Below are 288,358 nucleotides of genomic sequence, written 5' to 3' on the forward strand. Positions count from 1 at the left end.
TGTCTAAAGATTGAGATTGTCCTCACCTATTGGCCATATCTTAGTGTTTTTCAATTATATTTAATGTATCTTACCAATAAAGGATATTCAGATGAAAAATGACTTGACCCCACACAACACACTGTGTGCCCTCAGGCCCCTACTCCCCCACTACCACATATCTACAGTGTGGTGTTGAACGCTGAGTTGTAGTCAATTAATAACATTCCTTTTGTCCAGGTGGGAAAGGGCAGTGTGGAGTGCAACAGAGATTGCATCATCTGTGGATCTGTTGGTGCAGTATGCAAATTGGAGTGGGTCTAGGGTTTCTGGGATAATGGTGTTGATGTGAGCCATGATCAGCCTTTCAAAGCATTTTAGGGATACAGACGTGAGTGCTACGGGTTGGTAGTCATTTAGGCAGGTTACCTTAGTGTTCTTGGGCACAGGGACTATGGGGGTCTGCTTGAAACATATTGGTATTACAGACTCAGACAGGGAGAGGTTGAAAATGTCATTGAAGACACTTGCCAGTTGGTCAGCGCATGCTCGGAGTACACGTCCTGGTAATCAGTCTGGCACAGCGGCCATGTGAATGTTGACCTGTTTTACTAACATCGGCTGCGGAGAGGGTGATCACACACGGAGAGCGTGATCATCCAGAACAGCTGATGCTCTCATGCATGTTTCAGTGTTACTTGCCTCGAAGCAAGAAGTTATTTAGCTCGTCTGGTAGGCTTGTGTCACTGAGCAGCTCTCGGCTGTGCTTCCCTTTGTAGTCTGTAATAGTTTGCAAGCCCTACCACATCCGATGAGCGTCAGAGCCGGTGTAGTACAATTCGATCTTAGTTCTGTTTTGACGCTTTGCCTGTTTGAATGTTCGTCGGAGGGCATAGCGGGATTTCTTATAAGCTTCCAGGTTAAGAGTCCCGCTCCTTGAAAGCGGCAGCTCTACCCTTTAGCTCAGCGCGAAGTTGCCTGTAATCAATGGCTTCTGGTTGGGGTATGTACGTACAGTCACTGTGGGGATGACGTCCTCGATGCACCTACTGATAAATTCAGTGACTGATGTGGTGTACTCCTCAGTGCCATTGGAAGAATACCGGAACATATTGCAGTCTGTGCTAGCAAAACAGTCCTGGAGCAAAGTGTATCAACTACCACTTCATTTGATCAGCTTGTAGTTAATAATAAACATGTAGTTAATTGTATAATGTTCACTTTTTAAGGTGTAAATAGAAGGAGTATTTATTTGTTAGAGTTACATGGACTGGGGTTTGGGGCAGGACAAGTCTTCTTACACCCAGATGAAGATAGAGCTCATCAGATCCACCAGGAGCAGGGAGACAAAGGACAGTTGTCACATGAATTGACGCTGGAGAGACAGGTACGGGGAGTAAAACATTTAATAAAGACGGACATAGAATGAGACAGGAACAGTGTCAGCAAACTAATATTGAAGACAAAAACAATACAATGCAGCAGCGGGGAACAGAGCTGGGAAACTGACAAATATAGCGGAGGAAAGGAACAGGTGATAAGTGAGTCCAGGTGAGTCCAATAATGCTGATGCGCATGACGAGGGAAGGCAGGTGTGCGTGATGGATGGCAGGAGTGCGTGATGCAGGGCAACCTAGCGCCCTCAAGCGCCAGGAAGAGGGAAGAGCGGGAGCAGACTTGACAGTACCTCCCCCTCTTGGGCCGCCACCTGGCGTCCCACCTGGGCGAACCAGACGAGACATGGGCGCTGGGCAAACCGGTTGGGGCGTGGAAGTCCAACAAACCGGCAGGAGCGTGAGAGCCTGGTGAACCAGCTGAGGCATGGAAGCCCGAGGATCCGACTGAGGCAAGACGCCTGTCGATCCCGCTGCAGAGAGGGAGCCCGAAGATCCGGTGGAGTGTGGCGTGGGATGGAAAGCTGCCGAGCCAACCGAGGCAAGGAAACCTCTCGAGCCAGCCAGGGCGTGAAAGCTCGACGGGCTGGCTTAGGCACCCCCGGTTCCATCGGCTGCGGAATCCACCCCGACGTTACCAACAAAACAAAAAACAAACAAAAAAACTCCTGGACCGGCTGGGCGAACAAGAACTGACAATCCAGCTGAGGCCCGATGTAGGATGGGTGCCATCCGTGCCAACCGGGGCAAGGAAACTTCTTGAGCCAGCTAGGGCGTGGGCTGCTGCATTCTGTCACATGAATTGACACTGGAGAGACGAGGCAGGTACGGGGAGTAAAACATTTAATAAAGACGGACATAGAACGAGACAGGAACAGCGTCAGCAAACTAATATTAAAGACAAAAACAATACAATGCAGCAGCGGGGAACAGAGCTGGGGAAATGACAAATATAGGGGAGGAAATGAACAGGTGATAAGTGAGTCCAGGTAAGTCCAATAACGCTGATGCGCATGACGAGGGAAGGCAGGTGTGCATGATGGATGGCAGGAGTGCATGATGCAGGGCAAGGTAGGGTGCCACCAACCGCCTGTGTTCAGTACACCAACACATATGAAAGCTACTATTTTCAAAACATTACTGTCAGTAAAATGAGTGAGATCAAAGTGTGTGTGTGTAAGTGTGTACACTGTACCTTTAGTAGAGGAGTTGCGCTCCATGTGTCACGACTTCTGCCGAAGTCAGTCCCTCTCCTTGTTCGGGCGGCATTCGGCGGTCGACGTCACCGGTCTTCTAGCCATCACCGATCCACCTTTCATTTTCCATTTGTTTTGTCTTGTTTTCCCACACACCTGGTATTCATTCCCTCATTACATGTTGTGTATTTAACCCTCTGTCCCCCCATGTCTGTGTGTGTAATTGTTTATTGTTGAGGTTGGCACGCTTCTGGCTGGTTTGCGCTGGGTTTATTTTATTACCCGTGCTTTGTGGCAGCCTGTACTTTGTACTTGTGTTTTTGTACTTTGTGCTGCCTCACTGCGTTGGGCATTTGTTTTGTGACGCAGTTGCGTTCTGTGCAAATGATTGCCTTAGTAAAGTGCTTTGTCCACTCATCTCTGCTCTCCTGCGCCTGACTTCGATGCACCAGCTACACTCACCTCTTGACACAATGTTGGTGTGTGAGTCCATGTAGCTCTGTCCCAGCCACTGGTCATAGGTTTTCCTCTCGGCCACTCTGATCATATTGACAATGGAGTCTTTGAAGATTAGGTCAGAGCCCAGGGGCCTCATTTATAAAAATAAATCTTAGATTTATACTTGACCTTAGTTGTAAGATCATTTCCGACGGTGTGCTTGCGTTCGACTCATAATAGATACTGAGCATAAAAAACCTTGCTTACGCAGGTTAGAAGAAGCCCATTTATAACTTAAGCACCTGTGATATATAAATCTCAAATTAACTTAATCAGCGATTTCCCCTTTTAGAATGTTAGCACAAATTAAAGTTTAGTCAGGAATAGCCATGGACCAAATGAGAAAAGATAACTTTTTGGAAGACGAGATCACGGCGATGGTAGAGGAGATTGAAGACAAGCAACACGTATTATTCGGTGGACTAAATAGTGGGTTGACAAACAAAGCCAAACAGGTAGCTTGGGAGTGTGTCGCCAATGCAGTGAACGAGGTGGGGCAGCAAGACATAACTGTGGCTGATGTGAAATAGAAATGGTCTGACCTTAAACTGCAAGGGAAAAAAACAATAGTCATACATAACCTCAGCATTAAGGCAACGGGAGGGGGGCCTGGCAAGCCGGAGCTCTCCCTAATTGACCAGCGCATCGGGGCAATCATTGGGGAAAGCGCATACACTGGCACATGCTCCGACAGCGACAGTAAAAGTTTAAAAAAAGGTGAGTTTTCTATTTTGCTTTATTTAAATTTTTCATATGGTTTAATCCCAACTTTTACATTGTTTAGCAGTAACATCGGAAATTATGAAGTCTGTGTGTGAAACCCCCACGACTGCATCACTGGATCACGGTAAGTAATTAAGAGAATGTTGTCAGTAACTTAATATACAAGACATGCACTGATTTAGTTTATTATTTTATTCACATAGAAACGGGGAAAGCTGCTTTGGGGTATTTATTTGAATCTATATGTTATGCTACATGTGTACAATCAGTCAACCAAACAATGGCCCAGTCAGTCTTACATGTGCTTTGTCCAGCAGGCCCTAGAGTGTGTACAGTGGCCATACTGGGTCACCTCCACCCTGGAGCCCACGGGCATAGGAGTTGGAAGTCTTTAGACTGCAGGTCAATTGCCCACGACTCACCTGAGTAACCTAGAGACAGTACCAGTCAAAAGTTACGATACACCTACTCATTTATTTTTTACTATTTTCTACATTGTACAATAATAGTGAAGACAACATTATGTATTAAACCACCTAGACATCTGAAAGGTACAGTCGTCCTTCTGAATGAGCTTCAGGGCAGGAATTAAACTGTTGGGGGATTTTAAAACAGCTACACAGTGCAATGGCTGTGATGGGAAAGAACTGAGGACGGATCAATAATATTGTAGTGACTCCACAATAATTTCCAACGGTCTAATGTCCATTGCACAATAATGACCTAAATGGCAAAGTGAAAAGATAACACAAATTAACGAAAAACATGCATCTTATGCAGCAAGGCACTAAATTAAAACTGCAAAAAAAACATGGCAAAGGAATACACCTTTTGGCCTAAATGCAAAGCCCCATGTTGGGGGAAATCCAACACAACACACACTGTGTAACTGCCTCATTTGTTTTTGCATGGAGGTGGCTGCATCATGTTATGGGTACGCTTGGCATCAAAAAATACTGGGGAGTTTTTTAGGATAAAAATAAATGGCATAGAGCTAAGCACAGATAAATCCTAGAGCAAGACCTGCTTCAGTCTGCTTTACACCGGACACTGGGAGAGGAATTCATCTTTCACAGGGACAATAACCTTCAGTTGAAGTCGGACGTTTACATACACCTTAGCCAAATACATTTAAACTCCGTTTTTCACAATTCCTGACATTTAATCCTAGTAAAAATCCCTGTCTTAGGTCAGTTAGGATCACCACTTTATTTTAAGAATGTGAAATGTCAGAATTATAGTAGAGAGAATGATTTATTTCAGCTTTTATTTCTTTCATCACATTCCCAGTGTCAGAAGCTTACATACACTCAATTAGTATTTGGTAGCATTACCTTTAAAATTGTTTAACTTGGGTCAAAAGTTGGGTGAATTTTGTCCCATTCCTCCTGACAGAGCTGGTGTAACTGAGTCAGGTTTGTAGGCCTCCTTGCTCGCACACGCTTTTTCAGTTCCGCCCACAAATTTTCTATAGGAGGTCAGGGCTTTGTGATGGCCACCTTGACTTTGTTGTCCTTAAGCCATTTTCCCACAACTTTGGAAGTATGCTTGGTATCATTGTCCATTTGGAAGACCCATTTGCGACCAAGCTTCAACTTGCTGACTGATGTCTTGAGATGTTGCTTCAATATATCCACATAATTTCCCTCCCTCATGATGCCATCTATTTGTGAAGTGCACCAGTCTCTCCTGCAGCAAAGCACCCCCACAACATGATGCTGCCACCCCCGTGCTTCACGGTTGGAATGGTGTTCTTCGGCTTGTAAGCCTTCCCTTTTTCCTCCAAACATAGCAATGGTCATTATGGCCAAACAGTTCTATTTTTGTTTCATCAGACCAGAGAACATTTCTCCAAAAAGTACGATCTTTGTCCCCATGTGCAGTTGCAAACCGTAGTCTGGCTTTTTTTATGGCAGTTTTGGAGCAGTGGCTTCTTCCTTGCTGAGCTGCCTTTCAGGCTATGTCGATATATGACTAGTTTAATTGTGGATATAGATACTTTTGTACCTGTTTCCTCCAGCATCTTCACAAGGTCCTTTGCTGTTGTTCTGGGATTGATTTGCACTTTTCACACTAAAGTACGTTCATCTCTAGGAGACAGAACGTGTCTCCTTCCTGAGCGGTATGACAGCTGCGTGGTCCCATGGTGTTTATACTTGCGTACTATTATTTGTACAGATGAACGTGGTACCTTCAGTGGTTTGGAAATTGCTCCCAAAGATGAACCAGACTTGTGGAGGTCTACAATTCATTTTCTGAGATCTTGGCTGATTTATTTTGATTTTCCCATGATGTCAAGCAAAGAGGCACTGAGTTTGAAGGTAGGCCTTGAAATATATCCACAGGTACACCTCCAATTGACTCAAATTGTGTCAATTAGCCTATCAGAAGCTTCTAAAGCCATGACATAATTTTCTGGAATTTTCCAGAAACTGTTTAAAGGCACAGTCAACTTAGTGTATGTAAGCTTCTGACACACTGGAACTGTGATACAGTGAACTAAGTGAAATAATCTGTCTGTAAACAATTGTTGGAAAATTACTTGTGTCATGCACAAAGTAGATGTCCTAACTGACTTGCCAAAACTATAGTCTGTTAACAAGACATTTGTGGAGTGGTTGAAAAAACAGTTTTAATGACTCCAACCTAAGTGTATGTAAACTTCCAACTTCAACTGTACAACACAAGGCCAATTCTACACTGGAGTTGCTTACCAAGGAGACAAGTTACAGCTTTGAAATACTATGGCAAGACTTGAAAATACAGTAGCTGTCTAGCCATGATTCCCAACATCTTGACAGAGCTTGAAGAGTTTTGAAAAGAATAATAGGAAAATATTGCACAATCCTTAGAGACGTACCCAAGAAGACTCACAGCTATAATTACTGCCAAAGGTGTTTGTAACATATATGGACTCAGGGAGCTGAATCATTTGGCAATGACTATATTTTATTTGTATTAATCTAAAAAATATATATACAAAATTATTTTCCACATTGAGTATTGTGTAAATTGTTGACAAAAACTGACAATTAAATACATTTTAATCCCACCTTGTAACACAATGAAATGTGAAGAAATCCAAGGGTTCTGAATACTTTTGCAAGGCACTGTATTTTGGGGACCATAGAGATCAGTTCAGAGCTGGTGTTCCAAAAGTGGGATCGGCGGTCTCTTCAGGTTCCAAGGAGAAACCCCAGATGTTCTGCACAGTGAGCTGAACAAAAAGTGAGCTGAACAAAAAGATGACACTTTATTTTTTATTATTTGCCTTGTTCAATAATCCTCTTGGTCTGAATGTCGGGACTGAACATGTTATACTCAAACATGTAGAGTCTACATCAGCACAACAGTAGACTACATCATGAAATAATCAGATGCCTCCTGTCCGGTGGTACTACATATCAACTACCTGACTTATTTCCACTTACAGATAAGTGCATCCACTTACAGATAAGTAAGTAGCCTTGCACAAGCTTTGATCTCTTACAGATACCTCTCCTTTATTGCCCCATCAAACTTCAGTTGTTCATAACAGGAAATAAATGTTGCTTACCCTACAGTTAGGACATGAACCCATTAGCATCCTGAGAGAGTCTGTGTGCCAAGTTCTCATTGATTACATTTTGTAGTCAATCACACTAGCAGATTGAGCCATTTCTTAAAACAACAGAGACACCAGGCATGTTCATGTCACATACTCACAAAACAAAGACAGATTAAACGTTATACATTTTCCCTAGGAGGAGATTATAAAACAGTGGATAAAATGCCTGCGATGAATGAATTCCAAGAATATAGTAAGCACATACTATAGCAAGTATTTTTATCTCCACAAAGGCCCCAAAGTAGACATGGAAAAAAGTGTTATCGCTTTTGTCACTTTTGGTTTATGCTAATGATTTTGTGGATCCTGGAACTCTCTGAATTACACTGAGAAGAGTGTTTCTGTCTGAGTAGAGTTAACTCAATAAAAAAACAGGACACCATTAGCTTAAGTGTATCAGTAGAGGCAGAGAGAGACATCACACTGCAATGTAGTCACACAACACTGCAATGTAGGAGAAAGGGTTTATTGGCAGTTCTCTTTATAACAAATGGAATGAATCAGGAAGGGGATTATTTACAGACTTGAATCCAAAAGTGAGATAGAAAGCTGTGGTGAGCTGATGATGAAGAAGTTGTATAGAAAACAATCATCTTTGTGGAAGCAGGTGCGGGAGGGAAGATTCCAGCACGGCGCCCTCCGGAGGACATGTAAAGGCATTGCGCTTTGGAGAGCGTGGTCAGCTCTTTTCCATTCAGATACAAACACACAACAGGACTGTCTACTGCTGTGTGTGTACACAATTCTGCTGTGTTTGTCTGGATGATCCCCGTGCAGAGCTTGAAGATATGACCTTGTCACAATCCTTGGTGAACAGGCTCCTTTTTTTGTCTTTCTTTTCATTTAATAAAGACTATTGCTTTTAAAAACCATGCACATCACATGAAAAAAGAGAACTCACAGGGAAGTGGAATGGACAGGGGGAAAGAACCAGCTGCCACAACATTGGTTAGTTTACACTGCTTCACCAACACACAGTTTACACCTCAGCCAGTCACTGGAGTTCAGAGTCAGGGTTTAGATGTGTCCGGTCGCCAAACTTAACCCATATTCCTATTTTATATTTGAGATTCTTCAAAGTAGCCACTCTTTGCCTTGATGACAGCTTTGCACATGCTTGGCATTCTCTCAACCAGCTTCACCTGGAAAGCTTTTCCAACAGTCTTGAAAGAGTTCCCACATATGCTGAGCACTTTTTGGCTGCTTTTCCTTCACTCTGCGGTCCAACTCATCCCAAACCATCTCAATTGGGTTGAGGTTGGGTGATTGTGGAGGCCAGGTCATCTGACGCAGCACTCCATCACTCTACTTCTTGGTCAAATAGCCCTTACACAGCCTGGGGGTGTGTTGGGCCGTTGTCCTTTTGAAAAACAAATTATCGTCCCACTAAGCTCAATCCAGATGGGATGGCATATTGCTGCAGAATGCTGTGGTAGCCATGCTGGTTAGGTGTGCCTTGAATTCTAAATAAATCATTGACAGTGTCACCAGCAAATCACCCCCACACCTCCTCCATGCTTCATGGTGGGAACCACACATGCAGAGATCATCTGTTCACCTACTCTGCGTCTCACAGACACAGCGGTTGGAACCAAAAATCTCATATTTGGACTCATCAGATCAAATGATAGATTTCCACCGGTCTAATGTCCATTGCTTATGTTTCTTGGCCCAAGCAAGTCTCTTCTTATTATTGGTTTCCTTTAGTAGTGGTTTCTTTGCAGCAATTTGAACATGAAGGCCTGATTCACACAATCTCATCTGAACAGTTGATGTTGAGATGTGTTGGTTACTCTGAAGCATTTATTTGGACTGTAATCTTTGGGCTGTAATCTGAGGCTGGTAACTCTAATGAATTTCTCATTGCAGCAGAGGTAACTCTGGGTCTTCCATTCCTGTGGCGGTCCTCATGAGAGCCAATTTCAGCATAGCGCGTGATGGTTTTTGTGACTGCGCTTGAAGAAAAGTTCTTGAAATTTTCCAGATTAACTGACCTTCATGCCTTAAAGTAATGGACTGTCGTTTCTCTTTGCTTATTTGAGCTGTTCTTGCCATAATATGGACTCAGTCTTTTACCAAATAAGGCTATCTTCTGTATACACCCCTACCTTGTCACAACACAACTGATTGACTCAAACGCATTGAGGAAAGAAACTCAACAAATTAACTTAACAAGGCACACCTGTTAATTGAAATGCATTCCAGGTAACTACCTCATGAAGCTGGTTGAGAGAATGTCAAGAGTGTGCAAAGCTGTCATCACGGCAAAGGGTGGCCACTATAGAATCTCAAATATATTTTGATTTGTTTAACACTTTAGGTTACAGCATGATTCCATGTGTTATTTCATTGTTTTGATGCCTTCACTATTATTCTACAATGTATAAAATAGTAAAATAAAGAAAAATAATGGATTGAGTAGGTGTCCAAACTTTGACTGATACTGTATATATTAATATTCATAAACTGTACCTTTGACAAAAAAAGAAAATAAATCCCCATATCTGCAAGAGTTTAAGTAAAGCTCAATATAGATATTTTATTATAACAAAATAGGCAGTAGACTGAAGGTTAAATATCAGTTAAAATCTCAGTGTACAATTCATTATTTTGCATCAGTGTTTTGCTTCTAAAATTAGTACATGGACACCTGGAGTCAGTTTAAAAACAGCCATTCATTCATTCACTCTATTTCTGGTCAGGAAGTAGACCCCCCCAAAAGCTTAGTGATATGAATAGATTAAAACCATCATGGATCGTAGTGAACGAAGGCGGCTAATGATAGAAAACGACTCACCTAGTTACCTCTGTGCAGTTCGAAAAGACTAAAACAGGTATGTATGGCTGCTTCAGATGAGCAGAGACGCAGTTGGTGTGCATGGATATACAACATGTGAAAATAATGGCTATGAGTAATGCAGTTCAGATACAAGTCTAAATGAGAAATAAAGAAGAAAAAAACGTGACAAGAAAATAATCAAAATTGTCCGAAACATGCTCTTTAAAGCTATAACGTGCTAAGTTTTGCCTCATGTCATTTCCTTTGACGAACCTAAACATGAAAAAAAAGGAACAAATATATAATTAATATTGCATCTAAATCATGTTCCTTAAACATTAAGGAATTGTACCAAAAAAATCTCCCCATAAGCAAGAAAAACATCCAGAGACAAGGTCCAGACACCAGTCAGAGACAGCCCAAGAAAACCCCAGAGAGTGTATGTTTGTGTGTGAGAGAAAGAGACAGCATTAAATAATTTTGTGTGTGTGAGGGAGAAAGATAGATCTTCAACTCCAACGCGTGATCAGCTCTCTAGCCAGTGTGACAGAGGGGAGCAGGGTGGTGTGTGTGAGAGAAAGATGGAGACGTGTGTGTATATATGTATGCATGCATGTATGCATGTATGTGTAGGAAGGGGGTGCTAAGCTCCGGGCAAGAGGGCCAGCGATCACAGCAGGCCAGGTTGGTAAAAATAAAAAGACGTAAAATCAGAGAAGACATGAAGACCACTTAAAGAAAATAAGGGTAATCTCTTCTGTCCTCCTTTCACAACTTCTCCTTGGCAGGCACCCAGATAAAGGGTCCCGACTGCTCCTCGATTATGATTTTCACCGCGTTGTAGATCTCCTCCAGAGAGTCCCCCTGGACTATAGCTGCAGCGACACAGAGGGGATATACATTAAACACATCACTACATTGCAGTGATAGACTAGCGTCCTGTCTAGGAAGTGTACTTGTAGATTAAGCTGCCACCATGCTACAGAAACAGGATATAGGCTCCTGATCCTATGAGCCATTCCGTCTCGCACAAGCCAAGGCTCGAGCAAGGCTACTTACTACATCTCAAAGATACTAAATGCATACACTGAGTACACAAAACATTAGGAACAACTTCCTAATATTGAGTTGCACCACCCCATTATGCCCTAAGAACAAATTCAATTTACGGGGCTTGGACTCTACACAGTGTTGAAAGCGTTCCACAGGAATGCTGTCCGATGTTAACTCCAATGCTTCCCACAGTTGTGTCAAGTTGGCTGGATGTCCTTTGGGTGACAGACCTTTGATACACACAGGAAACGGTGGAGTGTAAAAAAACCCAGCAGTGTTGCAGTTCTTGACACAAACCGGTGCCCCTGGCACCTACTACCATATCCCGTTCAAAGGCACATACATCTTTTGTCGTGTCCATTCACCATCTGAATGGCACAAATACACAATCCATGTGTCAATGCTTAAAAATCCTTCTTTAACCTGCCTCCTTCATTTACACTGATTGAAGTGTATTTAACAAGTGACATCAATAAGGGATCACAGCTTCATCGAATCAGTCTGTCATGGAAAGAGGTGATCTTAATGTTTTGTATACTCAGTATATATTATAGCAAGGACAGGCTTTCCCGTATTTTGCCCATTATTTAATTCAGGGATCTGCTACAGACACTTGTCATCATGCTAAGTGCAGAAATAGATGTAGTGTATGAAGCAGGTTGAGAATGGACTGGTGTGGGGGGCTGGACTCACCAGTGAAGTGCTCAGTGAACTCCTGCTCCAGTTTTATGGCTCTGTCAAACGTCTTCCTCCCCTGCTCCTCTGTTAGCCTCTTATTTATCTCTCTATAGGGAGGAGAGAGAGCGCGAGAAAGAATGACTAAGACGTTGCCCTATGTACAGCTAGTAGGTGACTGAATAAAAACACACTGAGTCTGAACTCTTAATTGCCATTGCTTTGGCCTCTTAATATGAAAATGACATGTTGAATCAAAACAACTTACAGGATATTCTCCACAGACTTGGGCCTGACGAAAATAGCGATGGGGTAGAGCATGGTCGACTGTAGTCGTTTGATGGCGTTGCCTGAAACATCCAGGATGCAATGCTTCCCCTGGACATAAAGAGCAATAGAGAAGAGAAGACAACACATCACAACAGCCATATGCTGACACATCCTCCTCTACTCACCTTCTCAGCGACCTCCCGTACAGACTGGATGCTGGTTCCATACAGGTGGTTGTTGTATTGGCCTGCCTCGATGAACTTGTGATCCTGGATGTCTTTCTCCATCTGCTCCCTGGACACCACAAAATGGTAGTCTCTGGCATCCACCTCGTAATCCCGTTTTAGTCTGGTCGTGTCTGGAAAACCAAACAGATCGTTTCATGGAAATGTAGTTATATTTGTTTGATACATTTAATTAATCGACAACTCTTTGCAAACTCGTTATCACACCTTTAGGTACAAGACAAGGGTCAACATAGGGTGACAGATAGCCTAGTGGTTAAGAACGTTGGGTCAGTAATCAAAAGGTTGCTGGTTCACAACTCTGAGCTGACTAGGTGAAAAATCTGTCGATATGCCCTTGAGAAAGGTATTTAACCTTAATTGCTCCTGTAACCTGCTCTGGATACGAGTGTCTGATAAATGACTAAAATGTAAATAAAAACATAAAATTGTGTATGTAACAAAAATGTTGGTTCTCACGTGGGACACAGGACCCAAATTTGTCAGGGAACTCAGAGATGAGGTCATCGTTGATACGGTCCTTCGTTGGCCCCAGGATGATGACGGGTCGTGTGTAGTTCACTGGACAGACAAGACGGATCTACTGTATCAATACTGCCCTTGTATAAGCAAAAGTATTCACCCCCCTTGCATTACAATCTGTAATTTAAATTGATTTTTATTTGGATTTCATGTAATGGACATATACAAAATAGTCCAAATTGGTATAGTGAAAAAAATAACTTCTTTCAAAAGTGCAAACATTTTTTTCTGAAAAGAGGTAGGTGCATATGCATTCACCCCTTTTGCTATGAATAAGATCTGGTGAAACCAGTTACCTTCAGAAGTCACATAATTAGTAAAATAAAGTCCACATCTGTGTGCATTCTAATTGTCACATGATCTCAGTACATAGTTGAAGTCGGAAGTTTACATACACCTTAGTCAAATATATTTAAACTCAGTTTCACAATTCCTGACATTTAATCCTAGTAAAAATTCCCTGTCTTAGGTCAGTTAGGATCACCACTTTATTTAAGAATGTGAAATGTCAGAATAATAGTAGAGAACATTTTATTTCAGATATTATTTCTTTCATCACATCCCCAGTGGTTCAGAAGTTTACATACACTCAATTAGTATTTGGTAGCATTGCCTTTAAATTGTTCAACTTTTGTCAAACGTTTCGGGTAGCCTTCCACAAGCTTCCCACAATAAGTTGGGTGAATTTTGGCCTATTCCTCCTGACAGAGCTGGTGTAACTGAGTCAGGTTTGTAGGCTTTCTTGCTCACACACGCTTTTTCAAATCTGCCCACTATAGGATTGAGGTCAGGGCTTTGTGATGGCCACTCCAATACCTTGACTTTGTTGTCCTTAAGCCATTTTGCCACAACTTTGGAAGTACGCTTGGAGTCATTGTTCATTTGGAAGACCCATTTGCGACCAAGCTTCAACTTGCTGACTGATGTCTTGAGATGTTGCTTCAATATATCCACATAATTTTCCTGCCTCATGATGCCATCTATTTTGTGAAGTGCACCAGTCCCTCCTGCAGCAAAGCACCCCCACAACATGATGCTGGCACCCCCGTGCTTCATGGTTGGGATGGTGTTTTGGCTTGCAAGCCTTCCCCTTTTTCCTCCAAACATAATGGTCATTATGGCCAAACAGTTCTATTTTTGTTTCATCAGACCAGAGGACATTTCTCCAAAAAGTACAATCTTTGTCCCCATGTGCAGTTGCAAACCTTAGTCTGGCTTTTTTTATGGCAGTTTTGGAGCAGTGGCTTCTTCCTTGCTGAGCTGCCTTTCAGGTTATGTCTATATACGACTCGTTTTATTGTGGATATAGATACTTTTGTACCCGTTTCCTCCAGCATCTTCACAAGGTCCTTTGCTGTTGTTCTGGGATTGATTTGCACTTTTCGCACTAAAGTACATTCATCTCTAGGAGACAGAATGTGTCTCCTTCCTGAGCGGTATGACGGCTGCGTGGTCCCATGGTGTTTATACTTGCGTACTATTGTTTGTACAGATGAACGTGGTACCTTCATGTGTTTGGAAATTGCTCCCAAGGATGAACCAGACTTGTGGAGGTCTACAATATATTTTCTGAGGTCTTGGCTGATTTATTTTGATTTTCCCATGATGTCAAGCAAAGAGGCACTGAGTTTGAAGGTAGGCCTTGAAATATATCCACAGGTACACCTCCAATTGACTCAAATGGTATCAATTAGCTGATCAGAAGCTTCTAAAGGCAAGACATAATTTTCTGGAATTTTCCAAGCTGTTTAAAGGCACAGTCAACTTAGTGTATGTAAACTTCTGACCCACTGGAATTGTGATACAGTGAACTAAGTGAAATAATCTGTAAACAATTGTTAGAAAAATTACTTGTGTCATGCACAAAGTAGATGTCCTAACCGACTTGCCAAAACTATAGTTTGTTAAAACCTCTCTGGCGCATGTGGGACGAACTCGTCCCACCTACGTAACAGCCACTGAAATCCAGCGGCGCGATTTTTGAATCGTTAGAAATACTATTACTTCAATTTCTCAAACATATGACTATTTTACAGCTATTTAAAGACAAGAATCTCGTTAATCTAACCCCACTGTCCGATTTCAAAAAGGCTTTACAACGAAAGCAAAACATTAGATTATGTCAGCAGAGTGCCCAGCCAGAAATAATCAGACACCCATTTTTCAAGCTAGCATATCATGTCACATAAACCCAAACCACAGCTAAATGCAGCACTAACCTTTTATGATCTTCATCAGATGACACACCTAGGACATTGTGTTATACAATACATGCCTGTTCAATCAAGTTCATATTTATATCAAAAAACAGCTTTTTACATTAGCATGTTACGTTCAGAAAAAGCATAACCCCCGCAAACTTCCGGGGAATTTACTAAATTTACAGTTTGCTAAATTACTCACGATAAACGTTCACAAAAAGCATAACAATTATTTTAAGAATTATAGATACATTACTCCTCTATGCACTCGATATGTCCGATTTTAAAATAGCTTTTTGGATGAAGCACATTTTGCAATAATCTAAGTACATAGCCCGGCATCACAGGGCTAGCTATTTAGACACACACCCAGGTCAGCCTCCACCAAAATCACATTTCCTATAAGAAAAATGTTCTTACCTTGCTTGTTCTTCGTCAGAATACACTGCCAGGACTTCTACTTCAATAACAAATGTTGGTTTGGTCCCAAATAATCCATCGTTATATCGAAACAGCGACGTTTTGTTCGTGAGTTCTAGACACTATCAGAATGCTACATCACGGTCTCGAGCATGGCGCATTGGCGTGACATAAAATGTCTAAATATTCCATTACCGTACTTCGAAGCATGTCAACCGCTGTTTAAAACCCATTTTTATGCCATTTATCTCGTAGAAAAGTGATAATATTCCGACCGGAATATGCATTGAGCCTAAACAGCCGAATAAAATTTCTCCTCAGGAGCGAATCGTGCACGCGCCTCATTCAAAGGTCCTCTGAGCCGCCACTTGCCAAAGCCGATAATGTGTTTCAGCCTGAGGCTGCCTCGTTAACCTTCAGTTATTTCCCGGGTTCTGAGAGCCTATCGGAGCCCTGGGAATTGTCACGTTACAGCTAAGATCCTTACTTTTCAATAAACAGATGCAAGACGCACGACTCCTTGTCAGACAGGGTACTTCCTGCTTGAAACCTTGTCAGGTTTTTGCCTGCCATAGGAGTTCTGTTATACTCACAGACACCATTCAAACAGTTTTAGAAAATTCAGAGTGTTTTCTATCCAAACCTGAACAATAATATGCATATTCTAGCTTCTGAGTTGGTGTAGGAGGCAGTTAAAAATGGGCACATTTTTTTTCCAAAATTCTCAATACTGCCCCCTATCCCAAACAGGTTTTAACAAGACATTTGTGGAGTGGTTGAAAACAAGTTTTAATGACTCCAACCTAAGTCTATGTAAACTTCAGACTTCAACTGTACACACACATACATTCTGAAAGGCCCCAGAGTCTGCAACACCACCAAGCAAGCGACACTGTGAAGACCCAGGAGCTCCCATAACAGGTCAGGGACAAAGTTGTGGAGAAGTACAGATCAGGGTTGGGTTATAAAAACAATATCCGAAACTTTGAACATCCCACGGAGCACCATTACATCCATTATTAAAATGTTTTAAATAATATGGCACCACAACAAACCTGCCAAGAGAGGGCCACCCACCAAAACTCACAGACCAGGCAAGGAGGGCATTAGTCAGAGGCAAAAAAGCAACCAAAGATAACCCTGAAGGAGCTGCAAAGCTCCACAGCGGAGATTGGAGTATCTGTCCATAGGACCACTTTAAGCCTTACACTCCACAGCTGGGCTTTACGGAAGAGTGGTCAGAAAAAAGCCATTGTTTAAAGAAAAAAAATAAGCAAACAAGTTTGGTGTTCACCAAACGGCATGTAGTAGAGTCCCCAAACATATGGAAGGTACTCTGGTCAGATGACAAAAATGTTGCTTTTTGGCTATCAAGTAAAATACTATGTCTGGCACAAACCCGAAAACACCATCCCCATGTTTTTCCATCAACAGGGACTGGGAAACTGGTCAGAATTGAAGGAATGATGGATGGCGCTAAATACAGGGAAATTCTTGAGGGAAACCTGTTTCAGTCCTCCGTCTTCCAGCAGGACAATGACCCTAAGCATACTGCTAAAGCAACACTTGAGTGGTTTAAGGGGAAACATTTAAATGTGTTGTGACTTAACGATTGCTGTACACCAGCGGAACCCATCCAACTTGAAGGAGCTGGAGCATTTTTGCCTTGAAGAATGGGCAAAAATCCCAGTGGCTATATGTGCCAAGTTCAGAGACATACCCCAAGAGACTTGCAGCTGTAATTGCTGCAAAAAGTGGCTCTACAAAATATTGGCATTGGGGGGGAGATGAATAGTTATGCACGCTCAAGTTCTGTTTTTTTGTCTTATTTCTTGTTCGTTTCACAAAAAATATATTTTGCATCTTCAATGTGGTAGGCATGTTGTGTAAATCAAAGGATACAACCCCCCCAAAAATCTATTTTAATTCCAGGTTGTAAGGCAACAAAATAGGACAAATGCCAAGGGGGTGAATACTTTCGCAAGCCACTGAAACTAATTCTAAGATAGTTACTGTAACTATGATAACAAACCAACTAAGATACCGTAACCAAGTGAGATAACTAACTCTAATGGGGCAGTGAGAGCTGAGCTATCCTGTGATACTGCTGCTGTCAGATGATGTGTGACAGAGATGATAATGTAAGCTGTGTCTTACCTTCCTGCTGTGTGACTGGCTCGTAGGACAGGACGTACTCCTCCTGGCCACCTGATAGGACGGACAGAACAGGCGGCCATGTTTAGACAGATAGTGGCGATGCAGTAGATACTGTGATTATGGTTAGGAGTCAGACCAGCTGTTGCCATGCTGTGTGTGTGTGTGTGTGTGTGTGTGGGGGGGGGGGGCAGTATTCTCCTTTTCCCTGTTATAAGTGTGCGTATCAAAATGGAGATAACATAATGTCCCCCTTCGCTCCATCAGTACAGAACATTAAAAGAGTAGCTAATGTGCATGCATGCCATGAAGCTTGTGAATACGTATGAGCTGATTTGCTTTTCTTAAAAAGTATTTCATTGCAGTAGAGAAAGCAGAACACGAGCTGTACAGTCACAACAGCAGACTCTGTTCCTCTTACACAAATACACTGGTAAAGCTCTACATTGTTTTCATATCAATCCAGTAACTGCCCTAATACAGTGGTTCTCAACCTTTTTTGGTTACTGTACCACCAAATACATTTACAGTAGCACTGTCCAGAGTACCCCTGAAGAACCCTGCATGGGCATTTTACCAGTAAGCCTATGGTCTCATGAGTCTTATTGAGAACCACTGTCCTAATACGACTGCTATTTCAACATGCATCCCTGAAGTAGCTTGGTGACTCTAACGTGGGTGAGCCTCGGAGTATGCTGCTCAGACCAAACAAACAGAATAGATCATAAAACAGAAGATGGAGACATGCAAAACAGATGAAAGAATACAGGCAGCCCGTCGACGGAGGTAGGGATTGAGGGAGGGAGGGAAGGAGAGGGACACCAGGACATACGGTAATTACTTTCACTATCACTGGCATTAGAGGTTACATGCTCTGAAAGTATAACAAAGGGAATGTCAGCATCACACAAACATGTAGATACAGATACCCACTCCCACTGATGTCTATTGAGTTAATGTAATACAAGGTCACAACATGAAGACACACAGGATCACCAGGAGAGGGCAGTGCTAGGAACGTTTTGGAAATGGAGGTGTGAATATTGTACTTTGTAAAAACTATACCCTCTCAAGTTAGGTTTTGTGAAGGGCAGCGTGAAAGTATATCTGTGAGACCTTCCTCTTTCATCCTAAAATTTGATCACAGCAGGTCATCCTATCAAATCACATCAAGGTTCATGCATGGCCATGTCAAGGTCATAGAGTTTTACACACCATGTGTGTTTTTCTTTCCAACACTGTGGCCATTTTGGACCAGGTCTCTTGTAAAAGATTATACCGGAAGAAATAAAGGTGAACTAAAAATACATGTTTTAAGTTAACGGTTGAAACCATACTAGCACAACATCCAGCACTCCTGAAGGATCTTAACACAGCCAAGGGGGTAGAATAGGGATATTTTCAACAGAAAAAGTCCAACAAAAAGGTGATTCTGACACCTCTGTAACAAACACACATTATTGTAGTTTTGTGATTTTATATTATTTTTCATTTCTATTCGTTTTAAGATTAAAACTTTGGATCATCATAGTTAAGTCTTCTAGACTACACAGGAGTCAGGACTGTCTATTATGTCCCCTGCAGTACATTATTCTACAGACTATGTGTCTCTAAAAATGGCCCATCTATGCTGAGTAAGGGGAAACAAATACCAATAGTATTGAGGACCCTGCTGTAACAATGCAAAAGCAGCATACATGATCTGCAGTACAATACCCACCGACGAGTCACCATTTATTTAGTGACATCACACTGACTCGGTGTGCTGGTCATAATGTAATGCTAACCACAGTGTAAATGCTGATCAGTGTACAGAGGCTGATGTCAAGATGATCTGTTAGAAATATGAGTGTTGGGTAGTGTTACATGGATGCAATGTATGTTTAGAGGCACTGTTTGGGCTTTGAACGGAATAGAAATAAAGCACACTGTTTTGTGTATATGTTTTTATGTAATCAAACTAAGCCGATTGTCAAAATAGAGGCTGGATAACAGAGAGAGATTTTGATGACAATGCATTGGATGTCATAGCTAAGCCTTAAAGTACAATATTATATGACTGTGGGAGCCATGGATGAGCTTCAAATGGTTGTGTGACAGTGAAATCCTTGTGACTTACTCAGTGCTTTGTCGTCAGGGACCTGTGAAGTAGTCGTCAGAGAGCAAAGCAACAGGAGACATAACCACAAGAGAGATATTCATTACTGGAACACAACACGCTGTTCAACCGTCATGCACAACCGCAGCGCTGCACTGAACCCAAATGGTCAAACTGACCAACTGATAAACCAATGAGCAAAGCTACTGGAGACGCAGGCTCAGTCCATAGACCTCCCGTAGGGGTGGTAGGGCCAAAGGACCAGAGGTGGCAGAACGGAGTGCTCGGGTTGAGATGTAGGCTTTGAGCAAAGCCTGACGGTAAGAAGGTGTAGTTCCCCTTGCTGCTCCGTGGGCAAGCACCAGGGTCTTGATACGAGCTTCGACTAGAAGCCAGTGGAGTGTGCAGAGGAGTGGGGTGACATGACACCCCTAAAGATTCTTATAAATAAAGTAGTCAAAAGTTTAGTATTTGGTCCCATATTTCTAGCACGCAATGACTGCATCAAGCTTGTGACTCTACAACCTTGTTGGATGAATTTGTAACCCGATTCAGGAAACTAGGCGTATGTCACAACTTCACAGGAGAGCCATTTGAACCCAATTTTTTTACATTTATTCAAAATTAGTTCTTTTGGGGGGCAGAAATGCCTTCTCGGACATGTGAACTGTCATGTGCCTTAAAACCTGTTGAGGATCTTATCCCGATCTTATCCCGGTATTGGGATTCATTGTCATGTGACCATGGCGGGGAATTCAAAACTGCAAGAATAATCATTTCAAATAATCAAATAATCAACTATTTTCCTCCATTTGAAAGATATATCTCCTAAATCTAACCACGCTGTCCGATTTTCAGAGGCTTTACGGAGAATGCATAAAGTTAGGTTATGTTAGGAGAGTACATTGACAATAGCAGTGTGTAATGTTTAGCCAATTCAAAGAAGGGCATCAACAGACAGAAAACTAGCTAGAATTATGCACTTACCTTTGACAATCTGCATCAGATGACACTCATAGGACATTATGTTATACAATACATGCATTTTTAGTTCCATCAAGTTCATATTTATATCCAAAAACAGCATTTACAGTCGCTGTGAAATTCAGAATTTTTTTCGGCTCGAATGCTCCCAGTGAATCCAGCATTACAAATCACGGAATTACTATTCGAAAACATTGGTAAATTATAATATTGTCATTCAAAGAATAATATATTATCATCTCGTAATTGCTACCGAATGGCCAGATCTCAAAATAACTTTACTGGGAAATCACATTTTGCAATAAACTGGGTACTATGCTAAGAACAATAAGCTAAGCTATAAGCTAAGCTATACAGTTAGCATCATCTAATATCGATAAATAACATTGTAAATATCCCCTTACCTTTGATTATCTCCATCAGAAGGCAGTGCCAGGGATCCCAGGTCCAGAACAAATGTGGTTTCTTTTGACAAAGTTCATAATTTATGTCCAAATAACACCAAATAGTTAGCGTTCAGTAGGCTCCCACAAAACGAGTTGGTAGGTGTAAAGTCACGCCGAAAAGCTAAAAAAAACCTAGTAAATAATCTATTTACGTTTGTTCAAACATGTCAAACGTTGTTTAGTATTAATCTTTTGGTCCATTTTTAACGTGAAACATCAGTAAACATCAGTAATATTTTCACACAACCTATCAAGTGTCTAGAATAAACGATTATGACAAAGACACTCTTCTCAGATTTATGCGCAGGCGCAAAAAATGAAGTGATGACGTGTCAACTTCCTTGCATTCTAATTTGCTCCCTGTTCATCACAGATGCTTCAAACAACTTTATAAAGATCGTTGACATCTAGTGGAAGCCGTAGGAGTTGCGAACTGAATCCTTTCTCACTATGGTATCTATAAAACAATGACACTAAATAGTACAGTCACAAAATTCACATTTTGTTTTATCTATTTTTCACAGGTTTTTGCCTGCAATATGAGTTTTGTTATACTTACAGACACCATTCAAACTGTTTTAGAAAATTCAGAGGGTTTTCTATCCAAACCTGAACAATAATATGCATATTCTAGCTTCTGAGTTGGTGTAGGAGGCAGTTAAAAATGGGCACATATTTTTTTCCAAAATTCTCAATACTGCCCCCTAGCCCAAACAGGATTTATCAAACATGTATGCCATCTGTAAATACAAATAAAATTGTTAAATTTACGAGCCTTGTTGGTTAAGCCACAGAAAAAGTGAGCAACCTTCCCGCTAGCCATGATTGGCTGAGATAATGAGTGGGCTGGACATGCCGAGAGATGAGTTTGGATTGGTCTGTTGGAGCTGGTCAGTATGTCTAGGTAATGCGGCTTTTTAAAAAAATGTAGCGCGTAGTAAATCTGCATAAACCTAATGTCAAGTTAAAGTGTACTGTTAGCTAGCTTTTGTGTATGCTCTCCAATTTCTGGAGGACCGAGTTTTGAAAAATCAGTGGAATTCAGGTATGATAGCTAAGGAGATGGAGAAAACACCAGTCTGGATTACATCGCCAAACTAAGGGCAACCATGCATGGCATCAGACAGGAGATGCGTCCAACCATGATGTATACTGGTAAGATAGTCTAGCTAGCTACTTTCAGTTATTACATGTTTCTAATTTTGACAGAAAGTGGGTTCATTTCAAGTGTACTGTTAGCTGGCTAATGTTAGCTGGCTGACGTTAGCTAGCTAACGTTATGTGTATGATCTATTTTTCGTATCTCAGACACATTTGCTTGACTAGTTATAACCATAGAACCTGATTGGTTAGCTACCTGCAGATTCATGCAGGGTAGTAACATCATGAGTTGTGATTATGGTCCATTGTTTAGCTAGCTACATGTCTTACAAAAGACTCCTCTATTTTGACAAAGTATTTTCATTTCAAGTTAAAGTGTACTGTTAGGTAAACATTAGCTGGCTGGCTCGCTAACTAACGTTACATCATGTATTGGGATTCATTGTTTACCTAACTAGCTACATTTCTTAACTTGTTATGGATAGGGGGCAGTATTATCACGGCCGGATAAAAAACGTACCCAATTTAATATGATTATTACTCCTGCCCAGAAACTAGAATATGCATATAATTATTAGCTTTGGATAGAAAACACTCCAAAGTTTCTAAAACTGTTTGAATGGTGTCTGTGAGTATAACAGAACTCATTTGGCAGGCCAAAACCTGAGAAGATTCCAAACAGGAAGCGCCCTCTCTGACTATTTCTTGGCCTTCTTGATCATCTCTATCCAAAACAGGGGATCTCTGCTGTAACGTGACATTTTCTAACGCTCCCATAGGCTCTCAGAAGGCACCAGAACGTTGAATGACGACTTTGCAGGCCATGGCATTTGGATAGTGGTCGATCTGAGAACAATGAGACTGGGGGCGCGTGCACGAGACGACTCCATGTTTTTATTTTTTCGTCTTTGAACGAAAACAGGGTTTCCCGGTTGGAATATTATCGCTTTTTTACGAGAAAAATTGCATAAAAATTGATTTTAAACAGCGTTTGACATGCTTCGAAGTACGGTAATGGAATATTTTGAATTTTTTTGTCACGAAACGCGCTGGGCAAGTCACCCTTCTTTACCCTTCGGATAGTGTCTTGAACGCACGAACAAAACGCCGCTATTTGGATATAACTATGGATTATTTGGAACCAAACCAACATTTGTTATTGAAGTAGAAGTCCTGGGAGTGCATTCTGACAAAGAACAGCAAAGGTAATCCAATTTTTGTTATAGTAAATCTGAGTTTGGTGAGTACCAAACTTGGAGGGTGTCAAAATAGCTAGCCATGATGGCCGGGCTATCTACTCAGAATATTGCAAAATGTGCTTTCACCGAAAAGCTATTTTAAAATCGGACACCGCGATTGCATAAAGGAGTTCTGTATCTATAATTCTTAAAATAATTATGTTTTTTGTGAACGTTTATCGTGAGTAATTTAGTAAATTCACCGGAAGTATTCGGTGGGAATGCTAGTTCTGAACGTCACATGCTAATGTAAAAAGCTGGTTTTTGATATAAATATGAACTTGAACAAAACATGCATGTATTGTATAACATAATGTCCTAGGAGTGTCATCTGATGAAGATCATCAAAGGTTAGTGCTGCATTTAGCTGTGGTTTTGTTTTTTGTGACATTATATGCTAGCTTGAAAAATGGGTGTCTGATTATTTCTGGCTGGGTACTCTGCTGACATAATCTAATGTTTTGCTTTCGCTGTAAAGCCTTTTTGAAATCGGACAGTGTGGTTAGATAAAGGAGAGTCTTGTCTTTAAAATGGTGTAAAATAGTCATAGGTTTGAAAAATGGAAGTTTTGGGATTTTTGAGGAATTTGTAATTCACGCCACGCCTATCATTGGATATTGGAGCAGGTGTTTCGCTAGCGGAACGTCTAGATGTAAGAGACTTATCTTAGTGTGCCAGAGCGCAGAATAATTTTTGAACACTCAACACCTGTTGAATATGGCCGGTGTCAGTAAACGTCGGCCACAAAGCCTAATTCAATTGTTGCCAGCTGCAGTTACAGTCACCAATGCTCTGGATAACATGAAAACTGCCTAAACAGCTCTGCTAGGGGGAGTAAAATGGTCAAAGTGGGGTGTTCTCTCATGTGTCTGGAAGTAGCTGGCCAATGTTAGCCAGTTTGCTTGGGTGCTTGACTGTCGTGAGGTAAGAGCTTTTGGAACAACCCTACTTATTGGTCAGAGCGTCCAGTGCGCTCTGAACGCGAAACGCTCTGAATTTACAAATGGACAATCTGACAGCGCAGTTGCAGTCACCAACGCTCTGGATAACATAACAGCCTAACCAGCTCTGCTAGGATGAGTAATGTTCAGTGAGCTGTTCTCTCTTAGATGTCTGGAAGTAGCTGGCAAGTTAGTACAGAACAGTCAGATCAACCCTTAAAGAGATGGGTGGGGCTAAGAGGGTGTGAACAATGCTGAATGGGTGTAAACAAAGGGCTCTCCAATAGTAGTACCAAAACATTTAAAGACGGTTCTCAAAAGTGAGTTTACAAGTTGATCAACTTTCAAAGCAGAATTACTTTCCCATTGTTTCCTCAAATGCAGTGTATGATATACCATTTTGTAGCACTGAGTCTTTACTTTCATCCAATATAAAAAAACAGAAATTCAAATGTTGCTACATAAGATCGAATTCCAGGTGGTTAGTCACATGCACTGTGAAATGCTTACTTACAAGCCCTTAACCAACAATGTAAGTCATTTTAGAGTCACTTTTATTGTAAATAAGAATATGTTTCTAAACACGTCTTCATCAATATGGATGCTACCATGCTTACGGATAATCCTGAATGAATTATGAGAAAGTTACAGAGGGTCAAAGATCATACCCCCAAGACATGCTAACCTCTTACCAATAACAGGGGAGGTTAGCATGTCTTGGGGGTATGATCTTTGACCTCCGTAACTTCCACAAATCATTCAGGATTACCTGTAATCATTTGTAGCATCCACATGGAAGCATTCACATGAATGTAGATCATTTTTAGGGGTATCAATAATTTTGACCCCCAACCTGAGAAAAAATATATATTACTTGTTAAACAAAATCTTTTAGTATGAAATAATAGAATTTCCCTTTTTTTGCATACAATATAGCTCAGTATTTGAATGATTTATTTGGGGTATTTTAGGTCATGCAATCATTATTGCTAATCTTTATAAATGGTGTAAATACATTTGCACCCCGCTGTATATAGCTGTAGCCTACCATCGCCATGGTGACTTTGCCACGTGAAAGGTAAACAGACAAACAGTGTATTCAGCACCAGTGTTCACTCCCCCAATTGTTTTTTACCCTCAGCAAATTTCAGGTCTGCTGAGTGCAAATTAAATTTTATGCAACTTCCAGCACGCATTTACTGTGAACACTAAGGCTGTTCCAGCTTTAAGTTTGTTAAAACTAAGTCTAAATAGGCTACTGTGGCTATTTGATTATAATGTAGGTCTACCATAAAAAAAAGAGAAAATGCATCATAACATTTTAACATGGAAATAGCTGTTTATCTTTCAGCCTACAGTAGCAGCCAATGTGTGGTGTTCAATGTAGGCCTACATTCCATAAGACTTTTGAAAAAAAAAACATGCCTGACATGTCCTTTAGACAAGGAAGTGACTGAAAATGTTTGTTTTTTTTAAAACCACTTTACAAAATAAACTGCATTTTTATTCCCATACCATTATTACAGAGAATCAGACAAATGATGCTACTCGCTGCCTACTTAGCTTATTCAAGCCTGTCTCAAAACACAACACTGCCCGTTTAAGACAACAACAAAAAAGCTCTTTACCTGACTCACTTTTCAAAGCTGTCTAGAAATGTAGACGTTTTGTGCTCTTGTAGGAAGCAATCCCTCCCCTATTGCTGACTACAAATGATCTATAACTGGGCTAATAACTCACTGACTAGCAAAGGATATTAACAATTTGCACTTGGCTGCATGCAGCTCTCCCTTAGATCTCAAAACAGAAGGGCTGAAATGTGTACTACGCATTTACCCAACCCCTCTGAATCATACACACATCTACTCACGACCGCTCATGCTGTAAACAGTCCAGTTCAAAGTAAAGGGCACAGATCCATATATAGCAATGGTCTATTTGCACATAGGCCTACTGCAACTCTGATTAGTTGTGCTGCACAGGTCTGTGTAGAGTACGGGCTGAGTCCTGTGTGTCAATGCAACAGAATCCTACTCCGATTCTGTTGCATAAACTCTTGCATAGTTTGGCATACTAAGTCTTGTTTCGGTATGTTGCATTTAAAGCGGCTAATATTGCGTTGATTCGATCACAATTGCCACAGTAAAGGGAAATGCTGACAGTGTTAAAAGGGAAAACTTTTGAAAGTTGAGTCTCTCTGTGGCTAATATTTGTTTGACAAAATTATGTTGCTAAACAAAGTTAATGTTGCTAAACAGGCTTCCTACAGTCAATTACACCTTTCATGCAATGGGCATTGCACATAATGTGTCCAAACTGGTCACAGAAGCTGGACAAAAATGTTGATGGTTTTTCAGCTGGTGATATTTTAAAACATTGGTGATGTACACTGAACAAAAATATAAATGCAACATGTAAAGTAGTTTCATTAACTGAAATAAAAGATCCCAGAAATGTTCCATACACACAAAAAGCATATTTCTCTCAAATTTGGAGAACAAATTTTGTTACATCCCTGTTAGGGATCATTTCTACTTTGCCAAGATAATCCATCCACCTGACAGGTGTGGCATATCAAGAAGCTGATTAAACGACATGATCATTACACAGGTGCACCTTGTGATGGGGACAATAAAAGGCCACTAAAATGTGCAGTTTTGTCACACAACACAATGCCACAAATGTCTCAAGTTGAGGGAGCATGCAATTGGCATGCTGACTGCAGGAATGTCAACCAGAGCTGTTGCCAGAGAATTGAATGTTCATTTATCTACCATAAGCCGCCTCCAACGTCATTTTAGAGAATTTGGCAGTACGTCCAACCGGCCTCACAACCGCAGACATCTATAACCATGCCAGCCCAGGACCTCCACATCCGGCTTCTTCACCTGCAGGATCGTCTGAGACCAGCCACCCGGAGAACTGGACAGTGGTCACGGTAGACATGCAGCCTCAGACTTACACAGACAGCCTCAGCCAGTCAGATATTAGTACATTCATTTTGGTTATATGGATAGAAAATAATAAATAACAACTTGAAATCTGTGTGGATCTGAAGTTTAGTACTCTGCCCTTAAAGCTTAAAAACATAAAAAATAAAGTCATAAGAATACTTGCATGCTCAGTTTTGAGAGGTCAGTGTTCTTTCTGATAATGATTGTGCACCGAACTGTGACTAGACTATGGTTTCTGAGCAGGTAACACATTAATTAGCTCTATATAGGGAAGGAATGGAGATATCATTATGCTGCTCTGAACAACACCTGGGATAATATTAGATGAGATTAAGTTTGTAATGATGTGATATTTAGTTTTAGGACCATATTTACTCAAGTGTTTATGGATTTTAACAAAGCTTAAACTATCTTAAAAACGTTTGCAAACCTAACTATCTTGAAGAGTATGTTATTGTTGTGATGGAGTGAGAGTGTGGGTGTGTGATGGCTGGTATATTCCTGCGCGTTGGCTACATCTGCTTGCCAGGATAGAGGATGGCCCTGAAGGGTAAGAGCTTAATTACACACACCTGAATATAATTAGCTTGGAGGTTGAGTGGTGGCTGTTTAAACTGGCTCAAAGAGGAGCTAGGTTTTTGGTTTGGTTTTACTGTTACCCAGCGCTGTGGCGCATTCTGTTTCTTTTCCTGGATAAAAGTCTGGGGTCGTTTCCTTGGAGAAAGGTCCATCTTGGTCTAAGCTTGTGTTACTTCACACTTTTGTCACTTGTGGGCCAGCCCGGCCCCCCGTCTGCTACATTGTAAGCAATATTTCCATAACAGCACTGATAATGTAACAGAGATCAACTCACCCCTTTGTCTTGAGACCTGGCATTGAATTTGACAGTCTTTAACCGCGCTCTGTCTTTTTTCTCTAACCTGCAGGAGAGAAGAGAGAGAGAGGGGCTGAGAAGAGAAGCGAGGGAGTGAAAGCTACACCCATGGGTCACTGATGAAACATTTAACATAATCGTGCCTTGAAACAAGCCAGGTATTTTTTTGCCGGGATATTGCGTGTGTGAAGACTCAAATCCCGGTTCCATCTCTATAGTAACTTCCACAGTACCCTGCTGAGATTGATGAGTAGAGAGGAAAGGGGTGATTCAGTAATGAGAAGAATAAAAGCAGTTGCCTTGAGGGAAACCTTTTTATTTCCCTCTAAGTGAGCCTTGGACGCAACATTACAACACAGCACCTGAAGATACTTTATCTACCAGTAATTAAGTCCCTGCTACATTTTCATTTCACTTAAATGAGACCCCGAAGGAAATATTTTCAGAATCCAAATCGTTCTTAAAAATGTTTAGAAAACAATGTGACTCTTTGCATTGCCTTTTCTTTGTATTTAATCCTACAAAGCAATTCTACAGAGCTCTATAAAGCTTTAGTTTAGAATGTAAATACTTTCCCTCCTATTTCTTAGTTTCCTTTATAATGAGGACATCACAGGAGAATGTGTCAATGCCTTGGAGAGCGGGAGTGAGAAGAGTAAAAGAACACAGAGCTCCAGATAAGAGAAGCTAACTGTCTTCTGCTCTGCATCAACAGCTAGTGTAGTACAGCTTTCCTTTAAGCTTTCACTTGGGTTAACAGCGGCCACAAGCTACTCTTCAAAGCATGGCCATTCAATGGCTGCTACAGGCTCTCTTTTCTTATTTCTTTTTTTACAGGCTATATTCATCTTAATTTCCTTCACAATAGCAAGCATCAGAAACAGTTTTACATTGCCATGCTCAAGATAAATAGGTTCACACTGCAACCATATCGTAGAAATCTGCAATCCTGTTGGCCTATCCACACAATGACTCATGCTTTGACATAGACTCCTACTCTCATGATATACAACTTTCTACAAAACACCCTGCAACTGCTGCCATGAAACAGAGTCAGGTGAGAAGTCAATTATCTGTCCATCACTCCTCTTCCAGGTGAGAGAGCGACGGAGGGAGGAAATAGAGGGGAAGCTTGACAGTGACACAGAGTAAGAGAGAAATACAGAGAAAGACTCAAGTCTAAAATGAAACAGCTGATTTAACATAGGAAGTGTAAGGCTAATGGGTGCGTTTGTTTCGACTGGATCTTTTTTTTAATTGAAAGACTAGTATGACACCTCAGTACAATCCTTGGCTAAACAAAAAAAAATAGTGGTTGTATGAAAACATACTCTCTGCCCCCATGTTGGCCTTACGGTGCATTGCCAGTCGCAGTGGCACCATGCTGTGTCCAGGGATAAGACCAGCACTGGGCTGTGCCGATACACACACACACACACACACACTGAGTACTCTGTGAGCAAGCACAGGACATGCAATAGGGTTTTAAAACTGAATTCACCAGACAGCTGAGTCTGGTGAGTAAGAGGGCTTATTTAAAGTAATGCCATGCTAACTGACAAGATGCCTACTAATTCAAGCTTTTTTTGGCCAATCTCCTAAAATAAGATTTAAGGTTGAGAAGTCTAGTGTTGATCAGGGACTGGCCTGTTGCCCATCCCTAGATCTGTGCCTGTAGTCAGCTTCTAACCTGAGCAACCCTGACCCCTCACCTCCTCCTGCTGGGGATGACTCCGACCTCATCTACCTCTTCTTCGTGGGTCATGTGCCTCGCCTGCCACCACTCGTCATCGGAGGCATTCACCACGTGAAGGATGTCTCCAAAGTGGAAGTTAAGCCCCTGGCTGGGCAGCTCAGAGTCCTTTGTCCTGTTATAGTCAAACAGAGCCCTGGAGGAGAACCAACATTACATCAAACAGCGCCCTGCAGACAAACAACTACAATAGATGAGGGTGGAACTGAGTCGTTTGTCTTGGCATAGTCAAATCGACCCTGCAGAGAGAGAAATCACAGTACTGTATATCCTTCAGTAAAAATGCATTTTTCACATTATTAGGGAGCTACAGTGGCTTGCGAAAGTATTCACCCCCTTTGGCATTTTTCCTATTTTTTTGCCTTACAACCTGGAATTAAAATAGATTTTTGGGGGGTTTGTATCATTTCATTTACACAACATGCCTACCACTTTGAAGATGCAAAATATTTTGTGTGAAATAAACAAGAAATAAGACCAAAAAAATCAGAACTTGAGCGTGCATAACTATTCATCCCACCCAATGCCAATACTCTGTAGAGCCACCTTTTGCAGCAATTACAACTGCAAGTCTCTTGGTATGTCTCTATAAGCTTGGCACATCTGGCCACTGGGATTTTTGCCCATTCTTCAAGGCAAAACTGCTCCAGCTCCTTCAAGTTGGATGGGTTCTGCTGGTGTACAGCAATCTAAGTCACACCACAGATTCTCAAATGGATTGAGGTCTGGGCTTTGACTAGGCCATTCAAAGACATTTAAATGTTTCCCCTTAAACCACTCAAGGGTTGCTTTAGCAGTATGCTTAGGGTCATTGTCCTGCTGGAAGGTGAACCTCCGTCCCCTCTCAAATCTCTGGAAGACTGAATCAGGTTTCCCTCAAGAACTTCCCTGTATTTAGCACCATCCAACATTCCTTCAATTCTGACCATTTTCCCACTCCCTGCTGATGAAAAACATCCCCACAGCATGATGCTGCCACCACCATGCTTCACTGTGTGGATGATGTTCTCTGGGTGATGAGAGGTGTTGGGTTTGCGCCAAACATAGCATTTTCCTTGATGGCCAAAAAGCTACATTTTAGTCTCATCTGACAAGAGTACCTTCTTCCATATGTTTGGGGAGTCTCCCACATGCCTTTTGGCGAACACCAAATGTCTTTGCTTATTTTTTTCTTTAAGCAATGTCTTTTTTCTGACCACTCTTCCGTAAAGCCCAGCTCTGTGGAGTGTACGGCTTAAAATAGTCCTATGGACAGATACTCCAATCTCTGCTGTGGAGCTTTGCAGCTCCTTCAGGGTTATCTTTGGTGGCTTTGTTGCCTCTGACTAATGCCCTCCTTGCCTGGTCCGTGAGTTTTGGCAGGCAGCCCTCTCTTGGCAGGTTTGTTGTGGTGCACTATTCTTTCAATTTTGTAATAATGGATGTAATGGTGCTCCTTGGAATGTTCAAAGTTTTGGATATTTTTTTATAACCCAACCCTGATCTGTACTTCTCCACAACTTTGTCCCTGTCCTGTTTGGCGAGCTCCTTGGTCTTCATAGTGTCACTTGCTTGGTGGTGCGCCTTGCTTAGTGGTGTTACATACTCTGGGGCCTTTCAGAACAGGTGTATATATGCTGAGGTCATGTGACAGATCATGTGACAATTAGATTGCACACAGGTGGACTTTATTTAACTAATTATGTGACTTCTGAAGGTAATTGGTTGCACCAGATATTATTTAGGGGCTTCATAGCAAAGGGGGTGAATACATATGCACCCACCACTTTTCAGTTTTACATTTTCTTGCACTTCTTTTTCCATTTCACTTCACCAATTTGGACTATTTTGTGTATGTCCATTACATGAAATCCAAATAAAAATTCATTTAAATTACAGGTTGTAATGCAACAAAATAGGAAAAACACCAAGGGGGTTAATACTTTTGCAAGGCACTGTATTAGTCAAGGAGGAGCCTTGTGTGAAAGACAAGGACTGCATGAAGCGTCATAAGAAACTGTCTGCATCAGGTGAGTGGAGGATTTTTTTTATATATACAACACACAGGGAAGGGAAGTCAAAGTGAGTGAGCATGATTTTACACCCGACACTGAGTGATGATTTTCAGATTTTTATTCGGGTCCCCATTAGCTGTTGAAGAAGTAGCAGCTATTCTTCCTGGGATCCAAACAAAACATAGAACATGACAAAATACAGAACACTAATGGACAGGAAACATCAACACAAATGTAAACTAAGAACACTACGACTAAAGAACAATACAACTATTTAAAATAAAGAAAAATAACAAATGAAAAATACTCATGTCGTGTGTGTGTGTCTTCACAGTCTGTGTTGCTCTTTGAAGTGGTGTTTTATCTGTTTTAAAACTGATGTATTGCTTACCTGAATTATCTGAGGTGGAAGAGAATTCCATGTAGTCATTGCTCTATACAGTTCTGTACGTCTCCCAGCCTCTTTTCTGGACTTGGGACTCTGAAAAGACCCCTGATTGTTTGTCTTGTGGGGTATGTATGGGCTTTTCAGCTGTGTGGTACCCCTTTCCTACAGTCAAATGACCAAATCGCCTTCTAGTGGCCTCATGGGTGGAATGTTATGTTTTCCATAATTGAATAATTAATAAACATTATGAAAAACTGCTGAAAATCCCGTGTTTCTATGTCAAATGGTTTTGTTAGATTTCAGTCTTCTGTGACGTGTGTGTGTGTATGTGTATATATATTTGAATGCAAACTCCATTGAATACATTTCAACTCTATATCTGACATGGTACAGGTGTCTTCTTTTTTTAAGCCCATTGCAGTGAGTGAGGTGTACACTTTTGTTTCAAAGTAGATTTGTTTAAGACTACCAAGAAAAACACACTGTGTGACCCTAATTTAGCCCACTGCAGTAAAAGGTTAACTGGTTGAACAGACAATTCGGTACTTTCAGAACATCAATACTTCTTACAAAGACCAGCAGTGATCCTGTCAATCTCTCCTCCATTCCGAACCAGTAGAGACTGACATGCATGTTATTGACATTGTCCCTCTGTGTACATTTGAGGCCCAGACATGCTGCTCTGTTCTGGGCCAGCTGCAGCTATTTTCTGTCTTTTTTCCACACCTGACCATACAACTGGGCAATAGTCAAGATGTGGCAAATACAGAGCTTGCAGGACCTGTTTGGTTGCATGTGATGTTAAAAAAGTGTCACAACCTGATCTGTTCCACTTGTCTTTGTGCTTGTCTCCACCCCCTCCAGGTGTCGCTCATCTTCCTCATTATCCCCAGTGCATTTATACCTGTGTACTCTCTTTTGCCAGTTTGTCTTGTCTTGTCAGGTCTTACCAGCATGTTTTCCCGTCTACCTGCTTTCTCAAGTTCTGTTTCCCCGGTTCTGACCATTCTGTACCTGCCTGACTCTGACCCGTTTACGAACCTCTGCCTGTCCTGACCCAGAGCCTGCCTGCTGTTCTGTACCTTATTGACTCTGCCCTGGATTATGGACCTCTGCCTGCCTTTGACCTGTCTTTTGCCTGCCCCCTGTTCGGGTCAATAAACATCTGTGACTTGAGCTGTCTGCATCTGGGTCTTATCCTGAGTTCTGATAGTACGAACTGGCCATGACTGACCCAGCAGACACAGACCAGCTCCACAATGCTGTCTCCCTGCAAGGAGCCACCATTGGAAGACACAAGGAGTTACTGCAATGTCTTATGGAGGGACTCCATACACTGGTAGAACGCCATGACCAGGCATTCTATACATTGCTAAAGCAATTCTGTGGATTCCCCACTGGGAAGAGGGTCACACCTGTAATCTCCCAGCCTACCCCAGTGTCCCGAGAACCCCGCTTACCTCCTCCGGAGCGCTACGCTGGAGATTCAGGAACCTGCCGGGCTTTTCTCTCCCAGTGCTCCCTCATTTTTGAGCTGCAGCCTTCTTCGTTCCCCTCGGGCCGCTCGAGGATAGCGTACATTATAACACTGATGTCTGGGAGGGCACTCGCCTGGGCCATGGTGGTGTGGGAGCAACAGTCCGCACTCTGCCTCAGTCTGGAGGGGTTCGTGGCGGAAGTTCGGAAGATGTTTGATTCTCTGTTGTCCGGGAGAGTGGCTGCTCGTAAGCTGCTCCAGCTACGTCAAGACTCCTGGTGTGTGGCAGACTATGCAGTGGATTTTCGCACGTTGGCGGCTGAGAGTGCCTGGAACCCGGAAGCATTATTCAACATGTTTCTTCACAGATTATCAGAGGTGATCAAAGATGAGCTCGCAGCCCGGGAGCTGCCCATGGACCTTGACTCCCTCATAGCCTTGACCATCCGGATCGATGGGTGGCTTCGAGAACGTAGAAGGGAGAGGGAATCGGTGCCCTGTCGACCTCATTCGCCCTCGATTCTCACCTCGCATCCAAAGAATCCCGGAGACCCCGGAAGTCTACATGTCCGAGTGAACCCGACATCACCAAAGTTCTCTCGGGAATCACTGAGGGCTGCCGACTCGCCTCCTTCAGAGTCCATGCACCTGGGCAGGACTAGATTGACTCCGGCTGAGCGCTAACGCCGACTCCACACCCAGAGCTGTCTATATTGTGGAGCTACGGGACATTTTGTAGCTACCTGCCCATTTAAAAACCCAGGCTCATCAAGAAGGGGTGAGTATTCTGGTGGGCCATATGGAGAACTTTTCCTCTCCCCTTACTCACACCCCTTTCCATGCCATCCTGATGTAGGGGAACCAGTCAATCTCTTCGGGTACTCATCGACTCTGAGGAGAGTATTTTAAACGGTACCCTGGCGTCCGAGCTGGGCATCCCCACTCAGCACTTCTCCATTCCCATGGACGTTAGAGCGCTGGATGGGCGCTCTATAGGTCGAGTCACTCACAATACCACTCTCATCAACCTATGAGTATCAGGGAACCACAGCAAGGCAATCCAATTTATGCTGATTACATCTCAAGTTCCCGTGGTATTGGGATTCTCTTGGCTCCAGCAACACAATCCCATCATAGACTGCTGGTGCCATTATGGGTTGGAGCCCGTTATGCCACGCCCATTGTCTGAAGTCAGCGCAGCCTGCCCCGGGACGTCTTCCTGGTGGCTCGGAAGTTGCCCCGGACCTCTCCGCCATTCTCGCGGAGTACCAGGATGTCCGGGAGGTTTCAGTAAGGCTTGGGCCACTTCACTTCCTCCGCACCAACCCTATGACTGCGGGATCGACCTTCTCCCAGGCACCACACCACCCCGGGGATGACTACGCTCTGTTGGGTCCTGAGACCAAGGCTATGGAGACCTACAATACCGTTCAAAAGTTTGGGGTCACTTAGAAATGTCCTTGTTTGAAAGAAAAGCACATTTTTTTTGTCCATTAACCTCTTACATCTAGGGGGCAGTAATTTCACGGCTGGATAAAAAACGTACCCGATTTAATCTGATTATTAGTCCTGCCCAGAAACTGGAATATGCATATAATTATTAGCTTTGGAGAGAAAACACTCCAAAGTTTCTGAAACTGTTTGAATGGTGTCTGTGAGTATAACAGAACTCCTATGGCAGGCAAAAACCTGAGATGCTTCTGTTCAGGAAGTACCCTGTCTGAACATTTCTTGCCCTTCTTGATTCTCTCTATCGTTTACAAAGGATCTCTGCTCTTACGTGACACTTCTCACGTCAACAATGGAGTCTCACAGCCCGGGAAAAACAGGAATGATGTAATTCAAAGCCCTGGCTGAAGCACACGAGAGCAAAAGCTGAGTGGTCAGTCAATGGACTAAGCCTTAGGCGCGTGACACGCCCCGCCCCCGGCTTTCGGTTTTTTCCTCAGTTTACAGACAGGCAGATTCCCGGTCGGAATATTATCGCTTCTCTACGAGATAAATTGCATAAATATTGGTTTTAAACAGCGGTTGACATGCTTCGAAGTACGGTAATGGAATATTTAGAAATTTTTTGTCATATTTTGCGTCATGCTCGTGGCCGAGATTTAGCGTTGGGATAGTGTCTAGAACGCACGAACAAAACGTCGCTGTTTGGATATAACGATGGATTATTTGGGACCAAACCTACATTTGTTATTGAAGTAGAAGTCCTGGCAGTGTATTCTGATGAAGAACAAGCAAGGTAAGAACATTTTTCTTATAGGAAATGTGATTTTGGTGAAGGCTAAACTTGCAGGGTGTCTAAATAGCTAGCCCTGTAACGCCGGGCTATGTACTTACATTATTGCAAAATGTGCTTCATCCGAAAAGCTATTTTAAAATCGGACATATCGAGTGCATAGAGGAGTTCTGTATCTATAATTCTTAAAATAATTGTTATGCTTTTTGTGAACGTTTATCGTGAGTAATTTAGTAAAATCACCGGAAGTGTTCGGTGGGAATGCTAGTTCTGAACGTCACATGCTAATGTAAAAAGCTGGTTTTTGATATAAATATGAACTTGATTGAACAGACATGCATGTATTGTATAACACAATGTCCTAGGTGTGTCATCTGATGAAGATCATCAAAGGTTAGTGCTGCATTTAGATATGGTTTGGGTTTATGTGACATGATATGCTAGCTTGAAAAATGGCTGTGTGATTATTCCTGGCTGGGTACTCTGCTGACATAATCTAATGTTTTGCTTTCGCTGTAAAGCCTTTTTGAAATCGGACAGTTTGGTTAGATAAAGGAGAGTCTTGTCTTTAAATAGCTGTAACATAGTCATATGTTTGAAAAGTGTAAGTTTTCGGATTTAGAGGAGTTTGAATTTCGCGCCCCGCCCATCATTGGATATTGGAGCAGACGTTCCGCTAGCGGAACGTGTAGATGTAAGAGGTTTTTAAAATAACATCAAATTGATCAGAAATACAGTGTAGACATTGTTAATGTTGTAAATGACTATTGTAGCTGGAAACGGCAGATTATTTTATGGAATATTTACATAGGCATACAGAGGCCCATTATCAGCAACCATCACTCCTGTGTTCCAATGGCACGTTGTGTTAGCTAATCCAAGTTTATAATTTTAAAAGGCTAATTGATCATTAGAAAACCCTTTTGCAATTATGTTAGCACAGCTGAAAACTGTTCTGATTTAAAGAAGCAATAAAACTGGCCTTCTCTAGACTACTTGAGTATCTGGAGCATCAGCATTTGTGGGTTTGATTACAGGCTCAAAATGTCCAGAAACAAAGTACTTTCTTCGGAAACTCGTCAGTCTATTCTTGTTCTGAGAAATGAAGGCTATTCCATGCGAGAAATTGCCAAGAAACTGAAGATCTCGTACAACGTTTTGTACTACTCCCTTCACAGAACAGTGCAAACTGGCTCTAACCAGAATAAAAAGAGGACTGGGAGGCCCCGGTGCACAACTGAGCAAGAGGACAAGTACATTAGAGTGTCTAGTTTGAGAAACAGACGCCTCACTAGTCCTCAACTGGCAGCTTCATTACATAGTACCTGCAAAACACCAGTCTCAATGTCAACAGTGAAGAGGCAACTCTGGGATGCTGGCCTTCTAGGCAGAGTTCCTCTGTCCAGTGTCCGTGTTCTTTTGCCCATCTTAATCCTTTCTTTTAATTGGCCAGTCTGAGATATGGCTTTTTCTTTGCAACTCTGCCTAGAAGTCCAGCATCCCGAAGTCGCCTCTTCACTGTTGACGTTGAGACTGGAGTTTTGTGCATACTATTTAATGAAGCTGCCAGTTGAAGACTTGTGAGGCGTCTGTTTCTCAAACTAGACAATCTGTTTCAGGGATGAATGTACGGAGAAATATGCCTTCATCCTTACCATCTTTTCCCAATGTCAAGCCAGTGTGTCTTATTTGCAATGAAAATGTCGCTGTTTGCGAGGGATTCAATCTCAGACGTCATTATAAATCTAACAATGGAACTTTCAAAGTGGCCTTCCCGCCCCAGACAGGCTCGACGCAGAAACATTGAAGAGTTAACTGCAAGCTACAAACACGGCTTTTTTTGGCTGACATATTCTGTCACTTAAACGGGTTAAATCTCCAGTTAAAAGAAAGAGTGAAAACAGTCGTGGACATGGTGGAAAAATTTGAGGCCATTACGAGGAAGCTTGAGTTGTTTGATTTGGACTTGCCATCTGGAAGGCTACTGCACTTCAGCAAACTGAAGTAATGAAAGGCAGAGGGACCAGGCCGCAGCATTGTCACAGAGGTGATGGAAGATTTCATCAAGTAGCTGAGAGAGAACTTCTCCACCAGATTTGAAGACTACACCATGCCCACGGATATCATTGCGTTTGTACGTGATCCTCTCACAGTCCGCCCAGGTGGAGAGTTCTCCTCCATTGCTAAGAAAATGATGCCCTCGCTGGATGAGACTGCAATTTAATCTGAGCTGATTGAATTCAAGACATCGAACCAAATCAAGGATGAGCTCAGGAGGGCTGAATCCTTGTGTGCGTTTTGGGTGTAATCCTCAGAGGACTACAGCACAATAAAGGAGCTTGCATTATATGTGCTAACAATGTTTGGATCGACTTACACCTGCAAGTCCTCATTTTCCTCCATGAACGCAGTAGACTCGACAGGAACCGGCTTTCAATCGAGGACAGCCTGCGCATCAATCACACCCATCTCACGCGACATCCACAAGATCGTGTCCGAGGGGAAATGAAACTTTTCCCATTGAGTAAGTCACTTAGTGGCCTATATGACTGTAATTAGTAAATACTAACATTATTGTGAGTGCTTATCCATGGATATTTAGGTCTCAAGCTGACAGTAGTTTCTGTTTGTCATTAAAGAAGCAGGCTATCCCGATACAGACATCCCCTTTTTTTCTTTAAATGATTGTTTTATGTAGGATGCTACATTTTTGGCCAGTTGCAACTGTAAGTAGGCCTAATAAAAAAAATCTGACTTCTATTAGGCCATATATTTTTGTTATTGTGAAATATGCTGTAAAGCCTCAGCCTACCTCAGCCAGTTAAGTTATTTTATATAGGCCTAGGATCAGAAGAAATAGACTCCAATTAAGCCCTCTTGTTGTTTTGTAAAGTCAAATTAAAATGAAGATTATTGTTAAATGAATTACTCGACTGGTGTAGGTTTTCTCCATCTGTTGCTGTGGAACACTTGCTTAACAAGTTAGCTATATTTTCAGTACCAGGCGCTGTTCCCCTGCTATTGATTGCACTGCAGTTGCAGCTTTACATTTCAGCACCACAAAATGGTCCGCTGCCTGCTTTATTAGTCTCCTGCATTCTCTCTCCTCATGAAGTTATTTAGGTAGGGTAACTTCCTCCTTGGGACATTGCATTTGTGAGTTTTTGCATCTCGGGTCCTTGATTTAAAAAATGTGTATTACAGTTTAATGAAACAAATATTCATAATTAATTTGAGGGGCTTGGGGGGGGGGTGGATAATATTGTTGGGGAACCCTGCACTACAACAAAAGCATGGGAAAACTAGGCTTGTCAGTGACATCTAGGCCTTCCAGAAGAATGGTGCCACACACTAAGCTATGGTCCCCACTTATTCTGAGTACCAGTCTCTTTAGCTAACATTCCACTCCTTGCCACTCCTTGCCATTGCCACAGAGACTGGACTTTCGGCAATCTCAACGTTCAATATGCACTGGATTTAGGGCGGAGTTGCTCATTGGTTGTTGGAAATAACTTAATATTTTCCACGACAACATGTGGAGCCTCAAATAGAATTCCAATTTAGCTAGGCAAGTTGTTGTATTTTGAGGCTAAGACGTTTTGAGGCTAAGATGTTTTATGGTTGGAATTGCAGTATGTATTTAGTTTGAGAATTTACACATGAGCTCGCAACTTTTGAAATACTGGTTTCATCTGGACAAACATAAAACACCTCTTCTACAGAGAAAAAAAGTGATAGTCCAATATTTGCATAGTTGTTGTGATAGCTGTGAGGGTGATCGAATCAGGATAAAATCCCCTGTTCTCCTCACTCATTAATGATATAATGTTCATATTTGAATAGGGCAGAAAGGTTTGTCTCTTTGGCATATGACATGGAGTACAAGGGATGGATTAGCTAAAGTGACTGGTACCCAGGCTAGGCCCCACCCATTGCAAGTCAAAATATGATTGGTCACTCCAAAAGTATGATAAATATGGATGGAATGAGTTCAGATACTGAGCACTGAGCAGGTGTGCATGGAATATGTGATCCATATCTGAATAGATGCAATAATAAACATATGCAGCACACTAAAGACAGCTCAGGAGAGATTTTCCAACTGCATAACCTTTACAGTGTGTGTGTGTGTGTGTGTGTGTGTGTGTGTGTGTGTGTGTGTTCTGACTAAGCAACCGTGGCTTTCCTGAGACAAATCAGCCCACAGAGATCCAGGATGTTGAGTGGGGCACGAACGTGAGTGTGTGTGTGTGTGCCTGCCTGCTTAAGAACTGGAGCTGAAGTAACAGCCATCCCCTAGCGTCCAGGCTGCATCATCCCCATGCCTTTCCTTCATCAATAAAACAGGGCTGTACTCCAGCACTGGGACAGATATGCAGTAGCTGTGAAATAGGAATACTAGGATACTAAAAGAGGAGAAACATTAGACAGTGTCTATTACAGGTCCACATACTCTAGGTACTGTAGGAAAAACAGAAGCGATCACACTTACTGTACTGTACAGTGCTTTCTATTGTAATAATCCTATAGTAACAACCATAATTAAATTATGGTATAATATTTGTATTTATTAAAGATACGCATGACAGGTAAAAACAAATTAAATAATCAAGCACTGAGAACAACGAGCAGCAGTAACCTGTAATGTGCCTGCCAATGTTACATGATTTTAATGTACTTAGGGCTAGACGTCAACTTCCGGTGAAATTGGAGGGCGCGCAATTCAAATAAATAATCATAAAAATTATGGATATAAAACATTTAGGTACATACAAGTGTCTTATATCGGTTAAAAACTTCAGTTCTTGTTCATCTAACTGCATTGTCTGATTGACAATAGGCTTTACAGCGAAAGCATGCCATGCGATTGTTTGAGGACAGCGCCCCACATCAACATATTTTTCCACCGGCACGGGCTTCATAAAATCACAAATAGAGATTTAAATATTCACTTTTTGAAAATCTCTCTGATTTGCAATCCAAAGGGTCCCAGCTAAAACATGTAGTGTCGTTTTGTTAGATAACCTCCTTATTTATATCCCAAAAAGTCAGTTTAGTTAGCGCCATCGATTTGTGTAATCCACTCGTTCAACATGCAGAGAAAGGAATCCAAAAAGCTAGCGCTAAACTTTGTTAAAACAAGTCAAAATACGTTTCTGTATAATCCTCAGGTACCCTAAAATGTAATTAAACTATAATATTTCATACGGAAAGAAGTATGTTCAACAGCAAAACGATATTAGCAGGTGCGCGTGCTCTTCGTGGCACACGCACAGACTGATTTCCAAGTCTGTATCCCAGCACTAAAACTCAAATTTCTTCCTCGTTTGGGAAGAAGCAAGCCTGAAACCTTGAACAAAGACAGTTGGCATCTCTAGTGGAAGCCATAGGAATTGCATCCTGAGAGCTAGATTTCAGAATGCCCCTATACTTTCCATTGTAAGAGCATGGGCTCTCAAAAAAAATGAATTCCGGTTGGTTATTCTTTGGATTTTCTCCTACCATACAGTGGGGGAAAAAAGTATTTGATCCCCTGCTGATTTTGTACGTTTGCCCACTTACAAACAAATGATCAGTCTAATTTTAATAGTAGGTTTATTTGAACAGTGAGAGACAGAATAACAACAACAAAAAATCCAGAAAAACGCTTGTCAAAAATGTTAAATTGATTTGCATTTTAATGAGGGAAATAAGTATTTGACCCCTCTGCAAAACATGACTTAGTACTTGGTGGCAAAACCCTTGTTGGCAATCACAGAGGTCAGATGTTTCTTGTAGTTGGCTACCAGGTTTGCACACATCTCAGGAGGGATTTTGTCCCACTCCTCTTTGCAGATCTTCTCCAAGTCATTATGGTTTCGAGGCTGACGTTTGGCAACTCGAACCTTCAGCTCCCTCCACTGATTTTCTATGGGATTAAGGTCTGGAGACTGGCTAGACCACTGCAGGACCTTAATGTGCTTCTTCTTGAGCCACTCCTTTGTTGCCTTGGCTGTGTGTTTTGGGTCATTGTCATGCTGGAATACCCATCCACGACCCATTTTCAATGCCCTGGCTGAGGGAAGGAGGTTCTCACCCAAGATTTGACGGTACATGGCCCCGTCCATCGTCCCTTTGATGCGGTGAAGTTGTCCTGTCCCCTTAGCACAAAAACACCCCCAAAGCATAATGTTTCCACCTCCATGTTTGACGGTGGAGATGGTGTTCTTGGGGTCATAGGCAGCATTCCTCCTCCTCCAAACACGGCGAGTTGAGTTGATGTCAAAGAGCTCCATTTTGGTCTCATCTGACCACAACACTTTCACCAGTTGTCCTCTGAGTCATTCATTGGCAAACTTCAGATGTGCATGTATATGTATTCTTGAGCAGGGGGACCTTGCGGGCGCTGCAGGATTTCAGTCCTTCACGGCATAATGTGTTACCAATTGTTTTCTTGGTGACTATGGTCCCAGCTGCCTTGAGATTATTGACAAGATCCTCCCGTGTAGTTCTGGCCATGGTGGAGAGTTTGGAATCTGATTGATTGATTGCTTCTGTGGACAGGTGTCTTTTTTACAGGTAACAAGCTGCGGTTAGGAGCACTCCCTTTAAGAGTGTGCTCCTAATCTCAGCTCGTTACCTGTATAAAAGACACCTGGGAGCCAGAAATCTTTCTGATTGAGAGGGGGTCAAATACTTATTTTCCTCATAAAAATGCAAATCAATTTATAACATTTTTGACATGCGTTTTTCTGGATATTTTTGTTGTTGTTCTGTCTCTCACTGTTCAAATAAACCTACCATTAAAATTATAGACTGATTCTTTCTTTGTCAGTGGGCAAACGTACAAAATCAGCAGGGGATCAAATACTTTTTTCCCCCACTGTATCTATTGTGTTATAGTCTCATACATTATTTTAAAATTTCTACAAACTTCAAAGTGTTTTCCATCCAATGATACCAATTATATGCATATCCTGGCTTCTGGGCCTGAGTAACAGGCAGTTTACTTTGGGCACGTCAGTCAGACAGGAAGTGGAGAAAAATAGACCCTAGCCTGAAGAAGTTGTCGTCTGATAATAAGAATTTTTCAAGTGTGTCACACCTTTTACTCTTCTTGAGCGGTGGCCCCTCTTCCATTTTTGTACTGAGCACAAAAACTTGCACTCTGTGTGAAATAAATGTCTTGAGACAGGTAAAGTTGAAGTCGGAAGTGTACAAGCTCAGTTGGTAGAGCATGGTGTTTGCAACGCCAGGGTTGTGGGTTCGATTCCCACGGGGGGCCAGCACAGGAAAAAAAGTATGAAATGTATGCATTCACTACTGTAAGTCGCTCTGGATAAGAGCGTCTGCTAAATGACTAAAATGTAATGTAAAAATGTACATACACCTTAGCCAAATACATTTAAACTCAGTTTTTCACAATTCCTGACATTTAATCCTAGTAAAAGTTCCCTGTCTTAGGTCAGTTAGGATCACCACTTTATTTTAAGAATGTGAAATGTCAGAATAATAGTAGAGAGTGATTTATTTCAGCTTTTATTTCTTTCATCACATTCCCGGTGGGTCAGAAGTTTACATATACTCAATTAGTATTTGGTAGCATTGCCTTTCAATTGTTTTACTTGGGTCAAACGTTTTGGGTAGCCTTCCACAAGCTTCCCACAATAAGTTGGGGGAATTTTGGCCCATTCCTCCTGACAGAGCTGGTGTAACTGAGTCAGGTTCGCACACACTTTTTCAGTTTTGCCCACAAATCTTCTATAGGATTGAGGTCAGGGCTTTGTGATGGCCACCCCAATGCCTTGACTTTGTTGTCCTTAAGCCATTTTGCCACAATTTTGGAATTATGCTTGGGGTCATTGTTCATTTGGAAGACCCATTTGTGACCAAGCTTTAACTTGCTGACTGATGTCTTGAGATGTTACTTCAATATATCCACATAATTTTCGTTCCTAATGATGCCATCTATTTTGTGAAGTGCACCAGTCCCTCCTGCAGCAAAGCACCCCCACAACATCACGCTGCCACCCCCGTGCTTCAAGGTTGGGATGATGTTCTTCAGCTTGCAAGCCTCCCCCTTTTTCCTCCAAACATAACGATGGTCATTATGGCCAAACAGTTCTATTTTTGGTTCATCAGACCAGAGGACATTTCTCCAAAAAGTATAATCTTTGTCCCCATGTGCAGTTGCAAACCGTAGTCTGGCTTTTTTATGGCGGTTTTGGAGCAGTGGCTTCTTCCTTGCTGAGCGGCCTTTCAGGTTATGTCAATATAGGACTCGTTTTACTGTGGATATAGATGCTTTTGTACCTGTTTCCTCCAGCATCTTGACAAGGTCCTTTGCTGTTGTTCTGGGATTGATTTGCATTTTTCAATCTAAAATACATTAATCTCTAGGAGACAGAACGCGTCTCCTTCCAGAGCAGTATGACGGCTGCGTGGTCCCATGGTGTTTATACTTGCGTACTATTGTTTGTACAGATGAACGTGGTACCTTCAGGCATTTGGAAATTGCTCCCAAGGATGAACCAGACTTGCGGAGGTCTACAATTTTTTTCTGAGGTCTTGGCTGATGTCTTTTGATTTTCCCATGATGTCAAGCAAAGAGGCACTGAGCTGGAAGGTATGCCTTGAAATACATCCACAGGTACACCTCCAATTGACTCAAATGATGTCAATTAGCCTATCAGAAGCTTCTAAAGCCATGACATAATTTTCTGGAATTTTCCAAGCTGTTTAAAGGCACAGTCAATTTAGTGTATATAAACTTCTGACCCACTGGAATTGTGATACAGTGAATTATACGTGTAATTATCTGTCTGTAAACAATTGTTGGAAAAATGACTTGTGTCATGCACAAAGTAGATGTCCTAACCGACTTGCCAAAACTATTGTTTGTTAACAAGACATTTGTGGAGTGGTTGAAAAACAAGTTTTAATTACTCCAACCTAACTGTATGTAAACTTCCGACTTCAACTGTACATACAGCAACACACACAGCCCCAGCTGCCAGATCAAAAATAGCCATAGTAAATGTCACTTCATATATTAAAAAAACATGCCATTCCAGGATTATTCAGCCTTTCTCAAATTGTGTTCTTACAATCAATATTTTGTAAATATTTTTTCTCCATCTGCTATGAGGTCCTCCACCTTGACCACCCACCCAGGCAGGCTTCCAGTGAGTGTTTCCAGCTAAGGCTCTTAAAGAGAAGACTAAATCTTACTGTAGTACAGCAGCCAGCCAGAGAGTGCCATTAAAACATCCTGGTTAAAAGCAGCTAATTCAAATGTGGGGTTCTCTGTTTTCTAGCCACTTCTCCTCTGCTGTAATGAGACGGAAGGCAGCACAAAGTAGAGAGGATGCTAAAAGCTCCAATACACCAGATCCACATGGCTGCCTAACGGCAAACTGACCAAAATTATCATTTTTGGCTAATCCTGGCCTTTGTAGAGCCCTGTGGGACCCACAGCCCCTTGAGTATCATTTAGGGCTGCCCCCTAGGGGATACTATAGTGTACCACAGCCCCTGAGCTATAGTTCTAGCTAAAAGGATCACTGATTGAGCTATTCTAATGTGGAGCGGGAGGTGTTGTTAATAAAACCCACAATAACTTAGAACTCAGGGTAGATGTTTGAGCAGTGGAATACTAGCCATTCTTTGCATGTCATCTGTTGTCCGTCTGTGCTATGACTTCCTGCATGCAGTTCTAGATGGCTGTAAAGGAAATAAGTCTGCCAAGCTTGTATTTCCATAATGCAGTATATATTCTGTTGCTGGAAGTATTTGTCAATGCAAAGCAAGGAGGGTTTTATGGACTGGTTCCAGTTTCAATCTCCAAAGGTCCACCAGCAGAGAGACTAATCCTGTTAGGGAAACTGGGAATCAAACCACTGGGACTACATCCTTCTCCACATATCCCTCTATATATCCTTCTCCAGCATACTGTGAGAGAGGCCTTTTATGGAGTGTATGTATACCAAAACCATCGCATTGAGTGAAACTGAAAAGACATGTCACAATCGTCTTTGTAAGCAGACCTTCAAATCAAGTGCTACCAGCTCTGAACCCAAACGGAAGCGCAACACTCACACACACTGGACACTCAACACACTGCCCTTCCAATGCCCTTCTCCAGCAAGCACAAGACATTTCCTATTTTCTAAAGGTTATAGTGGCCTAACACAGCTCTGATGTCATGGCCAGTCTTTTCATCTGTCCTCTCCACAGTTCTTCTCAGCCTGCTGCCTACTGCCCAGGGGCCTCACTAAGCCCCAATATGTCACACCCTGTCTGCTGATCTCCTGTTTGGTACTGCTCTGTACTGCTCTGTTTTCTAACAAACCTTGGCCAAACCAAGATTCTCGACAATACACCGTCAACATTCTGATTCATAGATGTGCATTCTCTTTGGCAAATAGGAATAATGATTACTGTATCTGGTGAATTCAACTGTATATAATCAAATACATTTCCAGAGTGTATGTTTGTACTGCAGGTATAATGACTGCTGTCAGATCAGAGTTTCTCTAGTCTGGAGTCAGATTGTTTTAACCAGTATATACTGTTGTCCCAGAACGCTTCATTGTCCCTGACCTCTAACCCCTAAACTCTCCTCCAGTAGAGCAGGTCATATGGGTCTGATTGACAGGAGCTCCTCAGGTTGGGAGAAAACTGTGAAGTCTTCACTACAGTACGGTCTGGGTCAATGAGTCAACCTCCAGCACTCTCAGGGCCAATAATAAGACTGCACATGTGCTCCAGAGAGGTCAAGAGTGCAGGAGGAGTGCATCGGTGTGCACTGGCTAGCACCCAGGGTGGGTGAAACTGTTCGAGTACTGTTGAACACACAAGAAAACTTAAGACTGCATCAGAGCCCACTGGCAAAGACAGGGTAGGGTACAAAATGTGGTATGCTGTGTACATATTGTTGAAGAAATTCAGTGTGGCTTCTTGCTGTTAACAATTTTGTTCGTTATGTACTGTATAACACCGAGAATGCACAATGTTACAACAGATTGGATCTGCTTACTCCACAATGATATTTTAACTCCTTGTCCAAAATTACTACTCATATAAAATCAGTGTTTGGAGACACATGGCTTTGCCTGAGTCTGTGTGATAAAGGTCTTGTGACAGCTGGTTTAATGTCTTATTGTGACATGAGGTTAAAGATCTGGGTGTCATTCTCTATCTCTGGTCCTTATACACCGTTGTTCTCCCTGTGGACCAGGGTAGGGCATGTAACAGTGACATTCTCCCTTCTCCTGGGCCTGCTGTGTACAGGAGGCAGGCTGGGCAGATGCAGATAAGGCCTGAATGGCCCAGTCAAACTAGCCCTGATACACCTAGTCTCTATTATCATGCTGTCTGCATAATAATGAAGGAAGGCCAGCCATATATGGGCTCCAGTCAACTTAAAGGACAATGGGTTCTCTGCCATTAATCAACAGTGCAGCAGATCCGATCTTTTCAGATGGTGGCGAAAAGGCCTGAGTGTGTGCGTGTGTATTGTTGTCTATGTGCCTGCGTCAACACAGACAGAGATGCAGAGAAGACTCAATCAATCTCAGGGTCAGTGCTCCTGTGCTCCATCCATATGGGTTGAATATTGACTATGTCATTTTGTGGACAATAAATGTTTCCTTTTTCTATTCTCCTCGGACTGAAATCCACAGTGGTGGTAAAGTGCATTGATAGCGTCATGCAGGTAAATGAGGTGGTCGAAGTACCCAGAGAGTATAGACAACAGCCTCCAGACAATTTCAGATATATATATATATATATATGATCTAAAGTTGCTCATCTCTGTAACTTCATCTTCACTGATCTGACGAGACAGATGGAAGCAGTATGGTGCATGCCTATCAGGGGTCTGCTTTTTCACCTGTCAAGTTCCTTCATATCAAATCAAATGCTATTTGTCACATGCTTCGTAAACAGGTGTAGACTAACAGTGAAATGCTTACTTTACAGGCCCTTCCCAACAATGCAGAGAGAAAAACTGAAAAATAATAGAAACAATTATAACAAGATAAATAAATACACAATGACTAACGATAACTTAGCTTTATACATGGGCAGAGGTGTGGTGCTGTAGTGCTGATCCACAGATGATGCAATCTCAATCGCACTCCACACTGCCCTTTTCCACCTGGACAAAAGGAATACCTATGTGAAAATGCTGTTCATTGACTACAGCTCAGCGTTCAACACCATAGTGCCCACGAAGATCCTGGAGTCCTGACGGGCCGCCCCTAGGTGGTAATGGTAGGCAACAACACGTCTACCAGCTGATCCTCAACACTGGGGCCCCTCAGGGGTGTGGACTTAGTCCCCTACTCTACTCCCTGTTCACCTACGACTGTGTGGCCAAACACGACTCTAACACCATTAAGTTTGCTGTCGACACAACAGTGGTAGGCCTAATCACCGACAACGATGAGACAGCCTATAGGGAGAAGGTCAGAGACCTGACAGTGTGGTGTCAGGACAACAACCTCTCCCTCAATGTGAGCAAGACAAAGGTGCTGATCGTGGACTATAGGAAAAGGCGGGCTGAACAAGCCCCCCATTAACATTGACGGGGCTATAGTGGAGCGGGTCGAGAGTTTCAAGTTCCTTGGTGTCCACATCACCAACATCACCAACTAAAACATTGCACTACACCATGAACACCATGATGGTACCAGTACCAAGTCGATGTGTACGGGTATGACGTAATTGAAGTAGACACAATATGTACATATAGGTAGGGGTAAAGTGACTAGGCAACAGGATAGATAACAAACATAAGCAGCAGCTTATGGGATGAGTCAAGAGTGCAAAAAGGGGCAATGCAAATAGTCCGGCAGCTATTTAGTTATTAGCCATTAAGCAGGCTTTTGGCTTGGGGGTAGAAGCTGTTCAGGGTCCTGTTGGTTCCAGGATTGGTTCATCTGTATTGCTTGCTGTGCAGTAGCAGAGAGAATAGTCCATGATTTGGGTGACGGGAGTCTTTGATAATCTTTTGGGCCTTCCTCTGACACTGCCTGGTATATAGGTCCTGGATGGCAGGGAGCTAGGCCCCAGTGATGTACTGAGCCATTCACACTACACTCTGTAGCGCCTTGCAGTCGGATGCTAAGCAGTTGCCATACCAAGAGGTGATGCAGCCAGTCAAGATGCTCTTAATGGTGCAGCTGTATAACTTTTTGAAGATCTGAGGGCCCATGCAAAATCTTTTCAGCCTCCCTGGGCAAGGTGGGACGCTTGCGTCCCACCCTAGTCAACAGCCAGTGGAATCGCGTGGCGTGAAATACAAATACCTCTAAAATGCTATAACTTCAATTTCTCAAACATATGACTATTTTACACCATTTCAAAGACAAGACTCTCGTTAATCTAACCCCATTGTCCGATTTCAAAAAGGCTTTACAGCGAAAGCAAAACATTAGATTATGTCAGGAGAGTACCCTGCCAAAAATAATCACACAGCCATTTTCAAAGCAAGCATATATGTCACAAAAACCAAAACCACAGCTAAATGCAGCACTAACCTTTTGATCTTCATTAGATGACACTCCTAGGACATTTATGTTAAACAATACATGCATGTTTTGTTCAATCAAGTTCATATTTATATCAAAAACCAGCTTTTTACATTAGCATGTGATGTTCAGAACTAGCATACCCACAGCAAACTTCCGGTGAATTTACTAAATTACTCATGATAAACGTTGACAAAATACATAAGTTATTTTAAGAATTATAGATACAGAACTCCTTTATGCAATCACGGTGTCAGATTTTAAAATAGCTTTTCGGCGAAAGCACATTTTGCAATATTCTGAGTACATAGCTCGGCCATCACGGCTAGCTATTTTGACACCCACCAAGTTTCGGGCTCACTAAACTCAGAATTACTATTAGAAAAATTGGATTACCTTTGCTGTTCTTTGTCAGAATGCACTCCCAGGACTTTACTTCAACAACAAATGTTGTTTTGGTTCCAAATAATCCATAGTTATATTCAAATAGCTCCGTTTTGTTCGTGCGTTCAGGTCACTATCCGAAGGGTGACGCGCGAGCGCATTTCGTGACAAAAAAAATCAAAATATTCCATTACCGTACTTAGAAGCATGTCAAACGCTGTTTAAAATAAATTTTTATGCGATTTTTCTCGTAAAATAGCGATAACTTTCCAACCGGGCAACGTTGTATTCATTCAAAGGCTGAAAGAAAAAAATGGAGTAGTCTCGTGAACACGCATCTCAGTCTCACTGTCCCCAGGGTGACCACTTACAAATTCTGCTGCTGTTCTTTGCCCAGAGACAGCAGACACCCCATTCCACTTTCTGGCGGCTTTAGAGAGCCAATGGGAGCCTTAGAAAATGTCACGTTACAGCACAGATGCTGTATTTTTGATAGAGATGCAACAGAAGGACAACAAATTATCAGACAGGGCACTTCCTGTATGGAATCTTCTCAGGTTTTGGCCTGCCATATGAGTTCTGTTACACTCACAGACACCATTCAAACAGTTTTAGAAACTTTAGAGTGTTTTCTATCCAAATCTACTAATTATATGCATATTCTCGTTTCTGGGCAAGAGTAGTAACCAGTTTAAATTGGGTATGTTTTTTATCCGGCCATGCAAATACTGCCCCCTAGCCCGAATAGGTTAATTCCTTAGTGATGCAGACAACAAGGAACTTGAACCTCTCGATCCACTCCACTACTGCCCCGTCAATGTGGATGGAGGCGTGCTCGGCCCTCCATTTGCTGTAGTCCACGATCAGGTCCTTTGTCTTGCTGACGTTGAGGGAGAGGTTGTTGTCTTGGCACGTTACTGACCTCCTCCTTATAGGCTGTCTCATCTATGTCGGTGATCACACCTACCACCGTCGTGTCGTCAGCAAACTTAATGATGGTTTTGGAGTTGTGCGCAGCAACGCAGTCATGGGTGAACAGGGAGTACAGGAGGGGACTAAGCACGCACCCCTTGTTAAGGGTCAGCATGGCGGATGTGTTGTTGCCAACGCTCACCACCTGGGGGTGGCTTGTCTGGAAGTCCATGATCCAGTTGCAGAGGGAGGTGTTTAATCCCAGGGTCCTGCTTAGTGATGAACTTGGAGGGCACTATGTCTTCTGTGGATCTGTTGGGGTGGTATGCAAATTGGAGTGGGTCCAGTGTGTTTGGGATGATGCTGTTGAGCCATGACCAGCCTTTCAAAGCATTTCATGACTACAGATGTGAGTGCTACAGGATGATAGTCATTTAAACAGGTTACCTTGGCGTTCTTGGGCACAAGGACTATGGCGGTCTGCTTGAAACACATGGGTATTACAGACTGGATCAGGGAGAGGTTAAAATGTCAGTGAAGACACTTGCTAGCTGGTCAGCGCATGCTCTGAGTACGTGTCTGGTAATTCCTCTGGCACTGTGGCCTTGTGAATGTTAACCTGTTTTAAGGTCTTACTCACATCGCCTACGGAGAATGAGATCACACAGTCATATGGAACAGCTAGTGCTCTCTTGCATGGTTCAGTGTTGCTTGCCTTGAAGCGAGCATAGAAGTAATTTAGCTTGTCTGGTAGGCTTAGGCAGTTCATGGCTGTTTCCCTTTGTAATCTGTGATAGTTTGCAAGCCTTGCCACATCCGATTACTGTCAGCGCCAGCGTAGTAGGATTCGATTTTAGTCATGTATTGATGCTTTGCCTGTTTGATGGCTGGCGGAGGTCGTAGAGGGATTTTAAAAGTGTCCAGAATAGTGTCCCGGTCCTTGAAAGCGGCAGCTCTAGCCTTTAGCTCAGTGCGGATATTGCCTGGTAATTAGGCTTGGGCAGTATCGTACCATCCTTCTCTCATCTGGGGATGTACGGGATTACCAGCATTGCACACAAGGGGGCGCTAAAATTTCAAGAAATCCCCCTTAGGCCTCTATAACCAGAATGCTAACAGAATTAGCACAATGTAATATTGAAATCCCATAGACACTTAGCTAAATGCTAATGAGTGAAAACAAACAAACAAACTAGTTATCCAAGCATAGCTAGTAGCTACCGAATGTCATTTTCAGTGATTGTGGACATTTCCCCACTGAAAGTGAACGAGAGAAATTGTGCAAATGAACAAACTTGTGTTGGACCACTTCTGTATTTAGTTTTTGCTTGTAAGCAGGAATCAGGAGGATAGAGTTATGGTCAGATTTTCCAAAGGGAGGGCGAGGGAGAGCCTTGCATGCGTTTCTGTGTGTGGAGTAAAGGTGATCTACAATTTTGTCGCCTCTAGTTGTGCTGGTAAAATTTTTGTAAAACGGATTTCAGTTTCACTGCATTACATTTACATTTACATTTAAGTCATTTAGCAGACGCTCTTATCCAGAGCATTAAAATCACCAGCCACGAAAGTGCTGGGGGTGTCATTTTACAAATGGCCCTATACAGCTTGTTGAGTGCAGTCCAAAAAAATGGATAACTCTCTTTGTAAATAGTATGATCCGCAACTTATCATGAGGTATTCTAACTTAGGCGAGCAAAAACTTGAGACTTCCTTTAACATTAGAGATCGCGCACCAGCTGTTTACAAAGAGACACACACTTCCCCCTCAGGCTGACAAAAAGCAAGCGAGATGTTCAGCCGTGAAACTCGTCCAGTTTGTTCACTAACAGAATGGAGGGTAGAGGCGGTTTATTTGCTCGCCAACATAGTCTCGTCAGGGTGCCGGCTCGTCTGCCTCTTTTGTGCCGCTGCTTCCTCTTTCGAATCCTGGGGATTAGGGCCTGGTCTGGAGTATGCAGAACGTCCAGAGCTGCGAACTCTTTGAAGTAGAACTTGCCATCCAAATTGAGGTTAGTGATCGAGGCTGTCTGATTTCCAGAAGCTGTTTTCACTCATAGGAAATTATGGCGGAGACATTTTGTACAAAAAAAGTTAAGATCAGCATAAAAAAAACACACAAAAAATAAGAATTGGTCAGGAGCCCGTAAAACCGCTGCTCTCCACTGCAGCGCCATCTTGTTGGATCAGTGCAGATGAAGAGAAGGACATTAACTGATGAAATCATAGACGTGGTCATAAGGGTGTATCAAGTAGTTGTACCTGACAAAGAAATTATAAAGGGGTTATAGAGTAGTAATTACCTGACGTAGAGCGTTCTTTTCTGGCTGGTCCGTAGAGAGCCAGAGCCTGAGCTGATTCTACTGTTCATCATCTGCTCCCGAAGATCATGGATTTTGGCTTCAAACTGACTGTATTCTGGAAAACAGGGAAAAAGAGGAAATTAACAACATGAACATTTGAAAACTGGCAATAGTCTGGAAAATAAGCGACAGAGATAAATCCTCTGAAGGAAAAGTAGAAAATCTGTTGTACAGAAAGAAGACTGATTCCACTCTGTTCTGCAGAGGAAAGTTACAATGAATGACGAAGGGTATTTGGACACCTGCTCATCAAACATCTCATTCCAAAATCATGGGCATGAATATGGAGTTGGTCCGTCCTTTGCTGCTATAACAGCCTCCACTCCTCTAGGAAGGCTTTCCACTAGATATTGGAACATTGCTGCGGGGACTTGCTTCCATTCAGCTACAAGAGCATTAGTGAGGTCGGGCACTGATGTTGGCCTGGCTCGCAGTTGGCGCTCCAATTCATCCCAAAGGTGTTCGATGGGGTTGAGGTCAGGGCTCTGTTCAGGCCAGTCAAGTTCTCCCACACAGATCTCAACAAACCATTTATGCATGGACTTTGTCATGCTGAAACATGGAAGGGCCTTCCCCAAACTGTTGCCACAAAGTTGGTAGCACAGAATCTTCTAGAATGTCATTGTATGGGGTAGCATTAAGATTTCCCTTCACTGGAACTAAGGAGCCTAGCCCGAACCATGAAAAATAGCCACAGACCATTAATCCTCCTCCACTTTGCAGTTCTCCTGGTATCCGCCAAAACCCAGATTCGACCGTCGGACTGCCAGATGGTGAAGAGTCATTCATCACTCCAGAAAACGCGTTTCCATTGCTCCAGACTCCAATGGCAGCGAGCTTTACACTACACACTCCAGTCGACGCTTGGCATTGCACATGGTTATCTTAGGCTTGTGTGCGGCTGTTCGGCCATGGAAACCCATTTCATGAAGCTCCTGACAAACAGTTCTTGTGCTGCCGTAGCTTCCAGAGGTAGTTTGGAACTCGGTAGTCCGCGGACAGACGATTTTTACGCGCTATGCGCTTCTACACTCGGTTCTGTGAGCTTATGTGGCCTATCACCTCACGGCTCAGCCGTTGTTGCTCCTAGACGTTTCCACTTATAACAGCACTTACAGTTGACCGAGCAGCTCTAGCAGGGCAGAAATGTAATGAACTGACTTGTTAGAAAGGTGGCATCCTATGACGGTGCCATGTTGAAAGTCACTGAGCTCTTCAGTAAGGCCATTTTACTGCCAATGTTTGTCTATGGAGATTGCATGGCTGTGTGCTCAATTTTATACACCTGTCAGCAATGGGTGTGGCTGAAATAGTCGAATCCACTACTTTGAAAGGGGTGTTCATATACTTATAGTGTATGACTGTTTTGGGTATACAGCAGATCTTATTATTTTCTCGTGATGAATGCATTAGGGCAGAGAGATGTAAACTACTGTACTCTGAGGTAAAGGGAGAGAGAGACAGTGGGATGAAGAGAGAAATTACATTTTTGTGAGTATAATGTTTACTGTTCATTTCTGATTTGTTTATTTCACTTTAGTTGATCTATTCCACTTGCTTTGCCACTGTAAATATGAGAGAATGCAGAAGAGAGCGAGAGAGCGTCCGTCCTTGTGTCAACATGCCTGCTGTGCAGAGTAGATATAAAAAGTTTTAGTGTAGTTGCTGTTCTGTGGCTGAGTCTGTGTTCCAGAGAGACTGGCTAAGAGAGCGAGAGAGAGAAAGGCCACGGGTTATGTCTCTCTGGCTGCAACGTCTGACCAAATCTTTCTCATCTTTTCTGAGAAGACTACCAGTAGCTTTTACTCTGGTTAAGACTGAAATCAGTTATCCCATGCAGACATGTCTAGGTGAGAGAGTTATAAACTGATTTAGGGCTTGGTAGAAGTTCTGTAATGCTCTGAGCAAAATCAAAACACATCTATAATAGATAATTAAGAGCATCATAAGCTCTGCTTCTAGCTCCGAAGCAATTTTGCAGTATTCTTTTTTGTGTGTGTTATTTCTTACGTTAATAGCCCAGATTTTATTTGGTGTTATTACATACAGCCGGAAATAACTTTTGGATATCAGAGCAGCGGTAACTCACCAGCATTACGACCAGGAATATGACATTCCTGAATTGGATCCTTTGTTTGTACCCCCCAGGGCAATTGAACTTATTCCAGAGGCTGCTCCAAAACAACGCCGGTGGAGAAGAGGTATTCGGAGTGGACTTCTAGTCCGACTCAGGAGGCGTGCACACATCCACCACTTCCGAGTAGATTACTCGCTAATGTTCAGTCTCTGGATAATAAAGTAGATGAGCTCTGGGTGAGGGTCTCCTTCCAGAGAGACATCAGGGATTGTAACATGCTCTGTTTCACGGAAACATGGATCTCTTGTGATATACTGTCCCCGTTCATACAGCCAGCTGGGTTCTCGGTACATTGCGCAGACAAGAATAAAGAACTCTCTGGGAAGAACAATGGCAGGGGTGTATGTTTCATGATTAACTACTCATGGTGTGATTGTGATAACATAGAGAAACCCAAGTCCTTTTGTTCACCCGACCAAGAATACCTCACAATCAAATGCCGAACATATTACCTCCAAAGAGAATTCCCTTGGTTATAGTCACAGCTGTGTCTATAACCAAGGCAGAGTTGCAAAGAAAAAGCCATATCTCAGACTGGCCAATTAAAAGAAAAGAAAAGATTAATATGGGCAAAAGAACAGACACTGGACAGAGGAACTCTGCCTAGAAGGCCGGCATCCCGGAGTCGTCTCTTCACTGTTGACGTTGAGACTCGTGTTTTGCGGGTATTATTTAATGAAGCTGCCAGTTGTGCACCGGGGTCTCCCACACCTCTTTATATTCTGGTTAGAGCCAGTTTGCGCTGTCTGTGAAGGGAGTAGTACACAGCATTGTACGAGATCTTCAGTTTCTTGGCAATTCCTCGCATGGCAGCATCAAGCCTTCATTTCTCAGAACAAGAATAGACTGACGAGTTTCAGGAGAAATTACTTGCTTCTGGCCATTTTGAGCCTGTAATTGAACCGACAAATGCTAATGCTCCAGATACCCAACTAGTATAAAGAAGGCCATTTTATTGCTTCTTGTAAGGGATGTCGTCGGAGAGAGACCAAGGTGCAGCGGAGTTAGTGTTCATCATTTAATATTTAATTGAACAACGTGAACACTATACAAAACAAGAAAAGAGAAAACCGACAGCCAACAGTCCTGTCAGGTGCAAACACTAACAGAAACAATTACCCACAAAACCCCAACGGAAAAACATGCACTTATGTGTGACTCCCAATCAACAACAACGAACTTCAGCTGTGCCTGATTGGGAGCCACACACGGCCCAAAACAAAGAAATACAAACACATAGAAACAGAACAGAACGCCCACCCAATGTAACACCCTGGCCTAACCAAAATAAAGAACAAAAAAACCCTCTCTATGGCCAGGGCGTTACAGAACCCCCCCCCCCCCAAGGTGCGGACTCCGGCCGCAAAATCTGACACCGAAGGGGAGGGTCTGGGTGGGCCTTACGGCGGTGGCTCAGGTGCGGGATGTGGCCTCTGCCCCACCCTTGGCGTCGCCCTCTTAGGTGGCGCACCTGGCCGCGCCGAAGGTCTGGTGGGCGACCCTGGCTTTGCCCGGCTTGCAGGCGACCCTGGTTGCGCCCGGCTGGCGGACGACCCTGGCTGCGCCCGGCTGGCGGGCGGCAATGGCTGCGCCCGGCTGGCGGGTGTCCCTTGCTGCGCCCGGCTGGCGGGTGTCCCTTGCTGCGCCCGGTTGGCGGGCGGCGATGGCTGCGCCCGGCTGGCGGGCGACCCTTGCTGCGCCCGACTGGCGGGCGGCGATGGCTGCGCCCGGCTGGCGGGTGGCGATGGCAGATCCGGACAGGCGGGCCACTCTGGCAGATCCGGACAGGCGGGCCACTCTGGCAGCTCCGGACAGGCGGGCCACTCTGGCAGCTCCGGACAGGCGGGCCACTCTGGCAGCTCCGAACAGGCGGGCCACTCTGGAGGCCTAGTCCTGGGAGGTGGCACCGGACGGACCAGGATGGGGAGACCCACTGGTGGCCTGGTCTGAGGAGGAGGCACAGGCTTAACCAGGATGGGGAGACCCCCTGGAGGCCTGGTCCGTGGAGCAGGCACAGGAAAGACCAGGATGGGGAGACCCACTGGTGGCCTGGTCCTAGGGGGAGGCACAGGACTGACCAGGATGGGGACACCCACTGGAGGCCTGGTCCGAGGAGGAGGCACAGGACGTGTAGGGCTGGGAAGACATGCAGGAGGCCTGTTTCTGGGCGTAGGCACAGGACGTGCAGGGCTGGGAAGACATGCAGGAGGCCTGGTTCTGGACGTAGGCACAGGACGTGTAGGGCTGGGAAGACATGCAGGAGGCCTGTTTCTGGGCGTAGGCACAGGACGTGCAGGGCTGGGAAGACATGCAGGAGGCCTGTTTCTGGGCGCAGACACAGTCTTCAACAGACGGCCAGCACGCACCTCAGGACGAGTATGGGGAACTGACTCAGGTGACATCAATTCACTGACACACTCCGTAGGGCGAATGCCGTGCCTTATGCACCAAATCAGCAGGTCTCTCATCTCTCTCTCCTCCAATCTCCCCATCAACTCCTTCACTGTCTCTGCTTTGCACCCTTCGCTCACCTCCAACGTCAACCCGACTGGCTCTGGTTCCGACCTCAGCACCGCCGACTGTCCCGTGTGCCCCCCCAAAAAAAATCTTGGGGCTGCCTCTCGTGCCTGTTGCGCTCTCTCTCCTCATACCATCGCCTCTCCGCTCTCGCCGCTTCGATCTCCCACTGCGGGAGGCGATACTCCCCAGCCTGAGTCCATGGTCCCTCTCCGTCCAGTATTTGTTCCCACGTCCATGAGTCCATCATGCTGCTCTCCTGGTGCTGCTCCTTCCTCCGCTGCTTGGTCCTTGTTTGGTGGGTAATTCTGTAAGGGCTGTCATCGGAGAGAGACCAAGGTGCAGCGGAGTTAGTGTTCATCATTTAATATTTAATTGAACAACGTGAACACTATACAAAAACAAGAAAAGAGAAAACCGACAGCCAACAGTCCTGTCAGGTGCAAACACTAACAGAAACAATTACCCACAAAACCCCAACGGAAAAACATGCACTTATGTGTGACTCCCAATCAACAACAATGAACTTCAGCTGTGCCTGATTGGGAGCCACACACGGCCCAAAACAAAGAAATACAGACACATAGAAACAGAACATAGAACGCCCACCCAATGTAACACCCTGGCCTAACCAAAATAAAGAACAAAAACCCCCTCTCTATGGCCAGGGCGTTACACTTCTTTAATGTGGACAACAGTTTTCAGCTGTGCTAACATAATTGCAAAAGTTTTTTCTAATGATCAATTAGCCTTTTAAAATGATAAACTTTCCTGAGCGGTATGACGGCTGAGTGATCCCATGGTGTTTATACTTGCGTACTATTGTTTGTATATATGAACGTGGTACCTTCAGGCATTTGGAAATTGCTCCCAAGGATGAACCAGACTTGCGGAGGTCTACAATTTTTTTCTGAGGTCTTGGCTGATTTCTTTTGATTTTCCCATGATGTCAAGCAAAGAGGCACTGAGCTGGAAGGTAAGCCTTGAAATAAATCCACAGGTACACCTCCAACTGACTCAAATTATGTCAATTAGCCTATCAGAAGCTTCTAAAGCCATGACATCATTTTCTGGAATTTTCCAAGCTGTTTAAAGGCACAGTTAACTTAGTGTATGTAAATTTCTGACCCACTGGAATTGTGATACACTGAATTTTAATTGAAATAATCTGTCTGTAAACAATTGTTGGAAAAATTACTTTCGCGTTATTGTGCCTTGTTTTACAGGTCTCGTCCCGTATATTATTTAGAGGTTTTACCTTGCTCTTTTGTTTGGGTGGAGAAAATAAAACAACCTATTATGTATTCCTGCGCCTGTCTCTAATCATTATACAATGTGACAGAATACTCGGCCCACTAAATGCAGACAGCAGGAAAGACTGAGCTGTCAAACATTGCAGAGACAGTCCAGCATCAAGAGGACTGTCTCTCCCGACTTGGCAGCGCCATGGACAGCGTGCTGGCAACCACCCTGCGTTTGAAGGGGAATGTGCAGTCCATCCAGTCTCCAGCACCGGTTCCGGCACCAGCCCCCCCACCACTACCTGCTTCCATCTCATCTGAACCAGTCCGCGGCATACCCATGTCCCTCCTGGAGTGCTTTGATGGCGCGCCAGCGAGATGCAAGGGATTTACATTTACATTTTAGTCATTTAGCAGACGCTCTTATCCAGAGCGACTTATAGTAGTGAATACATACATTTCATTTTCATTTCATGCATTTTCTTTTTTTTTTTTGTACTGGCCCCCCGTGGGAATCGAACCCACAACCCTGGCTTTGCATACACCATTCTGGCATTGCAAACGCCATGCTCTACCAACTGAGCCACAGGGAAGACCTGTGCAACCTGTACCTCACTCGCTATACCGAGGCAGTCTCCGGGAGGGCCGAGAGTGGGGTGCGCGCCTACTCCGACTACGCCAGGGAGCTAGGACTGCCTTGGAGTTCGCTCTGGAGTTCCGGACCATCGTGGCCTCTACCGGATGGAACAAGGCGGCTCTGGCCACCATGTTCTACAGTGGACTGCGGGAGGAGGCATAGCTGGAGTTAGCCTGCCGTGATGACAACCTGTCACTCGACCAGCTCATCAGCATGTCGATTCGTTTGGACAACCTCATGCGGTCCCGACGAAGACCTGCGCGGAATCCGGAGACCATGGCTACACCTGCTCCATGGCCAGAGCTGATGGAGGTGGGCTCTGCACGTTTGCCCGAGGCAGAGCGTAGGAAAAGGAGGAATCTGGGCCACTGCTCCTATTGTGGAGAAAGGGGTCATTTCTCCCCGACCTGCCCTCTATCCACTAATAGGCGAGGAGGTGACAAGCCAGGGAATTCCCCTGCTCCAACCCAGGTAGGATGCAAGATCTCCCCTCCTTTTCTGTCAACTCAACCAGTTTGTTTTCCCATTTAAATTTCCTGAATACCCTAGCCCCTCACTCCCATTAGCTCTGATTCCGGAGCTTCCGGGAATCTTTTAGATAATGCAGTGACTGGTGCACTACGGATTCCTTTGGTTCCCCTACAGTCACCCATTCCAGTTTGAGTCCTGGATAATCGTCCAATAGGGACAGAGCTCGTACATCACATCACATCACTGTTCCTGTTTCTCTGCTGACCCATGACACTCATTTAGAATAGATCACCTTTTTGATTATAAACACCCCCACGCACCCTGTTGTTTTAGGTCTCCCCTGGTTGAGTTGGCATAACCCTGTTATTTCCTGGTCAGAGGAGAGACTGCTGGGTTGTTGCAGGAGTGTCAGGGGTGGTGTCTTGTGGTGTCTGTCAACACCACTACGGTGTAAAGTCCGGACCACACCCTCAAGTGGAGTTACCGGAGAAATACCAGGATCTGCACCGGGTTTTCTCTAAGACCCAGGCTACATGCCTGCCTCCTCTGTGCCCTTGACCTGCGGTCTGACGCAGCCTTCCAAGAGGACACGTCTATCCCCTCTCCTATGTGGAGACCGAGGCCATGGAGACCACCGCAACCTGGAGATAAATCAGGGCAGCAACGAGGCTAAACCCGAGACAGGCCATGTGGGCTCTATTCTTCGCCTGACTCCAATTCACGCTTTCGTATAGGCCAGGCTCGAAGAACGTGAAGGCGGACGCCCTGTCTCACCTCTATGACGTCCTGTATCATCACGCCAGTGGTGTGGGAAGTGGAGCCTGACATCCTGCACAAGTGTCCAGAGAACCGCGCCTACATGCGGGCTGTAGGCCGTCTCAGTAGGTTCCGGGCTGTAGGCCGTCTCAGTAGGTTCCGGGCTGTAGGCCGTCTCAGTAGGTTCCGGGCTGTAGGCCGTCTCAGTAGGTTCCGGGCTGTAGGCCGTCTCAGTAGGTTCCGGGCTGTAGGCCGTCTCAGTAGGTTCCGGACGGGGAACTGTCGCCGGAAGCTCTGGACGGGGAACTGTCGCCGGAAGCTCTGGACGGGGAACTGTCGCCGGAAGCTCTGGACGGGGAACTGTCGCCAGAAGCTCTGGACTGGAAATGTGCACTGGAATCCTGATGCGTGGTACTGGCATGGGTGGCACCAGACTGGTAACCCCCACCTCAGGACGAGTGCAGGGAGCAAGAACAGGACACTCCGGACTGAGCATGCGCACTGGAGATCTGATGCGTGGAACTGGCCTAGGTGGCGCCAGACTGATAACACGCACCTCAGGGCGAGTGCGGGAAGGAGACACAGGACGTACTGGACTATGGAGGCGAACTGGAGACCAGGCTTGCTGAGCAGGCCTACTCCTTCCTGGCTGAATGACCATCTTCGCCCTACACCGGTGAGGAGCTTGCACCGACCGCACCGGGCTGTGAGTGCGTATGGGCGATATAGTGCGCATCACACCATAACCCATTGCTCGTTCATCCACACGCTCCTGAGCACGCCCGCTCCGGAGTGCTCTCAATGCCAGTACCTCTCTCCGGAATCTTGTGTCGAGCTCCGCGCTTGACTCCTTGACTGGCTCCGGTTCACTCCACGGCTCTCTCCGATAACCATGGGAAGTTAGATCAGGTCTCCCCCCTGACATCGCCAAACTCCCCGTATGCCCCCCCCAAAACATTTTTTGGGGGCTGCCTCTCAGCCTTGCCTCTCGGTGCATATAGCGCCTCGTAGTACTGTCGCTCCCTTTTTGCTGCTTCGATTTCCTCCCTCGGGCGACGACACTCCCCAGCCTGCCTCCAGGGTCCTTTCCCATCCAAAATCTCCTCCCAAGTCCATTCCTCCAGCTGCTCCTTACCACGCTGCTTGGTCCTTTTTTGGTGGGTGATTCTGTCACGGCTGTCAGAATGATCGGACCAACGCGCAGCATGGTTGTAGTTCCACATATTTTATTTACCGTGAAACTAAATGCAATAGACTAAATACTTGAATACACAAAAACAACAAACCGTGACGCAGAGAGAAAACACAGTACTCAAAAATTAATCACCCACAAAAACAGGTGGGACAAACATCAACTTAAATATGACCTCCAATTAGAGACAACGACAACCGGCTGCCTCTAATTGGAGATCATGCCAAACAAAACCAACATAGAAATACAAAACTAGAAACTGAACATAGAAATACAAAAACATAGACAAACGCCCCCGACCAACTCTACCAAAGAAAATAACAACTTACTATGGTCAGGACGTGACACATCTGTTTGGAATCCTATTTTGCATGATGCCTATCATTTTAGCTAGCTACCTAAGTTAGCAAACATACAAATTATTATATTTCCCCCCACAATATGGGTTTCAGTAGATAAACTAAAAGCTAGACAGCTAGGTGGCTTGCATGAAATATAACTCACCAAGCTACTGTATTTGCCTGCATCTTCGTGCTGGCATTTGCTGTAGATGAGCTTCTATTTAAATCCAACTCTGATTTGAATCCTCTTCGTTTTACAGTGCCTAAGGAAAGTATTCAGACCCCTTGACTTTTACCACATTTTGTTCCGTTACAACCTTATTCTAAAATTGATTAAATAAAAACAATTCCTCAGCAAGCTACTCACAATACCCCATAATGACGGGGCAAAAACTGTTTTTTTTACATTTTAGCAAATATTAAATATTAAAAACCTAAATACTTTATTTACATAAGTATTCAGACCCCTTTCTATGAGACTAGAAATTGAGCTCAGGTGTGTCCTGTTTCCATTGATCATCCTTGAGAAGTTTCTACAATTTGAATGGAGTTCACCTGTGGTAAATGCAATTGATTGAACATGATTTGGAAAGGCACACACCTGTCTATACAAGGTCCCACAGTTCACAGTGCATGTCAGAGCAAAACCCAAGCCATGAGGTCAAAGGAATTGTCTGTAGAGCTCCGAGATAGGATTTGGTCGAGGCACAGATCTGGGAAAGGGTACCAAAACATTTTTGCAGCACTGAAGGTCTCTAAGAACACAGTGGCCTCCGTTCTTAAATGGAAGAAGTTTGGAAACACCAAGACTCTTCCAAGAATTGGCCACCTAGCCAAACTGAGCAATCAGGGGAGAAGGGCCTTGGTCAGGGAGGTGACCAAGAATCTGATGGTCACTCTGACAGAGCTCCAGAGTTCCTCTGTGGAGATGGGAGAAACTTCCAGAAGGACAACCATCTCTGCAGCACTTCACCAATCGGGCCTTTATGGTAGAGTGGCAAGACGGAAGCCACTCCTCAGTAAAAAGGCACATGACAGCCCGCTTGGAGTTTGCCAAAAGGCACCTCAAGACTCTCAGACCATGAGAAACAAGATTCTCTGGTCTGATGAAACCAAGATTGAACCCTTTGACCTGAATGCCAAGTATCACGTCTGGAGGAAGCTTTGCACCATCACTACGGCGAAGCATGGTGGTGGTAGCATCATGCTGTGGGGATGTTTTTCAGCGGCCGGGACTGGAAGACTAGTCATGATTGAGACAAAGATGAACGGAGCAAAGTACAAAGAGATCCTTGATGAAAATCTACTCCAGAACCTCAGACTGGGGTGAAGGTTCACTTTCCAAAAGGACAACGACCCCAAGCACAAATATACATGTGTGCCAAGCTTGGAGCGCCATACACAAGAAGACTTGATGCTGTAATCGCCACCAAAGGTGCTTCAACAAAGTCCTGAGTAAAGGGTCTGAATACTTATGTAAATGTTATCCGTTTTTAAATTTTTAATACATTTTCAAAAATGTAAAAACAACGGTTTTCGCTTTGTCATTATGGGGTAATGTGTGTAGATTGATGAGGAAAATAAACAATTTAATACATTTTAGAATAAGGCTGTAAAGTAACAAAATGTGGAAAAAGTCAAGGGCTCTGAATACTTTCCTAAGGCACTGTATACCGACCTTGTGTTGATGAGAGGAATTATTTGAAGCCATTGTGGTCTGGTCAGTTCTTTCAGTTTTGACCAGAGTAATGTGTGTTTTGTCTGTATCCCTTTCAAAAAAGCCCATCTTGGGTTGTAGTCTTTCAGAAACTGGAAAAAACTTGTCACATTGTATATTTAGCAATGAATCCGCCGATAGGAAAATCGCTGAAAGACGTCCAATGGCTCTATCAAACAAGGACAACCATGTCTACACGCAACAAAAATGTATAGTGTGATCAGTATAACATAGAGGCGTCGCGAACTGCCACAAAACAGGAATATATTCATTTATTAAAAAAAACAAAAAAAAACACTGGAAGTTGTCATAGCGTGTATCGCTCTGCACAGTCCAGCCCTCTTTGTGGCCACATACATGTGAAACACATCTCACAGACCTAGAAATCACACAGACATAATTTCCAAGGTTAAAAATCTATTAATGTGTCTTGTTTCCTAGCCGTCTTCAGTGCAGTAATATTTTAAACAACTGTCAAGAGAAACACCCTGGATTATTACAGCAACAAACATAGGAGGCAGAAAAATACTTACTCTAAAAATCCTTCCTAGATTATATAAAAGGTTCAAACACGCACACACGCATCACAGGGACTCAGGCATTTGTATTAAAAGGTGAAACTAAGGCAAACACAACCCCCCCAAAACCCTATGGGGCAAAATCCAGTTTATGAAACAATAGACGCATACAAAGACCAGAAGAGAGAAAATTCTGCTGAATTCCTAACAAGTCTTAAAAATGCTTTTTTCGAAACAGAAAACTGCTGTGTTGCATGCTAAGGCATGTGTGTTTGTCTCCTCTCTCATCTCAGACATAGCGGCAGGCAGCAGAAAGGAGCTGAGCAGAGCACTTTGCTGTCTGTGCGTAGCCGTGTACCGTATCCTACTACCCATCCCCAAGCCATTACTGTTCACAGAATCTAATTAAGGCTGAGTAATCCAATCGTACTGGGGCTCCACGCACACACGCACACACACACACACACACACACACACACACACACACACACACACACACACACACACACACACACACACACACACACACACACACACAGAAGGAATCAAGCTGCCCAATGTACTATGTATATTGTTTTATCTCTGAAAGACAAGGCTATACTTACATGCTGCTCTTCTGAGGAATAGCTTCTCACCGGTGAGAGCGAAAGCGTGAAAATACTGTTTCTCTCTCTGGGTTAGCGCCTCTCTCTGAGTGTGTGTGTGCCAGTGCCGGCGTGTGAGTGTGTGGTAGCTCTCTCTAGCGTCTGCTCCACGTTGGCTCCCGTGCATGTGTGTGTCTGTGTAGAGATACTACGCTCTGTCTGTCTTCCAGCTTTTGTCAGCCAGAACTAAAAACCAACAGATGCTAACGCACTCTCCCACCTCCTCTTTTTCTCCCACTGCATTTCTCCCTCTCTCCATCCTCCTATCACTCCTGCGCTCACCCCTCCCCTTGTTCAAGGCAACATGCTTCAGGGCTGACATAGTGTGGTGGCTAATTTCTGCATTACCAAATGAGGAGAGTTACAAACTTCACACACCAGTCAGAGTTATACTTAAAACTACATCTTTAATAATTAAGATGCTTTTGCAAAAGCACTTTGACTTTCAATGAACCATTGAAAAGTGACTACACAAAAGTACAAAGATCTTTTATAGCCAAGATACACCCCTCTCAATGTACATAGAATGGTCACAAGGTTAGGTTTTGTATGAAAGATATCTATGAAACATATCAGACAGCAACTGCTGTGTCAACAGTTTTCATTGTATAGACCAGTGTCTGGTCCTCCTACCCCAAACTGGAACTGTCTCTCCCTGGTACGGTATAGAACAGAACCATTAGCTCATCCAATGGCATAAATCAATTGACAACTCTAGATACTCCCATCTCAAGTAAACCCCCTCTTGACTCCACTCCTGGACAAGCTCACTGAGGGGAGTAAGCCTCTAAGTCATACACTATCCCAAGATAAGTGCAACATCAGAGAGGACATACAAGGGTCCAAACACTGCCATACACCTTCCCCCAATGCCAAAGGAGGGAGTGACTTGCGCACAGACATTGTGGAGACAAGTAATTGGTTCCCCATTAATCACGTTGTCATGACATTGGCCTGTGGGTAAGGTTTATGACCCCCCCCATAAATACCTTTCTCCCTTCCCCTCTCTCTCTGACCCTACTGAAGGACTTTTGAATAGCCTTTGTTAAATATAGAGAGTCTGGGAACATCAAACAAGTGGGTGGAAAGGAACCATATTTCGGTAATAGAACCAGTTGGAAATATACCAGGTACTTAATGAGTATGGATGTCAGTTCGGTTGTCATCTGAGACGTTATGACTGATGACAGGATGACATAAACTGTACCTGGGAAAGTCTACACATTCTAGTTATCAGATTCACATGGAATTGTTGTGCAATTTAAATGTTTGATATTGAAACTGTTTGTTAGGAGTTTAAATGTAATTTTAGCTTCCAAATGAGAGAATTGGGTTTTCATAAGGAAAGAGCCCTGACCAATCAGTGGCCCGCCCCTGTGAAGAGACAGGGGTTATAAACGATGAAACACACCCTTCTCCCCTCGCCACTATATAAGTCAGTGTCAAAATGTAATCAGTCTGTTCCGGGTACGTGAGGTCTGCAGCCTCTGCGTTAAAAGGACACACATGTCAAGTACAGAACTAAGCCAAACTCAGCGTGAGCTTTGGTTGCGAATGGTATGAACTTTGAACTCTCAGTCACTACAGAAGTGATACTTCCTAGCCGTTGAGTTAGCAGCGGCCGCTGTAGACGTGGGCTAGAAAAGGACGGACGACGTATCCAGTCTAACACACGACGAAGATACTACAACGTATCCATTTTACCACCAGTGACATTCTTCCGAGGACAGGAAGATCTCTGTTGGCCAACACGGCCAGCATCCACGACCAACCTACCGAAGCGCAGCTCAGAGTAAATATTTATTTCCTTTTCCAAATGGGCGGTAATGTAGAATGTATACGATACTGTATTTAAAATGGTATAGCTGCTTTCTCTGTTCCTCAGTCTTCCCGCTCTTTCATTCAAGCCCAACCCCCTTTCTTTGTGTAACAAGCCGCCATGCCGGTTTAGCCCACTAGGGCGCATTCTCCTATCATTTCCTTGTAACCATATCTGTTTGTGCATTTCTGTGAATGATTTAGTTTAATAATAATTACAGAGAGTTATTTGATAAACATGTCTTCCGTTTTAATGATGCCAAAGACAATGCCATCCCTTCACATGGTTTAACAGATACATTCATATATGACAAGTATCTCACATAAGCATATTATGCAAATAAAACATCTTATCTATTTTACCCAACTAATTCTGATTCAGCCTCCACAATAGTCATAGCAGCCCTCTGCCCTGTGCAACATACATATACAGTGCATTCGGAAAGTATTCAGACCCCTTCCCTGTTTCCACATTTTGTTACGTTCCAGCCTTATTCTAAAATGTATTAAATTGTTTATTTTCCTCATCAATCTACAAACAATATCCCATAATGACAAAGTGAAAACAGGTTTTTAGAAATGTTTTGCAAATGTATAAAAAACCTTGATTTTGAAAAGCACCACCTGTCTATATATCAAACCAAATCAAAATGTATTTGTCACATGCGCCGAATACAACAGGTGTAGACCTTACAGTGAAATGCTTACCGTAAATTCCAGACTATAAGCCGCAACTTTTTTCCCAGGCTTTGAACCTCGCGGCTTAAACAATGAAGCGGCTAATATATGGATTTTTCCCGCTTTCAATTTTTTTTCTCCAAAAAAACACATTCTGTGACGTGCTCAGTTTTTTGCCGGCATGAAGCTTTCATTCGGCAATTTCATTGGTCTAACGGGTTAAGGTCAAACAACTTTTTTGTTTACTGTTTAGATTAAATCGAGCGCTCTCAAACTTCCCATCATTCTGATTACGGTAGTCATTTTGTCACCCTCATCATGGCAAAGACACGGAGAAATGCATATGATGCAGCTTTCAAGTTGAAGGCGATTGATCTGGCTGTTGGAAAAGGAAATAGAGCTGCTGCATGGGAGCTTGGTCTTAATGAGTCGATGATAAGACGTTGGAAACAGCAGCGTGAGGAATTGACTCAGTGCAAAAAGACAACTAAAGCTTACTGCTTATTTTCTATTTTTTGTTACAAGCCGTGTTTTGTTAAAGCCTATTTATTTTTGTTACAAGCCGTGTTTCGTTAAAGCCTGTGTAAAGTTCATTTGTTTCAATGAACCGGAAAGCACCTGCGGCTTATAGACGTGCGGCTTATTTATGTTCAAAATATATATATTTTTTAAATTGAGTGGGTGCGGCTTATGTTCAGGTGCGCTTAATAGTCTGGAAATTACGGTACTTACAAGCCCTTAACCAACAATGCAGCTTTAAGAAAAATAATTAAAGAGCAGCAGTAAAATAACAATAGCAAAGGCTATGCACAGGGGGTGTACCGGTACAGAGTCAATGTGCGGGGACACTGGTTAGTAGAGTAGCAGCAGTGTAAAAGGGGGGGCAACGCAAATAGTCTGGGTAGCCAATTGATTAGATGTTCAGGAGTCTTATGGCTTGGGGGTAGAAGCTGTTTAGAAGCCTTTTGGACCTAGACTTGGTGCTCCGGAACCGCTTGCCGTGCGGTAGCAGAGAGAACAGTCTATGCCCACTGGCTCCAGGTCATCTACAAGACCCTGCTAGGTAAAGTCCCCCCTTATCTCAGCTCGCTGGTCACCATAGCAGCACCCACCTGTAGCACGCGCTCCAGCAGGTATATATTTCACTGGTCACCCCCAAAGCCAATTCCTCCTTTGGCCGCCTCTCCTTCTAGGTCTCTGCTGCCAATGACTGGAATTAACTACAAGAATCTCTGAAACTGGAAACACTCATCTCCCTCACTAGCTTTAAGCACCAGCTGTCAGAGCAGATCACAGATCACTGCACCTGTACATAGCTCATCTATAATTTAGCCCAAACAACTACCCCTTCCCCTACTGTATTTATTTATTTATTTATTTGTTTTGCTCCTTTGCACCCCATTATTTCTATTTCTACTTTGCACTTTCTTCCACTGCAAATCTACCATTCCAGTGTTTTACTTGCTATATTGTATGTACTTCGCCACCATGGCCTTTTTTTGCCTTTACCTCCCTTATCTCACCTCATTTGCTCACATTGTATATAGACTTATGTTTCTACTGTATTATTGACTGTATATTTGTTTTACTCCATGTGTAACTCTGTGTTGTTGTATGTGTCAAACTGCTTTGCTTTATCTTGGCCAGGTCGCAATTGTAAATGAGAACTTGTTCTGAACTTGCCTACCTGGTTAAATAAAGGTGAAATAAAAATAAATAAATAAAAATGCCTAGGGTGGCTGGATGTGACAATTTTTAGGGCCTTCCTCTGACACCGCCTGGCATAGAGGTCCTGGATGGCAGGAAGCCATCCACTGTCTTGGTGTGATTGGACCATGTTAGTTTGTTGGTGATGTGGACACCAAGGAACTTAACTCTCAACCTGTCAATGAGAATGGGGGCGTGCTCGGTCCTCCTTTTCCTGTAGTCCACAATCATCTCCTTTGTCCTTATCACGTTGAGGGAGAGGTTGTTGTCCTGGCACCACACGGCCAGGTCTCTGACCTCCTCCCTATAGGTTGTCTTGTCGTTGTCGGTGATCAGGCCTACCACTGTTGTGTCATCTGCAAACTTAATGATAGCGTTGGGGTCATGCCTGTCCATGCAGTCATGAGTGAACAGGGAGTACAGTAGAGGACTGAGCACGCATGCCTGAGGGGCCCCCGTGTTGAAGATCAGCATGGTGAATGTGTTGTTACTTACCCTTACCACCTGGGGGCAGCCTGTCAGGAAGTCCAGGATCCAGTTGGAGAGGTAGCGGGTAGGTCACTGGGTGTTAGCTTACTGATGAGCTTTGAGGGCACTATGGTGTTGAACACTGAGCTGTAGTCAATGAAGAGCATTCTCACATACAGTTGAAGTCGGAAGTTTACATACACCTTAGCCAAATACATTTAAACTCAGTTTTGCACAATTCCTAACATTTAATCCTAGTAAAAATTCCATCTTAGGTCAGTTAGGATCACCACTTTTGAAATGTCTGAATGATAGCAGAGAGAATGATTTATTTCAGCTTTTATTTCTTTCATCACATTCCCAGTCGGTCAAAAGTTTACATACACTCAATTAGTATTTGGTAGCATTGCCTTTAAATTGTTTAACTTGGGTCAAATGTTTTGGGTAGGCTTCCACAAGCTTCCCACAATAAGTTGGGTGAATTTTGGCCCATTCCTCCTGACAGAGCTGGTCAGGTTTGTAGGCCTCCTTGCTTGCACATGCTTTTTCAGTTCTGCCCACACATTTTCTATAGGATTGAGGTCAGGGCTTTGTGATGGCCACTCCAATAACTTGACTTTGTTGTCCTTAAGCCATTTTGCCACAACTTTGGAATTATGCTTGGGGTCATTGTCCATTTGGAAGACCCATTTGCGACCAAGCTTTAACTTCCTGACTGATGTCTTGAGATGTTGCTACAATATATCCACATAATTTTCCTCTCTCGTGATGCCATCTATTTTGTGAAGTGCACCAGTCCCTCCTGCAGCAAAGCACCCCCAACACATGATGCTTCCACCCACATGCTTCACGGTTGGGATGGTGTTCTTCGGCTTGCAAGCCTCCCCCTTATTCCTCCAAACATAACGATGGTCATTAAGGCCAAACAGTGCTTTTTTTGTTTCATCAGACCAGAGGACATTTCTACAAAAAGTACGATCTTTGTCCCCATCTGCAGTTGCAAACCGTAGTCTGGCTTCTTATGTTGGTTTTGGAGCAGTGGCTTCTTTCTTGCTGAGCGGCCTTTCAAGTTATGTCAATATAGGACTCGTTTTACTGTGGATATAGATGCATTTGTGTCTGTTTCCTCCAGCATCTTCACAAGGTCCTTTGCTGTTGTTCTGGGATTGATTTGCACTTTTTGCACCGAAGAACGTTCATTTCTACGAGACAGAATGAGTCTCCTTCCTGAGCGGTATGACGGCTGCGTTGTCCCATGGTGTTTATACTTGCGAACTATTATTAGTACAGATGAATGTGCTACCTTCAGGCGTTTGGAAATTGCTCCCAAGGATGAACCAGACTTGCTGAGGTCTACAATTTTTTTTCTAAGGTCTTGGCCGATTTTCTTTTGATTTTCCCATGATATCAAGCACTGAGTTTGAAGGTAGGCCTTGAAATACATCCACAGGTACACCTTCAATTGACTAAAATGATGTCAATTAGCCTATCGGAAGCTTCTAAAGCCATGACATCATTTTCTGGAATTTTCCAAGCTGTTTAAAGGCACAGTCAACTTAGTGTATGTAAACTTCTGACCCACTGGAATTGTGATACAGTGAATTATAAGTGATGTAATCTGTCTGTAAACAATTGTTAGAAAAATGACTTGTGTCATCTACAAAGTTGATGTCGTAACAGACTTGCCAAAAATATAGTTTGTTAACAAGAAATTTGTGGAGTGGTTGAAAAACAAGTTTTAATGATTCCAACCTAAGTGTATGTAAACTTCTGACTTCAACTTTAGGTGTTCCTTTTGTCCAGGTGTGAAAGGGCATCGTGGAGTGCAATAGAGATTGCATCATCTGTGGATCTGTTGGGGTGATTTGCAAATTGGAGTGAGTCTAGGGTTTCTTTGATAATGTTGTTGTTGTGAGCCATGACCAGCCTTTCAAAGCACTTGATACCTACAGACTTGAGTGCTACGTGTTCTTGAAACATGTTGGTATTACAGACTCAGACAGGGAGAGGTTGAAAATGTCAGTGAAGACACTTGCCAGTTGGTCAGTGCATGCTCGGAGTACACGTCCTGGTAATCCATCTGGTCCTGCAGCCTTGTGAATGTTGACCAGTTTAAAGTTCTTACTCACATCGGCTACAGAGAGCGTGATCACACAGTCGTCTGGAACAGCTGATGCTCTCATGCATGTTTCAGTGTTACTTGCCTCGAAGCGAGCATAGAAGTAACTTAGCTTGTCTGGTAGGCTCGTGTCACTTGGCAGCTCTCGGCTGTACTTCCCTTTGTAGTCTGTAATAGTTTGCAAGCCCTGCCACATCCGACGAGTTGGAGCCGCTGTGGCACAATTCGACCTTAGTCCTGTATTGATGATTAGCCTGTTTGATGTTTCGTCGGAGTGCATAGTGGGATTTCTTGTTAGCTTGGGGTTTTTAGTCCCGCTCCTTAAAAGCAGCAGGTTTACCCTTTAGCTCAGTGCGGATGTTGCCTGTAATTCATGACTTCTGGTTGGGGTAAGTACGTACAGTCACCGTTGGGACGAAGTCATCAATGCACTTATTGATGTAGCCAGTGACTGATGTGGTGTACTCCTCAATGACATCGGAAGAATTCCGGAACATATTCCAGTCTGTGCTAGCAAAACAGTCCTATAGCTTAGCATCTGCTTCATCTGACCACTTTGTTATTGACTAAGTCACTGGTGCTTCCTGCTTTAGTTTTTGCTTGTAAGTAGGAATCAGGAGGATAGAATTATGGTCAGAATTACCAAATGGAGGGCGAGGGAGAGCTTTGTATGCTTCTGTGTGTGGAGTAAACGTGGACTAGAGTTTTTTTCCCCCCCTCTGATTGCACATTTAACATGCTGGTAGAAATGAGGTAAAACAGATTTAAGTTTCCCTGCATTAAAGTCCCCGGCCACTAGGAGCGCCGCTTCTGGATAAACGTTTTCCTGTTTGCTTATGGCTGTATACAGCTCATTGATCCTAGTGCCAGCATCAGTTTGTGGTGGTAAATAGACAGCTACGAAGAATATAGATAAACTCTCTTTGTAGAAACAGCTTATCATGAGATACTCTACCTCAGGCGAGCAAAACCTTGAGACTTCCTTAGGTATCGTGCACCAGCTGTTGTTTACAAATATACATAGACCACCAGCCCTTGTCTTACCAGAGGCTGCTGTTCTATCCTGGCGATACAGTGTGTAACCCACCAGCTGTATATTATTAATGTCGTCATTCAGCCACAACTCGGTGAAAATATGATATTATTTTAATGTCCCGTTGGTAGGATATACGTGCTTGTAGTTCATCTACTTTACTGTCCAGCGATGGTACGTTGGCCAATAGTACCGATGGCAAAGGCAGATTAGTCACTCGTCGCTGGATCCTTACAAGGCACCCTGATCTCCTTCCGTGAAATCTCTGTCTTTTTCTCCTTCGAATGACAGGGATGATGGCCTCGTCGGGTGACTGGAGTAAATCCCTCTCGTCCGACTCACTAAAGAAAAATTATTCGTCCAGTTCAAGGTGAGTAATCGCTGTTCTGATGTCCAGAAGCTCTTTTCGGTCATAAGAGATGCAACATTATGTACAAAATAAGTTACACACAATGTGTGTGTGTGTGTGTGTGTGTGTGGGGGGGGGGGTCGATTTGATGAGGAAAATAAACATTTTTATCAATTTTAGAATAAGGCTGTAACTTAACAAAATATGGAAACAGTCAAGGGGTCTGAATACTTTCCGAATGCTCTGTACACACACACACATTTTCTGCTTTGTGTAACGTAGCTGACATACACATTTAGGCAGGCTTTTTGACCTGTATGCTGCCTAGTACACACACCCTTCCAAAGGCCTCTATACTGTTATTAGACAATACTATTTTGTAACAGATGGTCATAATCTTTTCCCCCAAACCATAGAGTATGCAAAGAAGATCCCCCACGCTTAATTGAGTATGACTTCCCCCACCCAAGATATATGCACACACACGCACACGCATGCACACACCAGTGTTTATTTTCACAGCTATTTCAGATTTAGTTTGTCTTAAAATGCCTTTTAGTCTTAGCCGTGTTTTAGTCATTTCATCCTTCATTAGTTTTATTTGTTATCAGTCAACTAAAACTCCTGACAATTTTAGTCTAGTTTTAGTCACAGTCATTATAATCACATAATATTTACCTCTTAGCCTTGTCCAACTAGGCCTATTGTTCCCTCTTATAACTTAGCTGGCAACATTGCTATAGTGGCAGATAGTAACAAATGTCAGCCATAATTAATTATATAGGCTATAAGGCCTTGGCTATAGGTTAAACAATTTACAACTCTGATTTTCTCCCCACTATAACTGTCGGAGGGGGGTAAATAATATTCAACAAACAGCTATAGTTTTTCTAATCAGAAAAAATAAATCACAACTCGCATTTGCCCAGCGCACATGGCAAAATAGAACTTCTGATGTGATCAGAGCAGAAATGGCCTATATGAAAGCAAAAATGATCAAATACATTATTGTTTCTAATAGAGGTAAGTTACAATTGAATTGTCCTGGCTATGCATCAGTTCAAAAGAGAGGAGGGATTCAAGTGACCGCTCGTGTGTGAGAAAGCCGGTTAAGCTCATTGAGCTCACGAAGCATGCGCAACTGAAAGACTTTATCGGCCAATGAGAGGATTGCAGAAAATATTCTGCAAAGAAATGCATGCTTATGATTGGACAAAACAGATGAAAAGAAGCTTCATGTCAAATTGAATGTCCATTAGTCTCACGTAGAATTCTTGTCTCATAATGTGTTAGAATTACAGTAGCAGTCAAAAGTTGACACATCTACTCCTTTTTCTTTATTTCTACTATTTTCTACATTGAAGAATAATAGTGGAGACATCAAAACTATGAAATAACACATATCAAATCATGTAGTAACCAAAAAAGTGTTTCAAGATATCAAAACAAGATATTTAAATTCCTAAAAGTAGCCACCCTTTACTTTGATGACAGCTTTGCACACTCTTGGCATACTCTCAACCAGATTCATGAGTTAGTCACCTGGAATGCATTTCAATTAACAGGTGTGCCTTGTTAAAAGTTAATTTGTGGAAATTCTTTCCTTCTTAATGTGTTTGAGTCAATCAGTTGTGTTGTGACAAGGTAGGGGTGGTATACAGAAGATAGCCCTATTTGGTAAATGACCAAGTCCATATTATGGCAAGAAAAGCCCAAATAAGAAAAGAGAAATGAAAGTCCATGAGTACTTTAAGACATGAAGGTCAGGCAATACCGAAAATTTCAAGAAATTTTGAAGTTTCTTCAAGTGCAGTCGCATAAACTATCAAGCGCTATGATGAAACTGGCTCTCTTGAGGACCGTCACAGGAAAGGAAGACCCAGAGTTACCCCTGCTGCAGAGGATAAGTTCATTAGAGTTACCAGCCTCAGAAATTGCATCCCAAATAAAAGCTTCAGAGTTAAAGTAACAGACACATCTCGACATCAACTGTTCAGAGGAGACTGCGTGAATCAGGCCTTCATGGTCGACCTGCTGCAAAGAAACAACTACTAAAGGACACCAATAAGAAGAAGAGACTTGCTTGGGCCAAGAAATACGAGCAATGGATATTAGACTGCTGGAAATCTGTCATTTGGTCTGATGAGTCCAAATGTGAGATTTTTGGTTCCAACTGCCGTGTCTTTGTGAGATACAGAGTAGGTGAACGGATGATCTCTGCATGTGTGGTTCTCACCGTGAAGCATGGACGAGGAGGTGTGATGGTTCTTTGCTGGTGACACTGTCTGTGATTTATTAAGAATTCAAGGCACACTTAACCAGCATGGCTGCCAAAGCATTCTGCAGCAATACGCCATCCCATCTGGTTTGCGCTTAGTGGGACTACCATTTGTTTTTCAACAGGACAATGATCCAACACACCTCCAGGCTGTGTAAGGGCTATTTGACCAAGAAGGAGAGTGATGGAGTGCTGCATCAGATGACCTGGCCTCCACAATCATCCAACCTCAAAGCAGCCAACAAGTGCTCAGCATATGTGGGAACTCCTCGATATCGTAATTAGTTTTTTGTCATAGTTATTGTTGACAAAATTAATACTGGCGCACACACACGCTTGCGTGCGCACACACACAAAGATAAACGGATCATATCACCTCTACCTTACCTGCCACCCTAGACCCATTTCAATTTGCTTACCACCCCAATAGATCCACAGACGATGCAATCGCCACCACACTGCACACTGCCCTGTCCCATCTGGACAAGTGGCATACCTATATGTAAGAATGCTGTTCATTGACTATATCTCAGCATTCAACACCATAGTACCCTCCAAGCTCATCAAGCTTGAGGCCCTGGGTCTGAACCCCGCCCTGTGCTATTGGGTCCTGGACTTCCTGACGGGTTGCCCCCAGGTGGTGAAGCTAGGAAACAACATCTCCCCTCCGCTGATCCTCAACACTGGGGCCCCACAAGGGTGCGTGCTCAACTCCCTCCGGTACTCCCTGTTCACCCATGACTGCGTGGCCAAGCACACCTCCAACTCAATAATCAAGTTTGTAGACGACACAACAGTAGTAGGCTTGATTACTAACAACGATGAGACAGCCTACAGGGAGGAGGTGAGGGCTCTGGGAGTATTGTGCCAGGAAAATAACCTCACTCAACATCAACAAAACTAAGGAGATGATCGTGGACTTCGGGAAACAGCAGAGGGAGCACCCCCCTATCCACATCGATGGGACCGCAGTGGAGAAGGTGGAAAGCTTCAAGTTCCTTGGCATACACATCACTGACTAACTGAATGGTCCACCCACACAGACAGTGTGGTGAAGAAGGCGCAACAACAAATCTGAAAACTTCAATTTTTCAAACATATGACTATTTTACACCATTTTAAAGACAAGACTCTCCTTTATCTAACCACACTGTCCGATTTCAAAAAGGCTTTACAACGAAAGCAAAACATTAGATTATGTCAGGAGAGTACCCTGCCAGAAATAATCAGACACCCATTTTTCAAGCTAGCATATAATGTCACAAAAACCAAAACCACAGCTAAATGCAGCACTAACCTTTGATGATCTTCATCAGATGACACTCCTATGACATTATGTTATACAATACATGCATGTTTTGTTCAATCAAGTTCATATTTATATCAAAAACCAGCTTTTTACATTAGCATGTGACGTTCGGAACCAGCATTCCCACCGAACACTTCCGGTGAATTTACTAAATTACTCACAATAAACGTTCACAAAAAACATAACAATAATTTTAAGAATTATATATACAAAACTCCTTTATGCAATCGCGGTGTCCGATTTTAAAATAGCTTTTCGGTGAAAGCACATTTTGCAATATTCTGAGTAGATAGCCCGGCCATCACAGGCTAGCTATTTTGACACTCACCAAGTTTGGCCCTCACCAAACTCAGATTTACTATAGCAAAAATTGGATTACCTTTGCTGTTCTTCGTCAGAATGCACTCCCAGGACTTATACTTCAACAACAAATGTTGGTTTGGTTCCAAATAATCCATAGTTATATCCAAATAGCGGCGTTTTGTTTGTGCGTTCAAGACACTATCCGAAGGGTAACGAAGGGTGACGCGACGGCGCATATCGTGACAAAAATTTTCTAAATATTCCATTACCGTACTTCGAAGCATGTCAACCGCTGTTTAAAATCAATTTTTATGCGATTTTTTTCGTAAAATAGAGATAATATTCCGACCGGGAGTCGTTGTTTTCGTTCAAAGACTGAAAATGTAAAATGGACTCTTCACGTGCACGCGCGCACCCGTCTCATTGTTCTCAGATCGACCACTATCCAAATGCGCTACTGTTTTTCAGCCAGGGGCTGCAAAGTCATCATTCAACATTCTGGCGCCTTCTGAGAGCCTATGGGAGCCTTAGAAAGTGTCACGTTACAGCAGAGATCCTCTGTTTTCAATAAAGAGAATAAAGAAGGCCAAGAAATGGTCAGAGAGGGCACTTCCTGTTTGGAATCTTCTCAGGTTTTGGCCTGCCATATGAGTTCTGTTATACTCACAGACACCATTCAAACAGTTTTAGAAACTTTAGGGTGTTTTCTATCCAAATCAAACAATTATATGCATATTCTAGTTTCTGGGCAGGAGTAATAAACAGAATAAATCAGGTACGTATTTTATCCGGCCGTGAAAATACTGCCCCCTATCCATAACAGGTTAACACCTAAAACCCTCACAAACTTTTACAGATGCACAATCGAGAGCATCCTGTCGGCTTTATCACCGCCTGGTATGGCAACTGCACCACCCACAACCGCAAAGCTCTCCAGAGGGTGGTGCGGTCTGCCCAATGCATTATCGGGGGCAAACTTCCTGGACACCTACAGCACCCGATGCCATAGGAAGGCCAAAAAGATCATCAAAGACATCAACCACCTGAGCAGCTGCCTGTTCACTCCGCTATCATCCAGAAGGCGAGGTCAGTACAGGTGCATCAAAGCTGGGATCGAAAGACTGAAAAACAGCCTCTATCTCAAGGCCATCAGCCTGCACAGCCATCACTAGCACATCAGAAGCGGCTGCCTGTAGACCTAGATTAGGAATCACTGGCCACTTTTAGAAATGGACCACTAGCCACTTTAATAATGTCTCCGTATCTTGCATTACTCATTTCATAGGTATGAACTGCACTCCACACAATTCTAAGGTATCTTAGTCACTTTTAAATTGTTTACATATTGCATCATCCATTTCATATGTATATACTGTATTGTATTCTATATTACACCACTGACTGTTAAACAGCCATCTCCAGCACATCAGAGGCTGCTGCCTATAGATTAGGAATCACTGGCCACTTTAAGGAAATGAAACACTAGCCACTTTAATAATGTCTCCGTATCTTGCATTACTCATCTCATGTGTGTAAACTGTACTCTATACTATTCTACGGTATCTTAGTCCAATGCCACTCTGACATATATGTATATATATTCTTAATCCATTCCTTACTTAGATTTACGTGTATTTTGGGTATATGTTGTGAAACTGTTAAATATTACTTGTTAGATATTACTGCACTGTCGGAGCTAGAAGCACAAGTATTTCGCTACAACCGCGATAACATCTGCTAAACACATGGATGTGACCAATACAATTTGATTTGACACACACACAGTTAATTATGTAGAAGGGTATTGGTTGTTCCGGAGCCCAGCTCTGCCCCCCTGTGCTCTTGCCCCAGTTTGGATCTGTGTCCCTGCCCTGGCACACTGGCCCCACACTGGCAGCCTCCATCTCTCAGACACAGATGGTACTCTCTCTCTCCAATCTGACACTGACATGCCAATGCTGCAATTTACAGTCATCACTATCACATAACATGGTTCAGAATAGTAATACAAGTCATGGGTGTACGATGAATTTCCACTCTAAGAACTTAGAGTATTGCAGTTGGTTGAGCTTTGCAATTATTGATGTATGTCAATTTTAAAGTGGTTAAAATTAATACAAATGTTGATGACAGTAGTATAATAAACAAAAGAAAATATATATTTTCATTAAAGTAATACTTCGAGATGTTTTAAATGACACCCGTGTGTGTGTGTGTGTGTGTGTGTGTGGGGGGGGGTCTGTGTGTGTGTTTGTTCTGCAGTGCGTTGGGATGGGAAGAACAAATTTTACTCAGATTACAGTCAGAGCGAGTGAGAGAAAGAGAGAAGAGGAGAGAAGGAATAGAAGGTTAAAGCTAATGAATAGTACTCTAGTATGTGTTTAAAGTCCTTCCCCACCACACATTAACAGGGAAGACTGAAGGATATCCTGACAAAACAGCTCATACTTAATGTCTTCCTGGTCAGGCTGACAATAGTTTGGATCAATGGTTTTATTGATACTATGATCTGGTTCCAATCCCTGCTTGTCTACAAACACCTCAAATTGACAGACAATCTAAAATCTCCCTCTCATGGACATTGTTACTGAAAAGCTACTGCATAAATCATACTGCAGTGTATACTGAGTTTTATAGTATTTTTTGCACAGTTCAATGTTGTTTTTTGTGAGGGAAGTGTCGCCCAATTGGATAAACAGCCAGCTCAGTCTTAAACAAGATCGTGCAGTAGCAATATTACTCTCTGGGGGAAAGCTTTTACTCCACAAACTGGTTGTCTTACATTGTCTCAGTAGCGACACTGATGCCAACTTGAGCATGGTACAACGATGATATCAACTGTAATCGTTAAACACTTCTGGTTGTCTTACACCCATTCTCTCCTGAGCTATTCTGGGCCAGCTGTGGCTGAAGCTGGGCCTCATTATGCCCTCACGTCTCGCCAGCCTTCTGATGGGTAGAAGCCTGGTTCCTAACATGGCTGAAACATTCTCTCTCAGTGTCTTCACTGCATTTCTCCCCCCGCTGCTTAGTATGGGTTTCTGGTACACAGAATATCAAAGTCGAGTGGTGGATTAAGTACCCAATTGTCATAATTGAGTAAAAGTTAAGACACCTTAATAGAAGTAAAAGTGAAAATCACCCAGTAAATTGCTAAAATATACTTAAGTATCAAAAGTAATAGTAAAAGTATAAATCATTTCAAATTCCTTATATTAAGCAAACCAGAGGGCACTATTTTACTTTATTTATGGATAGGCAGGAGCACGCTCCAACACTCACCCTGTTAAGTGAGTCCACCAGATCAGAGGCAGTAGGGATGACCAGGGATGTTCTCTTGATAAGTGTGTGAATTAGACCATTTTCCTGTCCTGCTAAGTATTCAAAATGTAACGAGTACTTTTCAGGGAAAATGTGTGGAGCAAAAAGTAAATTATTGTCTTTAGGAATGTAGTGAAGTAAAAGTTGTCAAAAATATAAATTGTAAAATACTTAAGTAGTACTTTCAAGTATTTTTACGCCACTGTCAATGTCTGATATTTAGTGAAAGCGACGGGCGAAGTTATTATGAGTTGATGATTTTGGCCTACAATTTAGACAGCGTGAAGTGAGTGACATTGAACGGCATTGCTTTAGGGTTATCAATGCTTATACTAGCCTGGTTGTATCCCTTTAAGTACTGTCTGTGCTCCTTCTGTGCACATCAATAGAGGGCAAAAGGATCTGTGAAACATTGATTGTTTCTCAGGACTCCAGTTTCCTCTTTACCATCAATCATCATTCAGTTTCACATCCAGACCATTGACTCCATTAGTGCTGCAGCTTAATGATGTATAGTATAACAAAATTGAATGAAATTACATTTAATGTTCTAGGGAGAAAGGAAATCAGACAGTAGAGAATAAAGGCAGCATTTCTACAGTGTTCAAATGGCCTAGGAGAGAGAGAAAGCAACCCCATATAGGAGAGTATAGTATCAACACTCAAATTTGCAACAAAATCAACTAAGAGTTTAGCGAGTATTGTACCATGAGCAGGCAGGCAGATCTTATGTTAATCTCTTACAGCAACACCTGAGCCCAGCTCCTGATACACAAAGACAGGCTGAGTATTAGTCTATGTCTGTCTGCTTTTAAGGTCTTCCAGTGCAGTGTACATAACACTGACTAATACCGCAGTCATCCCCTTAGGGCGTTAACACGACATCCCTCACGCACACACACACACACACACACACACACACACACACACACACACACACACACACACACACACACACACACACACACACACACACACACACTACACACATACCTCCAACCATTAGGCACAGATCCCTGAGCTCACTTAAGTCATGCTGATCAAAGTGTGCTGTTTTGTAGTGGATCAACAGGAACTGTAAGTGGCACACTGATATAACTGTCTGACTGACACAACCAACTTCCAACAATATGATCCAGTTGTAGGTCAAATTGTTGTCCTTTTATTAGAAAGAGCACTTAGGAAAACAGTACTATCCAACATTGTGTCGATTCATCTTATTTCAATTTGGCTGAAGGGAAAGTAGAATGAGAGGTCATCGACAAGGATGATGCCTTTGGATTGGGACACAGCCGCTGTGTAGGAAGTCTATTCCTGGTTCCCCTGACTGAGCACGGCAGGCTCAGTCAGACCCACACATTGCAGCGAACCCAGTAACCCATTACCCAGGGGTGGGCAACTCCAGTCCTCGAGGGCCTGATTGGTGTCACACTTTTTCTCCATCCCTAGCAAACACAGCTAATTAATCAAATTGCAATCTAATCTTAAGATCATGATTAGGTGATTATTGGAATCAGGTGTGTTAGCTGGGGCTGGGGCAAAACTGTGACACCAATCAGGCCCTTCAGGACTGGAATTGCCCACCCCTGCGTAAACAATCATTAAGCACATTGAGAGATGCACATCTGCTGCTTCAGCTGGGCCACAGAACAAGTCTCTGTGGATCATCAGCCATGGCATGTGCGGAGCGGTGCTATTCTCTGTGTACCAGATTAAGTATCTGTAGCAAGACTGTACCAGGACTGGGAACACACTGGTCCTCTGGTCAACTAGAAGAAAAGACCCTATCTCTGACCAAACACCAGCATGATCTATGAACACCCTCAACCTACACATGTACGCAAGCACGCACACTTTAACACACACAACACCTTCCCAGACAAAAGGTAGGGCCCTTAAGCTCTAAGTGCCAGGGAGGGAAAGAGTGAGTACAACTGCCTCAGCCAAAAACAGCCCAGCATTAAGTCCCCGTTATTCCCTCACATCTGACTGCTAATGCATGCAGGGAATTAGGCATTACAGCCACAACATATGCACTGGCTGCCTGGTATTTGACTTCCAAATCACTTGGCTGGGGATGACTAGGGATGGGTGTGGGGCTGGAGAACTCTCTACTCTGCTAAGGCATTACCATACCCCAGCCACCCCAGCCTGTAACATTTGGGCTGGCACAGCCTTGGAACATAATAGGGGATGTGGAAATGGTGTATTCTGGTTTAACCCTTTAGAACCCATAGCGGCCGTCAATGGCCTTTCATTAAATTACTATAGCGGCCTCAAACGGCCTTGTTTTTCTAAAAATAATATCTATGTCAAGATCGCAAAATGAACTCGCTAACAACCTGTTGTCGTATTCGTGTAGCTGTTGTCATCAACCAGAAACCGGAAACAGGGAATGCTGTCATTTGACTTTTAAAATAAAAAAATCACTTAATCACTTAAAATGACGGAGCCAAAGTGGCCAGGACTTTACACTGCGGAAGAGGCTGTATCTATGTCGGTTCTTGATACGGATTTGGACACGTCCTTGCACTTTGAAAGTGATGATGTCGAGGTGAGGGAAAAAAGTAAACAGCAGACATACAGTTCATTCGGAAAGTATTCAGAATTTTTCAACATTTTGTTAGGTTACAGCCTTATTCTAAAATGGATTGAATAATTTTTTTCCCTAATCAAGCTACACACAATACCCAATCATCTATTAAAACAAAAAACTGATATCACATTTACGTAAGTATTCAGACCCTTGACTCAGATCTTTGTTGAAGCACCTTTGGAAGTGATTACAGCCCCGAGCCTTCTTGGGTATGACGCTACAAGCTTGGCACACCTGTATTTGGGGAGTTTCTCCAATTCTTCTCTGCAGATCCTTTCAAGCTCTGTCAGGTTGCATGGGGAGCGTCACTGCACAGCTATTTTCAGGACTCTCCAGAGATGTTAGATCGGGTTCAAGTCCACTCCTGTGCTGTCTTGGCTGGGTGCTTAGGGTCATTGTCCTGTTGGAAGGTGAACCTTCGCCCCAGTCTGAGCACTCTGGAGCAGGTTTTCATCAAGGTTCTCTCTGTACTTTGCTCCGTTCATCTTTCTCTCGATCCTGACTAGTCTCCATGTCGCTGACAAACATCCACACAGCATGATGCTGCCACAACCATGCTTCACCGAAGGGATGGTGCCAGAGCTCTGTCAGAGTGACCATCGGGTTCTTGGTGAATAAGGTATTTCTGTTTTTTTGTTTTTTTTTATATACATTTGCTAAAATTTCTCAACATCGGTTTTCGCTTTGTACTTGGGTCCCAAGTATTTCAATGCCCTGCCTGAGGGAAGGAGGTTCTCACCCAAGATTTGACGGTACATGGCCCCGTCCATCGTCCCTTTGATGAGGTGAAGTTGTCCTGTCCTCTTAGCAGAAAAACACCCCCAAAGCATAATGTTTCCACCTCCATGTTTGACGGTGGGGATGGTGTTCTTGGGGTCATAGGCAGCATTCCTCCTCCTCCTCCAAACACGGCGAGTTGAGTTGATGCCAAAGAGCTCCATTTTGGTCTCATCTGACCACAACACTTTCACCCAGTTGTTGTCCTCTGAATCATTCAGATGTTCATTGGCAAACTTCAGACGGGCATGTATATGTGCTTTCTTGAGCAGGGGGACCTTGTGGGCGCTGCAGGATTTCAAGCCTTCACAGCGTAGCGTGTTACCAATTGTTTTCTTGGTGACTATGGTCCCAGCTGCCTTGAGATCATTGACAAGATCCTCCCGTGTAGTTCTGGGCTGATTACTCACCGTTCTCATGATCATTGCAACTCCACGAGGTGAGATCTTGCATGGAGCTCCAGGCCGAGGGATATTGACAGTTCTTTTGTGTTTCTTCCATTTGCGAATAATCGCACCAACTGTTGTCACCTTCTCACCAAGCTGCTTGGCGATGGGCTTGTAGCCCATTCCATCCTTGTGTAGGTCTACAATCTTGTCCCTGACATCCTTGGAGAGCTCTTTGGTCTTGGCCATGGTGGAGAGTTTGGAATCTGATTGATTGATTGCTTCTGTGGACAGGTGTCTTTTATACAGGTAACAAGCTGAGATTAGGAGCACTCCCTTTAAGAGTGTGCTCCTAATCTCAGCTCGTTACCTGTATAAAAGATTCCTGGGAGCCAGAAATCTTTCTGATTGAGAGGGGGTCAAATACTTATTTCCCTCATTAAAATGCAAATCAATTTATAACATTTTTGACGTGCGTTTTTCTGGATGTTTTTGTTGTTATTCTGTCTCTCACTGTTCAAATAACCCTACCATTAAAATTATAGACTGATCATTTCCTTGTCAGTGGGCAAACGTACAAAATCAGCAGGGGATCAAATACTTTTTTCCCTCACTGTATATATTTGTAATAATGACAATTACAACAAATACTGAATGAACAATGAACACTTATTTTAACTTAATATAATACATCAATAAAACCAATTTAGTCTCAAATAAATAATGAAACATGTTCAAATTGGTTTAAATAATGCAAAAACAAAGTGTTGGAGAAGAAAGTAAAAGTACAATATGTGCCATGTAAAAAAGATAACGTTTAAGTTCCTTGCTCAGAACATGAGAACATATGCAAGCTGGTGGTTCCTTTTAAAGTCTTCAATATTCCCAGGTAAGAAGTTTTAGGTTGTAGTTATTAGAGGACTATTTCTCTCTGTACCATTTATACTGCTCAAAAAATAAAGGGAACACTTAAACAAAACAATGTAACTCCAAGTCAATCACACTTCTGTGAAATCAAACTGTCCACTTAGGAAGCAACACTGATTGACAATACATTTCACATGCTGTTGTGCAAATGGAATAGACAACAGGTGGAAATTATAGGCAATTAGCAAGACACCCCCAATAAAGGAGTGGTTCTGCAGGTGGTAACCACAGACCACTTCTCAGTTCCTATGCTTCCTGGCTGATGTTTTGGTCACTTTTGAATGCTGGCGGTGCTTTCACTCTAGTGGTAGCATGAGATGGAGTCTACAACCCACACAAGTGGCTCAGGTAGTGCAGCTCATCCAGGATGGCACATCAATGCGAGCTGTGGCAAGAAGGTTTGCTGTGTCTGTCAGCGTAGTGTCTAGAGCATGGAGGCGCTACCAGGAGACAGGCCAGTACATCAGGAGACGTGGAGGAGGCCGTAGGAGGGCAACAACCCAGCAGCAGGACCGCTACTTCCGCCTTTGTGCAAGGAGGAGCACTGCCAGAGCCCTGCAAAATGACCTCCAGCAGGCCACAAATGTGCATGTGTCTGCTCAAATGGTCAGAAACAGACTCCATGAGGGTGGTATGAGGGCCCGACGTCCACAGGTGGGGGTTGTGCTTACAGCCCAACACCGTGCAGAACGTTTGGCATTTGCCAGAGAACACCAAGATTGGCAAATTCGCCACTGGCGCCCTGTGCTCTTCACAGATGAAAGCAGGTTCACACTGAGCACGTGACAGACGTGACAGTCTGGAGACGCTGTGGAGAACGTTCTGCTGCCTGCAACATCCTCCAGAATGACCGGTTTGGCGGTGGGTCAGTCATGGTGTGGGGTGGCATTTCTTTGGGGGGGCCGCACAGCCCTCCATGTGCTCGCCAGAGGTAGCCTGACTGCCATTAGGTACCGAGATGAGATCCTCAGACCCCTTGTGAGACCATATGCTGGTGTGGTTGGCCCTGGGTTCCTCCTAATGCAAGACAATGCTAGACCTCATGTGGCTGGAGTGTGTCAGCAGTTCCTGCAAGAGGAAGGTATTGATGCTATGGACTGGCCCGCCCGTTCCCCAGACCTGAATCCAATTGAGCACATCTGGGACATCATGTCTCGCTCCATCCACCAACGCCACGTTGCACCACAGACTGTCCAGGAGTTGGCGGATGCTTTAGTCCAGGTCTGGGAGGAGATCCCTCAGGAGACCATCCGCCACCTCATCAGGAGCATGCCCAGGCGTTGTAGGGAGGTCATACAGGCACATGGAGGCCACACACACTACTGAGCCTCATTTTGACTTGTTTTAAGGACATTACATCAAAGTTGGATCAGCCTATAGTGTGCTTTTCCACTTTCATTTTGAGTGTGACTCCAAATCTAGACCTCCATGGGTTGATAAATTGGATTTCCATTGATTATTTTTGTGTGATTTTGTTGTCAGCACATTCAACTATGTAAAGATAAAAGTATTTAATAAGATGATTTAATTCATTCAGATCTAGGATGTGTTATTTTAGTGTTCCCTTTATTTTTTTGAGCAGTGTATATTTCATAGACTTTTGACTATTGGATGTTCTAATAGGTACTTTAGTATTGCCAGCCTAATCTCGGGAGTTGATAGGCTTGAAGTCATAAACAGCGCAATGCGAGCTGCTGGCAAACGCAGGAAAGTGCTGTTTGAATGAATGCTTACGAGCCTGCTGCTGCCTACCACCGCTCAGTCAGACTGCGCTATCAAATCATAGACTTAATTATAATATAATAACACACAGAAATACGAGCCTTAGGTCATTAATATGGTCAAATCCAGAAACTATCATTTCGAAAACAAAACGTTTATTGTCACGACTTCCACCGAAGGTGGCTCCTCTCCCTGTTCGGGTGGCGCTCGGCGGTCGTCGTCGCCGGCCTACTAGCTGCCAACGATCCATTTTTCCTTTTCGTTTGTGTCTGTTTTTTCACACCTGGTTTCATTTAGTTGATTTCGATGGGTTTATAGTCACCCCGCTGCCTGCTAGTCTTTGTGCGGGATTGTTTCAGAGTTATGTTGTTAGGGGTGCGTGTTGCACCACGGGGTTTGTTCTTTGCTTACGGTATGTTACTGTTTTGATTTATTTCATTCGAGGAGTAGAAGTTTCTACTCTGTGTGTTGCGTTTCTTCCCTATGTGTGGCGACTTCGTTTTTTGCGTGTTTCCCACATGTTGTGTTTTGTTTGGGACAGCTTTAAATAAACGATTGTGCCACTGGGACTTCCTTGCTCTCCTGCTCCTGATTCCATGCACCTCCCTCCTACTAGGAGGCGCCTAACAGTTTATTATTTCAGTGAAATACGGAACCGTTCCGTATTTTATCTAACGGGTGGCATCCATATGTCTAAATATTGCTGTTACATTGCACAACCTTCAATGTTATGACATAATTATGTAAAATCCTGGCAAATTAGTTCGCAACGAGCCAGGCAGACCAAAATGTTGCATATACCCTGACTCTGCGTGCAATGAACGTAAGAGAAGTGACACAATTTGCCTAGTTAATATTGCCTGCTAACATTCATTTCTTTTAACTAAATATGCAGGTTTAAAAATATATACTTCTGTGTATTGATTTTAAGAAAGGCATTGACGTTTATGGTTAGGTACATTCTTGCAACGATTGTGCTTTTATCGCAAATGCGCTTTTGTTAAATCATCCCCCGTTTGGCGAAGTTGGCTGTCTTTGTTAGAAAGAAATGGTTTTCACACAGTTCGCAACGAGCCAGGCGGCCCAAACTGCTACATGTACCCTGACTCTGTTGTACAGAACGCAAGAGAAGTGACACAATTTCCCTAGTTAATATTGCCTGCTAACATGAATTATTTTAACTAAATATGCAGGTTTAAAAATATATACTTGTGTATTGATTTTAAGAAAGGCGTTGATGTTTATGGCTAGGTACACATTGGTGCAACGACAGTGCTTTTTCGCGAATGCGCTTGTTAAATCACCTGTTTGGCGAAGTAGGCTGTGATTCAATGATAAATTAACAGGTACCGCATCGATTATATGCAATGCAGGACAAGCTAGATAAACTAGTAATATCATCAACCATGTGTAGTTAACTAGTGATTGTGTTAAGATTGATTGTTTTTTATAAGGTACGTTTAATGCTAGCTAGCACCTTACCTTGGCTCCTTGCTGCACTCCCATAACAGGTAGTCAGCCTGCCACGCAGTCTCCTTGTGGAGTGCAATGTAATCGGCCATAATCGGTGTCCAAAAATGACGATTACCGATTGTTATGAAAACTTGAAAACAGCCCTAATTAATCGGCCATTCCGATTAATTGGTCGACCTCTAGTAGGAACAGGGTTATTTTCTGCATATGCATTCTCACTTAATCCACCACTGGTGTGCGTGGCAAAAGAGTTCTATTGTCATGTAATCTGACCATAGCACTGGTTCCAACGCCGTTTGCAAACTCCAGGCGTTTACATTTGTTGGAGGACATGAAAATACAGTTCTTGACCACGCACAACAGTGGTGGGTTTGGCATCGAAATGAGAATGCATTAGACTTTCCACTTGCCTCTAACGTCATTACCAATTGATACATTTTACCCAGACTTTTACACATCTTGGACATTTACTTTTGCTTTGTTGACAAAGTGGGAATGGGGCTTCTACCGCCACTCAATGCGAGCCTGAGCCTTGGCTTCTACAAGATGGATGCAACTAACTTCACTGCAACCATTCTACGTGTGTGGCTGCATGGGGGCGCAGTCACGCGGGAAGATTCTGCTGGATGCCCTGGTACTGGAGGACTCCAGTCCTCAAGTATCCCCAACAACACACAAACTCAGGTGATTCAACTCATTTAGGACTTGATGATTAGTAGACAAGTTGAATCAGGTGTGTATTTTGGGGCTACAACAAAAATGTGTGCTGTTGGGGGTTCTCGAGGACTGGAGTTGGGAAACACTACCCTAATGAGCTGCCTGTGTGCTGTGTGGGAGAACTGTACTACCAGCTACGGTTTGTGTCTGTGACATTTTGTGCCAGAGTGAAAATGGAACCAAATGAGGCCTTGGGGATGCATCTCCAGTCCCTGCTTGTGCATGCAGAATAAACAAAAAGAGGAGCGCAAGATGAAAAACAGACAGATGAAAACATGCTAGAAGTAGACTGAGAAAGTGAAGAAACTGGTTGTATAATTAAAGGGTCATATTCCATATTGTATTTCTGATAAACTACTAAGGAAAAGGTTAAGAATAGCCCACATTACTATACAGTGCCTTCAGAAAGTATTCAGACCCCTTGACTTTTTCCACATTTTGTTACCTTACGGCCTTATTCTAAAATATGTTTTTTTTATTACCTCATCAATCTACACATAATATCCCATAATAACAAAGCAAAAATTGTTTGTTCGAAATTTTTGCAAATGTATAAAAAAATTGAAATATCACATTTACATAAGTATTCAGACCCTTTACTCAGTACTTTGTTGAAGCACCTTAGGCAGTGATTACAGCATCTAGTCTTCTTGGAGTATGCTTAGGGTTGCTTTCCTGTTAGAAGGTGAACCTTCACCCCAGTCTGAGGTCCTGAGTGCTCTGGACAAGTGGATCGCCATCGGGCCCCGGCTCCCCGGTATCGTCTCGGGCAGAAGGTATGGCTATCCACCCGGGATCTGCCCCTCCGGGTGGAATCTCCACAAACTCTCCCCCAGGTTTATCGGCCCGTTTCCCATCTCTAAAATGATTAGCCCCTCTTCTGTTGCCCCGTACCCTTCGTATGCACCCCACCTTTCATGTGTCCAGAGTTAAACCCATGTCTCACAGCCCTTTGTCTCCTGTTTCCAGTTTGTTTTGTTTGGTCAAGCCTACCAGCGTTTTTCCCTCTGTTCCTGTCTCTCGATTGTTCCTGTTTTCTAGTTTTCCTGGTTCTTGACCTTTTCTGCCTGCCCTGACCCTGAGCCTGCCTGTCGTCCTGTACCTTAGCCCCACCTATCTGGATTATTGACCCCTGCCTGCCCTTGACCTGTCTTTGCCTGCCCCTGTTGGATTAATAAACTGTTGTTAATTTGACGTTGTTTGCATCTGGGTCTTACCTTGAAACGTGATAGATGGCAGTAGTCCGACTGATAACTTTACCAGGATGAAGACTTGCCGATGTCAAGCTCTTTCCAAAAGCCTAATCTCTTATGAAGCTAGCTAACTATATGCCAAATGGATGGGCTACACATATCTGAAAGTACATGATCGATTGATGTTCACTCAACTTGTACTGCACTGACTCAGGTGACTGATGATTGGTTAAAAGAAATGGATAATAAGATGATAGTTAAAGCTGTATTGTTAGATTTCATGGCAGCCTTTGATGTTATTGACAGGGTTGGGGAGTAACAAACTGATTACCGTAATTTCCGGACTATTAAGCGCACCTGAATATAAGCCGCACCCACTGAATTTAAAAAAATATATTATTTTGAACATAAATAAGCCGCACATGTCTATAAGCCACAGGTGCCTACCGGTACATTGAAACAAATTAACTTTACACAGGCTTTAACGAAACACGGCTTGTAACAAAAATAAATAGGCTTTAACAAAACACGGCTTGTAACAAAATAAATAGGCTTTAACGAAATACGGCTTGTAACAAAAAATAAAAAATTAGCAGTAAGCTTTAGCTGTCTTTTTGCACTGAGTCAATTCCTCACGCTGCTGTTTCCAACGTCTTATCATCAACTCGTTAAGACCAAGCTCCCATGCAGCAGCTCTATTTCCTTTTCTAACAGCCAGATCAATCGCCTTCCGCATCATATGCAATTTCTCCGGCCAGGTAACTCACAACTGTAACGGATTACATTTAGAAAGTAACCTACCCAACCCTGGCTATTGATCATAAATTGTTATTGAAACAACTCACTTGCTATGGCTTTACATCACCTGCCATCACAAGGTTGGAGTGTTATTTATCCAATAGTACCCAGAGAGTGTTTTCAATGAAAGCTTCTTCTCTAACATCAGATAGGTACAGTGCGGCGAGCTCACTGAAATTCTAAATAAGGAGTTACAATCAGTATCAGAATAGGTGATTAATAATAAACGGGTCTTAAATACATCTAAAACTAAAAGCATTGTATTTGGTTCAAAATATTCTTTAAGACCTAAACCTCAACTGGAGTTGTGCATAAAGGGTGTGACCATTGAGCAAGTTCAGGAAGCTAAACTGTCATGACTTCCGCTGGAGTCGGTCCCTCTCCTTGTTTGAGCGGCGCTCGGCGGTTGACGTCACTGGCCTTCTAGCCATCGCCGATCCACTTTTCATTTTCCATTTGTTTTGTCTTTGTTTTCTACACACCTGGTTTATTCCCCCATTACATGTTCATTATTTAACCCTCTGGTTTCCCCCATGTTTGTTCTATTGTTCAGGCTGTTACTGACGGCTGGTATTTTGTTGTCGGGTTTTGTTATTACGCCCGTTTATTTCGTGGTACCGGTATTTTTCCCGCACAGTAGTATTGTGTTTATACTGGTGTTATCTTGTATTAAATACCTTATCCACGCATCTCAGCTCTCCTGCGCCTGACTCCTTTTACCAGTTACCCACAGCCTTGACAAACTCCCAGATATAACATTGGATGGTAAATTATCATGGGTAAGTCATATTGACAAAGTTGTTGTGAAGATGTTGCATCTGTTATAAAAATATGTTCTTTGTTTTTGATACAAAAATCAACTGTACTAGTTGTTCAGGCTCTGGTCTTGTCCCATCTTGATTACTGTCGGCTAATATGGTCAAGTGCAGCAAAGAAAAACCTAGTAAAGCTGCAGCTGTCTTAAAAAAGAGCAGCACGCCTTACCCTTAACTGCACATACAGAACTAACAACAAGCGTGCCAGTCTTTCCTGGTTGAGGGTTGATGAAAAATCCATATTGCCTGTATAATAAAATAACATTCAGCTCAGACACCCATACATACCCCACAAGCCTCTTCACAGTCCCCAAATCTAAAACAAATTCACAGCAACACACAGTTTTATACAGACCGCATTGAACTCCTGTCCATCTCCAATTATTCAAGCAAAGAGCAAAATTACCTTTAAAAAACAGCAGGGACTGTGAGGGGACAAACACATTTTTACCTTTATTTAACTAGACAAGTCAGTTAAGAACAAATTCTTATTTTCAATGACGGCCTAGGAATAGTTGGTTAACTGCCTTGTTCAGGGGCAGAACGACAGATTTGTACCTTGTCAGCTCAGGGATTTGATCTTGCAACCTTTCAGTTACTAGTCCAATGCTCTAACCACCAGGCTACGCTGCCACCCCATGAACACACAGACACTCTAAAACACAATTTTTTTGTTTTATTGTTCGTATAATTTTGTTGTATTGTTTGTATATCATTGTATTTTTTATTTGTGTGACTGTCCTTGTCTATCAGTGTATCAATGTTTAATTAATTGTCATGTTTTATGTTTTTTGTGGACCCAAGAAGAGTAGCTGCTACTTCTGCAAAATCTAATGCGGGTCCAAATAAAAAAAGTATAGATACCTTAATAGAAAGTTACTCAAGTAAAAGTGAAAGTAAGCCAGTAAAATACTACTTTAATAAAAGTCTAAAAGTACAACAGTATTTGGTATTAAATATACTTAAGTATCAAAAGTAAATGTAATTGCTAAAATAAAAATTATTTAACATTCCTTACATTAAGCAAAGCAGACAGCACCATTTTCTTGTTTTTTAAAAGGTATGAACAGCCAGGGGCACACTCCCACACTCAGACATTATTTACAAAATATGTATTTGTGTTTAGTGAGTCCACCAGGCCAGAGGCAGTAGGGATGACCACGTGCTCTCTTGATATATGCTTGAATTTGCCCATTTTCCTGTCCTGCTAAGCATTCAGGGAAAATGTATGAAGTAAAAAGTACAATATTTTCATTAGGAATGTAGTGAAGTCAAAGTTGTCAAAAATATAAATAGTAAAGTAAAGTAGATACCCCCAAAAACTACTTAAGTAAAAATACTTAAAAGTACTACTTAAGTGCCTGATCTAACTTCACTGATTCACATATCAATATTACATGGAAAATACTGAACTCCTCTACTGATCTTAATCTCTTACCCTAGTCACATTCAATACCTCACATTCACACACACACACACACACACACACACACACACACTATCCCCCAACCCCTCACTCCTGTGTAGTTCCATTATTGCATCTCACCATGCATGAAATGCATACATTTGTGTCGTTTGCCATGATCAAACAAACAATCTCCACCATTCATCATAGATCACATCACTGCTAACACACCCCCTGTTCTGCTCTGTGTCTGGTTGGTTCTCATTCACTGTGTGGCTTTTCTGCCTTTTGTGGTTTTAAGCTGCCGAGAAATGGGCGTTAGAAACTGAGACAGGATCAAGCTGTACTTACAACTCCCCATTCAGTCCCAGAATCTTTGACACATTATAGTGCCAAGCTCCTTCCACTCTTTACTGTTAAAGTATTTAGTTGAAATCTTCTTATCTACTTACTAACTCCTCTATGTGCATATAACTAACTAACTACACCTCAGTACCCTGAACTTACAGCAAGGGGGGCTACAGCCAGCCACACAGCCAGCAGGATACTCTACAGGCCATCAACAGTGCACGATGAGGATAAGGGCCATACTCACACACCATAGAGAGAGAGAGAGAGAGAGAGAGAATAGTGGTAAGTAGGGTAATAGTGGTAATGGGGATTTAATGAGGCCTGGTTAAGGTTGAACCTCTGGTCAGGGCCAGATCTGACAATCACTAAACCCCTTTAAAACCCCTCTATCTTTGAAGGGCCCGAAAACAAGTGTGGACAGACCAAAAACAGTAAAGGGTAATGATATGTAGAGCAAACAGAACACCCACAGAGGTGAAAGACATAACCTGAGCTGAGGTACCCTAGACAAATGGAATATCATCATGCTGTAACCAAATCGTAGTGAAGTGAGAAAGAACTTTCATGTCAGTGGCAGGCAGCACAGAAGCCCTTGTTAGGAGGAGTGTTGTCCTTGTCACACCCTGATCTGTTTCACCTGTCTTTGTGCTTGTCTCCACCCCCCTCCAGGTGTCGCCCTTCCCCATTATCCCCAGTGTATTTATACCTGTGTTCTCTGTTTGTCTGTTGCCAGTTCGTTTTGTTTGTCAAGCCTACCAGTGGTTTTTCCCCTTGCCCCTGTCATTTTCTAGTTCCTGGTTTCCTGGTTTTGACCATTCTGCCTGCCATTCTGTACCTTGTCACACCACCCTGGATTATTGATCTCTGCCTGCCCTGACCCCGAGACTGCCTGCCATTTTGTTTTGTTACTTCGCCACTGTCTGCATCTGGGTCTTCTCCTGAAATGTGATAGTCCTGTAGTTGGACGGAGATGAACGCCTTTACTTTCAGGTACAGTATCAGTCAAATGTTTGGACACACCTACTCATTCAAGGGTTTTTTGAGAAAACCCCCACTGAAATAACACACATGGAATCATGTAGCAAGCAAAGAAGTGTTAAACAAATCAAAATATATTTTAGATTGTCCAAATTAGCAACCCTTTGCCTTGACAGCTTTGCACACTCTTGGCATTCCATCAATGGGGCGGCAGCTAGCCTAGTGGTTAGCGTGTTGGGCCAGTAACCAAAAGGTTGCTAGATCGAGTTGACAAGGTAAAAATCTGTCATTCTGCCCCTGAACAAGGACGTTAACCCACTGTTCCTATGCCATCATTGTAAATAAGAACTTGTTAATCAAGCAGCTTCACCTGGAATGCTCTTCCAACAGATGCTCAGCACTTGTTGGCTGATTTTAATTTTTTTCCCTTCAGTCTGTGGCCCAACTCATCCCAAACCAGCTCAATTGGGTTGAGGTCAGGTGACTGTGGAGGCCAGGTCATCTGATGCAGCACTCTATCACTCTCCTTCTTGGTCAAATAGCCCTTACACAGGCTGGAGGTGTGTTGGATCATTGTCCTGTTGAAAAACAAATGGTAGTCCCACTAAGCGCAAACCAGATGGGATGGTGTATCGCTGCAGAATGCTGTGGCAGCCATGCTGGTTGTGTGCTGTGAATTCTAAATTAATCATAGTGTCACCAGCAAAGCACACCCACACCATCACACCCCCTCCTCCATTCTTCACGGAGGGAACAGAGATCATGCGTTCACCTACTCTGCATCTCACAAAGACACAGAGGTTGGAAACAAATCTCACATTTGGACTAATGTCCATTGCTCGTGTTTCTTGGCCCAAGCAAGTCTCTTCTTATTGGTGTCCTTTAGTAATGGTTTCTTTGCAGCAATTTGACCATGAAGGCCTGATTCATGCAGTCTCCTCTGAACAGATGATGTTGACATGTGTCTGTTACGTGAACTCTGAAGCATTTATTTGGGCTGCAATTTCTGATGCTGGTAACTCTAATAAACTTATCCTCTGCAGCAGAGGTAACTCTGGGTCTTCCTTTCTTGTTGCGGTCCTCATGAGAGCCAGTTTCATTATAACACTTGATGGTTTTTGCGACTGCACTTGAAGAAATGTTCAAAGTTCTTGACATTTTACGTATTGACGGACTGTCTTTTCTCTTTGCTTATTTGAGCTGTTCTTGCCATAATATGGACTTGGTCTTTTACCAAATAGGGCTATCTTCTGTACAGTATACCACCCCTACCTTGTCACAACACAACTGATTGGCTCAAACACATTCAGAAGGAAAGAAAGTCCACAAATGAACTTTTAACAAGGCACACCTGTTAATTGAAATGCATTCCAGCTGACTACTCAATGAAGCTGGTTGAGAGAATGCCAAGAATGTGCAAAGCTGTCGTTAAGGCAAAGGGTGGCTACTTTAAAAAATCTCAAATATAAAATATATTTTTTGGCTACTACATGATTCCATATGTGTTATTTTATAGTTTTGACGTCTTCACTATTATTGTACAATGTAGAAAATAGTACAAATAAAGAAAAACCCTGGAATGAGTAGGTGTGTCCAAACTTTTGACTGGTACTGTAGTTCCAGGTAGTTTTAATTTAGTTCTGAAATGGAACACATTTTACCTCACTCGGTGTCATGAGGCTGTTTGTGTGTGCGTGTGTGTTATGGCTTTCACTCCTGCCAGGGAAGCCCACTCTCACCTCTTTCCCCACCTTAGAGGGTCCTGTTGCCATGACATCAGAGTAGATAACCCAATCAGTGTGTGTAACCTGTTTACCAAAGCTGTGACCTTTTTTACTCTGCAGTTACCACGGGGGACAGCAAACTCACATCACAGATCACACTCACGTCAGGCTACATGAGTGGGCTCTCACTCTTTCGCTTCTGTTTTGTCATTTGGTCTCTCTCTCAGTCAATCTGCAAATATCTCCTCTTGTCAATTTCTGTCTTTGTTTGATCTCACGGAAAGAAAGTGTGCTATATTACTATAGTATTAGTAGGAGTATTAGTATTTCTCACCCTCTGGCCTGTACTGGGCTATGATGGTAACCGTCTGTCCAGCGTTCTTCAGAGCAGCAGCTGCCTGCTCATGGGTCGCACTGTGGAGCTCAACCCCGTTCACCTGCACACACACAGTTTGATCAATGAACAGCAACGGAACAAGGCATGTCAATGGAGATCTACAGTTAATTTAACCTTGTCAATAATACTCATAAATCACAAGAAATCAATAAGAGACTATCACGTTTCCGTGTGTGTGTGTGTGTGTGTGTGTGTGTGTGTGTGTGTGTGTGTGTGTTCTTACTGAGATGATGCGGTCTCCTTTCCGGAGCTCTCCACAGAGGTCAGCAGGTCCACCAGCCAGGATAAAGGAAATAAAGATTCCCTCTCCATCCTCTCCTCCTACTATGTTAAAACCCAGGCCTGTAGAGCCACGGTGTAACACCACCTTCCTGCGCTCCCTGAAACACACACAGAAATATAAGGGAAAGGGGGATACCTAGTCAGTTGTACAACTGAATGCCTTCAACTGAAATGTGTCTTCTGCATTTAACCCAACCCCTCTGAAGCAGAGAGATGCAGGGGGCTGCCTTAATCGACATCCACGGCACCCGGGGAACAGTGGGTTAACTGCCTCGCTCAGGGGCAGAATGACAGATTTTTACATTGTCAGCTCTGGGATTCGATCCAGCAACCTTTCAGTTACTGGCCCAAAGCTCTAACCGCTAGACTACCTGCCGTATATACAGCATTACACACACATTGTTAGAGGTTGGTACTATACAGTCACAGTGTAGTACAAGTACAACCCATTAACACAGACACCTATGTTACACACAGTACACCCTGTTACAAACTGATACACACACACACACACAAAGTCGAAGCCCAGACCCGAAAGGTGAAGTTTAGTTACTCCAGTCCTATTTTTGGATGTAGCATTCCCTCTAGTGGTGATCGTGAACATTACACATGTCTGTTTGGTCTGTTACAGCCATTCTCAAAAGGCGGACCAATATCCGGACCCAGAACATGGTCAATACGGACTGCGGGTCCCACTTTTTGGGGGGAACTCGGTCGGCATTCGACTCCTGGTATCATATGAACACACATAAGACATGGAACATTTGTAGAATTTCAGGAAATTAGTTTTAAAACTGGCTAGATTTTCCTTTCGCTCCATGGCATAATGTGTACAATTGCAGGAAATTAACTTTACAACTACCAACAAGAGGTGTGTGAACAATTTCATCAGTTTGGGGTCATATGGGTTGCGAGGTGGGGATTTTTAACAACACCGATACATGACAATATACATCCGGTCCATTGCCACCTAGGAAGTTTGTATGACTGGACCTTCTCAAATGAGTACCCCTGGTCTATTATTTTTCAGAAAGGCAGCATAGGCATAGACTGGAGCAGCCAGCAGAAGACACTGCTATGCTGTGTCTTTATATTCACCATCATTACTTCACTATCCCGAGACCATTTTACATTACGAAAATTCAATGTCGTCTTGGTAAGCAACTCCAGAGTATATTTGGCCTTGTGTTTTAGGTTATTGTACTGCTGAAAGGTGAATTTGTCTCCCAGTGTCTACTGGAAAGCAGACTGAACCAGGATTTCCTCTAGGATTTTGCCTGTGACTACCTCTATTCAGTTAAATTGTATCCTAAAAAAACTCCCTTGCTGATGACAAGCATACCTTTTGTATGTGGACACCTGCTCGTCAAACAACACAGCTTACCTCACATCATTGAAGTAATGAGATAGAAGTCATATATAAACTGAAATACTTCAACAAAACGATTTTGTGCTATTGCATCATCCCATTCATTGATTCATGATGGCGGTGCCAGGCAATGTTTGTTTCCTTGGACTGTCAGCGTTCAGCAGTGAAAACTAATTTTAATCGGCTGGGGATTTGCGTGCTATTAAGTGTATAATCTGCGACATGTTCGTAGTTGTCACAGGGAAAGGTCCGATGGATACCTTTTATTTGTGAAAAATGTATTGAACTTGATGCAGCTAAAGTAAGGATTATTACTCTTCATAGTAAGGATTATTACTCTTCATAGTAAGGATTATTACTCTTCATAGTAAGGATTATTACTCTTCAAAGTTTTCAGGGCTGATAGAATGGTGTGTTGTTGGTATATATACAAAAAGTAATCTTTCTGTGTGTCTTTTAAAGGGTTTGTCCAGTCCTAAACAATTTGAATTTATAGCTTTAAGTCTTCAACTAGGTTATAATTCTAAAGTAACTGTTCTGGGAGTCTACCGCCATTCCTCCACTAAGAAATGTTTGTTAACTAGTCTCACTGATTTAATAGCTTCCTTTTCTAGTAGTTCTGAGATGTTTGTCAAGACAGACTGTTTAAAGGATTTTTGTAATAACCTAAACCTCACTCAGTTGATTACTAAACCCACACGTCCAAATCTGAGGGATTCTACTAAATCAACAAGAATTTACCTTATGTTTACAAATACTCCAGAGAAATGTGTGGCTAGTGGTGTTTTCTCCCTGGATATTAGTGATCACTGACCTATTGTTTGTATTAGAGATGTTAGGACTCATAGGGCAAAATCATGCATTATTACAAGGAGAAATTTGTACAATTTTACTGAACAAGCTTTTTTACATGATCTCTACCATTATGATCATAATGGTATCTTAGCGCTCCCTCTCTCTCTCTCTGCCTCTCTTTCTCGCTTTGCCTCTCTTTCTCTCTCTGCCTGTCTTTCTCTGTTTTCTTTCTCACTAGGGCAAACATTCTGCCTCGCTCTCTTGCTCTCACTCTTTCTGTTTTCGTTCTCATTTCATTGCTCACGGCAACAGCGAGCATGGAGAGGGAGCTAAGCTTAGTGACAAGACAATTGGCAGCACACTTCAGAGTGTGTGTGTGTGTGTCTAGACTACATATAAATCATATTTAGTGTCTGCCTCTGTCTGTAAGGTCCAGTGGATGTGTTTGAGGCTGAGAGACTGAGAGACGGACTGCTGTGGTCCCTGCTGTGGCCTTGCAATCTGTTCCTACTTATGACAGCATTGTATGTCTCTCTCTCTTGCTCTCTCTGCTGTGGCAGGAGAAAGCCGCCCAAGGTGACAAGAGCTTAGCCCTGCAATCCATCTTTCTTGCTCTCTCTCTCTCTTTTTGTCTGGCTCACCTCCCTGCCCCCCAGACATATCTCCCCAGGAGTTACACAGCTGGCCTCCCACTAGCTTCAACACAATTCATCTTTCATAACTTTATCTGCCAATTCCAGCAGCAGACAGAGCAAGAGAGAGAGGTCAGAGAGATAAAGAGAGATAGGGGGAGAGAGAGAGGGCAGAGAGAGACAGGGAGAGAGGGGGCATAGAGAGGGAGAGAGTTAGCAGAGACAGAGAGAGGGCAAAGAAGAGAGAGAGAGAGAACAAGAGTGGGAGAGTGAGAGAAAGAAGGGGTAGATAGCTGGAGACTGACAGAGAAAGGGATGGCTGGAGGAGGAGTAGTAGAAAGATGAGGAGGAGAGACAGTGCCTTCAGAAAGTATTCATACCCCTTGATTTATTCCACATTTTGTTGTTACAGCCTAAATTCAAAATGGATTAAATATTTTTTTTTCTCACCCATCTACACACAAAACCCCATAGCGACAATGTGAAAACATGTTTAGAAACATTTTTGCTAATTTATTGAAAATGAAATACAGAAATACCTAATTTATCACACCCCTGAGTAAATACAGTTGAAGTCAGAAGTTTACATACACCTTAGCCAAATACATTCAAACTCAGTTTTTCACAATTCCTGGCATTTAATCCTAGTAAAAATTCCCTGTCTTAGGTCAGTTAGGATCACCACTGTATTTTAAGAATGTGAAATGTCAGAATAATAGTAGAGCGAATGATTTATTTGAGCTTTTATTTCTTTCATCACATTCCCAGTGGGTCAGACGTTTACATACACTCAATTAGTATTTGGTAGCATTGCCTTTAAATTGTTTAACTTGGGTCAAACATTTTGAGTAGCCTTCCACAAGCTTCCCGTAATAAGTTGGGTGAATTTTGGCCTATTCCACTTCACAGAGTTGGTGTAACTGAGTCAGGTTTGTAGGCCTCCTTGCTCGCACACGCTTTTTCAGTTCTGTCCACAAATTCTTTGCTGAGCTGCCTTTCAGGTTATGTCAATATAGGACTAATTTTACTGTGGATATAGATACTTTTGTACCCGTTTCCTCCAGCATCTTCACAAGGTCCTTTGCTGTTGTTCTGGGATTGATTTGCACTTTTCGCACCAAAGTACGTTCATCTCTAGGAGACAGAACGCGTCTCCTTCCTGAGTGGTATGACGGCTGCGTGGTCCCATGGTGTTTATACTTGCGTACTATTGTTTGTACAGATGAACGTGGTACCTTCAGGTGTTTGGAAATTGCTCCCAAGGATGAGCCAGACTTGTGGAGGTCTACAATTTGTTTTCTGAGGTCTTGGCTGATTTCTTTTGATTTTCCATGATGTCAAGCAAAGTGGCACTGAGTTTGAAGGTAGGCCTTGAAATACATCCACAGGTACACCTCCAATTGACTCAAATGATGTCAATTAGCCTATCAGAGGCTTCTAAAGCCATGACATAATTTTCTGGAATTTTCCAAGCTGTTTAAAGGCACAGTCAACTTAGTGTATGTAAACTTCTGACCCACTGGAATTGTGACACAGTGAATTATAAGTGAAATAATCTGTCTGTAAACAATTGTTGGAAAAATTACTTGTGTCATGCATGAAGTAGATGTCCTCACCAACTTGCCAAAACTATAGTTATTTAACAAGAAATTTGTGGAGTGGTTGAAAAACGAGTTTTAATGACTCCAACCTAAGTGTATGTAAACTTCCAACTTCAACTGTACATGTTTGAATCACCTTTGGCAGTGATAACAGTTAACAGATAACTTTCTGGGTAAGTCTCTAAGAGCTTTGTACACCTGGATACTTTATTTTCACGAAATGTATTGGATTTTATTTCTTACAACCGACAATAACTTTTTAACATCAGATCAGCAGTTACTTACCCCAATTCTGGATTCAACTTTCGACTCATCTGCCCGGGGAACTCTATGTAATTCCGACCCAATTTTCAGGCTACCCAAGAGGAATGTTGGCGTTAGAGGCAAGAGGGAGGCGATCCTGGCGAGATTAAGGCAAAGGGAAAACCGGCCACCTCTTCCCTCCATTCTACTGACCAATGTACGTACAGTCACTCGATAACAAGATGGATGACCTCTCAAAACTGCAATATTCTTTGCTTTTATGAAACATGGCTCACGTACAAGATACCCCCTCTCCCCCGGCTATCCAACTAAACGGATTCTCAATTCACCGGGCGGACAGGACAGTGGAGTCGTGGAAATCGGGGGGGTTGCATCTACATCAACTCCAACTGGTGTTCTAACTCCAGCGTGGTGGAAGTGTCGACCCACTGTCTTGGAAAACCTGATAGTCAAATGCCTACCCTTCTATCTCCAGAGGGAGCTTTCAGCTGTTATCGTGACTGTTGTATACATTCCACCTTAGGATAATGAAAATAAGGCTGCTTTTCTAAAACACTTGACGCACAACTTCCATTAACACGTCTCCAACGCCACTAGGGACGATAAAGTTTTAGACCACCGTTATTCTACCCACAAGCAAGCATACAAGGCCCTGCCTTGTCCGCCATTTGGCAAATTAGATCATGACTCCGTAGTCTTGCTTCCTGTTTACAAGCAAAACAGGAAGTACCCATGATTCGGTCCGTTGAGAAATAGTCACCAGAATCAGAGATTATGCTACAGGACTGCTTTGTTAGCACTGATTGGAATGTTACGAGACTCCGCCGATAACATTGACGAGCTAACTACGTCCAATGCCAGGTTCATTAGAAAATGTATGGGCGACATTGTCCCCACGGTGAGGGTTCGCTGCTTCCCCAATCAAAAGTCCTGGATTAACACGGAGGTTGAAGCTAAGCTAAACTAAAAGACAGCTCTGTGTGTGGTAGCCCTATCGTAGACAACCCTGAGTCTATGGTCGAGGACAGGAATAAGTACAAGAAGTCCCGCTATGACCTCCGCAGAGTCATCAAATTAACAAAAGGACAATATAAAAATAAGGCTGAATCATACTACACAGGCTCTGACGCCCGCCGTATGTGGCAGGGGCTACATAACATTACGGATTACAAAGGAAGACCCAACCATAATCTGCCCAACAATGCCTCTCTACCAGACGAACTCAATTAATTTTAAACAAGCTTTGACAAGAACATCGTGCCGGGTGTGAGGGCTATTACCGACCCAGAGGATTGGGTAATCTTGCTCTCCGAGGCCGACGTGAAAAAGGTCTTTAATCAGGTCAACACCCGCAAGGCTGCGGGGCTCAACAATATTCCAGAGCGCATTCACTTCACTGACAATCTGAAATGATCCACTCCACACAGACAGTGTGGCGAAGAAGGCGCAACAGCGCCTGCTCAACCTCATGAGGCTGAAGAAATACTGCTTGGCATCTAAGACCCTCAAAAACTTTTACAAATGCACAATTGAGAGCACCCTGTCGGGCTGTATCAACGCCTGGTATGGCAACTGCACTACCCGCAACAGCACGGCTCTCGAGAGGGTTCCCTGACTGCACTCAAGGACATCTACAGCACTCGATGTCACAGAATGGTCAAAAAGCTCATCAACCACCTGAGCTACGGCCTGTTCACCCCGCTATCATCCAGAAGGTGAGGTCAGTACAGCTGCATCAAAGCTGAGACCGTGAGACTGAAAAACAGCTTATATCTCAAGGCCATCAGACTGTTAAATAGCCATCACTAGCCGGCCTCTACCCAGTGCCCTGACCTGAACTTAGTCACTGTCATTAGCTTGCTACCACCCGGTTACTCAACCCTGCACCTTAGAGGCTGCTGCCCTATGTACAGTGCATTCGGAAAGTATTCAGACCCCTTCCTTTTTCCACATTTTGTTATGTTACACCCTTATTCTAAAATGTATTCAATCATTTGTTATCCCTCATCAATCTACACACAATATCCCATAATCAAAGTGGAAACAGGTTTTAGAAATTTTAGCAAATGTATTAAATATAAAAAACATACCTTATTTACGTAAGTATTCAGACACTTTGCTATGAGACTCGAAATTGAGCTCATGTGCATCCAGTTTCCATTGATCATTCTTGAAATATTTTTACAACTTAATTGGAGTCCAACTGTGGTAAATTCAATTGATTGGACATGATTTGGAAAGGCACACTCCTGCCTATGTAAGGTCCCACAGTTGACAGTGCATTGCAGAGCAAAAACCAAGTGAGGTCGAAGGAATTGTCCATAGAGCTCCGAGACAGGATTGTGTCAAGGCACAGATCTGGGCAGTATGCCCAGAACATTGTTTTGAGAACTGAAAGGGGTGTCTCAGTTTCAAGGTCTCAGCTTGGAGGGAAGAAGCTTTGTGAGGTATTGGTCGGTTACATGCATGAACCAAAAGTTAATGATGAATTAATTATGAATAATGTAAATCATGCAAATAGAACTTGTCTGTGTATGCAGTTTAAAAGAGAAATAACGGGACTGCCTCGACGGAACCCCCGACTGATGTGTACTATCATGCATTAAGTTTTTTGGAACCTCTCCGGATTCCTGATAATAAAAAAACTATTGACTTCAGGTGTCCCTGGTGGTAATTTCCACAACAGTCACTCTGACAGAGCTCCAGAGTTCCTATGTGGAGATGAGAAAACCTTCCAGAAGGACTACCATCTCTGCAGCAATCCACCAATCAGGCCTTTATGGTAGAGTGACCAGACGGAAGCCAGTCCTCAGGAAAAGGCACATGACAGCCCTCATGGAGTTGCCAAAAGGCACCTACAGGACTCTATGACCATGAGAAACAAGATTCTCTAGTTTGATGAAACCACGATTGAACACCTTGGCCTGAATGCCAAGAATCACATCTGGAGGAAACCTGGCACCCTTAAAACGGTGACGCATGGTGGTGGCAGCAGCATCATGCTGTGGAGATGTTTTTCAGCGGCAAGGACTGGGAGACTAGTCAGGGTCAAGGGAAAGATGAACAGAGCAAAGTACAGAGAGATCCTTGATGAAAACCTGCCTAAGAGCCCTCAGGTTTACCTTCCAACAGGACAACAACCCTAAGCACACAGCCAAGACAAGGCAGGAGTGGCTTCGGGACAAGTCTCTGAATGTCCTTGAGTGGCCCAGCCAGAGCCCGGACTAGAACCCGATCGAACATCTCTGAAGAGAACAGAAAATAGCTGTGCAGCAACGCTCCCCATCCAACCTGACAGAGCTTGAGAAGATCTGCAGAGAAGAACGGGAGAAACTCCCCAAATACAGGTGTGCCAAGCTTGTAGCGCCACATCCAAGAAGACTCAAGGCTGTAATTGCCAAAGGTGCTTCAACAAAGTACTGAGTAAAGGGTTTGAATACTTTTGTTAATGTGATTTTATTTTTTACAAATTAACAACATTTTCTAAAAACCTGTTATTACTTTGTCATTATGGGGTATTGTGTGTAGATTGATGACGAAAAAAAACTATTTAATCAATTTTAGAATAAGGTTATAACCTAACAAAATGTGGAAAAAGTCAATTGATCTGAATACTTTCAGAAGACAATGTATATACAGTACCAGTCAAAAGTTTGGACATACTTACTCATTCCAGGGTTTTTCTTTATTTTTACTATTTTCTACATTGTAGAATAATAGTCAAGACATCAAAACTATGAAATAACACATATGAATCATATAGTAACCAAAATAGTGTTAAATAAATCAAAATATATTTTATATTTCAGATTCTTCAAAGTAGCCACCCTTTGCCTTGATGACAGCTTTGCACACTCTTGGCATTCTCTCAACCAGCTTCATGAGGAATCCTGGAATGCTTTTCCAACAGTCTAGAAGGAGTTCCACATATGCTGAGCACAGTCTTGAAGAAGGCGCGTCAGTGTCTCGTCCCTCTCAGGAGGTTGAAAAAGTTTGGCCTGGGCCCTCAAATCCTCAAACAATTCTATGGCTGTACCACTGATCGGACACACACATACACTCACATACAAGCTGCTGCTACTCTGTTTCTTAAATCCTGACGCCTAGTCACCTTACCCCTATACATACAGTTGAAGTCGGAAGTTCACATACACTTAGCTTGGAGTCATTAAAACTTGTTTTTCAACCACTCCACAAATTTCTTGTTAACAATCTATAGTTTTGGCAAGTCTGTTAGGACACTACTTTCTGCATGACACAAGTAATTTTTCCAACAATTAGCATTGCTCGACTGAGGGATCTTACAAATAATTGTATGTGTGGGGTACAGAGATGAGGTAGTCATTCAAAAATAGTATCATAACTCAGCGCCACTGAGAGAGGCAAGAGAGTGGCAAGAAGGAAAATTACCTATTCATCGAAGTGATGAATCTCAGTAGCAGCAACAACTTATAATAGCAACACACTCCCCTTGTCCCTACACAGATAAACTAAAACAAACAAATCAAATCATATGAACAAAACATAACATATGAACATGAATGGCGCCAGAGAAGAAGGCAGATGTTTTACGTGCCCCCAACCGATTGTTTTTTGTTCATTCATTTGCGTTGTTTGTAACTTATTTTGTACATAATGTTGCCACTACCGTCTCTTATGACCGAAAATAACTTCAGACATCAGGACTGCGATTACTCACCACGGACTGGCAGAATCCTTTTTTTCCTTTAACGAGTCTGACGAGCCCGACGCGAACGATATACTGCTTTCTCGGGAACAGGCCCAGATCCCTGTGATTTGCGTGAAGGGGAGGCAGAGAAAAAGGGGCCAGAGGGCGGGCTGCCATTTGAGAATTCGTAGGCGATCGAATACACCCCCACTTCCTTCCATTCTGCAAGCAAACGTGCGATCTTTGGACAATAAAATAGATGACCTACGCGGAAGATTAAACTACCAACTGGACATTCAAAACTGTAATATCTTATGCTTCATTGAGTCGTGGCTGAACGACGACACTATCAACATACAGCTGGCTGGTTATACGCTGCACTGGCAGGATAGAACAGTGGCGTCTGGTAAGACAAGGGGCGGCGGACTATATATTTTTGTAAATAACAGCTGGTGCACGGTATCTAAGGAAGTCTCGAGCTATTTGCTCCTCGCCTGAGGTAGAGTATCTCATGATATGCTGTAGACCACACTATCTACCTAGAGAGTTTATCTGTATTTTCCGTAGCTGTTTACATACCACCAATAAAAAAAGTGGCCAGATGAACCAGATGCTAAGCTACAGGACTCTTATGAGCACTGACTGGAATATGTTCCGGGATTCCTCCGATGGCATTGAAGAGTACACCACATCAATCATTGGCTTCATCAATAAGTGCATCGATGACGTCATCTCCCCAGTGACCGTACATACATACCCCAACCAGAAGCCATGGATTATAGGCAACATCCGCACTGAGCTAAAGGCTAGAGCTGCCACTTTCAAGGAGCGGGACTCTAACCTGGAAGCCTATAAGAAATCCCACTATGCCCTCTGACGAACCAACAAACAGGCAAAGCATCAATACAGGACTAAGATTGAATCCTACTACACCGGCTCTGACACTCGTCGGATGTGGCAGGGCTTGCAGACCATTACAGACTACAACGGGAAGCACAGCCGAGAGCTGCCCAGTGACACGAGCCTACCAGACAAGCTAAACTACTTCTATGCTTAATTCAAGGCAAATAACACTGAAACATGCATGAGAGCACCAGCTGTTCTAGAAGACTGTGTGGTCACGCTCTCCGCAGCCGATGTGAGTAAAATCTTTAAACAGGTCAACATTCACAAGGCCGCAGGGCCAGACACATTACCAGGACGTGTACTGTGAGCATGTGCTGGCCAACTGGCAAGTGTCTTCACTGACATCTTCAACCTCTCCCTGTCTGAGTCTGTAATACCAATATGTTTCAAGCAGACCCCCATAGTCCCTGTGCCCAAGAACACTAAGGTAACCTGCCTAAATGACTACCGACCCGTAGCACTCACGTCTGTAGCCATGAAGTGCTTTGAAAGGCTGGTCATGGCTCACTTCAACACCTTTATCCCATAAACTTTAGGCCAACTCCAATTTGCATACCGCCCCAACAGATCCACAGATGATGCAATCTCTATTGCACTCCACACTGCCCTTTCCCACCTGGACAAAAATAACACCTATGTGAGAATGCTATTCATTGACTACAGCTCAGCGTTCAACACCATACTGCCATGAAAACTCATCCCTAAGCTAAGGACCCTGGGACTAAACACCTCCCTCTACATCTGGATGCTGGACTTCTTGACGGGCCGCCCCCAGGTGGTAAGGGTAGGTAACAAAACATCTGCCACGCTGATCCTCAACACAGGGGCCCCTCAGGGGTGCGTGCTCAGTCCCCTCCTGTACTCCCTGTTCACTCATGACTGCATGGCCAGGCACGAATCCAACACCAACATTAAGTTTGCAGATGACACAACAGTGGTAGGCCTGATCACCGACATTGACGAGACAGCCTATAGGGAGAAGGGCAGAGACCTGGCCATGTGGTGCCAGGACAACAACCTCTCCCTCAACATGATCAAGACAAAGGAGATGATTGTGGACACAGGAAAAAGAGAACAGAGCTCGCCAATTTTTTTTACAATTTGATTTGAAACCCTTTGTAAAAGTGGTCAAATGGCGTGTGTTCATTATCACACAGCTTACCTTGTGATCTCGTCGTCTCCCAATATGCTCTTGGGGATGGGTGAGTAGCGTCCTGGCGTGTCGGGGGTATGGGGCTGGCTAAGGTAGTTGGACGGGCTGATATGGTTGTCCTTGTGAGGGGAATATGCTAAAGAAAAAATACACACACAACGGGCCTCAGTGTAGATAGCAAGTTAGCATTAACCGCTAATGCTATGATAAACTGTAATAAAATGCTGCTTAGTGAGGGAGGAGCTAGGCTACTCTAGGCTAGTAACTCACTTTCTACTTGAGCCTTCCTTGGTGTAGACAGAGAGGCAGATCAGGAAACTATAAAACACATGGCTGGCAGGGGTAGGTAATCTCCTTAAATGAACACAATCTTCAATAATAGCATAAGCACCAGAACAGAACTCTCAATAACATTGTCCAGGTAAAATATGGGAGTGTTCCGCCTTAGGCAACAATGCAAAACTGAAGTGAGCTACTAAAAAAAATAAGAGATCACATCTTATAATATAATCATAGGTATATTAACTAAAAGCAATGCTTGTAGTTTCTTGAAGTGAGAAAAGTGACCAATATCTATGATAAAGGTGTTTATAGGTGACAGGTTTGAAAGAGCCTATTTGAATGTGACCTGAACAGTGATTAAACCAATGTTTTCCACCAATGTCACATTTCCCATTATGATTGGTCGAAGTCAAACTACAACCTCATCAGTCCAGTACTGTGAGACAGGAGGCATTGTTTTAAGTGAATAATACCAACGCTCTGCTCTGCCATCCTTGTTGGTTGATATTGCTATGTAGGCTACTATCAAACCACAACTAGTCATTGATTGATTTCAGTTCTTAGTGTGTAGTGCAGACCGGGGGACATCCATGGAAGTATATTCAGCGATAGTTAAATAGACAGCCATTCACACTGCTTTGATGGGATCCTCTCCCCCTTCATAAGCTTGGCTCACATTATACCTACTACTGTAAGCCCAATTCTGATGATCAGTAATTGGTCAAGATATAGGCCTACTACCTCACTGTGACTACTGGATTACTACTGTAGCTATGGGGGACAGCAGCCAGCGACAGCAGCCAGCCATGTGGTGTGGTCCACACCACATGGCTCCTTTCAAATAACCTGCTGTCTGTCTGTCACAGCTGCCCTGGGATGTGGAAAGATTGTGATCACCATGTGTGTGTGTGTACGCATATATGAATGTATGTGCACTCACAGTTGGTGATGTCGGGCGGAGCGAAGCTGTCGTTCATGAAGACACTGGTGGGTTTCGCCACTTTCAAGTAAACCACATCGGGGGTGTTTTTCAAGGCCTCCACGGCATCCTCGTGACTCACCTCCTCAAGACAAGCGCTGTTTACCTGGAAGGAGAGAGAGGTAGTCATTTGGCTTTTCAGTTGATTTAGCAGTTAGTTACATACAGTAGCTGACATAGCAGGCAAACAGGCTGGCATTTTTAACAAGCCACAACAAAACTTAATCTAAGTACTTTAAGGAATCAAATCAAGTTGTATTTGTCACATGTGCCGAATTCAACAGGTGTAGACTTTACAGTGCTTGCTTATGAGCCCCCCCCCCAAAAAAAATATTAACACAAGAGGAATAAAATACACAAGAATTAAACTATATACAGGGAGTACCAGATAAATGTGCAGGGGTACGAGGTATTTGAGATAGTTATGTACATAAAGCCAGGGTAAAGTGACTAGGCATCAAAATAGGCAATACGAGTAAAGAACAGAGCAGCAGCAGCATATGATGAGTGTTAAACTGTGTGTGTGTGTGTGTGTGTGTGTGTGTGTGTGTGTGTGTGTGTGTGTGTGTGTGTGTGTGTGTGTGTGTATGGTGTCGGTATGCGTGTCTGTATGTAGTGTATGTGAATGTGTGTGGGTTTTGTGTCAGTGTAGTGTGTGTAGTGTGTACAGTTGAAGTCGGAAGTTTACATACACTTAGGTTGGAGTCATTAAAAGTCATTTTTCAACCACTACACAAATTTCTTGTTAAAACCTCTCTAGGGCAGGTGGCACCAAATCGTCCCACCTACGTAACAGCCAGTTGAATCCTGTGGCGCGATATTCAAATACCTTAGAAATGCTATTACTTCAATTTCTCAAACATATGACTATTTTACAGCATTTTAAAGACAAGACTCTCGTTAATTTAACCACACTGTCCGATTTCAAAAAGGCTTTACAACGAAAGCAAAACATTAGATTATGTCAGCAGAGTACCCAGCCAGAAATAATCAGACACCCATTTTTCAAGCTAGCATATAATGTCACAAAAACCCAGAAGACAGCTAAATGCAGCACTAACCTTTGATGATCTTCATCAGATGACACACCTAGGACATTATGTTATACAATACATGCATGTTTTGTTCAATCAAGTTCATATTTATATCAAAAACCAGCTTTTTACATTAGCATGTGACGTTCAGAACTAGCATACCCCCCGCAAACTTCCGGCGAATTTACTAACAATTTACTAAATTACTCACGATAAACGTTCACAAAAAGCATAACAATTATTTTAAGAATTATAGATACAGAACTCCTCTATGCACTCGATATGTCCGATTTTAAAATAGCTTTTCGGTGAAAGCACATTTTGCAATATTCTAAGTAGATAGCCCGGCATCACAGGGCTAGCTATTTAGACACCCAGCAAGTTTAGCCTTCACCAAACTCCGATTTACTATTAGAAAAGTTTGATTACCTTTCCTGTTCTTCGTCAGAATGCACTCCCAGGACTTCTACTTCAATAACAAATGTTGGTTTGGTCCCAAATAATCCATAGTTATGTTCCAACAGCGGCGTTTTGTTCGTGCGTTCAAGACACTATCCGAATGGTAAATAAGGGTCATGCGCACGGCGCATTTCGTGACAAAAGATTTCTAAATATTTCATTACCGTACTTCGAAGCATGTCAACCGCTGTTTAAAATCAATTTTTATGCCATTTTTTCTCGTAAAAAAGCGATAATATTCCGACCGGGAATCTGCAATTAGGTAAACAGACGAAAGAAAATAGAGCATGGGGTCGACTCGGGCATGCGCCTCAGCCCTTTGTCCTCTGATCGGCCACTTGGCAAAGGCGATAATATGTTTCAGCCAGAGGCTGCCTCAACATCGTTCAGCTTTTTCCCGGGCTCTGAGAGCCTATGGGAGCCGTAGGAAGTGTCACGTTACAGCTAAGATCCTGAGTCTTCAATAAACAGAGGCAAGAACAACAACACCTTGTCAGACAGGCCACTTCCTGCATGAAATCTTCTCAGGTTTTTGCCTGCCATATGAGTTCTGTTATACTCACAGACACCATTCAAACAGTTTTAGAAACTTTAGGGTGTTTTCTATCCAAAGCCAATAATTATATGCATATTCTAGTTACTGGGCAGGAGTAGTAACCAGATTAAATCGGGTACGTTTTTTATCCGGCCGTGTAAATACTGCCCCCTAGCCCTAACAGGTTATTAACAAACTATAGTTTTGGCAAGTTGGTTAGGACATCTACTTCATGCATGACACAAGTAATTTTTCCAACAATTGTTTACAGACAGATTATTTCACTAATAATTCTCTGTATCACAATTCCAGTGGGTAAGAAGTTTACATACACTAAGTTGACTGTGGCTTCAAACAGCTTGGAAAATTCCAGAAAATTATGTCATGGCTTTAGAAGCCTCTGATAGGCTGACTGACATAATTTGAGTCAATCGGAGGCGTACCTGTGGATGTATTTCAAGGCCTACCTTCAAACTCAGTGCCTCTTTGCTTGACATCATGGGAAAATCAAAAGAAATCAGCCAAGTCTGGTTCATCCTTGGGAGCAATTTTCAAACACCTGAAGGTACCAAGTTCATCTGTACAAACAATAGTACGCAAGTATAAATACCATGGGACCACGCAGCCGTCAAACCGCTCAGGAAGGAGACATGTTCTGTCTCCTAGAGATCAACGTACTTTGGTGTGAAAAGTGCAAATCAATACCAGAACAACAGCAAAGGACCTTGTGAAGATGCTGGAGGAAACCGGTACAAAAGATTCTATATCCACAGTAAAACGAGTCCTATATCGACATAACCTGAAAGGCCGCTTAGCAAGGAAGAAGCCACTGCTCCAAAATCGCCATAAAAAAGCCAGACTACAGTTTGCAACTGCACATGGGGACAAAGATCGTACTTTTTGGAGAAATGTCCTCTGGTCTGATGAAACAAAAATAGAACTGTTTGGCCGTAATGACCTTTGTTATGTTTGGAGGAAAAAGGGGGAGGCTTGCAAGCCGAAGAACACCATCCCAACCGTGAAGCACGGGGGTAGCAGCATCATGTTGTGGGGGTGCTTTGCTGCAGGAGGGACTGGTGCACTTCACAAAATAGAGGGCTTCATGAGGCAGGAAAAGTATGTGGATATATTAAAGCAACATCTCAAGACATCAGTCAGGAAGTTAAAGCTTGTTCACAAATGGGTCTTCCAAATGGACAATGACCCCAGCATACTGGGCAGAACTGAAAAAGCGTGTGAGAGCAAGGAGGCCTATAAACTAGACTCAGTTACACCAGCTCTGTCTGGAGGAATGGGCCAAAATTTGCCCAACTTATTGTGGGAAGTTTGTGGAATGCTACCCGAACAATTTAAAGGCAACGCTACCAAACACTAATTGATTGTATGTAAACTTCTGACCCACTAGGAATGTGATGAAAGAAATAAAAGCTGAAATAAATCATTCTCTCTACTATTATTCTGACATTTCACATTCTTAAAATAAAGTGGTGACTGACCTAAGACAGGGAATTTTTACTAGGATTAAATGTCAGGAATTGTGAAAAACTGAGATTAAATGTCTGTGGCTAAGGTGTATGTAAACTTCCGATTTCAACTGCATATACACTGAATGTAGAAAACATCAGGAACACCGTCTAATATTGAGTTGTACCCCCTTTTTCCCTCAGAACAGCCTCAATTTATTTGTCTATGTACTCCACAGGGATGCTGGCCCATGTTGACTCCAAAGCTTCTCATAGTTCTGTTAAGTTGGCTGGATGTCCATTGGGTGGTGGACCATTCTTCATACACGGTAAACTGTTGAGCATGAAAAACCCAGCAGTGTTGCAGTGCTTCACAGACTCAAACCGGTGCGCCTGAAACATATCCAGAACAAAGGCACTTAAATCTTTTGTTTTGCCTATTCACCCTTTGAATGGCACATATACACAAAACTTTCTTCTTTAACCTGTCTCCTCTCCTTCATCTACACTGACTGAAGTGGATTTAACAAGTGGTCATCAATAAGGGATCATAGTTTTTACCTGGATATCCCCTGGTCAGTCTATGTCATGGAAAGAGCAGGTGTTCCTAATGTTTTGTATACTCAGTGTATAGTGTGTGCATAGAGTCAATGCAAGATAGGGTCAATGCAGATAGTGTGTGTAACCATTTAATGAACTATTTATCAGTCTTATGGCTTGGGGGTAGAAGTTGTCTTGGAGCCTGTTGGTCCGAGAGCCAATGCTCCGATACCGTTTGCCGGACGGAGCAGAAGGGTGACTTATTCGGGCCTCCCAGCTGATATAGAGGTGATGTACTGGGTTGTCCAGACCACCCTCTGTAGCTGTTTTCGGTTGGGGGCAGTGCATTTGCCATACCAAGCGGTGGTGCAGAAGGTCAACATGCTCTCGATGGTGCAGTTGTAGAACTTTTTGTCGATCCGAGGGCCCATGCCAAGTCTTTTTAACCTCCTGAGGGGGAAGAGGCCCTGTTGTGACCTCTTCACAACTGTGCGGGTGTGTGTGGACCATATTAAGTCCTTTGTGATGTGGACACCAAGGAACTTGAAGCTATCAACCCGCTCCACTACAGCCCTTGGTCTTACTGATGTTGAGGGATTTTTTTTATTCTGGCATCACACTGCCAAGTCTCTGACCTCCTCCCTGCATGCTGTCTCATCGCCATTGGTGATCAGGCCTACCGCCGTCGTGTTGGAGTTGTGTGTGGCCACGCAGTCGTGGGTGAACAGGAAGTACAGGAGGGGACTAAAGACGCACACCTGAGGGGCCCCTGTGTTGGGAGTCAGCATGGCTGAGGTGTTATTGCCTACCCTCACCACCTCAGACCGGCATGTCAGGAAGTCCAGGATCCAATTGCAGAGGGAGGTATTCAGTCCCAGGTTTCTGAACTTGGTGATGAGTTTGGAGGGGACTATGGTGTTGAATGCTGATATGTAGCCTATGAACAGTATTCTCACAGTTATTTCCTTTCTTGTCCAGATGGGAGAGGACAGTGTGATGCGCAATCGAGATTGCGTAATCTGTGGATTTGTTGGGGCGGTATGCAAATCGGAGTGGGCCCAGGGTGTCTGGGATGATGCTGTTGATGTGTGTCATGACCAGCCTTTCAAAGCACTTTATAATTACAGATGTGAGTGTCACAGGGCGATAGTACCATTTAGGCAGATTACCTTGGAGTTCTTGAAAACAGGGACAATGGTGGTCAGCTTGAAACGTTGGGATTACCGACTGGTACAAGGAGAGATTGAAAATGTCCGTGAAGTTGGTCTGCGCACGCTCTTAGAATGTACCCTGGTATTCTGTCTGACCCGGCGGCCTTGCAAGTGTTAACCTATTTAAAGGTTTGACTCACATTGAAGCAAGCATATATTTGTTTTTTTGCTACTGTACCTGCATCAAAACTCTGGTATTTTTCATCCCATAGCTTGTTCTCCATCTTTTTAAATGTTTTCAGCACTTTTATTTCCCTGGCTGATCATGCTCTCTCTAATCTCTCTGCAGCAGACATATAGTGAGTAACGTTTTTGGAACATCAAATCACAATAAAATCCCAGTATAGAGTCGCAATATACAGGGTTGGGGAGTAACGGATTACCGGTAACTGCAATCCGTTACGTAACCTGCAAAAATCAGATTAAATACTTTTGAAAAACGATTTGATTACTTCGAGGATTACTTTTAATTCAGCAAGATTTGTGAAAAGAAAATATTTCACACTTCTCTGTTTTCCCAATGACATTCAAATCAGCATTGAAAAAAGGCACACGTTTAAGTTTGTTCCACCTGAGCGAGTTTGACCACAAGACAGAGACCACTTTGATGACACACCAAATGGGTTTGATGGATCGCGGGAAAAGAGCAGGAATAGGCTTTTGTAGGCTACAGTCCAAGCTATGTCTTCCAATTTGAATAAACGCTTGGAGGTAAGGATGACGGATATCACTTATTATTGATATCTACATAGCGCAGTGATGTGAATCCCACTGTTGCTCTCTCATTTAGCTATTTGCGCCTTACGGATTGTGGTTGTTGTGGATGGCTGTTCACAAATCTAAATGTGTATTTGAACACAATAATGATTGAATTGAGGAAGTTTAAGCTGCCAATCAATCATTGTTTTTGATACCAGTGGACAGCCAGTGAAAAAATGCACTCTTGCAACAGCTGCACGGTGTGGATCCCAGCCTTTTGAATAAAAGTTGGGCTTTTATTGCTCAATCTAATTCATGCTTTTAATTTTTTTTAAATCCATAGGCCTGATGGACACATGCTCAAACTCGCACACTTTTGATAAATTTAAAGGGTCAATCTGTAGTTGCTACATCAATTTTTGAACTCATAAATTACATATATATATACACACATTCATTTTTGAAGAATATAACTTAAGCCTCATGATCTTAGTTCAACTGTCACACTCTATGCGAACTCAAAATATAAGCTTGTTTTTCTCCCATGTTTGTAAACATCGTAAATGTAAACAAACACTGTATAGCCTCATGGTTAAAACAGTAATTTTGATACCATGGATGGCCAGTCCTTGCATCCATAGCTCTGTCTATTATCTCCAGGCCCATCCCTCAGCTTTTTTCCAAAACAGAAGCGGGGCGACCATTATGTTATTGTTTCATCTGTAGATTATCGAATCGATAATCCACAGATGAAACCACAGAGTGAAGGAAAAGCAGCCAACAAGTGCTCAGCATATGTGGGAACTCCTTCAAGACTGTTAGAAAAGCATTCCTCATGAAGCTGGTTGAGAGAATGTTAAGAGTGTGCAAAGCTGTCATCGAGGCAAAGGTTAGCTACTTTGAAGAATCTCAAATATAAAAAATATTTAGATTTGTTTAACACTTTTTTGGTTACATGATTCAATATGTGTTATTTCATAGTTTGATGTTTTCACTATTATTCTACAATGTAGAAAATAGTACAAACAAAGAAAAACCATGTAATGAGTAGGTGTCTCCAAACTTTTGACTGGTACTGTATATAGAACAATGAGAATCGCTATAGTGTACATATCGGCACCTAAGTATCGTGAGAATATCACATAGTGAGGTCACTGGGAATTCCCAGCCCTTGAATCAACGTGGAAAACTGATTGGATTTGCAAAAAGTAATCAATGTAAAGGAATTTTGAAAATGTCTATGTTTTTCACTCAACTTTATAAAAATAATATGTCATTTAGCAGACAATTTTATCCAAAGCGACTTACAGTCATGTGTGCATTTTACATATTGGTGATCCCGGGAATCAAACCCACTATCCTGCCGTTGCAACTGAGCTACAGAGGACCACAACTTTAAACCTAAATCCAATGACATGGTTCATTTTTTGTTGTTGATTTCAGGTTGAATTCACGTTAGTTGACAACTCAATTAAATGTTAATCAAAACTAGACATTGAACTGACGTCTGTGCCCAGTGGGTACTGTCTTTCAGTAAGGAGAAGATGAAGTTACAGTACTATGTTAGGTCCTTACAGCCAATAGTTTGTCTCCTATTTGCAACCTCCCGTCTTTGTGTGCAGCCCCTCCCTCAATGATCTTGGTGACATAGATGTTGTTGTCGCCTGGAATGTGCTGGTTCCTTACTCCCCCCGCAATACTGAACCCTAGCCCTGGAGACAGAGGTAGGAAGGAAAAGAGTGAGAGAGAGAAAGGGAAAAGAGAAGGGTAGAGAGAGGGAGAAAGAGAAGGGGAGTGAGGGGAGTGTATTACAACAATAAAACCGTATTGAAACTATATTAATCCTCAGGGGGTCATTCAGAGGGTATCACCTGGAGCACAATGACCACAGAGAGTCAACAAGCATCATAAAGTTATCGATCAACTCAACACATTTTAAGGTAGACTTATGTATAGGAAGTCACCCCGCAATGTACGATGATATCATATCACTGTGTCTAGCTTTAAACTCCCTTACCTTTTGGACCTTTTAATTACTTTGAGCTCCATGGTTTTCTAACCTTTAGGACCTTTGACTAGTTTGAGCTCCATGGTTTTCTTACCTTTAGGACCTTTGGCAAGTTTGAGCTCCATGGTTCTCTTACCTTTAGGACCTTTGACTAGTTTGAGCTCCATGATCTTCTCTGAGAGGGCTTTTCTCCTGCGGACGTAGAGCCTGACGATGCAGCCGGCCACTTTTAGGGCCTCCACGCCCTTACTGTGGGTCACATCCCTCACGTCTGCCTCGTTTACGCTCAAGATGCAGTCATTCACTCTGCAGGAAGTGTCAAACACACCAGTCATTAACTCTGCAGCCAGAAGAGTCAGATACAAGGGTGAAAGTAAGGCGGTATGGTCCTGTACAGCATCAGGGCAAAATAAATAGTGGGGGTATTCTGTACAGGTAAAACATGAGCCTATCACAATAATGAAAACAAAATGTCAAGAAAACTGTAGGCTATTACACCATTATTTATCATTACCATATGGCAGAAGCATTAATATGAGTGAATAGACTTGAAAACGGGTGGTCGGCCTAGAGTATATCCTATGCTCCAAAATGCGATGTGGTTTGACAAGAACACTGAAATTTGCCAAGGCAGAAATGCGTGCGGACAGCAGTGGAGGCATTAATTCTGGCCTAATGACAATCACCAAATGTCATTTCACTTTTTGGTGTTTTGTGTAAAAGATGTCTCTTCCCATTAACAACTATTTGGAGGCTGGAAATATGTTGCGAGTGGATGAATGTATGCGGGTAGCCTAGTAAAGGAGCCATTTGAAGTGATTGTTTGACAGTCAGAAGAAAACATCATGACTTATTGTGTTTATGCCACAATAAAAGTTAAATGACAAATCTTTATGACTAGGCCCACAGAAAGGCTATTGAATTAATATGGATTCTAAATACAATTATATGATTAGGCCCCACGGGCTGCCCGTACAGCCCGTGGGGCAGGATTAGGCATTCCAAGGTGGCATTTTCCGAGCTGAACTGACCAAGACGCACCTCCAACAACACATAACACCTCATATTATTCTGCCCAAAAACAATGATAACTTCTCTCACCCAGTGACATGAGGGCTGTTCACAGTAGGTGAGTGTTGATGCCGCCCCATTATAAGCAGAGCCCACTTTGCCAAAGGCAGGGGTGCAAAATATTTAGCTTATCCACACCCAGCGCACCTCTCCAGGGTGCCGTGGGAGAGACTCAGCGCTGAGGCGCTCCACCACGCTTCATCAAATTAATATAGCCTACGGTAGAAAGAGTAGTAGCCTATGTGGTTTTTCTGTAGCCCATAGACTGGAGACCAAATGTATTACAATTTCACGAGACACTTTTTCAATCATTAACTTATTATTGAGGAGAGAGAGCGCAGGAGAAGACATCAGCTTTTGTGTGGCTGCGGCATAATCAAACAGACGTGGACAGCAAATGGTGCTGAAAGTAATTAATTTCAACAATTGTCTTCATTTTAATTCGACTTCACTAACAACAAGATGACTTTGTTGAAGCCTACTCTTTCCTACAAAAATAAGAGGTTGGTTTACCTGTTTGATGGACGCAATTATGCTATGCATAGATTTTGTCGGTATAGCCAAATCCTCCAATACTGTCACCATGCACTCCTTAAATACCTCTGTGTCTGGGAAGGGCTTGGTGTGTTCGTTTAAAAACAGGGCTCAAATTGAGTGAGGGTATGCCATACCCTTTCTTAAAGAAAATGGCAAAAAGGATACTTATTGCTAGCTTTATATTTAGAAATAAATAAAAAGTATCCAGATAAAGCGTTCAATTCAAATCAAAATCAAATCAGATTGTATTTGTTACATGCGCCAAATACAACAGGTGTAGACCTTACCGTGAAAAGCTTACTTACAAGCCCTTAACCAACAATGCAGTTCAAAGAGTTAAAAAAATATTTATTAAATCTTATTTATTTATTTTTCACCTTTATTTAACCAGGTAGGCCAGTTTGAGAACAAGTTCTCATTTACAACTGCGACCTGGCCAAGATAAAGCAAAGCAGTGCGACAAAAACACAGAGTTACAGATGGGATAAATAAATGTACAGTCAATAACACAATAGAAAAATCTGTATACAGTGTGTGCAAAATGAAGTAAGGAGGTAAGGCAATAAATAGGCCAATAGTGGCTAAGTAATTACAATTCAGCAATTTACACTGGAGTGAAAAATGTGCAAATGAGGATGTGTAAGTAGAAATACTGGTGTGCAAAAGAACAGAAAAAGTAAAACAAATATGGGGATGAGGTAGGTAGTTGGTAGGAGGAGCTATTTACAGATGGGCTGTGTACAGCTGCAGCGATCGGTAAGCTGCTCTGACAGCTGACTCTTAAAGTTAGTGAGGGAGATATGTCTCCAACTTCAGTGATTTTTGCAATTCGTTCCAGTCATTGGCAGCAGAGAACTGGAAGGAAAGGCGGCCAAAGCAGGTGTTGGCTTTGGGGATGACCAGTGAAATATACCTGCTGGAGTGCGTGCTACGGGTGGGTGTTGCTATGGTGGTCAGTGATCTGAGATAAGTTGGAGCTTTACCTAGCAAAGACTTAGATGACCTGGAGCCAGTGGGTTTGGCATGTAGTGAGGACCGCCCAACCAGAGTATACAGGTCGCAGTGGTGCGGTAGAAGAGAGAACAGTCTATGACTTGGGTAACTGGAGTCTTTGACAATTCTTTGCACCTTTCTCTGACACCGCCTAGTTTATAAGTCCGGGATGGCAGGAAGCTTGGCTCCAGTTACTTACTGGGCCGTAAGCACTACCCTCTGTAGTGCCTTACGGTCGGATGCCGAGTAGTTTCCATACCGGGTGGTGATGCAACTGGTCAAGATGCTCTCGATGGTGCAGCTGTAGAACTTTCTGAAGATCTGGGGACCCATGCCAAATCGTTTAGTCTCCTGAGGGGGAAAAGGGGTTGTCCTGCCCTCTTCACGACTATCTTGGTGTGTTTTAGACCAGTTTGTTGGTGATGTGGACACCAAGGAACTTGAAACTCTCGACTCACTCTACCGCAGCCCCGTCGATGTTAATGGGCAGGTTAATGGGCACTTCTGTTGTTGGGTTAAGCAATGGACGAGTAGCCAGCAGTTGAAGCTTACAATTGGGTGAAAAGGTAACCTTTGAAATTGCCATGTTAAAATTCATAATATAGAATTATTTGCAAACAACAACCGTTTTGTTCAAACAAGACACTCTGGTTTGACATTGGAGAAATATGCCCATTTCTCAGTCCATTCTTCCCTGAAAATTCTATTTTCATTATCCACCTTTCTAATGAGACTTTTTCTGAGAGATATTTTCTCTTGATTGCAAGCAGTTTTTCCCCATTCAGCGCACAAAGAAATATAAAAAACGAATTTAATAGAGACATTTGTGATTTTATCAGTGCAATCAGTGAAAATATGTTACGGACATTGAACTGACTATATAGCTGACTAACCAGATGTGTTAAAAATGTTTTCATTTGTAGCATAGGCATATGAATTGGGCTGCTATTATGTTCTGTTCTTCCGACTATTAGAAAAATAAAAAAAATTGCCCAGGGCCAAACCTATTGCCGACCTCTGCTGTACACCTTTCTAGTTCAGCGTGGATCGGAGGGGGGTGGCAATGTTTTGTCTCATTTACATTTACATTTAAGTCATTTAGCAGACGCTCTTATCCAGAGCGACTTACAAATTGGTGCATTCACCTTAAGATATCCAGTGGAACAACCACTTTACAATAGTGCATCTAAATCTTTTGGGGGGGGGGGTAGAAGGATTACTTTATCCTATCCCAGGTATTCCTTAAAGAGGTGGGGTTTCAGGTGTCTCCGGAAGGTGGTGATTGACTCCGCTGTCCTGGCGTCGTGAGGGAGCTTGTTCCACCATTGGGGTGCCAGAGCAGTGAACAGTTTTGACTGGGCTGAGCGGGAGCTGTGCTTCCTCAGAGGTAGGGAGGCGAGCAGGCCAGAGGATGGCAGAACATCCAGGGCCAGGCCTGTTATGCCAGTACATTTTTTGGGTGCACACATAGGAGGTCGCATACCAGAAATAAATGAATTCTACATTCACCCTTGGTCAGATACATCAGTCATTAACTCTGCAGGAAGAGTCAAATACATAAATCTTCCACTCTGCAGCCAGGTTAGTCAAAAACATCAGTCATTCACTCTGCAGCCAGGAGACTCAAATACATTAGTTATTCATTCTTTACCCAGGATAATCAAATACATTAGTCATTTACTCCACAGGGAGAATCAACAGGAGTCAGTTAATGTGATTCACACCTTGGACCCATAAGCTGCAATGTGATTCAGTTCATAGGCTGAAATGCGATTGGGATCATGTAACCATACATACAGGTTGGTGTTACCAACCTGAGGCATCCGTCCTGAGCTGCAGCTCCTCCAGGGATGATCTTGGTGATGAAGATACTGGGGTCTTCTCCAATGTGGGGGTTATCTGTTCCCCCTGCAATACTGAAGCCCAACCCCGAGTTACCCTACATAGAGGGGCAGAAGAGAGAAATGGGTTTGGTTCAAATCAACTGTTACATGTCATAGGCAGAGTTCCTCTGTCCAGTGTCTGTGTTCTTTTGCCAATTTTAATATTTTATTTTTATTGGCCAGTCTGAGAGATGGCTTTTTCTTTGCAACTCTGCCTAGAAGGCCAGCATCCCTTCACTGTTGACGTTGAGACTGGTGTTTTGCGGGTACTATTTAATGAAGCTGCCAGTTGGGGACTTGTGAGGCATCTGTTTCTCAAACTAGACACTCTAATGTACTTGTCATCTTGCTCAGTTGTGCACCGGGGCCTCCCACTCCTCTTTCTATTCTGGTTAGAGCCAGTTTGCGCTGTTCTGTGAAGGGAGTAGTACACAGCGTTGTACGAGATCTTCAGTTTCTTGGCTATTTCTCACATGGAATAGACTTCATTTCTCAGAACAAGAATAGACTGACGAGTTTCAGAAGAAGAGTCTTTGTTTCTAGCCATTTTGAGCCTGTAATTCTGGCCATTTTGAGCCTGTAATCGAACCCACAAATGCTGATGCTCCAGATACCAAACTACTCTAAGGAAGGCCAGTTTTATTGCTTCTTTAATCAGGACAACCGTTTTCAGCTGTGCTAACAATTGCAAAAGGGTTGTCTAATGATCAATTAGCCTTTTAAAATGATAAACTTGGATTAGCTAACACAACGTGCCACTGGAACAAAGGAGTGATGGTTGCTGATAATGGGCATCTGTACGTCTATGTAGTCTGCCGTTTCTAGCTACAATAGTCAATTACAACATTAACAATGTCTACACTGTATTTCTGATCAATTTGATGTTATTTTTATGGACCACAAAATGTGCTTTTCTTTCAAAAACATGGACATTTCTAAGTGACCCCAAACTTTTGAACGGTACTGTATGTAAATGCACTGCAATGTTATAATGAAGTCATTCAAGTACAACATTGAGTATACTGTTCAGTTAATTTAAAATATAATTATAAACCATTTCTATTCCATCATTTGTATTTCATAATTTGACCTGAGGTATATACTGTAAGTATATATCTCCACGTCTACTTCAAATAAGGAAAAATACAGGCTATATTACTTATAAGGTTTTATATTAAACTCCATAGCTAGGACCAGTAGCGTAGCTTAATCATGATGGGCCCGAGGTTCCCCCAAAAAATACGGCCCCCTATACCCCCCATATTTCCCTTAAAATGTAAATCATTGTGTTGGTAAGGCTGTGTTAATATTACTAAGCATTGTAACAGCAGAGCAGAACCTAATCTAAGGGCACATTTGAAGCTGTTACCAGAGAAGCCGCAATATAGCCAATACATTCAGCACCATGGACCGCGGTCAGAAATAAACCCGTATAAGTCGATCAGCACCACGGAAAGCACAAAGCGGTCAAAAAACACCCTATTTTATCTGCAAATAATAGGCAATAGCCTATATTATAAAACATACATATATAGATCAATCTCTTGACAGAAACACTGAAACACAGTTAATGACCCAGTACATACTCGCTGAAGTCATGCATGGCGGCAAAACTGACATACCGGTATTCAAATGGTCTTCCTCCCACAGAGGCCTATAGCAAAAATACCAGCAAATCAATCAAGTGGAGCATTCAGACATATTGCTTAAATGGCAGCATGTATTTTAACAGTATATGACGCGTATGTGCTTACTATTATTCTTATAGCCTAGTTAAACATATAGGCTTTGATGACATTGAAAAGGCTCAGCGGCCGTGCACCAGAACATGGTTTCCAAAGACAGATCGTGCATAGTCGTAGATTGACAAGCAATGTAAACTAATCTCAATAAAGCTTGATTTATATAGACTGTCTGGGTAGCCTGCCCTGTAAAAATATAAGCTTAGTCACTCATTTTATTGGCAATCGACAGATCTTGCTCTCTGCAAAGTCGTTGATGATGGCATTCAAATCCATGGTCCTGGCCCTGGTGTTTTCAATGGACAGAATGGCCAACCCACTCAGTCTCTCGTGTCCCATGCTGCTCCTCAGGTATGATTTAATTATTTTCAGTTTGGAAAAAGTCATAAAAAGGAGCATCGCTGTAACTACTTCCCCAAATGTAGCAGTGACTGAATTGTAATCCACAATGATCATCTTGGCCAGGTCTCTCACTGTAGTGTGCTTTGCTATTTCCTTCTTAATAAATCAGGCCCTGAAAGAGAGTAATTGGCCAGGGAAGCTTGCTGATATATATTTGCTGTAATGTTCTGCCAGCCGGCTGGCTGTCTCATAGAGCGCATCATCATCTGCGTTGGCCAGGGTAGTGGGGTGCATGGAGTCAATCAGACTCAATGTTGCCCGCAGACTTTTACATCTGTTTGACAGCTGGTGGATAACGCTGTCAAGGTTTGCATTAAAGACGTTGACTCTAAAACTTCTCTCTCATCAGACAGTCGCTCGTCCTCGCATAGCTCATCAAAATTATGCCTTGCCTTCCTTCTCCGAGTGTCTTCAAATGCGTTCTGAGCTCCCCATTTGTCGGCAAGGGTCTTTGCAGTGACGTTGGCCTTCTCAAAATCCTGTCGGAATCCGGACAGGACCTCTATCATGTCCTTGAGTAGGCTGACTGCTCTGTGCAGGTCTGTGTCTTTGGCCTGTAGCATTTTGGAGATGATGTTCACATTTTCTAAAACCTTAGTCTAAAAAACGTTTATTTTTCAGTGCTGCTGCATCATCCCTCTCGTCCTTCTTGTCACGTAAATGCACAATCTTGGTGAGGGCCTTCATTACGTCCACATATCTGTATCTCAGGGCGGTCATCATATCTAGATGACCAGCGGGTGGGACACAGTCGTTTTAGAGTTACTTTATTTTTCTGATGCAAAATAAAATGTACCACTCAACATTGACCATCTCTTCATGCTATGCCCGAAGAAGGTGTATAACAGTTCAACAGTATCATAAAACTGTTTAATCTCTGGCACATTTTTGACGGAGTCATTGAGAGCCAGGTTAAGATTGTGCGATGCACATAAACAGCAAGTGGCTCTTTTTCTGATATTTTGGCCTGCACACCCGAATAGACCCCGCTCATGTTAGCAGCTCCATCATACCCCTGCTCTCGACATTTTGAAATATTCAGCCCATTATCCTCTATGCTGCCCAGGATTTTATGTTGAAGCTGTCTCCAGAAATCCCCAAAACGACTCTGTGATGGTCAGATCTGTGGCGACATTATTTGCATCCCTTATCACTCTCACATAGCGATAGACTTGGTTTAACTGGTCTACTTTGGACACATCCGGTGTGGTGTCCATAATAATAGAAAAAATAGGGCTTCCTGCATCTCTCCCTGAATGTCACACTTCACTCGCTCGGCTAAAATATAAATCAGCTCATTTTGGATTTGATGACTGAGATAGTTAACGGATCATGCGGGCGTTCTAAAAGTTATTTCAGAACTGGGTCGTAAAATGACAGCAGTTCAATTACACTGAGAAAATTCCCACTGTTGGACTGCCCCAGCTTTTCACGGTGCCCTCTGAAAGCCAAATTACATGATGCAAGTGTGAGATTAGCTATGCGCTCCAACACCTGTTGCCAGAAATTTGCTGCGTACGCACGCCTCTCTCCATCTCTGTATCAATAGTGCCATTGGGCTTCCATTGGTCATATACCAAACAGACACCCATGTGAATCTGGGATGTCTCGTGACATGCTATTTTGGATGTTAGATGGCGCCAATCTCTCACCCCATTCACCCACACATCAGACAAGGGGCACTCCGATCTCCGAACAGCCAGCAAGGCTCACAATACTCACAATCTAGCTTGGCCGAAGAACATAGCCATATACGTGGTAATTTGATTCCAGCCTTGGTTGTAGTGGTGTAATACGACTCGGAAAATGGGTAAGAGAGTACATTTTCAGATATTACACATTTCTAATTTTGACAGAAAATTGTTTTCATTCCAAGTTAGTGTAATGTTAGCTAGCTAGCTAACGTTAGCTGGCTGGCTTGCTAGCTAACGTTACATGGATGATCTTATTATTTGTATCTCAGAGCCATTTGCTTGGCTAGTTATAGCCTAATGTTAGCTAGCTAACATTGATCCTGGTTGGTTAGCTACCTGCAGATTCATGCAGGGTGGTAATGTCATGAGTTGGGATTATGGTTCATTGTTTACCTAGCTAGCTACATGTTTTAACAAAAGACTCCACTATGCAAGTAACCGTTTTGGGTGTGATTGTAAATTCAGTCTGGCCCTCTACTCCGATTTCAGAGCACTCTCGTTTGAGTGTGCCAGAGCGTGGAATAACTGATGAATTTACGAACGCTCAACCTCCGTTGAATATGGCCGGTGTCAGTAAACGTCGTCAGAAAGTGTAATTAAATTGTTGCCAGCAGCCCAGTTACAGTCACCAACACTCTGGATAACATGAAAAAAAGTATATTCAGCTCTGCTAGGGTGAGTAAAATGGTCAGAGGGGGGTGTTCTCTCATTTGTGTCTAGAAGTAGCTAGCAAGCTAGCCAATGTTAGGCAGTTAGCTTGGGTGCTTGACTGCCATTGTGAGATCAGAATGCTCTGCGTCCCTTGTATGCTCTGAACGTTCCGAAAGCGAAACGCTCTGAATTTACGACGGACAATCTGACAGCACAGTTGCAGCAGCCAACGCTCTGGATAAAATAAAAACAGCCTAACCAGCTCTGCAAGGGTGAGTAATGTTCAGTGAGCTGTTCTCTCATTTGTGTCTGGAAATAGCTAGCAAGTTGGCCAGTTAGCTTGGGAGCTTGACTGCTATTGTTAGAACAGAATGCTCAGATCAACCCTTAAAGAAATGGGTGGGGCTAAAGCTTAAGAGGGTGTGAACAATGTTGAATGGGTGTAGACAAAGAAGAGCTCTCCAGTTGGTACCAAAAAATTCAAAGGCCATTTTCTCAAAAGTGAGGTTACAAGTTTATCAACTTTCAAAGCAGAATTACTTTCCAATTGTTCCTCAAATACAGTGTATGATAAACCATTTTATAGCTCTGTGTCTCTGCTTTTATCCAATGTAAAAAACAATTTCAAATTTTGCTACATAAGACTGAATCAAGGTGGTCGGTGACATTTAAGAGCAGTAGTATAGGGCCAGGGCCTGTCTCTATTGCCTACACTAAGACTCAGTGTGTGGTTGTGGTTAGGGGTGGTGTGTGTCTCTGATGTGTGTCTCACCATCTTTAATGGTGAAGTTGATGTAGAGTTAATGATGCAAGCGCAAATCGTGGCTGAATCAGGTCACAGCAGAAAGAAAAGAGAAGAGAGCCCTGCAGCCTTACAGGCAGACACAGAAACAGCTCCCTGCTCCTCTCCCCCCTCTCCCTCCTCTCTCCCTGCTCCCTGACACACAGCGTTTTCATGATATAGTAAGACTGAGAGCCCTGGAAACACTATGAAAATATAAATGACATACCTTGCATGGTTTAACCTTTTTTAAATGAATTTGTATTCAAATTTCAACCTTTAAATTGAAATATAGCCCCTAAATTTATTTTAAACCTTTTAATTTACATTAGAACCTTAAAGAGACAATCAACAGTTGCTACATCCATTTTTGGACTTACAAATTAATGATATGTACCCATTGATTCTTAAAGAATATAACTTACAAATGCCTCCCTCATGAGCTTTGAATACCCCATCAGAACCCAAAATATAAGCTTGTTTTACTCCAATTTTTGAAAACGAGGTAAATGTAAACATACAATGTATAGCCTTAAAACATGGTTAAACCTATAATTGTGATATCATGAATGGTCATCCCTAGCTCTGTCTATGAATTTGAGAGTGAATACATTTCTCCAGCCACATCCCTCAGTTTTTTTTCCCAAATCAGTGGCAGGGAATTCACTTTGTTATTGTTTCAACTGGTGATTGGCTCTTTAATTTTAGAGACACCTATTTTATGAAAACGTTAGCCATGGATGATGGGTTTAAAGTAACAACTAAGATGTGATGTTGCTCCTACTTAACCGTTCCAGAGTGATCTCCTCATACTCATAATCTGCTTCTGTTCCATTCACCTGAAAGACAAGACATCAGCCAATCAGTATCGTGGGGATCATAAGAGAGCTGTCTCCACTGGCTCAGGAGAGGGTGCCTATGGAAAGATCAAACGTCTTTCCCACTGCAGGTCTCATTTTGATGGCACACTATTCCTCAAAACCCAAACTGGAGGTGTGAAAGAAAGAGGTGTGAGGGACTAGGTACAGTTGAAGTCGGAAGTTTACATACACCTTAGCCAAATACATTTAAACTCAGTTTCACAATTCCTGACATTTAATCCAAGTAACAATTCCCTGTTTTAGGTCAGTTAGGATCACTACTTTATTTTAAGAATGTGAAATGTCAGAATAATAGTAGAGAGAATGATTTATTTCAGCTTTTATTTCTTTCATCACATTCCCAGTGGGTCAGAAGTTTACATACACTCAATTAGTATTTGGTAGCATTGCCTTTAAATTGTTCAACTTGGGTCAAACGTTTTTGGTAGCCTTCCACAAGCTTCCCACAATAAGTTGGGTGAATTTTGGCCCATTCCTCCTGACAGAGCTGGTGTAACTGAGTCAAGTTTGTAGGTCTCCTTGCTCGCACACGCTTCTGCCCACCAATTTTCTATGGGATTGAGGTCAGGGCTTTGTGATGGCCACTCCAGTACCTTGACTTTGTTGTCCTTAAGCCATTTTGCCACAACTTTGGAAGTATGCTTGGAGTCATTGTCCATTTGGAAGACCCATTTGCAACCAAGCTTTAACTTCCTGACTGATGTCTTGAGATGTTGCTTCAATATATCCACATAATTTTCGTTCCTCATGATGCCATCTATTTTGTGAAGTGCACCAGTCGCTCCTGCAGCAAAGCACCCCCACAACATGACGCTGCCACCCCCGTGCTTCACGGTTGGGATGGTGTTCTTCGACTTGCAAGCCTCCCCCTTTTTCCTCCAAACATAACGATGGTCATTAAGGCAAAACAGTTCCATTTTTGTTTCATCAGACCAGAGGACATTTCTCCAAAAAGTACGGTCTTTGTCCCCATGTGCAGTTGCAAACCGTAGTCTGGCTTTTGTTATGGTGGTTTTGGAGCAGTGGCTTCTTTCTTGCTGAGCTGCCTTTCAGGTTACGTTGATATAGGACTCGTTTTACTGTGGATATAGAATCTTTTGTACCTGTTTCCTCGAGCATCTTCACAAGGTCATATGCTGTTGTTCTGGGATTGATTTGCACTTTTCACACCAAAGTATGTTGATCTCTAGGAGACAGAACGCATCTCCTTCTTGAGCGGTATGACGGCTGCGTGGTCCCATGGTGTTTATACTTGCGTACTATTGTTTGTACAGATGAACGTGGTACCTTAAGGCATTTGGAAATTGCTCCCAAGGATGAACCAGACTTGTGGAGGTCTACAATTTATTTTCTGATGATGATGTCAATTAGCCTATCAGAAGCTTCTAAAGCCATGACATAATTTTCTGGAATTTTCCAAGCTGTTTATTAAAGGCACAGTCAACTTAATGTATGTAAACTTCTGACCTACTGGAATTGTGATACAGTGAATTATAAGTTAAATAATCTGTCTGTAAACAATTGTTGGAAAACTTACTTGTGTGATGCACAAAGTAGATGTCCTAACCGACTTACGAAAACTATAGTTTTTAACAAGACATTTGTGGAGTGGTTAAAAAACCAGTTTTAATGACTCCAACCTAAGTGTATGTAAACTTCTGACTTCAACTGTATATACAATACCAGTCAGAAGTTTGGACACACCTACCTACCTATTATTTTCTATATTTTCTACATTGTAGAATAATAGTGAAGACATCAACACAATGAAATAATACATACGGAATCATGTATTAACCCAAAACGTTTTAAACAAATCAAAATATATTTTATATATTAGATCCTTCAAAGTAGACACCCTTTGCCTTGATGACAGCTTTGCACACTCTTGGCATTCTCTCAACCAGCTTCATGAGGTAGTCACCTGGAATGCTTGTCCAACAGTCTTGAAGGAGTTCCCACATATGCTGAGCACTTGTTGGCTGCTTTTCCTTCACTCTGCAGTCCAACTCATCCCAAACCATCTCAATTGGGTTGATGTCCGGTGATTGTGGAGGCCAGGTCATCTGATGCAGCACTCCATCACTCTCCTTCTTGGTCAAATAGCCCTTACACAGCCTGGAGGTGTGTTTTGGGTCATTGTCCTGTTGAAAAACAAATGATAGTGTGACTAAGTGCAAACCAGATGGGATGGCGTATTGCTGCAAAGTGCTGTGGTAGCCATGCTGGTTAAGTGTGCGTTGAATTCTAAATAAATCACAGACAGTGTCACCAGCAAAGCAGCCCCACCCCATCACACCTCCTCTTCCAAAAATCTCAAATTTGGATTCATCAGACCAAAGGACAGATTTCCATTGTTTGTGTTTCTTGGCACAAGCAAGTCTCTTCTTCTTAGTTGTGTCCTTTAGTAGTGGTTTCTTTGCAACAATTCGACCATTAAGGTCTGATTCATGCAGTCTCCTCTGAACAGTTGATGTTGAGATGTGTCTGTTACTTGAATTCAGTGAAGCATTTATTTGGGCTGCAATCTGAGGTGCAGTTAATTGCCAATTTAGGAGGCTGGTAACTCCAATGAACTTATCCTCTGCAGCAGTAGTAACTCTGAGTCTTCCTTACCTGTGGCGGTCCTCATGAGAACCAGTTTCATCTAGCCCTTGATGGTTTTTGCTTCTTCACTTGATGAAACTTTCAAAGTACTTTACATTTTCGGTATTGACTGACCATGTCTTAAAGTATTGATGGACTGTCATTTCCTTTTGCTTATTTGAGCTGTTCTAGTCATAATATGGACTTAGCCTTATTTGGTAAAATACCATCTTCCATATACCTGGTCACAGCACAACTGATTGGCTGAAACTTATTAGGATGGGAATAAATACCACAAATTCACTTTTAACAAGGCACACCTGTTAATTGAAATGCACTCCAGGTGACTACCTCATGAAGCTGGTTGATAGAATGCCAAGAGTGTGCAAAGCTGTCATCAAGGCAAAGGGTGGCTACTTTGAAGAATCTAAAATATATTTTGATATGTTTAACACTTTTTTGGTTACTACATGATTCCATATGTGTTATTACATAGTTTTGATGTCTTCACTATTATTCTACAATGTAGAAAATAGTACAAATTAAAAAATAAACTTGAATGAGTAAGTGTGTCCAAACTTTTGACTGGTACTGTATGTAGCAGTATTTTAGCTATAACAAACAACGGGTGGGTGAGAGAAGAGCAGAGCTGACCACTCAGTAGCAGCCTAATAAAGGGCAGCGCAGGCTGGCTATCCATGTGAAATCCCCTCTGCTCTGTGGGGAATACTGCAGCGTTCTGTAGCAGGCAGGCAGGGAGGCGGCAGAGCTTTCTGAGCAGTGCACAGCGCTAATGCTGTCTTCCTGTGTGGCACGGGAAGGGGATAATCTCCATGGGATTAGAGGTGATAGCCATGTTGGGAAAGAGAGGATCACAGAAGGGCTGCTCTGTCCCTGCCTAACTACAGTACAGTGGGGCAAAAAAGTATTTAGTCAGCCTCCAATTGTGCAAGTTCTCCCACTTAAAAAGATGAGAGAGGCCTGTAATTTTCATCATAGGTACACGTCAACTATGACAGACAAAATGAGGAAAAAGAATCCAGAAAATAACATTGTAGGATTTTTAATGAATTTATTTGCAAATTATGGTGGAAAATAAGTATTTGGTCACCTACAAACAAGCAAGATTTCTGGCTCTCACAGACCTGTAACTTCTTTTTTAAGAGGCTCCTCTGTCCTCCACTCGTTACCTGTATTAATGGCACCTGTTTGAACTTGTTATCAGTATAAAAGACACCTGTCCACAACCTCAAACAGTCATACTCCAAACTCCACTATGGCCAAGACCAAAGAGCTGTCAAAGGACACCAGAAACAAAATTGTAGACCTGCACCAGGCTGGGAAGACTGAATCTGCAATAGGTAAGCAGCTTGGTTTGAAGAAATCAACTGTGGGAGCAATTATTAGGAAATGGAAGACATACAAGACCACTGATAATCTCCCTCGATCTGGGGCTCCACGCAAGATCTCACCCCGTGGGATCAAAATGATCACAAGAACGGTGAGCAAAAATCCCAGAACCACACGGGGGGACCTAGTGAATGACCTGCAGAGAGCTGGGACCAAAGTAACAAAGCCTACCATCAGCAAGGGCATTGAAGATGAAACGTGGCTGGGTCTTTCAGCATGACAATGATCCCAAACACACCGCCCGGGCAACGAAGGAGTGGCTTCGTAAGAAGCATTTCAAGGTCCTGGAGTGGCCTAGCCAGTCTCCAGATCTCAACCCCATAGAAAATCTTTGGAGGGAGTTGAAAGTCCGTGTTGCCCCAAAACATCACTGCTCTAGAAGAGATCTGCATGGAGGAATGGGCCAAAATACCAGCAACAGTGTGTGAAAACCTTGTGAAGACTTACACAAAACGTTTGACCTGTGTCATTGCCAACAAAGGGTATATAACAAAGTATTGAGATAAACTTTTGTTATTGACCAAAAACTTATTTTCCACCATCATTTGCAAATAAATTCATAAAAATTCCTACAATGTGATTTTCTGCATTTTTTTCCCTCATTTTGTCGGTCATAGTTGAAGTGTACCTATGATGAAAATTACAGGCCTCTCTCATCTTTTTAAGTGGGAAAACTTGTACAATTGGTGGCTGACTAAATACTTTTTTGCTCCACTGTACCATCATCACTACGACTGCTCTGCCTCTGTCCTTGCCCTAACCCAACTATACACCACTAGGGCTGTGGCAGTCACTGACATTTCTGCCGGTGATTGTCAAACAACTAACTGTCGGTCTCATGATAATTGACCGTTAATTAACATAACACATTTATCATCTCCTGGCTTCAACACAAAAACGTCAAATAAATCCATGTAATATAGCCTACAGCTTCACAATAAATCCATTATTTATTTTAGACAGGTCTAAAGAAGCATGATAGGAAGAAAATGTAGTCTATTTCAGAAAAAAGAATAGCATCCTCGAAGTTGTCCTTATGTGTAATGATGGGGCGGTGAGTCGGAAGCGGGTGCAACGTTTTAATAAAACACGCCACTAACATATGGCAGGACACTGATACACAAGAACAATACCAACTGGTGAGTGAACATGGGAGAGTGACATTTAAAGGGGAGGAGATGATGTACGTAATGGAGTCCAGGTGTGAATCATGATTAACAGGTGTGCGTAATGATGAATCCCATGACCGGTGGTTAGTACTCTGGCGACGTCGTACGCCGGAGGGGAGGAGCAGGAGTAAACGTGACAGTACCCCCCCCCCCCCCCGATGTGCGGCTCCAGCCATAGGACAACGCCGACCAGGGGGACGACCCCGAGGATGAGGAGCCAGTCGGTCCGGGTGGTGAAGGTGGAAATCACAGATGATGTTGGGGTCCAAAATGTACTCCACCATAACCCAACACCGCTCCTCTGGGCCATACCCCTCCCAATCAACCAGGGAGTCCAGTAGGGATCTGACAGCATACGCCCGGCCCCCCTCGATGTCCGGGGGGGGGGGGGGGGGGCAGCATCAGCTAGGGGGATCAACCTGAGAAGGGAGACAGTTTTTCCAAGATGGCGCTGCAGTAGGATGTGTGTATCTGTCTTTGTCTTATCCCGTGTAAATAGCCAGTCTTTTTCGTATATATCTTAATCTCATTTTCTATCTACGAACTAAATATACTTTCCTGCAACCCTCCTCACCCAATGTGGTATGGATCAGCTATTTTTATTCCTTATAACTGGAACTTCCATCAGGAGCTAGCCAGCTAACTAGCTACTAGTATTTGTTAGCCACGGCTAGCGGTCTTTGCCTTTTTCCCCCGTAATCAGCCAGCCCTAGCTCGGACAACACCTGCCAGTCTGCACAGCGCGATATCACACCAGAGCATATCGGACTGCTTCTCTCTACCATATCACCGGATTCCTGCCGCTCTGGATCATTACACCGGATCATTACTCCGGGTCATTGCAGCTAGCTAGCTGCAACCGAGTGGCTATTGTTAGCTAATGCCCCTGTCCCGAAGCAAGCACCAGCTAGCTTTGAGCTAGCCTCGAGCTAGGACCATATACCAGCTAATTCTAGGACTACAATATCTCCTTTGCCAATTGGCCTGGACCCTTTATTGTCGACCCGGAGCACCGCCGATCCATCACAGCTGGACTGCCGACGTGATTGCCCGATGTGGTCTCAATAGTCTATTCTGTTACGATGTCGCCGAAGAACCAACTACTAGCCCTGGCCCGCTAGCTTTTCTGAACGCTGTGTCCCCTGCTCGCCTAGCGTAGTAGTGACTACCGAACAGCACCCTGACTGACCTATTGCTGCTCTTTTGACCCTATGATCACTCGGCTACACAGCTGATGCCTCCTGGACTGTTTCAATAACACGGTACCTCATTTTGTTTACCTGTCGGCCCCAGCCTCGAACTTAGGTCTTGTATGTACCCAACTGACCCGCTCTGCACATTCATCACCATTTACCCGTTGTTGTCTTTGCTCTCCTGATCAACACCTGTGATTGCTTTATGGCTCTTTCTAATGTCAATATGCCTTGTCTACTGCTGTCTTGGCTAGTTTTTACTGTTTTATTTCACTGTCCCACTCAAAATGCCTTAGATAGATCTTTAGTCCCACCCCACACAAATGCAGAGACCTCACCTGGCTTAACTTGTCCCTCCAAAGATGAAACCTCTCTCATCGTCACTCAACGCCTAGGTTTTACTCCACTGTACTCACATCCTACCATACCCATGTCTGTACATTAAGCCTTGAATCTTTTCTACCACGGCCAAAATTCTGCTCCTTTTATTCTCTGTCCCCAACGCGCTAGACTACAAGATCTTATAGCCTTACCTTCATCCATCTCCTCCTCTGTTCCTCTGGGGATGTAGAGGTTAACCCAGGCCCTGTAGCCCCAAGTTCCACTTCTATTCCCCAGGCGCTATCATTTGCTGACTTCTGTAACCGTAAAAGCCTTGGTTTCATGCATGTTAACATTCGAAGCCTCCTCCCTAAGTTTGTTTTATTCACGGCTTTAGCACACTCCACCAACCCTGATGTCCTAGCCATGTCTGAATTCTGGCTTAAGAAGGCCACCAAAAATTCTGAAATTTCCATTCCCAACTACAACATTTTCCGCTAAGATAGAACTGCCAAAGAGGGTGGAGTTGCAATCTACTGCAGAGAGAGCCTGCAGAGTTCTGTCATGCTATCTAGGTCTGTGCCCAAACAATTCGAGCTTCTGCTTTTAAAAATCCACCTTTCCAGAAATAAGTCTCTCACTGTTGCTGCTTGTTATAGACCCCACTCAGCCACCAGCTGTGCCCTGGACACCATATTTGAATGAATTGCCCCCCATTTATCTTAAGCTTGTACTGTTAGGTGACCTAAACTGGGACATGCTTAACAGCCCGGCCGTCCTACAATCTAAGCTAGATGCCCTCAATCTCACACAAATTATCATGGAAGCTACCAGGTACAACCCTAAATCCGTAAACACGGGCACCCTCATAGATATCATCCTGACCAACCTGCCCTCTAAATACACCTCTGCTGTCTTCAACCAGGATCTCAGCAATCACTGTCTCATTGCCTGCGTCCATAATGGGCCCGCGGTCAAACGACCACCCCTCATCATTGCCAAACGCTCCCTAAAACACTTTAGCGATCAGGCCTTTCTAGTCGACCTGGCCCGGGTATCCTGGAAGGATATTGACCTCATTCCATCAGTAGAGGATGCCTGGTTATTCTTTCAAAGTGCTTTCCTCACCATCTTAAATAAGTCTCTCACAGTGCCATCCGTTTTGTCACAAAAGCCCCATATACTACCCACCACTGCGACCTGTATGCTCTCGTTGGCTGGCCCTCGCTTCATATTCGTCGCCAAATCCACTGGCTCCAGGTCATCTATAAGTCTTTGCTAGGTAAAGCCCCACCTTATCTCAGCTCACTGGTCACCATAGCAGCACTCACCCGTAGCACGCGCTCCAGTAGGTATATTTCACTGGTCACCCCCAAAGCCAACTCCTCCTTTTCTTCCAGTTCTCTGCTGCCAATGACTGGAACAAATTGCAAAAATCACTGAGCTGGAAACTTATATCACCCTCACTAACTTTAAGCATCAGCTGTCAGAGCAGCTTACCGATCATTGCACCTGTACATAGCCATCTGTAAATAGTCCACCCAACTACCTCATCCCCATATAGTTATTTATTTTTTTGCTCCTTTGCACCCCAGTGTCTCTACTTGCACATTCATCTTCTGCACATCTATCACTCCAGTGTTAATGTTAAATTGTAATTATTTTGCCACTATGGCCTATTTATTGCCATACCTCCCTAATCTTACTACATTTGCACACACTGTATATAAACATTTCTATTGTGTTATTGACTGTACATTTGTTTATCCCATGTGTAACTGTGTTGTTTGTGTCACACTGCTTTGCTCTCAACTGGCCTGCCTGGTTAAATAAAGGTAAAATAAAAATAAACATGAAAAGAGGGTATGTATGTCACCTCATTGACCCTCCGGAGAACCTTGAACGGCCCCACAAACCAGGGCCTCGGTTTCTTGCAGGGCAGGCGGAGTAGGAGCCAAACACGATCCCCAGGATGGAACACAGGGTTCTCACTGCGATGATGGTCTGCCTGTTCCTTCTGACGACGGCGCTCTGGAGTCTCACGTGCACATTGTTTCCCACCTCCTCCAGTCGCCGGAACCACTCATCTACCACAGGAGCCATGGTCTGGCCTGGGGTCCATGGGGCCAGGGCCGTCTGTAAACCCAAAACACACTGGAAGGGGTTCAACCCAGAGGAGGAGTGACGTAGAGAGTTCTGGGTGTACTCGGCCCAAGGAAGGAAATGTGCCCACTTACCCTGCCGGTCCTGACAGTAACTCCTCAGGTACCTCCCTAGTTCCTGATTCATCCTCTCCTCCTGCCCGTTAGACTGAGGCGATACCCGGATGTGAGACTAACCATGACCCCGAGCTTCTCCAAGAAGGCCCGCCATATTCGGGATGTGAATTGGGGGCCACGGTCCGAGACGATGTCCTCCGGAAAGCCATAATTACGGAAGACCTGCTTGAAGAGTGCCTCAGCGACCTGGAGAGCAATGGGAAGACCAGGAAAAGGGATGAATCGACATGACTTGGAAAATCTATCCACTACCACCAGAATGGTGGTGAAAACATCAGAAGGCGGAAGATCAGTAACAAAGTCAATGGATAGATTGGACCAAGGTCGCTGAGGCACGGGAAGTGGCAGGAGCTTCCCTGCTGAGCATTCCGGGGGGACTTAAGTTTGAGCACACACGGAACAGGAGTTGACATACCGCGTAACTTCCTGCACCAAGGTGGGCCACTAGTATTTCTCAGGGAGGGAATGGATGGTGCGAGAAATACCTGAATGTCCAGCGACGACAGCTGTGTGTGCCCAGGTCAGCAGCCAATCCCTTATCCCTGTGGGAATGTAGATGCACGCGGGAGGACAATTCTCACGAAAGGCCTCGTTGGCTGCAGGAGACCAAACCAACCTACGAGGCCCACCCTTGAGGAGGGAGGTGAGAGGGGCGGCGAGGGTGCTGAAGTTCCTGATGAAGCGGCGGTAAAAGTTGGCAAACCCCAAAAACCATTAACACCTTTATGGTGGTTGGGACTGGCCATGACCTTACTGCATCTACCTTCTTGTCGTCCATCCTCACTCCCTGCGGGCTGATTTGGAGCCCAAGAAGGAGACAGTCCTCTGGTGGAATTGGCACGTCTCTCTGCCTTGACGATCAGGTGGTTAGCCAAGAGGCAATCCTGGACTGCTCGAACGTGAGTGATGTGATCTTCCAGGTTGGTCGAGAAGATCAGGATGTCATCGATGTAAACAATCACCTGATGTCTGAGCATGTCCCTGAACACCTTGTTGACGAATGCCTGGAACACTGACGGAACATTGGCTAAGCCAAAGGGCATCTTCCACTCACCCCCCTCCCGGAAGCGAATGAGATTGTAGGCAGTCCACAGGTCCAGTTTGGTGAAGAACCAGGCCCCGCGGAGCGGCTCAATGGCTGACGGCACCAGCGGGAGAGGGTACCGATACTTCGTGGTGATTGAGTCCACGGTAATCGATACAAGGGCGTAATCCTTCCTCCTTCTTGGCAACAAAGAAGAAACCAGCCAACGCAGGGGACATGGACCTGCGAATGAAACCCTGTTGGAGGGCCTCTTGAATGTACAGTTGAAGTTGGAAGTTTACATACACTTAGGTTGTAGCCATTAAAACTCGTTTTTCAACCACTCCACAAATTTCTTGTCAACAAATGATAGTTTTGGCAAGTCGGTTAAGACATCTACTTTGTGCATGACACAAGTAAAAGTATCTATATCCACAGTAAAACGAGTCCTATATTGACATAACCTGAAAGGCTGCTCAGCAAGAACCTACTGCTCCAAAACCGCCATAAAAAAGCCAGACTACGGTTTGCAACTGCACATGGGAACAAAGATCGTACTTTTTGGAGAAATGTCCTCTGGTCTGATGAAACAAAAATAGAACTGTTTGGCCATAATGACCATCGTTATGTTTGGAGGAAAAATGGGGAGGCTTGCAAGCCGAAGAACACCATCCCAATCATGAAGCATGGGGGTGGCAGCATCATGTTGTGGGGGGGTGCTTTGCTGCAGAAGGGACTGGTGCACTTCACAAAATATATAGCATCACGAGGAACGAAAATGATGTGGATATATTGAAGCAACATCTCAAGACATCAGTCAGGAAGTTAAAGCTTGGTCGCAAATGGGTCTTCCAAATGGACCCCATGCATACTTCCAAAGTTGTGGCAAAATGGCTTAAGGACAACAAAGTCAAGGTATTGGAGTGGCCATCACAAAGCCCTGACCTCAATCCTATAGAAAATCTGTGGGCAGAACTGAAAAAGTGTGTGCGAGCAAGGAGGCCTACAAACCTGACTCAGTTACACGAGCTGTCAGGAGGAATGGGCCAAAATTCACCCAACTTATTGTGGGAAGCTTGTGGAAGGCTACCTGAAACGTGTGACCCAAGTTAAATAATTTAAAAGCAATGCTACCAAATGCTAATTGAGTGTATGTAAACTGATCCACTGGGAATGTGATGAAAGAAATAAAAGCTGAAATAAATCATTCTCTCTACTATTATTCTGACATTTCACATTCTTAAATTAAAGTGGTGATCCTAACTGACCTAAAACAGGGAATTTTTACTTGGTTAAAAGTCAGGAATTGTGAAAAACTAAGACTTCAACTGTAGTTCTCCATGGTCTGGGTCTCAGCCACCAACAGAGGGTAGATACGTCTGCATGGAGGTGTAGCACCGGAAAACAGGTCAATGGCACAGTCACAGGGGCGATGAAGAGGGAGACCGGTAGCACGGGTCTTGAGAATACCTCCCTTAAATCCTGATATTCCTCCGGGATTGTTGGGCTGGAGGGCAACCACAGGACTCTCAACCGACGTGGAACTACAGGGAAGCAGGTCCTCCGGTATTCAGGTGACCAGTTGGTGATTCTCATCCTCGAACATGAGATGATAGGGTTATGGCGCTGAAACCAAGGTAGGCCGATTATGATCTTGTGAACTGGTGCACTGGTGATGAAGAAGGGGATGTTTTCTTGGTGATTGGGCTCCACGATGAGGGTGAGTGGTTGGGTGATGTGTGTGATGGTTCCAGATCCTAAAGGCCGACAGTAGAGACCTTGAACCAAAAAAGGAGAGGAGAGCGGGTAGGTAGTAATATTGAGAGAGGAGGCAAGTGTCTGATCCATAAAGATCCCTGCGGTGCCGGAATCCACTAGAGCTGTAGACACAGGGCATGAGGGACAGTCAGCCAAAGTGATGGGTACTACAAAGAGTCTAACCAGAAGAGCAGTAGATGGAATACTCACTCCTGGTCCAGGGGATGTAACATCCCATGACCGTCCCTCTGGTCTAGTGGATCCCGAATTCTGAAGTAACGGACAACACTTTGCTCTTGTGCCTTCCCTGGCCACAGTACAGACAGAGACCCAGCTGTATCCGTCTGCGTCATTCCGCCGCGGGAAGGTGTGTAACCCCTACCTCGATGGGTTCAGCCTCTGATCCCGAACACTCGCCGAAGGAGGGAGAAAAGTGATGAAGATGCCGACGCTCTCGGAGGAGGTTATTCAGACGGATGGCCCTCCTCGAGCAGACCTCTTCTAGATAACGTTCTGAGCACCGACTCATTCCATCCACTGGAATCTGCTACTGTCCGGAAGGTATGCACATACTCAGCAGGTGTCTGATTCCCGTGCTAAGCTGAAGCAGATGCTCACCTCCCTCTCTGCCCTTCGCGGGATGATAGAAAATACATTTAAACAGAGCCATGAACCCCTCATAAGACTCGAGCTCCTCCTCTCTTCTCTCCCATTCCAATGCCCGCCCAGTCAGCAGAGAAATAACCGTGGCAACCTTAGACCTCTCAGTGGTGGGGGCTCCCATCTGATGTGCGAAATAGAGGGAGCACTGAAGGAGGAAGCCACGGCATTTGGATGGTTTCCCGTCATATTTCTCCGGGAGGGATAGACGGGCATCGCTGACCTGAGCGGGTTGCTGGATGGGCTGGTGTGCTGACTCGTTGGGTAGACGGGCTCTAGAATATCCTCTGCTGTTGAGATGTTGTAGACTGCGGAGAACCTCTTCCATGGCCGGCCCCAGTTGAGCCAGCTGATCATGGTTTTGATGAAGAAGGTAACCTTGTTCATCAATCGTCTGGGAGATGTCCAGTTGTCCTGCTGCTTCAATATTTTGAGTGGGTATTCTGTAATGATGGGGCGGTGAGTCGGAACCAGGAACACGCCACTAACATAAGGCAGAACGCCGATACACAATGACAATACCAACTGGTGAGTGAACATGGGAGAGTGACATATAAAGGGAAAGAGATGATGAAAGTAATAGAGTCCAGGTGTGAATCATGATTAACAGGTGCGCGTAATGATGAGTGCCAGGTGTGCGTAAATGATGAATCCCAGGACCGTTGGTTAGTTCTCTGGCAACGTCATACGCCAAAGGGGAGGAGCAGGAGCAGACGTGACATTATGTTAGGTCCTGTGATGTGGCTATGCCAAATGGCTGTGAGCTACACTAGTTCATTTAGCAGACAAGATCTGCTTATTATTCCGTGGCATTATTTTATAGTATGAAGAAAACGATTGAACAAAGCTGAACAAAATATCAATATTTTCTCCAAACGATGGAGGGAGTGCCCACGAGGATATTCTGTGTTGAGCGGTTAACAAAGAAATAGGTACTCCTATATGCTTAATTTAGAGTTATTAATGTAAATGTAATAATTACATTTTATTTAAAACATTTTACTCAGGCCTTTTCATTAGTGGCGTAATGTCAACAATTTATTTGTTCATTATGTTGTTGACAATTGTTGCGGTAACAATTTTTGCGTGGGTAGTTGAAGAAATTGTGTTAACATGCATAATATCTGATCAAAAAACCATAATAATAATTAAGAAATAGATATGTACAGATCCTAATCTCAGTGATCTATGAGGAAATTTTGTAAAAAATTACACTTGAGAATTTTTGTGAGAATGACCCTGTCACGCCCTGATCTGTTTCACCTGTCTTTGTGATTGTCTCCACCCACCTCCAGGTGTTACCCGTTTTCCCCATTAGTCCCTGGGTATTTATTCCGGTGTTCCCTGTTTATTTGTTGCCAGTTCGTCTTGTCTTGTCAACCAGCGTGTTTTTCCGTGCGCCTGCTTTTTCTTATCTCTCTTTTGCTAGTCCTCCCGGTTTTGACCCTTGCCTGCCTTGACTCTGAACCCGCCTGCCTGACCATACTGCCTGCCCTGACCTCGAGCCTGCCTGCCACTCTGAACCTCCTGGACTCTGACTTTGTTATGATCTTTTGCCTGTCCATGACCATTCTCTTGCCTGCCCCTTGGATTATAATAAATATCAGAGACTCGAGCCATCTGCCTCTCGTGTCTGCATCTGGGTCTCGCCCTGTGCCCTTATAGACCCAGATGCACCTTTATGTTACGTGTCTTTAGAGCATTGGGCCACTAACTGGAAGGTTGCTGGATCGAACCCCCAAGCTGACAAGGTAAAAATCTGTCGCTCTGCCCCTGAGCAAAGCAGTTAACTCACTGTCCCAGGGCACCGAAGACATGGATGTCGATTAAGGCAGCCCCCCGCACCTCTCTGATTCAGAGGGGTTGGGTTAAATGCGGAAGACACATCGCAGTTGAATACATTCAGTTGGACAACTGACTAGGTACCCCCTTCCCCTTTACAACCCCCCTTCTCTCTCTAAGGCCTTCCTCTCTCGCTTGCTCTCTCCCAGGGTAGCCATACAGGCCCCAAATTAGGCTCAATCTCAGAAACATTGCTCTGTTTTTCTGTCTCACTCTCTTGTTCCCTCTCTCTCTGCCAGGGTAGCGATATAGGCTCCAAATTAGGATCAATTAGAGACATTTGGTGTAGTAGAAACTTCCTTTTCCACTTTTTCTTTCAATCAGTTTGGTTGAATAACAATGTTAGGGATAAAATAATACACACAGACAGTGCTGGGGAGGGATTAGAGGTTTAGAGTTCCTAAATAAAAAGTTGCAATAGGAAAATAAATAAACACCCAACAATTAATCTCCCAACCAACCCCAGCATGCCAAAGTGTTACACAAGGCTCTGTCCATGATTTGGGCTATTTGAGTGTGATCCTGTAACCCAGGCTTTAAGCTCCCTGATGGGACTCTAAGGCCTTTAAATACCAAATGCATTCCTGTCTATTTGCACAAAATACTAGGCTACTTACCTGCTTGCAATGCAATACTTCAACCACTAGAAACTGTGCATATGCATGGTCTGAAGTTTGTGGGAAGCTACGCACATTCTCTGTTCAAGTTCAATTTTTATAAATGCCAACTTTTGTGTGAAAACTGGCGCACGCATGTTTTGGGGTATATTTTGTACGTACTCAACGTTTTTTAAATGAGGCCTCTTATGCTGTCATCAGAGTCCCAGGGAAACAGATGAACAAGACAGTCAGTGCAAGCAAAACTACTGAACTCAGTCACTCACTAGGCTGCTGAGACGAAGTCAAGCATTCAACACTAGATACACCCATGCACTGAGACAGAATGGAATCTCTGGGCACAGGACTATAGTAAGACCCTCAGAGCAAAGAACTATTCTCCAGCAGGTAGGAGTAACACCAGAGGAAAGAGAATCAGTTTGACATGTAATGTATGATATCCATCCCGCCCAAGGGTTTTACATCTCTTATCATATGCTGGTCTGCACTTTCCGGTGTTTCCCTGTGAGGAGGTAGCAGTAAACTCAACATTTAGTTAGAAAAACTATCAGTAGCCATTGGCCAGCTTGATGGCTGAACTACAGTAGAGTGAAGTTGCCTTCTCTCTCTAACACCTGCTCAGAAGAAAACAATAGCTACCGTAACTCCCCTGGTGTCTTAGAAGCATCTTGTCATATCACAGAAATGCACGCACACACAGACACACACACCTTATTGATCTTCTCTGTGTAAAACTGGCACCCTGGTTATTGTAATTCACACCTCAACCGTGTCCCTCAACTCTTCATTAATATGACCATGCTGCTATCGTGAGGACCTGTTCTTATGCAGTAGTCACATCACCAGCAATTTCCATCGGGAACAGCAGTTACTGTAATATACGTGCTATTCATTGACCATTAGACTGAGCAGTGGGTATACAGGGGATGAGCATACATTCTATATTCCCCTCAGCAGAATTGTGCACAGAGACTAGACCAAGCACCATTATTTGGCTTGTAATCTCAATAAACAATCTCAATGGAAGGCATTTCCCCAGCCCAGATAAATACACTATTCTGGACATTCGGGAGGTTCAGTGTGCCTGGTAATTAAAATGTAACAGAAATGAATAATAATGTAAATTGTACAGTACAATGTTGTTGCTGCATACTGTACAAAGAGAGGTTCAAATCACCAAGTAGATAAACCAGACATAATAGTCAACGGCTGTAGCTTGCAGCTTTCATTTCTAGCTCTGGCTGGTAACAATTATAGATTATAACTTTGACATGGTATTTTGCTTTAACAGCAACTATGTTGTGCTTCATAAACAAAGGATAGGATGGTTACACTCTATTTGTAGTCCATTATTTCCTGGTACTTAGACTACATCGTCGACATTACATGGTAACATGGTAATTACATAACAGTTCTCTAATAACCATTTGGTTTTGGTATTTTATTAGGATCCCCATTAGGTGTTGCAAAAGCAACAGCTACTCTTCCTGGGGTCCTCACAAAACATGAAACATAATACAGATTGACATAATACAGAACATCAATAGACAAGAACAGCTCAAGGACAGAACTACATACATTTATTTGTGGCTAATTTCAGTTCAGTATTTATCTGTGCGTGCGTAAAGAAATGTAGACTTACGTATGAGGGGGTGTCCAAACTGTCTGTGTTGACCACCACTGGAGGTGGGTTTGCCTGCAACAGAAAAACAAAATGAACTCAGTTTTGGTTTTCAAAATATTTAGTGAGAAAATACATATTTTTTTTCACCTCGCGATTACCCTGGTAGTATGTTGCAAAAGCTTCACACAACAACAACAAAAAATAAATACATTTGGCAAAGCCCCCCCAAAATTTCTGAGACAAAATAATCACTTACTCTCTGCATGTTTTGGTAGAACATTTTGAAAGCATCGGCTAGAGATTATCACGGCAGAATGGGTCCATATGCGACATGACATGGTGTTCTGTTGTGCCGAACTCCTGAAGCTTGAAGCCTACAGCTATGGCGTCGACCCAAACACCCCCAACTACAGCCTTAATAACAGACAACTCCTTCTGGCGCTTCACTGGGCTGATCTCTCCTACAGGTCTGGAGGTAAAAACAACCACCCGAAGCTGAATATCTCTCCAGAAACACTCCCCACCACAAACCCCATCACCCCCACCAAAACAGAAGCCAAATGGGAGGGGTGTAAAAAAAAAACAGTAACAGAAAAGAGGAGAAAAAAAAGAAGAGAGTATGACCTATGACATGGGTGACCAGGGTGCGGGTGGAGAGAAGGGTGGAGAGATGGCAGGATATGGTCTCAGCTGGTATAAGGATCACAGGGATTATGGGTACGGTGGGGCGGGACCACCCCATCTGGCTAAACAATGGCAATGGAGGTCGAGGGTCAGGGTACAACACATATAGACACACAGGCAGAATACACAACTACACACAACACATCACATGATGAAGGGCAAGAAGGGAGGGAGGAAGAGATGGAGAGAGAGAGAGAGAGAGATGGAAAGAGAGTGGGTGAGAGAGAGAGAGAGAGAGAGAGAGAGGAATCGAGAGATTGAGTGAGTGGGTGAGTGAGAGAGAACAGGTGAGAGAAATTGAAAGAGAAATTGAGAGAGAGAGCGAAAATATGATAATGCTCTGAGTGATGATAATGTGGTAGTGAGGGAGGATTGTCTGGATTGTCTAGTGGCAGCTGCTGAGGGCTCAAATGTGTGCGTAGATTATGGAGAGGGGGATGAGAGGAGAAAATGGAGAGAGAGAAGAATGGGTTGAACCACCCAGCATCAGAGAGGCTGTCAAAGTGCATCCATTGATAAGAGTTTGGGGATTTGGTGTGTTGTTCTGTGTGACTGAGGATGCAGTCAGTATTTACTACTGTGTTACTGACTGAGTACTAAGAACGATGTGAACATCCTTGCCTCTTCTGACCTCACCCTTTCCCAGTCACCTCCCACTCACAAGGCAGGCAATACAATTGACTTCATCTTTGCTAGAGGCTGTTCTCCTACTAATCTTACTGCAACCCCCTTCCAGGTCTCTGATCACTACTTTGTTTCCTTTTCCGGCTCCCTCTCCTCCAACCCTAGCCAATCAGCCCCTACCCAGATGGTCATGTGCGCTGTCACAATCTTTGTTCTCTCTCCCCTACTACTCTCTCCTCTTCTATCCTATCATCTCTCCCTTCTGCTGAATCATTCTCCCTCCTGTCTCCTGATTCTGCCTCTTCAACATTACTCTCCTCCCTTTCCGTATCCTATGACTCGCACTCTCCCCTTTCCTCCCGGCCGGGTTGACCCTCCCCTCACGCTCCGTGGCTGAAATATTCATTGCGAGCTTACAGAACAGGGCTGCGGGCAGCTTACCTTCTCTTCCTCTGTATCCAGTGCTAAAGCCACTTTGTGTCACTCTAAATTTCAAGCTTCTGCCTCTAAACCTAGGAAACTAATTTCCATTTCCCTAGTAAGATCCTCCCTCCTTAATCATCCACCCCTCCCCCTCCCTCTCTGCGGACAACTTTGTCAACCACTTTGAGAAGAAGGCTGACGACATCCGCTCCTCATTCACTCAGCCTATTGAGTCCACTGGTCCCACTCATACAGAACTAGCTTACGCCTAGAACTATTTCTCCCCTCTCTTCAGATGAACACTCGACCACTCTAATGTCAAAAACTACAGACCAGCATCCCTTCATTATTGTATTTCCGAAACACTCAAGATAACTCTCTCGTTATCTCTCTCAGAACGATCTCTTGACCCTAACCAGTCAGGCTTCAAGATGGGTCACTCAACCGAGACTGCTCTTCTCTGTGTCATGGAGGCTATCCACACTGCCAAAGCTGACTCTCTCTCCTCTGTTCTCATATTCCTAGTTCTATCCACTGCCTTTGACATCGTGAACCATCCGTTCCTGCCCCCACCCTCTCAGAGCTGGATGTCTGAGGCTCTGAACACTCTTGGATTGCATCCTATCTGGCAGGATCTGTGTTTGCACCACGTGCTCTCACTACTGGTGTCCCTCAGGGCTCAGTTCCAGTCCCTATCCTCTTCTCTCTATACACCAAGTCACTCGACTCCGTCATATACTCAAATGGTCTCTTCTGTCATTGCTATGTGGATGTCACTTAACTACTCTTCACCTTCCTCCCTTCTGAATGTCAGGTGGTGACACGCATCTCTGCATGCCTGTCAGACATCTCAGCTTTGATGACGGCCCACCACCTCAAGCTCAACTCCGACAAAACAGAGCTGCTTTTCGTACCGGGGAAGGCTTGCCCACTCCAAGACCTCTCCATAACGGTTGACAACTCCACAGTGTCCTCTTTTCCAGAGTGCAAAGAACCTTGGCGTGACTAGGGCTGTTGCAAAGACCATATAACTGCCACACCGGCGGTCACAAGTCAGGAAGTCAGTCAAATTCTACATGACCATTTAGTCACGGTAATTAGGCTTCTGCAAGCTCTGATGCAGCTGATGGTAATTAGTAGCCTACCAAACTTGCTAACTGCCTGGTACTCAGCCTCCTCCATTCGCTATTTAAGTGCATAGATGACTGTCACGATCGTTGTATAAATAATCAGACCAAGGCGCAGTGTGAGTAGAGTTCCACATATTTATTACAGTGAAACTTCAAAACAACAAAGAATTAACGAACATGCAATACGTAGCGCACATAAGCACTCACACAAACAATATCCCACAACAAAGGTGGGAAAAGGGACACACTAACTATGATCCCCAATTAGAGGCAACGATATTCAGCCGCCTCCAATTGGGAACCATATTCACCCACCAACATAGAACTATAATAACTAGAAAACCCCCCTAGTCACGCTCTGACCTATTACACCATAGAGAACCTCGAGGGCTCTCTATGGTCAGGGCGTGACAGTGACATATCTTTTTTCCCGCTGCCCCTGTTTTATTAAGACCGGTGCATGATAATTTTCCATTCTAAATCAAAATAAATGTCACACATATAATATTTAGTATTTATAAAGACAACATTAAATCAAGAATAGTCTGATCGGTGATGATATTAGCCAATCACTTATGAATTATATATTATCACTTGTGAATGATGCCCAACATTAGGCAAGAAACAATGCCTTCTTTTTGCAACTTTTTCGAATCATAGTCGCACACCTCATGTAGCCTAGCCGATAGGACTATATGTTTCGATAAGGTTTGTATCACAACTAAAGTGGCAAAATAACTTCTTAAAATTAAGCACATTAATCCGCAGTTAGGCTCTAAACCCCTAATTTTCACCATAACAATGCACCTTTATAATAAAAGCATTAAATGCATAATCACATTTGCGGTCACTTTAGATAATGGTGTTTTCCCTCTAATGGAACATTTGTGCTTATAGCCTTTTAAAATATACTGCTCAAAAAAATAAAGGGAACACTTAAACAACACATCCTAGATCTGAATGAAAGAAATAATCTTATTAAATACTTTTTTCTTTGCATAGTTGAATGTGCTGACAACAAAATCACACAAAAATAATCAATGGAAATCCAATTTATCAACCCATGGAGGTCTGGATTTGGAGTCACACTCAAAATTAAAGTGGAAAACCACACTACAGGCTGATCCAACTTTGATGTAATGTCCTTAAAACAAGTCAAAATGAGGCTCAGTAGTGTGTGTGGCCTCCACGTGCCTGTATGACCTCCCTACAACGCCTGGGCATGCTCCTGATGACGTGGCGGATGGTCTCCTGAGGGATCTCCTCCCAGACCTGGACTAAAGCATCCGCCAACTCCTGGACAGTCGGTGGTGCAACGTGGCGTTGGTGGATGGAGCGAGACATGATGTCCCAGATGTGCTCAATTGGATTCAGGTCTGGGGAACGGGCGGGTCAGTCCATAGCATCAATGTCTTCCTCTTGCAGGAACTGCTGACACACTCCAGCCACATGAGGACTAGCATTGTCTTGCATTAGGAGGAACCCAGGGCCAACCGCACCAGCATATGGTCTCACAAGGGGTCTGAGGATCTCATCTCGGTACCTAATGGCAGTCAGGCTACCTCTGGCGAGCACATGGAGGGCTGTGCGGCCCCCCAAAGAAATGCCACCCCACACCATGACTGACCCACCGCCAAACCGGTCATGCTGGAGGATGTTGCAGGCAGCAGAACGTTCTCCATGGCGTCTCCAGACTCTGTCACGTCTGTCACGTGCTCAATGTGAACCTGCTTTCATCTGTGAAGAGCACAGGGCGCCAGTGGCGAATTTGCCAATCTTGGTGTTCTCTGGCAAATGCCAAACGTCCTGCACGGTGTTGGGCTGTAAGCACAACCCCCACCTGTGGACGTCGGGCCCTCATACCACCCCTGTTTCTGACCGTTTGAGCAGACACATGCACATTTGTGGCCTGCTGGAGGTCATTTTGCAGGGCTCTGGCAGTGCTTCTCCTGCTCCTCCTGCACAAAGGCGGAGGTAGCGGTCCTGCTGCTGGGTTGTTGCCCTCCTACGGCCTCCTCCACGTCTCCTGATGTACTGGCCTGTCTCCTGGTAGCGCCTCCATGCTCTGGACACTACGCTGACAGACCCAGCAAACCTTCTTGCCACAGCTCGCATTGATGTGCCATCCTGGATGAGCTGCACTACCTGAGCCACTTGTGTGGGTTGTAGACTCCGTCTCATGCTACCACTAGAGTGAAAGCACCGCCAGCATTCAAAAGTGACCAAAACATCAGCCAGGAAGCATAGGAACTGAGAAGTGGTCTGTGGCCCCACCTGCAGAACCACTCCTTTATTGGGGGTGTCTTGCTAATTGCCTATAATTTCCACCTGTTGTCTATTCCATTTGCACAACAGCATGTGAAATTTATTGTCAATCAGTGTTGCTTCCTAAGTGGACAGTTTGATTTCACAGAAGTGTGATTGACTTGGAGTTACATTGTGTTGTTTAAGTGTTCCCTTTATTTTTTTGAGCAGTGTATATATATTTCACCTTTATTTAACCAGGTAGGCCAGTTGAAAACAAGTTCTCATTTACAACTACGACCTGGCCAAGATAAAGCAAAGCAGTGCGACAAAAACAAAAACACAGTTACACATAAACAAACGTACAGTCAATTAGACAATAGAAAATAAAAAATAAAAAATCTATGTACAGTGTGTGCAAATGTAGAAGAGTAGGGAGGTGGCAATAAATAGGCCATAGAGGCGAAATATTTACAATTTAGCATTAATACTAGATTGATAGATGTGCATATGATGATGTGCAAGTAGAGATACTGGGGTGCAAAAGAGCAAGAGGGTAAGTAATAATATGGGGATGAGGTAGTTGGGTGTGCTATTTACAGATTGGCTGTGTACAGGTACAGTGATCGGTAAGCTGCTCCAACAGCTGATGCTTAAAGTTAGAGAGGAAGATGTAAGACTCCAGCTTCAGAGATTTTTGCAATTCGTTCCAGTCATTGGCAGCAGAGAACTGGAAGGAAAGGCGGCCAAAGGAAGTGTTGGCTTTGAGGATGACCAGTGCAATATACCTGCTGGAGCGCGTGCAACGGGTGGGTGTTGCTATGGTGACCAGTGTGCTGACATAAAGCGGGGCTTTACCTAGCAAAGACTTACAGATGACCTGGAGCCAGTGCGTTTGGCGACGGATATGTAGAGAGGGCCAGCCAACGAGAGCATACAGGTCGCAGTGGTGGGTAGTATATGGGGCTTTTGTGACAAAACGGATGGCACTGTGATAAACTACATCCAATTTGCTGAGTAGAGTGTTGGGGGCTATTTTGTAAATGACATCCCCAAAATCAAGGAGTGGTAGGCTAGTCAGTTTTTATGAGGGTATGTTTGGCAGGATGAGTGAAGGAGGCTTTGTTGCGAAATAGGAAGCCGATTCTAGATTTAATTTTGGATTGGAGATGCTTAATGTGAGTCTGGAAGGAGAGTTTACAGTCTAACCAGACACCTAGGTATTTGTAGTTGTCCACACTTGGGCAAGTTGCTGCAGGGGGTGCTGAGATGTTGGCCGGGGTAGGGGTAGCCAGGTGAAAAGCATGGCCAGTCGTAGAAAAATGCTTATTGAAATTATCGATCATTGTAGGTTTATCGGTGGTGTCAGTGTTTCCTATCCTCAGTGCAGTGGGCAGCTCCATGGACTTTACAGTGTCCCAAAAGTTTTTGGAATTAGTGCTACAGGAAGCAAATTTCTGTTTGATAAAGCTAGCCTTAGCTTTCCTAACTGACTGAATATATTGGTTCCTGACTTCCCTGAAAGTTGCATATCGTGGGGGCTATTCGATGCTAATGCAGAACACCACAGGATGTTTTTGTGCTGGTCAAGGGCAGTCAAGTCTGGTGTGAACCAAGGGCTGTATCTGTTCTTAGTTTTACATTTTTTGAATGGGGCATGCTTATTTAAGATGGAGAGGAAAGCACTTTGAAAGAACAACCAGGCATCCTCTACTGACAGGATGAGGTCAATATCCTTCCAGGATACCCGGGCCAGGTTGATTAGAAAGGCCTGCTCGCAGAATTGTTTTAGGGAGTGTTTGACAGTGATGAGGGATGTTCGTTTGACCGCGGACCCATTACGCACGCAGGCAATGAGGCAGTGATCGCTGAGATCTTGGTTGAAGACAGCAGAGGTGTATTTAGAGGGCGAGTTAGTCAGGATGATATCTAAGAGGGTGCCCATGGTTACGGATTTAGGGTTGTACCTGGTAGGTTCCTTGATAACTTGTGTGAGATTGAGGGCATCTAGCTTAGATTGTAGGATGGCCGGGGTGTTAAGCATGTCCCAGTTTAGGTTACATAACAGTACGAACTCTGAAGATCGATGGGGGCTATCAATTCACATATGGTGTCCAGGGCACAGCTGGTGGCTGAGGGGGGTCTATAACAAGCAGCAACAGTGAGAGACTTGTTTCTGTAAAGGTGGATTTTTAAAAGTAGAAGCTCAAATTTTTGTGGCACAGACCTGGATAATATGACAGAACTCTGCAGGCTCTCTCTGAAGTAGATTGCAACTCCACCCCCTTTGGCAGTTCTATCTTGTCGGAAAATGTGATAGTCATGGATGGAAATGAATTTTTGGTGGCCTTCCTAAGACAGGATTCAGACACGGTTAGGACATCCGGGTTGGCGGAGTGGGCTAAAACAGTGACTAAAACAAACTTAGGGACGAGGCATCTAATGTTAACATGCATGAAACCAAGGCTTTTGCGGTTACATTAGTCAACAAATGATAGCGCCTGGGGAATGGGAGTGATGCTGGGGTCTGCAGGGCCTGGGTTAACCTCTACATCACAGAGGATCTAGAGGAACAGAGGAGGAGTAGGATAAGAGTACGGCTAAAGGCTAAAAGAACTGGTCGTCTAGTTTGTTCGGAACAGAGAGTTAATGGAGCAGATTTCATGGTGCGGAGAATAGATTCAAGGCATAATGTACAGACAAGGGTATGGTAGGATGTGACTCCAGTGGAGGCAAGCCTAGGCATTGAGTGACGATGAGAGAGGTTTTGTCTCTAGAGGCACCATTTAAGCCAGGTGAGGTCACCGCATGTGTGGAGGGTGGAACAAAAGGGCTAGCTAAGGCATATTGAGCAGGGCTAGAGGCTCTACAGTGAAATAAGACAAAAATCACTAACCAAAACAGCAATAGACAATGCATATTAACATTAGGGAGAGGCATGTGCAGCCGAGTGATCATAGGGTCCAGTGAGTAGCTATGTGAGCTGGAGGCACGTCGATTCAGACAGCTAGCAGGCCGGGGCTAGCAGGCTTGCAGATGGGCCTCAGGGGGACGTCACAACAGAAGAGCCCGTTGAAACCCCCTCGGACGGTTACGTCGGTAGACCAGTCGTGATGGATCGGCGGGGCTCCGTGTTGGCAGCAAAGGGTCCAGGCCAATTGGCAAAAGAGGTTTTGAAGCCCAGGAATTGTCTGATGGATCTATTTGGCTAGCCGGGAGATGGGCCTAGCTCGAGGCTAGCTCCAGGCTAACTGGTGCTTGCTTTGGGACAGAGACGTTAGCCAGGAGTAGCCACTCGGATAGCAGCTAGGAATCTGGAGATGTGGTAGAGAAAAAGCAGTCTGATATGCTCTGGGTTGATATCGCGCTGTGTAGACTGGCAGGAATTGACTGGGCTGACGCTGGCAGATTTCCGAGTTAACGGTGATGACCGCTGCTGCTGAAGGGGGTTCTGGTTCTAAAGTATAGAAAATAGCAGATCCATACCACATTGGGTGAGGCAGGTTGCAGGAGAGTATGTTCAGTCTGTAGATGGAAATTGAGATTAAAAATATAAAAAATATATACGAAATATATACGAAGAAAAACGATATTTACACGGAACGGGACAAGACAAAGAGAACAGACATCCGACTGCTACGCCATCTTGGAAGATACATTTACTTTTCGTCAGCCAACAAGATGAGTAGGCCAAACAATCATCCAACTGCCATGTGAGCATTTTCTATGCTTATAATGTGAAGGAATAGCCTAATAGTTTATCAATATTGCGTAAAAAGTTTGTTTTGGTGCTAGTGGTTGTATTAATTTGGTATCTATTGCATCCCACAACTGTCCCAGACTATGTTTTAATATTTATTTCAAGCACAAAATAGAACAGGTCAACTTTTGTACTATGGGGGATAATAGATTGACATAGGCTAGTGCTTTTGTTGTTCGTTAGTCCTACTCATCTTGTTGGCTGACGAAAAGCAAATGTGGACAGTTCTTCCACTATCTTCAAGATGCACCTATGATGTGTCGGTCTTCACTTGTAGCCTGTGAGAAAGACCCGATCACGTGATGGAGAGCCATGTGGTGCACTCAGGGAGAAGGGCACAACGTAACTCTCTGGGCCAAGGGCACAACGGCCACAAAAGGCATGTTGTCACGTCCTGACCAGTATAGGGGTCTATTTGTTATTGTAGCTTGGTCAGGACGTGGCAGAGGGTATTTGTTTTCATGGGTTTGTGTATATGTTTAGATAAGAGGGATATTTTGTGTAGAGTGTTTTGGGGGATTATTTGTGTGTGTGTATTGTAGAGGGATTATTTGATTTATGTGTTCCGGGGTGTTGGGTATGTTCTTGTGTTTTGTATTTCTAGGGGCTGTTCTAGTTTTTGTAATTCTTTGTTGGCCTGGTGTGGCTCTCAATCAGGAACAGCTGTACATCGTTGTTCCTGATTGAGAGTCATATTTAGGGAGCTTGTTTTCACTTGTCGTATTGTGGGTAGTTGTTTTTGCACTGCTTTTAGTTAGCCTGCAAAACTGTTCCTGTCGTTCTTTGTTTTCTTGTTTTTTCCCGTGTTTTCATATAAATAAATTATGATGAGCACGCAACCTGCTGCGCCTTGGTCTTTACATTACGACACCCGTGACACATGTTTTTTTTTAGGGTACCTTACGGCCACTAAAATGGGATGCCGCTGTGAAATTCGAGGCATTATCAAGTGCTTGTCAAATTGTGAATGAGATACTGATAAAGTATGTACAGCCTGCTCAAAAAACTAAGCAGAGCTCATGCCTTCCAAGCATTTTTTTTCCAAATCAGCAGTCGCATTATGTATCCTTACAATGTATTAAAAATAAAACATACAGTCCAACGTTTATAGAACAACTGAAGTTACATTAATAACTCTAAATGAAGTATAATATAGGAGTGCCTATTTCTTTGTTAACCGCTCATCACAGAATAGCCGCAAATTGTTTGGAGAAAATATCCTTTCTATTTTATTCAGCTTTGTTAAATTGTATTCTTCATACTATAAAATAATGCCATGGAATTCTAAGCAAATCTTGTCTGTTAAATTAACTAGTTTAGACCACAGCCATTTGGAATAGCCAGATCAGGACTTAAACCTCTACGGGGTCGGTGTCCCCGCCCACAGGACGGTTGATCTAACATGCGCTAATGTGATTAGCATGACATTGTAACTAACAAGAACATGTTCATCTAACTGTCCAATTTACAATAGCTGTTACTGTGAAAAAATACAATGCTAATGTTTGAGGAGAGTGCACAACAACAAAACACTTTTATCATCGCAAGGTAAATAATGTACTTACATTCAGTAATCTTGCTCTGATTTGTCATCATGAGGGTCCCAGAGATAAAATGTAGCATAGTTTTGTTTGATAAAATCAATTTTTATAATAAAATGTAAGAACTGGGTTCTACAGTTTGAACCCCTGCTGTGTCTGGTATCAAGCATATGCATATCCTTGCTTCAGGTCCTGAGCTACAGACAGTTTGATTTGGGTATGTCATTTTAGCCGAAAAATGAAAAAAAGGGTGTGATTCCTAAGAGGTTTTAACATAAGGACAACTCAGAGTATGCTATTCTGTTCTTCTGAAATAGACTACATTTTCTTCATCATGCTTCTTTAGACCTGTCTAAAAGAAATAATGGATTTATTGTGAAGATGTAGGCTATATTACATGGATTTATTAAACTTTTTAAAATGTAGGTCTGTATCAGTGGCTTGTAGGCATGGAAACCAGGAGATGTGTGGAAGCCAGGAGACGCTAAATGTGCTTATGTTAATTCACGTCAATTACCGTGAGACGGACAGTTATTTGCTTGACAATCAACGGCTGATGAAATTTCGTGACTGACACAGCCCTAGGCGTGACTCTGGATAACACCCTGTCGGCATCTGAAAACATCAAAGCAGTGACTCGCTACTGCAGGGTCATGCTCAACAATATCCGTAGAGTACGACCCTACCTCACACAGGAAGCGGCACAGATCCTTCCCAGGTTCTCCCATGAAACCCTACTCCTCTGCACTCTCCACTGGCTTCCAGTTGAAGCTCACATCCACTACAAGACCGTGTACTTTCCTACGGTGCAGCAAGAGAAACTACCTTCAGGCTATGCTCAAACCCAACACCCCAACCCGAGCACTCCATCTCTCGTCTCTTGGCCCTCCCACCCCTAGCTACTTTATTGAGGAAAAAATGTATTTACTATTACTGTGATATGCAGTTTTCTCACCTAGGTACCTTAATAAGTGCATCGATAGACCCTTTCCTCAGTACTTTGTTGAAGCACCTTTGGCAGCGATTACACCCTTGAGTCTTCTTGACTATGACGCTACAGGCTTGCCACACCTGTATTTGGGGAGTTTCTCATTATGGGGTATTGTGTGTAAATTTCTGTGGATTTTTTGTATTTAATCCATTTTAGAATAAAGCTGTAACGTAACAAAATGTGGAAAAAGTCGAGGGGTATGAATACTTTCCGACGGCAATGTATGTCAAATACACTTACCCTAGCTGCCAAGATATTTATCCCATTTCGGATTGTCAGCCTCACTTGTCTCACCCATCCAGAAATGAAAAAAGTGTATGCTTGTAAGTTAACAATGTCACAATAGCTAATAAATGAATACAAATCCACATTTTGGGACCATTCCGTTTTAACTATGTTGTACGGATCTGTACGTACAATTTACATTTTTTTCAAATATCGCTCTTTTTTTCTGGATCAGAGAGATTTGAAACATATTTTTTCCATCATCGCAAACGGGCTGTGCTATTCTTCCACCAGTAAGACTCTGGTACTTCAACATGGCCCCTTGTGTGGTTGCTAGGTGATTTCTGACACAACTGCAACCCCTCTATATGAGACACATGGCCGTTCCATCCTCAGAGTTAACAGGTGCTCCTCTCCAACCTCTAAATGTAAAACAAACTCATTGACAGTTTTCCCCAGTGGACCGAATGTTAATCTGATCTGCCAGTTGGCTCCATTGACAAAAGTGACCATGCCTTAGCTAAAACCCAGCATGACGGTGGTATATAATGATGATGAGTGGAGCTTAGTGGTGTACTGAACGCGCGCACACACACACACCCACATACACACAGTAGCACTCACTTCTGTCATCATGAAGTGCTTTGAGAGACTAGTCAAGGACCATATCACCTCCACCCTACCTGACACGCTAGACCAACTCCAATTTGCTTACCGCCCCAATAGGTCCACAGACGATGGAATCGCAATCACACTGCACACTGCCCTAACCCATCTGGACAAGAGGAATACCTATGTAAGAATGCTGTTCATCGACTACAGCTCAGCATTTAACACCATTGTACCCTCCAAACTCGTCATTAAGCTCGAGACCCTGGGTCTCGACCCCGCCCTGTGCGACTGGGTCCTGGACTTCGTGACAGACCACCCCCAGGTGGTGAGGGTAGGAAACAACATCTCTACCCCGCTGATCCTCAACACTGGGGCCCCACAAGGGTGTGTTCTCAGCCCTTTCCTGTACTCCCTGTTCACCCATGACTGCGTGGCCATGCACGCGTCCAACTCAATCATCAAGTTTGCAGACAACACTACAGTGGTGGGCTTGATGACCAACAACGACGAGAAGGCCTACAGGGAGAAGAGGAGGGCCCTCGGAGTGTGGTGTCAGGAAAATAACCTCACACTCAATGTCAACAAAACAAAGGAGATGATCGTGGACTTCAGGAAACAGCAGAGGGAGCATCCCCCTATCCACATTGACGGGACAGTAGTGGAGAAGGTGGAAAGTTTTAAGTTCCTCGGCGTACACATCACGGACAAACTGAAATGGCCACAACCGTAAGGCTCTCCAGAGGGTAGTGAGGTCTGCACAATGCATCAACAGGGGCCAACTACCTGCCCTCCAGGACACCTACATCCCCGATGTCACAGGAAGGCCAAAAAGATCATCAAAGACAACAACCACCTGAGACACTGCCTGTCCACCCCGCTATCATCCAGAAGGCGAGGTCAGTACAGGTGCATCGAAGCTGGGACCGAGAGACTGAAAAACAGCTTCTATCTCAAGGCCATCAGACTGTTAAACAGCCATCACTAGCATTGAGTGACTGCTGCCAACATACTGACTCAAATCTCTAGCCACTTTAATAATAAAAAATTGGATGTAATAAATGTATCACTAGCCACTTTAAACAATGCCACTTTATATGTTTACATACCCTACATTACTCATCTCATATGTATATACTGTACTCTATACCATCTACTGCATCTTGCCAATGCCGTTCCGCCATCGCTCATCCATATATTTTTATGTATATATTCTTATTCATTCCTTTACACTTGTGTGTATAAGGTAGTTGTTGTGAAATTGTTAGATTACTTGTTAGATATTACTGCACGGTCGGAACTAGAAGCACAAGCATTTCGCTACACTTGCATTAACATCTGCTAACCATGTGTATGTGACAAATTAAATTTGATTTGATTTGTAGACAGACACACACACACACGTCACATACGCACACACACAGCATTACTCTTTTACTATTGCTCAGCAGGTTCCTAATGCTGAGAGCCCAGGGCCCCCTGAGAGAAAGGGGTGGAGACACTTTAAACACAACATCCCAAACAAGTTGAACTGAACTTCACATTTAAGTGCCTTGGACGAGAACACAAACCTAGCTGATGGTCCATTAATCTCCATTATTAACTTCCATTCAAGATCTGGTTTACAGACTGGAAGACCTTCAGTAATGCTTAAACTGGGATAGACAGAGGTTGCCCCTGATACTGACACAGTCGTTAATCCCCCTGCCCTCCACCCACCCTAGATATGTAAGTGAAGGAAACTTCTAGCTCAAGTGATACACTGAGTATACAAAACATTTGATAACATAGACTAACCAGGTGACTCCAGGTGAAAGCTATGATCCCTTATTGATGTCACTTGGTAAATCCATTTCAGTCAGTGTAGATGAAGGGGAGGAGACAGGTTAAAGAAGGTTTTTAAGCCTTGAGACATTTGAGACATGGATTGTGTATGTGTGCCATTCAGAGGGCGAATGGGCAAGACATAAAATGTAAGTGCCTATGAACGGGGTATAGTAGTAGGTGCCATGCGCACCGGTTTGTGTCAAGAACTGCAATGCTGCTGGGTTTTTCACCCTCAATAGTTTCCCATGTGTATCAAGAATGGTTCACCACCCAAAGGACACCCAACAAACTTAACACAACTGTGGAAAGCATTGGAGTCAACGTGGGCCATCATCCCTGTGGAGTGATTTCGGTACCTTGTAGAGTCCTTGCCCCGGCGAATTGAGGCTGATCTGAGTAGCAACTCAATATTAGGAAGGTGTTCCTAATGTTTGGAATACTCAGTGTATAGCAACACCTCATAGTTTATATGCAGCGGTGATGCATCACTCTCATATTGTGGTTAATGAGTGTTCCTGCATGGCTCGGTTGGTAGAGCATGGTGCTTGCAACTCCAGAATTGTGGGTTCGATTCCCTGAACCACTCATACATAAAGATGTTGCAAGCGTGACTTAAGCCGTATTTATATTGTGACGTATTTCAGTACGTCGTCTTGCCACGCTTCTGAACGGACAAGTTTAGTGTTTGTAACGCAAGATGGAGGACAGCATGTCTCTCGTCAGAGATTGCACTTATTTTTGGAAGAGTTCCTCTGCCCAGTGTCTGTATTATTTTGCCCATCTTAATATTTTATTTTTATGAGCCAGTCTGAGATATGGCTATTTCTTTGCAACTCTGCCTAGAAGGCCAGCATCCCGGAGTCGCCTCTTCACTGTTGACGTTGAGACTGGTGTTTTGCGGGTACTATTTAATGAAGCTGCCAGTTGAGGACTTGTGAGGCGTCTGTTTCTCAAACTAGACACTAATGTACTTGTCCTCTTACTCAGTTGTGCACCGGGGCCTCCCTTTCCTCTTCCTATTCTGGTTAGAGCCAGTTTGCGCTGTTCTGTGAAGGGAGTAGTACACAGCTTTGTACGAGATCTTCCGTTTCTTGGCAATTTCTCGCATAGAATAGCCTTCATTTCTCTGAACAAGAATAGACTGCCGAGTTTCAGAAGAAAGTTCTTTGTTTCTGGCCATTTTGAGCCTGTAATTGAACCCACAAATGCTGATGCTCCAGATACTCAACTAGTCTAAAGAATGACAAAAGGGTTTTCCAATGATCAATTAGCCTTTTAAAATGATACACTTGGATTAGCTAACACAGCGTTTCATTGGAACAGGAGTGATGGTTGCTGATAATGGGCCTCTGTACGCCTATGTAGATATTCCATAAAAAAATCTGCCATTTCCAGCTACGATAGTCATTTTCAACATTAACAATGTTTGCACTGTATTTCTGATCAATTTGATGTTATTTTAATGGACAAAAAAATGTGTGTTTCTTTCAAAACAAGGACATTTGTAAGTAACCCCAAACTTCTGAACGGTAGTGTACCAACAGGGCTTCTCCCACGTTGGTCCCTGTGCACACACACATACCTGGGGTGGTTTCTCCAGTGACAGTGTGGCCCATGGGGTGTTATCGGACCACCAGCCACTCTGCCTGTGTGTGGCCCGGACCTTGGCCTTGCTCTTGGTAGGACTCTTCCTTACGCTGTCCCTCAGGTTGGTGAACTTTCCCCGGCTCTTAGACATGGAGGCGGGCAGCGTGCAGGAACTATAGTTTCTCTGGAGGCTCTGTAGGGGGAGTGGTTGCAAGAGCAGCGGGTGGAGGTTCAACGGAGGGGTGTTGGGCGTCTGCTCCATCTGGTGAGGATCATGGTGGTAGTGGTGATGATGATGCTGCTGGCGCTGTAGCTGCTGCTGTTGTTGTTGTAGTTGATGGTGGTGTATCTGTTGTTGTTGTTGGTCGTGTTGTAGTGCCTGCTGTTGGAGCTGCTGGTGGGGATGAATCTGTGGCTGTTGTTGGTGCTGTAGCTGCAACTGTAGCTGTTGGGGGTGTTGAATCTGCATCTGTGGTTGTTGGAGCTGCTGTTGGAGCTGGATCTGCTGCTGTTGGAGGTGTTGTTGCGGTCTGTGGATCAGACCCAGCTGGCTCTGGGTCTGCTGGAGCCTCTGTTGGGTGTGTTGGACACTCGGCTGGTTCTGGTTCCCCAGGGCCTGGTTCCCAGGCGACCTACCCTGCCCGGAGACGACCTTTCCTGGGCTGGGACTGCAACCCTCAGGGCTTCCGCAGCAGTACTCGTGATTATGGTAGTAGGTGGTCATGGCTGGGGCTTAGACGAAGATCCAAGGTAGGTCCAAGAAAAGATGTAGCAATGGTAGAGTTGGAGATGGAGATGAGGAGTAGGTACAGTAGAAAGCCTGGTATTCCTCTTCGGTCTCATGTAGCAGGCTAGCTAGTGGTGTATAGCGTGCTACCAGTGAGAGAGACCACAGCACAGCAGCACAGCAGAGATATCCAGTCTCCAGTCTTATCCTCTGGCTACAGCACAGATATATCCAGTCTCCAGTCTTATCTTCTGGCTACAGCCCCCTCTCTCCACTCTTTCTCACTCACTCTCTCTTTTTCTCTTCTGCACTGCTTCCCTCTCAGATCGCTCAGCATCTCTGCCGCTCCATCTCTCTTGCTCTATCTCTCTGCCTCTCACCCCTCTTTCCCTCTCCCTCGCTCACCAATTAATGAGATCCAGTGGGCACTGCACATGACAGCACACAGGCATGAATAATCAATGTGGAGCCGGGACTGTGATATGGAGATCAGGGCTCGTCGGTGGACAGTGGCTGACCCTCCATGCTCCTTACAATGGGAGGAGGAGTGTCATAGTTACCTGTCAAACTCACATCTACATTCACAGGCTTTTGTTTCTCTTTTCATGAAAGCATTAGCAGTGTTTCCCCTATATTCATTTTGAAGCAGTGGAGACTGCGCTATTGGCCACACCCCTCCCCCCTACAAAAAATTATTAAATAGAAAACGCTGACTAGTGAACGCTTCTAAAGTACGGGAAGTTTAACAGTGTGTGTGTGTGCGCATTTGGATGTGTGTGAAGAAGAAGAGCCCACAGTTTCTCCAGTGTGTCTGTCCTCCTGACGTCCATTCTTAGAGAGAGATTAATTTAGCCTGATACAATAGTGTTTAACAGGATGGAAGGCAACAGGTGACCAGTCATGACCAGCTGTGGGTCTACTCTGTATGACGACACAGAGACAACATGCTACAGCAGGCGCTAAGAGCTCAGAAGTGTGTCATCATGGATGTGGTACTGTACATGCTGTACAGAGAATGAAACTCTATAAGACAACTCTAGATTTGTTCCTGACATACACTCTGTACTAATTCTGCATATATTGGGTTGCATATCTCTAAAGGGTACACCATTAGATATAGAAATACATTAGATACATGATGTAGTACATTTCCTCAATGTACATTTAATATTTGTAAATCACAAGCATCTATGGGACAAACAATACCTCGGGTCATATGACCAAAGCAAAGACATATATGCTTGGTATTTCATGTTTATTAAAATTATATATAGCACTGTGCCCTTCTAGCAGTCATATACTAAAACTCTACAGTGCCTTGCAAAAGTATTCATCCCCCTTGGTGTTTTTCCTATTTTGTTACATTACAACATGTAATTTAAATGAATATTTCTTTGGAGTTCATGTAATGGACATGCACAAAATATTCCAAATTGGTGAAGTGAAATGAAAAAAAAAGTGTTTATGCTATGAAGCCCCTAAATAAGATCTGGTGCAACCAATAACCTTCAGAAGTCACATAATTAGTTAGATTGCACACAGGTGGACTTTATTTAAGTGTCACATGATCTCAGTATATATACACCTGTTCTGAAAGGCCCCAGAGTCTGCAACACCCCCAAGCAAGCGGCACCACCAAGCAAGCGGCACCATGAAGACCAAGGAGCTCTCCAAACAGGTCAGGGACAAAGTTATGGAGAAGTACAGATCAGGGCTGAGTTATAGAAAAATATCCGAAACTTTGAACATCCCACGGAGCACCATTAAATCCATTTTAAAAAATTGAAAGAATATGGCACCACAACAAACCTGCCAAGAGAGGGCCGCCCACCAAAACTCACGGACCAGGCAAGGAGGGCATTAAACAGAGAGGCATCAAAGAGACCAAAGATGACCCTGAAGGAGCTACAAAACTCCACAGCAGAGATTTGTGTATCTGTCCATAGGACCACTTTAAGCCGTACACTCCACAGAGCTGGGCTTTACAGAAGAGTGGCCAGAAAAATAAGCAAACAAGTTTGGTGTTCGCCAAAAGGCATGTGGGAGAGTCCCCAAGCATATGGAAGAAGGTACTCTGGTCAGATGAGACTAAAATGTAGCTTTTTGGCCATCAAGGAAAACGCTATGTCTGGCACAAACCATGGAACACCATCCCCACAGTGAAGTATGGTGGTGGCAGCATCATGGTGGTGGCAGCATCATGCTGTGGGGATGTTTTTCATCGTCAGGGATTGGGAAACTGGTCAGATTTGAAGGAATGATGGATGGCGCTAAATACAGGGAAATTCTTGAGGGAAACCTGTTTCAGTCTTCCAGAGATTTGAGACTGGGATGGAGGTTCACCTTCCAGCAGGACAATGACCCTAAGCATACTGCTAAAGCAACACTCGAGTGGTTTAAGGGGAAACATTTAAATGTCTTGGTATGGTTTAGTCAAAGCCCAGACCTCAATCCAATTGAGAATCTGTGGTATGACTTAGAGTGCTGTAAACCAGCAGAACCCATCCAACTAGAAGGAGTTGGAGCAGTTTTGCTTTGAAGAATGGGCAAAAATCCCAGTGGCTAGATGTGCCAAGCTTATAGAGACATACCCTTAAAGACTTGCAGCTATAATTGATGCAAAAGGTGGCTCTACAAAGTATTGACTTTGGGGGGGTGAATAGTTATGCACGCTCAAGTTAGTTTTTTTGTGTTATTTCTTGTTTGTTTCACAATAAAAAATATTTTGCATCTTCGAAGTGGTAGGCATGTTGTGTAAATCAAATGATACAAACCCTCCAAAAAATCTATTTTATTTCCAGGTTGTAAGGCAACAATTGCAACAAAATTCCAAGGGGGTGAATACTTTCGCAAGCCACTATAGGGCTCCAAGGCAGGTGGCATTAATGTGTGTCATGGCTAGCCCTCACCAGAGAAATTTGAACTGTTCACTTGTTCCATTGTAACGCACAGAGAGACACAGACAGGCTAGTACATGAGAGTCTTTATAAAGAGCTAACACTAGTGCTGAGGGCACTGAGAAAGAAAGAAAGAAATGAGAACTGTAACCCAGAGTAAGAAAGAATACGACTGAGTGAGAAAGAGAGACAATAGTGAGTGAAACAGAGAGACAAAGGGGACGACAGCAAATCAGGGTAAGAGAGAGAAGTGCAAGAGGTCTCTACTGTATGTGAAGTACTAACCCTATTGGCTATTTTATTCTGCCAGTTAAAGTGGCTACGAAGAATAGGTTAGCATCTCACCACTAAAAACACCACTCTGACAAAGGACAGCCGTGAAAGACCAGTAATTGCATTAAAAATAAAGGGAGGGGGGAGAAAGAGAAAGAAATGGACAAGGTGTGTCAGATATACTGGAAGTAGTGTACAGGAACCCTTCAAATACAATGACTGAAAAGAACATCTTCATGTGAATCTGTGTAAAATGTGTAATTATTAACCTAACACAAAGGCATGGCAAGCGAGGGAGAGATACACTTACTACAGGAATAACAAATAATGGACTGCATTTACACAGCATTTTCACCCAAGGTCTCAAAGCACCTTGTAAAGTATGGGGATAACCCAACCCAACCACCACCGCTGGATGGTTTCTGAAGCATACCAAGACTAAACACCAGGGTGCTCTTCAGGCCCACAAGGACCGGCACTCACACTAGCCTATAAGGATGAAGCTTCTCATAGACACTGATCTAAGATCAGTTTTGTGCTTCCCCTGCCGAATGGTTAGGATTAAGATTCAGAAAGGGTCAACTAATCCTAGATCTGTGCCTACAGGCAACTTCTACCCAGTGTGGCCACGGGGCGGCAGGTAGCCTAGTGGTTAGAGCATTGGGCCTGTAACCAAAAGGTTGCTAGATCGAATCCCTGAGCTGAGAAGGTAAAAATCTGTTGTTCTGCCCCTGAACATGGCAGTTAACCAACTATTCATAGGCTGTCATTGTGAATAAGAATTTGTTCTTAAATGACTTTACCTTGTCAGCTCGGGGATTCAATCTAGCAACCTTTCGGTTCCCAAGTAAACAATGTATCGTTTACACCCCACTGTGAATATGACGAATAAACCTTGATTTGATTGCAGCCAAGACTAACAAAATAACACAACAGGGTGTGTGTGTGTGTGTGTGTGTGTGTGTGTGTGTGTGTGTGTGTGTGTGTGCGCGCGCGCAACATACAGAGCAGATGGCTGATAGGGAGAAGGGAGCGCAGAGGAGGGTTATTATTTGATTGAGGTGAGCTGCCTTCTGGTGTTGGATACAGCATCACTGCCTAGCCATCGAAACTGCACCACCATGTGGGTGTAAACACGTGTGCCCAACACGCACCAGCACAACCCACAGCTAGCAGAGTCAAAATAAATAAACAATACAATACAAAGCCGGCATATCAGAGGAGAGACGAGGACCAGAGATGCCTTCTTGTCTGATGATGGTTGCAATGTAAGGTTATGTGTGGCCTCTGGGGGCTAGCGCTACTCTGATACTTCAAAGACTAAAACCATAGAGGATTACACAGACAAACTGACCAATTGAGAGAGGAGGGAGAGAGACAGACAAAGAAGGTTTGTCAGTGACATAGGTTGGAACAAAAATTCTGAACGGAACCACCATTTTTCCCAGGTTTATATTGTTCCTTTCTGTTCCTTTTGTAATCTGTGAAATCAACAGTTACATTTAGCTCATTCAGTTACTTCACAAATTAGTGCAGATAGAGCAGGCAAGCTAGTTTTTACATGCGTGATGGACAGACAAGTGTAGCCTATGGCGCAAGATGCAACTGACATTTTGCGAGTGGGGAGAGAGATAGCGAGGGTTGAGGAGGAGGCTTGAAGCACTGGGCATCTTGTTATGACATGCATTATCTGAATTAGGTCCAAAGAATTATACCTAGGAGGAGCGGCTTCTATGGAGCAACATTTAATGTCCTTTGAGCTAGCTAGCTAACAAGCTTAACCATTCTTCTCTAGCTAACTTGACTGAGTCAGGGCTTTGCATAGGAGCTTTGTTGCATTTTTCTGTGGGACTAGAAAAAATGCCTGGAACGTAAAATAATGTTATTAAGCAGTTCCCATGCTTTTAAAATAACGTTTCTGTTCCGGAACAGTATGGATCGCTTTCATTCCAGGTTCCGTTTCTGTTCCCTGAACTGGTTCCAACCACTGGATCCTTCAATATGAACCTGAGTGATAGAGTGATAAAGAGCTGTTGTAACCAGAGCAGGCGAGGAGAGGAGGTGCTGTCATTGGAGCTTAATGGACGCGTTGCTGAAAGGAGCTCACAAAGACTAAGCCTTTATTCTTTTGAAACTACAAATGACTTATAAATTAGCTGCCACCATTCACAGGGCCTCTGGAAATACACTAGCCCTGACAGTGGAGAGATATGGTCACGAACAGTAGCTAGAGATGCTAACGCTTATACACAAACTCCGACACACCCACGGGCACACACATGCACACAGAAGGTAATATATTCCCTCAGGTAGGCTACACACTAGACCCATCACCTGAGATAGATACAGGGGAGTATAGGGGATTCCTTCTGGGATAGAGAGAGAGGAGACAGTTTCACTAGAATAAACTACTTTCTCTCCACCAGGTTCATATTAAAGGATCCTGTAACGGCTGTCGGGAGAGAGAGTTGACCAAGGTGCAGCGGAGTTAGTGTTCATCTTGAATTTTAATTACAACGAAGAGAACACTACAAAAAATAACAAATACACGACAGCAGAACAGTCCTGTTGGAAATTACTCTAAACAGAAACAGAAACAATTACCCACAAAACCCCAACGGAAAAACAGGCACTTATGTGTGACTCCCAATCAGCAACAACACTCTACAGCTGTGCCTGATTGGAAGCCACATGGCCAAAATCAATGAAACAAACCAACATAGAAAAATGCACATAGAACGCCCACCCAATGTAACACCCTGGCCTAACCAAAATAAAGAACAAAAACCCCTCTCTATGGCCAGGGCATTACAGTAACCCCCCCCCCCCCCCTCCCCCAGGTGTGGACTCCGACCGCAAAACTTGACTCTGAAAGGGAGGGTCCGGGTGGGCCTTCTTACGGCGGCGGCTCAGGTGCGGGACGTGGCCTCTGCTCCACCCTCGGCGTCACCCTCTTAGGTGGTGCACCTGGCCGCGCCGAAGGTCTGGTGGGCGACCCTGACTGCGCCCGGCTGGCGGGCGGTGATAGCTGTGCCCGGCTGGCGGGCGGCGATGGCTGCGCCCGGCTGGCGGGCGACCCTGGTTGCACCCGGCTGGTGGGCGACCCTGGTTGCACCCGGCTGGCGGGCGGTGATGGCTGCGCCCGGCTGGCGGGCGGTGATGGCTGCGCCCGGCTGGCGGGCGACCCTGGTTGCACCCGGCTGTCGGGCGTCCCTGGCTGCGCCCGGCTGGCGGGCTTCCCTGGTGGCTCCGGCGGCACTGACCCAGGATTCACCAGGCTGAGGAGACATGTAAGAGGCCTGGCCCTTGGCGCTGGCACAGGACTCACCGGGCTGGCGGGCGGCTCTGACTGCTCCGGACAGGCGGGCGGCTCTGGCGGTTCCGGACAGGCGGGCGGCTCTGGCGGCTCCGGACAGGCGGGCGGCTCTGGCGGCTCCGGACAGGCGGGCGGCTCTGGCGGCTCCGGACAGGCGGGCGGCTCTGGCGGCTCCGGACAGGCGGGCGGCTCTGGCGGCTCCGGACAGGCGGGCGGCTCTGGCGGCTCCGGACAGGCGGGCGGCTCTGGCGGCTCCTGACTGGCGGGCGGCTCTGGCGGCTCCTGACTGGCGGGCAGCTCCTGACTGGAGGGCGGCTCTGGCGGCTCCTGACTGGCGGGCGGCTCTGGCGGCTCCGGACTGGCGGGCAGCTCTGGCGGCTCCGGACTGGCGGGCAGCTCTGGCGGCTCCGGACTGGCGGGCAGCTCTGGCGGCTCCGGACTGGCGGGCAGCTCTGGCGGCTCTGGACTGGCGAGACCCACTGGAGGCCTGGTCCGTGGAGGCGGCACAGGAGAGACCAGGATGGGGAGACCCACTGGAGTCCTGGTCCGTGGAGGCGGCACAGGATTCACCAGGCTGGAGAGATCCACTGGAGGCCTGGTCCGAGGAGGAGGCACAGGATAAACCGGGCTGTGGGGGAGCACTGGAGTTCTAGACTTTATGGTCTTTACCCATACTCCAGGCTGAATGCCCACTTTGGCCCGGCACGGGTGGAGCGCAGGCATTGGGCGAACTGGGCCCTCCCAGCGCTCCGGAGACACAGTGCGCAGCGCCGGCGCAGGATAACCTGGACCAAGGAGGCGCACTGGAGACCAGACGCGCTGAGCTGGCACCATCTGCCCTGGCTCGATGCCTGCACTCGCATGGCACTTGCGGGGGGCTGGCCTATAGCGCACCGGGCTATGCACGCGCATTGGAGACACCGTGCGCTTTACCGCATAACATGGTGCCTGACCAGTACTGCGCTGCCTGCCGTAAGCATGGGTAGTTGGCCCAGAATTCCTTCCTGGTTCCACCACACTCCCCGGGTGCCCCCCCCAAAAAATTTTTTGGGGCTGCCTCTCGTGCCTGTTGCGCTCCCTCTCCTCATACCAGCGCCTCTCAGCTCTCGCCGCCTCGATCTCCCACTGCGGGCGGCGATAATCCCCAGCTTGAGCCCATGGTCCTTTACCGTCCAGGATTTCCTCCCAAGTCCACGATTCCAGATAGCTCCTCTCCTGGTTCTTCTCCTTGCGCTGCTCCTTCCTCCGCTGCTTGGTCCGTTTTTGGTGGGTAATTCTGTAACAGCTGTCGGGAGAGAGAGTTGACCAAGGTGCAGCGGAGTTAGTGTTCATCTTGAATTTTAATTACAACGAAGAGAACAGAAGGATCCACCAAAGCAATCCCCCTGTGTTTTCCCTCCGTTTTACATGATACTCTGTTAAGAAACACTCTGTAGTTTGTGTATAAGTTTCCTCCCCAGAGATGTCCATGTCCTCACGCATTATTACAGTGCCCAACGATGATACAGAGAGCCATTTACCTCTCTGCCTTCTACCATTACTCCACTCCAGTCCACCACTTATAGAGAGACATACATCTCCAACACAACAGTCCATGTTACCTGAGAAAGCTTTCGAACACCACACTAGAAGAGATGCACTAAATATTACATAAAAAAGTACAATTGTTTCAAGTTTTCTACACAATGGACATACATCACATCATTCAATACTGCATGACCATACAGCTCTGTACATTATGTAGTCCTGTACAAATAATTGATTTACAGGAGATCTAGAAGAATAGAGCATGCTCCATGCACACACACACACACACACACACACACACACACTGCATGCACCAACCTGCACACACACACACAGACACACACGTGAGCACTACAGTAAATTCTTCTTCCCAGTGCCCTTCTCCATCCTTCCCTCTCTCAAAAGTCTCCATCCATCCCTCTCCATCTTTCCTCCCTCAGTAAAAGACTGTGAGGATGAATTTATGTTTATGCTAAGTGCCCTGTATAACACCTTGGGAAGAAGCGCCAGGCCCAGTCCGTTATGATTACAGCTTTTCTCAGAGGATAAAAGAGCACTGAGTGCTGCTAGCACTGCCTACCACACGCACAGACAGCAGGCCGTGGCATCAGGAAATCAGCATACAGACAGCAGGCCCTGTACATCAGCACACAGGCAGCAGCCCCTCCAGTTCACTAGTAGGCCTATTCTTGAACACCCTCAAGCATCTTTACACCAACATTTTGCTCAACAGATCTTGATGACAATGAGTTTGTCGAAACATGAAAAGACAAATCAAGCTTGTAGTTAATCCTGGTCTTGTCTTGTCCAGGTGAAAAGTCAACACAAACATTCTGTCAATTCATCTGCTATCAGTGTGTAATGAAGAGAATTTCTGTCCATGGAAGATAATTTCTGTCCATCAGTGTGTAATGGAAGAAAATTTAGATTTTATTGGGATCCCCATTAGCGACGGCAATGGTGACAGCTAGTCTTCTGGGATCCAACATATAATGAAAAATACATTACTGACAAAAATACTTTACATACATTTTACAAACATTACCCTAAACATTACAGATTTACACACATACATACCTTACTACATATAGATGTTGGATATTAATTTGATCACTATTTTGTTGCTGAGAATTTTCCTGCACAGCAGGAAGTGCAAGCTTCCCCACCAGGGGTATTTTCACAGTCCCCAAATACAGAACAAATTCAAGAAAACGTACAGTTTTATATAGAGCCATTATTGCATGGAACTCCATCCATCTCATATTTCTCAAAAGAACAGTAAACCTGGTTTAAAAAAAACATATAAAGCAACACCTCATGGCACAACGCCTCCTCCTTATTTGACCTAGATAGTTTGTGTGTATACATTGACATTTAGGCTACGTGTGCCTTTTTAAAGAATATATGTAATTCTGTCCTTGAGTTGTTCTTGTCTATTAATGTTCTGTATTATGTCATGGTTCATATTTTGTGTGGACCCCAGGAAGAGTAGCAGCTGCTTTTGCAACAGCTAAATGGGGATCCTAATAAAATACCAAATTCCAAATACCAAAAATATTCAAGGTTTAAAAAGGCTTCTAAATGTCAGATTGATTTTCCCTAACAAAAAATGTATTCAACCCCTACAAAAATGATTATACAGACAAAAATGATTATACAACCCCTACAAAAATGATTATACAGACAATTTTAGAATTTAACAGAATAATATTTCTCACAAAAACAAGAATAGATGCAGTCAATTTCTACTCTGCTTTGAGCAAAGAGAGAGTGGCGTTCATACTATTGACATTAACCCTCTATGTGCATTGTAGGGCAAGATGTGCTGCTCTGTTCTGGGCCAGCTGCAGCTTTTCTAGGTCCTTCTTTGCAGCACTTGACCATGTCACCGGGCAACACTCAAGTTTTAAATAAAACTAGAGCCTGCAGGATTTGTTTGGTCGAATGTGATGTTAAAAATGCTCTGAGCGGAGACACGTGATGCCGCGGAGCTGAACAGACGTTGACAAACCGAGCTCTTCAAAGTTATCCTATTATTACCTAAATAACGACGTTGAAACAATATTCAAACATCGGCTGATAAATTGTCAAATACTTACCTTCCCAAAGAGCCATGGACCTCCGACCGAGAGGCAAGAAGGACGACCAAAACGTTGTTGTATCCCAAGACAACGATAACGCCACAGCTAGCAAGTTTAGCATTAGCCCTCATATCTCAGACGACAGTACCAGACTATTGCTCTCGGCAGCCTCTTGCGAGCCTGCCGACATGCTGGCTACTCTCCTCCGGGAAATTCAGGATGGTAACAAAGGTCTTTCTATGAAAATTGACAAGAAATCGGCTGAACTCCATTCTTCCATCGACGACCTGAAATCCTCCATGAATGATCTCCTTCTGAGAACGACTGAGGCCGAGATGCGCATTAGCACAGTTGAGGACACCGTTGCTCGACATGACCAGGTTCTGATAGAACTGTAGAAGGATAATGCCTACCTCAAAAACAAAGTAGACCAGATGGAGAACCAGAGCAGACGCAGTAATATCCGTGTGGTGGGATTGAAAGAGGACAGCGAGAGCCGTGACCCGGTCCGCTTCTTCACTCAATGGATCCCGGATGTCCTAGGCATAATCAACTTCACCAAGCCGCTGGAAATCGAACGCGTCCACAGAACATCAGCGCCGAAACCCCGGCCAGAGGAGCCCCCACGTGCCGTTCTGGTCAGGTTCCTCCGTTTCCAAGACAGAGAGAAGATACTGCAACTCGCAAGAGCCAAAGGGGACATCACCTTCGATGGCAAGAGGGTCAGCCTTTTCCCGGATATGAGTGCCGATCTCGCCAGACGTCGCAAGCAGTTCAGACCTGCCGCCAAAGCACTGAAGGAGAAGAACATCACCGGCTACCTCATCCACCCGGCGCGGATGAAAGTTCAGTACAAAGGCCGATGCCATATCTTCAACACACCGGGAGAAGTGTTCACTTTTCTCAAAGAACCGAACCGCGACTGAAAAACGGTCTCTCTGGGGGATAAGATCCAATCTGTTTGTTTTCTCTTATCTGGACTGAACTGCTGATATCGGATCCGTTTACCCCGCTATCCGGTCGCTATAATTGATTTGTACATTTTCAACTAACCGTTTTTCCCCGGGGTGAGTTCTATTACATTTACAGGGGACTCTATTTTGGTTTAGTCATTATCCACTGGGCGAAGCAATAAGTGGGTTTAGGCCCACCGCTTCCCCCCCATTTCTGTTTCTCCTCTCCCGAAAAGAGACTCAAGCAGCCCTTACCGTGGGCAGTAATTATTCAACCATAAATGTCTATTCACAACGTTTGTTTCCAATTTAGAGAGCTCACAGGTTTTAGTTTACGCCAAGGTTTAGCTAGTAAGAGTAAGTTGGAAAGCGAGCAGCAACGTATCTCTACAAGTGTATTCATGTTTGATGGTTGGGATTGTTGTTTTAGTCTGACAATCGGGGTGGGTGGGATTTTTTCCCCCTTTTTTTCCATGTTTATTGTTGTTTCCTCCTAAAGAGACACATAGGTCACTTCTGTGTTCAAACTAAAGTTTAAACATTTCCTGACTGTTTACATATGAGAGATTTCCATTCGGTTACATATTTGAAACCCAACCTATGCTTAATCCACTAAAATATGTCACATTCAACGTAAAAGGCCTTAACAGCCCGATTAAAAGGAAAAGAGTCTATACATACCTTAAGAAATTAAAGGCTGACATTGTGTTTCTACAAGAAACACATCTTACAGCCAGCGAACACAAGAAATTGAAGAGGGAATGGGTAGGACAAGTTTTTGCGTCCTCTTTTAACTCCAAAGCAAGAGGAACTGCAATTTTGATAAGTAGACACATCCCCTTCTGCGTCAACACCACCATCTCTGATCCCTCGGGCAGGTTTGTTTTGGTGCAGGGGCATATGTTTTCAGAGTCTTGGACCCTGTTGAATATTTATGCTCCTAACTTCGATGACCATATGTTTATACAGAATGTCTTCCTTCAGGTCGCTCAAGCACCACCAGGATGGCTACTGGTTGGAGGAGATCTACATTTTTGTTTAGATACAGTTCTTGATAGGTCCTCTGATAAACCCTCCCTTCTTACCAAAGCCACCAAGCTCACCATGTCATTCATGAAAGATCTTAATTTACTAGACATCTGGAGACAGTTGCACCCACAGGATAGGGACTACTCTTTTTATTCACACCCACACAAGACACACACACGCATAGATAACTTTTTACTATCAACCCAACTGTTTCATAGAGTGTTAGATATCAAGTATCTCCCCAGATTGCTTAGCGACCATTCTCCTCTGGTATTATCAATCTCCATTCCTAACAAGGTAATGGTAACAGGTAACAAGGTAACAGGGCCTTCCCTGTAGCTCAGTTGGTAGAGCATGGTGTTTGCAACACCAGGGTTGTGGGTTCGCCCCCCACGGGGGGCCAGCACAGAAAAAAAATGTATGATATGTATGAAATGTATGCATTCACCACTGTAAGTCGCTCTGGATAAGAGCGTCTGCTAAAATGACTAAAATGTAAATGGAGCATATAGATGGAGACTAAATCCTACACTCCTAAAGCAACCTGAATTCTGTGCATTTATCAAAGAGCAGCTCAATATTTTTACTTTGACAAACAAACCCTCCGCTCCTGACAGTTTCATTCTTTGGGACACATTGAAAGCCTATCTGAGGGGTCAGATTATTTCCTATACTAAAGGGTTGAAGAGAAAACACGGTGCGGAACTGAATGTCCTTGAATCTGAAATCTCTGAGCTGGAGAAAACCTACCAAAGAGGCCCGACTAAAGATCTATATAGGCTTTTGGTAAATAAAAAACTGAAATATAATATTCTGAACACATATCAAGCTGAGAGGGCCATCACTAAATCAAAACAGCGTTATTACGAGCTTGGAGAGAAAGCTCACAAAGTATTGGCATTGCAACTGAAAGCAGAGGAAAGTAAGAGGACAATTAATGCTATAGAAACTCTTACTAATGAGATATCTTTCGACCCTATCGAAATTAATAATACCTTTAAGAAATACTATGAAGACCTCTACACTTCCCAATCAAGCGATGATCTATCAGAGATCGACTCCTTTCTCTCCTCTCTCAACCTCCCATGCCTGTCAGAGGAAGACAGAGAGCGCCTGAGTGAAAACTTCTCTCTTCCTGAATTGGTGGAAGTCATTAAATCCTTACCTTCTAATAAATCTCCTGGGGAGGATGGCTTCCCTCCAGAGTTCTATAAAGAATTTAGGGAGCTGTTGTTCCCCTACCTTATGGAGGTACTTCAAAAAGCCGGGGAAGATAACTGCTTTCCAGAGTCTTTCTCTCAAGCAGTAATTACTGTAATCCACAAGAAAGGGAAAAACCCGCTAAAGTGCGCCTCCTATAGACCAATCTCTCTCCTTAACATTGTAAACTGGTCACCAAGATGCTATCTAAGAGACTGGAGTCATGTCTTCCCCTGCTGGTCAACCCAGATCAGACTGGCTTCATAATTAATAGACTGTCCTCCAATAATCTCAGAAGGTTCTTTGATATAATTCACCTTGCTAACAAAAACAAAATACCTAGTGTCGCAGTCTCCCTCAACGCTGAAAAGGCCTTTGATAGGGTTGAATGGCCATACCTCTTTCGCGTCTTGGAAAAGTTTGGTTTAGGTACCATGTTTGTAAATTTGATAAAATCACTCTACAAATCTCCTAAAGCTAGGATTGCTACCAATGGGATTAATTCCTCCTCTTTCCCTCTCTATAGGGGGAACAGACAAGGTTGCCCAATTAGCCCCCACCTCTTTGCCCTCGCCATCGAACCGTTGGCTGAGGCTATTAGATCGTGCCCTGACATACATGGCTTTGAGGTGGGCCCCCATACCCATAAACTATCACTCTTTGCGGACGACCTTGTCTTATTTCTAACAAACCCAGAACACTCCCTCTCTCACTTACAGATCCTACTACAGTGTTATAGTTCTTTCTCTGGATATAAGGTTAACTTCGATAAAAGCGAAATCTTACCGTTGTCTGTCTTTGACCATCATACCATCAAGCACAAGTTTCCTTTTCGATGGTCGCCTCTGGGCTTCACATATTTGGGCATAATGGTGGATGGTAACCTGAACAACCTCTATAAACTCAATCTAGCCGGCTTGTTGCAAAAGGTGGAGGGTGACCTGTGTAGGTGGATGGACTTGCCTCTCACCCTACTGAGTAGAATCAATGTGATTAAAATGAATATCCTGCCCAGATTTCTATATTTGTTTCAATCTCTCCCTATCCCTGTGCCCGCAGCATTCTTTTCCTCTCTCGACAAGCTGACCAGACGGTTTATCTGGCATGGCAAAACCCCGAGGGTTAGCCTGGACAAACTGACCCTAGATTACGGTCAAGGGGGCTTAAACCTCCCCAATTTTAGAATGTACTACTGGGCTGCACAGTCTAGGTTTCTGGCTCAGAGGTTTGACAATGGTCCCTCTCCCTCATGGTTGAACATTGAAAAGCTTGAGATGAATGATGACACGGGGGCAGAATTGTTTTACAAATGGGACAGAAAATCTATAAAAACCATGACAGACAACCCTTTAATCATACATTCTGTCCTGGCATGGTGTAAACTGCATGAGCTGTTCAGACGAGGGGGATTTCTTTCCCCTAAAACCCCTTTATGGAACAATAGATTGATCCCTATGTTCTTCCAGAATAGTAACTTTAGACCATGGTCTGATAAGGGGATCACTCTTCAGAAACACTGTTATGAGGAGGGAGTTCTTATGTCTTTTGAACAGCTGAAACTGAAATACCACTTGTCTAACAGGGACTTCTTTAGCTACCTACAACTACGAGACTTTATTAGGGTGACTCTCAAGGGACAATGGAACCTACCTAAGATGTCACCTATTGAACAACTCTGCCATGAAGACCAACCACTATTCAAGACCATTTCCCGTGTTTACGATGCTCTAATGTCAGTACTAACACTGCCTGAGCTAGATAAACCCCGACTTAGATGGGAAAAAGATCTGGGTATTGATCTTGATGAGGGCCTATGGAGTGACCTATGCAGGGATGGTGTTACATCCACATTGAACTCCAGATACAGACTGATCCAGTTTAATTTCCTCCATCAGCTCTATATCACCCCATCTAGACTGCACAGGTTCAACCCTGATATCTCCTCCCTATGTTTTAGATGTGGCTCAGATGAAGGAACATTCCTCCATTCCACTTGGCAGTGTTCAAAACTACAGGGTTTCTGGCAGGGGGTATGCGATAACATATCCTCAATCCACGGGGTTGCATTCCCTTTAGACCCGGAGGTCTGTCTACTGGGTAACTTTACTAACACCAATCTTAGGCAAAGTCATACTATAAAGCTAACAGAAATATTGCTAGAGATTGCCAAGAAATGTATTGCCTTGAAACGGAAATCGGATTCCCTCCTGCCAGTTGCAATGTGGCTATCGGAAGTTAATAGTTGTATCCCACTGGAGAAAATCACTTACTGCTTGAGGAATAAGTTAAAGACATTTTACAGAATTTGGCAACCTTTTATTGACTATATGGAGAATCTCCCCTCACATCACATTGATTGAATCTCTATATAATTCTTATATAATGTTTCACACGTAAAGTATAATATGTAGCTTACAGCAGGTGACCATATGATTCAATGTCTCATTATTATTATTTTTTATTTTACTCTTTATTATGATTTATGTATCATGTATGTTTTTTATGTATTATGTATGCCCGTATATATAATTTTTATTTTTTATTACGCTCGTGTCACAACATTCTTCGTCTTCAGAAGAAATAGAAAAGTCCTCATCAGAAAAAGTAGACCAATACGCAGCAGAGGTCGTGTTCATCTTTGAATTTAATAAATCTCTAACGTGAACACGATACAAAAAAAACAATAACCGACGATAGTGCAACAGTTTTGCAGGCTATACAAAAACCGCAGTACAGAAACAATTCCCCACAAACACACAGACAAACACACCCAACTAATATAGGACTTCCAATCAAAGGCAACACCACACAGCTGCCTTCAATTGGAAGTCCACCCCAATTACCTCTACATAGAAACACCCAACCTAGACAGAATATAGAAAACACAACTTCTTCTGCCACGCCCTGACCAAAACTTAAACTTACTCCCTCTGCTGGTCAGGACGTGACATTACCCCCCCCCCCTAAAGGTGCAGACCCCGGAATGCACCTAAAACAAAAAAAACAAAAAACAAACCCCCAAACAAAAAATATCCCCCTAAACAATAAGGGAGGGAAGGGAGGGTGGCTGCCGTCACCGACGGCACTGTGCTACACCCTCCCTCCCCAACCCACCTATCTTGGAGGTGGCTCAGGTGCAGGACGTGGACCTCGTTCCCCCTTCGGCGTCGCCCACTTCGGTGGCGCCGATAACTGCGCCGGAGGACAATCGGGCCACTCAGGCTGCGCCGGAGGACAATCGGGCCACTCAGGCTGGGCCGGAGGACAGGCAGGCCACTCGGGCTGGGCCGGAGGACAGTCGGGCCACTCTGGCAGACCCGGGGGACAGTCGGGCCACTCTGGCAGACCCGGGGGACAGTCGGGCCACTCTGGCAGACCCGGGGGACAGTCGGGCCACTCTGGCAGACCCGGGGGACAGTCGGGCCACTCTGGCAGACCCGGGGGACAGTCGGGCCACTCTGGCAGACCCGGGGGACAGTCGGGCCACTCTGGCAGACCCGGGGAGCAGTCTGGCCACTCTGGCAGACCCGGGGGGCAGTCTGGCCACTCTGGCAGCTCGGGGCAGTCTGGCCACTCTGGCAGACCCGGGGGGCAGTCTGGCCACTCTGGCAGCTCGGGGCAGTCTGGCCACTCTGGCAGCTCGGGGCAGTCTGGCCACTCTGGCAGCTCGGGGCAGTCTGGCCACTCTGGCAGCTCGGGGCAGTCGGGCCACTCTGGCAGCTCGGGACAGTCGGGCCACTCTGGCAGCTCGGGGCAGTCGGGCCACTCTGGCAGCTTCTGACTAGCGGGCGGTTCTGGCGGCTCCTGACTAGCGGGCAGCTCTGGTGACTCCTGACTGGCGGGCAGCTCTGGTGACGTACGACTGACTGGCAGCTCTGGTGACTGTTGACTGGCGGGCAGCTCTGGTGACTGTTGACTGGCGGGCAGCTCTGGTGACTGTTGACTGGCAGGCAGCTCTGGCGACTGTTGACTGGCGGGCAGCTCTGGCGACTGTTGACTGGCGGGCAGCTCTGGCGACTGTTGACTGGCGGGCAGCTCTGGTGACTTACGACTGGCGGGCAGCTCTGGTGACTGTTGACTGGCGGGCAGCTCTGGTGACTGTTGACTGGCGGGCAGCTCTGGCGACTTTAGACTGGCAAGCAGCTCTGACCAAAACTTAAACTTACTCCCTCTGCTGGTCATGACGTGACAGCTCGTCTGTTACCGTAACTTTGTCCTTTGTTGTCTAACATATTTTCACTTTTGTTTTGAATGTTCTTAATTGGAAAATGCAAAAATAAAATATATAACAAATTTAAAAAAATACTCTGACCATGTCAATTTACAGTCCAAGGTGACACCAAGAAGTTTATTCTCCTCAACTTTCTCAACAGCCACATCATTCCTCAACAGATTCAGCTGAGGTCTAGAATTTAGAGAATGATTTGTACCAAATACAATGCTTTTAGTTTTAGATATGTTCAGGACTAGTTTATTACTAGCCACCCATTCCAAAACTGACATCCACTCTGTTTAGGGTTGCAGTCATTTCACTAGCTGTGGTTGCTGACATGTAGTTTAATTCTATATGGCAGACCAATCCGAACTCATCTCTCGGCATGTCCAGCCCACTCATTATCTCAGCCAATCATGGCTAGTGGGAAGGTTGCACACTTTTTCTGTGGCTTAACCAACAAGGCTCGTAATTTAACAACTTTATTCGTATTTACAGATGGCATATAAGTTTATTATTCAAGCACATGAAAGTGCACATTTTCAAGAAGGCATTTCTGCCAAAAAACGCATTTTGATAAAAACAAATGTTTTACGTTCAAACGGCTCTGCCCGTGAAGTTGTGACTTGCGACATACGCCTAGTGTCATGAATTGGGTCACAAATTTCCAGGATCTATTATTTCATGACAAAGTAGCCCTCCTATTTACATAAATTACACCACACGTCACTCAATTCAGTACTTCCTAGTTCCATGTATCAAACTATTATTTCAGTTATATTAAAACCAGAAAAATATGGAGAGTCCCCAGCTGATTATAGACCCACCCATAAGTTTAATAAAATGTGACAAATTTAATTATAAGAAATAGAATGGCAAAAGTCTTGCCAGACTGGGTTCATGAAAAAAGATGCTTTCAAAATAAATACAAGAACATGTTTCAGTATAATACAATACACAAAAAACAAGATATAGATTTATCAATAATGGCTGTTGATAACAAAAAGCCTTTTGACTGTCTTGAATAGCTTTTTCTATTCAAAACTGTAAGCTTTCAACTTTCCAGCTAAATAATAAATGTAATAGAAATATGAAATTGCTTTAGACAGCGGCAGAAGACAGGGGTGTCCCCTCTCCCCCCTCCTGTTTGCATTGGCAATTGAACCGCTTGCAGAAAGAATTAGACAGGACCCAAATGTAGCAAAACTTGAGGATGTGCGTGCTCATCCCCAGCATATTTTTACATGTCTATTTTCAAGGCATATGAACATTAACATCTTCATAGTTACATTTGAAGTCTGAAGTTTACATATACTTAGGTTGGAGTCATTACAACTCATTTATCAACCACTACACAAATTTCTTGTTAACAAACTATGGCTTTGGCAAGTCGGTTAGGACATCTACTTTGTGCATGATGCCAGTAATTTTTCCAACAATTGTTTACAGACAAATTATTTCACGTATAATTCACTGTATCACAATTCCAGTGGGTCAGAAGTTTACATACACTAAGTTGACTGTGCCTTCAAACAGCTTGGAAAATTCCAGAAAATGCTGTCATGGCTTTAGAAGTTTGTGATAGGCTAATTGACATCATTTGAGTCAATTGGAGGTGTACCTGTGGATGTATTTCAAGGCCTACCTTCAAACTCAGTGCCTCTTTGCTTGACATCATGGGAAAATCAAAAGAAATCAGCCAAGACATCAGAAAAAATATTGTAGACCTCCACAAGCCTGGTTCATCCTTGGGAGCAATTTCCAAACACCTGAAGGTACCGCGTTCATCTATACAAACAATAGTACGCAAGTATAAACACCATGGGACCACGCAGCCATCATACCGCTCAGGAAGGAGACGCATTCTGTCTCCTAGAGGTTAACGTATTTTGGTGCGAAAAGGGAAATCAATCCCAGAACAACAGCAAAGGACCTTGTGAAGATGCTGAAGGAAACCGGTACAAAAGTATCTATATCCACAATAAAATGAGTTCTACATCGACATAACCTGAAAGGCCACTCAGCAAGGAAGAAGCCACTGCTCCAAAACCACCATACAAAAGCAAGACTATGGTTTGCAACTGCACATGGGGACAAAGATAGTACTTTTTGGAGAAATTTCCTCCGGTCTGATGAAACAAAAATAGAACTGTTTGGCCATAATGACCATCGTTATGTTTGGAGGAAAAAGGGGTAGGCTTGCAAAAGGGGTAAGCCGAAGAACACCATCCCAACCATGAAGCACGGGGGTGGCAGCATCATGTTGTGGGGGTGCTTTGCTGCAGGAGGGACTGGTGCACTTCACAAAATAGACAACATCATGAGGAGGAAAATTATGTGGATATATTGAAGCAACATCTCAAGACATCAGTCAGGAAGTTAAAGCTTGGTCGCAAATGGGTCTTCCAAATGGACAATGACCTCAAGCATACTTCCAAAGTTGTGGCAAAATGGCTTAAGGACAACAAAGTCAAGGTATTGGAGTGGCCATCACAAAGCCCTGACCTCAATCCTATAGAAAATTTGTGGGCAAAACTGAAAAAGCGTGTGCGAGCAAGGAGGCCTACAAACCTGACCAGCTCTGTCAGGAGGAATGGGCCAAAATTCACCCAACTTAGTGTGGGAAGCTTGTGGAATGCTACCCAAAACATTTGACCCAAGTTAAACAATTTAAAGGCAATGCTACCAAATACTAATTGAGTGTATGTAAACTTCTGATCCACTGGGAATGGGATGAAAGAAATGAAAGCTGAAATAAATCATTCTCTCTACTATTATTCTGACATTTCACATTCTTAAAATAAAGTGGTGATCCTAACTAACCTAAGTTTAAGTGATCATCCAACTCGGAATTGTAAACCTTTTTCTTTGATGACAAAATTAGCCAACGAAGGACCGCCGCTCACAACAAGGTGAGTCCAAAAATGTTTTATATGCTGCTGCATAAATTATGTAATATGCCAGGGAGATATGGTCAGCCATGTCAGCTATGTTTAAAACTTCTTCAGGATTGGTGGGTCCCCTACGGGATGGTTGAGCTAATGCGATTAGCATGAGGTTGTAAGTAACAAGAACATTTCCCAGGACACAGACATATCTGATATATACTGCTCAAAAAAATAAAGGGAACACTTAAACAACACATCCTAGATCTGAATGAAAGAAATAATCTTAATAAATACTTTTTTCTTTACATAGTTGAATGTGCTGACAACAAAATCACACAAAAATAATCAATGGAAATCCAATTTATCAACCCATGGAGGTCTGGATTTGGAGTCACACTCAAAATTAAAGTGGAAAACCACACTACAGGCTGATCCAACTTTGATGTAATGTCCTTAAAACAAGTCAAAATCAGGCTCAGTAGTATGTGTGGCCTCCACGTGCCTGTATGACCTCCCTACAACGCCTGGACATGCTCCTGATGAGGTGGCGGATGGTCTCCTGAGGGATCTCCTCCCAGACCTGGACTAAAGCATCCGCCAACTCCTGGACAGTCTGTGGTGCAACGTGGCGTTGGTGGATGGAGCGAGACATGATGTCCCAGATGTGCTCAATTGGTTTCAGGTCTTGGGAACGGGCGGGCCAGTCCATAGCATCAATGCCTTCCTCTTGCAGGAACTGCTGACACACTCCAGCCACATGAGGTCTAGCATTGTCTTGCATTAGGAGGAACCCAGGGCTAACCGCAACAGCATATGGACTCACAAGGGGTCTGAGGATCTCATCTCGGTACCTAATGGCAGTCAGGCTACCTCTGGCGAGCACATGGAGGGCTGTGTGGCCCCCCAAAGAAATGCCACCCCACACCATGACTGACCCACCGCCAAACCGGTCATGCTGGAGGATGTTCCAGGCAGCAGAACGTTCTGCACGGCGTCTCCAGACTCTGTCACGTCTGTCACGTGCTCAGTGTGAACCTGCTTTAATCTGTGAAGAGCACAGGGCGCCAGTGGCGAATTTGCCAATCTTGGTGTTCTCTGGCAAATGCCAAACGTCCTGCACGGTGTTGGGCTGTAAGCACAACCCCCACCTGTGGATGTCGGGCCCTCATACCACACTATTGGAGTTTGTTTCTGACCGTTTCAGCAGACACATGCACATTTGTGGCCTGCTGGAGGTCATTTTGCAGGGCTCTGGCAGTGCTTCTCCTGCTCCTCCTTGCACAAAGGCGGAGGTAGCGGTCCTGCTGCTGGGTTGTTGCCCTCCTACGGCCTCCTCCACGTCTCCTGATGTACTGGCCTGTCTCCTGGTAGCGCCTCCATGCTCTGGACACTACACTGACAGACACAGCAAACCTTCTTGCCACAGCTCGCATTGATGTGCCATCCTGGATGAGCTGCGCTACCTGAGCCACTTGTGTGGGTTGTAGACTCCGTCTCATGCTACCACTAGAGTGAAAGCACCGCCAGCATTCAAAAGTGACCAAAACATCAGCCAGGAAGCATAGAAACTGAGAAGTGGTCTGTGGTCCCCACCTGCAGAACCACTCCTTTATTGGGGTGTCTTGCTAATTGCCTATAATTTCCACCTGTTGTCTATTCCATTTGCACAACAGCATGTGAAATGTATTGTCAATCAGTGTTGCTTCCTAAGTGGACAGTTTGATTTCACAGAAGTGTGATTGACTTGGAGTTACATTGTGTTGTTTAAGTGTTCCCTTTATTTTTTTGAGCAGTGTATTATTGTTAATCTAACTGCACTGTCCAATTTACAGTAGCTATTGCAGTGAAATAATACCATGCTATTACTTGAGGACAGTGCACAGTTTTGAACATGAAAAGTTATTAATAAAAAAAATTGCACATTTGGGCAGTCTTGATAAAACATTTTGAACATAAATGCAATGGTTCATTGGATCAGTCTAAAACTTTGCACATACAATGCTGCCATCTATTGGTCAAAATCTAAATTGCACCTGGGCTGGAATAATACATTATGGCCTTTCTCTTGCATTTCAAAGATGATGGTACAAAACAATACAAAAAAACGGTTGGTTTTTTCTTTGTATTATCTTTTACCATATCTATTGTGCTATATTCTCCTACATTTCTTTCACATTACCACAAATCTTAAAGTGTTTCCTTTCAAATGGTACCAAGAAAATGCATATCCTTGCTTCAGGGCCTGAGCTATAGGCAGTTAGATTTGGGTATGTCATTTTAAGCGAAAATTGAAAAAAAGGGGCCGATCCTTGAGAGGCAGTAAACAAGGTTTTGCTGCCAGACAAGGCTCCACTGATAGCTATGTGTAGTGGTGGTAAGGATTCACTCCATTGTGCTGGAAAGAAAGCTCTGCTGTTGGGACAGCTTTATGTAAGCCCAAACAGTTTTTGGGCCCCGCTTGTCACCGTTATAGTGCAATTAATGTATTGTTTAGTGTTGTGTTGTGTAGTGGCTTTGCTGGCATGCAAAACTAATTGTTGAATTAGCGATTTCCAACTTCTGTAATGTTCATGTCCAATGGCTGATGAGAACTGATACGTTTGATCTATAATTTCTCTTAATAATTTATTTTCATATGACAAGGATTGAAAAGAATTTGCCAGTAGATTGTCGACTTGATTCATGATGCTGACTGCTAGCTTGTTAGCAAAGATTTTGAAAGTATGATGTTGACATGATCAGTCCTATCAAAGCTACAGCAGATATAACATGATTTGACTTAACTTTATCTGTGGCCGATGACCTTGAGCCTTCTTGGGTGGGCAAATCTAATGTAACCCTAAGGCAGCACTCCCCGTAGATTTTGCGGTGACGTAGTGTCCCCATGAGTGACAGAACACTGAGCCAATCACGGCGCAAAGCACTGACATCCAGCTCTCCTTCTCGAATGTTCACCAGAGGAATGTCTTGTTTCAACAGGCTTTTCCCGCAGAAACTCGTACACGTTCTAAAGTGAATACCGGAATAATATTTCTAACATACAATGGCTTGAGAAAGTATTCACCCCCCTTGGCATTTTTCCTATTTTGTTGCCTTACAACCTGGAATTAAAATGGATTTTGGGGAGGTTGTATAATTTGATTTACACAACATGCCTACCACTTTGAAGATAATCTTTTATTTTTTATTGTGAAACAAACAACAGAACTTGAGCGTGCATAACTATTCCCCCCCCCCCCCCAAAGTCAATAATCTGTAGAGCCACCTTTTGCAGCAATTACAGCTGCAAGTCTCTTGGGGTATGTCTCTATAAGCTTGGCACATCTAGCCACTGGGGTTTTTGCCCATTCTTCAAGGCAAAACTGCTCCAGCTCCTTCTAGTTGGATGGGTTCCACTGGCATACAGCAATCTTTAAGTTACACCACAGATTCTCAATTGGATTGAGGTTTGGGCTTTGACTAAGCCATTCCAAGACATTTAAATGTTTCCCCTTAAACCACTCGAGTGTTGCTTTAGCAGTATGCTTAAGGTCATTGTCCTGCTGGAAGGTGAACCTCTGTCCGAGTCTCAAATCTCAGGAAGACTGAAACAGGTTTCCCTCAAGAATTTCCCTGTGTTTAGCTCCATCCATCATTCCTTCAATTCTGACCACTTTCACAGTCCCTGCCGATGAAAAACATCCCCACAGTGAAGTATGGTGGTGGCAGCATCATGGTGGTGGCAGCATCATGCTGTGGGGATGGTATCTTATGGGTGATGAGAGGTGTTGGGTTCGCGCCAGACATAGCGTTTTCCTTGATGGCCAAAAAGCTAAATTTTAGTCTCATCTGACCAGAGTACCTTCTTCCATATGTTTGGGGAGTCTCCCACATGCCTTTTGGTGAACACCAAACGTGTTTGCTTATTTTTTCTTTAAGCAATGGCTTTTTTTCTGGCCAATCTTCTGTAAAGCCCAGCTGTGTGGAGTTTATGGCTTAAAGTGGTCCTATGGACAGATACTCCGATCTCTGCTGTGGAGCTTTGCAGCTCCTTCAGGGTCATCTTTGGTCTCTTTGTTGCCTCTCTGATTAATGCCCTCCTTGCCTGATCCATGAGTTTTGGTGGGCAGCCCTCTCTTGGCAGGTTTGTTGTGATGCCATATTCTTTCCATTTTTTAATAATGGGTTTAATGGTGCTCCGTGGGATGTTCAAAGTTTATTTTTTTATAACTCAACCCTGATCTGTACTTCTCCACAACTTTGTCCCTGACCTGTTTGGAGAGCTCTTTGGTCTTCATGGTGCCACTTGCTTGGTGGTGCCCCTTGCTTAGTGGTGTTGCAGACTCTGGGGCCTTTCAGAACAGGTGTATATATATTGAGATCATGTGACAGATCATGTGACACTTAGATTGCACACAGGTGGACTTTATTTAACAAATGATGTGACTTCTGAAGGTAATTGGTTGCACCAGATCTTATTTAGGGGCTTCATAGCAAAGGGAGTGAATACCTCTGCACGCACCAATTTTCCGTTTTTTTATATATATATAATTTTTTTAAACAAGTAATTTTTTTTTTTTTTTTTCACTTGACTAATTTGGACTATTTTGAATGTCCATTACATGAAATCCATTTAAAAATCCATTTAAATTACAGGTTGTAATGCAACAAAATAGGAAAAATGCCAAGGGGGATGAATACTTTTGCAGGGCACTGTACCATTGTTAGTAATAATATCTACTGTTTGTTTGTTATGTATTTCTGTGATTGGATTAGTTAGTAAATAAATAATTAAGCCAATTTGTATATTGCTGATTCATAATTTATTCTAGGTTTCGTGCCGATAAACAAGAATTTTACGACGTTCAGATGAGACTGATAGAAGGTAAAGAATAATTAATGATTGACTGCTATTGATATAAAAAACCAGATCTTTAAGTGTGGATTCGGGACATAGCTGCTCTATATAAACTAATGCTTCTGTGGTGCCCCAGGTTATTAATGGTTTAATTGTTGCATGGTTTAATTCAATCACATAATCAATTAAATGTTAGGTAATCGATTTGATAAAATAGAATGCCATCTAATTTAATCATACTAGAGACATGACAACTGTAACTTGGAAAGTATAACCACATGTGTGGTGTCCATCCCATGCGTTGTGCATGAAATATGAAAAATTATGAAAGTGTGCTTGTTAATAGAGGGACATAATTTTAAAAGCCATAAGAGATTATTGTTTTACATAAACTTTGCACATTGACAAGTCACGCCCCTGACTGAGGTCAGAGAGCGTGTTAGCCTGACGGAACCGCCCTTTTCAACAAACTGTATAAAATGATGGGTTAACAATGAACATATAAGACCGGAAAATACATTTAAAATGGTCTGAACTCTGACTCTCAACATGAGGTAGAGACAAACTCACCTCCCGGACAATCACTGGTATGGCTAATGAGCTGTTCTACTACTCTACTCAAACCATCGTAGTATGCTACTCTCATCACCCAACTGGGAACCATCGACACGCCTGGCTAGCCTATCTTCAAAGAAGCATCTTCCAGAGCGAATGAAATGAAAATCAACTCTGTAGTTCTGTTCAGGACTACAGGACAAGTCACCGGATACCGAACAATGGCAGAGGAGAACAGCAGTAGAAGACTTGTTGGAACCCTTGTGGACAATCACGGGTAGGGCTCTCGACACTGCTCCCAGCACTGACAGCTCTACTACATCCCTCTCTCGAAGACTGAGGAAACAGATATCTTATTTTACCCTTTCAGCTTTCAGATTTTGGAAACGTTCTGCATTTTTGGTCTACATGCTTTGAGAGTTCTTAGAGCATCAGTAGCTACTATAGTAACTTTGAGGAATAGAAATAGACACATTGTTTGCCACACAAGTATCAAAGACCACAGTCTACACAGCAAATATCAAGCCCAAACAATTGAACACACCAGAATCGTCCCTTGCCTTGTCCACAAACACCGAGTATAACCAGTCAATAAAAGCAGGGATTCCACATTGCGATCACATTTACAGTATAACTGTTGGTACTACAGGTGTACATGTACAGGTATGTGAGCTGGTATTACCTGTGTGCCTCCAGCCGTGATGCATTCACTGAAGGCGTTTCTCTTTGAGATGAAGGTGATGAGCTGCTGCCAGCGAGATGAGGAAAAGGAGGAGCAGGAAGGTGAGCCCATATTATGTCCTGAGTGCAGTTCTTCTGAGGAGCATCTCTTGGGCCCCTGCTTCTGTTTCTTGGGCCCTCCCTGGCCTCTGCCCCCACTGCTTCGCCCATCCCGTGGGAACTGAGAGTTGTTACCGACGATGAAATTCATCTTTGGTGCGAGGGAGCAGAGGAGGGAAGGAAGAAGAGGAATAACAATCCCCTCTTTTCTTCTCTTCCCTCAGGGCCAGGAACAAGAGAACAGCTGGCCTATGGAGGGATTGAACCGGCAGCCACAGAGGAGAGGAGAAAGAACAAGAGGAGGAGGAGGTGGGGGGTGTGAAGGGAAGGATAAGATTACTCACTGCATCCTATTGAGCAGTAAGAGAGACTAAAAGTCCAAAGGGTAATCCATTAGTTTGCAACCTACAGACAGACAAACAGCCCCGTCGGCATCTTTCTTTCCCTAACCAGAGGGACACACCAGACGCCATATTGTCAATAGCTGGGAAGGCAGTTAGGACCGAAAAAGACAGATCGCACCACCAACAACTCCCCAGAGTCTCTGGATCACTGAGGCCCTCCTCTCCCTTATTTTCTTCCCTTTCACGAATGACAGCACAAGAGAGTGGGCCGGTCGAAAAGTCAGGAAATAGGCTTGATTACCTGACAAGTCTTGGAGACAGAGTAGGGAGCTCTCTCTGTATTTCTTCCTCTCGTTCTCTTTCCTTCCCTCTCCCTTGCTTCCTGGTTGTAAGTGGACCTCCAGTAAAGTGCAGTCAAATGACCAGGACTCAATCACAGCACTTTAGGAGCTCCTTAGGAGCAGAAGAACAACTCTGAAACTCCCCCCTCTAATCCTCCACACTTACATTAAATATAGATAGAGGGAGGGAAGAGAGAGAGAGACAGAGAGATCCATCCCGAGTTCTGATCTGAAGGCTGGGTCTTCTACTCCTCTCCTCTTCCTCCTCTACTCACCACCCTCCTCCCCCTAACTTAGTTGCAGAAGAGTTTAACTCTATTGCAACTCATCAGAAACCTCTGTGGCCACAGGAAAGCTTTCACAGAGAGCAGTCATTGATTGGGCCCACTCCAGGTCCATTGTCCAGGTGTAGAAACCCAAGCCTCCCTTCATCAGACATGATTACGGAAGCTGTTGACGCCCCTGCCAGCCGACCAATTGCATAACGCTGAAACCCAACACCTCTTTCTAAACATGCTAGCAGGTCCAGAAGGGAGACACAGATGGAGAAGAGAAGAAGAAGAAGAGAGTGAGTGAGATGCCGCGGACACTTTCCAGGTGAGTGTGTTTCATTCAGGAAGGAAGTATAAGCCGTTAGCCAGTCCTGTGTGGTAAACGTTGACTTTTGGTCCTGCGTGATGGTGAGTCTAGCTGTTTTCAGACACTGCGGCTCCCTGGTCTCCCACACACGCACTGCTGCCGTCGATCCAGAATGGAAAAACAGCAGGCTGTGCCAATATGAGATATGAGAAAAAGGATATGAGAAATATGAGAAAAAGGAGAGACACACTCACGATCCACGTCTGTGCGAAAGCCTGTTGATTCCCTATCTTCTTCTCCTCTTACTCTTCTCACACTGAATTAGTATAAGCATCCTTCTGCTTCTCCATTCAGACTCGGAGCCTGCCTATAGGTGTGCCCATGCCACAGGTGTCAAACGAGGTAAGAGCTATTGTCACAGCTTGTGCTCCTACTCCCTGAGGACCAGCGCTTTGGCAAAACAGCTTTCACATCAAATAGAGCTGCAACCTCACCATCAAAGCTCCTGCCTCCTCCCTGCCTCCTTTCCTGCTCCTCTTGCTCTAAATATATTATCCAGAGCACAGCAAAGAGAGGGAGAGAGTATAAATTGGACTCCTCTTCCACATGTCACTGTGCTGTCTGTGTTCACATGTACAGGCACCTACAGTCAGGTCCTGGAGATCAGATCAGCCTCGCTGTAGCTGTACTGTAACTAGGAGACATAAATGCATCTCAGGGCTTGACATTAACTTATTTAGCCACTTGTTCTTAGGACATAGCTCAAGTCACTTGTCCAAAAATTAACAATGGTCTGTAACACCATAAGCCAAAAAAGTTACTGAAAATTGTGTTGTATGATGCAAGGAAACACTTCAAAATAAAATGCATTATTATCACTGGTATTGACAATGGAAAGCTGCTGCTGATCCCATGTATTATATCTCCTGCCATTGTGGCCTTAACCCCCCACAAAGTAAAATACCATGGAGCAAAAGCCTGTACACCAAGTAGCTCTCCTAGAGGATGGTTGGCACCCTGCAACATTACAGTAATAACCAAATACTTATGTCGTTATAAAATAATTCCCTCATTCAATTAACCAGGGATCAAATGGCTAAGATAGGCAATTTCATATCAATGTAGCTAGCTAACTAAGACATGTTTATCTATTTGTAAGGCTAAAATATCAAGTTTTCAGGGGAGATCTTGACAGCATGGGAGTTACTTTATAATAGTGGCAAGTCTCCCAAACCTTTGAGATACCCCTACCCGAGGTAGAAGAAAGCACAGTGGCGACCCGTCATTCAGGGCAGGTGGGGCAGAGACCCACCTGTTTTGAGCCCCACATTTTTAGCCCCCCCAAAAAAGGATAATGATCAGTCCAATCAGAGCTACAGTATAACGTGATTTAACGTGGAAGGGCACTTGTAATATAACTCTATGGCATAAGCCAAAGGGCTGAAATTTTGAATTTCTACCCTTACTAAGGACTTAAACTTGGCGTGGACGTACTGTCCCCATGAGTGCCAGAACACTGATATATATATATATATATATATATATATATATATATATATATATATATATATATATATGCACACTACCGGTCAAAGGTTTTTGAACACCTACTCATGCAAGGGTTTTTCTTTATTTTTACTATTTTCTACATTGTAGAATAATAGTGAAGACATCAAAACTATGAAATAACACATATGGAATCATGTAGTAACCAAAAAAGTGTTAAACAAATCAAAATATATTTTATATTTGAGATTCTTCAAATAGCCACCCTTTGCCTTGATAACAGCTTTGCACACTTTTGGCATTCTCTCAACCAGCTTCAGGAGGTTGTCATCCGGAATGCATTTCAATTAACAGGTGTGCCTTCTTAAAAGTTAATTTGTGGAACTTCTTTCCTTCTTAATGCGTTTGAGCCAATCAGTTGTGTTGTGAAAAGGTAGGAGGGTAAACAGAATATAGCCCTATTTGGTAAAAGGCCAAGTCCATATTATGGCAAGAACAGCTTAAATAAGAAAAGAGAAACGACAGTCCATCATTAGTTTAAGACATGAAGGTCAGTCAATATGAAACATTTCAAGAACTTTGAAAGTTTCTTCAAGCGCAGTCGCAAAAACCATCAGGCACTATAAAGAAACTGTCTCTCATGAGAACTGCCACAGGAATGGTAGACCCAGAGTTACCTCTGCTGCAGAGGATAAGTTCATTAGAGTTACAAGCCTCAGAAATTGCAGCCCAAATAAATGCTTCACAGAGTTCAAGTACCAGACACATCTCAACATCAACTGTTCAGAAGAGACTGTGTGAATCAGGATTCATGGTCGAATTGCTGCAAAGAAACAACTACTAAAGGACACCAATAATTAGAAGAGACTTGCTTGTGCCAAGAAACATGAGCAATGGACATTAGAACGTTGGACATTTTTCCTTTGGTCAGGAGTCCAAATCTGAGATTTTTGGTCTTTGTGAGACACGGTGTGGGTGAACAGATGATCTGTGCATGTGTATTTCCCACCTTAAGCATGGTGTGGGGGTGCTTTGCTGGTGACACTGTCTGTGATTTATTTACAATAAGGCACACTTAACCACAGCATTCTGCAGCGATACGCCATCCCATCTGGTTTGGGCTTAGTGGGACTATCATTTGTTTTTCAACAGGACAATGACCCAACACACCTCCAGGCTGTGTAAGGGCTATTTTACCAAGAAAGATAGTGATTGAGTGCTGTATCAGATGACTTGGCCACCACAATCCCCCGACCTCAACCAAATTGAGATGTTTGGGATGGAAAAGCATCCAACAAGTGCTCAGCATATGTAGGAACTCCTTCAAGACTGTTGGAAAAGCATTCCAGGTGAAGCTGGTTGAGAGAATGCCAAAATTGTGCAAACCTGTCATCAAGGCAAAGGGTGGCTATTTGAAGAATCTGAAATATAAAATATATTTTGATTTAACACTTTTGGTTACTACCTGATCCCATTTGCATGTTATTTGGGCATTAATATATGTCACATATCAGTTTGCAAACAATGTAAAAAAATATATATCATTAAGCTAATAAAGCTGGATACACACATGGTCTGTTTTTTGTTTTCTTGAGTAAGGCAGCTCCAAAATGCAGGTGTTTAAGCCTAGCTCATTGCTTTCTGTGGTGGTGGGACGAGCCAGCAAAAAAATAGGAGCATTGAGGCGTGAATGACTCAGTGTTCTGTCACTTATGGGGACAGTACGTCATCGCCAAGTTGAAGTCCTTAGTAAGGGTAGACATAAAACATGTCAGCCCTTTGGGTCATGCCATAAAGTTATATTACAAGAGCCCTTACAAGAAGGCTCAAGGTCATTGGCCACAGATAAAATTACGTCAAATCACGTTATATGTACAGTAGCTTTGATTGGAATGATCATGTCAACGTCTTACTTTCAAAGTCCTAGCTAGCAGTCATCATGGATCAAGTCGACAATCTACTGGAAACTCCTTTTTAATCCTTGTCATATGAAGATAAATAATTAAGATAAATTATAGATAAAACGTATCGGTGCTCATCGGCCATTGGACATAAATATTACACAACAAGTTGAAAATCGCAAATTCAAAAATGAGTCGTTTGGAAGGACTCAGTGGCTAACTGAAATCATTGCGAAGCAACCACTAGCGTTAGCCTGCAATTCAATGGAGTGGCTGTGTGATTTTTTTGTCAGAGTCCCCACCATAAATCCATAGATTCCCAGACTTTGTTGACTAAATTTGCCCACAACAGACCGCCGCGCCACCTTCACAAGGTGAGTCCAAAAATGTATTGTATGCTGCTGCATAAATGATGTAATATGCAAGGAAGATATGTATACTGTAGCTAAGAAAGTAATACTAAGTGTATGTTGTGTAGTAAGCTGTTAGTAGCCCATGTGCCTTACCCTAATTTGGTCTATTTTCACCAACACGGTATTGTAAACATTCGTTTGTGGCCGGTGTTTGCTTGTTTGCAAACTTTTTTTGTACAGCTTTGACAGTGCTACTGATAGTAGTGGTGGCGCTTGGCTTGCACGTGCAAATTCAGTACACACAACATTCTATAATAGAATTGTGTTATTTAACGCCTCAAATAGTGTTATATGACGTGCATCTTTTTTGACATGCAAAGACCCAAACGGTGTTCAATGTGCCTCTGAATAATAATTTGGTCAATTTTCACCTCTTACTTGTGCCTAATGTTCTAGCTTGGTGGTAACCTGTGTTAGATAAATGTAATCATTGAATATTGTAAGAGCCTTCATAAACTCATAAGCCAATATTGCAAGCTCTGATATTGCTAAAATTTAATATTGCATTTTTATATAGACTTGTAAACACCAGCTATGAATATCTATGATGAATGTTAACTTTGGTTTTTGGTTGCTGTTCAATAGACAACTCTCATTCAGTGCTGTTGATGCATTTTGCCTGACAAAAATGCATATAGTTACAAATGATTTTAATGTTGTGGCTATTGTAATCCACTCTAAGGAAAACAAGTGGGCTCCAGCATCGAAATAAAAATGTCTGGGGTCCTAGGTTCTTTAAAGGATTTTGTATATTTAGCTCCTAGTCTTGCAATTAAGTCAGGGGGCCAATTATCTTTATATTTTGCCTAAAATCCAATATGGTCTCCAAAATCCAATACGGCTACCATAATAACATTTGATGGAGGTTAAATCACTTGTAAATATGAATTGTGTAAATACAAGGCATTTTCTCAGAATTGTGTAAAACACTCATGCCTATAAAGACTTTTAGTGTAAATCAATTGTATTCTGAATCCAATATGGCCAACATGATTACACTCAAACACCTTTGCCTGCATACAATTAGCCCATGTTCATTTTGTATTGTGTTATTCTGTATTTAAAATTTCATAAGGTTCTTGGTATATCTAGGGGGTTGCACTGCCATGCCTCTGTTGTGTTTGAAATGCCCAAGCCAACTAGCTTTTCAATGTGTGTTCATGTTTTAATCTCATTCACACACTTATCAACAACGGGCAATTCCACAAAATATAATAACAAGCCTCTTACAACACAAGTACACAGAAGCGTAACCAAGTTATAGGAAACCAACCGTAATACAACAGTCTGCTACTCTAGGAGTGTATACTGTATGTACAGCCCTCTTTCCACACTAAAACTAAGTGTGCAATGTTGATTATAAGTATTTGAGGTGACCAGTACATTAGTGTGACCAGGACATTAGTGTATTTTAACAGGGTGAGGAGATTGTGGTGGTTGTAGTTCTGGGGCCTGACCAGCTTGCACAGCTAACTGGTCATTCTGGGCAAGTTGCAGTGATAATGTCAAGTATCCTTCCTGTATGACTGGTGGGGTATTGGGGTTGTGGGGTGATCAATTTCCATTTATACAGTTCTGTGTAGGCAGTCAGCAGATGCAGCTTGCATGAAAACGAGACCCATTGATCCCATTATCCCAGCCTGAATGATGCTGGAATCCAGTAGTGGAATGATAGGTTGTCTGGTTGTGAAGGACAGCCCTGTGAAAGGGCTGCCACAAACAGACTTGCCTTTAGACACCTAATTGGCCTGTGTGTAGAGTTTTTTATGTTGAATATGGCACAACGTCCTGCAGGTCACGTCCTACATATTTCTTTATATTCCTATGGCTGTCGGGTAGGATGATAATATGATTCAATATTTGTTTTTAATTTATTTTTAATTTTATTTTTATTTTAGTAATTTAGCAGACGCTCTTATCCAGAGCGACTTACAGGCGCTCCTTCGATTTTTATTTGAAATTCAGTTTAGTTTAAGTTTGTTTTCAGACTACATTTTCTCATTTTTATTTAGTTTCTGTTTGATAACAGAAACTCACCTCACAAACATTAATATAAATCAAAGATGGATGCTCAGTTAGATGACTTGGGAAAAGCCTTGGGCCCATGCTATGGTGGTGGGAATACCGTATTCATAATGATTTATGGGTTCATGGAAGGATTTATGGGTTCATGGAAGTACCATGCACTTATTCACTGATAATATTGCAGGGTGCTGAAATGGTTTTGCTTCAAGACAAAGCTCTCATTTTAATGAAGCAGCTACATTTAAATGAATACAAATACTTGGAGCGTGAATAAAATGTTGGAATTCTATGAGTGAAAACAATAATACCGTAAATATACTCAGGGTGGTGGACCATTCTTTATGCACACGGAAAACAACAGTTGAGCGTGAAAAACCCAGCAGCGTTGCAGTTCTTAACACACAATCCTGTGCACCTGGCACCTACTACCATACCCCGTTCAAAGGCACATACATCTTTTGTCTTGCCCATTCACCCTCTGAATAGCACACAAACACATTCCATGTCTCAATTGTCTCGAGGCTTAAAAATCCTTCTTTGACCTGTCTCATCCCTTTCATCTACACAGATTGAAGTGGATTTAACAAGTGACAATAAGGGAACATAGCTTTCACCTGGATTCCCCTGCGTTGTCTATGTCATGGAAAGTGCCGGTTTTCCTAATGTTTTGTACACTCAGTGTAAATTGAGCATGTAAAACATAGTGTCTCAATAACATCTCTATCTCACTTCTAATCAATCTCTAACTGAAGTATCACGTTATCGCCACTGAAGCACGGGAACAGTATCCAGCACTCAGTCAAACCTCTCTTCCTGCTGCTATTACTGGTTCTTTACCATCAACATGTATACCTCAGAGACAGATAGGCACACTGAACTGGGTTTATTTAGCTCTCTAGAATTCATTCAGAAGGCTACTTACTTACTGCAGCTCAGCTCACGTAGCATTGCAGCACAGCTCTGTCTGTCTGTCTCTGTCTGTCCAGCAGCAGCATCACACCCACGGTAGTGGGCTGAGGTCTGTGTGCTATGGGAGCATTGTATTACTGTGGAAGGAGTGGGATGTCTGTGTGTGTGGTACTCCTGGCGTATAGTGTGGGTGTGTGCTGTTAGAAAAGCAGAGAGAGCGTTCTCATGTTGTCGGTGAGAGCAGGACAGGGAGCTAAACCAATGCATCGTCATGACGCCAAAACAAATCTGCTTTACATGTAGCAAAAGCATGACCATTCCTATAAGAATATAACACTGTGGTTTCTAAAACCGAACATACCTGCTTCATAGAAGTAGTCTTTTAGAGCAGAAAACAGACATTTAAAAGCAGCACTAGCACATAAACACTAAACAAACCTTCAAATCAACTCCATACAGCAGTCAACAAACCCAGCTACAAACTTCACAGTGGTTAAAAAAAAACCCACAGAGGTCTGGCCTGGAAACCACATGTTCACTGCATGCATATAGAGTAAGTGGGCAGTAAACACTGGAGAGTTCATCAGCTAAGAGTGTCAGTCAATGACAAGCGGTTTGTCTCACTACGACACAGACACACTCCTTACCTACCAATAATACAGTAGATACATCCTCCCTACCTACCAGTAAGGTCCGCTGCAGTCCCTTGGTTCTCCTTATGGTTGAGATTAGGCACCGGCCCATCTTTTTGGCATTCCTAATAGAGTGCATTAGCTTAATGACACAGAGAGAGGTGCTGGGATCACTAAGTGCTCTCTCTGTTCTCTGCATAGCACCCAGCCCATCAGTACCATCTCCTAATAGGCTCAGACCCAAAGCACAGCACAGTACAACATCATAGAATGAGAGAGATAGGCAATTTGTTGGAATTCAGGGTGGCGCGCTGCTGAAATGTGTCCTCCACCAGTCTGCATTACATGGAGCAGTTGAAGAGAATTAATGCACTTATTGGCCTGAACGAGTCATCAGTCCTATTATCACAGCTCTGACTCCACTCTACTACTACATATACTAGACTCACTTGACAGGAGATGGCTACTGATGGGTAAGGGAAGAGAACATGCGATACAAATCATTAAAAAAAATGACAGGTCCGCTGAAACCATCACCATCAGCCAAACAGCTTATCGGTCTATTTCCAAGGAGGACATTTTTCATGACACAAAGCTTAGGCTACTTCCTGGGTGAAAATGAAGTTGAAGGCCTCCCAAGTGGCGCAGCAGTCTAAAGCACTGCATCAATACAGACCCGGGTTTCGATCCCAGGCTGTGTCACAACCGGCCTTGACCAGGAGTTCCATAGGGTGGCACACCATTGTCCCAGCGTCGTCCGGGTTAGGGGAAGGTTTGGCCGGGGGGGCTTTACTTGCTCATCGCGCTCTAGTGACTCCTTGTGGCGGGATGGGCACCTGCAGGCTTACTTTGGTCATCAGTTGAACACCAATTGCACAGCCAGCTACATGATGACAAAGCCACATAAATGAGCAATCCAAAGCCAGAACATCCATGTAAACAGAAATAACATTGCTCTATCTATCTGAAAGCTAGCAAACTCTCTATGGCAACCTTGCCACCTAGAGCTTTCAAAATGTTACTGCAACATTTTGCAGGGATACTGAGAATAGAAGAGCTATGGTAGAAGTGTCATCATTAACGATTGAAAGATTCAACTGAATAGAAAAACAAAGCAAAATGGAGAAGCATAATTGGCAGTGATGCTATCATTCCGGGGCGAACTAACAGTGTGGCATAGCAGGTGGTTGGTCAGTGGGTGTTACCTGTAGAAGGGTGTGGTTGGTAGTGTAGAGAAGTCAGGAAAAGGGACCTCCTCATAGCCTACAGGTGACCCAGCGTCGAAGACACACTCCAACGACACTACCTACAGTACAGAGGACAGAGACTCAACCTGTTACTGCAATGAGTGTACACATACATACAGAGACGACTGAAAGAGTGCCACACGCATAGAGCAGCCAGCCAGTATGAGGATCAGTATGATGAGATGAAATCAACACCAGCCAGGATGCTGCCTGCTCTGCTTTGAGCTCATTGCTCAGATGGATACTGTAGGCCATGCCTGGGCAATTATTTTATCATGGAAGGCCACTTTAGAATATATTTTTGCCATTGTGGGTCAGAGTCATATTACAGGATTATACATCATGTGTATGACTATGTTGAAAGATATATCTACTGCAAATCATGTCCAGATATGCTACTTATTTAACTTTTTTAACATGCACAGAAATAAACCACATCCATGTTCTCCTTTTGGTAGGTGTTTTCATTATTAAACATGCAATGAACTACACAGAGGGAAAGTACACTGTTCAATCAGCGCCACGGACAGAACTCTTGTTAATCTTACATCTAGATGTTCCGCTAGCGGAACACCTGCTCCAATATCCAATGATGGGCGTGGCGCGAAATACAAATTCCTCTAAAATCCGAAAACTTCCATTTTTCAAACATATGACTATTTTACAGCATTTTAAAGACAAGACTCTCGTTAATCTAACCACACTGTCTGATTTCAAAAAGGCTTTACAGCGAAAACAAAACATTAGATTATGTCAGCAGAGTACCCAGCCAGAAATAATCAGACACCCATTTTTCAAGCTAGCATATAATGTCACAAAAACCCAGAAGACAGCTAAATGCAGCACTAACCTTTGATGATCTTCATCAGATGACAACCCTAGGACATTATGTTATACAATGCATGCATGTTTTGTTCAATCAAGTTCATATTTATATCAAAAAACAGCTTTTTTACATTAGCATGTGACGTTCAGAACTAGCATACCCCCCGCAAACCTCTGGTGAATTTACTAAATTACTCACGATAAACGTTCACAAAAAAACATAACAATTATTTTAAGAATTATAGATACAGAACTCCTCTATGCACTCGCTATGTCCGATTTTAAAATAGCTTTTCGGTGAAAGCACATTTTACAATATTCTCAGTAGATAGCCCGGCATCACAGGGCTAGCTATTTAGACACCCACCAAGTTCAGCACTCACCAAAATCAGATTTACTATTAGAAAAGTTTGATTACCTTTGATGTTCTTCGTTAGAATGCACTCCCAGGACTTCTACTTCAATAACAAATGTAGGTTTGGTCCAAAATAATCCATAGTTATGTTCCATCAGCGACGTTTTGTTCGTGCGTTCTAGACACTATCCCAATGGTAAATAAGGGTCGTGCGCATGGCGCATTTCGTGACAAAAGATTTCTAAATATTTCATTACCGTACTTCGAAGCATGTCAACCGCTGTTTAAAATCAATTTTTATGCCATTTTTCTCGTAAAAAAGCGATAATATTCCGACCAGGAATCTGCAATTAGGTAAACAGCCGAAAGAAAATACATCACGGGGTCGACTCGGGCACGCGCCTAAACCTTTTGTCTGCTGATAGACCACTTAGCAAAAGCGCTCGTGTGTTTCAGCCAGGGCTTTGAATTACGTCATTCAGCTTTTTCCCGGGCTCTGAGGGCCCATGGAAGCCGTAGGAAGTGTCACGTAACAGCAGAGATCCTTTGTAATGGATAGAGAGAATCAACAAGGGGAAGAAATGGTCAGACAGGGTACTTCCTGAACAGAATCTTCTCATGTTTTGGCCTGCCAAATGAGTTCTGTTATACTCACAGACACCATTGAAACAGTTTTAGAAACTTTGGAGTGTTTTCTATCCAAAGCTAATAATTATATGCATATTCTAGTTTCTGGGCAGGGGTAATAATCAGATTAAATCGGGTACGTTTTTTATCCAGCCGTGAAAATACTGCCCCCTATCCATAACAGGTTAACAGGTATGCACAAAAACACAAGAAAGAGAGAGTTCAATATTACATTTAAAACTACTCAATCAGTGTGAGGAGTGAAGTCTCTGATGGGCATTGACTAGAGCAGTGAAGTCAGGTATAGTTCCTGACGTTGCTATGCGCAGGATTGCTGAGAGGTGATCTGTGCCTTGACTTGTTATATTTCATCACTGAAAATGTCTGTTTACATAAACTAAGCAAAACAAGAGAAATCCAAATAACTTCACAGATCTTCATTGTAAAGGGTCTTCACTGTTTCCCATGCTTGTTTAATGAACCATAAACAATTCATGAACATGCACCTGTGGAACGGTTGTTAAGACACTAACGGCTCTCAGACGGTAGGCAATTAAGGTCACAGTTATGAAAACTTAGGACACTAACGAGGCCTTTCTACTGACTCTGAAAAACACCAAAAGAAAGATGCCCAGGGTCCCTGCTCATCTGCGTGAACGTGCTTTAGGCATGCTACAAGGAGGCATGAGGACTGCAGATGTGGCCAGGGCAATAAATTGCAATGTCCGTACTGTGAGGCGCCTAAGCCAGCGCTACAGGGAGACAGGACAGACAGCTGATCGTCCTCGCAGTGGCAGACCACGTGTAACAGCACCTGCACAGGATCGGTACATCCGGACATCACACTTGCGGACAGGTACAGGATGGCAACAACAACTGCCCGAGTTACACCAGGAACACACAATCCCTCCATCAGTGCTCAGACTGTCCACAATAGGCTGAGAGAGGCTGGACTGAGGGCTTGTAGGCCTGTTGTAAGGCAGGTCATCACCAGACAAACCCACTGTCGCTGGACCAGACAGGACTGGCAAAAAGTGCTCTTCACTGACGAGTTGCGGTTTTGTCTCACTAGGGGTGATGGTCGGATTCGTGTTTATTGTCGAAGTAATGAGCATTACACCAAGGCCTGTACTCTGGAGCGGGATCGATTTGGAGGTGGAGGATCCATCATGGTCTGGTGCGGTGTGTCACAGCATCATCGGACTGAGCTTGTTGTCATTGCAGGCAATCTCATCGCTGTGTGTTACAGGGAAGACATCCTCCTCCCTCATGTGATACCCTTCCTGTAGGCTCATCCTGACATGACCCTCCAGCATAAGAATGCCATCAGCCATACTGCTCATTCTGTGCATGATTTCCTGCAAGACAGGAATGTCAGTGTTCTGCCATGGCCAGCGACGATCTCAGATCTCAATCCCATGGAGCACATCTAAGACCTGTTGGATGGAGGGTGAGGGCTAGGCCATTCCCCCCAGAAATGTCCAGGAACTTGCATGTGCCTTGGTGGAAGAGTGGGGTAACATCTCACAGCAAGAACTGGCAAATCTGGTGCAGTCCATGAAGAGGAGATGCACTGCAGTACTTAATGCAGCTGGTGGCCACACCAGATACTGATTGTTACTTTTGATTTTGACCCCCCCTTTGTTCAGGGACATATTATTCCATTTCTGTTAGTCACATGTCTGTGGAACTTGTTCAGTTTATGTCTCAGTTGTTGAATTTTGTTATGTTCATCCAAATATTTACACATATTTTATTTACAGTTTTCCGAAAATAAACGCAGTTGACAGTGAGAGGACGTTTCTTTTTTTGCTGAGTTTACATAGGTTGACCCAAACAGTACAAACATCTTCTGAGCATGACTCAGTTTTGTTCATCGAGAGATGCATAGAACCTCGTCAGTGACATTGTTTTTAATAGTTCTCCAATCACTGCATCCGACTGAAGATCGATAAGCTCAAGTTGCAGGTCAGTGGGAGCGTTATCCACATTGAAGGTGAAAGGAGAGGAAACCAACAGCATGTCATTTTCCAACACTTTCAAATCCTCAAAACGGCGAGAAAACTCACCGTTCAAAGCACGCAGCAGCGATGTATACTTCTCCCGCTGGTCATCTGATAGGGAACAGACTAGTAGTGTCGGAAGGTGGGTGAGATTGTTGGCTTCTACTTGACGGGTCAGGAGGAGTAATTTTCCCTTGAAAGCTTTGACAAGGCTGTACATCTGATGTGCAAAAAGGCCCTTCCCTTGTAGTTTGGAATTCAGTTCATTCATGGAGGGCGATGATGTCCACGGTGAAGGCAAAATCAGCCAACCATGGTTTATCTTGCTGTTGAGGGTAATCCACATATTTTCCTTTCACTTGCAAAAACTCCGCAATCTCCGACTTGAGGTCCCACACCCCTTTAAACACCTTCCCCAAATTCAGCCATCTCACGTTTGTGTGGTAGGGGAGATCTGCATGGCCCGACTCTGTCTCTTCCAACAGTGAGACAAACTGTCTGTGGTTTAAAGATTTTGCTCTTATGAAGTTTACCACTTTAGTGACCGTATCCACAACATGGCACATTTTAAATACACATTTACAGAGCACCCCCTCATGAATATTGCAATGCAGGAAAAAATATATATTTTCTGGGTTCAGCTCAGCTACTTGATCTTGTATCCATTTTAAAAGACCAATGTTTTTTTCCTGTCAAGTTTGGGCACCCATCAGTGGTCACACTGGATAACTTCTTTCAAAACCCAGTCCCAGCTTTGCCACACACTTATTAACCTCCTCCAATAAATCTTTCCCTGTGGTTGTGCTCTTCATTGACTGCACTGAAGCAAGCTCCTGTGTAATTTCAAAGTCTGGGGTTATGCCTCGTAAGAATATCAACAACTGCGCCGTGTCATGTGCATCACTGCTCTCATCCAGGGCCAAGGAGAAATGGGTGTCTTTCTGTTGTTCCATATTCTTTGTGATGTCAAAGATGGGCAAAGTTTTGCTACAGAGTCAATTAAACATTCTTTAATGAATTTGCCCTCAGCGAATGACTTGCTATGTTTCGCAATTTTGTGGGACAGTACATAGCTAGCTCTCGCAATTCTGTCGTTTGCTGGATGAAGTTTTGTGAAAAGTCCTTGCTGCTTTTGCAACTGAGAAAGCAACTCTTTCGATGCACTTGCCCTCTGCTCAGAAGACATATTCCTATATTTCTTTGCATGCTTCGTCTGGAAGTGTCAGGAGAAGTTGTAGTCTTTCAAGACAGCGATGCTCTCTTTGCACACTAAGCACACAGCTTTCCCTGATACCTCAATAAAGAAATATTTCAATGTCCACTCTTGCTGGAACACCCTACATTCATTGTCTACTTTCCTTTTCTTTGAAATCTTTGAAAAACTGATTTTTGCCAATTTATAGCTAGCTACCATTGATTTTGTTAGTCACTCTCTCTCAGATATCATATTAAACATTTTACTCCAACCCATGGCAAAATGTGTAGAATTGCAGGAAATTAGCTGTAAAATGGCACATGTTTCTCTCCACCACATGGCAAAATGTGTAGAATTACAGCAAACTTGATTTATAATGGGAACATTTTCTCTACGCACGATGGATGTGGGTACTGTACCCAGAACGGAGATCCACTACGGCCCCTCATGATGAGATCAGATTTTTTTGTGGACCCCACAACTGTTTTTAACTGTGTATGTTGCTAGTTATTATTACAGTATAATAACTGTATTATAAGTTGAAAATAGTATACGTTTTAAACCATACAGTATGTAGAGCAGCAGTAGTAACAACCTGACATGGGGGAAGTGAGAAAAATACTAGGAAATGAATCATACAGTAGCAGAGAGAGTGCAAAGTGGTTGTTTAACCCTTTGACGGATATCAGCACACGTGTTTGAGCATTCTACAGTGGTCACTGCGTTGTATGCTCAAACCGGTGTGATTAGAACAATTTACTCGATACGATTGACGCAACAGTCAGCGTTCGAGCTGGCCACACTTTATTTCCACAGAAACAATTTGTACAAACACAGTCTTTACAACTTTATGTCCTCAATGTGATCCGTTTTAGTTTTGGATACAATGTTCAGACATTCATAGAAGTTGGAACAGCTTAACACAATTCTCATCCAAATTGGAATATGCAGGCTACATTAGTCCAAGTGCTAAATGAGGAAAGAGTGAGCTAACACAAGCGGTCATATTTAGCTAACTCTCTACTGACAGAAACCATAATATGAATTAGCTAATAGCAATTACTATTTACAATTCAACACATTACGGGTGAGCTCACCAGTGATCAGAATAATTGAGTAAAACACTTTCTAAAAGTTGAAAGTAATCCCAGAGTTTGTGCGATCCTCCATGTAGTTTTTTTTCCCGCTTCAACCAAAGAAGAGGCGACAAAATGAGTTGGGTCTGTTTGCAGTATGCATGTTGAAGGGGGTGTGTCGTGTACCATCATTCACTTTTTACTCAAAAGACGAGTGAACCTTCCCTTCACCTCGTTTTGTAAAAACATCTTTGTATAATGTCAACAAACATGGCTGCACACATAGTTGGCAATTACCTTAGCATTAACTCATCATAATCAGCACAACCTTAAAAAAAAGTTTTACACACATCATACAGTGTGTGTCCATTACAATCTATGCAAGAATCGGAATGCATTATTTGTCAACACCAGTACTTGAAAATGTGAATAAAACAGTGAATAAATACATTATTACCACACAAACCATTTTCTGATAATAATTTATTGATACAATTGGCACGTGCCGGCAGTCAATCATGTAACTTCTGACACTCTTGCGTAACCTCTGACACTCACTCGGAGCCATTCAGTGTTGTTGTTTATGTATGTAGCTAATGGGCTAAGCTGTATCATTAGCAATGTTTTTCAAAAGGAGACACCTCACAAATGCCGAAATTCTGGGTATGAAAGTGAGGAATCAGATTCTGACAGTGACAGTGAGGAACTGCCCCACAAACCTTGTGCCCATTGAGAACTCTGAATCTGAGGACCCCTTGCCAACCAACGAAGTCCCAGGTCTCTTTGAAGATGCTGGTGATGAGGCAGACTAACAGTGGGTGAAGTACGGGGAACAGAGGTAGTTGGAAGGCCAGCAGTCATTTCACCCCTCCTGGCCCTGCTGTTGGCTTCGAGGAGTCCCAGTCTGGAGTGCAAACTCCTTGCCATCACCCGCTGAGGCAGAGTGCTTCAAACTGTTTCTGACAGAGGAGCTGGTAGAAGACAGTGGAGAAGACCAATCGCTATGCCTTGTAGCTACAGGAGAAGAGAGAGCCAGGAATGAGGGGGAAGCTTGCTAAATGGGTGACAACCACAATCAGGAAAATGTATAACTTCCTGGTAACAGTCCTTCTCATGGAAAGCATTTGGTCGGGTGTTTGTGCTATACAAGGACCTATGCATTGACAAGTCCCTCGTGTTATGGAAGGGTTTGCTGGAGTTCCATCTATACATTCCCTCCAAAAGGCACAGGTTTGTTAGTTATTTTTCATGTGTCTTGTGAAAACAGGTTCTATCCAGGACATTATAGTCTACACAGGATCCACCACTGACCTCCAACATTATGAGGGGCTTGGGGTGTCTGGGTCCATGGTGATGAGTTCACTGGCTCCTCATCTCACGAAGGGACACACTTTGTATGTGGACAATTGGTACAGCAGTGCCACACTTTTCCAGCATTTGCTCTCCAACAGCACAGGGGCCTGTGGCACAGTCTAGCTGAAAAAGGAATGGGATGCTAGAATTTGGAAGCAGGAAGATACAGAGCGGGAAGATAGAGTTCAAGGAGAACGGTCAACAGCTGACAGTAAAGTGGCATGACAAACTGGACGTCCATATACTCTCCACTGTCCATACAGCAGCCATGTTGGTCACAGGGAAGGTGGACCACCTGACAGGAGAGAGAAAGATCAAACCGGACTTTGTGCTTGACCTATAAACTCCAAATGGGAGCAGTGAATAAGGTGGACATGAGAAACAGTTTTATGGAATGCGCTCACACAACTGGTATAAGAATATTTTTTCCCCCATGTGATCGACACTGCTATCCTCAATGGCCACATAGTTCACCACTGCCAGCTAATAGGTGAGATGATTACTGAACAAATGTATTTTGAAATTGGACGTACAGTTCACATACAAATCACATACAGTTCCATTATGCAATTATATTGACAATATCTTACCCAGGTAAACCACTCCCTCATCATCCTCACCACTCCCTCATCCTCCCCTCTCCCCCATAGGTGAGGTGATTACTTACCAAAAGTACAGAGAGAAGCTCATGAGAGAGCTGCTGGAGGAGCACCACACCCCTTGGCGTCCATCCACTGGGGGCAGTCCTGCTGCAGACAGTCCCCTACACCTCAATGCACAGCATTTTCCCTCGGAAGTCCCTCAAACTGCTGCTCAAAGCAGTCACACACGGAGGCATTGCAAAGTCTGCCTGTCCAGCACCAGGAGAAGGAAGCAGAGGAGGTTGACAAAGTACATGTGTTTAGCTTATGACACACCCTTGTGTGTTGCGCCATGCTTTGGGTAGTACCATATGCTCAAGCACTATTGAGCACATCTGCAGCAATTACTGACTGACTGACTTGACAGGTGACCTGCCATGATACAATGCCTTAAGGGGTGGGAATTTAGTTTTTGTTGTTTAATCACTACATATTGAAATATGGGTTATGCATATTTATAAGTTGTCAGTCTTTTCTTGCTGTTTTCTTTTCTCTAGTAAAACTCATTTTTGTTGCTCAACCACTACTACTAGTTCAATAAAATAGACAACCACATATAGGCATGTCTTTTCTAGCTGTTTGTTCCTTCAGTAAAACTGTAAAGGAGTGTACAATACATTATGCTCCATAAATAGATACATACGGTGTGCTACAGTAGAAACAACAACAACTTACAGAAACAAATATTATAATGTAATAAGGTACTTACTTTGATAGGAACACACACAAGTCCAAAGTAATTATTAGTAAGGAAAACAACAATGAAGGCAATGTGGGCACCAGCCGGAAAATGTGCCAGGGGGGAAATCTTCGGACAGGTTCTGTTCTGACTGGAGATGTGCAAATGTCTGCATACTTGACCTGGGGAAATACTGGGGGAGTACTTGGGTTCTCATCGAAGAGAGACATTTATCTGGCTCATCTAGCTAATCCTCGCCTTACATTAGCACAGCATGCCTCAAATGTAAATTGTCCTCCACAGTGAAATGGGCTACTTTTATGTGAATTAATGAGATGGAACGTTGAAACATAGCAGTCAGAGTGCCTTAGTTTGAGGGTGTTTTGTTTTTGGAACAGTGAGAGCATTGACATCACCTGCATAAATAAAATTACGCTGGCTGGGTGGACCGTTAAAATGTACACTACCGTTCAAAAGTTCGGGGTCACTTAGACCAATGTCAACAGTGAAGAGGTGACTCCGGGATGCTGGTCTTATAGGCATAGTTGCAAAGAAAAAGCCATATCTCAGACTGGCCAATAAAAATAAAAGATTAAGCCAGCATCCCGGAGTTGCCTCTTCACTGTTGACGTTGAGACTGGTGTTTTGCGGGTACTATTTAATGAAGCTGCCAGTTGAGGACTTATGAGGCGTCTGTTTCTCAAACTAGACACTCTAATGTACTTGTCCTCTTGCTGAGTTGTGCACCAGCGCCTCCCACTCCTCTTTCTATTCTGGTTTGTGCTGTTCTGTGAAGGGAGTAGTACACAGCGTTGTATGAGATTTTTAGTTTTTTGCCAATTTCTCGCATAGAATCGTTTCTCTGAACAAGAATAGACTGACAAGTTTCAGAAGAAAGTGCTTTGTTTCTGGCCATTTTGAGCCTGTAATCGAACCCACAAATGCTGATGCTCCAGATACTCAACTAGTCTAAAGAAGGCCAGCTTTTTTGCTTCTTTAATCAGCACAAGAGTTTTCAGCTGTGCTAACATAATTGCAGAAGGGTTTTCTAATCAATTAGCTTTTAAAAATGATAAACTTGGAATAGCTAACACAACATACCATTTGAACACAGGAGTGATGGTTGCTGATAATGGACCTCTGTACGCCTATGTAGATATTCCAGAAAAAATCTGACGTTTCCAGCTACAACAGTCATTTGCAACATTAACAATGTCTACACTGTAGTTTTTATTTTTATTTGAATGGACAAAAAAATGTTTTCTTTTCAAAAACAAGGACATTTCTAAGTGACCCCAAACTTTTGAATGGTAGTGTATTTGGAACTCACATGTGAAAAGGTTAATGGAATATATTCACAGTCACACTGATATTCAGTACACTATGAATGGCCATGGAGATAAGACTGATTGGACTGTACCAGAGTAAGTGACCCTCTGCAATGCCACCCTTAGCCTTGTAAATTTGCCCATTTGTAAGTTAATATTTGTCTGTATCCTTTTCTCAAAAGTCACTAGAAATGTAGCATTTAAAATTTGGGGGCATGTCCCCTGACCCCGTAGCAAAATGTGTATCCCAAATGGCAAAGTTGTTCCTATGCTTCTGTGTGTGTGTGTGTTGTGTTGGCCAGTACATGAGGTACATTTGGGTCCAGAGCCCTGCAGTACCAGAGTCCTGGAGAGAAACAAGATGGCTGTTCCATCTGTTAGGGCCTACAGAGCCAAGCAGACCACTGTGATGCTACTGTGACACACGAACACAAACACACCAGCTGTGGCCCCACCAAAATAACCACACAGAGAAACCCACAGACTGAACAAAACACTAGTCACAATGAATCTTTAAAAATAGTCAAAGGCATCATTAAATAGTTTACTTGATAAAAACACTGACAGTATGTTTGCTAAATTAGCTTTATGGCTAAAATCTAGTACAGAACATACAGTACATCAATGTTCAGTGTCTGTGTCATTAGTTTAATAAATATAGCCAGAATTCAAAAGGCCAGGTGGAGCTATTATTATATTTCCTTTACCTATCCAACCTTGACCGAGCTACTACATGTGCCAAGGTGCTAGTGGTCGATATGGTATTCAGCAAAGTATTTCACTTGCAGAGAAGTATTGGCCACACAGCTGCAGTGACGGGAATGATCCACTAGGTGGGGGAAGACATCCATTATTGACAATGAACCTCACAACACCACACTAGATAGGTGCTATCTAGAACCTAAATAGGTTCTCTGGCCGTCCCCATAGAAGAACCCTTTGAAGAACCTTTTTTGGTTCCAGCTACATGGAAACTGAAACGGTTCTACCTGGAATCTAAAAGGGTTTGGCTTGAAGACTAAATGTTTCCAGACAGACCATAGTCAACAGAGTATGTAAACAACATACAGTCTATGGTAAACACAAACAAGTGAATACATATACGTTACTGCTTGTTTCTATCTCTGGTTCTTACCATGGCTGTCTACTGTGTGTAGTACCTACCCAGCTTACAAAAACTGTTTTTTTGATAGTTCCCAGAACATTCGTTAGGTCAAGGCAAATGTTCTCATAACACAAAAACTGTCCAGTCATGCTGGTGATTATATAATATTTGTATAAAACATTCACCTGATGTTGCAAGAACATTCCTAGAACATATTTAATGTGATTTTCAAAGGTTCCCAGAATATTTCATTAGGTTGTGGGAACAGTCTGGTGGGAACATTGTGGGTACATCACAAAATGTTAAATACTGTTGAAGTAACATGGCTACAGGTTCATCTGCCTCACCTAAAGCCCATTCTTGTGGGAAGCTGCTATAGACCACCAAGTGCTAACAGTCCGTATCTGGATAGCATGTGAAATGCTTGATAATGTATGTGATATCAACATGGAGGTTTATTTTCTGGGTGATTTTTAAATACTGACTGGCTTTCATCAAGCTGCCCACTAAAGAAAAAGCTTAAAACTGTAGCCAGTGCCTGCAACCTGGTTCAGGTTATCAGTCAACCTACCAGAGTACTTACAAACAGCACAGGAATGAAATCATCAACATGTATTTTTTGATTTAACCTTATTTAACTAGGCAAGTCAGTTAAGAACAAATTCTTATTTACAACAACGGCCTACACCGGCCAAACCTGGGCCAATTGTGCACCGCCCTCTGGGACTCGCAATCACAGCTGGTTGTGATACAGCCTGGATTTGAACCAGGGTGTCTGTAGTGACGCTTCTAGCACTGAGATGCAGTGCCTTAGACCACTGCACCACTCGGGAGCCCCATAGGGTAGGACATTCAAAAAGCACGGCACTTACACAAATGACTGATGACTGACAGAGAAATCTATGATAAAAATATTGTGGGAGCTGTTTTGTTGAACTTCAGTGTGGATTTTGACATTATCGATCATAGTCTGCTGCTGGAAAAAAAGTATGTGTTATGGCTTTACACCCCTGGCTATATTGTGGATAAAGAGTTACCTGTCTAACAGAACAAAGAGGATGTTCTTTAATGGAAGCTTCTCAAACATAATACAGGTATAATCAGGAATTCCCCAGGGCAACTGTCTAGGCCCCTTAATTTTTTTCAATCTATACTAATGATATGCCAATGACTTTGAGTAAAGCCAGTGTGTCTATGTATGCAGAGGACTCAACACTATACACATCAGCTACTACAGCGACTGAAATCACTGTAACACTTAACAAAGAGCTGCAGTTAGTTTCAGAATGGGAGACAAGTAATAAGTTAGTCCTAAATATTTCCAAAACTAAAAGCATTTTATTTGCGACAAATCATTCACTAAACCCCAACTAAATATTGTAATAAATAATGTGGAAATTGAGCAAGTTGAGGTGATTACACTACTTGGAGTAACCCTGGATTGTAAACTGTCATGGTCAAAACATGTAGATACAGTAGTAGCTAAGATAGGGAGAAGTCTGTCCATAATAAAGCGTTGCACTGCCTTTTTAACAACTCTATCAACAAGGCAGGTCCTACAGGCCCTAGTTTTCTCGCACCTGGACTACTGTTCAGTCACAAAGAGGGACCTCGTAAAATTGGCTCAGAACAGGGCAGCACAGCTGGCCCTTAAATGTGCATATGCCTGCAAAACGCTTATGGCTCAAAGTGGAGGAGAGATTGACTTCATCACAACTTGTTTTTATAAGAAGTGTTGACATGCTGAATGCACAAGGCGTCTGTTTAAACAACTAGCACACAGCTCTGACACCCATGTATACCCCACAAGACATGCCACTAGAGGTCTCTTCATGACAGATGCAAGCAGTTGAATCAGATTCTTTTTTTAAACAGATAAAAATACACCTTATGGATAAGCGGGGACTGTGAAGAGACACACACACAGGCACAGACACCCGCTTACACATACACATGATAATATACGCACTCTATACACACTTACAAATGGATTTTGCATTGTAGATATGTGGTAGTAGAGTGACCTGAGTGAACACGTAATGTTTTGTGAAAAGTGTTATGAAATGTAATGTCATGTAATATTTTTAATTGTATATAACTGCCTTAAATGTTTAAATAACTGCCTTGGCAGCAGCTAATGGGGATCCTTAATAAATACCAATACAAAACATTTTCCAGTTGTGCGGATGATTCTACAATGTTTAGTTTAGGGTGCAAAAAACATTCACCTGATGTTACAAGAACATTCCCAGAACACATTTCGGCAGTTCTTTAACGGTTCCCAGAATGTTTCTTTAGGATATGTCAACATTGTTGGGATATGACAAGAGATAGGTTCCCACAACACTAAAACTGTCCAGTTGTGTTGACATTCAGATAATGTTTGTATCAGGTTGCACAAAACATTCCATTGATGTTGCAAGAATGTTGACAGAACAGCCTTACTGAGTTTTTTTAAACGTTCCCATATCATGTAATTAGGTTGTGGGAACAGTGTGGGTATATTACAAGAGAGAAGTTCACGAAACACAAAATATGCTCAGTTGTGATGACGTTCATAAAATGTTTAAGTTATGTTGCACAGGACATGACATAACACCTGGTCTGTTCTTTAAAGGTTAAGGTTAATTAAGTTATGGGAGTTGTCTTGGATGTAGCAAGAATATTATTGTGACATTCACATCATTGCACAGAACATTCCCACAATGTTGCACAATGTTCCACAATTTCCAAATAAGTCAGTTTTTATGATGTTCATAGCATATTTGAATGATGTTCACGCAATATACATTTTACTTTGTCTTGGAGGTCCTCAGAACATTGCAAGAACATAAGTTTTACCAAATATTACGACAACATTCTCAGCATGCAAATTTGTAGCTCCTTAAAGCATAGCAAAGCAGGTTGGAATACATCCCTATTATGTTTCTCTCCAGATTTAATGGCAATTCGCATTCATAGGACATTTAATCATACAAGGACAACCATATTTTTTTACACATATGTTGACAATCTGCACATTATTTCATTCATAGCAGTGATGTGAAAAAAAAGAATATTAATTTTATCAATATTAATGTTGTCACGCCCTGACCATAGAGAGCCTTTCTATTTCTGTATTTGGTCAGGTCAGGGTGTGATTTGGGTGGGCAATCTAGTTTTCTTATTTCTTTGTTTGGCCGGGTATGGTATCCAATCAGAGGCAGCTGTCTATCATTGTCTCTTATTGGGGATCATACTTAGGCAGCCCTTTTCCCCCTGTGATTGTGGGATCTTGTTTTTGTGTAGCTGCCAGTGAGCAGCCCAGAATGTCACGTTTCATTTCCTTCTGTATTGTTTTTTGGTTTCACTTCATTAAAGGATGTGAAATTCCATGCACGCTGCGCCTTGGCTTATTTACGATAGGGAGTTTGAAGACAGCGAACGTGACAAATGTTGTCGTCATGTTTTTTCTGCATGATAAAATCGATTTCTGAACTACTACTCCCCAATTTTTGGGTGATCTGGTAAAAATTTGCAAAGAGACCAGGGGAAAGGCAGCCTTGCCGTGTACACTACCATTCAAAAGTTTGGGGTCACTTAGAAATGTCCTTGTTTTTGAAAGAAAAGCAATTTCTTTTCCCATTAAAATAACATCAAATTGATCAGAGATACAGTGTAGACATTGTTAATGTTGTAAATGACTATTGTACCTGGAAATGGCAGATTATTTTCTGGAATATCTATATAGGCATACAGAGGTCCATTATCAGCAACCATCACTCCTGTGTTCCAATGGCACTTTGTGTTAGCTAATCCAAGTTTATCATTTTAAAAGGCCAATTGATCATTAGAAAACCCTTTTGCAATTATGTTAGCACAGCTGAAAACTGTTGTGCTGATTAAAGAAGCAATAAACTGGCCTTGTTTAGACTAGTATCTGAAGCATCAGCATTTGTGGGTTCGATTATAGGCTCAAAATCTCCAGAAACTAAGACCTTTCTTCTGAAACTCGACAGTCTATTCTTGTTCTGAGAAATAAACCTAATTAAACATTTTGGGAACCTTTAAAAAAGTGTTCTGGGAATGTTGTTGTAACATCAGGTGAATGTTTTTAGCACCCTAAAAGAAACATTGTATAATCATCCGCACAACTGGACAGTATTTGGTGTTTCGGTGACATATCTTTTGTGATGTCCCCACAATGTTCACACCAGACTGTTCCCACAACCTAATGAAACATTCTGGGAACCGTTACAGAACAGGCAAAAGGTGTCTGGGAACGTTCTTGAAACATCACTCAAATGTTTTATACAAACATTGTATAATCATCAGCACAACTGGACAGTTTTTGTGATATGAGAAAATGTGGGAACTTTCACAGAACCAATTTTGGTTTGCTGGGAAAACATTACTGGTACATTGTGCTATTACATTACCTGTAAACCTAATGAACTTTTTAGAATATTCTGTGGTGGTTGTTATAGAGGATATTTCATTTAAAACATAAACAAATATATTGTTGTCAAAAATATTATTTGATAAAACCTTAACTACAATCTTAGCTAATGTTCTGGGAATGTTCCTGGTTTGCTGGCTGGAGTCTATGCAAACATTGAGATGTGTTTAAACAGTCATGGAAGAATTTTGCATTCCTCTTATGCTTTCTGTGTTGATGCAAGCACTGCAGGGGGATTCCATTATGATATTGTGCATGAGTGTGTGCTATGAGTGTGGGATAAGGTACAGTGTGTGTGTAAATAGGAAAGTGGAGACCAGATAAAGAGAAAGAAGAAGAGGACGGAGGGGGAGCAGTGTCATACAGTACATCAACAAAAGCTACGTTTCACTTTCATGTGCATGCAAGAATGTATTGCATGTTTCTCTGTGTTGACATTGCACACATGTACAGTACATAGCTGTGTCCTACCTTCGTAGGGGAGATGTGTGCATGGACGTTCTCTATTCGGGATAGTTTCTTCTCTGCTACCTGGACCAGCTCTAGCCGTCCCTCTCCCCTGCCCTCCCTGCCCTCTCTCTCTCCCCTGTTGTGGTGGTGCCTGTCTAGGGTTCCATGGTGGCTGCGGAGGGTCCCGTGGTGGCTACCCGGCAGCTCCCTTTCTCTGCCCTCCAAGCCAGGGTAGGGGTGCTGAGGACAGGCCTGGAACTGACCTTGGTCCTGCTGGGGGGTTGAACCATCTTCATCCTGAATCCTGTACTTCTGTAGAGGGTAGATGGTGGGGGGCAGAGAGAAGAGGGCAAGAGATGGGATAGTGAGAGGAAAAGAGAGTGAGAGGCAAAGATAAAATAGGGGAAAGAGGGGAGAGGGACAGGTTTCTGTTAGTTTTCAGGTCACAGTGGAAGAGGACTAAGCACTTCTAAATGGGCTTAATGTCACTCAGCTAGAACTGTATGAAGATCAAACAGACTTTGTTCCATCACACTGAGCATACGCGCTGTGTGTGCGTTTGTGTGTGTATTTATTTATCTGTAGGGCAGCCCAGGTGTAGGACCAGTGTGGAGCTAATAGCTTTAGGAGTGTTTCCCATTGTTCCATGATGATGTAGCCATAATAAATAATAATAAAATAATGTTGCTGAGAAAATACACAGCATGATCACATCTAAAACCCTGCACATGATCACATCTAAAACCCAGCACATACCCACCCAATCAACCAACACAGCACCGCAACAGGGCTTTGTCAATCTGGGCCGCTACCAGACAGGTAGTGGGACTTATTCAAACCATGGAAAAAATACCAGTTATTGGGACTCTCTGGGCAATCAGTGACCAGTGATTTGGCCAATGAATTAACTACCAGGGAGAAATGGAAATCAGCAGGATTGCGATTTCTTTAACCCTTTACACTCTTGAGAATTGGCATAGGTGAACAGGGCCAAATTTAAATGCTTCAAACAGAAGACATATGAGAAGCATATGCATAACCATGGTGGCAATTGAAAAGGAGCACTTTGGAGATTATGGGGAAATTATCAGAACAAAACAGTTCACCTGAATCCAAACATTCTTTTCGCAGCATTTGTCAATAAGGGGTCTAACTGGTGTCTCCAGGTGGCCACACATCTCTCCAAAGTATGCACAGTTACTAAATAATTTCAATGCACTTTTAGGACTCAAGAAAAGAACCTTGAACTATTAGGTGCTTGTTTTTAGCAAGCACATTCCAGGACCAATAACACAATCAGCAATTCATGACACACAGCCACACGCACACGCTAGGGATGGGCACGGTTATTTGAATATCTGAGCGGACGTTAGTATACGAATACTTGAGATAGTATTCATTTGAGAAATGTTTTTTTTTTAACAATGAAAAGGCTTTGTCTCAATTAAATACAATTATCAACAGTAACAGTCAACAGTTTGGACACACCTACTCATTCATTCAAGGGTTTTTCTTTATTTTGACAATTTTCTACATTGCAGAAAAATAGTGAAGACATTAAAACTATGAAATAACACATATGGAAACATATAGTAACCGAAAAAGTGTTAAATAAATCAAAATATATTTGATGTTCTTCAACGTAGCCACCCTTTGCTCGCTCTTGGCATGGCAAGATGGACTACAATTACGGAATTAAGTTAGCTAAATGAAAAGGAGTAGGCTACAACGAGCAACCGACAGGTAGGCTGTTGTTCAATCTGAATGGAGTTGTTGTAGACAAGGATGGGGACCGCAGCAAAATACCCTCAGCTAGCCTTGGTAGCTGGCTATCTTAACTAGCATATTTAAATAGATTTGATGCAGTAAAGATAGGCACTGTCAGATGGGATGATATACTATATATACACAAAAGTATTGTATGTTAACACCCCTTCAAATTAGTGGATTTGGCTATTTGAAACACACCCGTTGCTGACAGGTGTATAAAATTGAGTCTAAAGCCATGCAATCTCTATAGACAAACATCGTCAGTAGAATGGCCTTACTGAAGAGCTCAGTGACTTTCAACTTGGCACCGTCATAGAATGGCAACAAGTAGAATCCAACAAGTCAGTTCGTCACACAGAACGGGACTGCTGAGTGCTGAAGTGCGTAGTGCGTCAACATTGTATTTTCTTCAGTTGCAATACTCACTACCGAGTTCCAAACTGACTCTGGAAGCAACGTCAGCACAATAGCTGTTCGTCGGGAGCTTCATGAAATAGGTTTCCATGGCCGAGCAGCCGCATAAAAGCCTAAAATCACCATGCACAATGCCAAGAGTCGGCTGGAGAGGTGTAAAGCTCACCGCCATTGGACTCTGGAGCAGTGGAAATGCGTTCTCTGGAGTGATGAATCACGCTTCCACATCTGGCAGACCGACAGACTAATCTGGGTTTGCCGGACGTTAATAGTGCCAACTGTAAAGTTTGGTGGAGGAGGAATAATGGTCTCGGGCTGTTTTTCATGGTTCGTGCTAACCCTCTTAGTTCCAGTGAATGGAAATCTTAATGCTACAACATACAATGACATTCTAGACGATTCTCTGCTTCCAACTTGTAGTAACAGTTTGGGCAAGGCCCTTTCCTGTTTCAGCATGACAATGCCAGTGTGCACAAAGCGAGGTCCAAAGAGAAATGGTTTGTCGAGATCAGTGTTTAATAACTTGACTGGCTTGCACAGAGCCCTGACCTCAACCCCATCGAACACCTTTGGGATGAATTGGAATGCCGACTGCGATCAAGGCCTAATCGCCCAACATCAGTGCCCGACCTCACCAGTGCTCTGGTGGCTGAATGAATGCAAGCCCCCGCAGCAATGTTCCAACATCTAGTGGAAAGCCTTCCCAGAAGAGTGGAGGCTATTATAGCAAAAAAGGAGGGACCAACTCCAAATGAATGCCCATGATTTTTGAATGAGATGTTCGATAAGCAGGTGTACACAAAGTTTTGGTCATGTAGTGTAGATAACCTGTTGCATTTACAAGTTTGTAGCGGGAGTCAGTGGCTACTTTTTCTCTCTCTCCCTCCCGTGTCACACACACCACTGCCCCCTGCCCAACGCCACCATTCTGGAGCGTACGCCGTCTCTCTCTCGAGTTGCGCAGGCTGCGCATTAAACAAGTGTCCAAGTTTAAACAAAGTTACCAAAAACACGCTATCAACTATCCGGATATGCCAAAACATTTTAGGAAATTATTTCAAATAGTGAAATTATTCAAAATGCCCATCCCTAACATACACAAACACACTCTAATGCAGTCAGTTTACGGCTGCGGTGTCAACTCAGCTGCCAGCCTCAGGAAGTACGTGTCATCCCATCCCTCTCCTCCAGCCGTACTGCGGTTTGTCCACCCTGTCTGACCTTTAACCAACTGGCCCCTCAGAAGGCTACTCTGGCTTCTTAGGGGTCAGTAGAAGGCACTCTAACAAAATCTACACCATTTGTGCTTAGATGGACAACAGACATACATTTTACCATACAGATTAGCTATTCCAGCTAAAAAGAAACAACCCAATCAGAACCATTTTGGCTGGCTCCCATTTGATTGTGAGAACATTCTAAATGCAACGGGAACATGGCCATCCCAAAACATTTCAAAATACACTTATGTAGCATGCCATTAAGGCAGAGTGTATACAAATGGTAGAGGGAGTAAGTAGAAGTATTGTATTCGCTTCCTGGGTCAACCCATTCCAGTTTCCTCTTCTCCCCTCCTCCCAGCCCTATCAATCACCTAAAATAAGACTCAGTGAGCCCACAGTACTAATCCGGTTTAGAGCAGAGGGCCCAAACAGCAGTAATATGCCATGATATATTCACACACCCCACAAAGACGCAATACATTAGGTCTGGGATGTGTACTACTGCTAAATTACTTGATGTTCTAATAGGAATGTGTATGCTCAGTTGAGCTGTTTACATTCTGCTTTATCATTATCACAAACAGACTGGTGCTCCTGATACTGTAGCTTTGAGAGATAATGTTCATTCCGTTGTTAGAGCAGCAGCATTCAAAGTTGGAGTCGCTGGCAATTGCAGTGGGTTCTCCACATAAAAAAGTATAATAAAAAAACAGAACATTTAAATGTTATTGAGTAAATATATTCATTGGTACTCTTAATTTTGAATAGAGAGATGAAAATGTAATTAATTGAAGGTTATTTGTTGATGTAAAAATATATGGTTGTGTGGAAGAGATATGGGGCGGTGTGTCCCCGCTGAAAAAGTGGAAATACCACTATGTTAGACTGTACATCTGTGTGTAAAAGAGTGTGTGCATAACCTAGCTGAAAAATGTAATTTTTGGATATGTTTGGATTTGAAAATTCAACCGTTGTAATGTAAAGGGATGGGGCTCAAGGGCTGTGTGTTGCTGTGGGTGTTTGAGTGAGAATGACAGTGGAGAGCCAAACAGTAAAAGCACAGCCCCCTTCATTATTGATGCATTGTGCCGACTCATTGCAGACTGAAGTCAGGAGCTGAGCGTTATGTGTTAGCCAGACTAAAGCCTTCCGCATGCTTCAGTTCGGCTGGCACCTAGCCTAGCCGAACCGAACGAGTGTGCTCACATAGTTCCTTAAAATATCTTCACTTGAAAAACGAGACAAAATAGTACTGTTTGTCCATCTTCAGACGCCGTAGCTCGTATACACTTCCTCAAAATAGTCCAAATTAATCAAAGATAACTCAAGAAATCCGTCATAAATGTTAGATTTTTTTGCCGAGGAGATCTTAGTTGCGCAATTTTACATCAGTATTACTCAAATATGCATGAAAACGATCTCTCGTTGAATGACAAACACTTAATTGAAGAATTCCTACAGTTGACCAATCACCGACAAATGGGCATAGACTCCAGCTACCGAACTTTGACTTGCTTCAAGAAAAAATACATTTTCACGAACAGCCGAAAAAAACCCTTTGCCGAAGACCAAAACGAAAAAAAACATCACAAAATGTCTTCATAATATGCACAAACTGTTCCAAACTGTTTCAGATGGGAAGCATGCGGATGCCTTAACACGTTTTTCTTCTGAACTTCTTAAAGCATTGTTGGTTAAGGGCTTGTAAGTAAGTATTTCACTGTGTTGTTGTATTCGGCGCATGTGACAAATAACATTTGATTTGATTTGACAATGACATTCTAGACGATTCCGTGCTTCCAACTTTGTGGCAACAGTTTGGGGGTGGCCCTTTCCTGTTTCAGCATGACAATCACCCAATGCAGAAAGCAAGGTCCATACAGAAATGGTTTGTCGAGATCGGTGACCTCACCCCATCGAACACCTTTGGGATGAATTGGAACGCCTACTGCGAGCCAGGTCTAATAGCCCAACATCAGTGCCCAACCTCACTAATGCTCTTATGGAAGTCCCCACAGCAATGGTCAAACATCTAGTGAAAAGTTACAACACCGAACTGCAGTCAGGTCAAGACCCTGGTGAGGACAACGAGCATGCAGATAAGCTTCCCTGAGACGGTTTCTGACAGTTTGTGCAAAATTTATATGGTTGTGCAAACCCACAGTTTCATCAGCTGTCCAGGTGGCTGGTCTCAGACAATCCCCCAGGTGAAGAAGCCGGATGTGGAGGTCCTGGGCTGGCGTGGATACAGGTGGTCTGAGGTTGTGAAGCTGAGTGGCCTTCCCTAAATTCTCTAAAACGATGTTGGAGGAGACTTACGATAGAGAAATTAACATTCAATTGCCTGGCAACAGCTCTGGTTGACATTCCTGCAGTCAGCATACCAATTGCATGCTCCCTCAAAACTTGAGACATCTGTGGCATTGTGTTGTGTGACAAAACTGCACAAATTTGAGTGGCCTTTTATTGTCCCCAGCACAAGGTGCACCTGTGTAATGATCATACTGTTTAATCAGCTTCTTGATATGCAACACCTGTCAGGTGGATAGATTATCTTTGCAAAGGATACATGCTCATTTAACAGGGATTCAAGCAAATTTGTGCACAACATTTGAGAGAAATAAGCATTTGATGCATATGGAAAATTTCTAGGATATTTTATTTCAGCTCATGAAACATGGGACCAACACTTTACATGTTGCGTTTATATTTTTGTTGTCCGACCAGATGCTTCAAAGCCTCTCATTGGCCAATACATAGCATCAGCAATCCAGGGTTCGTGTACATCATTGTTTGCAACTCATTAATTAATTAATTCAGTCATGAGAATGCTTGTTTAGGCCTATGCCAGGCAGTGTGATAGCTTAATAAATCAACTCCAGCACCCCTGATGAATAGAAGCGTGAGAACTTCCCATTCTATTCTCTCTCATCTAATCCTTAATCAGCTGTGGATGGAGAAAAAGTGTGATGCCAATCAGGCCCCCGAGGACTGGAGATGCCCACCCCTGCTATAGTCTCTCACATCGTTGTTGGTGATCAGGCCTACCACTGTTGTGTCATCGGCAACAGGGACTATGGTGGTCTGTTTGAAACATGTTGGTATTACAGACTCAGTTAGGGACAGTTTGAAAATGTCAGTGAAGACAATTGCCAGTTGGTCACTGCATGCTCAGAGTACACATCCTGGTAATCCGTCTGGCCCTGCGGCCTTGTGAATGTTGACCTGTTTAAAGTTCTTACTCACATCGTCTACGGAGAGCGTGATCACACAGTCATCCATAACTGCTGATGCTCTCATGCATGCTTCAGTTGTAAATGCCTCGACGCGAGCATAGAAGTAGTTTATCTCGTCTGGTAGGCTCGTGTCACTGAGCAGCTTGCGGCTGTGCTTCCCTTTGTAGTCTGTAATAGTTTGCAAGCCCTGCCACATCCTACGAGCGTCGGAGCCAATGTAGTACAATTCGATCTTAGTCCTGTATTGACGCTTTGCCTGTTTGATGGTTCATCAGAGGGCATAGCGGGATTTCTTATAAGCTTCCGGGTTAGAGTCCCACTCCTTGAAAGCGGCAGCTCTACCCTTTAGCTCAGTACAGATGTTGCCTGTAATCCATGGCTTCTGGTTGGGGTACGTACGGTCAGTGTGGGGACGACATCATCAATGCACTTATTGATGAAGCCAGTGACTGATGTGATGTACTCCTCAATGCCATCAGAAGAATCCCAGAACATATTCCAGTCTTTGCTAGCAAAAGAGTCCTGTAGCTTAGCATCTGCTTCATCTGACCACTTTCTTATTGACAGAGTCACTGGTGCTTCCTGCTTTAGTTTTTCTTTATAAGCAGGAATCAGGAATATAGATGTATGGTCAGATTTGCCAAATGGAGGGCGAGGGAGAGCTTTGTACGCGTTTCTGTGTGTGGAGTAAATGTGGTCTAGAGTTTCTTTCCCCTCTGATTGCACATTTAACATGCTGGTAGAAATGATGTAAAACAGATTTGAGTTTCCCTGCATTAAAGTCCCCGACCACTAGGAGCGCCGCCTCTGGATGAGCGTTTTCCTGTTTGCTTATGGCCGTATGAAGCTCATTGAGTGCGGTCTTAGTGCCAGCATCCATTTGTGGTAATATGTCGACAGTTACAATAATACAGATGAAAACTCTTGGTAAATAGTGTGGTCTACAGCTTATCATGAGATACTCTACCTCAGGCGAGCAAAACCCCTTGCCAGAGGCCGCTGTTCTATCCTGCTGAAAAAGCTTAAAACCCGGCAGTTGTATGTCAGTCATGTCGTCGTTCATCCACGACTTTGTGAAACATAAGATATTACAGTTTTTAATGTCCCGTTGGTAGGATATACGTGCTCGTAGTTTGTCTATTTTATCAATTGATTGTACATTGGCTAATAGGACCGATGGTAAAGGTAGATTACCTTCTCGGCGACGGATCCTAACAAGGCACCCGCACCCGGATCTTCGTCCACGATACTTCCGTCTCTTTCTCCTGCGAATTACAGGGATGTGGGCCTTCTCAGGCGTCTGAAGTAAATCCTTCCTGTCCGACTCGTTGAAGAAAAAGTATTCCTCTAGTATGGGGTGAGTAATCACTGTCCTGATATCTAGTTGCTCTTTTCGGTCATAAGACACGGTGGCAGAAACATTATGTACATAAGAACTGTAGCCTTAAGATTCCCCTTCACTGGAACTAAGGGGCCTAGCCCGAACCATGAAAAACAGCCCCAGACCATTATTCCTCCTCCACCAAACAGTTGGCACTATGTATTAGGGCAGGTAGCATTATCTGACATCCGCCAAACCCAGATTAGTCCGTCGGACTGCCAGATGGTGAAGCATGATTCATCACTCCAGAGAACGTGTTACCACTGCTCCAATGGCAGCGAGCTTAACATCACTCCAGTCGACGTTCGGAATTGCTCATGGTTATCTTAGGCTTGTGTGAGGCTGCTCGGCCATGGAAACCCATTGCGTGAAGCTCCCGACGAACAGTTCTTGTGATGACGTTGCTTTCAAAGGCAGTTTGGAACTTAGTAGTGAGTGTTACAACCGAGGACAGACAATTTTCACTTGCTACGCACTTCAAGCACTCGGCTTGAGTCCTATTCTTGCGAGCTTATGTGGTCTACCACTTCACGGCTAAGCCGTTGTTGCTCCTAGACGTTTCCACTTCACAATAACAGCACTTACAGTTGACCAGGGCAGCTCTAGCAGGGCAGAAATTTGACAAACTGAATTGTTGGAAAGGTGGCATCCTATGACGGTGCCATGTTGAAAGTTTCTGAGCTCGTCATTAAAAAACCCACATCAAACAGCTCTGGTTCGATGCAGCCGTTATATATCAAAGCATCTGTGACATGTGGAGGGACTGACTGACTGCACTGCTCTTTTGGCCTCTCTTGGCTTCCGTAATGAGCCCCACATCAGATGCTGCTAATCAGCTCATTCTCTCATCTTCTCCTTCTCTATCCATCTTCACTTTTCCTCCTCTCCCCTCATTCCTCTTCTCTCACTCCTCTCCGGATTTCTCTCTCACTCACTTGTATTGCGTGCTGTACCTCGAGGACCGGAGTTAAATATTGCCCGTGGTCGTACACAAGCCATAAATACACCTATGTCTGAGTGGGAGGCTCAGGCTCTTATGTAAATTAGTGTCATGCAGTAGAGTGTAAGGACTGGAGCAGACATGATGTGTGAGGTTTTGAGTCATTGTGCCAACGCTGGGCAGGGATGGTTTGGGCTGCGTGACTGGAGATTGAGGGAGAGGAGAGAGAGGCCTTCAGTACCCTTCTGGCTATGGGACGCCCCCCTCAGCTTTCTCTCTCTCTCTCTCTCTCGCTTACATACATACACACACACGTGCAAACCCTGCCTAATTTCTGCCCCCGCCTCTCACACACAGTCACATAGCCTGGCATAAGCGGGTCAAAGCATAGCAAGCCCAGCAAGACTCACAAAGGACAGAATAGAAATGGTACCTCTGTTTGTAGCCTGCTCAGTTTGTATCATGGTTTGCTATAGCTACAACCTGAGAGCATCTGAGTGGGTGGTTAGCTGTTTGACAGGATGCCACATGGCAGGTTGTACCACTCTGCCATTGCACACTCATGCTGGGGGATCTGTACAGTACGGTAGGTAGGCCCATCAGATGGCAGCTACACTATAGTATGTGGACACCCCTTCAAATTCGGCTATTTCAGCCACACCCGTTGCTGACAGGTGTATAAAATCGAGCATACCGCCATGCAATCTTCATAGACAAACATTGGCAGTAGAATGGCCTCAAGCTCTTAAAGACCTCTACAGATCGGTGTCCCACCTTCGGGACGGTTGAGCTAATGTGCGCTAATGTGATTAGCATGACGTTGTAAGTAACAAGAACATTTCCTAGGACATAGACATATCTTATATGGGCAGAAAGCTTAAATTCTTGTTAATCTAACTGCACTGTCCAATTTACAGTAGCTATTACAGTGAAAACATGCCATGCTATTGTTTGAGGAAAGTGCACAGTTATGTACTTGAACATGTATCTAATAACCAATTAGGCATATTTGGGCAGAGTTGATACAACATTTTGAACAGAAATGCAATGGTTCATTGGATCAGTCTAAAACTTTGCACATACACTGCTGCCATCTAGTGGCCAAAATCTAAATTGTGGCTAGTCCAAAATCAGATAATGGCCTTTCTCTTGCATTTCAAAGATGATGGAACAAAAAACAAACAAAAAACATGGTCGTTTTTTTCTTTGTATTATCCTTTACCAGATCTAATGTGTTATTTTCTCCTACATTAATTTTACATTTCCACAAACTTCAAAGTGTTTCCTTTCAAATGGTATTTTTTGGAGAAATGTCCTCTGGTCTGATGAAACAAAAATAGAACTGTTTGGCCTTAATGACCATCGTTATGTTTGGAGGAAAAAGGGGGAGTCTTGCACTTCACAAAATAGATGGCATCATGAGGAACGAAAATTATGTGGATATATTGAAGCAACATCTCAAGACATCAGTCAGGAAGATAAAGCTTGGTGAAAATGGGTCTTCCAAATAGACAATGACCCTAAGCATACTCCAAAGTTGTGGCAAAATGGCTTAAGGACAACAAAGTCAAGGTATTGGAGTGGCCATAACAAAGCCCTGAACTCAATCCTATAGAAAATGTGTGGGTAGAACTGAAAAGCGTGTGCGAGCAAGGTGGCCTACAAACCTGACTCAGTTACACCAGCTCTGTCGGGAGGAATGGGCCAAAATTCACCCAACTTATTGTGGGAAGCTTGTGGAAGGCTAACCGAAACGTTTGACCCAAGTTAAACAATTTAAAGTCAATGCTACCAAATACTAATTGAGTGTATGTAAACTTCTGACCCACTGGGAATGTGATGAAATAAAAGCTGAAATAAATAATTCTCTCTTCTATTATTCAGACATTTCACATTCTTAAAATAAAGTGGTGATCCCAACTAGCCTAAGACAGTCAATTTTTACTAGGATTAAATGTCAGGAATTGTGAAATACTGAGTATAAGTGTATTTGGCTAAGGTGTATGTAAACTTCTGAGTTCAAATGTACATGCATATGCACGTTCTGTACATACATGTGTACGCACACACGTACGCACGGACGCAGGCACACACAGCTTTTTACTGCATACACCCCAGTTCAGTAAGTTGGTTTCAGTGAATGGCCTCAGTCTGTTTGCTGTAGAGCTATGGAGGAGTTGATGGAAGGGAAGAAAGTGGAAATAGATCGAACTGTCTCATCTCTCTGCGCTGTTCTTCATCTCCAGCTCTGTTCGCTCTGAGCAGTAGCTCCCCTCACAATCTCTCGACACAATGAGATGGGAGGAGGAGGAAGAGGGAAGAGTAAACCTGCAGTCACTGAATAATTTGGATTTATTTAGAAACCTCAAGCAGCAGACAGAGGACACCCAGACAGAAGAGTTTTGTCTCTCGCCTCATCTATTAATTAAGTTACTTGTCTTCAGCAATACCATATTCAGGTAAACTGCAGCCACTAACAGTCTCTCTCTCTCCCATGGCTGACGTTTCCTCTGACAGCCAAACTCCCATCCTGAGCCTTCTCTTATACACCAACCAAGCCTGAGCCTTCCCATATACATACGCCAACCCAGCAGCCAATTACTTACAGAACTTTACATGAACATGTACTCTGGTCTGCACTACACTGCCTTGCTCAGCTCTACCCTACCAGTTAGATTTCAGAGACCAAGACTAACACTGAATTGATCCTACCCACACAGCTCCGGTAGTCACTCTGCTATGGGAGGTCCTTTCTTGACTGAAACAGTTGGGAAACAAAGAGTTAGACTCACATAAATAAAACCACCAGTCCACTGTACTGGCCTGCCTTCCTACTAACACTTCTGAGAGATCATTTTCTCCAGTGTAGAGCGAGGCGAGTGTGTGCATGCTTCCCAGCCGAAACAGTTCAGAAGAGTTTGTGCATATATTATGACTACATTGTGACGTTTTTGTTTGGTTTGGACTTCAGTAAGGGTTTTTTCGGTAGTTCGGGCACATTTATTTGAGACAAGCTGAAGTCAGTAGCAGAAGTCTGCGCCCCTTCATCTATGATTGGTCAATAGTAGGGATTCGTCAATAAAGTCTTCGTTGTCATTCAACGAGAGACAACTCGTTTTCATGCACATTTTTTCAATGACAAATACTGCACCAACAATCTTAGTTAGATGTAAAATTACGCAACTAAAATCTCCTTGGCAAAAAAGTCAAAATTAATGACCGATTTCTTGAGTTATCTTTAATTCATTCTGACTATTTTAAGGAAGTGTATACTGGCAACAGCATCTCAAAATGGACAAACAGTACAACTGCTGCTTTTTCTCATTTCTCAAGCAAAGTTATTTTAAGGGAGTATGTGAGCACACTCGTATGGTTCGCCTAGCCAAGTTCGGCTAGGCGCCAGCCGAACCATGTTGATGCCTTTAGCCAGAGTGCTTTAGCTGGAGTGTTATGACATAAGACAGTGAGAGGGGTGAGGAGGGGTGAGGAGGAGGGATGAGGGAGGCAGGGAACCCCCCAGAGGAGAGGAACAGAGTGAGAGGTTGTTGCGTAATCAGCTGAAGTAGCTGTTTGGTTTACTGTGTGAGTTTTCGAAAGCGGATGACAACACAGGGAGAACACACACACACAAATGCACAAACGTACAGAAATAGGAGATAGACAGTCCGATCGGAAGGCAGCAAAACAGATAAGATGGAGAATAATTGTTTTGGATGGTTTTAAGAGGCGCTACTGAGGGCATGGTAGCATGCTTTATGTGCATCAATACTATGACATGTTATTTATGGAACAGCAAGCACCCTACAGTACATGCGTACTTGGTTTGGCGAGGACATTGGGAGTGATACATTCTCTGTGTCTGCTTGACTTGATGCAGCACACTCAAAAACAGCTAATCCCACGCACACATATATTCACACACACACACACACACACACACACACACACACACACACACACACACACACACACACACACACACACACACACACACACACACACACACACAGAGGCTGTCATATGTCAGTGTGTCAGGATTCAGCTTCAGTCTAGCGTAGCCAGAAAAACATGACTGAACTCCAACCAGATTAACAATTTGAGCTTCTTAAAATGAGCACATCACTAGTGTGTGCGTGTTTGTGTGTGTGTGTGTGAAGGCACAGAGAGGAAATACAAACATTATTTATGCTTGACGCGATCTTAAGAGGTAGCTATGAGGGTCTTAACACACACACACATACATGCACACACAGACACACACACGGTGATTCCTTCTGCTCATAGACTGAGCAGCCTAACGAGCGCTGTAGGAGCATGTGCGTCAGCTCTGTTTGGGTTAACACAGCTCTGTTTGGATCAACTCTTCCTCCATTTCTCTTTCTACCTCTCACACTCTCCAGCTTTTTCTCCCTCTCTCTCTCTTTCCCTCTTTCTCCCGCTCCTTTTATCTCTTTTTCTCTTCTCTTCTACACACATGGCAAATATTACACACAGACCCCATGTGGCTGACTATTACAGTACATTACACAGAGACTCCCTCTTACTCACACACGTAAACAAATACTGACCACCATTCATCCATGCTTCCCTACATTACTGAGAGTATTCAGTCACATGGCCAGACTGTGTGTGTGTGTGTGTGTGTGTGTGTGTGTGTGTGTGTGTGTGTGTGTGTGTGTGTGTGTGTGTGTGTGTGTGTGTGAGTGCTTGTCTCCTACCTTGCATCCAAACATAAGCGAGATGGTGCTGTTGGTGCATGCTACTTTACAGTGGCACAACATTGGTGTAAAACAATCCGAGTGCTTGATGCTGGGTGTCATAGTGTTGTCAGTGCCTGGGCACCTCCATCATGGTTTCTCTCTCTTTCTCTCTGCACACCCCCGCCCTCCCCACCCCCGCCCTCCCCACCCCCCGAGCCAGGAACCCTCTGTACAACTGTCAGTCTGTCACTCTTTCGGTCTGTCAGTCCTGGCTCTTTCTGCCTCCAGCCTGCTCCCCCAGTCTCTTCTTCATCACAACCACCATCCTCATAATCCTTGTAGGCAGTCAAAGATATAGGCAGTCTCTCGTTCTCTCCCTCACAACGTCAGTCTCTGTCCTTCCGTCTCTCCCGTCTCTCTCCTTACTTAGTACACAGCACAGCAGTCCCAGTTTTCTCTCTGTGAGCCCAGCTCACAGCTCAGCTATCAAAGTCTGTATTTGTGTCTCTCACTCTACTTCTCTCTTGTTCCCTCGCTCTCTGCTCGGCTGACTCGCGCTTTGCGTTGAGGCAGTCAGATCAATGAGCTCAGAGAGACAGAGGGAAGAACCATGGTGGCGGACCGAGAGAGGGAGAGAGAAAGAGAGCCCTGGGCCGGGGGGATGGATGTGGAAGGGGGGGGGGGGGGGCGTGTGTGTTCTCGCTCATCCTGCATTTCCACTCATTCCATCACTACCTCTCCACCTGCTGCAGTGGAGGCTCTGTCATGACTTGTGCACTCACACACACACACACACACACACGCAAACATGGGCAGCAAGCAGAGAGAGAGAGACTGTATATGAGGGGGAGGGGCTTATTACACAGCCCAGTGGACAGGACTGACCAAACAAACACACTGAACAACAGAGGAGAGGAACAGAGAGGAGAGGAGAGAGGGTAGATGAGGGGAAGGGGCTCATTACACAGACCAGTGGACAGGACTGACGAAACAAACAAACTGAACAACAGAGGAGAGGAGAAATTCACCCAGGAAATTGAGATGTGATCTCAGCAGTCAAGAGAAACCTATCCACTCTACAACCCGCTGCTGCCCAAGAGCATATCAAAGCAGCACACTCATAGTGAAATTAACCTCCCCCTTGGTGTAGTTAAACATGTTCAGCTACCCCTAGGGAGCTAAACCTAGACCTAGCCTTAGCCAGAATAACTCAAGTTACGGAAATGTGCAAGTACATGCCAGCAGGGCACCTTGGAGTTAAACCCTGCAGAAAGTTACAAGACTTAATAAGGAGCCTCCAAAGAGGCTGAACATTTTCATTTCTACATGGGACTGGGCGATATACCGTATTTTCCGATATACTGGTATTGATGAACGGACTTTGGGTTTTTAAGTCAATTTTTATAGTTTACTTCACTACTTGAGTCATCTCTCTCTGCTCTCTCTCTCTCTCCATGCTGTTTTTAACACAGACCTAACCTCACCCCTGTCACTCAAGGAGTGCATTTGTTGTTCCTCAACCACGAGACACTTGAGTCCAGTCTCCATGGTCAATGCAGCACATGCAACAATGTTGATTACAATGATGCTGTTTTCACTTTGCTTCTTAATATAAATTCCCTAGTGTTCTATAATTACACCATTAGTTTGTGTTTCTCTTACATCTGCAAACAGCTAGTTTCTCTTTTCTTAGAAAGTTTGGCCTAAATCTAGGTTTGCCACTAATGCTAATCGCTAGTTACCTGGCTAACAGCCTGGTAATACCAGTGATGGTGTAGACTTAAATCTTCATGTTGTTTGTGCAACAGTATCTTCTAAATCAAAGAGGAATCGAGGGCTTGCAGTTGACGTACAACGCCTCCTGGTGGCCATGTTGGAAGACCACCGCATGAATTCTTCTGACAACAACAGCCGAGTGGCTACCCCAAACTGGATGACAACAGTACCTAAAACTAGTTGATTCATCACCACGGTCATTTTCTGTAGAGTATTTGGCTGCTTTAACAAGGCAGGAAAGACAACAGATAAACAAGATGTGTACAGATTACCCTCAATCATGAAACACCATTTGTCATACCAAGATAAGACTCAAGAACTGTCAGAAAAGCAAATAAACCTTTTTGCCTGTCAAGTCTGCTACGATCATTTCATCACTGGTAAGTCAAGTCTGATCGATTTCGAGATTAGTTTAGCTGTTAAGTTAACAAGGTGTTAATAACAACACTAAGTTAGCCAAAATTAGCTCTCTAGATAGCTTGTAGTCTAGCAATTAGCATGTGTCGAGTGAGTTTAAAGTTTTGGGGAAGCTATTTTTCACCATCAAAATTAATCTTTGTAACAAAGGATAGCATGCCTCTATTATCACAATTGCAGACAAATGTAATCATACTATTCCTATTGGTATGAGTAGATTGGATAGTGATAATTTAGGCTATTAGTAAGTGCGTAGAGGCATAGGTTTATAGGCTATATCAGGGACGTTTCCTTTGCACTGGAAAAATGTGGCGTAAGATAACATTTCATGCAATTCTACTACACTTTATATGACTGGAGAAATTAGCAGAATATTTTTTAATAAGATGGTAGCCTAGGCCTACTCTACTGACACTGACAACAGATCAATAAAAATGACCTTGTCTTAAATGCAACCATGTAGTCTATGCCCATGAAAAAGGGTTTCTGGCTAAAAGGGATCCAGCTTTGGTCAAATTGTCAAAAGTAATTTTTGTGCATTTTAGCTAACCCTAACCCTTTTCCTAACCTTAACCTAATTGTCCTAACCTGCTACCTAAATTATCCTAATCTGCTACGAAATGTCAAATATGAAGTTAACTTGACAAAAGATGGATCGCTTCTAGCCATGACCATGAAAGGAGAGACGCAAATGGTACAATGTGACGTCCATGTAGCCTGGAGGACATTATTTTCCACAAAAACTCCAGTGGTTATCATATATTCATAAGATTGTTGTGCATTTCAGCTAACCCTAATTATCATTGATAACCCAATGATCATTTTTGTGAGAACTTTATTCATAAGAGCAGGGAAAATGTATGTATGGACATTACAGCATAGGAAAAAGGTCTCGATGGGATATGACAACCTGCTCTGTTGGTTGTTCAAGCCCAGCAATAGATTTAATCTTTATATGACACTAAAACACCTGAATGAACTAAACACAAACAAATAAATTAAGAGCCCTGATCGTATAGGCGCCTGAAGAAGTGATAGTCTAACATCCGGTGTGCTTTTCATTTGTTTATGAACTACTGTAGGTTCACCAGCTGACCTCTATCAAGACACTCATGTCGACTGGATTCCCACTATGAAGATGAGCAATGCTGCAGCAGCATCAGTTTCTTCTCCTACTACTTTGCCATTTTCCAGATATGAATGGAGACATCCCTCAATTATACGAGATGGTTGCTATGCTGTGCTTTGGTCAATCTGAACGATTCTGTTGTGCCATTTGAGTAGAGCATCTTCACCTTGTCGTCATGACAAAAGTGCCCCCTTAAACCGTATGAATATATAAAATGTCATTTGGAAAGAGTAAAGACTATTGTTTATGATATTGTAAACATACTGTACTTGAAAAACAAGCTATATTGTTGTATGGGTGAAATGAAAAGTATTTTGTCATCTCTGCTTTCCCTAGCCCCATTGAATAAAACATATTTATTATAGCCCAACTATTTTAAACACATTTAGCATAGACAATGTAATTGTTGTGGCAGTCTTAGGCAAACCATCTTCATTATCACATTGGCACCTCCAAGTGCCACTCAGACCCTCTTGGAGAAAAGTATCTGGCATTGAACTTGGCAATAGTATGTTTTAAGCTAAGGATCCCATCTCCCGCTTTCAGACATTTCACCCCCTAAATTACAAGGGTTGGATTTGCACCCAAAAATGTAATGTCAGCACGTACAAAGTCCAGTATAATGATTAGCTTCATGTACATTGTCTAATGGCATCATTTTAAAAATGAGAACATACAGTTGAAGTCGTAAGTTTACATACACCTTAGCCAAGTACATTTAAACTCAGTTTCACAAATCCTGACATTTACTCATAGTAAAAATTCCGTCTTAGGTCAGTTATTTTAAGAATGTGAAATGTCAGCATAATAGTAGAGAGAATGATTTATTTCAGCTTTTATTTCTTTCATCACATTCCCAGTGGGTCAGAAGTTTACGTACACTCAATTAGTATTTGGTAGCATTGCCTTTGAATTGTTTAACTTGAGTCAAACGTTTCGGGTAGCCTTCCACACGCTTCCCACAATAAGTTGGGTGAATTTTGGCTCATTTCTCCTGACAGAGCTGGTGTAACTGAGTCAGGTTTGTAGGCCTCCTTGCTCGCACACACTTTTCCAGTTCTGCCCACAAATTCTCTATAGGATTGAGGTCAGGGCTTTGTGATGGCCACTCCAATACCTTGACTTTGTTGTCCTTAAGCCATTTTGCCACAACTTTGGAAGTATGCTTAGGGTCATTGTCCATTTGGAAGACCCATTTGCGAACAAGCTTTAACTTCCTGACTGATGTCTTGAGATGTTGCTTCAATACATCCACGTCATTTTGTGAAGTGCACCAGTCCCTCCTGCAGCAAAGCACTCCCACAACATGATGCTGCCACCCGCCTGCTTCACAGTTGGGATGGTGTTCTTCGGCTTGCAAGCCTCCCCCTTTTTCCTCCAAGCATAACGATGGTCATTAAGGCCAAACAGTGCTATTTTTGTTTCATCAAACCAGAGGACATTTCTCCAAAAAGTACGATCTTTGTCCCAATGTGCAGTTTCAAACCGTAGTCTGGCTTCTTTATGGCGGTTTTGGAGCAGTGGCTTCTTCGTTGCTGAGCGGCCTTTCAGGTTATGTCGATATAGGACTTGTTTTACTGTGGATACAGATACTTTTGTACCTGTTTCCTCCAGCATCTTCACAAGTTCCTTTGCTGTTGTTCTGGTATTGATTTGCACTTTTCGCATCAAAGTAAGTTCATCTCTAGGAGACAGAACGCCTCTCCTACCTGAGCGGTATGACGGCTGCGTGGTCCCATGGTGTTTATACTTGTGTACTATTGTTTGTACAGATGAACGTGGTACCTTCAGGCATCTGGAAATTGCTCCTAAGGATGAACCAGACTTGTTGAGGTCTACAATTATTTTTCTGAGGTCTTGGCTGATATCTTTTGATTTTCCCATGATGTCAAGCAAAGAGGCACTGAGTTTGAAGGTAGGCCTTGAAATACATCCACAGGTACACCTCCAATTGACTCAAATGATTTCAATTAGCCTATCAGAAGCTTCTAAAGCCATGACATCATTTTCTGAAATTTGCCAAGCTGTTTAAAGGCACAGTCAACTTAGTGTATGTGAACTTCTGACCCACTGGAATTGTGATACAGTGAATTATAAATGAAATAATCTGTCTGTAAACAATTGTTGGAAAAATAACTTGTGTCATGCACAAAGTAGATGTCCTAACCAACTTGCCAAAACTATAGTTTGTTAACAAGAAATTTGTGGAGTGATTGAAAAATGAGTTTTAATGACGCCAACCTAAGTGTATGTAAACTTCCGACTTCAACTGTACAAAACCTTGTAGAGAGCATATCCAACTCACTATTAGAACAAAGACTTAAAATTGACTGATGTTGGCACAAGATGGAGGGAAAGTTGGAGCATGACTAACGAAATTACAGTTAAAAAAAGTGTATGTTTAGTCCAGGATAAACTAATGTATAGAATATATTATACAAGAGAAAAAATCCACAAATCATACAATACAACGGTATGTCTTGTCTTTATTGTAAAACGAATAATGACTCAATAATCCATGCTTTCTGGGAATGCTATAAACTCTGGAAGTTGTGGGCGGAGCTAGAGCGTTGGCTGTTAGAAGTATTGTAATGTAAACTTTTAATCCGTCTCAATGCATATTTCAAGGCATATGGGGGTGTAGTGAGATATCAAATGGGCTGGACGATTCTCTTCTCATCACTCATCTTGAAAAAACTGTCCTGTCTTTGGCATCAGTAAAGTGAAGACTGTTATTTTCTCAAATTAATTCTCTGTAATTATTATTACGTGATTAAACTAATCATGTAAATGTAATTAACTAGGATGTCAGGGCACCAAGGAAAATCTTCAGATTACAAAGTTATAATTTTCCTAATATAACTCTTCAGATATTTTAATATCTGTGTCACGCCCTGACCAGGTGAACTCTGCTATTTTGGTCAGGGTGTGGCATTTCTATGCTTGATTTTCTATGTTTTGGTTATAGCCTTTCTTTGTGTTTTATTTCTATGTTGGGCTCGGGGGTGATTTCCCAATCAGACAGCTGTCGCTTGTGAAGTCTGATTGGGAATCACATTTAAGTTCCTTTTCCCCCACGATGTTTGTGGGTTGTTGTCTCGTTATTTGAGCACGTAACGTATTGGCAGTTTTTCCTTGAGTTTGTGTACATGTTTAATTCTAATGTGTTAAATAAACATGTATTCGCTCCCAGCTGCGTTTTGGTCCGCTTCCTCGTCTCCCGACGACAATCGTTACAGAACAACCCACCGAACCAGGACCAAGCAGCGGGAGGAAAAGGAGCGCGAGAGATGGGCTCGCGAGGGAAAGGAGTTCTGGACCTGGGAGGAGATCATGTCGGGGAAAGGACCCTGGCGGAAGGATTCCCAGGTCGAGGAGGAAAAGCCAGCCGGTAGACGGAGTCGCAGGCGGCGGTCGAGGAGGCCCGGAAAACAGCCCCAAGAATTTTTTTGGGGGGGGGCTAATGGGGTGGTCCGGAAGGGCAGAGGAAGAGCCCAGACCACTGCTCTCGTGGGGGATGACGGCGGAGGAAGAGAAGGAGATGAGGCGTTTGATTGAGGACCTGCAGAGGGAAGATCTGGAGGAGGAGCCATGGTATGCTGAGTTGCGCGCTGTGTCGCCAGTGCGCCCGCACAGCCCGGTGCGTCCGGTGGACATGCCCAGCACATGCCGTACTAGGATGGGCATCCAGCCAGGACGAGTGGCTAAACCGGCTCCACGCTTCAGGTCACCAGTGCGTGTTCACAGTCCTGTCTGGCCCGTTCCTGTTCCCCGCACCAAGCCCACGGTGCGTGTCCCCAGTCCTGTCCGGCCCGTCCCTGCTTCCCGCACCAAGCCATGGTATGCAGAGTTGCGCGCTGTGTCGCCAGTGCGCCCGCACAGCCCAGTGCGTCCGGTGGACATGCCCAGCACATGCCGTGCTAGGATGGGCATCCAGCCAGGACGAGTGGCTAAACCGGCTCCACGCTTCAGGTCACCAGTACGTGTTCACAGTCCTGTCTGGCCCGTCCCTGCTCCCCGCACCAGGTTAGTGGTGCGTGTCCCCAGTCCTGTCCGGCCCGTCCCTGCTCCCCGCACCAGGTTAGTGGTGCGTGTCCCCAGTCCTGTCCGGCCCGTCCCTGCTCCCCGCACCAGGTTAGTGGTGCGTGTCCCCAGTCCGGCCCGGCCCGTCCCTGCTCCCCGCACCAGGTTAGTGGTGCGTGTCCCCAGTCCTGTCCGGCCCGTCTCTGCTCCCCGCACCAGGTTAGTGGTGCGTGTCCCCAGTCCTGTCCGGCCCATCCCTGTTCCCCACACCAAGCCCACGGTGCGTGTCCACAGTCCTGTCCGGCCCATCCCTGTTCCCCGCACCAAGCCCACGGTGCGTGTCCACAGTCCTGTCCGGCCCGTCCCTGTTCCCCGCACCAAGCCCACGGTGTGTGTCCACAGTCCTGTCCGGCCCGTTCCTGTTCCCCGCACCAAGCCCACGGTGCGTGTCCACAGTCCTGTCCGGCCCGTTCCTGTTCCCCGCACCAAGCCCACGGTGCGTGTCCACAGTCCTGTCCGGCCCGTTCCTGTTCCCCGCACCAAGCCCACGGTGCGTGTCCACAGTCCGGCACGGCCCGTGTCTGGTCCACCGGTGCCCAATCCTGTTCCGGTCGACGGCTCCGCTCCGGAGCCTGAGCATGCCGCTCCACAGTGGTCCAGTCCGGGCCAGAGGGGTAGGGCTAGGGTGGAGGCAGGGGGAGAAACACGCCCGGGGCCAGAGCCTCCACCGAGGGTGAGGCGCCCACCCGGGTCCCCCCCCTAATAGACTTTAGGTTGGTGCGCCGGGAGTACGCACCGTTGGAGGGGGGGTACTGTCACGCCCTGACCAGGTGAACTCTGTTATTTTGGTCAGGGTGTGGCATTTCTATGCTTTATTTTCTATGTTTTGGTTATAGCCTTTCTTTGTGTTTTATTTCTATGTTGGGCTCGGGGGTGATTTCCCAATCAGACAGCTGTCGCTTGTGAAGTCTGATTGGGAATCACATTTAAGTTCCTTTTCCCCCACGATGTTTGTGGGTTGTTGTCTCGTTATTTGAGCACGTAACGTATTGGCAGTTTTTCCTTGAGTTTGTGTACATGTTTAATTCTAGTGTGTTAAATAAACATGTATTCGCTCCCAGCTGCGTTTTGGTCCGCTTCCTCGTCTCCCGACGACAATCGTTACAATCTGATCAATTATTCTTCTAATTAATTAAGTATTCTTTACCTCACGTTAGTCTCATTCCAAACGTCGTAAATTGTTGGTTATCTGCTAATTATATTAATTGAAATGCTAATTCTTTGCACATGAACGCTCACTCATTCGGGAATAATTGCAATCAATATATATTTACACCCAGTGTGTTGTCGTGATCTCTGTTGGAATTGGCAGTCTGCGGAGAGTCCGTTCATCAGTGTCTCTCTCTCTGCTTCCCTGAAGTCTTATGTGGTTAGAATGGACCCTTCAGAGTACCATTCAGAAATGTTCTCATAGAATAGATGTTTCGTCGGATGTCGGTCTTCGCATCCCAGGTTGACATAATTTCTAGCTGCAGACTAGTAATAACTATCTAAAATTTGCTCTTATTCTGTCGGGAATGATAGTCTCAGAGTTTAACCATTTCCACCCGTGTAGCCAATGCTCCACGTGGTATGGTTAGGAATTCAACAACCATGGTAACCTTAGCGGACACTGAGGTTTTTGTGGTCTCTACTCAAACCTTTTCCCCCTTAGCTGACCGAAGTACTCATGGTCTGAAGAGGATTTCTTCAGGAGGGGGTTTTATTTGTAACAGTAGAAAAGGGCTGTACCATGATGCCAGATCATGTCTGTGCTCACGGGGGCGGGCCAATGACTTAGTTAAACTTTAAAGGGAATACAATACTTTCACATTAAAGGTTTAACATCATTTCACAAATAGTTTCATCTTTACTCATTCATTTTATACAAGTAGATGCAAACCCCATAATTGAGAAACGTACATATTCAGAGATATTGTCATGTGTGTTTCATGTCCTCTCTGAGGTCACCAAATTAAACACACTCGTCATACCCGTCCCTTAAGTGTCCACAGACCATTCCCACCTTCTCACAAGTGGACATTTTGTATCAAATCCCTATTTTGGGGATTTAGGAGTTCGCCATGTGAAATCCTTTGTTCTCTCTATGTGTCTCTTTCTGCATGGCCAGGGGGAGAGAGTCTCCTCCAGGAATTTACGACCTGACATAACAGAACCTGGGTGTAGGAGAGGGAGGGGGAAGCCACTAGCTATACCCAAAAAGGGCCACGTCATGACAAAACATAAACTAAAAACGTGGAAATCAATGAATCAGGCATCATTAACACAATGGAACAATCTAATGATTTCTTATTGAAATACCATGGGGAACAAGTGGCAAACAATAATGCTGGCACTAGGGATGGGGGTGTGAGCATGCGTGTCTAGGCAGATGAGTTGTAGTCATTGTTTGTGTGCATCTGTAAGTTGTTGTTTGTATGTATAAGTTTGGATATTGAGTGAGGGGAAAATGAAAGTTACAAGGCAAAGCTGTATTCAGAAGTGTGTGTGTGTTTGTGTATTCAGCACTTTAAACAATTACAGACATACACAGTATACAGTCCTCCTGTTTCTGATGACAGAGCTAGAAGATAGGAAGCAGGTGTGAGGAGATCCCAATCGCTGCTCTGGGCCTGTCAACCAATCAGCTTCTATCTAGATCACAGAGTGCTGAGCCACATTGATGCTACCACAGATACACACCCAGGGAGAGAGAGAGAGAGAAATAGTGAGAAAGATATATAAAATGAGAGAGAGAATGAGAAATAACATCACAAAGAGAGACATCTCAGAGAAATCTTCCACCATCTCAGAAAAAAAGGAAGGAGTTAGTTCAGTCCATCTCAGCACAACTTCCTCTCCTGTACCTCACAGGGTTTATAATCTTCTTACTCGGCAGAAATGTCCCTGTGAAGTTAGTCTATTTCCACATGCAAAGGATGTGCAGAAAGTTTGTCAAGGTTGCTTCAAGCCTGGGTGTAAAATTGAATATCATCGAGGACATGCTTCACTTTGACAAATCTATAAAATGTTGAGTACTAAATGGTTTAGTGAAAAAGCCACACAGTCACGAGTTCCATACATTTAGCATGTAAGTTCATCAAGCAGAACTTTGATCAAGGTCTTTCTAAGGCTGTATTGTGAATACTTGAATATATAGAATTATTTTAAATTATGCAGTATTATCCTACATAGCATTGAATTATGAATTACCCAGTGGAAGAGAGATGGGTGAAACACAGGCCTCTCATTCCCTCTTTTCTTCTCTCCTTTTCCTCTCTTCTCTCCTCCCGCTTCCTTTCCCTCTTATCTCCCCTCCCTCAGTGGGCGAGTGACTGAGTGAATGAGATGTCATTCTAGATTACTCTTCTATCCATTTACTGCTGTGAGTGAGTGTGGTGTCTGTGTGTAGTTGGTCAGTGGAGGCCTCAGAGAAGGAAGTGGAGGACCATCCTACTCAATGAATTTCAGAAAAATAAAAAATAATAAAAAACCTTTAAAAAGTTATCCTTTTTAGATAAAACTATATTAAATATATTCACATCACCAAAAACCTAATTAAAACACACTGTTTTGCAATGGTCTACAGTAGTCTCAACAGCACCTCTAGGGTATCACCACGGTATAGCGGGAGGACAGCTATTTTCCCATCCTCTGACTACATTGACTTCAATACAAAGCTTAAGAGGCACGTGCTCCTCACACCCTTCCATAAACCTACATTGTAATTGTGGTGACTTCCAGAGGACGTCCTCCAACCAATCAAAGCTTTTGCAGAATGAACTGACATCTAAGGATCAGAGAATTAACCTAATACCACGCATGTGTGATTCAGAATTGGTGAGTTGGTGACATTGTTGGATAGATTGAGATTGACATGAATAGTGATAGCTAGTTGAGCATTTTTAGGATATTATTCAATTTTGTTTCTTCAAACTACAAGATATGGAGGAGGTTGATTATTCAGTTGAAGTCAAAAGTTTACATACACCTTAGCCAAATACATTTAAACTCAGTTTTGAGTTTAAATGTCCCTCCTGCAGCAAAGCACCCCCACAACATGATGCTTCACGGTTGGGATGGTGTTCTTCGGCTTGCAAGCCTCCCCCCTTTTCCTCCAAATATAACGATGGTCATTAAGGCCAAACAGTTCTATTTTTGTTTCATCAGACCAGAGGGCATTTCTCCAAAAAGTCCGATCTTTCTCCCCATGTGCAGTTGCAAACTGTAGTCTTGCTTTTTTATGACGGTTTTGTAGCAGTGGCTTCTTCCTTGCTGAGCGGCCTTTCAGGTTATGTCGATATAGGACTCGTTTTACTGTGGATATAGATACTTTTGTACCTGTTTCTTCCAGAATCTTCACAAGGTCCTTTGCTGTTGTTCTGGTATTGATTTGCACTTTTCGCACCAAAGTACGCTACTCTCTAGGAGACAGAATGCGTCTCCTTCCTGAGCAGTATGACGGCTGTGTGGTCCCACGGTGTTTATACTTGCGTACTATTGTTTGTACAGATGAATGTGGTACCAGACTTGTGGAGGTCTTCAATTTATTTTCTAAGGTCTTGGCTGATATCTTTTGATTTTCCCATGATGTCAAGCAAAGAGGCACTGAGTTTGAAGGTAGGCCTTGAAATACATCCACAGGTACACCTCCAATTGACTCAAATGATGTCAATTAGCCTATCAGAACCTTCTAAAGCCATGACATCATTTTCTGGAATTTTCCAAGCTGTTTAAAGGCACAGTCAACTTAGTGTATGTAAACTTCTGACCCACTGGAATTGTGATAGAGTGAATTATAAGTGAAATTATCTGTCTGTAAACAATTGTTGGAAAAATGTATTGTCTCATGCACAAAGTAGATGTTCTAACTGACTTGCCAAAACTATAGTTTGTTAACAAGAATTTTGTGGAGTGGTTGAAAAACGAGTTTCAATTACTCCAACCTAAGTGTATGTAAACTTCCGACTTCAACTGTATATGTCACGCCTGCTCCCGCTCTTCCCCCCTGGCGCTCGAGGGCGCCAGGCTGCCCTGCATTACTCACTCCTGCCACCATCATTTACGCACACCTGCCTTCCCTCGTCACGCGCTTCAGAGATATTGGACTCACCTGGACTCACTCAATCACCTGTTTATTACCTCCCCTATATTTGCCAGTTCTCCAGCTCTGTTCCCCTGCATTGTTTGTCATATGTCCGTGTTACCCGTGTGCTGACGCTGTTCCTGTCTTGTTCTATGTCTGTTCCCGAATAAATGTCTGACTCCCCGTACCTGCATATCCTGTCCGGCGTCGGCCCTTACACTATAACCCATCGGGAACAGAATAGAACAAACAACACAACAGTACAGTCCTTCACATATCACTCCATACACTCCTACACATCACTCAAGGTGTGTAAACTTCAATCCAAAACCTCAGAGGACTGTTATCTAACCCTACCTCTCTAAATGTAATACTAAATGTAATGTAGTACATTTCTCAGCGTAAGGAATCAGTGATATTTGATCCCAGGCATTTAATAAACTGTTGTTTTTATTTAAAAAAACCTTAACATACAAAACCCTTAACATACATAGTGTTGGGGTCTTCGATCAGTCTCGGAAGGAAGAATCCTACTCAAAACACATCAGAAAATACAGTGTTCATTGAGTGAAATCGACACCTAAAATAAACAAACAAACCCGTAACCCCTTTCCAGTAATCTAATCATTTCAACCTGTTGCATTAATTTAGTAAAAATATAAACCTGTTGTTTAACAAATCTAGAACCTTCAAAAAGTTTGTGCTGTCTCATCAGCGTAATAGTCAAAACTAACCGCCGCCCACCCTTAGCTATGATGTGGGCATGCCACAAGGGAGTAAGAGGTGCGTAACTGGCTGCAGGGAAGTCTGGCGCAGGAGAGCAGAAATGGGTAACAACCGGAGCACTTTAATGAGGCAAAACAAACTGCACCCAGAACAACAAAATACGGGTTGAAATAACCCGTCGCAAACCAGTCTGAAGTGCACATACACTTTACAACAAACAATTCCACACACAGACATGGGAGGAACAGAAGGTTAAATGCACGTCAAATATTGAGGGAATGTAAACCAGGTGTGCGGGAAAACAAGACAAAACAAATGGAAAATGAAAGGTGGATCGGTGATGGCTAGAAGACCGGTGACGTCGACCACTGAACACCGCCTGAACAAGGAGAGGAACAGACTTCAGCTGAGGTCGTGACAAGGGTCAATACTGTTCAGCCTGTACATTAATGATCTGCCTTTTGTCTGTACTGGGTCTGAAGTTCAAATGTATGCAGTTGATACAGTGATATATGTGCATGCAAATAGCAAACAACAAGCTACACAATAACTCACTACTGTAATGGTCCAGGTTACAAAGTGGCTCAGTGACTCATGTTTGCATCTCAATGTAAAAAAACTGTCTGCATGTTCCTCACAAAGAGGGCAACTGATGCCACTGAGCCAGATGTCTGTGTCAGGAGGAAAATCTCCAAAATTTCCAGATGGTATCCGATTTTAAGTACCTTGGCATCATACTTGATTCCAACCTCTCTTAGGGCTAGGCCCCTTTTTTCTCAATTTCTGCCTGAATGACGTGCCAAAGTAAACTGCCTGTTGCTCAGGACCTGAAGCCAGGATATGCATATAATTGGTACCATTGGAAAGAAAACAGTCAAAATAATGTAGGAGAATATAACACAATAGATATGGTAGGAGAAAATCCAAAGAAAAACCAACCAAATATTTTTGGGGGAGCGAAACCATGCTCTTACAATGGCAAGTATAAGGGCATACTGAAAATTAGCTCCCAGGATGCAATTCCTATGGCTTCCACAGGGTGTCAGCAGTCTATTTTCAAGGTTTCAGGCATGTAACTTCCAAAACGAATAAGAAATATCACTTTTAGTACAGGGACACAGTCTTGGAAATTGTTTGCGCACACCATGAAGACAGGACGCACCTGCTAAAATCGGTTTCCTATTGAACATACTTCTTTCCGTAAGAAATATTATAGTTTGATTACATTTTAGGGTATCTGAGGAGTAAATAGAAACATATTTTGACTTGTTGAAACAAAGTTTAGGGGTAGATTTTCAAATTCCTTTCTCTGCATGTTGAACGAGTGGATTACTCAAATCGATGGCGCCAACTTAACAGACTTTTTGGGATATAAAGAAGGATTTTATCTAACAAAACGACACCACATGTTATAGCTGGGACCCTTTGGATGACAAATCAGAGGAAGATTTTCAAAAAGTAAGTGAATATTTAATCGCTATTTGTGAATTTATGAAACCTGTGCCGGTGGAAAAATATTTTTATGTGCAGCGCCGTCCTCAAACAATCGCATGGCATGTTTTCGCTGTAATAGCTACTGTAAATCAGCCAGTGCAGTTAGACAAACAAGAATTTAAGCTTTCAACCGATATAAGACACTTATATGTACCTAAATGTTTAATATCCATCATTTTTATGATTATTTATATGAATTGCGTGCTCTCCAGTTTCACTGGAAGTTGTCCCGCTAGCGGTACGCCTAGGCTTATTAAAAAACAGGTGAAAAAGGTAACTCAAATAACCAAATTCAACCTTGCTAATTTCCAATACATACGAATTTGTTTGACTACAGAGGTAGCAAAACTGTACCTCAAATCTATGATACTCCCCCACTTAACATACTACTTGACTAGTTGGGCCCAAACTTGCTGTACAACTTTAAATCCCATTCAGTCTGTCTGCAAACAGGCTCTCAAAGTGCTTGATAGGAAGCCCAGTAGCCATCATCACTGTTACATCCTCAGAAAGCATGAGCTCCTGAGTTGGAAAAATCTTGTGCAATACACTGTATTCAAGATCCCCCTCCACTCAGTACTTTTGTTAAAAAGAAAACCCAAACCTATGGCAGCAGATCCACAAGGTCTGCCATAAGAGGTGACCGAGGGAAAGTCAGTTTCAGGTTGGATATGCGACGGATATTCTCCTGTAGTTTTCCTTACGTCCACCAACAGCAGTTAGGAACCGTCAACATAGTGACAAATCTAATTTTTCAAATTTCAATAGCTCTTTAACAATTACTCCTAAAACTTTCAAAACTGGTTGTAGCTAACCCGATGGCATAGACACATATTGCACACACTTTTGTCAATTTACATCTCACACTATTTTAAACTATTTATTTACATTTTTGAATTTCAAAACTCTTTGGTCATATGTCCTACTGACTTCAAACAAGGTTCAGAATGTATAGTCAGTGGGCCTACACATTGCACACCCTTTAGTTTGCCAATTTTCATCTCACTCGTTTTTACATGAATTTTTCTAAATTAAACATTTCAATAGCTTTTTGGCCATGTGACCTACTGACTTCAAACAAGGTTCAGAATGTCCACTGAATACCCATCTATGTTGCACACCCTTTAGTTTGTCCATTTTCATCTCACACGTTTTTACATTAATTTCTCAAACTTAAAAATGTCAATAGCTTCTTGGTCATGTGACCTACTGACTTCAGACAAGGTTCAGAATGTCCACTCAGTGGGCCTAGACATTGCACACCCTTTACTTTGTCCATTTTCATCTCACACGTTTTTACATGAATTTTTTTAACTTTTACATTTCATTAGCTCCCTGACTTCAAACAAGGTTCAGAATGTCTCCAACTTCAGTGATTTTTGCAATTAGTTCCAGTCATTGGCATCAGAGAACTGGAAGGAAAGGCAGCCAAAGAGGTGTTGGCTTTGGGGATGACCAGTGAAATATACCTGCTGGAGCGTGTGCTACGATAAGGCGGAGCTTTACCTAGCAAAGACTTATAGATGACCTGGAGCCAGTGGGTTTGGCGACGAATATGTAGCGAGGACCAGCCAACGAGCGCATACAGGTCGTAATGGTGGTTGTATATGGGGCTTTGGTGACAAAACGGATGGCACTGTGATAGACTGCATCCAATTTGCTGAGTAGAGTGTTTGAGGCTATTTTGTAAATGATATCGCCGAAGTCAAGGATCGGCAGGATAGTCAGTTTTACGAGGGTATGTTTGGGTTGCTTAAACCTCACCTTTATAAAATTATCCATGAAAGATACCAACTCAAAACCTACGTACGTCTACGTATGGGTGGTTTAAATTGTATCTAATTATATTCCCAGAATTACTTTATCAAATCTCTAGTAATCGATTATACACACATACAATTCATCATATTTTCATATCTTCACAGAATCCATATAAAACATAAGAAATTCTTAGGTATTCACGACAACCATTCCATTTGCTTTTTCAAGGACTCCACAGCTACGAAGCAGCTCTCCAAACATACTCCCAGCTGAACCAAAAAATGTTACTTTTGTTTCCCGGACAATGACCGGCCAGTCATGGGATCTTCAACGGTTCTCTAACCTCCCAGAGACCACGGCAAAATTCAAGCCTCTCAGGAACTATAGACCTTCTGATGCTTTCTAAAATATCATCCCGCTCTCAATACCACCCTGTGATATTCTATGATGGGCAGTGAAGGAATGGAACCCAAAGATGCCGTTATATCAAAGCTTATTATCCAAATTTCAATCATCTGATTTAAGCATATTTCTATATGTTACTATCCAAACTTCAAAGACTCATTTCCACATTCACACAACTCTCATATCAGAGTCACACAATGTTATTAGTTGTTTTTCAATAATACACTGCTCAAAAAAATAAAGGGAACACTTAAACAACACATCCTAGATCTGAATGAAAGAAATAATCTTATTAAATACTTTTTTCTTTACATAGTTGAATGTGCTGACAACAAAATCACACAAAAATAATCAATGGAAATCCAATTTATCAACCCATGGAGGTCTGGATTTGGAGTCACACTCAAAATTAAAGTGGAAAACCACACTACAGGCTGATCCAACTTTGATGTAATGTCCTTAAAACAAGTCAAAATGAGGCTCAGTAGTGTGTGTGGCCTCCACGTGCCTGTATGACCTCCCTACAACGCCTGGGCATGCTCCTGATGAGGTGGCGGATGGTCTCCTGAGGGATCTCCTCCCAGACCTGGACTAAAGCATCCGCCAACTCCTGGACAGTCTGTGGTGCAACGTGGCGTTGGTGGATGGAGCGAGACATGATGTCCCAGATGTGCTCAATTGGATTCAGGTCTGGGGAACGGGCGGGCCAGTCCATAGCATCAATGCCTTTCTCTTGCAGGAACTGCTGACACACTCCAGCCACATGAGGTCTAGCATTGTCTTGCATTAGGAGGAACCCAGGGCCAACCGCACCAGCATATGGTCTCACAAGGGGTCTGAGGATCTCATCTCGGTACCTAATGGCAGTCAGGCTACCTCTGGCGAGCACATGGAGGGCTGTGCGGCCCCCCAAATAAATGCCACCCCACACCATGACTGACCCACCGCCAAACCGGTCATGCTGGAGGATGTTGCAGGCAGCAGAACGTTCTCCACGGCATCTCCAGACTCTGTCACGTCTGTCACATGTGCTCAGTGTGAACCTGCTTTCATCTGTGAAGAGCACAGGGCGCCAGTGGCGAATTTGCCAATCTTGGTGTTCTCTGGCAAATGCCAAACGTCCTGCACGATGTTGGGCTGTAAGCACAACCCCCACCTGTGGACGTCGGGCCCTCATACCATCCTCATGGAGTCTGTTTCTGACCGTTTGAGCAGACACATGCACATTTGTGGCCTGCTGGAGGTCATTTTGCAGGGCTGGCAGTGCTCCTCCTGCTCCTCCTTGCACAAAGGCGGAGGTAGCGGTCCTGCTGCTGGGTTGTTGCCCTCCTACGGCCTCCTCCACGTCTCCTGATGTCCTGGCCTGTCTCCTGGTAGCGCCTCCATGCTCTGGACCCTACGCTGACAGACACAGCAAACCTTCTTGCCACAGCTCGCATTGATGTGCCATCCTGGATGAGCTGCACTACCTGAGCCACTTGTGTGGGTTGTAGATTCCGTCTCATGCTACCACTAGAGTGAAAGCACCGCCAGCATTCAAAAGTGACCAAAACATCAGCCAGGAAGCATAGGAACTGAGAAGTGGTCTGTGGTCTCCACCTGCAGAACCACTCCTTTATTGGGGTGTCTTGCTTATTGGCTATAATTTCCAGCTGTTATCTATTCCATTTGCACAACATGTGAAATTTATTGTCAATCAGTGTTGCTTCCTAAGTGGACAGTTTGATTTCACAGAAGTGTGATTGACTTGGAGTTACATTGTGTTGTTTAAGTGTTCCCTTTATTTTTTTGAGCAGTATATTTTAACCTGCAGGAATATTTTCTCATTTCTATCTCATGGTTAGTTCCTAGGATAATGCAATCATACATTTACATATTTCAATACTTCTAAAATGGGGTACAGGTTTAAAACAATTACAGGTGCACCTTACTGTCTTATACTATATCAGAAATGGTCTTTACTAGTTCACACAGATTCTAGTTTTCATCCAGTTAACACAGATTCTGGATGTTTAATGTTAAATGGCCCAAACGAGTTCATGCAGATTCTAGTTTCCATCTAGTTCACACAGATTCTAGATATTTAACGCTAAATGACCAAACCCAGGGCATACCTGGCTAGCACATTTAAAATAATTGGAATTCACCACTTCTGAGGGTCACTTAGACGGTCACACAGACACATTTCAGAATGAGGACCTTCTTCCAATAGGGTTTCACCAGGTACTGTGCTTTACCGGGGTTCACCGACACAAGTGATATAACCTAGAGGATTTAGGGAGAAGAGGAGAGAGGAATGAAGTGAAGGACAGAGACTGTTATTGAGAAAATACGGTAGTTAAAGAGACAGTGTTCAACAGGAATCTGTTGGACACCTCACCTGGTGTCCACACCACACTAAGTGGTGTGGTGTATATGGCTTATGGCTTGTGAATATTCCGGCTACCCGGATAAAGCACTAAATAAACTTCAGTTAGTGCTAAACACGGCTGCTAGAATCTTGACTAGAACCCAAAAAATGTATCATATTACTCCAGTGCTAGCCTCTCTACACTGGCTTCCTGTTAAGGCAAGGGCTGATTTCAAGGTTTTACTGCTAACCTACAAAGCATTAAATGGGCTTGCTCCTACCTATCTTTCCGATTTGGTCCTGCCGTACACACCTACACGTACGCTACGGTCACAAGACGCAGGCCTCCTAACTGTCCCTAGAATGTCTAAGCAAACAGCTGGAGGCAGGGCTTTCTTCTATAGAGCTCCATTTTTATGGAATGGTCTGCCTACCCATGTGAGAGACGCAGACTCGGTCTCAACCTTTAAGTCTTTACTGAAGACTCATCTCTTCAGTAGTTCATATGATTGAGTGTAGTCGGTCCCAGGAGTGTGAAGGTGAACAGAAAGCCACTGGAGCAACGAACCACCCTTGCTGTTCCTGCCTGGCCGGTTCCCCTCTCTCCACTGGGATTCTCTGCCTATAACCCTATTACAAGGGCTGAGTCACTGGCTTACTGGTGCTCTTCCATGCCGTCCCTAGGAGGGGTGCGTCACTTGAGTGGGTTGAGTCACTGACGTGATCTTCCTGTCTGAGTTGGCGCCCCCCCCCCCTGGGTTGTGACGTGGCGGAGATCTTTGTGGGCTATACTCGGCCTTGTCTCAGGATGGTAAGTTGGTGGTTGACAATATCCCTCTAGTGGTGTGGGGGCTGTGCTTTGGCAAAGTGGGTGGGGTTATATACTGCCTGTTTGGCTCTGTCCGCGGGTATCGTCGGATGGGGCCACAGTGTCTCTCGACCCCTCCTGTCTCATCCTCCAGTATTTATGATGCAATAGTTTGTGTCGGAGCTCGCCAAATTCAAAATAAAGAAATCGTAATATGAAACATTCATGAAAATACAAGTGTCTTACACCGTTTAAAAGCTTAACTTCTTGTTAATCCAAACACTTTGTCAGATATCAAAAAGGCATTACGGTGAAGGCATACCATGCGATTATCTGAGGACAGCGCCCCACATACAAAAGCATTCCAAACATTTTCCAACCAAGCAGAGGCGTCACGAAAGTCAGAAATAGCGATAAAATAAATCACTTACCTTTGAAGATCTTCATCTTTTTGCAATCCCAAGGGTCCCAGCTACATAACAAATGGTCCTTTTGTTTGATAAAGTCTTTCTTTATATCCCAAAAAGGTCAGTTTAGTTGGTGCGCTTTATTCAGTAATCCACCGGTTTCCCTCGTTCAAAATGCATACAAATGAATCCCAAAGGTTACCAATAAACTTCGTCCAAACAAGTCAAACAACGTTTCTAATCAATCCTCAGGTACCCTAATATGTAAATAAATTATACAATTTAAGACGGAGAATAGTATGTTCATTACCGGAGATACTACAGCCAAAATGGGGGCCGCTTAGAAAAACTACAAATTCTAGCTCATTTTTCAAAAAACAAGCCTGAAACTCTTTCTAAAGACTGTTAACATCTACTGGAAGCCCTAGGAACTGCAATCTGGGAGGTATTCCTTTGATATACCCATAAACAGCCATTATAATGAGCGGTGAGTTAAAAAAAAATATCCTGGATGGATTCTCCTCGTGTTTTTGCCTACTATATCAGTTCTGTTATACCCACAGACATTATGTTAACAGTTTTGGAAACTTCAGTGTTTTCTATCCAATACTACCAATTACATGCATAGCCTAGCTTCTGGGCCTGAGTATCAGGTAGTTTACTTTGGGCACCTAAGTCATCCGAAATACTGAATGCTGCCACTGGCCCACAAGAAGTTAACAAACGAATGAGTTGGAGTCATGGATGAACAGGGAGTACAGGAGGGAGCTGAGCACACACCCCGTGTAGAGGATCAGTGTGGCGGAGGTGTTGTTGCCTACCCTCACCACCTGGGGTTAGCCCATCAGGATGTCAAGGACCCAGTTGCACAGGGAGGAGTTCAGACCCAGAGCCCTGAGTTAAGTGACGAGCTTGGAGGGTACTATGGTGTTGAAAGCAGAACTGTAGTCGATTAACAGCATTCTCCCAAAGGTATTCCTCTTGTCCGGGTGAGATAGGGCGGTGTGCAGTGCAACGGCGATTGCGTCGTCCATGGATCTGTTGGGGTGGTATGCACATTTTAGTGGGTCTAGGGTGTTGGGATAGGTGAAGGTGATATGGTCCTTAACTAGCCTCCCAAAGTTCTTCATGATGACAGAGATGGGTGCTACAGGGTGATACTAATTTAGTACAATTACCTTATCTTGCCTGGATGCAGGAAAAATGGTGGACATCTTGAAGCAAGTGGGGACAATAGAGTGTGTTAGGGAGAGGTTGAATAAGTTCGTAAACACTCCAGCCAGCTGGTCTGGCGAGGGTTAACGTGCTTGAAAGTTCTACTCACGTGGGCTACAGAGATCAGGATCCTGCAGTCCTCGTAAGCAGCAGGAGCCCCCTGCGGCGGCTCTATTTTCTTTTCCTCGAAGCGGGTGAAGAAGGTTTTAAGTTTGTCTGGGAGTGAGGTGATGGCGTCCGCGACGTGTCTGGTTTTCACTTTATAATCCGTGATAGTCTGAACTCCCTGCCACATGAGTCTCGTGTCTGAGCCATTTAATTACTACTCCACTTTGTCCCTGTTATGTCTTTTGTCTCATTGATTGACTACAGGTCATTTTTGTAACTTTAATGGGTTACAGAGTTAATGTTTACTGTTAATCCATTGAGCTGTATCTAAATATATTTTTATTTTACAGTTATTTACATATGTACAAGTTTAATTGTATTATAATTCATGTGATGGAGATTGAGAGAACAATGTACATATTTATGTTGTATTGGATTACGCTATTGACTGCAAGTACCAGAATGCCTTGCGACAGGAAGTAAGAAAAATGAGAATGCGCCAGTTATGTACAAGTGACAAGTGATTATCCTGGCTTTCGCTAGCAACTTTCTTTTATTGTTTTGTAGAATCTAAAGTGGTAAAATTTGATGTGGACATGTATTATTACAAAAAATAAGCTTTCATCTTATAACTGACGTCCCGAGTCATTACTTTGAAGAAAGTTATTCTACAGTCATAGCTGGTCTGTTTGTACTCATACATGTTCCCAGTAACCTGACAGTGGTTAAATGCGGAAGTTTGCGCTTTCAGTTTTGCACATATGCTGCCATCTATGCTTGGTTTGTGGCTTGTATATGTTCTAATCGTCACTGCAGGAACAACATCCTCTATGCACTTTCTGATGAATCCAGTGACAGAGTCAGTTTAGTCGTCGATGTTAGTGCCAAAGGCGACCCAGAACATAACCCAGTCCACGTTATCAAAACAGTACTGTAGCATGGATTGCGATTGGTCAGACCAACGTTGAACAGTCCTTACCATGGGTGCTTCCTGCTTTAATTTCTGGCTATAGGCAGGGAGGAGGCATGATCTGTTTTGCCGAAGAGGGGGGGGGGGGCTGGGGAGGGCCTTGTTGCCATCCTAGAAGGGAGAATAACAATGGTCAAGAGTCCTTTCTCCGCTTGTAACACAGGAGATGTGTTGGTGGAATTTCGGGAGAATTTTCCTCAGATTTCATTTGTTAAGGTCACCAGCTGCAACAAATGCGGCCTCAGGATATGCGGTTTCCTGTTTGCTTAAGGTCTTGTATAGTTCCTTGAGTGCCATCATAGTGTTGGCTTAACGGGGGATATAAATGGCCATGACAATAAATTATGAGAATTATTTTGAGAGGTAATGTGGTCTGCATTTGATGGTGAGGCATTCCAGATCAGGAGAGCAAAAGGTCTTCAGTTTTTGTACGCTACCACAGTCACAACATTAGTTACTAATCATGAAACATACCCCAATTTGTGGTAAGTGATTGCCGATCTAATGTCCAGACGTTCTTGACGGTCATAGGAAATTATAAACTGGGTGGTTTTATCCCTGAATGCTGATTGGCTGACAGCTGTGGTATATCAGAACGTATACCACAGGTATGACAAAACATGTATTTATACTGCTCTAATTACGTTGCTAACCAGTTTATAATAGCAATAAGGTACCTCAGGGGTTTGTGGTATATGGCCAATATACCACAGCTAAGGGTTGTATCCAGGCACTCTGCATTGCGTCGTGCCTAAGAACAGCCCTTAGCCATGGTATATGGGCCATATACCACACCCCCTCGGGCCTTATCGCTTAATTATACCATAAACATTCTGAGCAAATTAAGTAAGAAATAACAAAATACTGCAAAGTTGTTAAGGAGCTAGAAACGGGGTGGCCTTGTCTGTCAGCACCATCTTGCAATCTGTTTCCCATTAACAATCAACCATGTTAGCGAGCTTATTTCATTTCAAACTTCACATTCCTCTAGTAGGGCCCTATAGGTTGTTTATCGTAATTAACAATATCAGCAAAATGTCCACGATAAGTGGTTGGTTCGGTCGGTGTCGATAATTTTTCGTTTTATTGTCCCAGTTCTAGTGTGCGTGTGTGTGTGTGTGTGTGTGTGTGTGTGTGTGTGTGTGTGTGTGTGTGTGTGTGTGTGTGTGTGTGTGTGTGTGTGTGTGTGTGTGTGTGTGTGTGTGTGTGTGTGTGTGTGTATAAACAGATTGGGCTTCCTTGTTGTTATAAAGCAGGCTTTGTTTGTTTGACTGTCAACAGATTTGAGATAATTCCATATAAGAGCCAGTCAACCAAATGTTATCTAATATGATTACCTCAATTGACTGAAGATCAGGATATTGATAGTTGTTTAATGTGATATTTGACAATATTCCCCAGACGGGTCGTCCCCAGGTGGTAAGGGTAGGCAACAATACATCTGCCACGTTGATCCTGAACAGGGGGGCCCCTCAGGGGTGCGTGCTTAGTCTCCTCCTGTACTCCCTGTTCACCAACGACTGCGTGGCCAAGCACGACTCCAACACCATCATTAAGTTTGCTGACGACACAACAATGAGACAGCCTATAGGGAGGAAGTCTGAGACCTGGCAGTGTGGTGCCAGGACAACAACCTCACCCTCAACGTGAGCAAGACAAAGGAGCTGATTGTGGACTACAGGAGAAGGAAGACCAAACACGTCCCCATTCACATCGACAGGGCTGTAGTGGAGCGGGGTCGAGAGTTTCAATTTCCGTGGTGTCCACATCACCAACAAACTATCATGGTCCAAACACAGCAAGACAGTCATGAACAAGGCATGACAACACCTTTTCCCTCTCAGGAGACTGAAAAGATTTGGCATGGGTCCCCAGATCTGCAAAAAGTTCTACAGCTGCACCATCGAGAGCATCCTGACCGGTTGCATCATCGCCTGATATCGCAACTGTTCGGCATCCGACCGCAAGGCACTACAGAGTGTAGTGTGGGTATTGATGTCACGACTTCCGCCAAAGTTGGTCCCTCTCCTTGTTCGGGCGGCGTTCGGCGGTCGACGTCACCGGTTTTCTAGCCGCCACCGATCCACTTTTTATTTTCCATTTATTTTGTCTTCATTGTACACACCTGGTTTCCATTCCCATAATTATATGTTCCTTATTTAACCCTCTGTTTCCCCCATGGTTTTGTGCGTGCTTGTTTGTTGTAAGTTGGTCTGTATTTGTGAGCTTGATTATTTTCCTTCTTCGAATATTTGTTGTTTTGAGTAAAGTTACGTGAATTACTCATATCTGTGTCCTGCGCCTGACTCCGCCTTACCTGCTACACCTAGACGCCTTACAATTGAACTGCATTGGGCTTGTAAGTAAGCATTTCACAGTAAGGTCTACACCTGTTGTATTCAGCACGTGACAAATACAATTTGATTTGATTTATTTATAATGCAGTGCATTCGGATAGTATTCAGACACCTTCCCTTTTTCCACAGTTTTTACGTTACAGCCTTATTATAAAATGAAATACATGATTTTTCCCCCTCATCAATCTAAGCAGAATGAAAACAGAGAGACTAGGCAGGATCGAAGGAAAGATGAACGGAGCAAATTACAGAGAGATCCTTGATGAAAACCTGCTCCAGAGCACTCATGACCTCAGACTGGGGCTAAGGTTCACCAATAGGACAACAACCCTAAGCACACAGCCAAGACAAGGCAAGAGTGGCTTCGGGGCAAGTCTCTGAATGTCCTTGAATGGCCCAACCAGAGCCCGGACTTGAACCGATTCGAACATCTCTGGAGAGACCTGAAAATAGATGTGCAGCAACGCTCCCCATTCAACCTGACAGAGCTCGAGAGGATCTGCAGAGAAGATTGTAAGAAACTCCCCAAATACACTTGTGCCAATCTTGTAGCGTCATACCCAAGAAGACTTGAGGCTGTTATCACTGCCAAAGGTGCTTCAACAAAGTACTAAGTAAAGGGTCTGAATACTTATCTAAATGTGATATTTCCTTTACTTATTTTTAATACATTTGAAAAAAATCTAAAAACCTGTTTTTGCTTTGTCATTATGTGGTATTGTGTGTAGATTGATGATTGAAGAAAACAATTTAATTTTAGAATAAGGTTGTAACGTAACAAAATGTGGAAAAAGTAAAGGGGTCTGAATACTTTCCGAATGCATTGTATCAAGCCCAGAACATGTTTTCTTCTGTTGAACCATTCTCGGCCTGTTTCATCTCATTATGTGACTTACATTAGTGGTTCTCAACTGGTTTTGCCTGGGGACCCAAATTTGCCTGGGGACCCAAGCCTCTACTTCCAGCTTATACATACTATATACATTTTATGGACACAGACTATTTTACAATAGTTCTATTTTGTTTGTTTTGTCCTTCCTCAATCTCTCCCATCTATTTCTGATTTCCATCCGGTTTGATTTCTATTTACCATATCTTTCAAACTGTGCTCTTTCACAAAAGTTCTTAACCCATATACGTTTTACGGACACTATGTTTTACATTAGTTATCTTGTTATTATTTGTTGTTATTAGTCCCAACCTTCAGCTCCATTGAACCCCTCCCATCTATCTCTTAACACCATCCATATCGGATTCCTATTTGCCATTTATTTTCCAACTGTGCTGTAATGTTTCACAAAAGTTCTGAACCTTTCTATTCTCATTGGTTCTACAGATTGTTTTTGCTAAAAAGTATTATTATATTATTGATTGATTGACTATGACTTTTAAGATCACCCAGCAGTGCTATCTGCAGGGTAAGCTCCAGGTAAATATTGCAATTCTTCAGCAATTCATGGACCTGTGACCAAAAACAACTATTTTGCAATATATATGGCATGCCTGTCATTTTTTTGGGTCCTTAAATGAAACTGGTATACTTTTTTATTTAACTGGTATACTCTTTAATGCAGTGCCGACAGACAAGTTCCTTACTTTTTCCCCCTTCCACTTTCCTCTTCCATTTTTGCGGTAATGCTGCAATTAGTTGGTTGTAATTTTGGGTAGAACAGACATTTCCAGACATTTCCATTTCCATATAGCTGCACGTGTGACATAACTCCACCAGTCCTATTTATGATATCATTTATGAAGATTTTTGAAAAAATAATGTTTTTTTATCGATTAGTATATTTGAGTTTAACCACAATATTTGTTGTATTATTTGTTCTGTCTTTTCTGGTGGATTAAATAGAAATTGCCACCAACATTATATGGCTTGTTTTAAAATAGCGATATTTTGGTGAAAATTCCCTTTTCAAATAACTGAAAGTGAGAGTTTGTAATCTGAATAAAGGGGAAAAGGCATTCTTGAACATAGGGTGAGACATTACTAATTTCCTAGAAAAACAGTTTTGATTTAAGTATAACTTTTGTATGACTGAAGCCTTTAGTGAGAGGTCTAATGCTTTAATGCCTTCTGAATTCATATTCATTATATAAATAGGCCCGTTTAATTTTGTCTAGCTTGCCTTTCCAAATAAAATGTAATATTTTTTTCTCAAATAACAAAAAAACTGTTCGCAACGGTGTAGGCAAGAACATAAGAAAATAGGTCAACTTGGATATGACTAAAGAGTTAATCAAGGTGATTTTTCCACAAATAGACAGGTATTTACCTTTACATTGTAGCAAGATCTTATCTATTTTTGCTAACTTTCTATAAAAATGTATTGGAATGAGATCATTTATTTATTTCGGGATATGTATACCGTATGAGGACAGATGTTGGAGACGAGAAGCAAGTACAGGGAGTGAACATTTAATGAAAAACGGACAGCGTCTGGACAGGGGAAAACAAGCACAACAATAAGCGAGCGCCAGAGAGGAGCGGGTGCAGGCGTGACATACCGAGTATATCCACATCACCATCAGACCATTTTATTGGTCAACTACACGGTAATGTAAAAGTTGTATTGTTTAGTGATCCAATATCTAATATAGTACACTTATCATAATTTGGTTGTAATCCAGAGAGGTTTGAAACATCATCTAGATCCTCTATGAGGCTGTGGAGGGATCCAAATTGTGGAATTAAAAGAAAACCTGAATCATCAACGTACAATAACACTTTTGTTTTTAAGCCATGGATTTATAATCTCTTGATATTATTGTTGGATCTGATTTTAATAGCTAACATTTCGACGGCCATAATAAATAGATATGCCGATAGTTGACAACCTTGTTTTACTCCTCTTGACAGTTTAAAACTTTCTGAGAAGTAGACATTATTTATTATTTTACACCTAGGGTTACTATACATGATTTTATCCATTTTATAAGAGGTTCTCCAAAATTGAAATGTTCCAGGCATTTATATATAAACCCCAGTCATACTTTATCAAAATCCTTTTCAAAGTCAGCTATGAATAGCAGGCCTGGTTTCCCAGATGTTTCAGTGTTCTATTGTTTCCATTACTTGCCCTATATTATCTCCAATGTATTTTCCATGTAAAAAACCTGTCTGATTAGAATGAATAGTATCCGACAATACCTTTTTAATTCTATGCGCTATACATTTTGCTCATATTTTTGTGTAAGGGGCCTACAATTTTTTTTAATGGACTGGATCTTTATATTTCCTACTTGTATCCTGTTTCAGTAATAATGAAATCAGACCTTCTTGTTGAGTGTCTGATAATCTACCATTTACATAGGAGTGGTTAAAACATGCTAATAATCCTATGAGTATATCAAAAAAAGTTTGTATACCTCAACTGGTATGCCATCCAGCCCTGGAGATTTCCCAGACTTAAAAGCTTTAATTGCATTAAGAAATTCCTCCTCTGTAATTTCGCCTTCACATGAGTATTTCCGTAAGGCTGTTAATTTTACATTATTAATAGAAAAAAGATCCATACAATTAGCTTTGGTTAGATGAGACGGAGGAGACTGAAATGAAAACATATGCTTAATCCAACAATGTTAATGAACAGTAACACATGTCAGTGTTTAAAATAGAAAAAACAACAATCATTAGGAATTCTTAATCAACTATTACAAGGCCAATAGTTTCACAACCTTTAAATGTTTTTTTTAAATGTGTAAGTTTTTAACCTGTTCAATAAAATGTCATATGAATGTCAGAATTAATTAACAATAATAATTAACATAGTGAACATTTTAACCTGTTTATTTATTGTGTGTGTGTGTGTGCGTGCGTGCGTGCGTGCGTGCGTGCGTGTGTGTGTGTGTGTGTGTGTGTGTGTGTGTGTGTGTGTGTGTGTGTGTGTGTGTGTGTGTGTGTGTGTGTGTGTTTGACCAGTGGGAAAGCTGGGGGTGTTTCTTTAGTTTGATAAGATCATTTATTATTTAAATCTGGGGTGATGGTTGACAGAGCAACTTGGAGGTCATGCTGGCTGTCCAGTTTGTTTCTGCTTTTAGTTTTCAGCACGGCCATAGCAGAGAAGCCATTTTCACACAGGTAGGTAGTGCAGAACGGTAGCATGATTCTGATTGCATGACAGACAAGAGCAGGATACTCTCCCATTACGCTGCACCAGAACTGTGGCAGTGTCATTTCCAGGAGGCGCAAAATGAGTCCGCGATCTAATGACAGCCCCACCAGCAGCTCCTCTTCATTGCTTGGCAACATGACTGCTTCCCAACTCCACTCGAAAAGGTTCCGGTATCCAGTCGTCTTGTCTCCGGTATCCAGTGGTCTTGTCTCCTGTTCTCTTCCGGGAGGTAGTCGCAAAACGTTCCCTGCAGCTTGACAAGATGCTGTTCAACGTTTTTTTTTTTTTTTCAGTGAATCTCGAAATCAGCAGTGGGAAACATATCAGTCCTCCCGTTAGAAACATGATTTGCCCAAACGGTAAGCTTCATGTTGAAGGCTTCCACTTTGTCCCTCTGTTAAAATCAATTGTGCCCCCTCCCTTGCATTGACACATTGACAAAATTCAGATTATCAAAAATATCCGCCGGTTAAGCAACTTGCAGAGCAAGTCCTCACAATCGAAATGTTCGGGCAGAGATTACTTTCTTTCCTAAAGAAACGCAGCAATCTCTGCTAGAAGCTCATAAAAGCGACCCAACACTTTACCCGACTAGCATCACTACTCTGGACGTTTCTGACTTAGAATATGTGGACAACTACAAATACCTAGGCGTCTGGCTAGACTGTAAACTCTCCTCCCAGACTCATATTAAACATCTCCAATCCAAAATTAAATCTAGAATTGGCTTCCTATTCCACAACAAAGCCTCCTTCACTCACGCCACCAAGCATACCCTCGTAAAACTGACTATCCTACCGATACTCGACTTCGGCAATGTCATTTACAAAATAGCTTCCAATACTCTACTCAGCAAACTGGATGCAATCTATCACAGTACCATCCGTTTTGTCACCAAAGCCCCTTATACGACCCACCACTGCGACCTAGTCGGCTGGCCCTCGCTACATATTCGTCACCAGACCCACTGGCTCCAGATCATCTACAAGTCTTTGCTAGGTAAAGCTCCGCCTTATCTCAGCTCACTGGTCACGATAACAACACCCACCCATAGCACGCGCTCCAGCAGGTATATCTCACTGGTCATCCCCAAAGCCAACACCTCCTTTGGCCGCCTTTCATTCCAGTTCTCTGCTGCAAATGACTGGAACGAATTGCAAAAATTGCTGAAGCTGGAGACTTATATTTCCCTCACTAACTTTAAACATCAGCTATCTGTGCAGCTAAACGATCGCTGCAGCTGTACATAGCCCATCTGTAAATAGCCCACCCAATCTACCTACCTCACCCCCATATTGTTTTTATTTGCTTTTCTGCTCTTTTGCACACCAATATTTCTACTTGCACATAACCATTTGCTCATCTATCACTCCACTGTTAATTTGCTAAATTGAAATTACTTCGCTACTATGACCTATTTATTGCCTTACCTCCTCACGCCTTTTGCACACACTGTATATAGACTTCATTTTTTTGTTGTTCTATTGTGTTATTGACTGTATGCTTGTTTATTCCATGTGTAACTCTGTGTTCTTGTTTGTATCGCACTGCTTTGCTTTATCTTGGCCAGGTCGCAGTTGTAAATGAGAACTTGTTCTCAACTAGCCTACCTGGTTAAATAAAGGTAAAATAAAAACATACAAAAAAAATACATTCTGGAGAGTGGTGTGTAGCTCAGGCACCATGTCCTTCGCTGCCAATGCCTCCCTGTGTAGGAAGTAGTGGTTCCACGTCGCACTCTGGGCTCTCTCCAGGATCTGCATTACTACCACGGAGTGCTTTCCCGTCATGGCAGCTGCCCCATTAGTGATCACACCGATGCACCCATCCCAGGCCAGTCCCACAGAGCCCAGATACATATCCATTGTGTTAAAGACAGGATCTGCAGTGATGGGGGTGGGCAATTCAGCACTAAAAGGGACTGCTCCTCAAAGTTTTTCTCCCAGATGTGTCTGACATAGACCATTAGAATTGCATGGTTAGCCACATCTGTGGATTCATCAAGCTGTAGTGCGTAATGGCAGTGGTGGAAAAAGTACCCAGTTGTCATACTTGAGTAAAAGTAAAGATGCTTTAATAGAAAATTACTCAAGTAAAAGTGAGTCACCCAGTAAAATACTAATTGAATAAAAGTCTAAAAGAATTTGGTTTTAAATATACTGAAGTATCAAAGTAAATGCAATTGCTAAAATTTACTTAAGTGTCAAAAGTCAAAGTTAAAGTATAAATCATTTCAAATTCCTTATATTAAGCAAACCAGATGTCACAATGTTCTTGTTTTTTAAATTATGGATAGCCAGGGGAATGCTCCAACACTCAGAGATAATTTACAAACAAAGCATTTGTGTTTCGTGAGTCCGCCAGATAAGAGGCAGTAGGGATGACCAGGGATGTTCTCTTGATTAATGGGTAAATTGGACCATTTTCGTGTCCTGCTAATCATTCAAAATGTAAGGAGTACTTTTGGGTGTCAGGGAAAATGTATGGAGTAAAAACTATATAATTTTCTTTAGGAATGTAGTGAAGTAAAAGTTGTCAAAAATATCAAAAGTAAAGTACAGATACCTGAAAAAACTACTTATGTAGTACTTTTAAGTATTTCTTCTTAAGTACTTCACACCACTGAGTAATTTCCATTTGCACTGATGTGCTCTGATGTCTGGCGCGTTATGTCCTCAGACATGTCCTGGATTCTCCTCCTCGTGGTGTCATTGGATAGGGGTACAGTTTTAAGTTTGTTAGCGGCTGACTCTCCCAAGATTTCAGTGCACATATCAATCGCAGCAGGGAGAATGATATCCTCTGTGCTGGTGTGGGCTTTTTTTGCACTCAGCAATGGGCTGGGCCACAAGGTATGATGCCAGAAGTGCCTTTTTTTGTACCATGCATACCTTGTTCAATTAATTTTGTGAGGCCACCAGATATTGACATTTCCTTTTTTTATTATTCACCTGTCTTGGATGCTTGGTGCCCAGGTTACTTTTCATTTCGGAGGGTCTCATGCTCTCATTAGCTAACAATGCGTTGCATAGGATGCACTATGGTCTACACACTCACCCTGACTATTTTCTATATATGCATGTGTTCATAAATTCCTCAGTTTTCAATTTACGAACGAGCCTATGTAAAACCATATTTGATGAAGTCGGGGGGGGGTGTATTTTTTTTTCTTGACAAGGACCTGGTTGTCTGCCTTGTTGTTGACATTGGAAGCAGCATTAGATGAAGAGGGAGCTGCACATTTTAAAAACTTGTCCATGAGTTTACTCTGACAGCGAGCCTACATGAGTTAAATGACAGTTGACTATCCACATGTGCAATGCCTGCAGAACACATCTGCATAGTTAGCTGTCAATCAAAATAGCTGTTAGAAGATCTGTATTATTTGATTGGACGTGTCACATTTTATTGGATCAGTGTGTGTGTGTGTGGAGAAATCTGTCCTTTCATTGGGTCAGTGTGTGTGTGTGGGGGGGTGAGAACGTTATTGTATTGGTCAGTGAGTGAGTGAAGCGCGAAAAGCCTTGGAGTCCGAACTTAGCTAGAAATTTCACCAGTGCGGACGCACTGCACATGTAAAGTCAGCAACAATAAGCTGTGCAACTGTATCCAGCGACCCCATAAAATCCTCCCGCGACCCCCATGGGCGTCACGACCCCCCAGTTGAGAATCACTGACTTACATGATGATGTTAATTAATAATTTATAATGTGGTAATAGCCTGGTGAATGGCTCCACCTTGTTCTGATCCGCTCTTGTGTCTTTTGTTTCCATCTCACCCTAATGCACAGTCTAGAAGTCTCCAATCAACAGACACCAACACAACACAGCACTCAATCCCTCCGAGGACTCTGTGGCCACAGTGCTGGGCTTACAAGAGAGTGGGGAAGAACACACTCATTTTCAAGCACACACACACATGCATGCACGCGCACACACATACTAACACACTGTAGTCAAGGTCTAAAACACACAGTAGTATTGCTGGTGGGTGCTACTTGACAGTCAGAACAATATCAGCCTGTACAACACAGCTTTACAACCACTGAGAGAGCAGAGCAGAGAGGAGAACTAGCCAACTACTCAGACAGAGACACTGAGTCTGCTTCCCATATGGAACTCTACGTTTCATTACTAGTTTCACTTAGTCAGAAAAATTATCTCTCTCTTCCGCTCTCTCTGGCTTCATGTTACATTGAATCTTCGGGTTTATTTTAGCTGAATAAAAATGTCTGCAACTCGAATATGCTTCTAAAGTTGATTTATTGATGAGACGCAGACATAGATGATGTTTAGATTCCCCAATCAAGTTAGACATTATTCATATGAGTTCATACTATTTTTTCTGAACTGTTTGGATGTGCGTATATTATCTTTCATTATACAATGCAATGCCCTTTGTATTGCATTGTATAATGACAAACAGGTGCTGAACAGGTGCAGTCCATTCTCCACTGATAACCACAGTGTCACAACCAGGAACTGATGATGATGACTCCTTCTCAAAAGAGACAACAACTCCGCTTCCTCTGAGAGAAGGACTAACACAAGGCCATGTGGTGAAGTGAAAATACATATAGTGAAGGGAATTAGACCACTATTATTCACCATCACAAAGCTTTATTTAGAGCTTATTATAGAGCTATTAGAGTAATCAGATGGCAAAGAGGAAGAGAAGGTGATGGGATTGGGGAACAGACAATACAATTTAATCAATACACCTTAACCTATAATCCTACAGTTCCAAATTTCATCATGCATTTACAATGAGACAGTTGTATAAGGTAACCTAATACAAAGCCTTTAGTGTGTGTTTGTGTGTGCGTGCGCACACACTTGTGTGTCACTATAGAATGTCAGATAAAGTGGTCTCTCTCAGGCAGTGCTCTTTGACACTGAGCTACTTACAGTGAAGCGTGCTTCAGGGGAATCTAAGATCAGCAGCCACTATAAGCTTCCTGACCCAACAGCCCACAACACATTATACTGTAACCTACACACAGTCGCTATTGAATGTCTACTCACCTCTTGCACAGTTTTCACATTTTGCTTCCTTAAATTTAAATCTAAAAAGGGATAACATTTGATTTTGTTTTTGTCAAAATTGCTCAAGCTCAGTAAATTTCATTGGGAATCATTGACCTTCAGCAATACTCACATTTTGTCTCAGATTTTTTAAGCATATTTAAATCAGAATGGAGATTGGACTGTTCAGGAACACTCAAAACCTCTTGGAAAGCCGTTCTGGTGTGTCTTTGGCATTAAAATGTGTTTTTCTTCCACTGGAAAATACAACTCTGTAGCAGGGTTAGGTTTTCAGAAGACTGAGGTGGGTTTTACTCTAACTTTTTACCTGGGCTTTTCTCCTTTCATGTTTATTTTGATCTTAACAAACTCCCCAGGACAAGCATCCCCATAACATGATGTTGCCACAACAATACTGCCACAGCAAAATGAGTAGAATTGCATTATAAATGTTATGTGTAGAATTGCAGGAAATGAACTTTAAACGTTAAAACCCCCAACCAAATCGCGCTTAAGATTAGAGCCGGCCCTGAGTAGAACACATGTACACACTTGAGTTGTCATTTGCTGTGTGTACTGGCTAACAGTAATAATGTGCTGACATCTACTGGAAGATAGTACACATTACAGAAAGAAGTGTGGTGAAACAGTCAAATCACAATCTACAGGTAAATTCCCAAATACACACTTGATTAAATGAGGGATACAAAGTACATTGAAAGCATTGCTTCCCGAGTGGCACAGCGTTCGAAGGCATTGCATCTCAGTGCTAGAGGCATCACTACAGACCCTGGTTTGTTTCCAGGCTGTATGACAATCGGCCGTGATTGGGAGTCCCATAGGGCGGCACACAATTGGCCCAGTGTCGTCCGGGTTATGGTTAGCCAGGGTAGGCCGTCATTGCAAATAAGAATTTGTTCTTAACTGACTTGCCTAGTTAAATAAAGGTTAAATATGAAAATAATTATTATCATAATTCCTGAGTTAATTGTGGTTCCTGAGTTAATTAAGCAAATAAAATCTCATCATGCTTAGGGCCATTTATAAAATGTCCAGTTGCCCATTATTTTGGCTACCATGGCTAGAAGAAATCTCAGTGACTTTGAAAGAAGGGTCTCAAATGAGCATAAGGTGTTTAAAACCTGTTGGGGCTAGGGGGCAGTATTGAGAATTTTGAAAAAAATATGTGCCCATTTTTAACTGCCTCCTACACATACTCAGAAGCTAGGATATGGATTATTAATAGATTTGGATAGAAAACACTCTGAATTTTCTAAAACTGTTTGAATGGTGTCTGTAAGTATAACAGAACTCATATGGCAGTCAAAACCCTGAGACAAATTCTAACAGGAAGTGGATATCTGATGTGTTGAATTACTTTTAAGCCTATGCCATTGAAACACACAGGGACGTATTAATCATTTAGCACGTCCTACGCCATCCACTAGATGTCAACCGTCTTTACAAAGTGGTTTGAGTCTTCTACTGTGAAAACTGACCGAACGAGAGGCCTGGTAAGTTGGTCATAAGCGGATGGCCTATACTGCTATGGCGCGCGAGTGCATGTTTGGGTACTCTCGTTCCAATACGGTTTAAAAGAGAATGCAATCGTCCGCCTTGAATATTATTGAAGTTCTGATTGAAAAAGGCCCTAATGATTTATGCTATACAACGTTTGACATGTTTGAACGAACGTAAATATTTTTTTTCCCTCTTTGGTGAAGACAAGTCCGGCGGGCGACGTTCATGTTTTTGAGTAGCCTACAGGACGCGCTAACAACACGGAGCTTTTTGGACATTAATTATGAGCTTTTTCGAACAAAACTACATTTGTTATGGACCTGGAAGTGCCTTCTGATGAAGATAATCAAAGGTAAGGGAATATTTACATAGTATTTTTGATTTTAGATCTCTCCAACATGGCGCCTAGTCTGTATCACCAAGCCTATTTTTCTGAACACAGCCCCTCGTTTATTGCAAAGTGTGATTTCCCAGTAAAGTTATTTTTAAATCTGGCAATGCGGTTGCGTTCACGAGATGTTAATCTATAATTCTTTGAATGACAATATAATATTTTACCAATGCTTTCGAAAAGTAATTATTTAATTTGTTGTGGTGATTGACTGGCGGTATTGGAGGGAAAATATTTTCTCAACATCAACGCCATTGTAAAATGCTGTTTTGGATATAAATATGAACTTGATAGAACAAAAAAATGCATGTATTGTCTAACATAATGTCCTAGGAGTGTCATCTGATGAAGATTGTCAAAGGTTAGTGCATAATTTTAGCTGGTTTTCTGCTTTTGGTGACGCCTGTCTTTGCATTGACAAAACATTACACACAGCTATTTTCAATGTACTGTCCTAACATAATCAAACTTTATGCTTTCGCCGTAAAGCCTTTTTGAAATCGGACAACGTGGTTAGATTAAGGAGATGTTTATTTTTCAAAGGGTGTAAGATAGTTGTATGTTTGAGAAATTTGAATTATGACATTTAATTGTTTTCAAATTTGGTGCCCTTGATATTTCACCTGCTGTTGATAGGGTGTACCAGGGGTGGGTCGCTTGCGTCTGCTAAATGCGTCTGCTAAATGACTTAAATGTAATGAGGGAGGAGGATGTCTTCCCTGTACGGCATCTGCAATGACAACAAGCTCAGTCCGATGATGCTGTGACACACCACCCCAGACCATGATGGACCCTCCACCTCCAAATCGATCCTGATCCAGAGTACAGGCCTCGTTGTAACACTCATTCCTTTGACGATAAATGCAAATCTGACCATCACCTCTGGTGAGACAAAATCGTGACTTATCAGTGAAGAGCACTTTTTGCCAGTCCTGTCTGGTCCAGCAACGGTGGGTTTGTGCCCATAGGCAACGTTGTTGCCTGTGAAGTCTGGTGAGGTCCTGCCTTACAACATGCCTACAAGCCCTCAGTCCAGCCTCTCTCAGCCTATTGCAGACAGTCTGAGCACTGATGGAGGGATTGTTCATTCCTGGTTAACTCGGGCAGTTGTTGCCATCCTGTACCTGTCCAGCAGGTGTGATGTTCTGATGTACCGATCCTGTGCAGGTGTTATTACACGTGGTCTGCCACTGCGAGGATGATCAGCTGTCCGTCCTGTCTCCCTATAGCGCTGTCTTAGGCGTCTCACAGTACGGACATTGCAATTTATTGCCCTGGCCACATCTGCAGTCCTCATGCCTCCTTGCAGCATGCCTAAGGCACATTCACGCAGATGAGCAGGGACCCTGGGCATCTTTCTTTTGGTGTTTTTCAGACTCAGTAGAAAGGCCTGTTTAGTGTCCTACGTTTTCATAACTGTGACCTTAATTGCCTACTGTCTGTAAGCTGTTAGTGTCTTAACGACCGTTCCACAGGTGCATGTTCATTAATTGTTTAAGCATGGGAAACAGGGTTTAAACCCTTTACAATGAAGATCTGTGAAGTTATTTGGATTTTTACAAATTATCCTTGAAGACAGGGTCCTGAAAAAGGGAAGTTTATTTTTTGTTGCTGAGTTTGTCACTCCCATTGGTTCTTTCCCTAGGTGTTATTGTTTCTGTTCCAGTGTTCATGTCTGTATGCTACCTGTATTTCTTGTTTTGTTCTATGTTCATTTATTTATTTAATACACTCCCTAAACTTGCCTCCCGACTCCCAGCGTACACATTACACCACCCCATTCCACTACTTTGACCCTATCTGAGCCTACACCAGGCCAACGGCCTGAGAGGATGGGACACTTTCGTTCAGCACACCTTGTAACTCTTCTGCAGTAAAACCTTGTACACCCAAGTACTTCTCTGCAGCTGCCACCACAACATCTATTTTCTGGGATTTACGTTCCATATCTGTGGTACAGTTGATAACCATGGCAATGAATTCTAAGAAGCCAACTTTACTGAAGCACAAATTCATATAACTCTGTATTGGCCTAGGCCTACAACCCATCATCCTCTACCCTTTTCACTGCCTCAGCATACGACACCTTCTGTTCTACTCTGACCCTGGCAACTTCAAACTGTCTCTCTCGCACCGGGCAATTCTGATCCCCAGCAACATGGGCACCCCCATGATTTACACAGATTTTCTACCGATACTACACATTCCTTTGTCCTGCATATCAGAATCTCCTTCTACACACTGCTGCAACATGACCACAAACTTGGCATCTGAAACACCTTAGTGGGTTCAACACAAAGCTCTCACTGGATAACTGACATATCCTAAATGTACTTTATCAGGTAAAGTCTCTGCTTCAAAACTCAAAAGGAAAGACAATGTTTTCTCAGTTTCACCACACCTGCGTCGCACCAAATGGCAGGTGTCACAGACACAGGGAATTTTCTATTTCAGTTGCTCCACCTCAAATTATTATTTTTTTTTTTACCAGGTAAGTTGACTGAGAACACATTCTCATTTACAGCAACAAACCTGGAGAATAGTTACAGGGGAGAGGAGGGGGGATGAATGAGCAATTGTAAGCTGGGGATGATTAGGTGACCATGTTGGTATGAGGGCCAGATGGGGAATTTAGCCAGGACACTGGGGTTAACACCCCTACTCTTACAATAAGTGCCATGGGATCTTTAGTGACCACAGAGAGTCAGGACACCCATTTAACATCCCATCCAAAGACTGCACCCTAAACAGGGCAACCATTTCCCTAGGGCATTGGGATATTTTTTACATTATTTTGACCAGAGGAAAGGGTGCCTCCTACTGGCCATCCAACACCACTTCCAGCAGCATTTGGTCTCCCATCCATGACCAGTCCTGCTTAGCTTCAGAAGCAAACCAGCAGTGGGATGCAGGGTGGTATGCTGCTGGCAACATTTAATGCCATGCTAGTAATCACTTATTTCAAAGGTGAGGAAAGCAATTCACAGGTCTCGTCCCTAGTCGCATGACACGAAGTGGATGAAAGAAACTCAGAAAACCATCACAAGTCCACTTCGAGCCACCTTCACCAATTCAACAGCACCCAACGTATTTTCCACCCAGCCTGAGAACACATGAATCAGCCAAAAAGCAGGGATCCACTTTCTCCAAAAATCTTACTCCCACTGGCCCGAATCATCCTCGGCATGACAATTGGGGTGAGGCTCGGGCTCGGAGGTCCCCACCACACTTGTCACCACTGGTAATTCATCCTCACTCTCGTCAGGTTCAATTTCGGTGCCATCAAAGACAGCAGAATACTGTTTGTACTTGCTGCCATTCTTCCTCAAGACAGATCTTCCCACTGCACTCAGCTCTTCTCCTTCTTCCTCGCTGTCCATAACCACATCTATCTTCTCATCACGCTCTTGCCACGCCTTCATCTGCTAAATTACTTGCAGAGCACGCACTGATGGCGTTTCTCCAAAACCCAACTTCTGTTCCTTAGCCCAATATACAAGCCTGGCTATCTCTGGCCTCTCCATACTTGTTCTATCGTTACCCTCCAACCTGTCATTGTCTTGTTGTCTTTTTTTCAAAGTGCTTTCAGAACTCTCACAAGCTCACTTCCTCTCCCATTAACCTTTGCGAGATACGAGACAGATTAGTGCAGGTGGAATCAACGCGCTGTCGTAAGACAATGGCTAATTACCCCAAATTCCAGATCTACAGTCTGTGCCATCACAGCAGCAATATTTGTGACCTGTTGCCATAAGGAAAGGGGGAGCTAGCTGGCTAACTTCAGCAGACTAGCTAAGAGGCTAGTTTGCAAGATAGCTAGCTAGCTAGTTTTTTCCTGTCATTAATTTTGAAGCTATAAATGGTCCATTTACATTTTATTGGACCAAAACAACCTTATATTTTGGGATGTAATGGCGTGAGAATGTTGCAATAGGCCCATGAGCATCTACGTATAAGCTATTATCTACAACAGTGGTTCCCAAACCTTTTATAGTCCTGTACCCCTTCAAACATTCAACCTTCAGCTGCGTACCCCCTGTAGCACCAGGGTCAGCGCACTCTCAAATGTTGTTTTTTGCCATCATTGTAAGCCTGCCACACACACACTATACGATACATTTATTAAACATAAGAATGAGTGTGAGTTTTTGTCACAACCTGGCTCTTGGAAAGTGACAAAGAGCTCTTATAAGACCAGTGCACAAATATAAACCTTATTTGTTCATCAAAAATAACTGACCACAGGTTAATGAGAAGGGTGTGCTTGAAAGGATGCACATAACTCTGCAATGTTGGATTGTATTGGAGAGAGTCTCAGTCTAATTTTCCACACAGTCTGTGCCTGTATTTAGTTGTCAGGCTAGTGAGGGCCGAGAATCCACTCTCATATAGGTTTTTATTTTTTTAATTTCACCTTTATTTAGACAGGTAGACCAGTTGAGAACAAGTGCTCATTTACCACTGCGACCTGGCCAAGATAAAGCAAAGCAGTTCAATGCAAACAACACAGAGTTACACATGGGATAAACAAACGTACAGTCAATAACACAATAGAAAAATCTATATGCAGTTGAAGTCGGAAGTTTACATACACCTTAGCCAAATACATTTAAACTCTGTTTTTCACAATTCCTGACATTTAATCCTAGAAAAAATTCCCTGTCTTAAGTCAGTTAGGATCACCACTTTATTTTAAGAATGTGAAATGTCACAATAATAGTAGAGAGAATGATTTATTTCAGCTTTTATTCTTTCATCACATTCCCAGTGAGTCAATGTCAATACCTTGACATTGTTGTCCTTAAGCCATTTTGCCACAACTTTGGAAGTATGCTTGGGGTCATTGTCCATTTGGAAGACCCATTTGTGACCAAGCTTTAACTTCCTGACTGATGTCTTGAGATGTTGCTTCAATATATCCACATAATTGTCTTTCCTCATGATGCCATCTATTTTGTGAAGTGCACCAGTCCATCCTGCAGCAAAGCACCCCCACAACATGATGCTGCCACCCCCGTGCTTCACGGTTGGGATGGTGTTCTTCTGCTTGCAAGACTCCCCCTTTTTCCTCCAAACATAATGATGGTCATTATGGCCAAGGTTATGTCGATATAGGACTCGTTTTACTGTGGATATAGATACTTTTGTACCTGTTTCCTCCAGCATCTTAAAAGTATATTCATCTCTATGAGATAGAACGCATCTCCTTCCTGAGCGGTATGCCAGCTGCGTGGTCCCATGGTGTTTATACTTGCATACTATTGTTTGTACAGATGAACGTGGTACCTCCAGGCATTTGGAAATTGCTTCCAAGGATGAACCAGACTTGTGGAGGTCTACAATTTATTTTCTCAGGTCTTGGCTGATTTCTTTGATTTTCCCATGATGTCAAGCAAAGAGGCACTGAGTTTGAAGGTATGCCTGCGCCACTTGGGAGTCATAAGGCCAGGGTAGCTTCAAAATGCAACACATGCTAATACTTCTCTGGCGCAATTAGAATTGCTTTCCAGAGCTAATAGAAGAATGTAGCTAGATACCTAAGCATTGAGTATAACACCATAAAGGTTATGAAATGAGTAACGTTACCTCGCGTGTCCGCGGTTATAAGGAATATACACAAAAATATTATGCTACAGTAGAAATGACATAACAGCCATGCAGAAACTATTATAACGTAATAAGGCGCTTACTTTGGATAGAAACGCACACATCTCCAAAGTTATTATTAGTAACGAAAACAACTATGACTGCGATGCAGGCAACAGACGGAAAATGTGAACACGTGTGTGCAGGACGGGAGATGAGCAAATGTCTGCAGACTTGAACTGCACTAACAATTGGGAAGTGTTTAGGGAATTTTGTACGAGTCAGAATTTTTTTTTTTACGAATTGGTCTGCAAAAGTCAAAATGACTAGTTTTATGTGAATGAATGAGGCGGAACACACCTCAATTCAAAATGTTCTTAGAAAATAAAAAACGTAAAAAATCATTTGAAATTGACAAATTGAAAACAGCCTATGAATAAAAACAGGCAGTGTGCCTTGGTTTGAGGGCAGCGCGGAATAATGTACTGTTGGGTAACAATCATATTCTGGAATGGAGAGAACGTTCTAACATCACGTGCATAGAAAAACTCAGGCTGGGGCGACCGTTAGAGATATTTGGAACTCATGCATGAAAGGGTTAACAAAGTTAACCATTTTCACTGTAGTGTCCAAAATGTCTTTCAATCTGTCAGGCATTCTCTTGGCAGCAAGAGCCTCTCGGTGGATGCTGCAGTGTACACAAGTGGCGTCGGGAGAAACTGCTTGCACGCGCGTTACCACGCCACTATGTCTCCCTGTCATGGCTTTTGCGCCATCAGTACAGATACCAACACATCTTGACCACCAAAGTCTATTTGATGTCACAAAGCTGTCCAGTACGTTTTTAAACATATCCTCTCCTGTTGTTCGAGTTTCCAGTGGTTTGCAGAATAGGATGTCTTCCTTAATTGACCCCCCCATAAACGTAACGGACATATACCAGGAGCTGTGCCTTTGCTTACTCCCTTTAGTGCTATTCAGCCAATAACAAGAAACACATTCTCTTAACAGAAAACACCCATAGTCACTGATGCGTCGTGAAACAGTGTTGTTTGATGAAGAAATTGTCTGTATAGTTTTTGGGGTCTTTTCCTCCAGCATTGTCCCAGCCATATCAGTGGCAGCAGGAAGAATTATGTCCTCCACAATAGTATGGGGCTTGCCTGTCCTAGCCACTCGGTAACTCACCATATAAGACACTTCTAGCCCCTTATTAATGGTATCTGTTGCTTTTATGCATGTCTAACTCAAAAGTAGTCTTAATTCTCACTCAAACTCCGGTGGCTTATTTTTGAAATTGGCATGTTTCGTTTCTAAATGTCTGCACAAGAGTGAAGGTTTCACCGAGGGGGGTAACGGTTAATGTGATTGGATGTTAATTATTTGACTAGGCTACCTGTGTTTCGCTGAACACTAGATGGTTTAATTTTATTTTTGGCAGTGAAATGAGGCTACTCAGGCGAGAAAAAAACCTCACCCATATGTATAGCCCCGTTGGAAAATATAAACAGACTGTTTGAAAACATTTTTATTTGGCGTACCTCCGACGGCATTGTGCGAATCCCTGGGGGTACGCATACCCCAGTTTGGGAATACCTGATCTACAATGCTGGTGTGAAGTAGATGTCCTAACCGACTTGCCAAAACTATAGTTTGTTAACCTCTATAGGACCGGCGGGACGAATTCGTTCCACCTACGTAACAGCCAGTTGAATCCTGTGGTGCGATTTTCAAAACCTTTGAAATGCTATAACTTCAATTTCTCAAACATATGACTATTTTACAGCTATTTAAAGACAAGACTCTCGTTAATCTAACCACACTGTCCGATTTCAAAAAGGCTTTACAACGAAAGCAAAACATTAGATTATGTCAGCAGAGTACCCAGCCAGAAATAATCAGACACCCATTTTTCAAGCTAGCATATAATGTCACAAAAACCCAGAAGACAGCTAAATGCAGCACTAACCTTTGATGATCTTCATCAGATGACACACCTAGGACATTATGTTATACAATACGTGCATGTTTTGTTCAATCAAGTTCATATTTATATAAAAAACCAGCTTTTTACATTAGCATGTGACGTTCAGAACTAGCATACCCCCCGCAAACTTCCGGGGAATTTACTAAATTACTCACGATAAACGTTCACAAAAAGCATAACAATTATTTTAAGAATTATAGATACATTACTCCTCTATGCACTCGATATGTCCGATTTTAAAATAGCTTTTCGGATGAAGCACATTTTGCAATATTCTGAGTAGATAGCCCGGCATCACAGGGCTAGCTATTTAGACACCCGGCAAGTTTAGCCTTCACCAAAATCCCATTTACTATAACAAAAATGGTCTTACCTTTCCTGTTCTTTGTCAGAATGCACTCCCAGGACTTCTACTTCAATAACAAATGTACGTTTGGTCCCAAATAATCCATAGTTATGTTCCAACAGCGACGTTTTGTTTGTGCGTTCTAGACACTATCCCAATGGTAAATAATGGTCTTGCGCACGGCGCATTTCGTGACAAAAGATTTCTAAATATTTCATTACCGTACTTCGAAGCATGTCAACCGCTGTTTAAAATCAATTTTTATGCCATTTTTCTTGTAAAAAAGCGATAATATTCCGACCGGGAATCTGCAATTAGGTAAACAGCCGAAGGAAAATACTGCACGGGGTCGAATCCGGCACGCGCCTAATTCCATTGTCCTCTGATGGGCCACTTGGAAAAGGCGATAATGCGTTTCAGCCAGAGGCTGCCTCGTCATCGTTCAGGTTTTTCCCGGGCTCTGAGAGCCTATTGGAGCCGTAGGAAGTGTCACGTTACAGCTAAGATCCTGACTCTTCAATAAACAGAAGCAAGAACAACAACACCTTGTCAGACAGGCCACTTCCTGCATGAAATCTTCTCAGGTTTTTGCCTGCCATAGGAGTTCTGTTATACTCACAGACACCATTCAAACAGTTTTAGAAACTTTAGGGTGTTTTCTATCCAAAGCCAATAATTATATGCATATTCTAGTTACTGGGCAGGAGTCGTAACCAGATTAAATCGGGTACGTTTTTTATCCGGATGTGAAAATACTGCCCCCTAGCCCAAAGAACTTAACAAGAAATTTGTGGAGTGGTTGAAAAACAAGTTTTCATGACTCCAACGTAAGTATATGTACACTTCTGACTTCAACTGTCCCCCTTAAAATACCCCTTAAGAGAGGAATAATAAGTCATGTCAGACCGTGTAGAAATGCCGGAAATGCGTTTTAAAATGTCCCCAAAAAATGTACCCTGTCTACTGTTCGTCCCGCCAATATCTACACCGCAAATTCACCCTTGCCTTGAATCATATGGAGTTGCACCGAAGTAGGTCTATCACTTCCATTAGATTCCCTAACGTGAACGCAGCAACCTTGAATCGTGTCGAGTTTCCTCCCGCTAAAGTTTCAACTTGATGGTTTTCTACCTCATCAACTTGTCTTACATTTCCATTTTCATTACCCTACGCCACATTCACACCCAGCAGCCCCCGCCAGCTACACACATACACACATCAGTACATAATAGGTCTACAAGTTATTTAGGTCAGTAAGGGAAAAAGTGTTGTATTTTGAGCTGCTGTTTTCACTTCGTTTTGGATTTAGGGACTGTGAAGAGACCCCTGGTAGCATGCCTGGTGAGGTACATATGTGTGTCAGATCTGTATTTTAGCTGATTGAATAGACATTTTATGGACTGTGACTGAGGATAAGTTTCACTGAAACATACCATTGACCACAAGAGGGAGACAAATGCCAGTAAAACCAACAACATGACAGAGCCAAGACTGTTGGTAGAAACCGGTTTTCCCAGACAATTAGCCTGAGTTTAGCTATGCAGAGCTCAGTCATTAGAGTTAATTAAACACTATATCCCTTGGCAGGGATCCAGGGCAGGCCATCACACAAACACTGATATAAATGCATGCCATAATATAACCTATAACAACATAGTCATAACACCACAGAACACAACAAACCCACCTATATAAGCATAGTGAACACTTCCAATCCATATTCTGGATCTGATCCATATTGAAAACATGTTTACATTGGGTTTGTTTGCACAGAAACACAACACCTTTCAGAGAGAGCTGCCAGGCGATGTGACACAGTACTGTATACCTTTACAACCGCTTAAGAGGCATACAGAAATCTCAAGACTAGTCCAGTCGTATGTCAGCCTCTATGTCTTTGAATGGAAATCTTAGACGGCCCTCCTCCTTTCTCTTTTCAACCTAGAGGCCAAGTCTCTGGTCACAAAGGACCTGTCAAATGATGAATCGCTCCTCTCTACCTTTCTCATGTCCTTCCATGTGACACACTAACACGCACACTCAAACACATAGACGCAGTTGTGCGCACGCACACACACACACACACACACACACACACACACACACACACACACACACACACACACACACACACACACACACACACACACACACACACACACACACACAGACTTACTTAAGTAAGAAACAACAAAAACAACAACAACGTCTATATCAAAGTCTTCTGATCAGTGAGAGTAGGTGTATTTAATCCCAGGCCTACTGATGATTACCGTAACAGTCAGACTTGACTGAAGAGTGCTTGTCACGTGGGACATTTCCCTCCATTGCTAACCCCTCATTGGTGCCAAACACATATTGAAAATGTTTGCTAACATTTCTGTGAGTCATTTGCTAGTGTGTATAAGCATAATCCTGTTGTTAAAGCCTTAACATGCATTACATTTGTTACATAAAAGATCACAGGCGATACAAAATTGTAACATTGTGTATAGTTTAAAGTTACTTTGTGTCGCCGACCTGTACTCACCGCCGTGGATTGCTTGTGGACTGATAAGGGAGCGCCGGTCATGTCCATAGATATCCAGCAGGTGAGTGAGCATAGTAATGAAAATCTTCTATGAAGAGGGGTGTTTGTGTTTTCTTAATATCTTTATGTTTAGATTATGACCTGATATTCTGGATTATATGATGTATAAATAATATTAATTTGGGGGGGGGGGGGGTGATTATATTTGTCCTGTTACACACGTATGTAATGGAAATGTGTTTTTGCATATCCCAACTTCCCCTTAGACAACCGCAGGGAGTGGGGTCATGGCCAGGGTCACCATTGTACAGCACCCCTGGCGCAATTGTCGTTAAGTGCCTTGCTCAAGGGCCCAGCACTGGGATTTCGAACCAGCGACCTTTCAGTTACTGGCCCAACGCTCTAACCTCGAGGTTACCTGCCTGAATATACAAAAAAGTATGTGGACACCCCTTCAAATAAGTGGATTCAGCTATTTCAGCCATACCAGTTGCTGACAGGTGTATAAAATTGAGCACACAGCCGTGCAATCTCCATAGACAAACAGTGACAGTAGAATGGCCCATTCTGAAGAGCTCAGTGACTTTCAACGTGGCACCACCATAGCATGCCACCTTTCCAGCAAGTCAGTTCGTCAAATTTCTGGCCTAATAGAGCTGCCTTGGTCAACTGTAAGTACTGCTGTTGTGAAGTGGAAACGTCTAGGAGCAACAGCAGCTCAGCCGCCAAATGGTAGGCCACACAAGCTCACAGAATGAGTATGCCGAGTGTTGAAGCGCATAGCGTGTAAAAAGCATCTGTCCTCGGTTGCAACACTCACTACCGAGTTCCAAACTGCCTCTGGAAGCACCATCAGCACAAGAACTGTTCGTCAGGAGCTTCATGAAATGGGATTCCATGGCCGAGCAGCCGCACACATGCCTAAAATCACCATGCGCAATGCCAAGCGTTGGCTGGAGTGGTGTAAAGCTTGCCTCCATTGGACTCTGGAGCAGTGTAAACGTGTTCTCTGAATCACTCTTCACCATCTGGCAGTCCAACGGACTAATCTGGGTTTGGCGGATGCCAGGAGAATGCTACCTGCCCGAATGCATAGTGCCAATTGTAAAGTTTGGTGGATGAGGTCTGGGGCTATTTTTCATGGTTTGGGCAAGGCCCCTTAGCTCCAGTGAAGGGAAATCTGAATGCTACAGCATGCAATAACATTATAGACAATTCTGTGTTTCCAACTTTGTGGCAACAGTTTGGGGAAGGCCCTTTCCTGTTTCAGCATGACAATAACCCATTGCACAAAACGAAGTCCATACAGAAATGGTTTGTTGAGATCGGTGTAGAAGAACATGACTGGCCTGCATAGAGCCCTGACCTCAACCCCATCGAACACCTTTGGGATGAATTGGAACGCCGACTGCAAGCCAGGCCTAATCGCCCAACATCAGTGCCCGACCTCACTAATGCTCTTGTGGCTGAATGGAAACAAGTCCCCACAGCAATATTCCAACATCTAGTGGAAAGCCTTCCCGGAAGAGTGGAGGATGTTTAACCAGCAAACATGGGACCAACTACATATTTGATTTTGGAATTAGATATTCGATGAGCAGGTGTTTACATACTTGTGGCCATGTAGTGTATTATGTATTGGACATTTGATATTGAAATGAGTAAAAATGATTGATTATTGAGTGGAATATTATGATGAAATACCTGTTTAGGTGGATTTTGGATTATCCCAGTGTTAAGGGTTGGGCTTTTTTCGTTCAGGTTGCTCTAGTCCAGGGCTGTTCAATGTCGGTCCAGGAGGGCCTGAACATTTCTGGTTTTCATCCTCTCCTTATAATAAGGGACTAATTCAGACCTGGGACATCAAGTGAGTGCAATTAACTACCAGCTAGAAGAAAAAAAACAGAAGTGTTTCGGCCCTCCAGGACCCGGAATTGAACGGCCCTGCTCTAGTCTATGCTGATTTTCAGGAGAGCTTAGGCAGGAGTGACATGTTGTTCTAGTGCTCTCTTAGACTCATCTGCGTGAGGAATGATTGGCACTGTAAAAGGTTATAGGCTAGGTGCTCTGCCTATTTTAAAGGTGCTTTGCCTTAGAAGCTTGTAGCTTCAGTTAATTGGACATATCGTTTATTTGGTTACTATTTTGAAAGTCTATTTCAGTGTTGTTCATCAACATATTTTGGATCCAGCTTTATTCACCTTCTGCACCTGTAAATAAAGACCACCATTTTGCACCTGACTCCTGATGCTTCGCACCCCCCTGACAAGACCGTAGGGTCCACTATCTTCAAATATTTTTTTTTATAAATACCTCTGTCACTTTATTTCATGTTTTTATGAGGATGGTATCCGAACACCAATGTGTTTATTTCTGTGTCACTCACCGCTAACAGACCAAAACTGACCTTTTTTTCTTCAAAGGGAGCTAACTGATCTCAGAATAACCCTGATAACAAACAGGAAGTGAAGGGCTGTGCTGCGTGGGTGGTTTTGTGACATGTTTCCCTCCCCGTGTCAGATGGTGCTTATCAGATGCAGAGAGGAAAGCCTAGGCCAACACAGCGTGACGGTTAAAAGGCCTACTACTGTTGCTGCATGTGTATCATATCGGCACCACATACATCTCCAGCTCTCACACATTATACACTCACTGGAAGGGATGCATCATACAATCTAGGATCTCATGTTTTTATGTTGTTGTTACAAAGTCTACACAAACCCCGGTGAACAAAAAAGATCATCTAAATTTTCCTCAGGCACTCAATACTTCTCAGGAAGGACATGACAATCCAACAATGGATGGATGGACGCCTACAATAGAGGGCCGTCTTTACAAGTGTCATCCAAATCACCACCAAACACCACAGATTCTGGGGCAAAATACTTCTACACAGGACGACATTTTAAATATTACCTTTCTTCCACAAAAGCAACCATTACATCCTCCCTTCTTCCCATGAGAACATATTGCATAAGGAAAGGATCATATTTCCAATAGTAATGTCTCTTTTATGATTTATCCACTGTCAGGCTTCCATCTCACTGTTGTTGACTACCTATTGTTGTCATGTCAGTAGACTTAGGGTCTAGGTCAGGGGTCCCTGCTAAAAAAAACAGCATAGACCAGCATGGTCTGGAGACCAGTCATCGTTGTGTTTTCGCTGGTGACACGCCTTCGTTGTGTTTTCACTGGAGACCAGCCTTCGTTGTGTTTTTGACACATAAGCTGGTCACCATTATATGCTGGTCACCCGCAAAACCAGCATCAAGTCACATCATGCTGGCTTGCAAAGTGATGTCTATTTGGAATCCAGCTAAACTGGGGATGTTTTGTAACTTGAAATAGATGCAAACTCACAATATGCTTTCAGAATGACTGCCAGGGTTAGAAAGATGAATAAATGATACTACCTAACATCTAAACTGGAACAACCATTTCAGTAGCAGGTGCAATAGGTTAGAAACATGCATGCTATTTATCTTTGCGTAGCATGGAAGTGAAATAAATAGAATTGTGTGTATGTCTAGTAGATACGTCTAGATGTTTTTTTTAGGCACCGGATAGCCTACAGATACTATAAACAGGATCCTTTGTGGGACCACTTTCAAAAGTGAGTCAGTATACCGAATAAACTAGATATCCCAAATAGTGTTGTGTTTGCATTGGCTCAAATAGGCTATACAGAAGTAACTCAGCCAGCCAGGAAGACCTGTAGGTGAGGATGGGGGAGAGTGACTGATGAATTGTTTCATCCAAGAGAGTGGTTTCATCTGAGCAGGGGTTCAAAATAATCAGTAAAATAGAAAACATGAATTATTCAAAAGGAGTGGTAGCGTTAGCCAGGCATAAGCCAGATAACATTATCATAACAACAACATTTTATGGGGCAAAGAGAAAAAAAATTCAGTTTTATAGTAGTATATGTTTTGTATGTTTTACTGCAGCCGCCAACCACAGGAGGACTTAGGAGCCTGCCCTCAATGAGTGTAGACAGGCTGTTGCTGCCTGCTGCTGCTCTGCTGATCATCAGATGAGGGAGGAGAAGAGGTAGGGGGCCAAGTGGGTAACTAGGGGGCCCTGCCTTTATTGGTTAACTGATAGATATATATTTTTCAATAAACTACATAATAAATAAATGTGACTGGTCAATTGTGTGAGTCAGGGGCTAGGCCAAAGCCCGTAGGGGGCCCAAGAGGTAAACAAATATACAAATTAAAAGCATTTTATATATACAGTCATGGCCAAAAGTTTTGAGAATGACACAAATATTAATTTTCACAAAGTCTGCTGCCTCAGTTTGTATGATGGCAATTTGCATATACTCCAGAATGTTATGAAGAGTGATCAGATGAATTGCAATTAAATGCAAAGTCCCTGTTTGCCATGCAAATGAACTGAATCCCCAAAACAATTTCCACTGCATTTCAGCCCTGCCACAAAAGGACCAGCTGATATCATGTCAGTTATTCTCTCATTAACACAGGTGTGAGTGTTGACGAGGACAAGGCTGGAGATCACTCTGTCATGCTGATTGAGTTAGAAAAACAGACTGGAAGCTTCAAAAGGATAGTGGTGCTTGGAATCATTGTTCTTCCTCTGTCAACCATGGTTACCTGCAAGGAAACACGTGCCATCATCATTGCTTTGCCCAAAAAGGGCTTTACAGGCAAGGATATTGCTGCCAGTAAGATTGCACCTAATACAACCATTTATCGGATCATTAAGAACTTCAAGGAAAGCAGTTCAATTGTTGTGAAGAAGGCTTCAGGGAGCCCAAGAAAGTCCAGCAAGCGCCAGGACCGTCTCCTAAAGTTGATTCAGCTGCGGGATCGGGGCACCACCAGTACAGAGCTTGCTCAGGAATGGCAGCAGGCAGGTGTGAGTGCATCTGCATGAGCAGTGACTCAAAGACTTTTGGAGGATGGCCTGGTGTCAAGAAGGGCAGCAAAGAAGCCACTTCTCTCCAGGAAAAACATCAGGCACAGACTGATGTTCTGCAAAAGGTACAGGGATTGGACTGATGAGGACTGGGGTAAAGTCATTTTCTCTGATGTATCCCCTTTCCGATTGTTTGGGGCATCCGGAAAAAAGCTTGTCCGAAGAAGACAAGGTGAGCGCTACCATCAGTCCTGTGTCATGCCAACAGTAAAGCATCCTGAGACCATTCATGTGTGGGGTTGCTTCTCAGCCAAGGGAGTGGGCTCACTCACAATTTTGCCTAAGAACACAGCCATGAATAAAGAATGGTACCAACACATCCTCCGAGAGCAACTTCTCCCAACTATCCAGGAACAGTTTGGTGACAAACAATGCCTTTTCCAGCATGATGGAGCACCTTGCCATAAGGCAAAAGTGATAACTAAATGGCTCGGAGAACAAAGCATCGATATTTTGGGTCCATGGCCAGGAAACCCATACCTTAATCCCATTGAGAACTTGTGGTCAATCCTCAAGAGGCGGGTAGACAAACAAAACCCCAAAAATTCTGACAAACTCCAAGCATTGATTATGCAAGAATGGGCTGCCATCAGTCAGGATGTGGCCCAGAAGTTAATTGACAGCATGCCAAGGCGGATTGCAGAGGTCTTGAAAAAGAAGGGTCAACACTGCAGATATTGACTCTTTGCATCAACTTCATGTAATTGTCAATACAAGCCTTTGACACTTATGAAATGCTTGTAATTATACTTCAGTATTCCATAGTAACATCTGACAAAAATATCTAAAGACACTGAAGCAGCGAACTTTGTGGAAATTAATATTTATGTCATTCACAAAACTTTTGGCCACAACTGTACGTGTAAGTATGTACGGCAGGACCAAATCAGAGAGATAGGTAGGAGCAAGTCCATGTAATGCTTTGTAAGTTAGCAGTAAAACCTTGAAATCAGCCCAAGCCTTAACAGGAAGCCAGTGAAGTGAGGCTAGCACTGGAGTAATATGATACAATGTTGGGGCTCTAGTCAAGATTTTAGCAGCCGTATTTAGCACTAACTTAAGTTTTTTTGTGTTTTATCTGGGTAGCCGGAGAGTAGAGCATTGCATTAGTCTAATCTAGAAATGACAAAAGCATGGATTCACTTTTCTGCATTTTTGGACAAAAGATTTCTGATTTTTGCAATGTTATGAAGATGGAAAAAGCTGCCCTTTAATACTGTTGATATGTTCATCAAAAGAGAGATCAGGGTCTAGCAGATCCCTTTGTTTTCTGGGACGTAGAACTATTATCTATGTTTTGTCCAAGTTTATAAGTACAACATTTGACTCTATCCACTTCCACTTCCGCAATCCATTTTTGGGCTCCCGAGTGGTGCAGTGGTCTAAGGCACTGCATCTCAGTGCTTGAGGTGTCACTACAGACCCTGGTTCGATTCCAGGCTGTATCACAACCGGCCGTGATTGGGAGTCCCATAGGGCGTTGCACAATTGGCCCAGCGTTGTTAGGGTTCGGCTGGGGTAGGCCATCATTGTAAATTAGAATTTGTTCTTAACTGACTTGCCTAGTTAATTCAAGGTCAAATTAATCTTGGCTTCCAGGGTAGGCAATTGTGGGACTTTACCATGTTTCATTGAAATGTACAGCTGTGTCGTCCGCATAGCAGGGAAAGTTGACAACATTCCCTGTGTATACAAACATAAAACAAGCAGGGGTCTATACCCCCTTGAGGTTCTTGAGAGAGCAGTCAAGGAAGTGAGAGAAGGGAAGAAGTCCATTTGATTATATGCAAAAAATAAAAAAAGACTGGACACTGAACAAACAAAAAGACAAAATAAATAAAACTAACATGTACCTGTGTGAAAGAGAGTCTATGATAGAGTAGTAGAGGCTCACAAGGTCAGTAGGCTGGTTGGCTGTCAATGGGATAAGAAAAGGCAAACATAGTGAGGGATAAAGAAGGCTTGAGGAAGGCTTTAGGCAATAAAAAGTCATTTATACTCTAATCTTGGCATTTTCTATTGCATCTCATATATTTTGGGCTATGGTGATGCGCTGGTTTATTATTATTCATTAGGTAGTCTACAGAAGACAGCTCTACCAAGGTGGCTGCAATGTCAAATGGAGCAGCACTACCTCTTAGCACCAGGTGGCAGTAGAGGGGTATGAGATACAGTACCATACATTGTGGCTCTCTGGGAGGTGCTGTGGAGAGTGTTTCTCTCTCTCTCTCTTCTGTCTATGTGCCAGGGAACTAAAGCCTGGGTTCAGAACACACACACATTATACTGCTCCCTCTGCATACACAGAGAGAGAGAGAGAGTAAGAGAGAAAGTGAGAGGTGAGATATTGAGAGATTTCTAGAATCAAGGCATTCCATTTGGATGTGCGGCACATACATTATGTTCAAACAGAGGACACAGCAGGGTTCGCTAGACTGAAAGGAAGAGATGGTTACAGAACATAGGAGCCAAACTAACCCTTTGGATTTTTTCACTGCTCAGGATCCTGGTGCATGCCAGATTCCCGGTTAGAAACAATACTTAAACACAGCAGCAGAATACTGGTGACTTAGTGGCTGCATTTAACTCTCTTCCCTGTGCAGCTTTTCCACCCAGCCGGACAGACAGCTCCGAGAAGAACTTCTTGATTTGTGAGTAACTGAAATGGTCTGTGTAATTTGGGTGAATTGCGGTAAATGGAGCACATTCTACTATGTGTGTAATTTGGGGTTATGGAGCTAGGGAACTATTAGAGTGTGCAATTTTAGTTAGCTAAATGTTGGTGTAGCTACATTGATGTGTTTCAAATCATATTTTGGTGAGGGTAGCAGTGTAATTTGCTTTTCATTGTCTTTTTTATTGGGAAAGCAATGAGGGATCAGGATTGAAATATGTTTGCTCTCATCAGTCCAAAAACTCACTCCAGCTACAGTATCACCGTGACATAGCAAAATATGTAGAACAGGATAGCATTGCATTTTGTGAGAGTGTGTGTGTGTGTGTGTGTGTGTGTGTGTGTGTGTGTGTGTGTGTGTGTGTGTGTGTGTGTGTGTGTGTGTGTGTGTGTGTGTGTGTGTGTGTGTGTGTGGTACAGTGTCATGGCATGCATGAGGAAATACAGTGTTAATCTGTGACCCAGTGAGCCACTAACCTTTAGCCTCACACTGACTAGTTGACTGCTTTCTCTAGCACTCTCTAGCTGACACACACACATACAAACATATGCACACACACACACGCACACATATGTGTAACTAACTGGACTAACACAAATTTAATTTGTGGAGTTTCTTTCCTTCTTAATGCGTTTGAGCCAGTCAGTTGTGTTGTGACAAGGGAGGGTTGGTATACAGAAGAAGCCCTATTTGGTAAAAATCCATATTATGGCAAGAACAGCTCAAATAAGCAAAGAGAAACGACAGTCCATTGTTACTTAAAGACATTTCGCAAAAAAACATGAAGGGTTATGATGAAACTGGCTCTCATGAGGACCGCCACAGGAAAGGAAGTCCCAGAGTTACCTCTGCTGCAGAGGATGAGTTCATTAGAGTTTAACAGCCTCGGAAATTGCAGCCCAAATAAATGCTTCACAGAGTTCAAGTAACAGACACATCTCAACATCAACTGTTCGGAGGAGACTGAGTAAATCAGGCCTTCATGGTCGAATTTCTGCAAAGAAACCACTACTAAAGGACACCAATAAGAAGAAGAGACTTGCTTGGGCCAAGTAACACGAGCAATGGACATGAGTCCTTTGGTCTGATGACACTGGTGGCAACTCCTTCAAGACTGTTGGGAAAGTATTCCAGGGGAAGCTGGTTGAGATAATGCCAATAGTGTGCAAAGCTGTCATCAAGGCAAAGGGTGGCTACTTTGAAATATATTTTTGATTTGTTTAACACTTTTTGGTTACTACATGATTCCATGTGTTATTTCATAGTTTTGATATCTTCGCTATTATTCTATACTGTAGAGAATAGTAAAAATAAAGAAAAATCCTGAAATGAGTAGGTGTGTCCAAACTTTTGATATATATATATATATATATATATATATGTATATGTATGTATATGATGCTTCATTAAATGAGTGTTTAATCCACGCCAATCTGTTTCTGATTTAAAATAATTTAGATCAGAATGTGTAGTAGCCCAATTTGAAGTATAATTTTCAGTAGCAGTATCCCCCATTGAATAATATTGCATGTTCATGTATTCCACAATACATTATAAAGACGGTTCCCTTCTGCTTTACACCTTACAATGTTGATATCTCGGCCCATGCACCACACCCTATGTTGATATTCTGAATAGATAAAATACTTCATTAATCCACAACATCCAAGGTTATTTATCAAAGATGAGTTATGTCTACACAGCCGTCTAGAGTGAAACAGAAAACATTAGCGAGATGTTTTCCTGAAATAGAAAAACATCTAGTTTTTCCACTTGTTGAGGAGGCAGTAGCAGCATTGGAGGAGGAACCGCAATATTTTTTTTCTGCTCTCTGGTTGACTGGTTCTTATTATTAGCACTGCTTCTCTCGCACTGTAATAGAAAAAAAGGAGAACCAAGGCACTCTTCATAGCGCTCTTAAAAGTTCCATTATTGCTATGGCATGTTCAGTGGAACAACTTTTAAAACTCCGACTCGTTTCGGCATGGCTTTCGTCCAAGGTGTGAGGTTGTTAGTTTGTGTCTGTGCTTAAGTTCCTATTAGCCCCACAGCAAAACCACAGAACCAACAGTTTCATTGCCAATTTCCACTCTGACCACAGAACCAACAGCTCTCAAAAACACCTGAATACTGCACAATGTGACAGGAAGCGGTTTTATGTCTTTTTATATCCCACCTGAAACCATGTTCCCACATAAAGCACAACCACAGGGACGCTAGACACGTGGTAGGCAAAGGAATGAGCTGTAATACTGCTTTTAACATAATGTGTGTGATTATGTAACTTGTGAGGGAGGACAATAAAGTTGTATTGTATTTGTGGTTATTATCATGTCATAATAAGGTAATTGATTGATGTAATTACATGGAAGTTTATATATTGAACAGATTAATACTGTTAGGTTTCTTTTTGATTTCAACATCTACTCTTCTAATGTCAAATGAAAGGACACAGTCCATTGGGCTAATAATTGTTATTAAATATTTCCCTGGTTATTTCCTCGAAATTAACCCATAAGAGCATGCATGTGGAAATGGACAATTGGCACTTCATATATTTTTGTACTGATGTGTGATATTTGGTGTTCAAAGAAATATGTATCGGAAGGAAAGTATTCACTCAGGTAAATTTATTAAATGCAATATAATTTACCAGATCTTGAAGTCTTTAAGCCAAGGCATGAGTAATTTACATTGATATACAGTTCTAACAGTCCAATAAAACAAATGAACAGCATGTCTGAAAATGATGCTTTTATAGATTATAGAGCCAAAAACTGCATGATGATTTTTCTAGTTGAAGTGGCTGTCTGTAACATTATGAAAACCCATCTATGATGGGTCAAAAATACAAAAAAATAAACGAATCAGAAGAAATTAAGAACTCACAAAATAAAATTCAGGTTTATTGTCATACAAGAAATTCACACATACATTAAACAGGCCATAACAGACAGCCATTTAACAAACAGAAAATAAACCTATTTTCTTTGGCCTTGCCATCTCATACACACCAACTTTGTATGGTACAACTAAAGTACAATTACAAAGTTACTGGAATGCTTTGAATTTAATTGTTTTCTGAAATTTGTACAAGTTTGTGTTGAGATAGCATGGCATGGTCAAACCACAAGTAAAGTCTATTTCATAGAGAAGCATCAACTTCAAAGCACCGTTTGGTAACCAGAGATCACTGTCGAAAAATGGCTGACCTCCTAACAATATGTACAAAAATATAAAATGTAAATAAAAATACAAACAAATTCTCATTTTAAAGTACTGTATCTTGTTAAGAAGGTAGAACTTTGACGTCTTGGGTTTTCTAAAAAAATTGCAGTTTGGTGTGTGTGTACACGGACGTTGAACTCTACTTGATGATGACCACAGTTTCCCTCCAAAACGCTCGGCGGTTAAGGAGAGAGGTTGCAGCAGCTTCCAGTGGGTTGAACACACAACTCTTAATCATCGTCGGTTTTCTGCTTCTTTGTTCCAACATCATCCTGCAAAGAACACGTCAATATGTGATCAGTCATTTGAGTTTCTACATGTAAATGCAATAGATAGATTCAAGTTGTTGCATTACCTCGTCATCATCATCATCATCATCCTCTGCCGCCCTCTTGCCTGCACGACCCTCGACCTCATCGTCATCATCTTCTTCATCACCTTCAGAGAGGAAGACAGGTTTAGATTCTTGCAGTTACAGTTTATAACATATAGAGGGCGCTCCAACAAAACAATTTCACAGGCAGACTGCCTCTGACACAAGCAAATAGACATCACTGCCACTAGGTGCATATGTCAACATGTAATGGATACTCTGTCATCCTAGCATTGTGAAAGACCAGATCACTTACCCTCAGCATCATCTTCCTCATCCTCCTCCTCTCCCACATCATCATCCTCCTCCTCTACATCATTGTCCTGATCACCATTCTCCTCAGCCTCCTTTGGAAAAACAACACAATGCATCCGATATGTTTGTCTCCAGGGAAGAATAAATGTTGGATGACACTATTATTTCGAAGTGAAAGTAATAACCAGATGATATCTTGTTAGTAATAAAAACAAAAGAAAACATGAGTTTCCTCAGATTTACTTCTACAAATACCTTTCTATAAGGATAATGAAGAAGACAGGTGAGAACAGGTGTAAAGAAGCTGATGGTTCCATCTTAGAGGTAAAATGGGGAAAAGGGTCTATTAAAGGTAGTCTTAAAGGTGAAGTCTTACAGCTTTTCCATTGGCTGGGGTGTCTTTTCCATTTTCTGCCTCTTCAACAAGCTTCTTCTCTTTCAGGTCCTGGGGAAAAGTGAAAATGAGAGACTATGTTTGAGTCATCTGTTGTGTGTCACATGGTGGATAAAATATCTATCACAGGTTCAATCAAGGTTTCACCCCTTCAGATTTATTTCTAGAGTTGGGTGTGGTTTTGATGACTTCTACCTAAACGAGCAGAAACGAGAAGGTTGTCACACACGCGCACACACGCACGCACACACACACACACACATACACACCCCCTCTCTCCCTCCAACCTCACCTAAACCTGTGAATGCTTTCGTTTTTCATTTGAAATGCAATACTTTGATCCTAAACCTGCTATTGGTTGCTTTTCTGCTCTACTCCCCGCCAACTTTTGGACATCCTGACACCATGATGGAGTTGAGTGCAACGATAACTGTAGTTCAGTCAATGAACCATCTAATGGCACGCTATGAAGACACGCCCGGAAAAAGACTACAATTCCCGTTGAACCCTGGTAGGTTATTTTAACACAGCCAATAAGAGCGTGCAAACGAACGCTACCAGAAGGAGGTTGACTAAATTAACTCCAGGGAAGTGAGACAATAGCGCATAGAAGGGATATGCGTTTGATTGACTTTCCATTCTACAAATGAAGACAATAAGGTTTGTAATCAATCAAAAACCATTCTGATCGGGTGTTGGTGTTGCAGGCTATGTTTAGGCCATTCACTTGAAGGACAAAAGCACTTTTTCCAGTAGCCCTTTTTAGTGCCCAAAATAAAATAAAGATTTTCTTACCGTCATTAGTTTTAACATCTTCCTATAAGGACATCTATTCTTGAATTAGTCTGAGTAATGCTGAGCCCATACGCCGGTAAGCAGCTACATCTCCCTGTACCCTCCACCTTCAACAATACATTTAAATGCCAATATTGTATTGTAGCCTACCTATAGGCAACTACGCACAGCGGCGCCGCCGCTCCAACAGAGAAGGAACCTAAGCATACTTTTCATCCTATAGGCTAACAGAGAGACATCAACATACTAGCATTGTTTTATCATCACCGGGGATCGTTTGAGCAGCATATGGTCCCTTGTGGCTCAGTTGGTAGACCATGGTTTTGGGTTCGATTCCTACGGGGGACCAGTACGGCAAGAAAGTACGAAACCTCACTACTGTTATTCGTTCTGGATAAGTGTCTGCTAAATTACTAAAAGTGTTAAATGTAAGAAGTAGCGCGCCATTGGTTCAGCAGGTAGAAACTATGCCTTCAAGAGGCAGTGCTGGTTTGTCGTGAACGCCTCTCTCTCTCTCTCTCTCTCTCTCTCTCTCTAAATAGGGTTACGCTGTAAAGGAGGTTGTGTGTGTGAGAGAGAGAAAGAGATAATGGCCACAGTTCAACTTTTCGCTCGCACTCACGTCCGACACTGGTTATTCCTATCGTTATTGGCGCCACCAAAGCCCACATATACACTCAACTGATGCTCTTAAACCGGAGGCTCCGGAGCTCCGATCGAGGCACTGTCACATTGCGCGCAGACAAGCCTAGTGGAATGAACACATCGGGTGGCTTATCCATGTCAATACAGCCGTAAATCAGTCAACATTAACACTGAGCTTTAAGACAGGAGCAGCTATCATTACTCCGTTTACAGTTATGCAAAAATAATTACGCTCTTAAACCTCCCTCTCTAGATCATCTCGTACTTAGGTCGGGTATAATTGTTTTATGTTGGTTACGTTATTTAACATTTACGCGCAGTTTAGATCCCTTTCACCTCATTCTGTATTCTAAAAGGCGCGATGCTTTTATGCCCGAGCCATTCCCCATAAACTTCTATATCAATATCATATACTCCATGAAACCACCTCCAAAAACAATGGGATATATTCAAGTAGCAAGTTATGACAGACCGGTGCGTGGTACAAAATCGGAGAATGGATCAATAGTCACTATAGCAGCCGCGATTGCGTCCGGTAATTGCAATGTTTCCATATGATATTAGATGCAAACAAAGGTAATTAATCAAAACGGTAAACCAGACGTGCGTGTGTGATTGAGTTATTCAAAAGAGCTTTAAAATCGGTGTTCAAGTGAACGGACACGTTAGCATAAACAAAGAACCGCGCGCAGACTGTTATACTCCGGGCAAAAAAAGGCATCGCTTGGCGTG

General features: G+C 43.2%; 2 protein-coding genes and 1 long non-coding RNA gene across 10 annotated transcripts in view; 1 reads left to right on the forward strand and 2 right to left on the reverse strand.

The window, feature by feature from the left end:
- Positions 1 to 9,914: 9,914 nt before the first annotated feature.
- On the reverse strand, positions 9,915 to 227,920 carry LOC115192178 (discs large homolog 1-like protein). 8 transcript variants are annotated; one of them, XM_029750381.1, is made up of 21 exons: positions 227,764 to 227,920; positions 214,103 to 214,393; positions 145,207 to 145,260; positions 128,613 to 128,663; positions 122,486 to 122,610; positions 118,207 to 118,376; positions 117,638 to 117,774; positions 110,083 to 110,227; positions 108,870 to 108,996; positions 97,413 to 97,569; positions 97,127 to 97,229; positions 53,317 to 53,431; positions 30,065 to 30,241; positions 28,332 to 28,398; positions 19,836 to 19,857; positions 17,720 to 17,770; positions 12,879 to 12,980; positions 12,360 to 12,532; positions 12,173 to 12,282; positions 11,923 to 12,014; positions 9,915 to 11,051 (listed from the first exon to the last, which is right to left on the reverse strand). In XM_029750381.1, exons 1-21 carry the CDS (start codon positions 227,863 to 227,865, stop codon positions 10,945 to 10,947), a joined length of 2,478 nt encoding a protein of 825 aa, XP_029606241.1. In that variant the 5' UTR covers positions 227,866 to 227,920; the 3' UTR covers positions 9,915 to 10,944. The 8 variants fall into 8 exon arrangements, with proteins under 8 accessions (XP_029606241.1, XP_029606244.1, XP_029606243.1 ...); XM_029750384.1 differs by lacking the exon at positions 227,764 to 227,920 and adding an exon at positions 145,445 to 145,657 and having other exon boundaries at positions 214,103 to 214,169; XM_029750383.1 differs by lacking the exons at positions 214,103 to 214,393; positions 227,764 to 227,920 and adding an exon at positions 188,012 to 189,046.
- Positions 227,921 to 229,692: 1,772 nt separating this feature from the next.
- Positions 229,693 to 231,437, forward strand: LOC115191523 (uncharacterized). The gene is made up of 2 exons (XR_003877720.1): positions 229,693 to 229,901; positions 231,021 to 231,437. It is a non-coding gene; the product is annotated as an uncharacterized LOC115191523 (long non-coding RNA).
- Positions 231,438 to 284,551: 53,114 nt separating this feature from the next.
- LOC115192179 (prothymosin alpha-A) overlaps positions 284,552 to 288,358 on the reverse strand; it is a 4,275-nt gene continuing 468 nt past the window's right edge. The window contains exons 2-5 of the mRNA XM_029750390.1: positions 286,169 to 286,237; positions 285,794 to 285,884; positions 285,520 to 285,602; positions 284,552 to 285,436 (exon numbers count right to left, since the gene is read on the reverse strand). Coding sequence (XP_029606250.1) covers positions 285,395 to 285,436; positions 285,520 to 285,602; positions 285,794 to 285,884; positions 286,169 to 286,237 — 285 coding nt within the window. The 3' untranslated portion in view covers positions 284,552 to 285,394. The remainder of the gene's footprint in view (positions 285,437 to 285,519; positions 285,603 to 285,793; positions 285,885 to 286,168; positions 286,238 to 288,358) is intronic.

This window comes from Salmo trutta, chromosome 4 (assembly GCF_901001165.1).
Source record: "Salmo trutta chromosome 4, fSalTru1.1, whole genome shotgun sequence".
NCBI lineage: Eukaryota > Metazoa > Chordata > Actinopteri > Salmoniformes > Salmonidae > Salmo > Salmo trutta.

What these genes read in the sequence shown, in the direction of transcription:
- LOC115192178 (XM_029750381.1), bottom strand. Translation starts at nt 227,865, where the DNA reads ATGACACCCAGCATCAAGCACTCGGATTGTTTTACACCAATGTTGTGC. An exon ending in CACACATCTCCCCTACGAAG is followed by an intron (nt 145,261 to 214,102) that starts GTAGGACACAGC and finishes TTTCTGTTGCAG; the next exon opens with GCAAACCCACCTCCAGTGGT. An exon ending in GTCATCCCCAGCAGGAGGAG is followed by an intron (nt 28,399 to 30,064) that starts GTGAGGGGTCAG and finishes TCTCTCCTGCAG; the next exon opens with GTTAGAGAAAAAAGACAGAG.